Source organism: Caretta caretta, chromosome 13, assembly GCF_965140235.1.
Source record: "Caretta caretta isolate rCarCar2 chromosome 13, rCarCar1.hap1, whole genome shotgun sequence".
In the NCBI taxonomy this organism is placed as follows: Eukaryota; Metazoa; Chordata; order Testudines; family Cheloniidae; genus Caretta; species Caretta caretta.
Genome location: NC_134218.1, coordinates 31,400,863 through 31,686,013, shown reverse-complemented (window position 1 = coordinate 31,686,013; position 285,151 = coordinate 31,400,863). Strand labels below are relative to the sequence as shown.

Here is a 285,151-nt window from a genome sequence, read left to right as displayed (position 1 = left end):
GCCGTTGATTGTGCAGCTCCGGGCGCCCGCAGGGCTCACAGGAAGCAGCGACATGTTCCCCCTCTGGCTTCTATGTGTAGGGGCGGCCAGAAGGCTCCACATGCTGCCCAAGCGCTGCCCCCACAGCTCCCATTGGTTGGGAACCACGGCCAATGGGAGCTGTGGGGGTGGCGCCTGCAGACCAGGCAGTGTGCAGAGCCGCCTGGCCACGCCTCCGCAAAGGAGCTGGATGGGGGACATGCCGCGCTTCCAGGAGCTGCTTGAGGTAAGCGCTGCCTGGAGCCTGCACCCTTAAGCCTTCTAGTGTCTCTTCCCCAACCCTGATCCCCCTCCTGTCCTCTGAACCCCTCAGTCCTAGCCCGGAGCACCCTCCTACACCCCAAACCTCTCAGCCCCACCCCAGAGTCAGCACCCCCACCCCAGAGCACCCTCCCAGACCCTGACCCCCTTATTTGAGGGGAATGGGCGTGCGGAGGGGTTGGGACAGGGAGGGATGCAGTGTGGGGGATGGGGGTGCAGCCCCATTCCCAGCACTCGGAGACGGGGATACACATACCTCCAACTCCTGGATGCCTGCGATGGGGCGACAGACCACGGTCTGCCACAGGACACGCGCCACAGCTCGAGCCTAGCCACAGGACACGCGCAAGAAGAAGAGGGCCAGCAGCAGCGGAGAGGCATGCACCACGACCCCTCAACAGCTGCCTGCTAGGCGCGCTAGTTAGTCCCCTGCCCTGCCCCAGCCAATGGGAGCTGCGCCTGCAGGAGTGGGGCGGTGCAGCACGCAGACCCCCTGGCTGCCCCTACGATAGGAACTGTAAGGGGGACATGTCAGCTGCTTCCTGGGAGCTGTGCGACGTGGTGGCTAGCAGGGAGCCTGCCAGCCCCGCTGCATCGTGCCGCCAACCAGACAGTCAGTGGCGTGGTCAGCGGTGCTGACTGGGTGGTCTGGTCGAAAACCGGACACCTAGTTACCCTAGCCAATTGGGCCCCGCTCCTCCTATCCCAGCCCGCAGCCCCGCCCCCTGCCAGGCCAGAGGCAGGAGCTGTGGGTAGGTGAGCACTGAGCGTATTCCCCCTGGTGCTGGAACTAGGGGTGCTGGGGGTACTGCTGCACCCCCTGGCTTGAAGTGGTTTCAATTACACACTGGGTTTAGAGTGCGGTTCAATCTCAGCACCATCACTATAAAAATTGTTCTAGCACCCATCCCCTGTCCTGCCCCCTCCCTCCTGCCCAGAGCTGCCCCCCATCCCCTCTCCTGTCCCCTCCCTCCTGCCCAAAGCTGCCCTTCAGCCCTTCTCCTGCCCCCTCCCTCCCATGTAGAGCTGCCCCAAGCCCCTCTCCTCCCTCCCTCCTGCATGGAGCTGCCCCTCTCCTGCCCTCTCCCTCCCTCCCTCCTGCATGGAGCTGCCCCCCAGCCCCACTCCTGCCCCCTCCCTCCCATGCAGAGCTGCCCTCCATTTTACACATGGGTATAGTGAAACACACAGAGGGGAAGTGAATTGCTTACAGTCAAGAACAGGGGTAGGCAACCTATGGCACGCGTGCCGAAGGCGGCATGCGAGCTGATTTCCAGTGGCACTCACGCTGCCTGGGTCCTGGCCACCGGTCCAGGGGGCTCTGCATTCTAATTTAATTTTAAATGAAGCTTCTGAAACATTTTAAAAACCTTATTTACTTTACATACAATAGTTTAGTTATATATTATAGACTTATAGAAAGAGACCTTCTAAAAACGTTAAAATGTACCACTGGCCCGTGAAACCTGAAATTAGAGTGAACAAATGAAGACGCGGCACACCACTTCTGAAAGGTTGCCGACCCCTGGTCAAGCACAAAGTGAATCAAGTATCACTAGTTAGAGAACTGGAGAGTGCTGACTGCCAGTCTCCAACACTTACCAATAGACAATACTGTTTTAATAATAAACCTCATGTCGCAGCTAGTCCAATATTTGGCACTTAGGCAGAGTTCTCTGGCATAATGCTGTAATTTATATGTACAGACAGCTGCAGCTGTCCACACTCACTCGCCTGAAACTCAGACTCAAAATTACAGTCACACGTATCAGCAGGGTTATTCATTCAAAATGATTTATCGACAAGATGACAACTTTAAGATAGCCACATGTTTAGTGCATTGAGTCATTTATTTTCAATCATATTTATTTTCATGCTGCCTATTTTATGTGTTTGTTTCTTTGACATGTAAAGGTCAAGGTTCCTGCCCTGAGCAGCTTACAATCTAGTGTATTTTTCCAATAAATATGTAGCTTATATTTAGTGTTTTTAAACTTTATTTAGCTTTTACAAAGCAACTTGATTAATCCTCACTCCCTGCTGGGAGGTAAGTAAGTAAAAATCATTTTATGACGTGGAAACTCAGACAATGCAAAGTTATGGAAGAAGCAAATGTCACCTAGAGAGGAAGAGAACTCATTTCTCTGCCTCCACAGCCTGTGCTCAGATGCTCGGTCTACTTCAGCTTCTCAAACCACTTAAAAAGGAACATTAACATCTCATATCTCAGTTAAACAGGAACGATTTAAAATACTTTGGTTACGGCAGGTTTGTCTTTATTAAACCAGTTGCAATAAAATAGGCAGTTCTAACTCACTGAAAACAATAAAGGCAGCAAAATAAAGTGCAGCAACTGTACATGGTTCCTGGTTCCTTTGTCGTCTTCAGTAAATCGCTGGTTTTCCCCCAGAGCTGTTTTTTTCTAGCCAGCCCAGTACATTATCTATAAGCAATCTAGGCTCTTCTCTGCTCCCCTCTCACCCTGACTCGGATTCATTCCTTCCCTATTTGAATGGGCCTTTTAGACAGCCAAAATTTCCCCTCTCTTTTAAATATATACACACTGCTCCTTTGCTCCCTGTACTTGTAAACAGACCTTCCTTTCTAGGGGCTCCTGAGCCCCTCTCCCCTCCACGCCACCCACCCCTTGTAGAGCTGCCCCCGCCCTGAGTCCCTTTTTGGCAAAACTGGGCATTTGTCCCATTTGCTCTTGCCAACTGATAATGGACAAATGCCCAGTTTTGCCAAAAAATTCAGGCCATCCGCGGCAGGGCTTAAAAAGGGGTCTCTCCAGGCCTAAACAAGATGTATGGTCACCCCAGATTATAGTAAGAGCTGCCTAGGGAGCCTGGGCAGCTGTGGGGAGCCCGGGCCCCTTCACCTGCCCTAAGCTAGGATCTGGGGTGCCTGAGAGCAGCCCCCGGCCTGTGTCCCTGCCCCCCAGGGCATGCCATCCAGGACAGATGGAGGGTCCAGGGCTCCCCACAGCAGCCCAGGCTCCCTGGGTAGCTCTTACCAGGGCTCAACTTCCAGCCAGGGCAGGAGGGAGGGCCATGGAGGGGAAGGGGAGGAGCAAGGGACAGGGGCCCATGCTGAGGGTGTGTGTGTGCAGGGGTCCAATGTTACTTGTGCCCTGGGCTCCAATAAATCTTAATCCGTCTCTGAGGGCAAGGAAAGTGTGCCTCAGCCCCTGCCACCCAGGGCTGGAGCATGCTCAGTGCAAATGGAAACTTCCATTTAGTTGCCAAATTCTAAAATGGCTTTATGGAGCCTGTGTAATCCAAGATTTTCAAAGGCTCATAACTTGGCTAACATTGGGCAGATATTCATGGGAATAGACATCCCTAATACCAGGTCAACCCCTTGCCAAAATTCAAGTCCCTGCTCCCAAGTATGGAGGCATTTGAGCTTCTAGAGTAAATGGTTGTAACCTATTGCTATCCTAATCTAAAAAATGATTTGTGCTGAAATAACACTCTCCCCACCCCAGCCTGAGGCTGATACCCAACAAGGAAAATTTCAGCCCAAATAATTAAAGTTTGGCAAAGTTATAAGCAACTAGAAACAGGATATTATAATGGAAAGTGTCAGGAAACCTGAAGTATAGGTGTTACTCCCAGCACTGCATGCAAATACAGAGTAACTAATTCAAATCTGTTTAATCCCTCATTTATTTACCAACAAGGGAGTTAAGTATGGCTGTAGAATGTAGAATGTACAATATTGTCATTTTACTTCAGTTATTTCAAATAATGTCTCACACTGGGGCGGTTGTTAGTATATTCCTGTTTTGTGAATTTAGGCAGCTCTACAGGGCCAACGTTGTAGCGGATTTTAAGATATGCAAAGTAATTTTATACATTCATACAGATATTTCAGAAGTTTCATGAATTAAGTCTTTAGTCATCTCTTTACCTGTTTATTCACATACTGTATGTGCTGTGTAGCACATTCCCTAACGGTAATATTCTTTGGTAAAGGTGCACAGCGATGGGGCATTGGTCACACACTGGCCTCTAAGGGGTTAATAGAGCCCTAGGGAGGCTGCGCAGGAGGCAGCCAATTAGAGAAGGGCTGAGTGGAGCAGCCAGTCAGGGCATGGCAGGCCCATAAAAGATCTCTTGGGAGAGCCCTGTCAATTATCTCCTGGAGCTTAAGGAGAGAGGATTGGGTGCCTGGCAGGAAGAAAAAAGTTTACTCCCTTGACAGACCAGTGCTGCTAGCAGGGACCAGGGGAGCTTGAAAGAGCTCATTCTCAGCTGCTGGGATTTTCAGGCTGAGGCAAGAGGGTGCTGGGGTTGCAGGGAAGTGGCCAGGCAATTGGCTGTAGTCCTGCCACTTCTCCAGTGGCGACAGTTGGATTGCAGCACTCACCCCAGACGAGGGAAGCAGATTGTGACACGGCTGGAGGACCGTGTCCTGAAGAGGAGTGATGTGGGTCCAGGAGCAGAAGTGATGGGGGGCAAGGCTCCACCAGGAGAAGGCATAATGACCTGCAGAGCTAATCCCCAAGGCAGTCAGCAGGAGGTGCCAGCATGGTGAGTGGAGCCCTGTTACACACACACACAGAGCAGCAATTCTTAAGCTTTTGTCTCATACAATTGTGTTGGATTCTGTCTCATGGTTTCTTTGTACCAGCCCATGCCTATTTGTTGCTTCAACCTATTGTCTCTCATGTAATACAAAGATTGTAAGCAACCAGTGGCAAGGACTGTGTCTGTGTGTGTATAGCACAATGGAACTTGCATCCATGGCTGGAGCCCCGAAGTACTACTACGTAGTATGAATGAATAAATAAATAAAAATAGATGAATCAAGAACCCTTATCAGAGGGTCAATTTCCTGGGTACACACTCTTAATGGTGTTTAATTGCAGCTTAGTTTTCTCTTCAAATATTATTCTTGTATGAAATACAACTGTTAACTCTGAAGCAGTTTTGCAACTAGAATGAAACAAATGTCAACTGAAATTTAAAACTATGATGGTTTTTAATAACCTCTAACGAAGTTTGACCAATTTTCTTCAAACACTGCAAAAAAATTCTTCTTTGCCGTTGTAGAGAGTCCAGCAATTTTCAGGACAAATTAATTTTCTAAGACAAAGTGGAGGTAGATGGCTAAAAAGCATAAAATAGGGCTTTTACAGTGGAAGCTGGTGGCAAATTACAGTAAAACAAAGATGATAGCTAGTTCTTTGAGAAGGAAGAACTTAATAGAAAACCACTGAGTTGCTCATGGACCAAAAGATTTGGCTGGTGTGGGTGGGGAAGATGATTGACACTTGTTACTGAAAGAATCAGCTGCGAACAAAGTTAAAATTACAAGCAGTGTGTTCTTGAAAAGCCATCTTCCTCCTGAAGTTCTGAAGATACTTATATGCCGATCAAGTCACCTCTCAGTCTTCCCTTTGATAAGCTAAACAGGTCATGCTCTTCAAGTCTTTCCCCTTATAAATTTTCTGCATTTCATAGCCATCACTATAAATGTGAAGTTATCTGCTTCCCCCTTTTTCACTTGTATATTGCTTTTATTTATTTCTAATTGCTGCCTTCTCTTCACCACAGAACCAGGCTGGGCTTTTAACCAAACCTGTCCTGTTCCTTGATTGTGGAATAGTAGCTTTTTGGCCATTACCTACACTCTTCTTCAAGGGTTCCCACTTTCATTCATATTTCTAATCATACCAATTATACTCAATTTTCATCAGTGTTGGGAAATTAGCCCTTTTGAAGCACCAAGTACATAACTTGCTTGGACTGTATTTTATTTTGGCCATGATCACTGCTCCCGAGGCACCCATCGGCTTCCAGTCCAGTGATGAATTCATGTTTATCAGTCATAATGATGTCCAAAATAGTTACCTCACATCAGGAGCAATAATTTTGTTAAATTGCCATCTGTAATTTTTAGAAACCCTCATGATTTACTACTAGCTGCAAGAGAGCTTTAAGCATTCATCTCCCAAACTGAAGTCCACACATTATAGACAAGTGCTTATGGAATAACTCACCCTGTTCTCTGGTTTGATTCAGTGATCAGTAACAGACCCCTGCCAGCACCCCCCATCTGGGCTTTGTTAATTAGGACATTGATCCATATGCGTTCAAGAGTCTGTAGTTCTGAGTTATCAGTAACTCTGAAACAGGTAATGGTGTCTAATGTAGAGTGCCATGCTCCCTACCTTTCCTAGACAGGATACAACTAGTGATTTTAGCATTATGCAAATCATCCCTCTAGATTTCAGTAATGCCAATTATATCAGATTTCTAATTCTTCTTACTTGGTACTCAGACCCCTTAGCACTATAAGCAATTGAAAACTTTTTTTTTTTTTTTACACTGAACCAATGTGACAATTTGTTCACAATATGCGGAATTTGAGCGTGTACCTTCTTAGCTCTGTGTAAGTTCCAAAGCTTGTCTCTCTCAAACAAAAGTTGGTCCAATAAAAGATAGTGCTTTACCAACCTTGTCTCGCTAATATCCTGGGACCAACATGGCTACAACAATACTGCACACATTATTATTTAACACTTTGAAATATAAATCCATGAATGGAGGGTCTCTTGTTGCCCAAACCATTTCATGCAGTACTAAAGTCTCAGGCTTCTTACTTCAGATGTTACTCATGTTCAAGTCTTCAGGACTCTTTTCAAATGATCAAATCCATGAAGTATCAAGGATCCAAACCATCTAGTATTAAATCAGAGCAGCTATATTAAGGTTGAGGAGTCTGACTTCTAATCAAACTCTAAGACCTCTAGAAAGGAGACATAACTCACAAAAGCCTTTGGCTAAGATTTGGGAGTTTGATCATTCTAGATCCTCAATGGCAGAGTAGGTGGTGGTTTACTAACCTACTAAGTGTCTTTATAAATTTTCAACCTGCATAATCTGTTGACAATATTATATGTGGCCTATTATGTATGTAATTTTATTGGGAATGGTATTGTTTCTGGCTGCAAAATCTAAGGGCAAAGTTCAGCAGATATCCATTGTCTATACCATATGCAGAGCTACACCTGTCACCAGAGAGAGTGCCATTCATGGAACAAATGCAGATTATTCAGAGACTTGCACGGAGTTTCCAAGAGGAGAAATCTGAGCACATCCCCTTCAGAACAGACTTACACTGTTTTAAGTTGTTCATCCAAAATTCTGGATCCCAAACACAGGCCTATAGAATAATTAACCCCCCAATTTATATCTGTTTTCCTCCAAATGCATAACTGAGAACAACCAAGTTTAAATCTTATTTATTTTTTGCAATGCAGGAAGCGGAACAATTTCAGAGAAATGTTTTTATAACATGCTAGGAAGTGTTACTACATGGCTACTCAGACCTACATGCACAAGGTATATATTACAACTCTTCTGAAAGCCCATTATACATTAAGTCTTTACACATTTTTTTGAAATCATTAGCAGTTTTAATGTTGGGATGGGAACTTGTAAAGCCACCAACCACTTCAAACAGAGTGATCCAAGAGTATCTGCACTCATTATGAAAGCACAAATCTATTCTCCTCAGTGAAACTGATACAACACAAGTCTGCCTGATCAGAGTTTGCAGGGCTCTGCAAGGCACACCACCTTGCAAAGTGATATTTAGGTTCCAGGAGACAGCTTTCATGTCTGCGGTTCATCCTCGAGATAGCCAGGAGATGGCCCTCTGCTGCCCCCAACAGGAGATATGCACTGTCAGTAGGATGCCTAGGATCCAGTGGCTAGCACAACATTCATCTGTGAACCAGCTACCTTCTGAGGAGTAGTTTGCATACAAAGTTGGGTAAGACAAAGGCACTTTATAATATAGGGTTAAATTCCCTATCTGAACAACTTAAAAGAAAGCAAGAAACCAAACACTGAAATTTAATTCAACTTAGCCAGGTCCATTTTAATGGACACTTTCCCCAATGTCTGAATGGAATGGATGCTGTTCCCATGACCATCTCTAGTAACAAGAAGGGTGTAAATCTGCAGTGTCAAGAACTCTCCTCAGAGCTCATCTATTCCTACCTCCAGAACCAGTTTGGCAAACTAGAATATGGGGAAGGCAACAAGCCCCATAAAGAAATTAGGATGCTATTGCCCATGGTCATATTCTTGATGGGTCTTGGAGAAAGACTCCATCACCAAGAAAAGAACAGAAACAGTATTAAAAGCATTTCCATGCATTAGAGCTGGTGTCTTTTCTGTCTCACCACTCCTCCTAAACTAAAAGCTTCCATTTCCACTGAAGCCAGTGTATCCTGTTCCATCCTCTCCACCCCACCCCAAAATACATTCAACTTTTCTGTCTTTACTTGCAAGTAGACAGACTGCATGGAAAGAAACAACTGATACAGACAGCAAAGTGAATCATCCTATCCTAGATTCTGGAAAGGTGGAAGAATGTTTTGGGTTAACACACATCGGCCTGTATGAAGATCAGGAGGGAAACAAATGTAAGAAGGTAGAACTGCAAAAATCAAACTAAACCAAACTGGAAGAGGCAAAAAGCTTTTGTTCAATAGGGAAAGAGGCACTTAACTACAGATATGAATGAGCTTGGAACATACAATTAACACAAGTATACACCATTCTGTAACCATAAACTAAGATTTGTTTCCTCTAGAGGTGCCTTCTGTAAGTAGAACTATCTGAACACAGAAAGCAGGTTGCTGTTTGAGACTAATGTCACAATCAAATCAAAATCAACAGAGTAAGTGAAACAAGGCTCTTGGAAATAAAGATTTACCAAACAACTGCTGCAGCACGTGTATGATGCCAAGCAAGGCGAACCTCCCCACAGAGTGTCTCTTCTGCAGCAAGAGAAATCAGGGTTAAAGGGCCCAGTTCACTCTTGCATCAGAAAATGCAATTCCAAGGAAGCTAGGTCACAGGGCAAGTTATCTTGTGCATAAATACGTGTGAGAGATTCGGCTTCATCTCAGTTTTGGTTTCTTAGATTCTGTGTTTAGACTCCTACAACCAGACTATGTAAAAAAAGCAAATGCCACATGGACTTTTCTCAGGAATGTACAGAAAATGCACTTTAATCCACATCCATCTAGTCCAAGGTTACAGCTCAACCGCTTTCCTAGTGCTGGGTCCATTTAATATTTTTGAGGTCAATTCCATCCTGCACCATTTCCCACAGTGGACTGTAAATAGAAAAAAAAAAAGAGAGGTCAGCTGGAATGGCAAGGATAATGGTATCACTGACAGCAAACACACACAAATAAGCTGCTTCTGTATCTGTCCAAGGAAGCTGATGAGCAGGAAAGAGATTTCCCTACCGGGGGAGGAAGGGCAAGTCTCCCTTTTCCCCCCTCCCTTCCCCCACAGCACAGGTTGACTCAGTGACTGGGAGCTGCAGGAGCGGCATCGGGTATCAGTGGTGGCAGCATTATTTCCTGTACATTCACCCTCCTCCCCTCACAGCTCCTACCCTCCTGCTCTTCCTCGGTCTCGATTTCCCCTGCTCCCTCCTGGGCTCCAGGCCCTCGTGTCCCACCTCAGTAGCCGGAGAGATGATTTTGGCACAGGGGTTCCATTAAAGTAATATTTCTTTTCTATTTTCTCTATTTTCAGGTGATAGCAACCCACTTGGGTGCCAGAGGAGGCCCAGGATTAACCCCGGTATTTACCCAGAGAACTGGGAAACTAACTTTTTGCATGGATTTTCACCCATTTTTGAATTTCTGTAAAACACTGAAATTCCCACAGTTTTAAAACACAAGGAAATCCAGGGCCTTACACATTCCACATAAGCTTAGAGGAAATGTACAGTAATTCATTGCCTTTTAAGTTCAGTTAGGAAGTGGCTCACCTCATCTCCCTCAGTCTTTTGACATGCTGTATGCACTTCTGCACTGTGTAATCTATTTCTTCTTCTGTAGTGAAACGACCAATGCCAAACCTAAAAAACAAAACAAAGATGTACTGTGTAGGTGCTAACATGGTGCACACGTGGGAAGGTGGCACAGGAGAACAGAGTCTAAGGAGAGGAAACAATTTGAAAAGGACAGCAAGGGTCATATCACTGACCTTATGGATGAGTGAGCCAAGTCTTCATCAGTCCCAATTGCTCGTAACACGTAGGACGGCTCCAGAGAGGCAGATGTGCAAGCACTAAGGAAGAAGGGCGAGAAAGAATTGTGCCCTCTTCTTGTTCACTTAGAGCTCTTATACTAATGAAATGTAACATTCTGTACTATCAGTAATTTCTACTGAAGAATATATGATTTCTAGACTAAGTATCACCATAGGTCTCCATGGCTCTTTACAAAACACATAATTACCCTAGTAGCACCACCAGGGCAGGAGGAAATGGCTCCTTCACAGGGAGAAATCTGGCTGTTAGTTACTTCTGGCAGCAGGCAGTGCTCCACTCTGGCTCCCAATCCTGCAGCCATAGAGATGACAAACCAGTATTCTGCGCTGGCAATAAAGGATGAGGAATCCCCCGCAAAGGTGAAGGAGGCCAAGGCTGCAAGGATCGCAGCCACCACTCCCAAGAGGAATCGAAGGGTGGTGATGTTCGGTGATTGCCTTCTAAGGGGGACAGAGGCATCCATCCTCTGGCCTGACCTGGCATCTCAGGAGGTATGCTGCCTGCCAGGGGCCCGTACCTGAGACGTTATGGAGGGATTGCCAAGGATCATCCGGCCTTTTGACTACTAACCCCAGCTGGGCACTAACAATAACGCCAGGTATGACCCAGAGCAGATCCAGAGTGATTACAGGGCTCTGGGAGGGAGGGTGAAGGACTTTGGGGTGCAGGTGGGGCTCCCCACTATCCTTCTGGGCAAGGGCAGGGGCCTGGGCAGGGACAGACACATTCTGAAGGGCAATACATGGCTGAGTGGATGGTGTCACCAGGAAGGCTTTCGGCTTCCTCAAGCATGGGATCCTGATCTGAGAAGGGCTGCTGAGCACAGATGGGGTCCACCTATCCAGGAAGGGGAAGAGTATCTTCAGATACAGATTGGCTAACTTGGTAGGTGGGATTTAAACTACATTTGACAGGGGTAGGAGACAAAAGCCCATGGGTAAATCCAGAACATGGAGCTGTGGGTGAAGAGTTGGAATCTGGGGGAAATACGGACAATCGCAGAGGGGCAAAGGACAGACAAGAAGGGATATTGAGGGGAAATCTAACACACACCTGAGATGTCTGTATCCAAATGCAAGAAGTAGGGAGAATAACCTGGAAGAACTAGAAATACTAGTGAATACTCACAATTACGAAATAACTGGCATTAGAGACTTGGTGGGATAATTCCCCAAGACTGGAATGCTGGTATAGAAAGGTACAGCTTGTTCAGGAAGGACAGCCAGAGAAAAGGTGTTGCCTTGTATATCCAAGATGAAAATGTTCGCACTGAGGTTGAAATAGAAGTGGGAGGCAAGTGTCTGGGTAAGGATAAAAAGCATTAAAAAAAAACAACCACCAAGGGTGATGTCATTGTGTTGGTCTACAACAGACCACCAAACCAGGAAGAAGAGGTGGCTGAGGCTTTTTATAAACAATTAACAAAATCATCCAAACACAGGACTTGGTGGTGATGGTGGACCAGACATCTTTTGGGAAAATAATACAGCAGGGCACAGATTATCCAACAAGTTCATGGAATGCAATGGAGACCACCTTTTATTACAGAAGGTGGAGAAAGGGAAAAAGGGGAGAGGCTATTCTTGATTTGATTCTGACAAATGAGGAGGAACTAGATGAGAATTTGAAGGTGAAAGGCAGCTTGGGTGAAAGTCATCAGGAAACGACAGAGTTCATGATTTTAAGGAATGGTAGGAGAGAAAACAGCAGAATAAAAAGACAATTAACTTCAAGAAAGTAGACCAGCAAACTCAGAGAAGTGGTAGGTAAGATCTACTGGGAAGCAAGTCAAAGGGAAAACATTCAGGAGAGTTGGCAATTTTTTAAAGAGACATTAATAAGGGCACAAGAGCAAACTACCTCAATGGGTAGGAAAGAGTCACACAACAAGCAGAAAGTAGGTTAAATTACAAAGGACAAATGTTAAAAAAGCAACACAAGCATGTAGGGACAAAATTAGAAAGACCAAGGCAGAAAACTATATTAAACTAGCTTATAGAAGGGGTAACAAAGCATTTTACAAATAACTGAGAAGCAAGAGGAAGATCAAGGACAGGGTAGGCCTGTTACTCAATGAGGGGGTAAGACAACAGCAGAAAATGCAGCAATGGACAAAGTTAAATGCCTTTGTTTGTTTTTCAAAAATATAGCAGTGATTGGACCACTAATATAGTGAACATCAGTGGACAAATGCAAAGTACTCCACTTGGGAAGGAATAATCAATTGGACAAATACAGAATAGGAAATGACTGCCTAGGAAGGAGTACTACAGAAAAGGATCTGGAGTTATAGCGGATCACAAACCAAATGAGTCAGCAATGTAATACTGTTGCAAAGAAAGCAAACATAATTCTGGGATGTATTACTAGGAGTGCTGTAAGCAAGACAGGAGAACTAATTCTTCCACTCTGCTCAGCATTGATTAGGCCTCAACTGGAGTATTGCGTCCAGTTCTGGGGACCAGGAAAGATGTAGACAAACCGGAGAAAGTCCAGAGCAGAGCAACAGAAAATAATTAAAGGTCTAGAACACGTGACATATGAGGAAAGATTGAAAAAATTGGGTTTGTTTAGTCTGGAGAAGGGGGGGGGAGGGAAGAGGAGATATAAGTCTTCAAGAACATAAAAGGGCATTATAAACAAGAGGGTGTTAAATTGTTCTCCTTAACCACTGTGGAAAGGACTTAATGAGCTTAAATTGCAGCAAGGGAGATTTTAGGTTAGATATTAGGAAAAACTTCCTGTCAGGGTAGTTAAGCTCTGGAGAAAATTACCTAAGGAGGTTGCTGTATTTCTGTCATTGGAGGTTTCCAAGATCAGCTTAGATAAACCCCTGTCAGGGATGGCCTCGAGAATACTTAGTCCTGCCTCAGTGCAGGGGACTGGACTGGACGACCTCTTGAGGTCCCTTCCACTCCTATGATTCTATAACCCTACTCTCCTTGTGTTAGGTCAGATGTTGCCAGCAGTGAGACACAGCAAGAGGCAAATGTAAAATGAAGATTTAGGAGAACGGGGGGGAGTAGAAAAGGAAGAGCAGAAGAATTCTTCAGAACAGGACAGAGGATGTCAATGCACCAAGGGACACGTTTCTATAAACCAAGATCAAACATGGCTTTGAAAACCACCTTTTGACCCCTCAAATACCAAACGAATCTGAGAAGTGACAAATGTAAAGGCCTGGAATCCTGAGTGAGAAGATACTCAGCACTGCTGCAGCTTACATCACAAAGGACATCAAAAGTGGGTAAGGATCATTACCCATATTTTACAGAGGGGAAACCTGAGGCACAGAAAAGGAAGCTATTTCTAAGTACTAACAAAGCAAAATCTAAGCATTGAAAATGATTCTGATATAGGAAAAATACTCCACGTCTTTTTTTTTTTTTTTTTTTTAAAAGAAAAAAAGGGGGGTTGGGTGGGAGGGGGGAGAGAGAACCCAAATCCGCATGAAGTTAGTGGTCCTTCAAGGAAGGGAAGGAGTCCTAGAGTTAGCCACAGCTAGACATTGTACAGGCAGCTCAGTGGCTAACCTGCAACCCCTGGATATAGCCAACACACCCAGAATGGGCAGAGCAGGGGTTCATCTGAACAAGTTACCACGCTGATCACCTGCTAAGTAGTTTTGCAACATGCACAAATGGAAAGATGTGAACTAAGATGACAGCTCTAACTGCAGGGCCTCTTGACAGGGTTGTAATTAGTTGCAGCTGGATTCGGAAAGTCTTTTCCTTTCAAACTGCTCTGCTTACGAGAACCAACACATTTCTGGCTGATAAATTTGCAGCTCAGACCATTACTTTGAAAAGCTAAGTAAAAATGGCACCTTTGTATTCTGCAGACTTGCTCTGCATGTGTCTCAGTGTCAGATCTGCTGATGTTAGTGATAAAAAGATTTTACTGCTGTCAGCCCTGCAGAGTCAGAGCTCTAAGAAAGTGCACTGGATTCTCTTACTGCTTGTGCATCAGACACAGAAATTGCTAAATTTTGGGTTGCATATGTAGCCCTACAATCTTCAAATGATGCTCACCATTATTCCTGTGAAATTCTACTGAAGGCCATGAGGTTACACAGATGCAACTGAGGACAGCATTTTGCTGGAGATTCATCATGACCAGAGGTGATGCATATGAAAAAAGAGTCCAGCTTGACTCTCAGATTCCAGGTTGAGTCTGCAAGGCTGACAGTTAGAAAAATCCACTTTTACTTGTAAACTGAACAGATCTGATGTGGTGACCCAAGGTGCCATTTTTAGAGAGTCCCACCTCAGAGTACAGCTGCATTTCAGACTGACAGAGCAAATGAAGGGCATAGAGGTGCCTACTCCCACATGTGTGATTCCATCAGCAGACAGCATTCCCTCTCAAGAGTGCTTTAGCATAAGCTTCCTTTTCTGCCCCCAATTTTCCCACACTTACCTTCCTGAAGACAGAGCCACATCTTTCAGAGCCATCAGCAGACTCTCTCCTTCCACATATGCAAAAGATAAATTGATGCAGCCTGCATAGTTTAAAAAAATAGCGTCAGCTGAACTCCCAGGAAAGTCCTATCCACATCAGAGGGGGGTGCCATTCTGCTGTACCACATTAAGCCAAGTTCCACTGTGCTCCCTGCATGCAGACTCAGGTTCAAAGTGGGGCACGCAGAGGCCAGAGGGCCTGCAGGACCGGCCATCAAAGCTGCGGAGTCCTGCAGGATTTCTCGTCCCTTGCTTCTGCAAGGTGACGGTCCTAATTCCTATTTCAGTCACTTGGCCCGAGTCCTGGCTATAGACCAAAGGGAAGCAGGCCAAGGACTCTGCAGCTCACTGGAACTACACCCTGTTATTCCTGAAGTGCACTGACATTCCTGCAGCAGCTGCTGGGTTTATATTAACAAGGAGTTTTTACTGAATTAATAACTAAATAAAGTCTGTGCCCCCGGTTATTCATTCTGGTACTAAATCCAACACAGACTTCAGCTTTGGCATTTAAACTTTTTTTTGCCCCCAAATTTTCAAACTCTCTTAGTCTTTTATACTGACAGGGTGTAATTGCACAAGGGAAGCTGTTACAAGAGAACAGAATGCTTCCATAAAAGCATCAGGGGCAACAAGATGCCTGGCAAAGCCAGAGGGACCACCAGAGCTAGTCTGATCTCCTGTATTTCACAGGCCACCAACACCACCCCCACACTAAACTAACAACAAAAATGAGACCAAAGTATGCCCACCCATAGACTACTAGACTACTGTGTGCCACAGGCAGAGAACAGGAGGGACCGAGGTGCCCCAGTGCCCGAGGCCCCTCCAAAGGCAGGCATTAAGTGATATATACTCAGATAATCCTGACAAGTGACCCGCACCCACACATTGCAAAGGAAGGTGAAAAAAACCCAAGTCACTGCCAGTCTGACCGGGGACAAATTCCTTCCCGACCCCACATATGGCGATGAGTTAGACCCTGAGCACGTGAGCAAAAACCAGCCAGCCAAGAACTTGAGACACAGAACAGGGTCATGGCTTCACTAACCATTCACAAAGCAACCAGTCACCCCCTTCCATATTACCACCACTGCATCCAGACAACTAACCACATCTCTGTTAAAATGAGCAGCAGTGAAAGTTTCAACCTTTACTTTTAAAGGTACTGTTATTAGGGTTGAGCATCACCACATCATTGAGTTGAGTGGGGCAGTTCATAGCTCTCAGACATACAGCATGAGGCTGCCTGCAATCTCAGGAAGTCAGCACTGTATTGGTTCAAATTAAGGGACCTTCTAGAATATTTTCATCTCAACCGGAAGGGTTAAAAACTTTTATTTACAGAATAAAGGAAAAAGCACAGTTTTCAGGAAGGGTGGATTCTGCAACCAGAGAAATAAGAGATTCTGCTAATACCTGGATAGTGATGCTCTGGGTCTCCATTCAAAACCACATCTGGAATTTCAGTCATTATTTTTGAAACGAGTCGGTCCGCCAATACAGAAATTCGCTTATAGTCATACTAACAAAAGAAATCGAGAGAGAGATCAGTCTAAAATGGCTGAAGGGTTCAACTCTCCTTCCTTTACTAACCACACAGAATTACCAGCCTGGGCATGGACATCAGTACTTGGAGTTGGTTGGACTATGACAAGACAGACATTAAAGACTTATTTTTTTAAAAGCCTCATCTCTGGTACCCTTTTTAAAACAACTCTTTGAGTTAGTAGTTGGGTATTTGCCAGCTCAGCCTGCTGCCCTAAACAAACCAAATTATCAGTTAAGAAAATGTTACGCATAAGAACTATCAAGTGAACTTTCATATAAACACAAAAGGTTTGAGTTTCAATAATAGAACGCTTTAGATAATGGTTAAAGTGATAGAGTAGTTTGCATTATGACAGAGCGCTCCTGTTTTGCTATTGCCAGAAATGCCCATAATGGAGATGCATAATGGAGACGCCCGCCTCACTACAGCAGCTAGGAGGCTGTCCACACTGAGTTATGTGCACCCAGTTCTCTTTCTGAAGACACGCCTGCCGGCTTCAGTAAGAAAGAGAGTTGCTGATTGTCTAGAAACTACAATATGACTGGAAGGACCAAGGTCCCGCAAGGCATATCCCTTGCAATTTCAGGAAACTGACCATGTGGGATATATGCAAAGATGATTTCCTCTCCCCTTTAACTTCACCATAATTAACTGTGACAGGATGACAATGGCCCTTTAATAGTGAAGAGGCCAGTGCACTTGACTCATTAGCTGCCTCCTAACTGGGTTTATGCACTGGCACCTGGGGCACACCAAGATTCAATTCAGGCAGGTGGGAGCTGCCATAGCTATGAGGCTGTAGGTGGTTCCTGGGAGAAGGCTGAAGTGCCGCAGTGGAGTTTGTCTGCTGATCTTCCCCAAGTCAGAGGGCTGAAGGCAGGGGAAGAGTCGGGGTTTACCTGTGAAGTCTCCATACTGGAGGCAGAGATAGCTGAGGGCCAGCAGGAGTGAGGGATGACCTCCCTACGAGAGGTTCTGGGAGATTGCCCTGGGAAGATCAGGGTTGCACTCCACCTGGAAGGGCTGGGGCGACTATCCTGGTAGAAGGGCAGGAGAGGCCCACAGAAGAGCCTGGGTGTGGTAGAAGATGCTGGAGAATGGTACGTGCTATGTTGACGGATTAGAGGATATGAGATACTTAGGATACATGCATGGACGTGATAAATGGACTACATTTGGGGGCCCTTTTTTATGGGCTATTTTGTACTATGCTTATATTAAACTCGCTGCAAGCAGTGTATTAGTGAGTCAAGAAAATGTCCCCAGCAGTTCTGGGGACTCTGAAGAAGGGAAACAGACAGGCACATCTATCATGCTGCAGCCTGCTGCAAGACGGCGCTCTAGGCAGGGCTGCGTTATGACATCAAAACCACCCAACAATTCTTACGTGTTCCTCTGACAGAAGAGACTTTCCTCTGAGCAGCATGTAGGTAATCTGACAAGCTGTTGGTCAGGTAAAACAATTTGAAAACTATTTAAGTGTTTAAAAGTATTCCTAGGGGTTTTTTTTGGAACTTCTACCTTAAAAATGGCTTGGCACAGAAATGCCAAAATTAGTCTACTTTGTTGTCCTCATTGAGGACTGGGCCTTTTGATTATTTCTGGAAAATGTGACTGATTGATTACAGAGTTAGAGAATTTAGATACCAGTGACAGAAAACCCTATTATAGACAGTTACATACTATGGATTTTCCCTCCAGACCTTGGAGAATTTTATTGACTTTCTCAAGTTCTCTGGCAATGAATCTCATAGGGTTTATAAGCTCTGAAGAAGCAGATACTACCACCAGATGTGGACAGCATGAGCCACCTATTGGTTATGTTGAACCAGAGATGTACACTGGGAGGAGGGGGGAGAACTCTGGTTCTGGCAAAGCCTATCTGCACCACAGGCAGACCTCTCAAGCACTCCACCTTGGGTGGCTCCCTCTGTATTCAGGGCAGATGGCTTCTGCTGTTCTACTTCAATCACAAACTCTGCACTTGTTCGGCCCCTCTTCACCTGCCACCAGCCAATCCCTCCCATAAAGGAGCAGAGGGACCTTGGAGGGAGGGATCAGGTGGTTCAGATGCTAACTGTTTTTGATGGAGCAGAGTGGAGTCTATATATGTCCCCCTAGGAGAGGGAGGAATGGAGCAGACCCTGAGCTGCCATGCTCTTCATAGGCAGAACAGAGGACTGAGGGCTGCTCCATGCCCTCCTCCGCTCTTGCAAAAATACCAGTTCAAGCTGCTCTTGGGTCTCTTCCTGAGGCCTCTCTCTGCTCCCTGAATGGGGTGAGCCAAAATAGCAGCAGCTAGGAGCGTTCTGGATGCCAGAAGGGCACCAGCAGCAGCAACGGAGCCAGCAAAGGTAGAGCCCAGGAGACATTTCATTTCATTTAGTGGAGGAGAGCTTTACTTTGTGCCAGGAGGAGCAGTCTTAGCTTATTGGGGGAAAACCCCCACCAGGGACAAGGGCGAGCGTTTCCCCAACGGGCAAGAGCAGGGAGTCGTTCCACACTTTCAGTCATTTGTCCCACATTTGGGTGGCTTGTGCTGTACATTGGCAGGCTTGAATATTGAGAGGTTTCACTGTAGGTCCTGGTAGGTCTCCATGGCCCTAGGAGCACTCCCTGGGCGTGCAGTGATTATACATTCTGCAGAATTAAGAAGAGCAATCAGAGCTGAGACTCTGCACAACGTACAAATTCTGCAGGAGCGTAGCCGCCAACAGAGCTTCCGTAGACTACTCAGTCCAGATGACTAACAGTTGCCTGGCTGGAATGGGCTTGGGCTCCATGGACAGATTTCCATACAAATCCACTTGGCCTATATGCAATTCAGAGGTTTGGTTTTTTTTAAGTGATTTTTACACCCCAATTATGAGAAGTGCATTGGCACTCACATGACTTGGCATGATTCAGCAATAGCAGGGACTGAACATGGGACCTAAAAACATAAGCCTTTCCTGCCTGAGTTAAAGAACCACAATCCTTACTTGAAAGGCTGTAGTAGATTCAAACCTTTTTATATGGTTTATGCACTAGAACGGGACAGATGGCTACACTTATCATGGCTTACACAGGCAATATAACTTGGTTCCCATACCATGTCTTCTTGTGTTCACTTTGATTTGTAATAAGCTCAGATATTACATGCATTGTAAGAACTGAGACAGGCCGAACAGACACACATACCCACTTGATATTTCACGAACTTGGTTTAAACAGTTTTGAGACTTGTACCCCCTACCACCACCACACTGGCTGACAGACACCCACCACCCCCCACTAGTTGATCTTCAGTGCAACCAGGATTTTTCCAAGGGGTGAGATGAACAGAGTGGGGTGAATATTTGAGAGTGGAGCCGTATTTTAATGCGGACACAATAGGTAACATTTTCAAAAGCACCCCAGTGACTTAGGAGCACAAGTCCCATTGACTTACAGTGAGGCTTAGACTCTTAAGTGCCTATAACACGTAATGGAATTTAGGCACATACGACAGGGTGCAGTTATGTCTACTTTGTATTGCTCTGTAATAAAATACTGAATTGTTTATGCACAAAGAGCCCCTTTCACCATCAGTGAAGGTATAAGGCACATAACTTCATGCATGGGGCACATTCACTCTCCTTTGGGGATGCTGTGCTCACATATATATTGTATAAACATTTAAAAGGAAACATGGCTCTTCCAGGTTCATGGGGTTTTTTCTGTCTGCAGAACTGTTGTAAAAAACCAATAGATTCAAACGAGTCTAAAGTAGAAATAGTCTCAAGATCACCTTCCAATCCCCCAGAAACGTCTGCAGGGAAGACTTCAAAGGGCTCGCTCAAATCTACAATCAGGAGAATCACTTAAATCTCCAGTCTCAACAGTGAGAATCAGAATCCAACCTGCCAGTATTGCAGGTGTACATGCTGGAAAAGGACTTCTTTGGAGGGAAATGTGGTCCCACTAAAGGGGCCAATGCAAAGATTCAATGCAGCCCATGCACGATGAGCAGGAAAGAATCTAAGAACATGTCACACACTATTATAATAGAAACATGAGACAGAATTGCTCTCTATATACCTCCATCTCTTGTTGAGACACTTCACATGCTGCCCCAAGGCCAACTGCTAAAGGTGTAGGCACAGTCCCAGATCGCATTCCTCTCTCCTGGCCTCCCCCACTCTGTAAGGGTTCCAACCTCACCCGGGGCCGACGGCGAATATAGATGGCACCAACCCCTTGAAAAACAAACATACAAAGAAGCTCGGCATGTTCAGGACATATATATGTTTGAAAATACCACAAAGGACAGCAGCACTGAAAGAGACCACCTCCTTCTCTTTCGAGAACTGCTCATCTGGATCCCTGTTGGAGGGGTGGGAAGCACCCACAGGTGCATGAACTCAGAATCTCCCCAAAACCAGTGTGCACTGAAGCTGTTCCTCCCCCAGACAACTCCACCCCCCCACACCTCCCACATGGTTCTGAGTGTCAGAGGGAGAGGCTTCAACCTCTCCCCAGTTTGCTTTGGCAACAAAAGGTTCAGTGTGCTCAGAGCACAACGTCCCCAATGCTACCCTAATCATTTCCCCACTTTTGGATGTTACTGCCGGTATGTAGTTAACTAGAAGTTCTTTGTTGCCCATGCTGTTGTGGGCACAGTCTGCTTGCGCTGCTTCCCCAAAAGTGGTCTTGCTAGGCAGATTTTTTTGTGCGTGGATATTCTTACTTCCTTAGCTCCGTCATCCAATCCTTTCCATCCCCAGAGGCAGAACTCCCCTTGACTCTGCTGGCCAGGAATCTTACCAGAGGGTCTCTCACCTTCTGTCTCTGGGGGGCAGCTCATTAGCTCCTTGCAGCTCAGCTCATCTAATCTGACCGTTTTGAAAAACACTTTCGCACCTCAATCTACCCTTTCCTCATTGAATAAACTTTTAGTCTCACACAGGGCCAGGGCAGGGGGTTGGGGTGCGGGGTACAGGAACGGACTCAGGGCAAGAGAAGGGGTGCGGACTGCAGGAGGGGACTCAGGGCAGGGAGTTGGAGTGCAGGAGGGGTGCGAGGTGCAGGCAGGGGGCTTAGTGCAGGAGGAGTTCGGGCTCCAGCCTGTCGCCGCTTACCTAAAGTGGCTCTGGGGTGGCAACGACATGCACCGGGGCCAAGGCAGGCTCCCTGCACACCTAGAAGCGGCCAGCACCATGTCCCTGCGCGGCCTGGGGGGGGTGGAGGCGCGCCACAGGGCACCACGCACTGCCCTTGCCACGCCTCCAGGTACCTCCCGCAAAGCTCCCATTGGCTACAGTTCCCGTTCCCGGCCAATGGGAGCTGTGGGGGGCGGTGCCTGGAGGCAAGGGCAACGCACAGAGCCCTCTGCCCCCCCGGACCTCAGGGACGTGGTGCCAGCCACTTCTAACAGCACGGTGGGGCCTGTGGCACCAGGGGGGCAATCCTGTGGGCTGGATCTGGCCCAGGGGCCATAGTTTGCCCACCCCTGCATTAGGAGCAAGAGACAGACCAAGGACAGGGTAGGTCCATAACTCAATGAGGGGGGAAATAGCAGATGTGCTAAATGCTTTTTTTGTTTCAGTTTTCCCCAAAAAGGTTAGTAGCAATTGGACATCTAACATAGCGAATGCCAGTGAAAGAGAAGCAGGATCAGGGGCTAAAATAGGGAAAGAACAAGTTAAAAAAAGTCTGACAAGTTAGATGTCTTCAAGTCACTAGGGCTGATGAAATCCATCCTAGAATACTCAAGGAGCTGACTGAGGAGATATCTGAGCCACTAGCGATTCTCTTCAAAAAGTCATGGAAGACTTAAGAGATTCCAGAGGACTAGAAAAGGGCAAATAAAGTGCCCATCTATAAAAAGCGGAATAAGGACAATCCAGGGAATTACAGATCAGTCAGCTTAATTTCTGTACCCAACAAGATTATGAAGCAATCAATTTGCAAACACCTAGAAGATAATAAGGTGATAAGTAACAATCATCATGGATTTGTCAAGAACAAATTGTGTTAAAGCAACCTAATAGCTTTCTTTGACAGGTTAACAAGCTTCGTGGATGGAGGGGAAGCGGTAGAGGTGGGATATTTTGACTTTAAGGCTTTTGATATGGTCTCGCATGACCTTCTCATAAACAAACCACGTAAATACAACGTAAATGGAGCTACTATAAGGTGGGTGCATAACTTGTTGAAAAACTGTTTCCAGAGGTTCCCAGTCTAGCTGGAAGGGCATATCGAATGGGGTCCTGCAGGGCTCAGTTCTGTTCGATAACTTAATCAATGATTTAGATAACAGCATAGAGAGTACACCTATAAAGTCTGCGGACAAGACCAAGCTGGGAGGGGTTGCAAGTGCTTTGAGGGATACGATTAATATTTAAAATGATCTGGACAAACTGGAGAAATGGTCTGAAGTAAATAGGATCAAGTGCAATAAGGACAAATGCAAAGTACTCCATGTAGGAAGGAACAATCAGTTGCACCCATACAAAATGGGAAATGGCTGCCAAGGAAGGAGTACTGCAGAAAGGGATTTGGGGTCATAGCGGACCACTAACTAAATAAGTCAACAGTGAAACATTGTAGCAAAAAAAGCAAACATCATTCTGGGATGTATTAGCAAGAGTCTTGTAAGCAAGTCACAAGAAGGAATTCTACTCTATTCTGCGCTGATTAGGTCTCAGCTGGAGTACTGTTTCAGTTCTGGGCACCACATTTCAGGAAGGATGTGGACAAATTGGAGGAAGTCCAGAGAAGAGCAACAAAAATGATTAAAGGTCTAGAAAATATGACTTATGGGTTGTTTAGTCTGGAGAAGAGAAGACAGATGGGACACAGTAACAGTTTTCAAGTACATAAAAGATTGTTACGAGTGAGAAAAATTGTCCTTAACCTCTGCTTCTTGTCCTATCCTCAATAGGCTTAAATTGCAGCAAGAGCAGTTTAGATTGGGACATTAAGAAAAACTTCCTAACTGTATTTAGAGCTCTACACGCACTTACACACAGCTTTACTCCTTTAAATTTGCCTTCTAGATTGCTCTCACTTTTCACCAATGCTCCTCAGCTTCACCTTCTGGAAGGTCAATACAGCTTGTTCCACTCCCCAGAGTGGGGATCCATATGGACAATTGCCAAAGGAGAAAAACCTCCAACGGTTCTCAGAGATGATCACCTTCTACACTCCCTTCCTATTTCAGGGATGTGAGTTAAGGATTCTAAATCAGTGGAAGGAATGGCATACTTGGGTTCTCTTGCATTGCTGACACTGGCTCTGTGTGGCTTTACAGCAACACTGTCAACATCAGAGATACTTCACACCTATCTGAAGTCTCCTTCTAAGCCACTCAAACTCACTGGCTGCAAACTTGGAGAGTGGTCAGTTTAGATGAGCTATTACCAGCAGGAGAGTGAGTTTGTGTGTGTATGGGGGTGGGGGGGATGTGAGAAAACCTGGATTTATGCAGGAAATAGCCCGACTTGATTATGTAAAGAGTTGTCACTTTGGATGGGCTAGCACCAGCAGGAGAGTGAATTTGTGTGTGGGGGGTGGAGGGTGAGAAAACCTGGATTTGTGCTGGAAATGGCCCACCTGATGATCACTTTAGATAAGCTATTACCAGCAGGACAGTGGGGTGGGAGGAGGTATTGTTTCATGATCTCTGTGTGTATATAAAGTCTGCTGCAGTTTCCACGGTATACATCTGATGAAGTGAGCTGTAGCTCACGAAAGCTCATGCTCAAATAAATTGGTTAGTCTCTAAGGTGCTACAAGTACTCCTTTTCTTTTTGCGAACACAGACTAACACGGCTGTTACTCTGAAACCTTAAGTTTGTGTGTCTGACCTTCTCCCCCAAATCTTATGCTTTTTCATGTCATGGCGGCTGGGATCCAGTCCCACCAGGGTGGGGAAGAATTAGTAAGGTGTTCAGAAATTAGTGGAGGAAGCGGTGGACAAAATATTTCCTATGAAACAAGAGGAGAGGTAGAACCTGCACCAGACCCCTGCCAGGGCAACAGTGATGGAGCAAAGCATCTTGAGTCTCCAGGGGGCTCCAGTTATCCTAGAGCTCTCAGTCAACACAACACAGCCCTGTCTGGACTTTTACCCCATGTGGTACTGGAACATGAGCAGCTAACGCTACGTGAGCCTTTCAGCCTGTCCACATACTTGATGGCGGGCATGCACGATCCAGGTACCCACTGCAGGATTGGCAGCATAGCCTGAATGGCCTTCATGACATTTCTGTCTGTCCAAGGAATTAACTTTCTACAGCCCAAGTAATGCTAAGATGACTAGAACAGGAGGGCTGGAGAAAATTGCTTCTGCTTTGTTTTATTTTGGGCACACTTTATATTTAGTTGGTTCCACTGTTTACCCTGTATACTCAGACAGCCTCCCGTTTCCTCCCATTTGCGTGAAGGGAAGAGAAACATTTTAATAAATAGGAAAATATGATTGTCCAAGCTCAAGGACGGACAGGATGACTATGGGAAAGGTGTAACACCAAACCCCACTTTTAATTCTGCCTAGCTGTTGAGTGAGTCACTACCATCAGCTATGAGAGCACTCTGAAGAGGAACTGGGCACTAATGGAAACTGTTTGCTTCTCAACAGCAGAAAGAGAGCATGGATTAAGTCTGTGGCAGAAAAGAGACACACACAGGCCTTAGCGCACACATGCTCTGTCAGAGTCTTCATGCTAGTCACAGGGCCCTTTGGAAAAATTTGCCTCTTTTGCATTTAAAAAGACAAAAAATACTAGAATATATAATCCAAATATGCTAGGATTGGTTAAATGATTACTGAAAAACTCTGTTCATTCAAGAAGAGTATGAACAGTTTATAAATTATCAGAACAATTCACAGAACTCATGCTGAAACAAAGCAACCCCAAGACAAGCTTGGGTAAACATCAAACCCTTAAAAAAAACAATCAATAAATACCTTTTGGACCATAGATTTTATGGCCACTGATGCTCATTAGGTCAATTTTCATATCATTGACATCCATGGGGATTTTACCAACTGCCTGGGCAGCATCAGTGTGGAAGAAAACCTTACGAGAGCTGCAGATCTGACCTGGGATAAGACCACCACAACAGCAACAAACAAGACAGTTAGTTACTTATCTCATTAAATGCATTAACGTACCTGAAAAGTGTCACCTTGCAGGGAGCAGGAGCAGTTTTGCAGGGAAAAGGGAGAAGAAATGAGTACTCTTAGGTTGTTTTAATTTTTTAGTCAGTTGTCTATGGACTATTTTGCAGCTATTCCAGCTGATACTTACCCAAGCTTAGTTGTACATGGCTCGAGGCTAGAACTAGCTGAAATTTAGAAGCAACAGAAAGGCTACAAATTGCTTCCTTATCATAGAAGTCAGAGGCAAAAATGTCATCTTGTCAAATGCAGGACTGTTCCCTATGGAACTACAGCGTATCTGCCAGTGCATGGCTGAGTTTACTCTTTTGTCTTAAGCAATGGGGGCTTCTATCACTTCCCTTGGGAAAGTCTATTCACAACCTGGCAGATCTGCCTTTGGAAGTTCTCCTGGTAGTCCACCTAGATTTTCCACTTCTTAATTCCCTTTTATTTTAAGACTATTCCATTTATCAGGCGAATATAATTCCTCTCCTTCCTTAGTGTCCATACTCATCAAGTATCTGTATGCTTATGAGTCATTCCCCACTGTGTTGTCACTTAGCCAACTTGTGCAAATTTAGCTTTTAATCATTCCTCAAAAAACAGAAGCAATACTCTCAGTTCCCACCTCACTGTGGTTGCTCTTCTCTGAGCTTTCTCCAGACGGACAGTAACTTTCTGGTGCCCAGAAGTGAGCAATATTCCAACTGTAGCTGAACCATATCTGCAGAGAGAGAAGCTATTACCACCCGATGACATGATGGGCCCCCGGACAGAGTGATCAACAGTGACCATTTTTTCCTGCCAGATCATAGTGAACTCTCATTTGATCCACAGCTGACTTATTTCTAGGTCTCATTTTGCATGACTGTTCCCTAGGATTCTCCAACACACAATGTGTGTATTTCAGATTATTGTGAACAAGTAGTAATTTTGGCTGCCAATAGCGAAGCTTTGCTTTAAATTGCAAAAGCCAGGTAGGAGCAGAAAACAGCGCACCTCACTCTCATTATAAGGCTATGTGACTGTAACAACTCCCTGTTAAAAATATCAGATGCAGTTTTAGTTTACATTGTTAAACGATTTCAGAACATATTGTTTGAGACAGCAAAACCACCATCAAAACAGTCTCAGGCAAGACAGGCCAATGGATTTCTTCTGGTCCTTCAAAACAATGTAGCTTCCTTAGGGCCCAGTTTCATTACACTTGATATTACATTAATATGCCTTTTTAGAACTATTAGCCCAGGCATATTTCATATATATTGCACACATTATTGATATGTGTTACACATCAGATCAACATTATATAATCTTAACTTTAAGTTGTATTACACTCACTCATATCAAGAGCTCGCTCCCCCACAACACCCTGAAAGCTAAATACAGCATGTGGCATTAATGAATATAAATCCTATCAAAATCAAGATACATGAGTGTTCTACCCTGGTACTAAGCAGAGCGCTCCTTCATGGCCCAACTGGTTTGGAATACTGTGTTCAAAAGCAAGAGATAAGGGATACACTGTCGTACCAGAAAATGAAGCTAAAAACTAATTGATTGGTGAATTTTAGCCTTGGGTGACATACAGAATGGTTTTAACTTGTAAACAAGTAACTATAAATACAGCAAGTTTGTGGGGCATATTTTGGGGAGCATACCTTCTATATAAGGTCATTTGGCATGCTGTGAGAAACAGCTTCTCAGAATGATCGGTAATGTAACTCTTTTTCCCGTACTGTTAGCCAATTTTATTGCTAAAACTGGATAAGTTTGGTTATTTGGTCTTCTGAACATTTTTCATAATGAACCACATGTGTAGTTATATATATATATATATATAAAGCAGAAGATACCATTTTTCAAGTCAGTCTCATTTATATTAGGTTGCTGGAAGCCAGTGCCTACTTACCAATGTCCCTAATTGGCTGCTTTACTCCGATTTCATTGTTCACAGTCATTATGGACACCAAGCTTGTGTCTGGTTGGAGTGCATCCTCAAGTTCCTGGTGAAAACATTGAAAAGACACAGATGTAGTGCCTGACGTAACTAAAAGTACAAGCAAAAGCCGCCTACTATTTAGTGTTAAAACCCAAGGCCTAAAAACCAGAGTATCTAAAACATTTTAACAGGAAAAACACTGATAAGATTTGGCTATCCAAAAGTACAAAGTTTTTGGACTTTGAATAAAATAAAAACCCTGACAAAAATGTGTTTGCAGAAGATAAGAAATGCTGACATTGAACTTTGTGCTTTCTAAAATTCCCCTTTGAACAGATTAAGAGGGAGGATAATATACTATAAGACAAGACAGATACTGATCTAACATTGAAATGGAAGATTGCTAATAATAAAATAAGATTCATTGTTAGCTATATATTTAATAAATTGTAATTATGGATATAGAGGAAGTATAAGATAAGGCAATACACAGGCCAAGGCTTTGCCTGGCATGAGGGTATTTTTTGTAAATTTCTCTTTTATATAATTTGCTGATGTGTGTAAAATGATACTGTTGGCAAGATAAATAGTGTGTCATGTTGGAAGATGTAAGTAAGAGGTACAAACTGATAACCAAAACCTCCCTTTTTCTGGAACCGAGGGCAACACAATCCCAAAACTGCAAATTCAGCAAGAAAATTATAGACATTAGGTGATTAATGCTTGCAGATGAATATGTATGTGTTATGTACAAGTCAATGGATAATGAATGCGTTGAATGCAGACTGGAGGAAAATTATGTAATGGAGCATGTGAAAACGTATTAGAATATATGTAAAAATGGACCCAAGGCTGGAGAAAAGCCATATCAGAAACTGATGAACAAAACTGAAGGACCAGACCAAGAGTCCCTGGAAGAAGGAGGGACTTTTTGGAGCCCCAAAATGTGTAACTTGGGCCCATTTAATTATTCCATGTATGTCCAGACACAATAAGTATTGACAATCATTCTGTCTGAAAGTGTATTAAAATAAAGGCAAAACTGATTAAGCCTCAATTGGGTGGATGTGTGACTCCGTTTCCCATCGTACAGACCCAACACTTAGCTTCAGTTTTGATAGCAAATTACATTCCGTTAAGTTCCTGTAGTTCTCTGGTACTACAAATAAAAATTATGGAAGTGTTGGAATAAATCCTGATTCAATTCACTGACAGACATTCTAAAAGGAGATAGAGAAGGCTCAGGCAGAACAACATCGATCACCAACACACACATCTATCAGTCAAAAAAGAACCCATTTTCACAATTGGCAGTAATACTAGTTATATATAAATAAAAGCAGCAGGATTGTTTAATCTCTATATAATTTAATATTCACATGAACAACGTCTGACCAGGTCACAGCCATGAAATCTTTGCTACGCTTGTCACAGGTACATTCATGCCAGCTTGTTTCTAGTGTACTTTATTAATTTTAAAAAAACAAACAAAAAAACAACCATATGTAACACGTCTAAACAAATTATAAGTCCTCTGAATTCAAGAAAATTATTCCACAAGGGAGGAAGAGAAGGGGGGAAGGTAGATTACGGTCAACAGAGTTATTTGACAGCAAGATTAACAATTATGCATTACGTGCAAAAGAACATGAAAGGTATCACTCAAAGCTGGGGATCTGACCCAGAGGTAAGGTTGACAGCCCTGTGTAGCAGAATACCCCCCAAGTAATAATAATGGCCCGAAACCCAAGTATTGCAGCCTGAGGCTGGGAGGGAAGAATTCATAGATTAATAAATTTTTAAGGCCAGAAGAAACCATTCATAACATCTAGTCTGATGTTCTGCATTGCACAGGCCACAGAATCTCACCAATAATTCATACATCAAGGCCTACTGCACCCCACTGTATGCCATTTACTTAGGTTTTGTGTAAGATGGGAAACAGCATGATTGGAACATGTACAACTGAATGGAAGGTGGTGGAACACAAAGCCCAGCATAGATGCTTATCATTGAGGCGGAGAGGGGGAAGCCCAGGGGAACCGAAACAAAAGCTTTAATTGCCTGTACTATAACATGAGACTGTAGAGGGGAACCATCGTTATAAAGCAGCAGCAGCCATAAAAGCCAACAGACCATTACAAAAGGATTTTAGGCAGTTCATAAGAAAAAAAGAACAGCCCTACTGGGTCAGACCAATGGTCCATCTAGCCCAGTATCATTTCTTCCAACAGTGGCGGGTGCCAGATGCTTCAGAAGGAATGAACAGAACAGCGCAATTTATAGAGTTATTCATCCCATCGTCCAGTCCCAGCTTCTGGCACTCAGAGGTTTAGGAACACCCAGAGCATGGGGTTGCATCCATGAACATCCTGGCTAATAGCCACTGACAGACCTATTCTCCATGAACTTGTCTCATTCTTTTTTGAGCCCAGTTGTACTTTTAGTCTTCACAACATCCCCCGGCCATGAGTTCCACAGCCTGACAGTGCACTGTGTGAAGAAGTAATTCCTTTTGTTTGTTTTAAACCTGCTGCCTATTAATTTCATCAGGTGATCCCTGGTTCTGGTGTTATGTGAAGGAGTGTTATGAATAACACTTCCTTGTTCACTGTCTCAACACCATTCATGATTGTATAGATCTCTATCATATCCCCACTTATCTTTTTAATCTCTCCTCATATAAAGCTCCTCATACTCCTAAATAACTCTGTATTTTTTCCAATTTTTATGGCCTCTCTAATCTCCTCGAGCATTTTGCAGCCAGTCACCATCCTGGTCAGGAGTATATTCCTACTGCTATACTCTTTTTATAGAAATTCTATGTTACTGTTTGATTCATTTAATATTTTTACTATATTTGACTCTGTGCTTCTTTTCATTTGTAGTACCACTCCTCCACCAGCACAACATACTTGGTCATTCCTGTAATTTTGTACCCTGGTATTTTGTTCAAAAGAAATAAACAAAACAATTGGTGCCTAGACTCCCAGATGCTCTGTCAGCTTCAGGAAGAAGCCAAGGGAGCAAGACTTTACCAAAAAGAAGACTGGGGGTGGGGGGGAGAGAAGAAGAGATGCATCAACTCCTAGCATGAGTCAAGTGGAGTTCTAATACCACATAAGAGATTAGTTTGGACACAGGTTCAAGAAAATCCTTGGTGTCACATAACCTCCAAGATGAGGGAACCATATCTGTCTAAACCCAGTGGAGATTACCTGAGTTTTGCTCAAGTCCTGAGCAAAAGAGGGAATCAAAACCAAAAGGGAAAAGACCAAAGCAAGCATCAAAGAGTTCTCTCTCTCTGAAACTCCCGGCAGCTTCCCTGTTACTTGAGCAATAACATAGCACAGAAGAGAACCTTGAGAGGAAAGAATGATGTATGTGAAAGTAGAAACTCCTTCATGCTCAGTTAGAAAAAAGGAACCAATACTGCTCTCTCTCTCACACACACACACACCCTTTCAATACATGAAGAAAGGTAGGGGGCAACTGAGCCATATTGTGTTAGCACGGGTTACAATTGCACCTTCTGAATTCCTCTAGTACCACAGTAAGCATTCAGTGTTGTACCCTGCTTCATCCTAAACCCTCTGCCATTGCATCAATAGAACTTTTATGCTTATGTTATCAGTAACATTGTGTCAATGGAACTCTTATGTCAACACCCAAACATTACTATTTTAATAACTGAAAAACCATTCATACAAAACATGTTGCTATTTTAACATTTTCACAACTACTCAGAGCAAAGAACTACATGCATTTAATTTCAGACTGCTCTACTATGTGTTTAAAAGAAATCCAAAACAAATGTTGGATACTGGAAATGTTTTGATGAGATGGTCCTTTTTTGAAAGGTATAGCTAACTTCATACGTTCGGTTTTTTCCCCTGCAAAATGCCCTAAAAATTTCAAGCAGTTCATAAACTACAATAAGCATCTCAAATTCATCCTTTAAATCAAAACAAAGATTTATAGAATGATTCCTTCCCAACTAAAATGAAAATCTATTGTGGGACTACTATTCCACCACAATATCACTAAACCCTCTGTCTTTTAATGACATTCATTCTCTTACTCCAGGAGTCCATAATTAAAGAAATAAACTAGAATGGCAGAGAAACAGTTTTCTCCAAAGTGGCACACTGCTCTTAAAAACTTGGCTGGTGTGACTTCTATTCTTTTGTCTCTTAATAATTTGGAACAGATCATCAAATTGTTTTTTGTGTAAGAGCAATGCTTCAGCAAAACTGATGCTGAGGCCTCTAAGGTGATAGTGCTATGTGGAGAATTTTTACATGTTTGCTAACAGGCAACTTACCTTTAAATCTATGAGCCCATTTTCTTTAACAGGCAAGTATGTGACACGAAAGCCTTCAGCCTCCAGATAACGGCAAGAGTCCAGCACACACTTGTGTTCTGTCTGAGTTGTAATTATATGCTTCTTTCGGGATTTATAGAATCTTGCAACACCCTGGTGTTCACATTAAATGAAAAATAAAACGGCCATGAAATTGCTTAAAAGTAGCAATTTATATAAATTGAAAGGGGGAGAATGCCAAGCAAAAGGAAGTTTCTCCCAGGATCACTCAGCATGGCACAGTCTGAAAGGCTAGTGGGACAAAGTCTCTTATGAATAGGGCCCTACCAAATTTGCGGTCCATTTTGGACAATTTCACAGTCATGGGATTTTAAAAATCAAATTTCATTATTTCAGATATTTAAATCTGAAATTTCACGGTGTTGTAATTGTAGAGGTCCTGACCATAAAAGGAGTTGGGGGGGGTCAAAGGTTATTGGAGAGGATTGTGGTACTGCTACCCTTACTTCTGCATTGCTGCTGGCGGTGGCGATGTCTTCAGAGCTGGGTGGCCAGAGAGTGGTGGCGGGTGGCCGGGAGCCCAGCCCTGAAGGCAGAGCTGCTGCCAGCAGCAGCGCAGAAGTAAGAATCACATGGTGTGATATTGTTGCCTTTACTTCTGTGCTGCTGCCTGCAGAGCTGGGCCCTCAGTCAGTGGCCACCACCCTCTGGCCACCCAGCTCTGAAGGCAGAGCTGCTACCACCAGCAGCACAGAAGTAAGGATGACATGGTATGATATTGCCACTCTTACTTCTGTGCTACAGAGCTTGGCCCTTGGTCAACAGCCACCACTCTCCGGCCGCCCAGCTCTAAAAGCAGCACAGAAGTAAGGATGGCAATACTCCCTAAATAACCTTGCAACCCCCTTTTGGGTCAGGAGCCCTAGTTTGAGAAACACTGGTCTCCCCCAAAAAATCTGAATAGTATGGGGTAAAAGCACACAACACCAGATTTCATGGTCCAAGATGCGTTTTTCATGGCCACAGATTTGGTAGGGCTCTACTTATGAAGAGAATTAGCCACAACACTCCAGCAAACTTTAATTATATGCAAATCAACATTCAATCTGAAGAGGCAGTGAGGAGATAACCCAACATCCCAGTCCCTCCTGAGACAATCACTATCCTTTCACAATTATAATCTACAAATATTACTTGTGTTAAATTAGACATTTGGTTAGTTACAATTGCTTCCAAAAATATATAGCTTTGGAATTCTGAAAGTATTTATTAGGTGAGGATTTATAATTTTCTCCTTCTTTGGCGGGATATAATATATAATGAAAAATCTTCTAAATATTAACAAGGAAAATAATCACCTGTGAGATCAAAAACTTTGGAAAAAGATTGATCATCAAGATTTCAGCCACTCTTTATGATCAAAATTTCGGTAAAATGAGCACAAAACTTCATCTGGGACAAATGGATTTTTAATCCCCACGTGCATATATCAAAAACAGTTAAACTGATTTTCCTCACGCTTGAAGGGAAAAAAAAGTCACCTTTGCTCCAACACCAAGAATGGAAAATTTCAGGCCCAAAGGAATTTGCTGGAACAGCTAGGTTAATTGTGGGGGATTTCAATACAGTTCAAACATTTCTTCATTTTAAGGAATAGGCAAAGTACTGCACCTGCTCCAAAACATGGGTCAGAGCCAGCTTGCTCCTGCTCACCACACCAGCACTAGCCCACCACTCCCTCCAGCTATACTGTGGCATGGCAATCCATTCCTTCATGTTACAAGTTGGTCAAACTAGGAATGTAACAAAACAAAGATACCAAGCCTTCCACTAGAATCTTTGATCACTGGCAGCTGGACAACAGGACTTAAACCCCAAACCGTTACAGATTTCAAAGTAATTTAGTATATATCAGTTGTAGTATAAACCAGACATTTACCTTAATTGCTAAATTATTTGATTCTGTAGCACCACTGGTAAAAATAATCTCTCTAGGATCTGCTCCTATTAATGATGCAACTTGCTGTTTAAAACGAAACAAAAATATTATTTGCTATTTTAAAACATGAAAATTGAGTTAATCACACACAGAGAATATGTACAGCATCTCCCAGAACATCTCCTCTACCCCAATACTAGCCCAACCTAAACAGGATTATAGATACTGTGTTTAAAAATGGCATTATACACATGTACTTTCTCTTTTAATGTGGAGGAGGATTTGCACAGGTCATTCGCATTCAACACTACTACTTGTTGTGAACATAAATCCTCCTGAAGGGATGGGAAAATAAAATATGCAACACATATTTAGTGTATTCAATATGCAATATATCCCATATGCAACCAAAATACACCCAAACTTTAACTTATGTAAAACTCACCAAAGCAAAAATCCATTCACCTAGCTTCTTGTATTAAAACGTGAAGACCGTCTAGTTAGCGCAATGGCAGATACATGCCTGAGGGGGAGTTTTCACAGCTGCCACAGGGACTTAGCATGACAAGTCCCATGGACTTTCAAACCCCTGAGGAGCTTTGGAAAGCCTCCCCGCGACAGATCCCCAAGTCATTTACTTCCACCACTTAAATTGCTTTAATATAAAATATATGTGTTTTGTTTTGCATTTGCCAAACTATACATAACATAGTAAACTCTTAAGTTGCTAGAGATCAAGTTGCCAAATCTTGCCTCCTAGGAACTAAACCAGAATTATGGGGGTGGGGATTTTTTAAGCAACTAGTTTATGAACAGGAAAACGTATTTAAGTTCTGTGATGGGGCTGAAAAGCCTCACCTGTCTGGCTCGTTCCATAGCAGACTCACTCTCCCAGCCATAGGCATGAGTCCTGGAATGTGGGTTTCCATAGGAGTGCATTAGATAAGGGAGCATGCTGTCCAAAACTCTGGGGTCCTAGAAGACAAGAGACAATTTTTTTTAAAAGTAGAGAAAAATCATTTTGTTTTTCCTCCTTCTTTCTTTCCCCTCCAATATATTTGCTCTGCTTTATCCCAGGACAGCAGTCAGCTTATTCCAAACTACTATAAATGCACAAACATTTTGCATATGCACTATATTAACCTATCCGGTGACTGGCAAAGGTTTGCTAATAACATCCAACACAATCTTACAAGTCAAACCTTGAACTATACCAGAAATCTCTCTCAGAAGCAGGGCTTTGGAGTGGAGCCCGGAGCTGGAGCGCGGAGCAGCTCCGGATCAGTGGAGCTGCCAGTTTTTGCCTGGAGCTGGAGCAGAGCGGGAGCACAGCTCCAAAGCCCTGCTCAGAACAGCAAGGACTTTCTAAGCAGAAGAAACACAAGACCCCCTAAGGGTCACTGGAAAAGTTTTACATTTTCTCCAAGATGACCTTTCATCACTTCAGAATGCATGTAATTCAAATGACATGACAAGACAGTACTTGATAATAGCCACCACCTCAAGGTACATTTATTGTATGTTTCCCCCAGGAATATAAAGAGATTTCTAATTATTAAACCTCACAATATATAAGTGTTGATGAAAGACATTCTGGCCATAATAAAATTATGCTGAGTGAAGAAGACGAGACTTCTGGAGAAAGACCTGCTCCTCAACTGTTACTGAAGTACAAGGTTAGAATTTTAGTTGCAGACCATCGTTAAAGTTACTTTGGTGTAGCACTGAATGGAGACGCTTATCACCACATCAACAAAGATAGTGAGTGCCTTAAATTGTGTAAACACTGGACTTTCTTTTAAGCACAAATAAGGCAGTCTCTTCTCAATCCCTCCGTGTTTTCAACGTTCCTTGGGAAGAGTGCAGTGAGAAGGAGCGGGTGCTGGGGAAAGCCAAGATGTAATTGGGCGTGAGATTATGTACACTATGAGAACACGAAGCTTGAGTTTCATGTGGTAAGAAAAGGAAGCTAATAGAGGGATTCAGTGTGGGAAGGAACGACACATCAAGAACAAACAAGGAAGAGCAGATATTGGGCTTCATTACAAAGTGATCATTCTTCTGGCAAGAGTACTGCACTAAAAAGAATACAGCTCTTCCCAGAATTACTCATGAGCACTCTGATTTGCTCATGGAAATCTGCATTCCCCATCATTAAGGTTAAGATTTTGTCTCGGTTGTTTTTAGTAAAAGTCACAGATCACTGGCAAAAACCAAAAAAATTAACAGCAGTCCGTGACCGGTCTGTGACTTTTACTAAAAGTAATAGGGGTGAGGAGCTGATGGGGGATGACTGAAGCTTGAGGGGTGGGGGATGAGAGCCCAAGTCTGGCTGAGGTGGGAGGATTCTGCATCCACAACGCCCTCCCAAGAGCTGCCCAAGAGCTTCGGCTCAGGCAGACAGTGTCATGGAGATCTCTGGAAGTCACAGAATCTATGACATCTTATCCCTACCCATTATGCATGTACCCCATCTGGTTACAACTACAGGGTTCATTCTAGGGCACTAGGGTATGTTCACATAATTTCACCAACCAGTGGAGTAGTTGCCTGGACATCCATATACAACGGCCGGAGCGGGGATTCTTCATCAAGACCTTTTTCTAGAGGAAAAAAAAAGACACTATAGTGATAAATGCACAGCAAGCACAAGGGACAAGTAAAGACGCAATGCAAAGGAGAGAAGACAAGCAAAACTTTCCAACAACAGGAGCGGACAGCCGTGCAGGAAAAGAAATCAGGGAACCCACAGTGAGCTTGGAACCTTTCTAATGCGAACATGCACCTCGTCTGGCGCTCCAAAGGAGAGCCAGTCACGATCTGCACTGCTAGGAGAGGGGAGAAGGACGCGCCCTGCATTCTGGCAACTGGCTTTCCAGCCCGCCCAGGGGAGCAGGCAGCACGGCGTGCAAAAAAAGAAACATCAGGCGTGATGCATCTCTCGGAGGTGCTTCTCTGGCCGCCATCGCTGCTGTGTCTGACAAGCCCGTCACGACACTCGGGTGGGCCATGGTCCCCGTTCACAGGGGACAACGGGGGCACAGAGAGCCCGGCCCGAGGGACTCAGGGGGACCGCGGGGGGGGCGGGGAATTGAGGCCAGGTTAGCACTAGACCCAGGGGGCTCCCTTCTCACGGGCCATCCCCGCCCCGCTCCCGTGCCCGCCAGGCACCACACGCCGGCGGGGCCAAGCCGAGCAGCCCCCGGTCCCCGCGACTGCTCGGCACCTTTGCCGCCGCCCGAGCCCCGCCAGGCCCCCGGGCTCCGCTCCGCGCCCGGCCCCGCGCGGACTCGCCCCGCTCACCCCCATGGCGCCGGGCCGCCCCCGAGAGCCGCCGGGCCGGCGGCCCCCCGAGCCCGCGCAGCCTCGGCAACGCCGCCGCCCTCCGCAGCAGCAGCAGCATCCCGGCACCAGCCAAGCCCGGAAACAGCCACTGCCCTTTCACCCCGACCCGCGTGTCGTCATCGCAGCGCGCCGGAAGTGACGGAGAGACTGGAGCGCGCTGGGCGGAGGCGAGGAGCGAGGTGAGGGGTCCTCCGGCGCCCCCGGGAGCGGGCCACGGAGAGCCTGGGATCAGCCGGGCCCCGCGGAGCTTCCCCAGCCGGTGGCCGCAGGGTCCCGGCTCGCGCGGTGCAGGCGCCAGGGCTTGCCCCAGCCCTGCCAAGCTGGGGGCCGCACCAGTGTCCCGTGGCCGTGAGTTCCGCAGGCTCCTCTACAGTCTCCGAGCCCCTCTGTGACGGAGCGAGCCGGGGCCTGGCCCCCTCCAGGGCGGGGACGCCTCTGTCTGCCTCTCTCATGCTCTGTTCCGACCGTTTCCTCTCTGAGCTGGACTGCCCAGGCTCCTTCCCGATGGAAGCTTTATTGCTTGCTGCTGTAGCTCATTACATTTCTTCCTAGTCTCCATTACTGACCATGCCCCTCTTGGGACAAGGTAGGGGAACGGAAGCAGCCTCTTCTCTGCTCTGGCCAAAGCCGTTCACAGCGTAGCTGCTCAGAAATGTCCAGTCACTGACAATTTTCTGTACATGCTTCTTTATGTGAGTGAAACTTGCTGGAGAAGGACACTCTTTGTGTTCTGGGCATCACGCAAAATGCTTTATGGCCAAGGAGACTATGTTTGTCCTGGTTAGAATAATACCACTGAGTTTAAAAAGCAACAGGCAGTTCAAGGATTTTTTTGCAGCCTTCAGATGAGCAGTTTTGGTTGCTGCACAATCTGGATGGAGGCAGTTTTACGTCTCTACCTTGGGTTTTTTTGGGAGGAGGGACATAATAAAACTAGTAATTTCTGTCTGTTGGCCAAATATATCTGCCAACTGTGAATGCAGAATGTAGAGAGTTTATGATACTTGGTAGGAACAGAGAAAGAAGCATAAAACCTAGACTGATGTTTGTAAGAATGAGCTGTCAAAATCTGAGCCCAATTTGTAACAAATTATGAATATATATAGTATTTCTGATTTTCACTGACAAAGTGTGAGCGTTTGAGTCCTAGGGACTGGAGGGAGCAGGGAGAGTTTATTAGTGTCCATTTGGACAATGAAAATACTTTTTCAAATCTGGTTAGCGAACATAATTTGAAATCTCCTTTTACATTTAGTGCAGGCTCCCTCTAGGTTATAACATGACCAGCCAAATTAAAGGTGCTAATTGTATCTATACTAAATGTAAAAGGGGGTTAGAAATTATGCTAGCTAACTCAGTTTTAAAACACTATAATTTGTTGTCTGGACAGTCCTTTAATGCCAGACATCTGTTATGCTGTTCACCACCATCCTGTTAAATATGTGAGCTAAGTAAGATTATTATTTATTATCAGTAGTCCAGAATTATGCAATAGGTGTTTGTTTTTGCATCTGTTATGTTAGTCCAGTGCATTTGCACACGCCGACCCATTGTAAAGTCCGCCTCTTATCTAATCGTTCCTCTCCTTTACCTTTGCTCATTGTTTCAAAATGCCATTTGTCTGCACCGTATTGGGCAGGGGAAGTCCAAGCTATTAGAAATTCTCTCTAATCCAATAATTGAGTGCCTATTAAATGTAGATATTAGGGAGACTGGATGGCTCATTGGCAGATTAGAAAAGGAATACCGAGCCTTTCAATTACAAGGTCATCATTCAGTTTCAGCTCAGGTTTTTAGTAACTGAAAGTTATTACCATCAGATGACTGACCAGTGCCCCATGTAAAATGAGTTATTAGTCTTAGTCCAGTTCATACTGGACATGCACCACCACCACCACAGATTGAGCAGGTATGGCAACTGAACTCTACTCAAATTCCTAAAAGTGGTCTCTCCAGCAGGCAGCAGCATATCAATGGGGCAATGTGGAGAATGGTGCACGACAGTTGCCCATACTGTGTGTTCTGGGAATGAAAAGAACCACAATCTCCAGAGCTGTCAGCCAGCACCTTTTGCAAGTACTGAAATTCACATACAGTGTTGAGCACAGGGGAACCTTAATGTGAATCTTTGTTACAGAAAGTGAAGTCCTGTCAGATTTTTTTCCCCCTGCTCTGAATGGGTGACCATTTTTCATGGGGGGGGGGGGGGAATCGACATAATAGCCTAGGAGCTAGGAATTTGGGAGGTGGCTGTTTCATGCATCAGACAGTAGGGTGTGTGGGAGTGCTGTGGATGCCGTATGTTCAGGGATGGAAGGATTTCTGCTTTCAACAATCCCTCCAGGCAATGCTTATTAGGGAGCGACTCTCTCAGACTGAATGGAGTCCCCTCAAGTCCTTTGTCAAATATAGTGACTGTTAATGGGGGTGTGAAGGTTTGTGTGGGAGCAAAACAAGTCTGTGATCAGGACAGTCCTCCTTTTGCTCAGTCTGTCCCCAGTATTGGGCCAAGATGCAAGGCTGTGAAAACCTTCTCTGTTCCCTGACAGTGTGTCTAGGAATGGGAACTGTAAGGTGGAGAGACAAAGTAAAGCTGAGGCTCTGGAATAAGGTTGCTCAGTGTTTTGCTTGTACATTTCTATAGAAAAGTCTTTTTAGGTGCTAATAAGTGGTAGCTGAATGAGCAGTTACAGAGAACTAGCTAGTCACATTTGCATGCAAATACTCAGTTTGCACATGCACTCTCCTAAATTGTAGGAGACTCAGGCCATGGCTATGTCTACACTGCACAGCTTCCAGTAGCACAGCCATGCCGCTGAAGCTTTGCCGTTGTAAGACGTGCGGCATAGCCCCCCTTTGTTACCAGGGGAGAGCTCTCCTGATGACAAAATAAAACCACACCAACAAGGGGCAATAGCTTCTCCACTGACAAAGCGCTGTTCACTCCAGCGCTTTTCATCATTAAAACTTTTGTTATTCAGGGGTGTGTGTTTTTCACACCCTCTGAGCGACAAAAGTTTTAACAATGAAAGTGCAGTGTAGACATAGCCTAAGTCTACCCTACCACTTCAGTCGGTATAAATCCTGTCGCTCGGGGATGTGAAAAAAACCACACCTCTGAACGACACAAGTTACACTGACAGACGCGCCGCTGTGGACAGTGCTGTGCCGACGGGAGCGCTCTCTTCCGTTGGCAGAGAGCGGCTACACGAGAGGTCTTACAGCAGCGCAGCTGTATTGGAAGAGCTGTGCCACTGTAAACTCTCCAGTATAGACATGGCCTCAAGCACATAGTGTCTTCACAACTGCTGCTGTCCAATCCAGTTGGGCAGCAGGACGCTTGTCATTCACGGGAGGAGATGGGTCGGTGGTGGTGGGGGGAGGGGCTTTTTTTTTTGTTTAAGTGTCTTGCTTCTTTTCCAGATGCCTGTGACTGTGGGGCCATATGGACAGTCCCAGCCCAACTGCTTTGACAGAGTGAAAATGGGCTTCATGATGGGCTTTGCTGTTGGCATGGCGGCAGGGGCACTGTTTGGCACATTTTCCTGCCTCAGGTATGTTGGAGTCAGTTAATTGTAAATGTCAGTCCTAGGAGAAACTGGGACAGAGGAAGGAGATCTAAAGACCTTGTTCCATTTTGGTAACGTAGATGGAATGCTACCTGTGACTCTAAACGAGGCTGAAGATTTGGAGCATCCAAGTCATAGAATTAGAGATTGGACAAGCTGCTTTTGCTTGCCACATACAAAGAGCTGTTCTCTTAGCACTGGAGGTTGTACGTGGCAGCCGGCAGGGCCTTCCGTTGTCTTCACATCCTGTTCCATACTGTTTTCATTGCATTTCAATGACTCATTTGTTGAGAGTAGTTATCCTGAGGTGTTCAGTGTTTCTCTGCACATGGAATATTATAAAGAACTGGTAGATCAAGGGGATATTTAGTATCTTACACCAAAAATATATATTCGCTTATTTGAATTCTCTTCAGCTAACATCACTGATAAATGACAAAGACTTTACACTGAGTGGGAGAAACAAGAACCATGAGTTGTTCTAAAAGTTGTTTAAAAAAACAACACACACATCCCCCACGTATCCCTCCCCTTGATCCTCTTCAAATCCTAATGAATGTTGTTCATAGGTACCACAATATTGGCAGGAAATGCAATCATGGATGATCTGAAGGAGCAATAAGAGATTGTTTTTTATCTGACGTGGTTAAAGGGACATTAGCTGCTTCAATTTGCCCCAAAATTTAACTCAGGTAAAAACATATGTTTATAAAACTCGTGGCAAATAAACCAGCACATTTTAAAAGTCCCAATGCACACAAGTGGTTACAAACAATTAAACTTTCCATGCAGTGTTTCCATGCATATATTGCAGCAGGAAAACCTGAGAGAGAAAATCACTTTGCTTATTTTTATTGTCCAACCTCTTGCAAACAGGAAAAAAAAATGCAGCTGTAGCAAAGATTCACTTGGGCTTTAAAAGTTCCCACTTCATTTTCAGTTGATAATGTCCCTTTAAATGAGGTAAATCTCACTGCCTTGAGCACATGCAGCTAGGCAGGGCCCAGCTGCAAGGCTGCAGAGTCTCTCCACCTCTGGCACTTCATACATACAGAGTGGTGAATTCTCATCCTGAGCCTATATAACTGACATGTCACAGCCACAAAGGAGCAAGCTGCCCCTCCCAGTCCTTCCAATGGATCACAGCCACAAGAGATTGCAGCCATTCTCCCCTCCCACTCATCCCATGCACCCTGAAGTCACGTGCTCCAAAACCTAAAAAGCACGTTGTCTGTACAGTCTAGAAGTGAATGAAGCCAACTCTCATGCCAGTCACCTGATACAGAAAGTCCGATGATAAAATCCAATATGCTTTCCAATGTCTGTCAGGGATGGATTGTCACTTCAGCAGTAGAATGGCCTTGGTCAGCCTGTGTTGAATCCTGAACTGTTTTCTCTCTTTCAGGATTGGCATGAGAGGACGAGAACTGATGGGTGGAGTTGGCAAAACCATGATGCAAAGTGGTGGCACGTTTGGGACATTCATGGCCATTGGCATGGGAATCCGCTGCTAACCTGGAGCATGGGATTTTTTTAACCTGAAGACTAATGCCCCTGTTCAATCATTCCACCTATGTAATATAATAAAATCTTTGGGTATCTAAAATGTTGAATGCTCAATCCTAGTGAGATCATAAAACGCAGTACAAGACTCTGCTAGTGCGCCCTCAACAAATTGTAACTGCAGTGTTTTCTACTCAACTCCTCACTGCCTGTGTTTATGAAGAAACAGCCCACAGCAGAGACAAAACACAGTGCCCCTTTCCACAGGTGGAGAAGAGGGAACCTGAAATCTGGAATTATAGAAGTATAAGGCAAACCTGATCAAAGAGAGCCACCCTGTTACCTTCCGACAATCAGCTGGTTCTCAGGCTGGGCTTGGCCATTGTACCTTTCGGTCTCTTGCCTATGGGTCCCCCACTTGTGAGCAAGCTCACTGTTCCCAGCAGGAGTAGGGCTTGTTTCCAAGATCCTTCCTAAGTCTAATTATCTCCAGTCCTTGGCACTGCTCCTCAGGTTCAACTCTGAGGTGCTGACAGAGAGCAGATATCCAGAGCCTCTCTCAGGGCTGCAGGGTATCTGCCCTAAACAAGGGGGTGGGAAAGGGAAAGCTAGTCACTGCCTTGGGCTGGGTTCCCCTGGCTACTGGGCTTCCTAGCAGTCTCTAGCAGCCTCTCTTCTTGGGCCAGCTTTACCTTTGTAAGCTCCCCTTCTCCAGGAAGGGCATGCTCTACACATATACCTAATGGCATGGCCAGGGTGTGGGATGCTTCTTAAGCTTGCTGTCAGTGGAATGGGGATGCATCCATCACGCACTTGCCCCAAGACCAGAAAGCTTTCTTGTTCAAGCAGCTCCCAGTCTCTGGGTGAAAAGAATCTGTATTTGCATGTTCCTTCCCAGCACAGTGCTGCACCTGGGAGCTGCGGGGCTGGAGTGCCAGATACCAGCACATAACCTGGAGGTGTGAGTCCTTCAGAGAGTGTAGCTACTGTAAGGTACATGGTTTGTGACTAGGGAGAAGGGACTACCCGGCAGGTAATACCCAAAGGCTTCCATAATACATTTGTTGTCTAAGCTGCCGCCTCAGTAATAGAATATGATTTCTCCCTAGGAAACCATTTTTTACTCAAATGTAGGATGGGGTGCTCTTTGCCTTCAAAGTCCTGGGAGAGCACCACTGCCCAGGCCAACATTGGCTGCATCTGTATAGAGAATGAAGGCCTGGAGAAGTCTGGATTGGCAAGGACAGGCTCCCAGCTCAGCTGCACCTCCAGGGTGTTAAAGCTTCATTGCAATAGTCATCGCAGTGGATCTTTTTGGTGACTTTGCCCTTTAGCAGCAGTTCAGTCAATGCAAACTAGGGGATGAACCAGTGAGTGTCCCACCAGACCAAGGAAGAAGCATTTCTCTCTTCTGGTCTGTGGTATAGGGCACGAGTTTACCACATGGACTTTATCAGTGGTTTCATAAGGCTTCCTCCTACCCAATATCCTCAATAAATCACTTCTATCATGGCCTACTTACCCTTGGCAGGGAAGTGACTACTACTCTTAGGTGACTGAGGTGGTCCTCCCATATGTGAACATAAGAACGGCCATACTAGGTCAGACCAAAGATCCATCTAGCCCAGTATCCTGTCTTCTGCCAGTGGCCAATGCCAGCTGCCCCAGAGAATGAACAGAACAGGTAATAACCATGTGATTCATCTCCTGTTGCCTATTCCCAGCTTCTGGCAACCAGAAGTTAGGGACTCCATCTCTGCCCATCCTGGCTAATAGCCATTGATGGACCTATCCTCCACAAACTTACCTAGTTCTTTTGTGAACCCTGTTAGTCTTGACTTTCACAACATCCTCTGGTAAGGAGTTCCACAGATTGACTGTGTGTTGTGTGAAAAAAATACTTCATTTTGTTTTAAACCTGCTGCTTATTACTTTCATTTGGTGACCCCTAGTTCATGTGTTATGAGTAAATAAAACTTCCTTATTTACTTTCTCCACACCAGTCATGATTTTATAGACCTCTATCATATCCTCTTCAGCTTGGAAAAGAGATGACTAAAAGTCCCAGTCTTATTAATCTCTCCTCATATGGAAGTTGTTCTATACCCCTAACGCTTTGTGTTGCCCTTTTCTGAACCTTTTCTAATTCCAATGTATCTTTTTGAGAGGGGGTGACCACATCTGCACACAGTATTCAAGATGTTGGTATACAATGGATTTATATAGAGAATATATTTTCTTTATTATCTATCCCTTTCTTAATGATTCCCAATAGTCTGTTCTGTGCGGTTACAAATTACAATGTCATCAAGGTAAGCTGCAGTGTATTGCTTTTAGGGTTGAAGGATTCGATTAATCAGGTTCTGGAAAGTTGCTGCAACCCCTTGCAGGCCAAATGTTTTTAAAGTTGGAAATGGCCAAAGGAGGTAGGAGTATGAAGACAGGGATCTGCCAATAGCCTTTTGTAAGATCCATCAAGCCAGGCCCAGCCGCTCTTAACAGCTCATCCACCTGTGGCATTATGTAAGCATCAAGCTGTGGCGAACTGACCTGAGACAGAATTGGAATGTGCCATCCGCTTTGGGGACCAGGACTATAAAGGTCCTCCAGTCATTCTTGGACTCCACGCTGACCCCCGTTCTCTGTATTGCCTGCACCTCTACTTAGACCATGTCCCACATCCTTTTGGGCAAGGGCTGAGAATTTTCTCTCATCAGTTGTTCTAGTGCCCTCTTCAGATGATGATGCATGACATACTGTGTTCTCCATGAGCCTGGGGAGACTGTATCAAAGTCTCACATAAGAACAGTCATACTGGGTCACAGCAATGGTCCATCCAGCCCAGTATCCTGGCTTCCAACAGTGGCCAATGACAGGTGTGTCAGAAGGAATGAACAGAACAGTAGATCATCAATAGGTCATCAAATGATCCATCCCCTGTCATCCGGTCCCAGCTTCTGTCAGTCTAGGGATACTCGGATCATGGTGTTGCATCCCTGCCCATCCTGGCTAATAGCCATTGATGGACCTATCCTCCAGGAACTTATTTCTTTTTTTGAACCTGTTATAGATTTGGCCTTCACAACATCCCCTTGCAAAAAGAGTTCCACAGGTTGACTGTGCGTTACATGAAGTAGTACGTTCTGCCTGTTAATTTCATTGGGTGACCCCTAGATCTTGTGTTACATGAAGGAGTAAACATTTTCTTATTCACTTTCTCCACATCAGTCAAGATTTTGATAGACCTCTAACACATTCTCCCCCCCATCATCTTTTTTCCAAGATGAATAGTCCCAATCTTTTTAATCTCTCCTCCTACAGAAGCTGTTCCATACCCTCAACCATTTTTGTTGCTCTTCTATGTACCTTTTCCAATATATCTTTTTTGAGATGTGGCGACCAGATCTGCACACCGCGTACAAGATGTGAGTGTACCATGGATTTAGATAGAATAAGGCTGTCAATTAATTGCAGTTCTCACACAATTAACTAAAAAAAAATCAATTAAAGAATAATCCAGATTAATCGCCGTTTTAATCACACTATTAAGCAACAGAACACCAAGTGAAATGTACTAAATATTTTTGAATGTTTTTCTACATTTTCAAATATATTGATTTCATTACAACACAGAATACAGTGTACAGTGCTCACTTCATATTTCTGATTAATTATTTGCACTCAAAATGATAAGAGTCTTTCAATTCACCTCATACAAGTACATTAGTGCAATCTCTTTATTGTGAAAGTGCAACTTACAAATGTAGATTTTTCTTTTTGGTTACATACCTGCACTCAAAACAATGCATCTGAAGAAGTGGATTTTTTACCCACAAAAGCTTATGCCCAAATAAATCTGTTAGTCTTTAATGTGTCACCGGACTCCCCGTTGTTATTGTAAAGAAGAAGCAAGCAGCATAACCTCCTACAAATGTAAGCGAACTTGTTTGTGTGAGCAATTGGCTGAACAAGGAGGACAGAGTGGACTTGTCAGCTCTAAAGTTTTACATTGTTTTATTTTTGAATGCAGGTTTGTTTTTTTACCTAGTTCTACATTTGTAAATTCAAATTTCATGATAAAGAGATTGCACTACAGTACTTGCAATGGAGGAATTGAAAAATACAGTTTTTTTATAGTGCAAATATTTGTAATAAAAAAACCAAGCACTGTACACTTCATACTGTTGTAATTGAAATCAATAGTTCAAAATTTAGAAAACATCCAAAAATATTTAACTAACAGTATTCTATTAACAGCACAATTAACCCACCCAGCAATATTGTTAACCTATCCAACTATACTCTTAGCCCAGAAGCAGCTGTCCTATCTCGGGGCCTCTCCTTCTGCCCCTCCACCCCCACGAACATGATACAGTTCTGTGGTGACCTAGAATCCTATTTTCGACATCTCCGACTCAAGGAATATTTCCAACACACCTCTGAACAACATACTAATCCACAGAAACCTCCCTACCAACACTACAAAAAGAAGGATTCTAGGTGGACTCCTCCTGAAGGTCGAGACAGCACACTGGTCTTCTACATAGAGTGCTTCCGCCGACGTGCACGAGCTGAAATTGTGGAAAAGCAGCATCACTTGCCCCACAACCTCAGCTGTGCAGAACATAATGCCATCCAAAGCCTCAGAAACAACTCTGACATCATAATCAAAAAGGCTGACAAAGGAGGTGCTGTTGTCATCATGAATAGGTCGGAATATGAACAAGAGGCTGCTCGGCAGCTCTCCAACACCACTTTCTACAAGCCATTACCCTATGATCCCACTGAAAGTTACCAAAAGAAACTACAGCATTTGCTCAAGAAACTCCCTGAAAAAGCACAAGATCAAATCCGCACAGACACACCCCTGGAACCCCGACCTGGGATATTCTATCTACTACCCAAGATCCATAAACCTGGAAATCCTGGGCGCCCCATCATCTCAGGCTTTGGCACCCTGACAGCAGGATTGTCTGGCTATGTAGACTCCCTCCTCAGGCCCTACGCTACCAGCACTCCCAGCTACCTTCGAGGCACCACTGACTTCCTGAGGAAACTACAATCCATCGGTGATCTTCCTGAAAACACCATCCTGGCCACTACGGATGTAGAAGCCCTCTGCATCAACATTCCACACAAAGATGGACTACAAGCCGTCAAGAACACTATCCCCGATAATGTCACGGCTAACCTGGTGGCTGAACTTTGTGACTTAGTCCTCACTCATAACTATTTTACATTTGGGGACAACGTATACCTTCAAATCAGCGGCACTGCTATGGGTACCCGCATGGCCCCACAGTATGCCAACATTTTTATGGCTGACTTAGAACAACGCCTCCTCAGCTCTCGTCCCCTAAAGCCCCTACTCTACTTGCGCTATATTGATGACATCTTCATCATCTGGACCCATGGAAAAGAAGCCCTTGAGGAATTCCACCATGATTTCAACAATTTCCATCCCACCATCAACCTCAGCCTGGTCCAGTCCACACAAGAGATCCACTTCCTGGACACTACAGTGCTAATAAACGATGGTCACATAAACACCACCCTATACCGGAAACCTACTGACCGCTATTCCTACCTACATGCCTCCAGCTTTCACCCTGACCACACCACACGATCCATTGTCTACAGCCAAGCTCTGCGATACAACTGCATTTGCTCCAACCCCTCAGACAGAGACAAACACCTACAAGATCTCTATCAAGCATTCTTACAACTACAATACCCACCTGCTGAAGTGAAGAAACAGATTGATAGAGCCAGAAGAGTTCCCAGAAGTCACCTACTACAGGACAGGCCTAACAAAGAAAATAACAGAATGCCACTAGCCATCACCTTCAGTCCCCCCAACTAAAACCCCTCCAACGCATTATCAAGGATCTACAACCTATCCTGAAGGATGACCCAACACACTCTCACAGATCTTGGGAGACAGGCCAGTCCTTGCTTACAGACAGCCCCCCAACCTGAAGTGAATACTTACCAGCAACTGCATACCACACAACAGAACCACTAACCCAGGAACCTATCCTTGCAACAAAGCCCGTTGCCAACTGTGCCCACATATCTATTCAGGGGACACCATCACAGGGCCTAACAACATCAGCCACACTATCAGAGGCTTGTTCATCTGCACATCTACCAATGTGATATATGCCATCATGTGCCAGCAATGCCCCTCTGCCATGTACATTGGTCAAACTGGACAGTCTCTATGTAAAAGAATAAATGGACACAAATCAGATGTCAAGAATTATAACATTCATAAACCAGTTGGAGAACACTTCAATCTCTCTGGTCACGCCATTCCAGACATGAAAGTTGCAATATTACAACAGGAAAAACTTCAAATCCAGACTCCAGAGAGAGACTGCTGAATTGGAATTCATTTGCAAATTGGATACAATTAATTTAGGCTTGAATAGAGACTGGGAGTGGCTAAGTCATTATGTAAGGTAACCTATTTCCCCTTGTTTTTCCCTACCCCCCCCACCCCCGGCGCTTCCTCAGACCTTCTTGTTAAACCCTGGATTTGTGCTGGAAATGGCCCACCTTGATTATCATACACATTGTAAGGAGAGTGATCACTTTAGATAAGCTGTTACCAGCAGGAGAGTAGGGGGGGGGGAGAAAAAACCTTTTGTAATGATAATCACCCATTTTTTCATGGTTTGTGTGTATAAAAATGTCTTCTGTATTTTCCACAGTATGCATCCAATGAAGTGAGCTGTAGCTCACGAAAGCTTATGCTCAAATTGGTTAGTCTCTAAGGTGCCACAAGTACTCCTTTCCTTTTTGCAGATACAGACTAACACGGCTGTTACTCTGAAACCTTTTAATCACTTGACAGCCCTAATATAGAGGCATTATGATATTTTCTGTCTTATCTACCCCTTTCCTAATGGTTCCGAACATTGTTACCTTTTTTGACTGCCACTGCACACTGAGTGGATGTTTTCAGAGAATTACCCCGTGACTCCAAGATCTCTTTGAGTGGTAACAGCTAATTTAGACCCCATTATTTCATATGTATAGCTGGGATTATATTTTCCCATGTGCATTACTTTGCATTTATCACTATTGAATTTCATCTGCCATTTTGTTGCCCAGTCACCCAGTTTTGTGAGATCCCTTTGTAACTCTTCGCTGTCAGCTTTGACCTTAACTATCTTGAGTAATTTTTTATTGTCTGCAAACTTTGCCCCCTCATTGTTTACCCCTTTTTCCAGATGATTTAACAGCACTGGTTCCAGCCTCCCATCTGTTTGCTCCATTGCCACTAGCCTGCAGTTTCTCCAGCAGGATCTAGAGATTACCTCCATGGGACAGGGCTCCACTGAGGATCAGACCCTAGAGTTAAGTCTGTGAGTACATATCAAAACCTGACTGGCACAGCTAGAAAAGCTGCCACCACAACCAGTAGGGGCACAACATTCAGGGCTCGGGTAAACATTCATCACTAAGGTCCCCAAACTTCTTTAGTTCACCACCCGGTTTCACTGGATCCCATTGGTTATGGTTCTTCCTGTGCCTGTGGGACTTACAATGTGCTGTGTCCCCTTGTGCTGAGCTGGTGGAAGGAATGTCCAGTTTCTTGGACCTGGAGGAAGGTCCTTATGCTTATTGGACTGCTTCCTAATCTCCCAACAGGGTCCTATTATGGGGGTGGGTCTGCCAGCCAGAGTCAGATGTAGCATCAGGAGACACATTCCTCACTGAATCAGGCTGATGTCTGGGGGAGGGGTTCCCTGGCCTGGGTCCGAATGCCATCTCCATGAAATACTTCCAGAGACAAAGTGCTCAGCCTTCTCAGGTACATCTGGGGAAGGACTGGTAAATACCGCACCTAGCTGACAGAGAAGAATCATGGGCAGGAGGCAGAGAGTTTGAAGCCTGGAGTTCTGGCCATAGTCTGGTACCTGAACAGTGGTACAAGTAAACTCCCTGTTAAAAAACTAGTTACCACTGTAACAAGGGGGGAAAAACAACACTACTACACCTATAGTTAAAACCATTTATAACTGTAATCAGAAACAAGGACACTGAAGGTTCTGATCCAGACCATGTGCTGGTGAGAAGAGACTGGAGATGTGGTTCCCCCACCACCGCCTTGATGGAAGCACAAGGCAAGTCAGGGTGCATGCACAGATCAACTAACACTTTAAAATTCTCTGACCCCAGGTACAGGGTGCGCATGCGTAAACCACAATGGAGTACAAGAGGGACCATCACTCAAAGAAAAAACTCGTCTCCTTTTGCTCTTCCTCATCTTTCTCTCCCCATCAGTTTGGTTTCTCTTTGGTTTTATCCAAATGAGTTTGCATCAACTTAAAGATGTGGTTTCTTTTAAAACTGATTTGGTTAAATCAGTCCTAAACTAGAATGAGTGTCCACACAGGTTACAGCAGTACGGCTTAAACAGATTCCTAATCAACAGAAGCAAGCCTACTGTAAACTAAAAATAGCATCCACACAGCCTTTTGCACCTGTTTTATGTCATTTCAGTTAAACTGACATGACCCCCTTGCACGGATGAGCCCTTAGCTGGAAATGAGGAGCACCTCTGCAACATGACAAGCCAACTCTCCACATGCTCCAGCAGACCAGGGCCAAAATTTACTTTTACTGCCTGTAACAGGTACCTAAGTTACAAAAAAGTACAGTAACACTGCTGCTTTTGGAGAGTTGAAATGCTACTCCATCACCTTATGCAGTACTGCAGCATATTAATAAAATTATTAAAGTAGGGGTCAAAAACAAGAAAAACTACCCTGTTGTTAGACACCCGTGGTGCCTTCAACTCAGCACATAAAAGGGTGTGTTTGGTTACCTAGGTCAACTGTATCCATCCCTACACTTATATCATGCTCTTCACTGTACTTGATAAACAATCCTCAGCACCCCGGACAACTAGTTACTCCTGGAAAAGAGAAATGGTAGCAACTTGCCTAAATCCACACACCGTGTCAGTGACAGAGATGGGATAGGAGTGCAAGAGATCTTGACTCCCAGACCTTGCCCACATCTACGAAACTTTGAAGCCTCCTTAACTACACGGTGGTTGCGTAATTAACACACACTAGCTGTTGACATGCCAACTTACACCCAGAGAGAAAATACTTTTAGAGTAATGCTAATTTCCTAGCATTTGAAGGAGAACGCCACCATTCTTACTCCAATTTTTCCATTTATGCTGCCTGTAGTCCTAAATCAGATTCAGCTGAAACAAAGCTTCTGGAGGCCTTTTTAAGAGAATTTTATTTTTGAGTGGTTCTTACAAAGATTGTTGCAATATGAAAGTCATTTGTTTGATAGAAATATCAAGCTGTCTTGTCAAACACACTGAAGTAACCCAAAAATATATTTCAGAGCTCACAGAGCTTAAAAAGAGCAAAGATTATATGCAACCAGACAAAACATATTTCTGCATTTTCTACTTATTCTTAGGCTTTGCTGAGTATCATTAAACTGTGCACACTACCTGTATTCAATTCAACTTTTCTCTGGAAATGCAGGGAGTGTTTTGTTTGGAACCCTAGACACACCTCACACAGTATTTACAAAGAAACTTTTACAGATACATCAATCAAAAGTTGCCATCAAGAAATAAAACGCTTGAATCCTCCCATTCTTATCAACTGTTCAGCATAAAACAAGCTGTGTAGCTGACCAAAACCAGCTCCTTCGGTAGCCTTTTGAATTCTCCATTTATACAAAACACTAAATATGTCCCTTCATAAATTCTATCGGATATTGACCTTTAACAGAGCACCTATATTTAGTGAAATGTAAAATGTAATTACTGCATTAAAAGAAAGGCTTGTGAAACATTAAAAATGTCATTATGTCCCATCTGCCTTTTACAGAAAATTCGTTTCTATGAGCTACTTCTCGGTTCCTACAGAACACCTTAGTAAATGTACAAGAATTACAAGGCAGAACAATAAGTCAACAGCTTTGTACACAGTGGGAATGCTAGTTAGGGAGAATGAGCACACTGCATTCCTGCTTACTCAGTTTATATTTTTTAAAGGTAACGGGAAGTGTACACAAAATGACATTAAACCCTTTCCTTTAGTTTTATCTAAATAAAAGATAACTCAATTTTCCTCCAAAAAATAGTTATATACAAAAATGATGAAATCCATCTTCATCGTCGAACAGGAACCAGTAGCTGGGTCGCAGTCATGGAATCAGGAAAAAGATTGTGGTATGTTGGAAGAGGTACATACGCTGCTGTAATCATTTTACCTAATCAAAAGATAAAAAGATGTTTTTAATGTCTTAGTCTATAATGAGAACTCAGGTCTTTAAGCAGCCTTTACTCACCTGCAAACCACCTTCCATGCAATGCATTGACAGCTGCAATGGCAGCAGCGATTGAAGGGCATTTGACGTACACATTGCCCTAAAATAAAAAACAGTGTTAGTCTCTGAGGTGCGTGACAACTTCCCCCCCTAATTACATTGGTTTTTCACATTGTATGTTTGAAGGAACCTCCCCCACACACCTATTGGAGAGCTAGCAACATCAGCGTCAGCAGGGATAGTCTTAATTCTTGGGAAAAAATGGTTACCCACCTTTTTTGTAACTGCTGTTCTTAGAGATTAATTGCTCATGTCCATTACATTCTAGGTGTGTGCGCGCCCATGTGCACAGTTGTCAGACACTCTTACCTTAGCAGTATCCATAGGGTCGGCTGTGGCGCCCTCTGGTGTGCCACATTCAGGCATTGGTATATCAGGCGCCAGCAGTCGTCCCTTCTTGCCAGCAACTCTGACAGAAGGGCAGGAGGGTGGGGAATGGAATGAACATGAGCAACACATCTCGAAGAATGACAGTTACAAAAAAGGTGAGTAACCGTTTTTTCTTCAAGTGCTTGCTCATGTCAATTCCATTCTAGGTGACTTAAGCAGTATCTATGGAAGTGGGCTTGGAGTTCACGGTCTTGCAGCTTGCAGCACCGTTCTACCAAAGCCAGCATCATCTCAAGCTTGTTGGGTAAGCGTGTAGTGAGATTTGAACGTGTGAATGGATGACCAGGGAGCGGTTCTGCAGATATCTTGAATGGTCACTTGGACCAGGAAGGCCGCTGACAAGGCCTGCGCTCTAGTTGAGTGAGCAGTTACAATCGCCAGCAGAGGCACCTGTGCCTGATCATAGCAGAAACAGATGTACGCGGAGATCCAAGATGAAATTCTCTGGGTGGACACCCGGACAACCTTTCATCCTATCTGCCACCATGACAAACTGAGTCAACTTGCAAAATGGAAACCAACAAAAGGAAGTATTTCTTCACACAATGCACAGTCAACCTGTGGAACACTCTGCCAGAGGATGTTGTGAAGGCCAAAACTATAACAGGGTTAAAAAAAACTAGATAAATTCATAGAGGATAGGTCCATCAATGGCTATTAGCCAGGATGGGCAAGGATGGTGTCCCTAGCCTCTGTTTGCCAGAAGCTGGGAATGAGCGACAGAGAACGGATCACTTGATGATTACCTGTTCATTCCCCCTGGGGCACCTGGCATTGGCCACTGTCAGAAGACAGGATTCTGGACTAGATGGACCTTTGGTCTGACATAGTATGGCCATTCTTAAGTTCTTATCGTTTGGTCCTTTCGATGTAGAAGCCTAGCATACTCCTGACATCCAGGGACTGCAACCTACACTCCTCCTCAGACTTATGAGATCTGGCCAGTGGCATCAGGGACGACACTGACAGGTCCATAAGCGTGTTGAACCAGTGCTGCTGACGCAAAGACAGGGAAATCAGAATGGTCTTGGTCTTGTCCTGCTTGACCTTCATGAGGATCTTGTGGAGCAGCAGCATCTGTGGGAAAGCATACATCAGAGCCCCGGACCACAGGAGTAGAAAGGTGCCGGACAGGGAGTCCCTGTCCATCTCCAGGAACAAGCAGAACAGATGGCACTTCCTGTTCTGGCAAGCCACAAACAGGTCCGCACCTGGGGAGACTGCCACTTCTGGGAGATCTGGTTGACCACATTGGGATGGAGAGACCACTCGTGGCGAGATGAGAAGATTCTGTTGAGGTGATCCGCCAAAACATTCCTGGTTCTGGGCAGGTGCACTTCCCTACATGCTGCACATAAATCCCAGAGCCAGGGGGCTTCCTGGCAAAGGGCTGATGACCCGGCTCTGCCTTGTTTGTTGATATAAAACATTGTGGCGGTGTTGTCAGTCAGGACTTGGACCACCTTGCCTTGCAACTGGAACCAAAAAGCCTGGTGAACTGCCCAGAGCTCCCTGACATTTATGTGGAGGGAACAGTGGACCCTTGACCAGTGGCCTTGTATACTCAGCCCTCCTAGGTGGCCTCCCCATCCTAGTTCCGAGGCATTGGACACCAGAGTGAACGACGGGGCTGCGAAGGAAACTCCTTGCAAGACGGATGCTGGGTCCATTCTCCATGCCAGAGATGCCCGAACATGGTCCAGCACCTTGATTACCAAGTCCAGGTTTTGCCTCTTGGGGATGTAGACTGACGCCAACCACGCCTGCAGCGGGCAGATATGGATCTGGGCATGGCGGACCACGTAAGTATAGGCTGCCATATGACCTAACAACAGTGAGGCAGGTGTGGGCGGTGGTGAGCCTATTATCCCCTCACATGGGAGATTACATCCGACCTGGCTCATAAGCGGGTCTCTGGAAGAAATGCCCTTGCCCACATGGAGTCAATAACCACCCCGATGAACTCTATCAATTGCACTGGTACAAGGGTTGACTTCTTCCGTTCACTAACAGGCCCAAGTTGCAGCACGTGGCTCACACCAGATCAAGGCTGCTCTGCATGTGATCCCATGATCTGCCCTTGATGAACCAATCAAGATAAGGATAGACCTGGACCACCTGGCATCTCAGGTAAGCGGCTACTAGGACCATGCATTTTGTAAAGACCCATGGGGCCAAAGACAGGCCAGAAGGGAGCACTGTAAACTGGAAATGGTGCTGGCCCACCATGAAGCGAAGGAACTACCTGTGTCCTGGGAAGACAGAGATATGGAAATAAGTGTCCCTCAAGTCAAGAACAGCATACCAGTCTCCCAAATCTAGGGAAGGAATGATGGAGGCCAGGGATATCATGTGAAATTTCAACTTCTTGAGGTATTAAACGGTTGCAGATCCAGAATGGGACATAGGCTCCCCCCACCCCCTTTGCCCTTATTTCCTGATCCAGAAGGCAGTGGGAGTAGAACCCTTCCCCCCCCACTCAGTTCCTAGGTTCCTCCCCCCCAGTTGCAATAGGTTGTTTTCCTCCTGAACAAGGAGTTCTTGTGAGAAGTGTCCCTGAAGAGGGACGGGAAAGGGGGGGGGGGTCTGAAAATTGGAGGGCATTGACTGATGACACAATGTCTAACACCCAATGGTCCGAGATGACCCTCGACCCGAATGGAAGGGACAGAGACGGTTGAAGTAAAGATGGCAGATCCGGGGAGCTGACTGGTGCATTGCTCTTGAGCGCTCCCTCAAAATGACCACTTCTGGCCTCCGTGGTGTCTTGCTGGGCCAGGCTGCACCAGAGAGGGAGGATGAAGGGTGGCAGCAACTAAACCAGTGTCCCTTCTCCTTGCAAGTCCCTGCCGAGGCTGCCACTGCCCTGGTGACGGGAGTAGCTGGAATGGCTGCAGTGCAGACTGAAGAATATGCACCCCCAGTGAGCGGAGGGTGGCCCCAGCGTCCTTTAGACCGCGCAGTCGTGTGTCCATTTAGTCAAAAAACAGGCCAACTCCAACAAACGGGAGGTCCTGAATAAAGGCCTGCATCTCCTGGGACAGTTCACCATAGCCTCTAACTCTTGGGCGGCCTCCTGGACATAAAGTCCTTAAACTTGAGGAGGGAGTTCCACAAATTAAAATAAGGCCTCAAAAGGGCCCGGTGGTTTGCCACCTGGAACTAGGAGATTAGCCATGGAATAAATTGCGTGTCCAAAAAGGTCCAGTCTTTTGGCCTCCTTATGTTTGGGGGTGGAACTGACCAGCCCCTGGTTGTCCTTTTCGTTGCCTGCGGACACAACTAATGACTGTGGGTGGATGTTTAAGTATTCAAATCCCTTTGCGGGGACAAAATGCTTCATTTCTGCCCTCTTGGAAGTGGGTGGGAATGAGAACGGGGTATGCCAGATGGTCTTAGGAATATTCAGGACCCCTTTGTGCACCAGGAGTGCGACACAAGCAGTAGTGGACGCGGAGAGCACAATGAATAATGTGTCTAATTGCTCTGCCATTTCCTCCGCCTTGAGGCCCAAGTTGGTGGCCACCTGGCAGAGCACTGCTTGATGCTCTCTGAAGTCACCTACTGGGCTAGCCCAGAAAGGCCCGGCCACTGCCTCGTCCAGAAAGGAGGATGACTGGACTACCTGGGGAGGGCCCAAGATGTCTTCCCCTGCCGGGAAAGGCGGTCTCGGGGTGGGCATCTGTTCCTCCATCGCAGTGCTCACTGGTGCCTCCTGCACCAAGCCCAGTGCTGTCGGCGCGGACTGTGGTTCGTCCAATGCGGCGACCGAGGACTGGTAGGACTTGGGCATCAGCATAATGGGTATGCCCGAGGCGTTCCAATAGGGTCACTGTGTTGGTCACTGGCCCTGCTACCAGGTCTGCATCACCACAGCGGATGCACCTTCCAGAGCCTAGTCGCAATGCTGTGTAGGTGAGGGGCTGAATTCCCTCTCCATGCCAGAGAAGTCCTTTTCCTCCAGAGACCATGGCAGGGCTGTCAAGGCTGGGGTCTGGCAGCTAACCGTCGCCGCGTGTGACCAGTGCCTGGAATGGTCCGACCGCTGCTGGGAGTAGGGGGAGCTGCGCTGAGTTGAGGAGCATCCCCGAGGTCTTGGTGACGGTGACCATCAATGCTAAGACGACTGGTGTGTCTCTCTAGGTGAGTCCTAGTGTGAGGGTGGAGACCGGCAAAGTGGTGCCAGAGACCTGTAGCAGTGAACTGATGACTTGGGCAGACGTGGAGACCAATGGTGTGGCGACACAGGGCTCTGCCTTGGCTCCAGAGAACAGTGGCGCTCACTTGCCTTCTGGGAGGCCCTCACAGCAAGCCTGCCCTCGTGAGTAGCCTTAGCCAGGTCCATCGTCGCATGCGGCACCAGCGAGAGCACTTTTTGCTCTCTGGGCACCGGCAGCTGAGAGGGCACTGACTGTGCCATCAGTCTGGGTCCCCTACCACTTCCTGGAGTCAGTGGTGGGTCCCTTACGGGGGTAGTACAAACCAGGGCAGAGCCCCTTTGTGGCTCCAGTGTGGGTGGGCAACCCAAGCAGAGTCCTTTGGCCAATGCCCCTTGATCTGGCTTGCTCAGTGACAGGTCCCTCTTCTTGGGCACCAGCGAAGGGAAGAGTGCCGAGAAGAGCCCAGTTCCAGAGGCGCGCTATGCACCGAAGCCAAAGCACTTGGTGCTGTGTCCAGCTGGCTGTGCAAAGATCGGCCTCCATGAGGCGGGCCCTCAAGTGAATGTTGCGTTTTCTGTGTCCTGGGACAAAAGTTCTTACAGATGCGACACTTCTCTTTTATGTGGGATTCCCCTAGGCACTTCAAACAGCTGCTGTGCAGGTCAGAGCATGGCTTAAAACAGGAGACGGGCATGCCCCACCTGGGGCAAAGTCCCTGCTAGGCTCCTGACTAACTACAACACTTAACTACTTACTAACTAAACTAAACTATTTACAGCTATAGTGCAGAGATCAAGTAGGAGAAAAAACGCTGAGCACTTGCAAAGCAAGGGAAAGGGGTGCTCCATGGGCAGTAAGAAGGAACTAAGAGGGCGTAGGGCGGGCGGTGCCTGATATACCAATGCATGAGTGCGGCACTCCAGAGGGCGCCACAACCGACCCTTCAGATACCGCTAAGGCAAAAACCTCCGACAACTGCACGTGGGCGCACACCCCTAAAATGGAATCGACACGAGTAAGCACTCAAAGAAGTAGCTAATGCAGAACTAGCACAAAATAAAGGCTAAAATAATTGATGCAGTTCATCGTAGACATGCACTACCAGATTGTAACACCTTTTCAGGATGAAGACACAGTAACTCCCAAAGAAAGACCTTGCAAAATTGATTCCAGGCAGTACTCAAAGCAACAGTAAGTAGAAGATAACAATACGCTAGCTGTAGCCTTTGCATAAAGCTTTTTACTTAAAGTTTTAAAAAAGTTTCCTAACCCATTTCAGTTACTTCTTGAGTACACCGTTTAAGAGCCAGACAACCTCTGCTTCAGGATAATCACTAAGTTCTTCAAATTACTGCCATCATTTCATGGATAATGTTCTAAGTTAACCTGTGGGGATGTTGTTCTGGTTTCAAAAAAGAGTAAGTTCATGGAGGATAGGTCCATTAATGGCTATTAGCTAAGGTGGTCAGGGACAAAACCCCACGCTCTGGGTGTTCCTAAACCTCTGACTGCCAGAAGCTGGGTGTGGACAGCAGGGGATGGATCACTCAACAATTGCTCTGTTCTATTCATTCCCTCTGAAAAATGTGGCACCAGCCACTGTCAGAAGACAGAATACTGGGCTAGATGGACCACTGGTCTGCCCCAGTATGGCCATTATGTTCTTATATAAGAAGTACATGGTTGGATTTTCACCCACAGCTCCTAATCACATCAGAGCTTCATGGGAGCTCAGTGCCTCAGAAAGTGAGGCTGCTAATATAAGTACTTCCTCACAGATGTATGTGTCTAATTTAGGCTGGCAAAAAATGGGAGAGAGACTAAGAGGAAGTGCAAGGGTCCTGGGAAGGCTTTGGAGGTGGGGTGAATAAGGTAGACTAGAGTCTTATTTTCATTAATGATGGAAGTGCATTCTAGGTGTGAAGTTCTAGGCTGAAGTTTTCTACGTATAAAATTACATACTAGTCCAGATAACATCCAAAAAAAGTACAATACTTAAAAAACCAAAACAAAACCAAAAAAAAAAAAAAAAAAAAAACCCTAACAACTTCAAAAAACCCAGTGCTGGAGTCTGGAAACAAACAGATAAGGGATCCCAGTCAGTTCTCTGCTGCCACATAATCTATTCTACATAGTGGAGATAGGCAATTTATGGCCTGTGGGCTGCAGCCAGCTCGCCAGAACATTTATTTGGCCTGTCCATAGGCAGGGTCGCAGCCCCAGAATTATTTTGTTTTACGAGCTGGTTACTGAGGACAGTGTTTTAGTGCTCATGCCTCATACTGCTCTACTTGGTTCCACTTTCCTTACACAGATTCCAACTCCGCCCCACCCCACCTAGCTCCAGTTACTGCATTCCCATCAGCTGATTATTTGAGAGCGGAGAGCCAATCAACTTCTGGCCAAACCTCCACCCCAGCAGTAGCAGGGCACACCTCCGCCAACGGGAGGAAGAAACCAGAGCTGGGTGGCATGGGACGAAACCAAAGCCTGTGTCAATGGGGAACAGAACAGGAGTTCATAAGCTCAGTCGTAATTACACTCACTGGCCCAACCACCTCTGTCATTCACATAGGGAAAGGGCACCACCCTACGTCACCCAGCTCTGGTTACTGCCTTGCCATTGGCTCCCGGCTCCCACAGCCAGATTGTGGACAATCCCCCTCCACTTCCAGCAGTGGGCAAGGCACGCCTCTGCCAGTGGGGAGTTAGTAACCAGAGGTGGGTGGCTTAATGGCAGAGTGCTTTCACTGCGGGCATGATGGACGGATGGATGGGCCAAATTTGAGTGGCACTGAGACACAACACGTAGGCTCCACCTCACATGGTGGAGCCCAGGACCACTACAGAGTGCAGGCAAAGTCTCAGAGCAGCAGAGGGGGGAAAAAAAAAGTTAACAGGTTTTTATTTCCCATTATTTTCATTTATTAAACCCCAGATGTTTTGCACACTGGAAGAAAGGTTAGTGAAATATTTTTGTTTAAATTTTTTGGATTTAAGAGTGCTACAAGGGGCTGTTATATTTAAGAACTCTTCAGTTTTACACTCAATACATGGTTTATTGTAAATTAACATGCTGTATGGTACCAAATGCAATATTTGTTATGCAATATTGCCCTCTTAAAAAGTTGTATGGCCTGCCAAAGGGTCTTAGTGGATTTAAAGCTGCCCATCCATGCTACATATGTTTATACCACACTCCTCACCATAGTATCTGAGTGACTAATAATCAAAGCCGTGTTTATTCCTTGACTGCATAACACATATATTAAACACCAGAAGAGATTATCATAATAATCTTACCACCTGCATAACACAAGCCAGAGAATCTCATCTAGTAATTTAAGTCTAACCACTTTTGGTTTCAACAGCATATTTTATAGGGAAATTTCAAATGACAGAGAATCCACCATCTTCCTGGATCATTTATTCCAATGGTTAATGATCTGCCTGTAGCTGCTTCTTGCTTTCCATCTTTCCCCACAAGAGGGAGTTAATTTGATTACAATGCACTGGAGACAAACCACAGGAATCAGAGACAGAGTCTGGTAAACTAGGCTGCCTGCAGAACAATTCAGCAGTCCAAGGCCAGAAACTAGGAAAGAATATTCTGAGTGGGGCTAGAAAATGACAGGAGTCAAAACCCGGGAAGAAGAGCTGGACCATCTTGAGAACCTACTAAAAACTCATCCTCAGAAATAGAAATGGATTTTACATCAGAGTATTTTCATTTATGTGCCATAGCTGAACGAGGATGGTGATGAAGGGTATTTCACAGTGACAGAATAAATTGGTCCTGTAATGGAATTTGGTCCTGTTGTGCCTCAGAGTACAAAAAAAGGAACATGATGGACACAGAAATGCCATGTAATAATCCAAGAATAGTGACCTGTAATAATTTTATGAACACTATGTGACCTCGTCAGTGAGGTGAAGTTACTGTATGGCAGTAGTGTAGCCTGTCTCTGTATTTGCACTACCTTTCCTAGTACACACAGGAAGGCATTTTAGTCTTGCCAAGGAAGTTGCCAGGCCACGTGAAACTTCATGAAGATTCTGACTTGATTGTCGGGTTTGGATTGTAACTAAATCTCCATTTTAGTCCCAAGTATTTTTAGTAAAAGTCAGACAGGTCACGGACAGTAAACAAAAATTCACGGCCCGTGACCTGTCCATGACTTGTATTATATACCCCCCTTACTGAAACTTTGGGGGGTGGGGTGGGGGCTGGGAAGGGATGACAACCAGGGTGCTCCGGGGAGCGCTGCGGCTGAGAGCAGCATGTGGCCCAGCACCCCCACTGCTGGGGGTGGGGGAGGAGACGGACAACAACAGGCAGGGCTTGCAGGCTCCCGAAAGCACCAGTATGTCCTGCGGCCAACAGCAGCTATGGGGGTGGTGCCTGCATGCAGAAGGAACATGCAGAGCCGCCTGGCCACGCCTCCACCTAGTAGGTGAGGAAGGGACATGTTGCTGCTTCCGGGGAGCCCCACTGAGTTAAGCACCGCCAAGAGTCCTCACCCCCTCCTGCACCCCAACCTGCCGCCTCAGTACTGAGCCCCCTTCCGCACCCAGACCCTGCTGCTGCTGGTGGGGGAGTGGCACAGTGGCCCAAGACTGCCCCAGCAGTGGTTGGTGCAGCTGGCCCGGGGGCCACCCAAGCTGCTCAGGCAGCACCCGGGCCAGCCGCAACGGCCACTGCAGAAGTCATGGAGATCCTAGAAAGTCATGAGTACTGTGACAAACTCGCAGCCTTAATTATAACAGATAGGATCATAAATCATAGAATATCAGGGTTGGAAGGGACCTCAGGAGGTCATCTAGTCCAACACCCTGCTCAAAGCAGGACCAATCCCCAATTTTTGCCTCAGATCCCTAAATGGCCCCCTCAAGAATTGAACTCACAACCCTGGGTTTAGCAGGCCAATGCTCAAACCACTGAGATATCCCTCCCAAGCACTTTAGAATGACTCACTCCAACCTCGCAGAAAGTCAGCACAAAGAATGCCAAATGTTAACCTGTGGTACCCAGTGGAACCACATGCTTTAGTTCTGTTACTGACAGAGGAAGGGCTATGGGCACATAGGTGGTTATCCCATGTGCTGGGGAACGTGAGCTATGTATCAACTTGGGCTTCAGCACCTGGGATAACCACCCATGTGCTGATTTCCCGCAGTGCTGGCCATAATGCTTTCTTCTTGGCATTGGGAAGTTTGCAATCTTGAAACCTGAGGATGTAATGTTGCAATCTCTGGTCTTGGAGACAGAGGTCCTGGGGAACAATGGTGCTATTTTCTTTCTTCCCCTCTCAGTCTAGAGGAAGAGGGCCTCAGAATCAAATCCGGGACTGTATTTGGCTCAAGCTATCAAGGTCTTCTCAGCACTGTATTCCATCTTCCTTACATCTGAAAGTGAGACTACGAAACTGGGCCAGACTCCTAAATTAGTGACTAAACTAAATGGTAAAAGTCTTTCAAATTAGGAGATGTCAAAAAGCAAAGGAATTTTATTTTTTTATTCCCACTTCCTGTTTCAGCAACTGGAAGTAAGACGCAGGTGTCATATCCCTTTACACAGTCTCACATAGCATGCTGAGTAGCTTGAGGCAATGGGGGAGGAGGGTCCTCCTAAGGTTGGCCTTTCTCAGCGTGTTCTAGCTTGTGATCTGTGCAGTAATATCCCCAAGAACAGGAATCTGTGATGAATACTCAGTTCACATTTCCCTAAAAGTTTTTGTTTTAAGCTGTCTGCAAACTCAGGCAGACGCCATTGCATCAGTTCACATTCTGTTCACTTTGGAATAGTCTCTTCACAATGGTAAGGTTTATTTTGAAGGTGATACCATGGAATTGCATTCCAGAATTCAAACTAAGGGTGAGGTCCTATCCCAAATCCCAAGACATTCTGAAGTTCATGGTAGCAACACCCAAATGAAATAGATCCTTTGAACAGAAAATAGTACGGTTTGGTCGGAAGTATAAATCTAATGAGGTGACAGTAATTAATGACAAATTATAAGGCAGGAGAGTTGGATCCTGCATTTTTTTTTTTTTTGGAGGCTGCAGAATTGTGTTTCCCCGTACCTCCCAAGAGTTTTTCCTCCACTCTGCTGAAACAATCATTGATAACAAAGTTGTTGTGTTTGGGGATAAAGTGCACACTACTGCCTTTTAAACCCTCTCCTCCAAAGTTATTCAGTAACATCTGAGTAGACTTCCCTTCACCCTACCGGACAGCAGCCTCACTGGCATATGATAAAGGTACAAAAACTGTGGAATGTCCTGCACTAATATCAGCTACATTAACCCAGGCTGTTTCACTGACATAATTCAGTTCAGCTTTAAATTATGTTGTTAGAAATCAACCAGAGTTGTCCAGTCACTATCTTCAATAACCTTTCTCCTCCTCCTAAAAGGAGCAGAGATTGGCTGAATAGTCAGCCAACATGCGCATATCAAGGGAAGGGTCTTTCAAGCAACAAATGAACCCGAGCACTTATGTAGAAAGAACATAATGCCCGAGGGAGAAGACATTAGCCCACTGTTTCCATATAGAAGACACATCATCCCCAATGGTCTTCACCAGCCAGGGACACACTGGGCCATCCCACAGTCCACAAAGGAGACAGCAGTTTCTGTATTGCTAAAGAATTTTACCCTATAGTGTTAGTGTATTTTTCAGATAGATTACTGACTGAAGTATGCTATTCAATGAACTCACACAATAAATATCACAAGTCTGAAACAAACTAAGGCTACCTGGTAGAGGGGTTCTCATTACAGCCCAAATATGCATTTCTGCAATATTTTAATTTGACTCTTTTGTAGACCCACAAGAACATGCTAAACTCTGAGTGAGAAGTCTTGTAGCTACAGAAAATTGCCTATCCACTTACAAAAGTAGATAATTAAAATAATTGCTGGAGTGACTCTTGCTTAGCTGCATTCAGCAACTCAGAAGATTTTTTTTTAATTAAGACATTTCTATTCACCTCAACACAATTCTAACGCTTGCGAAAGAGGTCTGACAGTGACAACTTGAAAAGAGCTTCTAAAATTTGTTTAATACCTCTCAAAAGACATACCTGAGCTGAATTTTTGTCTACATAAATGTGGATAACTCCTCCATGTTTGTTACATTCCTCAATAACATCATCCTTAATTTCTGTATCCCAGCCAGCTTCTTCTTCACTGCCAAAGGAAAAATTCAAAAGTGAAAACAAAACCACGCCTCCAAAAAAAACTAATTTTCACACTGATTCCACTAATGTCAGAAACAAATGTGTAACAAATGGAAATAGACAGCAGGTAACTTACGTTTGAGGGTTAAACATATTGGAAAGCTGGAAGCATTGTGTTGCAAGTGGTTGTACAGAAGCAGCTGCAGCCAAGACTATTTAAAGAGAAAGTGACATGTTTTTCTGTCATTGAAGGAAAAAGTCTTTTACATAAAGTTTAATTTATAAGTAAGGCTTTTTCTGTCTGTGCTTCAAAATCACAGAACCACAGGACTGGAAGGGACCTCAAAAAGTCACGAAGTCCAGTCCAGTCCCCTGTGCTGTGGCAGGACTAACTAAACATAGAACATCCCTGACAGATGGTTGTCCAACCTGTTTTCATCATATTCAGTTACAACATTAATATTTTTAATCAGATGCGGAAATCAAAGGCATAGAGAAGTGAAGTTACATTCCTAAGATTAGACAAGAAATCTATGACAGAACTGGAAATAGAATTCAGAACCACAGTTCTTGATAAACTCCCCCCACAAAACCAAAAACAACTTATTCTTAACCTCATGGTAAGAAATTTGTTAAAATAATTCTTGGGAGCCACTCTGATTAATGTACCCAGACAGACTTGGAACCCAGGCATCCCTACTCCCAGCCTCATGCTTTAACTAAAAGACCAACACTTCTGAATATAATTGTAATTACTATACCAACTTACAAGAAATCAAAACAAAGTGTCTAAAAGAGATGAAGTTAACTTGAAACCAATCAATTTCAAAACCTGAGTTAAAAGTAGATGCTTGTACTATACTTTCAAGCCTTCCGAGATAATTTGTTTCACAATCATTTTCCTATATTTAATGAATCTCCCCCTCTGAAGTATTATAGGAAACAGCAAGTAAAAAGCTTAGACAGCAATAAGATTTTTTATTTTTTTAAACCTGATTGTCTCTAAAAACAAATTGGAATTCACTGACATTTGATGTATGTTAGAACACAGAAAATATAGCGTGCCACTGGAATGCATGCAAAAGACAGAATCTCAGAACTGTCCCATTTAAAAACCAGTGCAGTTTAGAACTATTAAATCTATGCCTAAATTCAGTTATCCATGATTATATTAACCAATTTAAACAAAAACATAAGTAACCAAATATCTTTGAAAAGATTTGCCTGTCCCAAGCATTCCAGCAGGGAACTGCACATCCTGCAGCTCAATTTTAAGTAGAAGAGACAGTCTAATGTATAAACCAAATGACAGCTCCATATGGAGACAACAGCACCATTCACACTTATGGTGATAATGGAACCATGGACAGGCAATAGCGAACTCTGAAAATTCATTAATATATTTAACTAGTTATACTATAGCAAAAATACAAAAATTTGCAGTTTTCCTAAACGGCAGTGTTAAATATCAGTTTAGAAAGCTTTTCTGAGTAGTGAAAAGGGAGGATATGAACATTTTACCTGTAAGTTACCGAATGTTACAGTACTGCGCTAGGAATGGTTATGTCAGTTTGACTAAAACCTAGTAATCAGTAGCCTTCCAGTGTGGCTGACTTACAACAGCCAATTGAATAATTGCCCCATTATAAGTTATTCTTTGAAGTTAATTGAAATTTACGTTTTATTCAACATGAAAAAGGAGTCAAGAGTTCAGGTTATCATTTTGAGAGCTCAACTCCCTTTCTAGGTCTGTGGAAGTTTTCAGATGAATAGTGGGGTTTTGTGACTTGCCCAAAGTCATAATAAATGCATGATTTGTCTGGGAATAGAACCCAGGAATCCTAACTCCCAGTTCCCTTATTTAACCACCCCCTCTAAGATATATAGCTAGAAAACTGTATTTAATTATTAATTTTTAACAAGAGTTGTCTTAATAGTGCAAAATTTAGGAGGTGTCAGGAATACTAGGGTTAGGTGTTATATATATCTATATCTAGAAAGCAATATATAAAACCAATAACTTAAAATGTGGGTTTCCTATAGATACCAATAAAACAGCATTTCTTGGGTGCTGGAAGAACTTTCTACACAGATGTAAAGTGCTTCTGGTACAAAGAACCCACTTTTGCAAAACCCATTTGCCAACAGTAAATGTTAATCCAACCGTACCTTCATTCTGCTGGGTAAGTCTGGTTTGCAAATCTAAAGAAAAGAATGTATAGAAAATTAAATAAAAACACTAAACACTAGATCTTAACTGCCCACCTAAATCTAGGTTGGGCAAGATCTTCATGCAGATACACAACACCTCCAGTCTACTTCTATTTCTTCAGATAGGAGAATAAAGATAGCTTTGTTCCTTCTAATTTATCACATGGGAGGTGCTCAGATACTAGTGACTAGGAGGACCTATAACTACCTAGACAAATATTCTCCAAAGAGGTAGCATTCAATTAATGGACAGCAAAACAAACATGAAAATTCTTTGGTCCACACACTTTACCATAATCTGTTCTATTTATCCTCTTGATAAAGAACAATTTGGACACCAAAGTAGTAGAGAGAGCAGTTTTAACAAGCATTATACACCAACTATTTCTGTACTAGTAGTTTTATCTTCATTAGCTGGAATCTTCAATGTAATTTAAAAATAGAGGTTATCAATTTTCATTTAAAAAATACAAATAGATGTTTCAGCTAGCAACCTTTTCTTAGCACAGAAGTCAATGCTGAACTATTACTTCAGTGCTTTGCAAGTTCAAAATAGTCTGAAAATATCTAAATAAGCCTCGAAGTATAGTTATCCATTTTACAAATGGGGGAAATGAGGCAGAGATAACATGACTTTAAGCATCACTACGGAACGCAATGACATTGCCCGGATTAAATTTGACGTTCAACCTACGCCTCTTTAAATCAGCAGGAATGGTAAACTGTGGGTTGCAAGTGATGTAAATATAACTTCCAGCTTTCTTCCTCCTGCCCAGATCTTCCATTAATTCACACAAACACACAAAAGGGAATTGTAATACTTTAAATGGGTGAGAATGGACATTTCAGAGGAGGGTGCATGAAATCTCAGATCTTGTTTTATTTTGTTGACTAGTCAGACACTTCACTATCTCCTCATAGAACAGTTTTTGTACACCTAATTATTTATGTCCCGTATCTGAAAGTGGTCTTATTGCAATAGGTGACCAGAACTCAACACAGTGGTCTAGAAGAGGGATTTATATGACTAGCATTTTCTGGATTCATTTGCTCTTCCAACCTATAACCAGATATAGTGCACTCATTTCCTCTACAGTCTGCCCTCATCCATACAGATATTCACTTTAGGCCCATGTACTGATTAATATATGGTTTGTACATAAAAATGAGACTAGAGTTAGGTTGTGAGTAGTTTTGAGGATGTGTGTGTACTGTAGTTGGCTTTATGTTGAAAGTGCAAAGAGGTTTTAAGAGGTGAGGCATCCAAGTGTGCAGTTATGACACTTGTATGAACGAAGACTGCTTTCCCTGGAGTTTTAGCGATTTCATTCATTGGAAATGCAATGGAACAACCTTAATTTTGTTTTAAGTAAAAAAAGAAAACAAGGAATTCCCAGGTTTCTAAATAAATATAGATCAGTGAAGATATTCACATGACAGCTATCAGGATTGATCTGTACTATTCTTCCCGTGTCCTATTGTCCACTGTGAAGTCCCACTCCCTTTGTGATCCCTCGCACAGCTTCTCACTGCACTGGCATCCCTTCACAATGTCCCTTGCATCACAAACCAGTTACTTGCCCAAAGCCCCAATGAAGATTAGGTCCTCATTGGTGCTGGAAGCTGTACACAGCCCACTTAGGAGACCACCCAAAGGACACAAACAGACAAAGGATTGAGGGATAGAGTATTATGCAAGTAAGTGAACATGGCAACTGGCAGTTTTGTTATGTTTTTTGCTTTTTTAATATAACTATTTTAATGGTAACAGATTGGATGGGGGGAAAAACTGGAATGGAGATAAGAGTAAGGGAACAGAAAAAGTAAGGGGGAAATGGACAGTCACAGTTCCTCATCTGCTTAGCCATGATGAGCAGGCAGGGTTTTCTTGATATCACAGCCAAAGTGAGTCTTGAGGAGGAGAGAGTTGAAGGGTGATATGGTAGTAGCTCTTATTTGAGAGTCTTCCCCATTTGACAAACTCACTGGGTGGTAAAAGGCAGCATGTAGATGAAATGAAGGTAGATGTCACCAATGTAGTAAGTTACTAGATCATAAGGTAGGGCAAAGCTAAGTTGTGAAGAGTCTTAAAGATAAAGAAAAGCATATGTATAATGAAGAGGTGAAAGGGGAAGATAATGGAGGGTCCTGAAGAGGACTGATGTGGCCAGGGCAAAGAGTCAGAAAGATAACCTTAGCAACATTTTGTATGGATTTTTCAAGGGTAAGGTTGTAGTAGTCAATGCTAGACAAGAAGAGGTTGCAAATATCAAGATATAAAATAGAAGCACATGATTGAGAGATTTACATACATGGATGGAGAGGAAAGGTTGGATCTTTGAAGTGTAACACAAGAAACTAGATTTAGTCATGACTTGCATGTGCAAACCGAGAGGTCAGTCGAAGACATCCAGGTTACAGACTTGAGAAGGTGGCACAATAGTATGATTGTACACCGTGATAGAGCTCAATAGCTCAGTTTGGGACTTGTTGATTTTAAACCCTGCAACTGAAATCCATGAACAGGAAATGTCAAAGCATGACTATGGTAATTCCACATTAATAGGATACTACTGATCTGTGCCTAACAGCACAAAAAACAAGTTGTTTCTCCACTCCTCTCACGAGAGAGGCAGTGAGGACTCAGATTCCTAAGAATTATCTAATCTGTACAATGCGCTAGTAAGCGTACTACAGTATATTTGCAAAACAGCACAAACTGAACCACATTAAAATAAATGAAGAATACATTGTGATACGTTATCCTTATTTATGTTTGTAGATTTGCAGAGTTGAATAATTCACCATGACTGGGAGCTCTGCTGTGAACTACTATAGTTCTAATGTTAAATCACAAGATATAAAATATTTTCACCTCCCTTGAAGATATAAGCATGCTAAAAACAACATGCCAAAATAAATGGATCCTCAAATTCTTACCTGCCACAGCACCAAATGCTAAAGATCCACTCATCTGCAGAGCCTGTTGTGCAGCTGGGGGAATCTGCAAACCAGTACCTGCGATAGAAAGTACTAGTCTGAGTTCACTTGGTAAGTAGTCTACGAATTAAGTCTTGGGAAGTAGTCTAGCTTAAGAATCTTAGCGTTCTCAACATTAAAGGAAGTGAAATACTTCCTACTAAGTTAACCCCAATATTTTCACATAACCTATATTACCACACTTACCCTCTGCAAGTCTTGCCATCAACTGTAGACGACCAGTTGTTCCCAAGTCAATTCCAGTCCTTTCCAGTTCATCACTGTCCAAAAATGAACTAGCACTGGAAGCATCAGTGCGTTCTGTTACATGACCTACTTTCATTGGCCTGCCAGCTAGCTCAAATCCATTTAGTTGTTCCAAGGCTTTTTTGGCACACTCTGAATCTGAGAACTGTAGAATTATACATGGTCAGTGTCTAGCAAAGTTCACAAGGTACTTTCTATCAAACGTATTATCTATAAGAATATATCTGAGACACCTTTAACTTTAAAGAAGCAATTTAGGGATTTTTTGTTGGCATATCTATTCAATTTTTTAATGATCATCTTCTGTTCTAGGCATCTATTCCACAAATTAAAAATTCCAACATAAATCAAGGCCATGCCTTCAGCTTTCCTTCAGTGAGCGGTCAGGAATGAAGTCACTTTTCTTGGGTCATGCCCTTGTCTTGTGATCTCAACTACTGTAGCATGCTTTACATGTAGTTATGGGCCAGTCAAAGCTTCAGGCAGTGCAGCATGAGGCTGCATGTCTACTTAGTCAGGTGTCAGCCACAGAATGCACATATAACAGTTACATAGTTGTGGTGATTCCCCCCATCTGTTTCCATGTACAATAATCCAAACTTGGCTAACAGCTGAGAGCTCTTCCTTCCACCACATATTGCTGTGTCAGTTTAAACACTAGATCTTAGTTCCCAGTTTTGAACATCTGCGCCTGGCTAGATGTGCTCTCCTTCAAAACCCCTAGCCTCTGCCATTTGATTCCTCCAACAAAACCTAAGTCTGATGACCTTCAGGACTTCGCGCAAAGGCCTATTTCCACTCAAGCTTTTCCTTGAAGGGGTGGTGACATAGCTTACTGAGGTAATTGGTAATACTGGTCATGTGTGAGTTTACTTTGTTTTTAAATACCGTACTTAATCGCCAATTTGTTAATTAACCATCTGATGCCACCAATCCAGGATTGGAAGACAGACTAAAGAGACATGCCCCAAGGGTTGGGATTGTCTAAAGTGAATAAAATATTTCTAACATACAGAGTGATCTGTGTTGCTGTAAGAGTGCTTTAAGGAGCTGGACCACAAAGAGCTAGCTCATCCTTGGAGAAAAGCAATCGGGTTATACAAAGCTCTTTTTTGTTTAAATCACATAGAAGCCATCTGAAGAAGTTTTCTAATCTCAGTTTAAACCTCTGACTCTGGGCAGTTTGTTTCTGCCTGAGCTCTGAAATGCCCATGTTCAATCAGTGGGATTTTGGGTCACCAACCTAACTCACAACTCTGCTAACTTATTACAAGTCAAAATCTTACCGTAATAAATCCATATCCTTTGGAGCGTCCAGTTTCACTATCCATCATCAGTTGAATGCTTTCAATCTAAAAAATGAAAAAAAATTAGACTATCACACATTACATCCCATAAAGACAAATGAGCAGTTCAATTTAGCCTCCTCCCACACAAGTTTTTTGAATACATCACAAGTTATCGAACAAAAGCATAAAACAGCTGGTATAAACACATGGTCCATAAAGGAGCTTAAAAGCTTTTGCTGGAAGTTTTTTTACTCAAAAAAGGTGGAGCTGGTAAAAGCATCTACATTAGCATAAAGGTAACTTGTAATTTACTAAAAGTGAGACATGCAGGGTCCTCTGTTGAGTGCACCAAAACAGCCTCAGGTATGTTCAATTTATTTTTATGGATTATTTTAGGCTCCTCAGCCAGCCAATGGCTTCCACTCAGATGTGACCTCTTAGCACATACTATGATAGCACAGCCATCATCAATTGCTGATTGTTACATCAACTCAGATACAAGCAATTGCAATTTTGTACAATGTATCAAATTATAAAATGATGAGAATCTAGTAGGAGCTAAACTAAAAAAAAGTATAAACATTGAAAGTCATATCCTTGCCTGCTGCTATTTTGGGCAGTGAACAGAATTTCACAAGTTACTGAATTTTTGAAAAAAAAAAAAACTATTTGCAAATAATCTGTAACCATAAAATATCAGATTGTTATACATCCGTAAAGGGGGGGGAGGAGGAATAATAAAGGAGATGATTTTAAAAACCCGTATCTAAATCTACATTCCATTTTCTTAAGTCTTTCTTGAAGACTTCAACCCTATCCCCTCCTGGCCTATACTATTCCTCTTATCAAAGCTTGATCAGGATAAAACAAAATGGAACACAATTAACAATTTCTTACAGTTCTCTGAAGGATATTCTTTTAACAAGGCTGCAACTTAATCATAGAATCACAGACTTTAAAGTCAGAAGGGACCATTATGATCGTCTAGTTTGACCTCCTGCACAATGCAGGCCACAAAATCTCACCCACCCACTTCTGTAACAAACCCCTAACCTATGTTTGAGCTGTTCAAGTCCTCAAATCGTGGTTTAAGAGACTTCAAGGTGCAGAGAATCCTCCAGCAAGTGACCCGTGCCCCATGCTGCAGAGGAAGGCAAAAAGCCCCAGGGCCTCTGTCAATCTGCCCTGAAGGAAAATTCCTTCCCGACCCCAAATACGGCGATCAGCTAAATCCTGAGCATGTGGGCAAGACTCACCAGCCAGACACCCAGGAAAGAATTCTCTGTTGTAACTCAGATCCCAACCCATTTAACATCTCATCACAGGCCATTGGTCATATCTTCTGCTAATAGCTGAAGATCAATTGATTGCCAAAATTAGGCTATCCCATCATATCATCCCCTCCATAAACTTATCAAGCTTAGTCTTGAAGCCAGATAGGTCTTTTGCCCCCACTGCTTCCCTTGGAAGGCTGTTCTAGAACTTCACTCCTCTGATGTTCAGAAACCTTAAATTTAAGGGAATATATGTACTCAGATTTTATTTAATAGGCATTTGACTAGTTAAGGAAGAATTTAAGGAGTAAAGTGTCCCACCAAGTAGTAAATACAAGCAGTACACAAAAATGATTTTTGAGAAGCTAGATAAGCAGAGATGGAAGTGGGTTGCAAATTACATTCATTTAGTCTTTTTAAAAAATACAGCACTCAGACTGTAGACTATTGCAGACATCTCTAAGAATCGTTATACACATGCCCATCTGTAACTTTAATTTGTGTGTGCAAAGGGACACATTTTAACAGTTTCATTATATAATCCATGCAATACACGAGTTATCTTAGTGTTATCCAAAGATTTAGCCCATATTTGTACATTACAAGGAGTTTAACTAAAAGGCTATGGTTATGAATTAGTATGCAATGAAAACAAATATGACTTTTTTGCCCAGAGTACCCACAATTTTAAATTCTACATTTTACTTGTTAATTTCAATAATTTGTTTTAATTTCCTTTACTCAGCATTAGCAAGAACCTTTCCTAGAAAGGGTTATGTTATATGGGTTGCTATTACAAAAACTACTCTGAAGAGATATGTTCAGTTTGAAATAGTTAAAAATAGAGTGTGAAGTCTCATTTATTGCACCTCCCTTGGAATTTCTGCCATGTTCTGTTTTAGGATCACGTAAGAGGAAGATTGGCCGATAGCTGGCGAGACACATGATCAAAGGTGAGTTTATGGTGGGAGAGACTAAAGCATGTTTGTATTACAAGAGGAAGAATCAGAGGAGAAAGGTGAGAGTAGGGATGAAAATGGTGGCAAGGAAGATCAGGAAACAGGATGAGAGCTGGAAGCGGTAACAGGAGGAGATCTCAGTTTCAGTGTTGACAGAAAAGGCAGGAGAAGTAAATGGAAGTGAGAGGAGGTCCCATCAGATTTCTAAAATTTTCTTTTGGAAAAAGTCAGCAAGATCCAGAGCAGAGAGGGAGAAAGGAACAGGAAGCGGTGGAGAAGAGGAAAGTGGCAAAAAGCTATCCAGGGTTGCCCAGACAGATACCTGATCTGGGGGGGAAGGGTCAGGGATCATAGACAGTTGGTCACAAATAAGATTCTCTGGTTGAGATAAAGCTTGGGCTTAGTATGACTTCTGCTGGTATTTGATTTTGTTGGAGATTTACAGAGTGAAAAGTTGTATCTTTTCCTTTTAGGGGAGAACACACAACTCTTGGGGCCAGGATGGAGGAGACAAATGGAACCCAAGAATACATCATTCAAGCTGTTAGCTACAATGCAGAAAGCATCAGAAGAGATTTATGTATACAGTTTTTAGAAACTGTCAAGTAGGTGGCTGACTGGATATTTGTGAGCTACTGAATGGCTTGTTTGGTATGTACAGGAAGTAGATTGTTGCAACAATTTGAGATTCCACAGCTCAAAAGGATCTTCCTGACTACCTCCTCAACCTCATGATCCAAAAAACGAAAGGGAAACATTTGCCTCAAAAGGGGAGGCAATCATAAGATCTGACAAACCATAGCTAGTTTAAGTACACAGAATTCCTTAAACATTAAAATGCGTCACCTAATCTTAGCTTGACAGGTTAGTCCCTGAATTCTCAGCTCTCCACATCACACCTACCTGTTCAATAAAAATGGTTGAGTATTATTGAAAATATCTTAATTTTAATACAAAATCCCTTATTTGTTTTCAGATGTAATCAGAATACTTAAACCCTACTGGATTTATAAACACGCACATACATATGAGAACAGGAAGAGAAAATTTTTGTAGATGTGGAATTTATATACAATCAGGATGCCCTTTCAGTCCTTTGCATTTATTATATGAAACAGGATCTAAAATAAGAGTAATCGCAACATGCACTTCATAACACCTCTGTCATCAATAAGAACTCACCCGACCAAATGGTTCAAAGATTCCACGAAGCATATCTTCAGTTATGTTGAAGTGTAATGATCCTACATACAGTCTCATGGGCCCAGCACTGCCTTTCTGTAGGTTATTGGCCATTGCTGCTGCTCTGTTTTTCTCTGCCTAGGGACAACAAAATTCCCATTGTCCGTAACAGCCTAAGTAAAAATCTACTAAATCTAGTAAATTCACTAAAAAGTGGAAGCTCGAAAACTCTCAGTAAAAATGGCTTGTATATAGGCTAACTTTAATAACTTAAATGCTATGAAAAGTCCATGCTCTTGATTAGAATTATGCAACTAGAAATATGCCTGAAATGGAATGAACTGATGTAGATTATTGGTTTCTCTAGTAAATAGAATGCAGTTTGCTTGTTAAATATGCATGACTACTACAAATAGGATATGTACTATCGTATAAGTCAGTTAACAGTCCCCTTCTTAGCCTTAATTCCCTCATTTACCCTCTACATATCACTCTGTATTGATTTGTCTAGTTTTATTTCGACTCAGTTTTCTGTGCCTGGCAGTAATTATTAAAACTGAAGCAACCACTTCAGTTAAGGTTACAGAAATGTTTCAACTGTAACTCAATTTTCAGCTATTCAACCATACAACAGTTGAAACAAGAATGGAGTCCAGCCATCCCATTCTCTGGCCTTTAGTGTGATTTGTGCTATCCCTTAATATAATTAACAGTAACAACATTAGTACAACTTTGGCATAAATATGGAGAAATTAATTTTGAAATGGAATATGTGTATCTCTGCAAATTAAGTAAGTCTCACTGAAATCAACAGTGCTTCAAGGATGTGTATATTACCTCTTGGTCAAGCAGCAGATGCTGCAGTATAAATGTTACATAATTCTATGACTAGTATACAACCAACCACAACTTACTTGCGATGCTTGTACTATGATTGGTACTCCCAGAACACGCTGTCCAGTTAGTCCTATTGCAAGAGGCACTGAACTAACATCAACAAATTCTACATAAGCAATTCCCTTGGAACGTCTTGAATTTCTATCAGAGATCATCCGCACATCACGAACCTACAAGAATGAAAATCTCAGGTTTATCATTAATCTCTATTTGGCACAATTAACTTTTATATAGTTACTAAGGGACTTCATGAATATGTACAGGAAGATAGCTATTGTTTGACTCAATACAGATGCTTAATGATTTCATAACTGTGTAATAACTCTACAGACTTGATGCACAGTCACACTACCTTCTAAACCAACACATCCCAAAAAAAGTTAGCTTCATGAAAGTCATCTTTGGACTGACAATTTTGACATAAAACTGAAGGTAGTAAGGAAAAAGGGTTGTAAATTCCAGTTTGTCAAAGTTGTTGCATCACTACAAATTTTCTAACAGCTCACCAGAAGGGGCTACCATATTAAAAAGGGACCGAAGCTTAAAATTCCATCTTATGCTGCAGACCCACATGCAAAGATAAAATCTTACTTCTTATTGCAACAATACATGGAGGACCTAATCAGAATTACTTCCATTGCATTGGTCACTGGACAAATGTAGGACACAGGCAAGTCCCCCATGAGTTAAAGCTCTGATTTTGCAAACCAGTCCGGACACAAAACTCCTAACTAAATATGAATTCCACATGCAGAGGATCTGCAATAGGAGGCCACAATTTTGTAGAGGGCTTCAATATTGGAAATGTCACTGATACTGCACACAAACAATATTTATATGCTCATTTAACCCACCCTCAATTACCTTTCCTACAGTAGAGAAAAATTCTTCCAAGTCTCTTGGCCTAATTCTTGCAGCCAACTGCATACAGAACACTGTTCGAGCATCTCTCTCTTCAGGGGTCAAATTATCAATTGGCTCTCTGCAAAAAAAAAAAAAAAAGAGAAACTCTGTTTTGATTTAAGGCAACTCAGTTTGGGCAAATGCAGAATTTTATGTCATTTAAGCCTGACAAGAAGTCAAAACATCTACCTAACTTTTTTATAAGTTATGAGCCAAGATTTAAAAAGAGAACCTAAATGTAGTCCTTTAAAATGATATTCACAAGTCGTACCACACAAGTATCCCCACTAACTTTAAAGGGAGGTGCTTAGCACTTCATTAACAAACAAGTGCCTTTTTTTTTTTTTTTTTAAGTTTATATTGCAGAACTGCCTAGAAGACTCAACCACATTAGGGCCCCATTGTGACAGGCATTGAATAAACACTGTAAACTCTTTGGGGTAGGGTTTGTCACTTTACTATATAAAAGACAATATGCAAAAGACAGAGAAGGTAAGTGGGGGGAGTGAAGAAACAGGTAACAAAATAGGATATTTTGTCACAGACTGTTCATTTCTTAAGACATGCAGAAGCAATGATCACAATAACTAGGGACCTAATTTTATACAATTATTTTTGAAGACACACAAGTGACTACAGCCAAGATTTCAGAGAATAAGAGTCCTAGCTGGCTGTGTGGCCATTTCACACAAGTACACTGACTATCACTGTTGTATCAGTAAGTAATGCCAACATGTCCATATACAGAAAGTCCCGATTGTTTAAACTTGGTCATGTGATATTTTAGTTTCAGCATTTGTTACCACCAAAAATGTAAAAAAATCCAAAAGATGCCAAGAGTAGAAGTTCTAACAAAACAATGAAGTAAACTGCTAACAGAATAATGGCTATAAAACTGAATAATTACTGTAGTCACTTGTCCTAGCAGCACTGTTTTAGTAGCAGGGAACATGTCAAAGTGCAGCGTGTGTTAGGGCTGCACCACTTTTTTTTAATTAAAAATAAAAAAACAGATTCTGAAGAATATGATTACGCCATGTAGACTTCATATACATTATACAGGGCAGATCTAGCCCAGATCATGGGTGTTTGACACCCATGTATTAATCTGACTTTACACACTGGAGTTGAACTTTCAGTACCACATTCAGTGAAACTAAGGGTGTGGAATTTAGGATTTGACACCACACGGTGTAAGAAAATAAATATTTAGGCTAAGTATGAGGAAAACCTTCCTGACAGTGAGATGTGTTAGACTGGGAAACAGTCACTCAGTTTCACTGTGTTACATACAGAGTAACATACTGTAGATAAAAATCACACACTTGTAAGTTGATGGACTGGATGACCAAAGTAATATTTTTCCATCTCAGCTTTTATGATTCTATAAATGAGACTCATGAGAAAAAATGAGCCAATTTCAACTGGGTAAACTATAACCTAATTCAAATAGTCTTAAATATGAAAAGCAAGGCAGGATTTATGCAAAACAATTTTGCAACAGTGAACAAGGTGTTTACAGTAATTGAATTTATTAAATTTTATGGATATTCCTTCAGCAGAAAAACAATATAGATTTCCCCCCCCAAGCCCTCCCTTCCATGCCAAGCACCATGGATACCTATATTGATCAGACAGATCAATTTGGACACTGGCAATCCTAAATCTGGCTTGCACAGAAAGTAATTGTGCAGTTCAAGATGCAGCATCATCTCACATAACATTCAGCATAACAAGACTAATTACAAGCTAAGAAATAGCGTGAAAATAGCTACCTAACAGGGCTCTTGTCTTTTCTGAATGGACTTTTGCTTCTGGAGCGCCGTCTGCTGTAAACATTAAAAAATACTTACTAGATTATCAAAAAAAAGTACAAAGTAGCTTAATTTTTAGTACAGACACTTAAATAGCCACAAAAATAGAAAACTCAGAAACCTTAATTTGATGCTGTGAGGCAGACCAATCTTCCCTCTGATAGCACTGTTGAATTTTGGACCAGAACTAAGGTAAAAACAAAGAAGAGCTTGTTATAAATCCAGTACATGACTAGGAAAAATATAGTATCCTGCCAACCTAATGCTTACTGACGTCCCTGTTTTTTAATTGTTATATGGGCACAAATACAGTTCAAGACAAGTAGTGCTAACTCAAGAATATTAGTTTGACACAAATTATAAGAAAAGGTTATCATTTGTTCATTCCAAGGATCCTCTATTTTCCTATACTTATTTTAATACTATTTCTGCATATACATATATGTAATTAGAGGCTTTAACACACATTAAGCGCAACTGTGAGCCAACCTCTTAAATAAACATCTCTTGTTAACTAAAGATATTCTCATCTACTGTTAGCTACACCGTGCCACCAAGTGGCAATGATGCAGCTCAGGCAGAATGCCATCATCCACAAAGATCACAGACTCAAAAACTGATTAGAAAACAAACTTTGAAAAAAAATATGCTCCACTGCTTGCAGACAGCTTTTTCATGGAACAGGTAGTCCTTAGCTACCAACTAGGTATCTTCCTTCTGGAATAGTTTTGTCCATTTTTTTCTACATACCTCTGTTTACTTCCTGCTTTGTGCACCAGCATCAGCGATGTCAGCAAAGCTCTGGGAATACAGTTTGTTAGTTAACGCCTGATGCAAGTTTGTTAGTTAATGCCTGATGCAAGCCCAGCAGGAAGAGGGTAGTTCATATTTTTTATGGATCCCATAAAAGTTTCTTTTTAGAAGCAACAGCAATAAACTTAAGAACCTGCACCCTACTGGAAACTATCATCCAGTTTTTTAAGTGTTAAACCTTCAACATGACCTGTTTTAACTACTATTAAGTGTCTTTTACTAGGACTTTAATAGATAATTTCCTTTCATCCTAATCCAAACTAAAAAGTTATTCTGATTTTATGCTACTTTTTTTCTATCAATTTTTAGTTCAATTTAATCAAAATATAGGTTATTTGCTTGTAGTTTAGGATAAAAACAAAATTACTATAGTAACTGAAATATATTACATTACTTCCATTGTTCTCCTTACTGCCTTGTAAACTGCAACATTACTTTGAACACTTGTTCAAAGTAAAAATTAAACTGACTAGTTTAGAAAGTACATAGTTCAGTTCAAACTTTTACAATATTGATGTGAAACATGCTCAATTGTACATTAAAATAACCTACTATGGGCTTCTATAGCGGCCTCTGAATCTACGTTCTCTACTTCTAGAGCGACTACGTCTGCGTTCTTTGCTTTTGCTGCGTTTCCTCTCCCGGCTTTTGCTCTTTTTCCTCTCACGATCACGGCTTCGTTTGCGCTCTTTACTTTTGCTCCTCTTCCTCTCATGACTGCGACTTCTGCTCTTGCTCTTTTTTCTCCTAAGAAAATACAACTTATGTTACAGATGTAAAGAAATCTCAATGTTGGCGTCTATCATTATGCATTAGCTTTCCTCATCTAATTAGTCCGTCTTCTCCCTGACAAACAATGTACTAATTTTATTTTCGCAACCTGTAATGCCACAGACACTAACATAGGAACAGCGACATCAGTTTTTATATGCTTGATCAGCCATTAGCAAAAGAGATCATTTTAGAACGCTTAAAATTTGAGCATGAATGCTCCCTAGTTTCAAGCTCTCTCATCTTTTGGCTTTGTAAATATTAAAAAATACGAGGCCTCCAAGCATGGTAGTGGGGCTGAATGTAAACTAGTACATATTAAATTCAACACTTCAATTACTATGTTGTAAAAGTATTTCCAATGAGCATCCAAGCTTTCAACATCTGCTAAGATGGAGAGTCAAGTGGGGCTGCCTTTTCATAGTAAAAATAAGGCAAAAAGAACAAATTACTTATTTTTTTTTATCCTGACAGACATCTTGAAATTTTGCAGCATTACTGTAACAGCAACAATATGCAACTGTGTTCACTTCCTATTAACTACAGAATTCCAGAAGAGCTGTTTAAATTTCACAAACCTGCAACTGTTCACTGCTTATAAACTAAAATAGTAGTTACTTTTCTAAAAGATCACCACTGTACACAGAGACCCAAACAAATATAGCTGGACCGAAAGGAGAGGAACAATAAGTCTGTCACACAATTCGATCCTTTCCATGTGTTTGGCTGCCCCTTCCCCCCAGAAAAACCCAAAACTTAGGCACCAGGAGCTGAAGACTGTCCTACTGTCTCCACAACAAACAGAACACTTCACAAAGCGATCACTCTATATCTGACCTATCAGTCCCCATCTTCAGAGGAAACCTGCATGACACTTTCAAAAGACGAGTCTGGGAGGTTAAATTCATAACTTTGCTAGACAAAAATCACAGACTGAATACACACACTGGATTTATGGCTTATTACAACCACCTATAACCCACTAACAACCCCCCCCTCCCCCAATGACTGAAGGGGGATTAATGAGCTGCTTCACATTGAATGGTCCCTTGAAATGTGTTAACTATTGATGCTAAATCAATCTGTCCCACCTTGTGTTTAGCTGTGACACTCCGAGTATGTTTCCCTGGCATGAAAGAGAGCTTGTGTAAACTTCTCTCTCTCTCTCACCAACAGAAGTTGGTCCAATAAAAGATATTACCTCACCTACCCAGTCTCTCTAATAACCTGAGAGCGACACAGCTACAACACTGTAAATAAAAGATGTGGCATTTTAAAGGACAGTCAACTTAAAAAAAAAAAATCACACTTTTTTTCAAGTTTTAGAAAAAAACAGACCAAAGTAAAAGTAAAACAGACTTCTTTAACAAAGAATATTTTTGAAGAGCTTTCTGTTAGGGCTGTCAATTAATCGCAGTTAACTCAAGCGATTAACTCAAAAAACTTAATTGCAATTAATCACAGTTTTAATTGCACTGTTAAAAAATAGAATACCAATGGAAATTTATTAAATATTTTGGATGGTTTTTTACCTTTTCATATATATTGTATTCTGTGTTGTAATTGAAATCAAAGGGTATATTTTTTATTACAAATATTTTCACTGTAAAAATCAAACAAAAGAAATTGCATTTTTCAATTCACCTCATACAAGTATGGTAGTGCAATTTCTGTCATGAAAGTGCAACTTACAAATGTAGATTTTTTTTTTTTTGGTTACATAACTGCACTCAAAAACAACAAAGTCCACTCAGTCCTACTTCTTGTTCAGCCAACGCTAAGACAAACAAGTTTGTTTACATTTAAGGAGATAATACTGCCCTCTTCTTTTTTACAATGTCAACAGAAAGTGAGAACAGACATTTGAATGGCACTTTTGTACCCGGCATTGCAAGGTATTTAAGTGCCAGATATGCTAACCATTCATATGCTCCTTCATGCTTCGGTCACCATTCCAGAAGACATGCTTCCATGCAGATGACGTTTGTTAAAAAAAAAATGATGCGTTACTTAAATTTGTGACTGAACTCCTTGTGGGAGAATTGTACGTCCCCTGCTCTGTTTTGTTTGCATTGTGTCATATTTCACATTATAGCAGTCTTGGATGATGAGCCAGCACATGGTCATTTTAAGAACACTTTCACTGCAGATTTCACAAAAACCCAGAGAAGGTACCAATGTGAGATTTCTAAAGATAGCTACAGCACTTGACCCAAGGTTTAAGAATATGAAGTGCCTTCCAAAAATCTATGGGGAACAAGGCATGGAGCTTGCTTTCAGAAGTCTTAAAAGAGTAACACTGAGGTGAAAACTACAAAACCCGAACCACCAAAAAAGAAAATTAACCCTCTGCTGGTGGCATCTGACTCAGATAAAGAAAATAAACATGGATCAGTCCACACTGCTTTGGATTGTTTTCGAACAGAACCCATCATCAGCACAGACGCATGTCCCCTGGAAGGGTGGCTGAAGCATGAAGGGACATATGAATCTTTAGTTTATCTGGCAAGTAAATATCTTGTGACGCCGGCTACAACAGTGGCATGAGAACACCTGTTCTCACTTTCAGGTAACATTGTAAATAAGAAGCTGGCAGCATTATCTCCTGCAATGTAAACAAACTTGGTTGTCTGAGAGATAGACTGAACAAGAAATAGGACTGAGAGGACTTCTAGGCTCTAAAATTTTAGATTTTATTTTTTAATGAAGTTTTTTGTACATTTGTAAGTTCAACTTTCATGATGAAGAGACTGCACTTCAATACTTGTATTAGGACAACTAAAAATACTATTTCTTTTTTGTTTGTTTTTTTACAGTAAAAATACTTGTAATCAAAAATAAATATAAAGTGAGCATAGTACACTTTGTATTCTGTGTTGTAACTGAAATCCATATATTTGAAAATTTAGAAAACATCCAAAAATATTTAAATAAATGGTATTCTATTATTAACAGTGTGATTAATCGCGATTAATTTTTTTAATCTCTGACAGCCCTACTTTCTGTGTGAGCATTTCAAAACACTGTAGTCTGTTTCACTCTTTCCTCTTTTGTGGACCTTTCACTCAGCAAGAAAGGAGAGAAAAGCCATTGGGAGACAGGACAATTATAAAATCAAGACGAGAGATTCAACGCAAACATTTTTTAGAAATGTTTAGATTTTATTGTATCCTTTTAAAACTACTCTTAAGTTATATCTCAGTCATTACACCCTCCTACAATCCATGCTCTCTAATATCTTCATGAAACCACCGAGAACTGGTAAGAGAACACAGCTGAAGTGACAACAACATGGCCAGCTCTACATCTCCTTTACATCAGACAAAAAGTAGTCTCCCATCTTTTTCCACGCTTTGCCGAAATCAGCAACTGGACGAAGACCAACTGGCGAAAGCTGAACCCAGGCAACACTGAGGTGAGGATGGTAGTCAGAGGGAAGCACTTTGAACAACTCCACTCTTATAACATCCCCCTCTATCACTGGCATCCACCCTCGGATACTTACCTGAACTTGGGTGTCTTACTTCCACTGCTAATGAATGGCTATGTAGCCATCATCCTGACAACAGTCACTTGGATCTATTTACAGCCAGAAAATTGACCAAAGATTCGACGACTGATCCACAGTCATGACTGCTGCAACTATCACCATCCTGGTCAGGTGGTCGGTAATATATCCCTACTGCTATATTCTTATTATTAGAGCATGGAATTACTATCCATAGACATTCTGTGGTATAGTTTCGTTCATTTAAGATTTTTACTTCATTTGATTCTACGCTTTAGCATATAGTGCCACTTCCCCAACCAGCACAACCTGTTCTGCCCTTCCGAAATATTTTGTACCCTAGTATTACTATGTCCCATTGATTATCCTCATTCCACCAAGTTTCTGTGATGCTTATTATATCTATATTATCTCTAATGCTTCCTGGACTTCTCTCTCACCACTGTCCTCTCCCCTGGCCCACACCCTCAGTACCCACCACAGCACAGGACTCAGAAGAAGGCCAGATTGTTTTTACAAATGTTTATACCATGAACACCGCTCTTTACTAAAGCTCCCCCTCCCCTCCGTCTGCTTTCCTTTTCCTCCCTTTGCTTCCCCAGCAACAAATCCACCCCAAAACAGAAGGAATCTCTCAATAATGCCAACCAGACAAATCTAATTATCTATAAAATGATTTTGCATAGAAAGAGCCGAAGGTGGAATAGAGTAATACCCAGCTCTCAATTACCGCTTTTCATCAGTAGATCTCAAAACACTTCACCAACCAGGTCAGTGAATTAACTTCTATCTTAACTATGGAGCAACAGAGCAACTAACCCCTCTTTTTAAAAAACAAAAAACAAACAAACAATAAAAACCCCACACACACCCCATGCACCCCCTCCCCCACAACCAGGAAATAGTGAAACTAGCTATATGCAAAATACTGCCAAATGCACCAAGTAAAATGAAAGACAAGAGCAGCTTTAATCTTTAATTTACAGTAATCTTCGGTGTTATAAATAAAATCAGATAGAGGGAAGTATGATTTTTTTTTAAGTCGATAGTTGTTTGTACTAAAAGGACACTATCTTGGATTTAATCAAGGAACTTGCCTGCTCATTCCATTCTTTCATGTAATTAGGTGAAACTTGCTGTTTCTTTCTGTTTTAACAGAAATGCTACAGGCTCAATAGAAGGGGCATCAACCATAATGGTCTATTTTAAATTAATCATACTGGGTGAAAAATTGTTGTAGAACCGTTACTCAGAAGTGCTTTGGGGACCAAAAAGAAAACCTCGGAGGAGCAAAACCCACAGAAGAGGAATTTTCTCAAATAGCATATAGCAGCAGGATCAAAAGTGCAGACATGAAGCATGAATAAGAAATGAGAGATGCTGCAAAGTACGGACAGCTCGTCTGCTGCTGGTCAGAAGCAGTCATCAACCACTGCAACAGAACTGCTGACCATTAGCAACACATCCAAATGTATGAAATGACAAAGTGTGTCTCAACTGTTTCATCCTCTCCACCATCTTATTTACCTACATTTTCTGGCTTCTCAACATATTACTCTGACTTAGACAGAATCCCTATGAAACAATAATACATTTTCCTGTTTAATTTTCAAGCTAAAAATAATGCAATTAGGAAGCTTCCTCTCCATCCCCTCAAATGAAAATGCTACTACTCAAGGAATAGTACCGAACACTGAGTGGCCATGGATCCATCACTTCTACCCTCTCTTTCCCTCCCTCTCAAATACACTGCCTCACATTAGGCATTTTTTTTGAGTACATATGATCAAGCAGCATCTTCAACTAACAAAATATGGCCATCATTCCTAGTAGCTACTGCAATGTTTCACTCTCAACAGCAGCTGTTAAAGAGTTCAGAGCTTATTTCCAATGCTCTCAGTAGGGAAACTCCCCACCGTCCTTCACAAGTGTGTAGAACATGGTACAGAGCAAGAACACTGGGGAAGTATATGTTTCTGCACTTCAGAAAAACCCTTCCATTTAGCATTAGTCACTTTACTTCTCTGTACTGATGTTTCCCATCCCATCTTTTGACAATCTTATCTATTTAGAATGACTAAGTTCTTATTAGGCAGCGATGTCTTACTATGAATTTGGTCAAGGCATAATGCAATGAGGCCCCGCTCTAGGTAAGGGCCTCTTGGCACTACCATAATACAAAGAAGCTGCACATCCATCACCATCCAGCTACTGCTGAGGCAATAATTAAAGCAATACCTCTGTTAGAAAAGTGAGGAATTGGTTTCATTAATCCAAAAAAACAAAAGACCACAGGCTTGGTCATTCAGAATCTCATCGGGAGCAGAAAAACTTAACACTATTTTCCAATTTTTTTTTTAAACTTATCACTTAAGCTAATACCCAAAATTGTTACAACTAAGAACAGACTAAAAAACGTTTCCATATACTTTGTGCATTTAACAATATGGCAGTATAAACACTGTTCTGGTAGAACCATCCACAGATACAAAATTTGTATCTGCACCAGATCCGTGATTGGCAAACATGGCCCATGGATGCGGATATCCAGAGGATATCCACAGATTTGCCAGGCTTTAATAGTTGGGTTTGTTTTTTGCAGTAGTGCCTATATCCATGTGGCACTTTCCAGACAGAGAAGGCATGATTTCAGTTCTGAGAAAATTAGTCTACCCCCATCAGTGATTTTATTCTATTGTCCAGGAGTCTCTCACGCTGCAACAAGAAACAAACGTCCTAAGACAGAAAAACCTGACAGTAATACTCACAAAACAGACAGAGGATCTCAGGGACAAGTTTTGTACCTGAAGTTGTTTAAAAACTGATTAGATTGAGTTGAGTGTCCCTTTATTTCTCTAGTGTGAAAGAGGGATGGACAAGTTGCTGTTGTGCTATCTTACGTACAAAATGAGCTTTAAGAAGTCTTCTTACTCTTTGTCCAGTGAGGCAACGTTGGTCAAGAAAAACTGTGGCCTCAGATCACACTTTCACTCACACCTGTGATTTTAACAGTTAGTGGCAGCAGATGGTGGGTAGATCAGACAAACATGTTCCACCTACTGCTCCATCAGTTGGAAAAGCTCCATGCATGTCAAATCCTTAGCTCCATGGTATATTAATACTGTTAGACTTCCAAAGGACTGTTACACTTGTCGACACCAAACATGTGAACCACTGAGCAATGTGTTATATTTGCAGCTAGTCTTCAGTAAGTATAGCAAGCATTTTGTTCACAGAATGGCACCTAGCTTATAAGGAAGTCATTACTGTAGTGTTGGCCCAAGCTCCAGACTGAGACAGTGAAGGCTTGCTCATCTGGAAGCTGGATATTCAATCACTGTAAAGGACTACTGGCCTAAACTTGCTCTAGCCTGGTCACAAGTCAGAATTAATAAGACTCCTAAGTTATCAGTATCCTTCGGATTGTGCAGTGTGTTGTACTTGGGCAGGCTCTTAAGAGTCCCCTCTTATTTCTCTACCTTATCTCAGTCTTCAGCACCAAGGGACTTGGACTCAAACCAGACACATCTAGTTGAGAAATGCCCATACCAGCTGGGGATTCAGGTCTGGCTTTACAAAGCCCCAAAATACTATTCACTGTCAACACAGGCCATATGGAACCCCTTAAAGTGCGGTTTAGTCAGAAGAGCATCTATATAAAAATGGCACTTTGACTCAGCCACAGCAATTATGGGACAGCAAGCTGGAGACTGTTCTAGCTCACACAATTGTTAAATTTCTAATGCAGGGCCACCTTCTGCTGTTACACAGGTAGCCGAATTTAACCCAATGTATACTTTAGCAATAAAGATATGCAATACAAAAAAAAAATTAACTTTCAAATCCCAGACTGAGTTGGAGTTAGAAAATCTTTTTACTTGTGACCGATGCACATTTGACCTTAGAGTCTGACACACAAACCTGAAACCCAATTAAGCCTTTTTTTAAAAGAAATATTTAAATGTGTCCAAATTTCTCTTCAGAACAGAGCCAAACTTCAGTTTTCTCCTACAGCAAATATCAAATATTTTAATCAAAATGTGTTTGTAATTTAAGTAATCTTATTTTACATATTTGAATTTTTAAGTGTTTTCTGTTCAACTCCAAATGCTTGAGAATGTTTTGTAAGGAAAGCTTTCCTTGGGTTTCTCTCATTGCAGAGAGCATGGTCCTTGCCTATACAGTAACTGGTTCAAAAAAAAAAAAAAAAAGCACAGTATCAATCAGGATACTGACCAGGTGGACATTATAAAAACAAAACACATTGCTAAGTCTATCCTGGAGGAGATAAATACAAATAATTCTCTCTAGATTTGTTATACTTTGTACAAGTTTGGGAGAAGAGAGAAGATTCATTCAAACAACAGCTTTTTACACACAATTCTAATTCAAGGAATAAAGTGTTGAAAGGAGTTAAAACTGTATTAGCCTGATACTGGCCAACACAAGCGACCACATTTCTATGAGCTTTCCCAGTTAGAACTTGAGGCCACTGAATTTCTCTGAACCACAAGTCCTTCAAATTCACATAATCAGTGCACAAATGTAATTACAATTATTTCAAAAATTAACCCAAAATATATGAAACTCACTGATAGCATAAAATGTTATGGGGACAGTGTCATTCTCTTTAAGCCCTCAAAACTGTTCTAGTTTAGTAGGGGCTGTAATCTGGATACATTTTTTTTTTTAAAGCACACTATTAATTGAAAATTTATACCACAGATATCAACTGTGTAAGAAGTATTCATATTTGTTTGGAATGCCATAAACAGCAAAAGACAAACGGAAGGATTTCCATTTTATTTCTTGGACAGCACTACATACATTAAAAAGTAAAAACAAAGAATACTTGACACAGTTCCCTAAAAGTGTCAATATACAGATAAACACTTACTTCTTGCTGCGCTCTTCATGGCCATTGGCACTGCTCAATTTGTTCTCATCCTAAGCAGGGTTGATAGAAGAACATCGTGAGGACGAAGTGGTAACATTTCAAGTGGTCAAAGGGTAATGGGAATAGGAATAAGAAAATACAAAACAAAAATTTTAATACTAAATTACGTGTTTAAAGTTTAATATGGAAAGCTATAAAAATTTAAGTAGGCATGTTTAACCACTTTGCTGTTTACATTTAAGACATACAATTATAAAATACAAGAATTACAGTTTTTAAAAATATATTAAATTGTAGATACTTCCTTACATGATTTAGATAGTAAATTATCCTGTAGATTTCAGCACTCAAGTGGTTAAATGTTATTTCTATAAAATGTAAGAGGAAGTTTCAGGTTTAAGCATTTTTCATGTGCTATGATCCCTTTGATCAGTACCAAGGCTATATCTCTGCCTAAGCCCCAAGTGGCCATGCTAGCAGCCAGCCACTATCGATTTCTTGTGACCGATGCCATTCCTGAGATCTTCGCTCATTTTCGTTGGAGGGTTGTAAGAGCTTGATGCCACCTCTGTCACACATCTCGCCCTGAAGCAAACAGGGATTCACACTGCTTTAGTAACGTCGACTCCCAAGAAAGTCATCAAAAATCCACCAGTCCAGCCTAAACATTCCCTATTTCCATACCTGTTTACATGGAAAATATCCATGTTAAACTAGGACACAAGAATCTTAACATTACAAATTATGACTCTCTCCAAGATTTTACGTAACTGCTAACTATTACATAAAAAACTAAATATACAGTGTTTAAAGCTTACAAATGCTCATCCGAAACTGATACCACATGGTTGTGCTAAACAGTCCAAAATAAACTAACAGTAGCTGTTATATTTATTCTATAGTTTAATCATTCCAGCTACACCATGAGTACAACTGCTAAATTATTTCAAGTTTATACACATTTCTTGTGAAACCAGTGCTAATGCATGCATAATGTTAACACTTTCACCACCAATTGGTGAAAAAACGAAAAAAAGACAGTATACGTTTGCTGCCTGTTAAGGAGACTAAGTACATCACTATTCTAGTCATTGAGACGTTTTAACAGAATTTTGTGTCAAAATTTGTATTTCCTTATTGAACAACTAAAACAGAAGAGTACAACAGCTATTTTTAGAATGACACTGCAGACTGTGATACTGTCTTTTACTTGTTAAGAATGTATCTATTCAGGGATCCAAGAATTTTGGAAAGTTCTTTCACTCAGCAATTCATTTCCATCTGCCCTGTTAAAAGATTAACCATCACCAGTCTTCTATGTTAAAAATAATGGTCAGACGCCTCTTGCACTGAGTAGACTATTTAAAGATTTACTTGCCACGGACTGGTGAAAAGGTTATTCTTGGAACCCTGCTATTTTCCCAAACACTGCATTCACCTTGTTGCTATACCAAACTGGAGCTGGCAATTTTAGGCGAGTAATTGTTTTTTTTGTTTGTTTTTTTTACCTAGGGGACCACGGTACAGCGATACGTCACTCAATTACTACCTTATGATTGACAGTTCACACTGGAATCAAAGGTGAATTCATGGGAGTAGAGGTGAGATATCGTTAGGCAAGTCTACAAAGAGAGATAGATGGGCATTTATTCATCACGCTGAAGTGAAACTACTGCACAATATAATTACATTAACAGTATATATTTATTTGCAAGTTACATGTAATGCATCTCCAATAAGATAAATCATGAGGGCTCCAGGGATGTTAGTTTACAGTTCAGCAGTAGTTTCATGAATAAGGCTAAATTAAGGTAAGTACAAGACCTCACTGGCACATTTTTCTCACCTTCTTGTAAGGAGCCTCAAGCATTGCTTCAATATCAATATCGTCAGCCATTTTTTCAAGACACCTGAAAGGAAAAGCAAAATTCATTAGATAGGAAAAGAGCCCATAAACTACATCAATTAATAGCTCCCAAGGCACTTGTACTTTTGATGACAAGGCCAATGTTGGGATGACCCCAAATTCACAAAATGATTTTTAGTTAAAATGCATGCTATAGGCTTGGCAAGCTGGTCAATTGGCCACCCTCAAATACTGTTAAATATTCCATCAAGAATGCTCTGAGGCCTACCTTTTTGACTGTATCATGATGTTTGTTATCAGTTAGCAAGCCTATATAAATGTCTTTAATCAATCACTTTACTAAACGCTAATGCCACATATTGGGAAAAAGGTGAACTAACTGAAAGCTGAGTATCTTGATTGGCTTGAATCTTCTAGAACAAACATTGTGCGCATGTATGAATGAGTATCTTTATTTGTATGCAAGGCCATCACTGCATACGGCAGTTTACAAACACAAGTTAAAAAATACTGTCCCTGCCCTGAAGAGCTAAACTGACTAGACAAATACAGAAATTAATCAAAAGGAAAAAAAGCAGGAGAAGGGTTCACAATAATTAAACTACCTCTCCAAACAAAGAGAAAAGATGTACTGCCATTAAGCTGCCTACCTAACGTAAGTGCATTTAAAATTTTTCTTTTATAATTCCCATACCGGGTGGATAAAAATCAATGTTTTTTTTTAATCAGTTTTTTATTTTAATCGGATTTTTTTGATAAAATGCTTTAAGGAAAAAACCTATCTAATGTTAAAGTGTGTTCTCGGGTAAAAATTCCCTAAAGGAGGACAGAGCTGTGACTAGGGACCCCTGGACTTCTAAGAGCTAAGCAGATCAAAGCAAGCATATGAAAGCAGCTAAGCTTTGATCAAAGCATGCATATCTATCACACTGAGATTTAATCTTCAAGACTCCTTATAAGAAATGGAAAGGGAGGTGGATTTTTTTTTGCTGTTTTTAAAATTAAACAGGCAGCTAAGTATTGTTTTTAAAATTATTATGAAGAACAAGTTTAAGCTTTGTTGTAACGTGCGTTGTTTGCCTGGACTGCTCAAGACCCGACTGCTTGTGTAGGAGGAACTCTTTGAGTTGGCTTCTTAAATACCTTCATGCTGTTTCACATCTGATACTCCTTGATGAAACATAGGAGCCTTGTCTTATAACAGGCTTATTCAAAGTGATACAAGCTACGAAAGTGAGATCTCGGAAGAGTGTTGCCATTTTCATAATGTAATAAAAATACTGTAATGATAAATAAAAATTAATAATAGTGTGTAATAAGCATGTCAAAAACAATTTCTATTTCCAAGATCACAGCTTTTATAATTTATCCTCATGTAAAGGAGAAAACCCCTGGAAATACTCATTTTTAGGAAGGGGTTCACGAGACACGACATTTTAGTGAAAGGGGTTCACAGGTTGTTAAGGTTTGGGAACCACTGATTTTAGGTTAATCTTTCTATCTACCCAATGGGACTCAGTGCTCAGTCTAGAAGATACCATCAGAGATTAGTTTTGCAGTTCTCAAACTGTGGATTTGTGTCTCCAGAGATAACATGCTTGTTAACAGCAAAAATGTTTTTAAATAAATATATAGAGGTGAGAAACAGATCTCAACTCTATTGTCCCGCTGCAAATTTTTGTACACAGAGTCAATCCCCTATCTCTCTCTAGAAGTGCCAAATTTCAAAAAGTTCAATGAATAGATTGTTGGGGGCGGAATAGATCTGGACAAGGAGAAATCGTCTGGAGATCAATGTGAGAAGGGAGGGACAGGTAGTAGAAACAAAATTGAAACTGTGAGCAGCATATTCCAGAAGTCTGAGGTCTTTCTGAGTGTAGCCATCATTGATTCGAGATCTACCATACCACTCTCTCATTAGAAGGGAAAATCTATAATGGCAGCAGGCCGTAAAAGAGACCCAGTTTGGGAATATTTTAATGAAGTTCCTCTACTTGGGGGTAAGACAGGCATATGCGCAAAATGCAAACAGTGCAACAAAGAAATACAAGGCCTGGTTGCCCGAATGAAATAACATCATGAGAAGTGTTCCTTTTCAGGAGGAAGCTGTGTTGAAGATGATGAAAGGAACGTGTCTGAACATGCAGGATCTTCAGGTTGGTAAACTTTTTTATTTCATACTTCTTTCTTAAGGACTGTCTGTCTTCCCTCTAGACTATTCTTGAATTCTCATGTTTGAGTAAAAAATATACACCTCTACCCCGATATAACACGAATTTGGATATAACGCAGTAAAGCAGCGCTCCGGGGAAGCAGGGCGACGCACTCCAGTGGATCAAAGCAAGTTTGATATAACACGGTTTCACCTGTAACACGGTAAGATTTTTTGGCTCCCGAGGACAGCGTTATATCGGGGTAGAGGTGTAGCTGTTACTCTATGGTACTATAATTTTAGATGCAGTTGTGATAAAAAAAATAAATAGTTGAAATAGGCAGATCTTCCTTTTACAATTTCACCTTTAAAGTAGCACTGACTCTCAGTGCATGCAATGAGTAATAATAAATGAGCAGTATGGCAATAATAATTAAATAACTGCATTGACTTATTTTGTTTAGGAGAATCCATCCTCAACATACAGGATTCTGAAGACTATCCACCTTCAAGATCACCATCATTTTGTATAGTTTCAGAGTTATCTGCCAATGATAGTCTTTCAGTCACATCATGTATGTCACATAGCCACAGTATATCACCTATAGCAAAAAGAAAAAAAATCTCCATCATCCAGAAACAACCAGAGATAAATTTGTGATAAGAACCAGCAGATTACAAAAAGGTAATTGATGAAAAAAATTGCCCAGTTTATGCAACGAACTCTCCTTTCCATATGACTGAGAACCCACACTTCATTAACATGGTTCAGTCATTAAGACCAAGATACAGTCCACCTAACAGAGCAGCTGTCGCAGGCAAATTGCTGGATAACATGTATGAAAGAGAAACTAAACTGTGTGCAAAAGGTCTACATGGTGAAATTGTTAACCTGAGTCTTGATGGGTGGAGCAAGGGCCACAATGCTCCTGTTGTATGTGCTTGTGTGACAACAGAAGAAGGGAATGTCTTCCTTACAGAAAGAATTGATACACCAGGAAATGCACACACAGCAGAACACTTACAAGAAGTAGCAGTAAAAGCTATAACAAACGGTGAAAAAAATTTCAAACGTCTAAAACACCGCTTGGTCACAGACAATGCTGCAAATGTTCCAAGACGAGAAGAAATTTAGAAGAGAGTCCCAAGCTAATAACATATGGTTTCAGTTATCATCTGATGCACCTCCTAGTCAAAGACTTCAGTGTTCCAGAAATAAAGGCTAATGTTGTTGAAATTGCAAAATACTTCCGTAACCACCACTTTGCAGCAGCTGCTCTGAAAAAAGTGGGAGGAACAAAGCTAACACTCCCACAAGGCGTGCGATGGAACTCAGTAGTGGACTGTTCTGAGCACTGTATCAAGAACTGGCCTATTGGATGACAGTTTGTGAACAAAATCGTGAAAAAATAGATGGCACTGTCACAGCCAAAGTTCTCAGCATTGGGCTTAAGAGAAATGTTGAACACATGCTGAGTACCCTGAAGCCTATTTCCGTAGCCTTGAACAAAATGCAGGGAAATAGCTGTTTTATTGCTGACACTGTTGATATTAGGAAGGAACTGAGTGAGATCTTAAAAAGAGAAATATGCAATGACAGAGTTCAATTACAAGCATTAAAAAAACAAATGGGACAAGCACTGTCTCCAGCTCATTTTCTTGCAAATATTCTCAATACTCGGTACCAGGGTCAAACCTTAACTGCTGAAGAAGAGAAGTTGGTTACGACATGGACATCCAGCAATCATCCCTCCACAATGCCAACTATAATAAATTTCGGAGCGAAGGGTGAACCATTCAAGAAATATATGTTTTCCGATGTTTTAAATATATGTTTTAAAGAAAGTCACACCAGTGAACTGGTGGAAGTCACTTAAGCACTTGGATTCAGAGACTGTTGAAGTGATTATCTCACTTAACAGCAGTAGCTTCTTCTGCCGCTGTAGAAAGAATATTTTCTTCCTCTGGACTAATTCATTCCAAATTGAGAAATCGTTTGGGACCTGAAAAAGCAGGAAAGCTTGTTGTTCCTTTCCAGATTATCAACAAACAGGAAAATGAAGATGAAGACAACTGAGTTACCTGCAGAAACCAATATTTTAAGTTTCTGATGTTGACCTGGCTGACACAGTCGATTTAATTTTTTTTTAATATTTCATTTAACTATTTTAGTTAAACAATTTTAACAAAAACAACCTTATTTTAAAAAACTTGAATGTTTAACTAAATTCAAAAATTCATATGCTTGTTTTGTTAAAATATTATATGTTTGCTGTTGAAGAAAAAAATCCAGAACATTGTTGGTTTAGTTAAATAAAACAATTTAAATATCTGTCTGGTGGTGTTCTCCTCCTAATACAGCATGGCAAGAAAATCCTCCAAATATTAATGATTAACCTGTTGAACTGGAGATAGTTCACCTCCCAGTGACTTAATAAATACCTACTTCAATTACCATTGGTAAATGAAATAACCAAACAATCATTCATTTTCTGATATAGCTGTAAAACTAATCTGAAAAGTTTTCAAAATAAATCACTTAAAAAAATGTATAGTGTGTACTTTCCAAAAATGAAACCTACATCTATCTCTGAGTTGTGAACAATATGTATTAAGGTTATAACAACTAACAAGAATGCACTTTTATGTAGAAATCCATGATTAAATCGAGTCTTCCTGTCTAGTAAATCCACCCTGTTGCTATATGTTTGTTTCCTGTTTAATTTCATTTTATTTTATTTTGTAATTGTTTACTCTTGTCCAAATTTAAATGTGAAGCTAACATTGCTAAAAAAAGTAGCAATTATTACTTCATTTTTTAAGAACTTTGTTTCATTGTTTCACATTTTCTGAGTTAAAATAATAATTAAATAACCCGTTTCTTGTAATTAGGCATATGTATCTAAGGCTAAGCCTACTGGAAACCATAGTCTTACTCACTACAGTTCCAATAAGTTAGCGCTTTAAAATATTTGACCAATTATTTTTTGGATCAGTCAATTGACCAACTATACATACTAATAAGGACCTTGTTAAAATGATACTGAATGAGAAACATCATATGGAGAAGAATCAGGAAGGAGTTTGCAGTGGGAACGTAACCTGCACACTGACAGTACAGAATGCGTTATAAGCACCAGCTAAGTCATGGTTATGAATGGAAGATGAAGTTCAAAGAAAAGAACTACGTGCCACCTGCTTCTTTATGAAAACGAATGTCAGAAAGATTCTCCCTATACCCAAATATGCTTATTTATTAGAAATTCAGGTCCTGCACCAAACTGAAGAACCAGTAGGGTTTGACACCACAGTTACCAAAAGAAGCAAGACCTAAACAACAGAGAAGGGACATGTATGCAAACTACTTAAAACTTGGATTTTTGCAAATGTCCAAGTTTCATAGATTTCAAGGCCAGAAAGTGCCATTATGATAATGTCTCACCTCCTGTGTAGCACAGGCCAGCAAATTTGTCCATGTATTTCCTGCATCAAGCCCAATAACCTGCAGATGAACTAGAGCTTCTCTTTGATCCCTTAGCTCCCCATACTTTCTCCCCAGGTAGGTACTTTTAGACTGACCAAGTTGTCTCTTAAAACTTGCTCTTCTACAAGCTAAAATAAATTGAATTCCTTAAGTTACTCACTGCAAGGCAAGTGTTCCAGTCCTCATACTTCTTTTCTTCCCTGAAGCCTCCTCAATTTTTCCAATATCCTTTTTGAAGTGAGGATATCAGAACTGGACACAGTATACCAATTGCAGTCTCATCATATACAGAAGTAAAGTTACCTCCCCATTCCTATGCCATATTCTCCTGGCAATTCACATCCAAGGATAGCATTAGCTCCTATCCACAGCATTTCATTAACAGCTCATGTTCAGTTGGTTATCCACCATGATTCCCTATATCTTTTTCATGTAAATACTTTCCAGAATACAGTCCCCCATCCTGTAAATATGGCCTATATGTTTTTTTTCTAAACATATATGCTTTTGCATTTACCAGTATTAAAATAAATTTGTTTATATCCAAGTTCCCAAGAGATTCAAATCCCTCAATTTTACCTATCCTTATCACCACTTCACCAATCTTTGGTATTATCTGCAAAGTTTATCAGCAATGATTTCATATTTTCAACCAGATCACTGACACGGAAATTGACTAGCATGGGGCCAAGAACAGATTCTTGTGGGACCCCATTAAAAACACTTCCTTTCAATTATTCCCATTGAAATGTGGACAAGGGTGATCCAGTGGATAGTGTATTTAGATTTTCAGAAAGGGACGGTCCTCTCATGATTGGCTGAATTGGTTAAAAGACAGAAAGCAAAGGGTAGGAATAAATGGTCATCTTTCAGAATGAAGAGAGGGAAACAGTGGCGTCCCCCAGGAGACCAGGGCTATTCAACATATTCATAAATGATCTGGAAAAATGGTAGGTGGCAAAATTTGCAGACAATTATTCAAGATAGGTAAGTCTAAAGCTGACAGCGAAGAGTTACAAAGGGATCTCACCAAACTGAATGACTGGGCAACAAAGCAACAGATGAAATTCAGTGGTGACAAACACAAAGTAATGCACACTGGAAAACAATCCCAGCTATACATACAAAATGATGGGGTCTAAATTAGCAGTTACCACTCAAGAAAGCGATCTTGGAGTCATTGTGGCTAATGCTCTGAAAAGGTGTGCTCAGTGTGCAGCGGCAGTCAAAAAAAGTAACAGAAAAGGAAAGGGATAGATAAGACAGAAAATATCACAATGCCTGTATATAAATCTATGGTTCCCCCACATCTGGAATATGAGTGCAAATCTGGTCGCCCCATCTCAAAAAAGATATACTGGAATTTGAAAAGGTACAGAGAAGAGCAAAAAAAAGATTAAGGGTATGGAATAGCTTCCATATGAGGAAAGATGAAAGAGAATGGGACTGTTCAGCATGGAAAAGAGACGATTAAGGGGGGGGATATGATAGAGGTCTATAAAATCTGGACTGGTGTGGAGAAAGTGAGTAAGGAAATGTTATTTACTCCCTCCCATAACACAAGAACTAGGGGTCACCCCTAGTTAATAAACAGGTTTAAAACAAAAGGAAGTACTTCACACAACACATGGTTAACCTGTGGAACTCTTTGCCAAGGGATGTTGTGAAGGCCAAAACTATAACAGGGTTCAAAAAAGAACTAGGTAAGTTCCTAGAGGATAGGTCCATCAATGACTATTAAGCCAGGATAGGCAGGGATGCAACACCACGATCTGCGTGTCCCTAGCCTCTGTTTGCTAGAAGCTGGGTGCGGATGACAGGGGAGGGATCACTTGATGATTGCCTGTTCTGTTCATTCCCTCTGAAGAACCTGGCATTCGCAAAAGTCAGAAGACACGATACTAGGCTAGATGGATCATTGGTGGGGAACAGTTTCATAGACCTGAGGAAGAGCTCGGAGTAAACTCAAAAGCTTGTCTCTCTCACCAACAGGAGTTGGTCCAATAAAAGATATTACTTAACCCATCTTGTGTCTCTCATATCTTGGGAACAACATGGCTACAACAACACTGCATACAACTATAAAGTACCAAGTCAAACATTACAGAAATTATAGAGTTACCTTTACCAAATTTGTAATTTCATCAAAAATATTTTATTTATTTCACAATACCTATTTTCCATAAACAATGTTGAATGGCACCTAATAATTTAATGCTGGGATAAGAATAATAAGGACTCAACATTCCCATACTCTTCAATTGCAGAAACTCAAAATGACCTTCTGTAAGTCATCCAACCAGGGGAACAGTGAAACAAACACTTGTAACCTCCGATATTCCTATACAGAAAAAAGTGAGCTGAAGTGAGATGAAGTGAGCTGTAGCTCACGAAAGCTCATGCTCAAATAAATTGGTTAGTCTCTAAGGTGCCACAAGTACTCCTTTTCTTTTTGCGAATACAGACTAACACGGCTGTTCCTCTGAAACCAGAAAAAACCCTGAAGCCTTTTCAGGTCACCCAATCACAAAGCTGCAATGGGTACAAACCCTGCCTATACCTTAAGTATAATCTTTAATTGTAACCTGCCAAATATTTTTTGTATTGTGCTCCTACCCTTTTTTTGCTTCTTCATGATGTACAAAAGAGGCCTAGATGATGTTCCCCACCTTCAGTTTTCACCTTAGGAATTTCAGAAATATTAACTCTAGTCTTTTCTAGTTTTGCTGGAAGTCCTCTGTGAGGTCTCTGGGGTGTTTACTGTTGAGCTGTAATATCTTCACTGAACTGAATTCCCCAAGAAATACATGTATTTTCTTACATGTTTAGTTAACATGGTGAGATACTAGTCGAAACAAAACAATTTGTAGTTTTCACATGTCAAGAAAAGCACTAGGGTTGAGTGCAGCATTTACCTCAAGCTACAAAGGTGTCCAAACTCCATTTGCCTTGCCTACCTAGGGTTAGGCAATATTAGTTAACAATGGATACAAATTTCAGAGTAACAGCCGTGTTAGTCTGTATTCGCAAAAAGAAAAGGAGTACTTGTGGCACCTTGGAGACTAACCAGTTTATTTGAGCATGCTCAAATAAACTGGTTAGTCTCCAAGGTGCCACAAGTCCTCCTTTTCTTTTAATGGATACAAACACACTGTGCGTTCCTGGCCAAGGCCAGGCCAAACCTGCCGTTTCCCACCATGTTGCTACTGCAGTTCAATAGGTGGGAACAAAATACAATCATTTTAGACTGTCCAGCGTCCACTAGCTCAGCCCAGGTTTGGCGCCCATGGCACTCGCTCTCCCGCCGCCCCGCGCTGCCAGCCTAGAGCCGGAATTTATAATCCCAGGCGAGCAGAAACAACTTTCCAGAGAGCCCTTCGCGCAGCCTGTCCCCGCGGGGAGGCGCAGAACCCGCAGGCGGTGCCCCGTGCGCTCCCGGCCTTGGCGGCAGCAGCTGCGCCAGGGACGGTCTGGGCCGAGGCCCAGCTCGCCAGCTACGCGGCTACGGGAACAAACAGCCAGGGCCCCGGCCAGACCAACAGCTGCGGCCTCCCCAGCACCACCTCCAATGGAGGGGGAGGGATGACAACCGCTGAGGCCCCACACCCCCGGGATTTCAGACCAGGGCTCTCCCCGGGAAGGCGGGCCCGGCTGGGAAGACAACCTAGAAGCCTCCCGGAGAAGACTGGGTAAAAGGGCCCGGCCAGGAGAGGAGGCTCTGCCCGCGGCCCCCCACATGCAGCGGCGGGAAGGGCCCTCGGGCCGAACGCGGCCGCGGAACCGGACGGCCATAAGCGGGCGGGGGCCGCGCGATTACCTGCGCTGCTGTGGATTACGCTTCTTGCTCAGGTGCCCGGGATCCGGCGGCGCTAAGGACGGGGATAGGCCCAGCGGCAGCGAGTCCCTCAGAAAAGGGGATGGGGGGCCCGGATACTAAAGGCCGCTCCCGGCCAACTCTGGTAGCAGCGGCGACTGCTCCCTGAAATGGCGCCTGCCGCGTCTAGCTGCTTGGGAGCTCCGCGCACTCACACACGGGGCCGCCCAGAGCTCGCTGCACGGGCTCTCGCGAGACTGAGACAAAACAAACAAGGCTGAGCGCGTCCTTGACACACGAATGTCGCGAGACACCACACCCGGAAGCAGACTTGAACAATCGCGAGAGTAAGGAATAGGCCCCGCCTAAGTGTGCTCCCCTGCCGTAGGCTCAAAGTCTCGCGAGATTGGGGTCTGCAGTAACCGCACTAGAAAGGTCAAAGGTGAAATTTGGATATTTAAACAAGAAGTAGAATTTATTACCGGTCTTCTCTCTTGGGTTGGGGGGCGGGGGGGTGTTTTCAACGCTGGACGGGGGGTGGAGTCGGGTCAATGCTGGCACAGAGGGGTTCCCCCCCGAAAGCCCTGGGTGAAGGGGGGGCTATCCCCTCCAGGAGCGCTGTGCCGGGGGGGTCCCTACCCTGGTGTCGTGACTGTCGCTCAGTCATGCCCAGCTCTCTCTGCCCAGCTCTACTTAAGGCCTTGTTTACACTGGACCGTTTTCTGCCATGGCACTGCTATATAGGGTTGCCAAGTTTCTAACAGCACAAAACCCAAAGACCCCTGCCCCCTCTTCTCTGAAGCCCCTCACTCACTGACTTTCACCGGACTGGGGCATGGGTTGGGGGGGGGGCTAATGGGCTCTGGGCTGGAGGTGTGGGTTCCATGGGGGCTAGAAATGAGGGGTTCAGGGTGAAGGAGAGGGCTGGGTTGGGGTGTGGGGGGATAAGGGCTCCAGCTGGGGTTGTGGGGCTGGGGATGAAGGGTTTGGGGTGCAGGAGGGGGCTCAGGGCAGGGGCAGGTTTTTGGGGTGGGGTGCAGGGCAGGCTCTGGGAGGGAGTTTGGGTATGGGAGGGGACTCCAGCTTGGGGCAGGGGGTTGGGGTGTGGGGTCCCGGCAGTGCTTACCATGGCTCCGAGGAAGTGGTCGCCAAGTCCCTGCAGCCCGTAGGGTTCCCGGCCAATGTAAGCTGTGGAGCTGACACCCAGGCAGAGGCAGTGTGTGGAGCTTCCCTGGCTGTCCATGAGCCTAGGGGCCGCAGGGACCTGGCAGCCACTTTTGGGAGCCGCATGGAGCCAGGGCAGGTAGGGAGCCCGCTGTAGCCCCAGGCCCCAGCTGCGTCTCCAACTGGACTTTTAATGACCCAGTCGGCAGTGCCGACCAGACCTGTCAGGACCCCTTTTTGACCAGGAGTTCCGGTTGAAAACCAGACGCCTGGCAACCCAGTGCCACCATAGTGATTTCTCCCGAGCAATCCACATGTGGCTGCTATTGCTAGCAGGACATTGTCTCTCATCATCATCATCAAGGTGTATCGGCAAAAGACGTGTGGCCCTGAGATAGGCATCCCAGTGTCCCCTACGCCAGTAGGGTTGCCAGCCCTCCCGGATTGGCCAGGAGTCTGCCGGAATAAGCCTCGATCTCCCAGTGGCTACTGAAAGCAATCCAGGAGATTTTAATAGGCTGTTAAAAGTTCAGTTAGATTTTAATAGGCTGTTAAAAGTTCTGCTCCCTACCTGCCCTGGCTTCGCACAGCTTCCAGAAGCAACTGGCATGTCCAGCTCCTAGGCGCAGGGGCGGCGAGGAGGTCTCCACGTGCCACCACCGCCTTGAGTGCTGACTTCACAGCTCCCATTGTCCTGGACGGCTGCCTGGCCACCCCTGAACCTAGGAGCCAGACATGCCAGTCGCTTTCAAGAACCATCTGAGGTAAGTGCCGCCCAGCCGGAGCACATACCCCTTCCCTGCCTTGAGCCCCCTCCTGCACTCTGAACCCCTTAGCCCCAGCCCAGAGCCCCCTTCTGCACCCCAAACCCCTCCTCCCTGGCCCCAGCCGGAGCCCCCTCCCCCTCCCACACCCCAACCGCCTGCCCCAGCCTTGAGCCTCCTCCCACACTCCGAACCCCTTGGCCTCAGCCCAGAGCCCTCTCCTGCATCCCAAACCCCTCATCCCTGGCCCAACCCCAGAGCCCACACTCTCAGCCAGAGCCCTCACCCCCTTCCACATCCCAACCCCCTGCCCCAACCTGCTTAAAGTGAGCGAGGGTGAGGGAGAGCAAGCAACGGGGGGGGAGGGCAGGTTATGGGGGGCAGGAGGCGGGGCAAGGGTGTTTGGGTTTGTGCGATTAGAAAGTTGGCAACCCTGTATGCCAGCCTCTACCTCACTACCTCTTGGAGGATACCAGAGACAGGATCCTATAGTTGCTCCAAATCTTGTACAAAGGAGGTCAAGTAAGGTGTCTATGGAAAGGATGTACTTTGCTGGTTATGATTATGCTGTCTGTATGTCTGTATCATTTTTGTATGTGAAGTTATGAATATTGGCTACATATTTGTATCTCGATGTGTTTGATTCTTAGGAGCATCAGTGAAGCATTTGGTAAGCTTCTTGAGAAAGGACTATTCTGAGTAATTACAGGTTTCAGAGGAACAGCCGTGTACTCCTTTTCTTTATTCTGAGTAAGTGCCCAGTCAAGAAACACTTAACTGACAATGGACTTTGGGAGACGCCAATCCACATCTGAGCTTTCCTGCGAACATTCAAACTAACATGTAAACAATAGCATCAGCCTGCAAAAAGCTGAATCATTCATGGACATGTGACTTGCCCAGGTGGCTACAAACTCCATCTTGTTGCTGTGATTTTGCACAGAAGAACAAAGGGGTTTCTGCCCACAAGAGAGAGAATATAAAAGGCAGTGGAAGCCTCTCCCTTTTGTCTTCAGATGGCTCAAGAAATGGCCTTTCCACCCCAAAGGGATGCCTGAAAGAAACTGGAACAAAGGTCTGTAACTACGGGGGTGTGAGTGATTGCTGGACCCAGGCCATAAAACACAATGTTGGTCCAAAAAGGATTTGGCCCAGAGTAGGAAGGAGTTTAGTCTGTGAAAGAAGCTTACTGGAACATCTCTGAGGGTGAGATTTACCTGTATTCAGTTTCCTACTGTATTAGGCTTAGACTTGCGTGTTTTGTTTTATTTTGCTTGGTAACTTAGTTTGTTCTGTCTGTTGTTACTTGGAACCACTTAAATCCTACTTTTTATACTTTTGCTTATTAATTATCCCAAAGTAATTAATACCCGGGGGGGAGCAAAGAGCTGTGATTATCTCTCTATCAAGTGTTATAGAGGGCGGACAATTTATGAATTTACCTTGTGTAAGCTTTATACAGAGTAAAACAGATTCATTTGGGGTTTAGGCTCCCAGAAAGACTGAATACTGGGTGCTGGGAAAGTCCTTGTTAACTGAAAAGCCCCTGGGCTAAGTGAATCTTATTTTCTGGGCAGGAGGGCTGTAGTTGGTCTGTGCTATAGCTAACTGGAGTGTCTAACTCAGCAAGATGAAAGGGGGAAGCCTTCTCTGGAAGGGGGGGTTTGTTCTCAGTGGTATCCCAGCACATCTAGTGACAGTCTTGCGGGAGTCTCTGTGACCAAATCTGTCACAGGGGGCACTTCTTCAAACCCAGTGAGTGGTAGGGGAACTTTAAGGATAGTGTAATAAAGACTGAAAAACTTATTACAGGCAATAGTGATCTTAGCAGATATGACTTATGATGGTATCGAAGGTTCACAGACTGCAGCTGCTTAAGAGAGTCTGTGTTCAGCCAGAGCTGTATGGTACTGGCCTCTTTGTAGCAACGATCCCCTGAGAGGTCCTTGCAGAATGGAGTAAGACGGTACCCTACCCTGGTGGGAGAAACAAGGCTGGTCTGCCTAGAAATGTCCAGGCAAAGATCAAACAGTATTTGCTTGAAAAGCTCAGTGAAATCCCAGAGGACTGGAAAGCTATGTGGGCCAAGATAAATGCTCTTCTGCACTATTGGCAGAGGGCCCCAGTGACTGCCTGTGCAAGCTCACCGCACATTGTTTCTGCCTCTTTCCTGAATCTAAACACAGCATGCAAGTAATGTGTTTTGGACTTGAAAGCCTGCATCTAATCAGTTTACAATGCATTTTCTGCAAATGCATGTTTGAATACTCACTGGTCTGTGTGTAGCTTAAAGTTAGTGCAAGTGCTTTTTTTCCTATTTGCAGAATTTTGTTTGGTTACGGGGAAGGCATTGCCTGCAAAAGTATGTACTTTCAATGCTTGTTTGCAAAGTATTGGCAAACATATGCATTTGGGAATACTTGTTGGCGGCTTTTTCCTATTTTCTTTCTGTTGATTTTGGCTAGTGCTGCCAGTTTGTGCTCTTCAAATAAATAGGCCACTTTTAAACAGAATGTCTTTGTTCACTGTCCATTCACAGTCAGCTGTCATTTTGAAAGGGGAAGGGGCCCTGGAGAATGTAAAATAAAGGCATGCATTAATGGGCATGAAGTCACAACATACCTTCGTCCCGAATCGCTAATCCGTTCACTCTCCAAGTTCAGCTGAGCCTCAAAGAGGTCCTGGCTCTCGAGCAGCCTGACATCATCTATGTCCCTCACCTCAGTCCGCAGGTCCCGAGCTTGCAAGTCTGGCCACTATCACGGGCCAGTTGGTGAGGGGATCCCTGCTCAGTTTGGCATCACACTGCACATAAGAGCAGTTCTTGGGGGAAGCACCAGACTTTGTTACCCTCCTTTTTTGTCTTCTGTTAAACCTGCCGCAGTTCCTTCCCTTTGCCTGGCTTTGTCTCTCATCCTTGCTGTATCCAGGCTTCTGTCTGCATCTCCTTTGCAATATCTATGTATACATCTTTGTCCCTGCAGGAATTCTACAGCTGTGCCTTCACTGCTCACCTCCCCTCAACCCCCACCTCCCAGCCAAGGAAATCCAGGACATCTCAGCTGGAACTGTGCTTATACAGATACACTTCATGAGGAAACAGGTGTTTCCAGAAAACACTGGAGTAAGAAGTGAACTTCCAGATGTGAGACTTCTGAGCTGCAGGGCTCAAAAATTTAACCAGAGGTCCCTGCTGCAGTGACAGTTGAATTGTGCGCTTGTTGCTGGAAGACTGTGTTTGCTGGTACTGGTACATCTGTGTACATACAGGCATTTTGTCAGCAGCACTATCCTACTAGAGGATTTCGTCACTCAGGGAACTGGTTTAATTTTACAAGTAAATTTTCAGAGTTTTGTCAGCAGGACTCAGTTTTGAGCGTGGATGCATGTAAGCTGTGCTGACAGAATTAAAATTTGTAGCTAGTTTTACCTGACCCAGGATACTATGTGAAGTGTTTGGCATATCTTCTGTTAAAGTGGCACTTAATAACAGAGATGTGTGTGTATATAATACAATTGATCAGAAAGCCAGGATCACTGTAGTACAAACATTCTGAGCCAAATCAGAGTTTGTAATATATGACCTTGCAGGATCTGTATTTAATGTTCTTACAAACAACATACGTTTTAATTTTCAGTGCATGAGTAGTTTCATTAAAAATAGAAGTTATGTATACATATGTGTCTTCAAGATTGTGACCATAACTTCTCGTTCTGGACAGGAAGGGCAAAAAACCAAGTCCCCAAGGTTCAGATGTGTCTGATATTTCTGTGAAACAATCATTCCATTGATAGGTTAACCTCTTTTGGATCAAATTTTTATAGTTTTTCATGTTGGCATTATAGACAATTTGCCAAAAGCTGTATACTCTGGACAGTGCTCAGAACATTAATGAGCTCCGACAATGACATTTTTACAATAATTAAGTGTCTTGTCATATGGGTAAAAAAAATGTAAAATTATTTTAAAAAATGAGATAACCAAGGTTGTCATTTTTACCCATGGCAGGAAGCCACTGAGAAAAATTAAAACCTGGCTATTTTCAGAGACCATGCATATTAAAACGCATTCTAGTTCCTCAATATTTTGAGGAATGGCAGAATAAGCATCTAGAAAGAAAGTAGATAGTGCACAAGAAACACTTTTAATAAATTTTAAGGCTAGAAGGGCCAATTCTGAGCATCTATCCTGATCTCCTATATAGCACAGGGTAGAGAGTTTCACCCAGTGGTCCCTGCATCAAACCCCACGGCTTGTGGTTGAAGTAGAGCATCTCATTTAGGAAGACATCCAATCTGGATTTAAAGATTGCAAGGTACAAAGAATCCACCACTTTGGTAAGTTGTTCCAATAGACAATAACCCTCACTGTTTTAAATAAATAAGATTACACCTTATATCTAGCCTGAATTTGTCTAGTGTCAGCACATTAGCAATCTTACAGTCTTCTGGAATTATACCGCTTCTTTCCAAATACAAAACATGAATTATTGAACATGTCTGCCTTTTCTGCATCATTAACAATTTTACCATCTCCATTTACGAATGAGCCTATACCATTGCTAGGATTTCTTTTGTTCCTAATATACTTTAAAAATTCCCTTGTATTGTGTTTAGCCCCTGACATATATAGATTTTTTTCCCTGATGTCTTTAGCTTCCCTTATCAATTTTCTAAACTTTATAGCTTATAATTTTATGTTGATTTATTTATTTCCCTTCCCCTCATATGTTACTTCTTAATTTCTAATTGCTACCTTCACTTTGCCACTGACCCAGGATTGGTTTTAGCCAAAGTTGTCCTCTCTCTTTTTTTTTTTTTAATTGTGGAATCATGGCTTTTTGGCCATCTAAGAACTCATCTTAAAGAACTTACATTTTCCTCTAAATTCTTCCTCCCAGTCAATTCACTCTTCTTTAAGAAGTTAGCCCTTTCAAAGCCACAAGTATATATACTGCTGGTTGGGATGATCCTTTGTTTGCGCAAATCAATTATTGGGCCCAAAGCAGTCACCATAGTGGATACACTAATGCCATACGTGGTGGTTGTAACACCTCTCCATGCTGCTTCTTTATTGCCACTTCCCTATTTGGGGTTGGCAACTTTTATAGCCTTCTTCTATAATTCATGATTGTACTCCAAGCTGTCTTGTGAATTGATCTCTCTAAGGTTTGCTGATATCCAGTTCACGTACCGCATCTTTGTCTCACCCTTGGTAACCTTCCGTCTGTAATCATTTCAGCAATACAGCTCTCAGGTCCCCACTGGACATGTCACTACCAATGTAGCCTAGCCTCACTCAGTTCATCGTCAGTTGGGGCAATCCGCATTAGGCCCCACCCTACTCCGACTCAACATTCCCCTTTTTATACATCCCAGGATCCCATTTGCTCTCTTAGCCACAGCATTGCACTGGGAGCTCTTGTTCAGTGGGTTATCCATCAAAATCCCTTACATCCTTTCTGAGGCATGACTTTCAAAATGCAGCCCCCCTTCTTATAAAGATGACCTACATTCTTCAATCCTAGATGTATGTATGCTTTTGAAATTGGCTGTATGAAAATGCTTGTTCCAGTGAGCCAAACTTACCATGCAATCCAGATTGCTCTGTATAACTGACCTCTCCTTATCATAATTTATCATTCCACTATTCCTTGTGTCATCTGCAATCTTTACCAGCATTTCTTTTAAATATTTTCTTCCAGATCAGAGCTTTAAAGAAATTGAATAGCCGTGGGCCAAGAACAGCTTCCTGCAGGATCTCACTAGAAGTGTCCCCGGTCGATGTTGATTCCCCAATTGTTGATTACAACTACTTTTTAAGATCTATCAGCCCCTTTTAATATGTGCTACTTTGATTTTTGTATAGGGCCACTTTTTAAGCATTAGAATGGTGTGTGGTACTACAGTAGAATCTCAAGAGTTATGAACACCAGAGTTACGAACTGACCAGTCAACCACACGCCTCATTTGGAATCAGAAGTAAGCAGTCAGGCAGCAGCAGAGACCAAAAAAAAAAAAAAAAGGGGGAGTGGAAAAACAAGCAAAAACCATAGAGTACTGTGTTAAACATAAACTAATGAAAAATAAAGGGAAAGCAGGATTTTTCTTCTGCATAGTAAAGTTTCAAAGCTGTATTAAGTCAATGTTCAGTTGTAAACTTTTGAAAGAACAATCATAATGTTTTGTTCAGAGTTACGAAAAACCTTCATTCACGAAGTGTTTGACTCTGAGGTTCTACTGTAAGTCTAATGGCCTGCAGAAGTCTAAATATACTATCCACAGTCTAAAAATACATAACACAGACTTAAGGTTCATCAGTAGTGCCTAGTACTTGAACGTCAAAAGCATCTTTACTTAAACTTTTGAAAAACAGGAAATAGCGAATTAAGCGGGGAGGGATAGCTCAGTGGTTTGAGCATTGGCCTGCTAAACCAAGGGTTGAGAGTTCAACCCTTGAGGGGGCCATTTAGGGATCTGGGGCAAAAATTGGGGATTGGTCCTGCTTTGAGCAGGGGGTTGGACTAGATGACCCCCTGAGGTCCCTTCCCACCCTGATATTCTATGATTCTAAGGTACACACCAAGTCCTTTCCTCAGCCTTAACTCAGCTACCTTTGCAGCTACTAAGAGCCAACGGGAACAAGCAAAGTATGGTTCAGTCAGGGCTGCCCTATAATAAGTAGAAGACAAGAGGGGTGAAGTAATATCTTTTATTGCACCACGTAGCTCGAAAGCTCCTGTCTTTCTCACCAGTAGAAGTTGGTCCAATAAAAGATATTACCTCACCCGCTTTGTTTCCTAATAGCATGGGGCTGACACAGCTCCACCAACACTGCATGCTGTACTAAATAGACATGCCATTTCATGCGCTGTGATCAGAGGCGGATTAAGATCTATTGTGGCCCGAGGCACAATTAAAATCGGGCCCTCCCACACATACCCAACATGGGACCCCGCCCCCTGCTCCTCCTCTTACCCCCCATGGTTCTGCCTTCTGGCCTGGCCGGAAGTCAGGCCATGGTAAGAGCTGGCTGGGGAGCCTTGGACTCTCCACCTGTCCTGAACGACGCACCCTGGGTGGCTGGGACATGCACCAGGGGCTGCTCTCGAACACCCCAGCTCCTAGCCCAGGGCAGGTAGAAAGTCCGGGGCTCCCCACAGCTGCCCAGGCTCCCTGGGCGGCTCTTACTACAGTCTGGGGTGACCATAGGTCTTGTTTAGGCCAGGCCAGTCCCCTTTTTAAGCCCTGCCCTGGACTTCCCGACTTTTTTGGCAAAACTGGTCATTTATCCATCATCAGTTGACAAGAGCAAATGGGACAAATGCCCAGTTTAGCCAAAAAGGGACTCAAGGTGGGGCCAGCTCCACAAGGTGGGGGGGAGTGGTGTGGCGGGGAGAGGGACTCAGGGGCCCCTGGAAAGGAAGTTCCTTTTACAAGTACAGGGAGAAAAGGAACAGTATGTATTTGTGTGTGTGTGTGTAGAATATTTAAAAGAGGGGAAATTTTGGCTGTCTAAAAGGCCCATTCAAATAGGGAAGAAATGAATCCGAGTCAGGGTGAGAGGGGAGCAGAGAAGAGCCTAGATAGCTTATAGATAATGTACTGGGCTGGCTAGAAAAAAAACAGCTCTGGGCAAAAACCAGCTATTTACTGAAGACAACAAAGGAACCATGTACAGTTGCTGCACTTTATTTTGCTGCCTTTATTGTCTTCAGTGAGTTAGAACTGCCTATTTTATTGCAACTGGTTTAATAAAGACAAACCTGCCATAACTGAAGTATTTTAAATCGTTCCTGTTTAACTGAGATACGAGATGTAAATGTTCCTTTTTAAGTGGTTTGAGAAGCTAAAGTAGACCGAGCATCTGAGCACAAGCTGCAAAGGCAGAGAAATAAGTTCTCTTCCTCGCTAGGTGACCTTTGCTTCTTCCATAACTTTGCATTGTCTGAGTTTCCACGTCATAAAATGATTTTTACTTACTTATCTCCCAGCAGGGAGTGAGGATTAATTATTTAGCTTTTATAAAGCAACTTGAAGTTTAAAAACACTAAATATAAGCTACATATTTATTGGAAAAATACTAGATTGTAAGCTGCTCAGGGTAGGAACCTTGACTCTTTACATGTCAAAGAAACAAACACATAAAATAGGCAGCATAGAAATAAATATGATTGAAAATAAATGACTCAATGCACTAAACATGTGGCTATCTTGTCGATAAATTGGTTTTGAATGAATAACCCTGCTGATACGTGTGACACTAGTTTTGAGTCTAGGCGAGTGAGTGTGGACAGCTGCAGCTGTCTGTACACATAATTACAGCATTATGCCAGAGAATTCTGCCTAAGTGCCCAATATTGTAATAGCTGCGACATGAGGTTATGTTATTTGTTATTAAAACAGTATTGTCTGTTGGTAAGTGTTGGAGACTGGCAGTCAGCACTCTCCAGTTCTCTAACTAGTGATACTTGATTCACTTTGTGCTTGACTGTAGGCAATTCACTTAATCTCTGTGTGTTGGGGGTAAGAGAGAGGCTGTGGGGGGCAGCTCTAAGCAGGAGGGAGGCAGGAGAGGGGCGGGGGCGGGGAGGCTCCGTGCAGGAGGGAAGGAGGGGGCCGGAGAATGGGGGGGTGGGGGAGGCTTCACACAGGGGAAATGTGCTGACCTACTCACAGCTCCAGGCTCCAGCCTGGCCAGGGGTGGGGTTGCAGGGGGAAGAGGAGCGGCAGGGCTGCAGCCTGGGAGCAGGGAGAGGAGGAGCAGGAGGCAGGGCTGTAGTTCCGGCCTGGGGGGGAGCTCCACTTGGCCAGGGCCCCTGGGCACACAGGCCCGTGGGCTCATACAGTCATCTGCCCTGGGTGTGTTTTGTTAGGGACAGCTGTATTGACTGTTGCAGGGATGACTTGCCACAGCTCAGCTGATACCACAATATGAAGTGAGGCGCATCTGCACCCAGAAGGGTCATGGACTCATTGTTCTGTGATAAGTTCTGTGGATTTTGCAAGTAGAAGAGCATGGTGGTCTGTTGTTGCTGTGGGAATATCAAGGGGTGGGCTTTCTTAGGGAAAAGATGTTTCTTACCATGCGAGTTATGTGTTCACTAACCGCTAGGATTTTACCTTATAAAACAAGGCAGTCTCTAGTCTTTGTGTGTGTTGCAGATGGAGATGAACACCAGGGATGAGCCCCAAATCTGAGCCTACTGTATGGGTAATGGGCTGTACCCACTGGTCTGCAGTATGGGAGGCTTTCAGGTGTGTGAAGTGGTCTGGTCATCTCCGTGGGAAGCTTTCACAAGGAAAAGAGCACCTCATGGTGATGAACGAGTCCTGAACGGATAGTGTTGTGCTGGGAAAGGTGTGAACCCAACATGCACATTGTCAGCTCTTCATCCCAGCCTCAGCACTGTGTGCCTGGTGGGGGCACAGAGCATGCCTCTTCCAGCAGAAAGCAGATGACAGCCTTTCTATTGTCATTTTCAATGTGGCAGTTAGGCCTTCCTGTATCAGTCCAGCCCAGCCCCACGCCACTGTGCTGGGCACAGTACTGCCTGAGATGCATCAGCGACCGCCATGTGCACAAAAGTGGTTATAAGAACTGGAAAATGTTACATCCGGCTCATTTTTTCAGAGCATGGTATCTTGGGAACCTCTTGTCCAAATGACTCCAAATGTGTACCATTAACCTGACCTCAGACCCCAACAAGCCACAATTATCTCAAATCTGATCCTTCCAAGCCTGTCTAGTTATCAGTAAATGTTGGTAAACATCCACTTCACCTTTCACACACAAACTGCTAAATATTTCCATACATAATATTCACAGTTGACAACAGAGTTTGATTTAAGAATATCTGCTATATATATTTTGACAAGTGTCGGTGTTGACTATTTGTCTTTTAAGAGTTGACAAAGTGCATTTTAAAGGTTACAAAGCCGTAACTTTTTGAATCTCAGTATTGTCATTCATTATTGTTCGACCCTCCCCTCCTCCGCCCCGCCCCATTTCTTGTCCGGCCACCGTAATTTCCTACAACTGTGAAAGTTTGATTAAAAAAAAAAACACTTAAATAATCACATCCATTGAAACGATTTAAAAAAAATTAAATCTGCTAAGCCAAACTGTAATAGCGGGACAGTAGCACTATAATGTCAAGACCGTACTCTTTGTTGATGAGATTACAATCTTGATTGACAAACAATATCAAATTGGTTGGCATTATTGTGCTACCATCCTTCCAGACTTTACTGATTGCATCCCATATCAGCCACTCTGATTCTACTTAGGACTGATGTCGGGCTAACCCGCCTATAGTTATCCACGTTGTCCCAGTTACCCTTTTAAAATATTGGAACATTAGCTTTTTTTCCAGTCTTCCCCAGTATTCCACGATTTATTAAGTATTAATATCAGAGAGCTCTCTTTGGTGCAAGCTACCCAGTCTTACAGATTTAAGAATGTTTAACTTTAGCAGTTGCTGTTTAACATCTTCCCTGGTTATTACTGGAATAGAATGTATTTCATTATCACTAGGGTATTAATGGGCCATTCAGCTTTTCTTCAAATGGAGAACATCCTATAATTGAAACAATTAATTTTAATGCTTTTGTTTGGTTTGTGCATTTGACAGTGTTTCCATATAATCAGTGTCACAGTCCCCCTGTATACTAGATCTGTTTCTTTCTTGCTGAAAACACCCTTATGAACAGAAAAGGCTTTATATAAACTGTTAGAGGAATTTTATTATAGGTGGGTCTGGTAGTCTGACACTGCCCATTACAAAGAACCTGTTTTCAATTGGTTATAACTTTGCCAAACTAACAATTTGGGCTGAAAACGTCCATGCTCGGCGTCTTCCTTTGTCTGGAAGCTTCTGGATAAGTTCAGCCAAAGTGGTTCAGCCATTTCTGAGAACAAGACTAGGAAAAGTGTTGTTTTGCCGTGTGACCTTTTCTGGTGACCTTTTCTTCAAGAAGCTTTAGCACCTCCATGCTTTGGAGTAGAGACTTTCAATTTGGGCAGGGGGAGGTGACCTTTGTGTCAGGGGTGTGTTTGTTGCTGCCCCAGTGAAAATCTGTCCATATCTGGCCATGTTATAAATCTCTGAAAAAAGAGCAGTTTGCATGTGTTCAGTGGCTGTAGTTTCTGAATATTTAATACCCAAGGGGTACAATCCATATCCCCCTAGTTCCTACTGCTGACCGGGCTGCACATACACCATCTCCACAGAGCAACTGAATGTGCTCAGCTAGTAGGACTCATAAGGACTTCTTCTGTAACTGATGCTCTCAGCTGCTCTGGGTCAGGGTAGGGCTGGGCAGTGGTCCTGAGAGCAGGTCTGTTCTGTGCTCTTAGTGGTTCTTCCACCCCACCCACTCCCCGCTTTGCAGGCACCCAAGCAGCATTGAGGAAAATACTGCCTGACTCGCATTCAGAGGATGCTAGTGTGAAGGACACGGGGCCAATCTGTAATAGCATCTGAATGTTGTGTGTGACCTGGTTATTGGGATAGTTTCTAATAACCCCCTATAGTTATACAGTATTCCTATAATTATACAGTATGTTTACTCTCTGCAGAGGTTGGCTTAGTTCAATAGCAGACAGTTGGGAAATAAGCAGAAAGGCCAGACAGCAGCTCCAGATAAAACATCTCAAGGGTTGAGAGACAATGTCTGAGCTAATAGCTGTGAAGAACCTACTTCCTTGGCTCCAGCCAAGTTACACAGCTTGTTTGATAAGGCTGGAAGCCAAAAGATCAAAAGGAGATGTAACAGGGTGATCACACCCTTCCCTGCAGGCTCCCTGCCTCAGTTTCCCTCTTCCACAGGGCTCCTCAGTAACTCACCCAGTCCAAATTAATTTTAAACCCTCCCGCTCTGGAGAGGATCCATTTTATTTAGCCCCGGTGCCCATTAATACTCCACACCAGCTTCACCCAGCTAGTCACTGGATCCACAGTTGAAACAGTTCTCCCTCCTTGTGTCAGGAGGAGGGAAAACTAGAACTAGTACTAATCCCAGTGGCTTTGCACTCTGGGAACCAAGAGTCCTCAGCCCACCTTTCCAGAGCAATCTCACAGTTCAGCCTCTCTCTCTTCCTTCTTGCAACAGCAGTTCCCAGCCCTCCAGAGCTGGGTTATCATTCAAACTACCCCCCTCACTCCCTGCAGCTGCTTCCTCAAGCCAGGTACCAAGGCTCTATCCTACCTGGACCTCCTTACTCCAATGTTACCAGCTCCTCATTGAGCGCCTCCCTCTTCTTTATGAGTGGCCTGATTGCGTCACCAGATCAGCCAGTCACATGTTCTTTATTCTCCTCTCCTGGCTAGTTGAGCTAATCTTGTCACATATAGACTGAGGCCCTTCTCCCCTTAAGAGGCCCAAACCCTTGGATCTTAAGAACAATGAAAAAGCAATCAGGATCTTCAAAGAATTTTAATTAAAGAAAAAGTAAAAGAATCACCTCTGTAAAATCAGGATGGTAAATACCTTACAGGGTAATCAGATTCAAAACATAGAGAATCCCTCTAGGCAAAACCTTAAGTTACAAAAAGACACAAAAACAGGAATATACATTCCATTCAGCCCAGCTTATTTTATCAGCCATTTAAGCAAAACAGAATCTAACGCATATCTAGCTAGATTGCTTACTGATTTTTACAGGAGTTCTGATCTGTGGCACATTCTTGGGACTGTATGATGAGCTCGCACCAGCCCTGTGACACAAGGACATGAGAATGAGAGCTGCCCTGCTGTTGGAGAAGCACGTGGTGATTGCACTGGAAGCTGGCTACTCTAGACTGCTACCGATCGGTCACTAACCAGTTCAGAATGGGAAAGTTGATAGATGGCACACACATGCCAATTCTGGCAACAGAGCACCTAGCCACTGAGTACATTAATCGCAAGGGGTATTTCTCAATGGTTCTCCAGGCACTTGTGGATCACCATGGGTGTTTCACGGACATTAACGCAGGCCAGTCTGGAAAGCTGCATGACACACGCATCTTTTGGAACACTGGCCTGTTCAAGAAGCTACTACCTGGGACTTTCTTCCTAGACCAGAAGATCACCATGGGGGAAGTCGAAATGCCCATTGTGATCCTGGGAGACGCTGCCTACCCCTTAATGCTGTGGCTCATGAAGCCATACATGGGGCAACTTGACAGCAGCAAGGAGCAATTCAACAACAGGCTGAGCAAGTGCAGAATGACGGTGGAGTGTGAATTCAGTCATTTAAAAGCCCACTGGCGATGCCTGTATGGGAAGCTGGACATGGCCAATGATGATATTCCTACGCTTTATAGCCGCATGCTGTGCACTCCATAATATTTGTGAAGGGAAGGGTGAAAGCTTCTGTCAAGGTTCCTTCCCCACTCTGAACTCTAGGGTACAGATGTGGGGACCTGCATGAAAGACCCCCTAAGCTTATTCTTACCAGTTTAGGTTAAACGCTGCCACCACCAAAGTGTTACACAAAGAAAAGGGGAAGTGCCCACTTGGAAACGTCTCTCCCCACCTCCCCCAAAGTATCCCCCCAAGCACTACACGCCCTTTCCTGGGGAAGGCTTGATAAAAATCCTCACCAATTTGCTTTGTCCAGTTGTTCCATTGCTCAAGATACATCAAGGTCAACACCTTGGATTCTCTTGCTTACAACATTTATTTCAAACAGTATGTCACGCCACAACACTAAGCCACACAGAAATTTGAAGTTATGTAGGTTTCTGGTGATTCCATTTCCCTCTACCGCTGTTCTTCCACAAAAACAGTTCCTGTCATAGCATTATCCTCCGTAATGGAAACTCTGGCATCATCTGTCTTCCCAATTTGATGTTTGATAGGCTTTATCGCCTCCACTTGACTTTCCCATCGTGTGGCACTCGGTGGTTTCAGTGTCAGAGAGGATGTTCCCAGATGTTGCTTCAGAATTTTGCCATCAGTGAGTTGATGCAGAGAAAAATACATAGATGCTTTGAATTACATTAAAAAATTCAGCAGCCTCACTAGAAGCTGATGCTGCATCACTGACCACCAAGTTCAATGACTGAGAACTGCTAGAGGAGACTGTCTGCTCCTGGCCCACTGCCCTCTTATAAGGGCAAGCTGAGCCGGGATTGCTCTCCTGGGCTGTTTTTAAGCCCTTTAAGGCTGGAGCAGGTAACCACCCTGCTACAGCCCTTCTATGACATCTATGAATTGGCGCCCACAGCCTGGGCAGCAGGGGGACACTGACTGAGTCGAGCCCCTCAAGCAGCTCTGGGAACAACTCCCTGCTGCAGGAGGGGAATGCCCCAGAAAGCTCAGCGCTGGCCATCACCTCCACAAGCCTGGTGGATGAAAGCTTGGTGCCCTCTGCAGCCAGGCAGGAGGACAGTTCAGGGGGCTCCCCAGATGCAAGAGCAGGGGAAGCATCTCAGGCAGTAGGCTTGGGAGGGGAGAAGGGGGCACCGTGATGGACTTGGCACCTAGATTGAGGCCTGCTGGCAAAGGGTCAACCTCCCCCAGGCTATAGAGGTCAGGTCCATGGCCCAGATCTCCTGGATGATGGCCTGGAGGCCCTTACCTGCCAAGAGGGGATTCTCCCCATTGGCGACCAAGGCTCGTTCCACCTCAGCGCTAATGGGAGAGATGGATGACAGAACACAGGGGGACTACCTCCAAGGCATCCTCATAAGGGATTCCAGGAGCAGGGTGGCGTCACCCTGCCCCTCCCCTCTTAGAGTCTCCTCAGCCAGCTCCACCCTCTGGACTTTCGTTAGGGTTGCCAGTTCTGGTTAGACGTATTCCTGGAGTTTTCATCACCTGACATAATCTTTAATTAATCTATAAATCCTGGAGACTCCAGGACAATCCTGGAGGGTTGGCAACCATAAATTTCATGGGGGGCCTGGAAGCAGGTTCAGCAGTAGCCCCCTGAGATGCCTTTTGGAAGGCGTCCTCCCACTCCGCAAGAAGGAGGTGCTGGGACGTGACTTATGCTTGCACCTATTACTAGTACTTAGCCCTCAGTGGTGTCACTGGAAAGCTGGCTAGTGGGGTGGGTCCAGGGGGCAAGGGCAATGGGATGGGGGTTGGGGAAAGCAGGAGGGGTCAACAAAGGGAAGGGTGACCTCCTTCTGAGATGAGCCCTCTCCTGGGCTCCCAAATGTCACTGCAACCCCCTCTTCTGTGGACCCTGCCTGACAGCTATCAGCAACAGGGTCTGTCCATGTGGCTGGTCGTGACAGGGGTGCATGTCTTCCCTGCAGGTCCGAGAGGAAACACACAAGATGGGGGACAGCAAACTGTGAGGGGAAAGGGCTGGCATGCAATGAGGGAGAGCCAAGGGGGCACATACACCCACATGCACAAGTGAGAGTCTCTGGTGCAGCCCCAGGGCAGGTGGTGGAGGCAGGCAGGCCGGCGGATGGTCTGCAGGAGCGGTGGGAGAGTGGATGGGAGAGGGGGTACACGCTACTCCCCCCACCCCAGCAACAGCACCAACTGGAAGTCCTGCCCATAGAGTCACAGGTGGGCAGGGAAGGAGGCGGAGCATTGCAGGCAGAGGCAGGACGGTCTCATGGTTTAGGCCATTGAATGCTGCCCTGGACCAGGAGTGCTGGAACAATTTTTATAGTGGGGGTCCTGAGAGCCATTTAACCAAACTGTAAATCCCGTATATAATGGAAACCATTTCAAGTCAAGGGGTCGGCACCATCCCCCGCACCTCTAGTTCCAGCACTTATGCCATGGAGAATTTGGATTCTATTCCTGCCTCTGCCACAGAGGTACTGTGTGACACGGGACAAGTCACTTAGTGACCTCCTATCTATGTTTGGTTTAAGTGTGAGTTCCTCATTTGTTGGGTTCCCAGCTGAGCAGCTGGAGTCTGAGGTGCAGAAGTGAGGAGCACTCACAGCTACAAGGAAAGTCACTGGGAGTGGTGCTATGAACATATGAAGTACTATAGCCTAGTTCCTGATGAATCATGTACTCAGCATCTCAAACCGGGTACCCAAAGTTAGTGGATATGTGTGACCTTAATCTCTCTGTGCCTTAGTTCCCCTATCTTTACCATGGGGATAATACCACCCTCACCTAACAAGAGAGTGCTGAAGATAAATTAGTTAATGTTTGTTAAACAGTCAGATACTGTAGTGAGGAGCACCATAGAGGAAATGAATAATTCTGTATCTGAGCAGGGTTTGAATAGTGTGCAGTAAATAAGGCCTGGGGCCACACACTGAAAAACGGGGAGAAAACAAAATATTGAACACCTGTGTTTTCAGGGAGCACTATGCATCCTGTGCACTGAATGAGGAAGGGGTCCTGTGGAAAAAACAGCATGTGATCATGCAATTGAAGCCATGTCCCAGTGCATATGTGCCAGGGGAATGAGTGAAGGTTGCACAGGAGCGTCTGCACACTGCTAGCAGTGTGCAATCTGCTGTGCTACCTCCAGGTTCCCTCCCCACTTTCCAACCTGCCAGCGTGTGACAAATGACCAAAACGCTTACAATAAAACTCTTCCTTTCAGCTGTCCCCACTGGATTAAAGGTAATATTTATCTTTGTGAAGGTCTAATCAATCCGCACACAACACAAAACCAACATTCCTGCTGGTTCACTCAGAGTAACTAAGGGTGACGGCCTCAGCAGTTCTGCAGGACAAAAACGAAGGGGTGTTAACAATACAAATACTTTGGGAGCTTGTCTTGACGAGGAAGAGTGGTCATAAATTCATAGATATTAAGATCAGAAGGGAATATTGTAATCATCTAATCCAGTGTTTCCCAAACCGGGGTTTGTGAACCCTTGGGGGTTCGCGAAACGTATCAGGGGGTTCTAAGAAAAAAATCTGTAATGGCGGAAGCCGTCCCTAGGGACCCCGGGCATGGGGCCAGCAGCCTGAACACCATGACTTCCTAGCAGAACATAAGCTTTGGTTGGGTCAGTTCACTAAAACTAATATAACTGCACACCTAAAACGACTCTGCACGACGTTCAGGGAATACTTTCCAGCTATGTCAGGCAATAATGACTGGATTCGCAACCCCTTTGATGATACCACTTTCTCAACGCAGATATTGAGCACTGAGGAAAAAGAGAAATTGATTGAGATCTCCTGTGATTACGAACCGAAAAGGAGTTTCAGAAGTCTCTCATGGATCAACTTTTGGCTGAGTTTAAGGGTATGTCTACACTACGGAATAAGGTCGAATTTATAGAAGTTGGTTTTTTAGAAATCGGTTTTATATATTCGAGTGTGTGTGTCCCCACAGAAAATGCTCTAAGTGCATTAAGTGCATTAACTCGGCGGAGCGCTTCCACAGTACCGAGGCTAGAGTCGACTTCCGGAGCGTTGCACTGTGGGTAGCTATCCCACAGTTCCCGCAGTCTCCGCTGCCCATTGGAATTCTGGGTTGAGATCCCAATGCCTGATGGGGCTAAAACATTGTCGCGGGTGGTTCTGGGTACATATCGTCAGGCCCCCCGTTCCCTCCCTCCCTCCGTGAAAGCAAGGGCAGACAATCGTTTCGCGCCTTTTTTCTGTGCGGACGCCATACCAAGGCAAGCATGGAGGCCGCTCAGCTCACTTTGGCAATTAGGAGCACATTAAACACCACACGCATTATCCAGCAGTATATGCAGCACCAGAACCTTGCAAAGCGATACCGGGCGAGGAGGCAACGTCAGCGCGATCACGTGAGTGATCAGGACATGGACACAGATTTCTCTGAAAGCATGGGCCCTGCCAATGCATGCATCATGGTGCTAATGGGGCAGGTTCATGCTGTGGAACGCCGATTCTGGGCTCGGGAAACAAGCACAGACTGGTGGGACCGCATAGTGTTGCAGGTCTGGGACGATTCCCAGTGGCTGCGAAACTTTCGCATGCGTAAGGGCACTTTCATGGAACTTTGTGACTTGCTTTCCCCTGCCCTGAGGCGCATGAATACCAAGATGAGAGCAGCCCTCACAGTTGAGAAGCGAGTGGCGATAGCCCTGTGGAAGCTTGCAACGCCAGACAGCTACCGGTCAGTTGGGAATCAATTTGGAGTGGGCAAATCTACTGTGGGGGCTGCTGTGATGCAAGTAGCCCACGCAATCAAAGATCTGCTGATATCAAGGGTAGTGACCCTGGGAAATGTGCAGGTCATAGTGGATGGCTTTGCTGCAATGGGATTCCCTAACTGTGGTGGGGCTATAGACGGAACCCATATCCCTATCTTGGCACCGGAGCACCAAGCTGGCGAGTACATAAACCGCAAGGGGTACTTTTCGATAGTGCTGCAAGCTCTGGTGGATCACAAGGGACGTTTCACCAACATCAACGTGGGATGGCCGGGAAAGGTGCATGATGCTCGCATCTTCAGGAACTCTGGTCTGTTTCAAAAGCTGCAGGAAGGGACTTTATTCCCAGACCAGAAAATAACTGTTGGGGATGTTGAAATGCCTATATGTATCCTTGGGGACCCAGCCTACCCCTTAATGCCATGGCTCATGAAGCCATACACAGGCAGCCTGGACAGTGGTCAGGAGCTGTTCAACTACAGGCTGAGCAAGTGCAGAATGGTGGTAGAATGTGCATTTGGACGTTTAAAGGCGCGCTGGCGCAGTTTACTGACTCGCTTAGACCTCAGCGAAACCAATATTCCCACTGTTATTACTGCTTGCTGTGTGCTCCACAATATCTGTGAGAGTAAGGGGGAGACGTTTATGGCGGGGTGGGAGGTTGAGGCAAATCGCCTGGCTGCTGGTTACGCGCAGCCAGACACCAGGGCGGTTAGAAGAGCACAGGAGGGTGCGGTACACATCAGAGAAGCTTTGAAAACCAGTTTCATGACTGGCCAGGCTACGGTGTGAAAGTTCTGTTTGTTTCTCCTTGATGAAACCCCCCGCCCCTTGGTTCACTCTACTTCCCTGTAAGCTAACCACCCGCCCCTCCTCCCTTCAATCACCGCTTGCAGAGGCAATAAAGTCATTGTTGCTTCACATTCATGCATTCTTTATTCATTCATCACACAAATAGGGGGATGACTACCAAGGTAGCCCAGGAGGGGTGGTGGAGGAGGGAAGGAAAATGCCACACAGCACTTTAAGCACAGCACTTTAAAAGTTTACAACTTTAAAATTTATTGAATGACAGCCTTCTTTTTTTTGGGCAATCCTCTGTGGTGGAGTGGCTGGTTGGCCGGAGGCCCCCCCACCGCGTTCTTGGGCGTCTGGGTGTGGAGGCTATGGAACTTGGGGAGGAGGGCGGTTGGTTACAGAGGGGCTGCAGTGGCAGTCTGTGCTCCAGCTGCCTTTGCTGCAGCTCAACCATACACTGGAGCATACTGGTTTGGTCCTGCAGCAGCCTCAGCATTGAATCCTGCCTCCTCTCATCACGCTGCCGCCACATTTGAGCTTCAGTCCTGTCTTCAGCCCGCCACTTACTCTCTTCAGCCCGCCACTTACTCTCTTCAGCCCGCCACCTCTCCTCCCGGTCATTTTGTGCTTTCCTGCACTCTGACATTATTTGCCTCCACGCATTCGTCTGTGCTCTGTCAGTGTGGGAGGACAGCATGAGCTCGGAGAACATTTCATCGCAAGTGCGTTTTTTTTTCTTTCTAAGCTTCACTAGCCTCTGGGAAGGAGAAGATCCTGTGATCATTGAAACACATGCAGCTGGTGGAGAAAAAAAAAGGGACAGCGGTATTTAAAAAGACACATTTTATAAAACAGTGGCTACACTCTTTCAGGGTAAACCTTGCTGTTAACATTACATACATAGCACATGTGCTTTCATTACAAGGTCGCATTTTGCCTCCTCCCACTGCGTGACTACCCCCTCAACCTTCCCCCCTCCCTGTGGCTAACAGCGGGGAACATTTCTGTTTAGCCACAGGCAAACAGCCCAGCAGGAATGGGCTCCTCTGAGTGTCCCCTGAAGAAAAGCACTCTATTTTAACCAGGTGACCATGAATTAGATCTCACTCTCCTGAGGATAACACAGAGAGATAAAGAACGGATGTTGTTTGAATGCCAGCAAACATACACTGCAATGCTTTGTTCTACAATGATTCCCGAGTACGTGTTACTGGCCTGGAGTGGTAAAGTGTCCTACCATGAAGGACGCAATAAGGCTGCCCTCCCCAGAAACCTTTTGCAAAGGCTTTAGGACTACATCTAGGAGAACCGCAAATGCCAGGGCAAAGTAATCCTTTCACATGCTTGCTTTTAAACCATGTATAGTATTTTAAAAGGTACACTCACCAGAGGTCCCTTCTCCGCCTGCTGGGTCCAGGAGGCAGCCTTGGGTGGGTTCGGGGGGTACTGGCTCCGGGTCTAGGGTGAGAAACAGTTCCTGGCTGTCGGGAAAACCGGTTTCTCCGCTTGCTTGCTGTGAGCTATCTACAACCTCCTCCTCATCATCATCTTCTTCGTCCCCAAAACCTGCTTCCGTATTGCCTCCATCTCCATTGAAGGAGTCAAACAACACGGCTGGGGTAGTGGTGGCTGAACCCCCTAAAATGGCATGCAGCTCATCACAGAAGCGGCATGTTTGGGGCTCTGACCCAGAGCAGCTGTTCGCCTCTCTGGTTTTCTGGTAGGCTTGCCTCAGCTCCTTCAGTTTCACGCGGCACTGCTTCGGGTCCCTGTTATGGCCTCTGTCCTTCATGCCCTGAGAGATTTTGACAAAGGTTTTGGCATTTCGAAAACTGGAACGGAGTTCTGATAGCACGGATTCCTCTCCCCAAACAGCGATCAGATCCCGTACCTCCCGTTCGGTCCATGCTGGAGCTCTTTTGCGATTCTGGGACTCCATCATGGTCACCTGTGCTGATGAGCTCTGCATGGTCACCTGCAGCTTGCCACACTGGCCAAACAGGAAATGAGATTCAAAAGTTCGCGGTTCTTTTCCTGTCTACCTGGCCAGTGCATCTGAGTTGAGAGTGCTGTCCAGAGCAGTCATAATGGAGCACTCTGGGATAGCTCCCGGAGGCCAATACCATCGAATTGTGTCCACAGTACCCCAAATTCGAGCCGGCAACGTCGATTTAAGCGCTAATCCACTTGTCAGGGGTGGAGTAAGGAAATCGATTTTAAGAGCCCTTTAAGTCGAAATAAAGGGCTTCATTGTGTGGACGGGTGCAGGTTTACATCGATTTAACGCTGCTAAATTCGACCTAAAGTCCTAGTGTAGACCAGGGCTAAGAAACGAGTACCCCCTGCTGGCAGAAAAAGCTATTATAGTTTTGTTACCATTTTCAACATACTTACGTGAGAATGCATTTTCCTGGTATGCACATCTGAAAACCAAATACAGAAGCAGACTCAATGCTGAACCAGACCTGAGACTTTATCTTTCTCCAATCGTTCTGGACTTCCAAGAGCAATGCAGATCAAAGCAAGCGCATCCATCACAGTGAGGAGATTTAAACTTCAAGACCCTTTATGAGAAATGGAAAGGGAGGTGGATATTTTTTTACTGTTTCTAAAATTAAATAGGCTGATAGTGTTGTTTTTTAAATTATTATGAAGATTAAGTTTAAGCTTTGTTGTAGTCGTGCGTTGTTTGTCTGGACAGCTCAAGGCCCAAATGCTTGTGGGAGGAACTCTTTGAGTTGGCTTCTTAAATACCTTCGTGCTGTTTTATGCCTGGTACTCCTTGATGAAACATGTAGGCGGCTTCATCAAAGTGATATGAACTACAAAAGAGAAATCTTGGAAGACTGTTGCCATTTTCATAATGTAATAAAATTAATAATGTAGTTAATAATAAATAGTGTGTAATAAGCATGTCATAAAAAAAACAAATTATTTCCAAGATCACTGCTTCTATCATGTATGCTGAGGTAAGGGAGAAAATCCCTGGAAATACTCATTTTGAGGAGGGGGTTCACGAGACTTGATATTTTTGTGAAAGGGGTTCGTGGGTTGTTAAAGTTTGGGAACCACTGATCTAGTCTGACCTCCTGTATAGCACAGGCCAGAGAACCCTCCCTAGTTATTCCAGCATCCAGCCCATATCTTGTGGAGCTAGAGCATATTTTTTAGAAGGAGCCATCTAATCTAGCTAACCTGGGCCTAACCACAATTTTCCTATAGAAAAGACAAGATTAAAGAGTTTCCTCCACACCACACTTCTCCATCTCTCTGTTCTTCTTCAAGTAGCGTCCCTATGGGTACTTCACATGAGCTGCACATGCCCTCGAGTGAAGATTTTCATTAGCAGTGTCCATTCGGCACACTTGTGCACTATTGGTATCCTCATGCCCTGCTTCGAGGCTATATCAGGTTGTGCCGGCAACCCATCCCTCTGTGCCTTCTCAACTGCTTGGGCCTAAGATGGAGCTAGAGGGTCTGCTCCTTGCCTATCTTGACAGTTATGGAGGTTTTCTCTACTTAATTACAACGAGAAGTCCGGTGGCACCTTAAAGACTAACAGATCTATCTTAAAGGCTAACAGACTATCTGTTAGTCTTTAAGGTGCCACTGGACTTCTCATTGCTTTTTTGGATACAGACTAACACGGCTACCCCTCTGATACTCTACTTAATTAGTTAGCTAGTTTGTTAGTAGCAGTTAGTTCAGTACTTGTTAAAAAATTTTTTTTTAAATTTTTGGCTAGAGAGACTTGTTCTATTCCCTCTGGGAAGTCCTCCCTGTGAGGGGCATGGCTTGTTCAACGGGATATAAATGCTGCCTCTTGTGGAGAGAGGCCATCCCAGTCAGTGACTGACATCACAAGTGCATTCCCTGTCTGGGTGAGTCGCACGTGCTGCAGAAGTGCAACTTCTGTCTGAGCCCTGAAATCTAGGACTCAGAAGAACTGAAGTCAAACTTTGATGCCTTATGATGGAGCGTTCCCTCCACCCCACATCAGGACCCCCAAGACATCCATCTCTAGGAGTTTCTAACACCCCTTCCACCTCGGTGCCACGTTCTCCTAAAAAGGAGAAATCCTCTGAGTCCTCCTCCAAATCTCCTAAGAAGAGGACCTCTAGTTCACTTCCCAGGGATTCTCCCTCAAAAAGACCTCAATCTCTGGGCAGATTTGCAACCTCAGAGAGGTCTTCCTTGAGGCTCAGTACCCTAGAGGCAAAAGGCTTCTCCAGCGAGCAAGAAAACACTGCAGTGCTAAAGATAAACAGGGCTCTGGGAAGACCCTGGTGCCCTCAGCTGGGGACTGCATCAAGCATGGAAGATCAGTACAGTTGGACATGACTCCATGCTCACCGCCCTTATCAAGTGTCATGTGAAGTGCTCAAAGCCATTGGGCAAGGACAAACACTCATACCGCAACCCTACTCAGTGCCATTATCCCACTTGGTACCACAACAGCTATCAATGCCGCAGCACCATTTGGTACCACAGGACTTTAGATATGAAGGAGGAATGCTGGGCAGAGACGGGCTCCATCTTACGAAGAGAGGGAAGAGCATCTTTGCCAGCAGGCTGGCTAACCTAGTGAGAAGGGCTTTAAACTAGGTTCACCGGGGGAAGGAGACCAAAGCCCTGAGGTAAGTGGGAAAGCGGGATACCGGGAGGAAGCACAGGCAGGAATGTCTGTGAGGGGAGGGCTCCTGCCTCATACTGGGAATGAGGGGCGATCAACAGGTTGTCTCAAGTGCTTATATACGAATGCACAAAGCCTTGGAAACAAGCAGGGAGAACTGGAGGTCCTGGTGATGTCAAGGAACTATGACGTGATTGGAATAACAGAGACTTGGTGGGATAACTCACATGACTGGAGTACTGTCATGGATGGTTATAAACTGTTCAGGAAGGACAGGCAGGGCAGAAAAGGTGGGGGAGTAGCACTGTATGTAAGGGAGCAGTATGACTGCTCAGAGCTCCGGTACGAAACTGTAGAAAAACCAGAGTGTCTCTGGATTAAGTTTAGAAGTGTGTGCAACAAGAGTGATGTAGTGGTGGGAGTCTGCTATAGACCACCGGACCAGGGGGATGAGGTAGATGAGGCTTTCTTCCAGCAGCTCACGGAAGCTACTAGATCGCATGCCCTGATTCTCATGGGTGACTTTAATTTTCCTGATATCTGCTGGGAGAGCAATACAGCAGTGCATAGACAATCCAGGAAGTTTTTGGAAAGCGTAGGGGACAATTTCCTGGCGCAAGTGCTAGAGGAGCCAACTAGGGGGGGCGCTTTTCTTGACCTGCTGCTCACAAACCGGGTAGAATTAGTGGGGGAAGCAAAAGTGGATGGGAATCTGGGAGGCAGTGACCATGAGTTGGTTGAGTTCAGGATCCTGACGCAGGGAAGAAAGGTAAGCAGCAGGATACGGACCCTGGACTTCAGGAAAGCAGACTTCGACTCCCTCAGGGAACGGATGGCCAGGATCCCCTGGGGGACTAACATGAAGGGGAAAGGAGTCCAGGAGAGCTGGCTGTATTTCAAGGAATCCCTGTTGAGGTTACAGGGACAAACCATCCCGATGAGTCGAAAGAATAGTAAATATGGCAGGCGACCAGCTTGGCTTAATGGTGAAATCCTAGCGGATCTTAAACATAAAAAAGAAGCTTAGAAGAAGTGGAAGGTTGGACATATGACCAGGGAAGAGTATAAAAATATTGCTCGGGCATGTAGGAATGATATCAGGAGGGCCAAATCGCACCTGGAGCTGCAGCTAGCAAGAGATGTCAAGAGTAACAAGAAGGGTTTCTTCAGGTATGTTGGCAACAAGAAGAAAGCCAAGGAAAGTGTGGGCCCCTTACTGAATGAGGGAGGCAACCTAGTGACAGAGGATGTGGAAAAAGCTAATGTACTCAATGCTTTTTTTGCCTCTGTCTTCACTAACAAGGTCAGCTCCCAGACTGCTGCGCTGGGCATCACAAAATGGGAAAGAGATGGCCAGCCCTCTGTGGAGATAGAGGTGGTTAGGGACTATTTAGAAAAGCTGGACGTGCACAAGTCCATGGGGCCGGACGAGTTGCATCCGAGAGTGCTGAAGGAATTGGCGGCTGTGATTGCAGAGCCATTGGCCATTATCTTTGAAAACTCGTGGCGAATGGGGGAAGTCCCGGATGACTGGAAAAAGGCTAATGTAGTGCCAATCTTTAAAAAAGGGAAGAAGGAGGATCCTGGGAACTACAGGCCAGTCAGCCTCACCTCAGTCCCTGGAAAAATCATGGAGCAGGTCCTCAAAGAATCAATCCTGAAGCACTTGCATGAGAGGAAAGTGATCAGGAACAGCCAGCATGGATTCACCAAGGGAAGGTCATGCCTGACTAATCTAATCGCCTTTTATGATGAGATTACTGGTTCTGTGGATGAAGGGAAAGCAGTGGATGTATTGTTTCTTGACTTTAGCAAAGCTTTTGACACGGTCTCCCACAGTATTCTTGTCAGCAAGTTAAGGAAGTATGGGCTGGATGAATGCACTATAAGGTGGGTAGAAAGCTGGCTAGATTGTCGGGCTCAACGGGTAGTGATCATGGCTCCATGTCTAGTTGGCAGCCGGTGTCAAGTGGAGTGCCCCAGGGGTCGGTCCTGGGGCCGGTTTTGTTCAATATCTTCATAAATGATCTGGAGGATGGTGTAGATTGCACTCTCAGCAAATTTGCGGATGATACTAAACTGGGAGGAGTGGTAGATATGCTGGAGGGGAGGGATAGGATACAGAAGGACCTAGACAAATTGGAGGATTGGGCCAAAAGAAATCTGATGAGGTTCAATAAGGATAAGTGCAGGGTCCTGCACTTAGGACGGAAGAACCCAATACACAGCTACAGACTAGGGGCCGAATGGCTAGGCAGCAGTTCTGCGGAAAAGGACCTAGGGGTGACAGTGGACGAGAAGCTGGATATGAGTCAGCAGTGTGCCCTTGTTGCCAAGAAGGCCAATGGCATTTTGGGATGTATAAGTAGGGGCATAGCGAGCAGATCAAGGGATGTGATCGTTCCCCTCTATTCGACATTAGTGAGGCCTCATCTGGAGTACTGTGTCCAGTTTTGGGCCCCACACTACAAGAAGGATGTGGATAAATTGGAGAGAGTCCAGCGAAGGGCAACAAAAATGATTAGGGGTCTAGAACACATGACTTATGAGGAGAGGCTGAGGGAGCTGGGATTGTTTAGTCTGCAGAAGAGAAGAATGAGGGGGGATTTGATAGCTGCTTTCAACTACCTGAAAGGGGGTTCCAAAGAGGATGGCTCTAGACTGTTCTCAATGGTAGCAGATGACAGAACGAGGAGTAATGGTCTCAAGTTGCAGTGGGGGAGGTTTAGATTGGATATTAGGAAAAACTTTTTCACTAGGAGGGTGGTGAAACACTGGAATGCGTTACCTAGGGAGGTGGTAGAATCTCCTTCCTTAGAGGTTTTTAAGGTCAGGCTTGACAAAGCCTTGGCTGGGATGATTTAACTGGGAATTGGTCCTGCTTCGAGCAGGGGGTTGAACTAGATGACCTTTTGGGGTCCCTTCCAACTCTGATATTCTCTGATTCTATGATTCTATGATATCAGGGAGACTTAGCAGTGACTGCTGACCCAAAGTCTCTGTTGTGGCAAGTGTTCAGAACCTCTCAGTCTCCGGATCCTTTTACATCCTCGGTCCTATCCCCTCCCTTTTCTGTGGGAGCTCCTCCATTAGAAGAGGAGGAGGAGGAGGACGACAACCTTCCCTCTGCTTCTTCCATTTCTGTGCAGGGTTCTCCGATACACACTACACTAGCCCCCTCTCCTGAAGGGGCAGGGAAGATGTTCCAGGGCCTTATCACTCCTGGCTGGATGACATCTCCTCCCCTGAATGTCCCTCAATGGCCATATTGGGGTCCCTGGGCAGCCTATCATCAGCAATTCCCTAGGGTCCCAACCTTCTCCCGCTGGGACAATGGAGAGACCCAAGATTCCTCCCCAGCAACAGAAAGAGAAACATTTGAGGAACAGTAGACCAGGGCAGACAAAGAAGCTATGTCTCAAATCACTGACTTGTCTTCTTTGCAGGATGAGGCCCTGAGGCCTCCTCTTCCATCAATGGCAGATGATTTTCAGCAGTTTCCAGGTCCTCATGAAGTGGGTGATAGACTCTCTGCAGATCCCCTTGGAGGAGGTCAGAGCATCCCAACACTGTTGGACATTCTGCACTCTGACACACCATCTAGAGTTGCCCTCCCTATTAACAGGGCTCTATTGGAAACCTGCAAGGACCATCTGGCAAACCCCAGCTAATGACACCCACTTGTAAGAAGGCTGACAAAAAATATTATGTCGCCATCAAGGACTATGAATTCCTTTTCTCTCACCTACCTCCAATTCTCTGGTCTTTGATGTGGTGAATGAGCAGGGCAAACAGCACTGTTATAAATTCACCCCATACAACAGAGACCAAAATTGCCTAGACCTCCTGGGAAGGAAGGCCTATTCACTGGCTACCCTGCAATTCCACATTGCGAATTACCAAGCCGTCATAAATATAAAGGGAAGGGTAAACACCTTTAAAATCCCTCCTGGCCAGAGGAAAAACCCTTTCACCTGTAAAGGGTTAAGAAGCTAGGATAACCTCTCTTGCACCTGACCACAATGACAATGAGGAGACAAGATACTTTCAAAGCTGGAGGGGGGGAGAAACAAAGGGTCTGGGTCTGTCTGTGTGATGCTTTTGCCGGGGACAGAACAGGAATGGAGTCTTAGAATTTAGTAAGTAATCTAGCTAGATATGTGTTAGATTATGATTTCTTTAAATGGCTGATAAAACAAGCTGTGCTGAATGGAATGGATATTCCTGTTTTTGTGTCTTTTTATAATTTAAGGTTTTGCCTAGGGGGATTCTCTATGTTTTGAATCTAATTACCCTGTAAGGTATTTACCATCCTGATTTTACAGAGGTGATTCTTTTTTACTTTTTCTTCTATTAAAATTCTTCTTTTAAGAAACTGAATGCTTTTTTCATTGTTCTTAAGATCCAAGGGTTTGGGTCTGTGGTCACCTGTGCAAATTGGGAGGATTTTTATCAAGCCTTCCCCAGGAAAGGGGGTGTAAAGGTAAGGGAAGATTTTGGGGGGGAAAGACGTTTCCAATTGGGCTCCTTCCTAATAATAATAATACCTGTGTTAGATGTTTGGTGGTGGCAGCGAAAGTCCAAGGGCAAAGGGTAAAATAGTTTGTACCTTGGGGAAGTTTTAACCTAAGCTGCTAAAAGTAAGCTTAGGAGGCTTTCATGCAGGTCCCCACATCTGTACCCTAGCGTTCAGAGTGGGGAAGGAACCTTGACACAAGCTCTGATGGTCAAGTACCACTTCACCAACTACATGAAATGTGGGTTGTTTATTGAACACTGTCCTCCAAATCAAAGGGAACAATTCTGGCCACTATTGCTGAGGAACAGTTACGGGCGAGAACATCATTGAAAGCAACGCTTGATGCCATAGATGCTGCTGCTCATTCCATTTCTACGGTGGTGGTGACGTACCAGGTTTCCTGGCTACAATTGTCCAGCTTTTCTAGAGAAGTCCAGAATACGGTTGAGTATCTCTCGTTTGATGGATGGAAGTTGTTTGTAGAGAACACCGACGGGTTGTTATATACTCTTCCAAATTCCAAGGCCACATTATGCTTGTTAGGCAGCCTTACTCCTGTAAGCAAATGGAAGATCAGCAGATCTCAATGGCTCAAAGAGTCGTCCTATGCAATTCTCTGGATTCCAGAGACCCCTGGAGCCTTCCAGGAAGAGTTACAGGTTCCAGAGAAAGAGGCCCTCTAACTTAACAGGTGTCATCATTGACATGCCAGTTTTGACAGGACAGCTGAGGGTTCGAATTCTCCTCTCTCATTAGCCTGCCAGCTTAATTGTTTTGCCCACCTTCCCCAATTTGGAAACCAACTCTCTTATTTCCAGCATGCACGGGAACATATTACCTCAGAAAAATGAGTGCTGGAAGCATATCATCAGGCTACACCAGGGGTCGGCAACCTTTCAGATGTGGTGTGCCAAGTCTTCATTTATTCACTCTAATTTAAGGTTTCGCATGCCACTAATACATTTTAACGTTTTTAAAGGTCTCCTTCTATAAATCCATAATATATAACTAAACTATTGTTTTATGTAAAGTAAATAAGGTTTTTAAAATGTTTAAGAAGCTTCATTTAAAATTAAATTAAAATGCAGAGCCCCCGGACCGCTGGCCAGGACCCGGGCAGTGTGAGTGCCATTGGAAATCAGCTCGCTTGCCACCTTTGGCACACATGCCATAGGTTGCTTACTCCTGGGCTACACCATCCACTTTGCTTCCCTCTCTCCTCCTCAGTCCCCTTCCCTGTCCCCCTTCAAGGACCCCTCTCACTAGCTCCTGCTAAGGCAGGAAATAAACACCCTTCTTCGTTTAGGAGCAAGAGAACTGTTATCTGCTCCACAGAGGGGAAAGGGTTTCCTCGTACCAACGAAGAATGGAGGGTGGAGATCAATCCCAGATCTATGACTCCTAAACAAATTTGTGTGATTCCAAAAGTTCAGGATAGATGACTTGTGCCTGATGATACTGGCGGGGGGCACAAAAAGGGGGCCCGTGTGCCTGTCCCACATGTCACCTTGGAGAAATCTTCCAGCCCCACCTCCCTGGGCCAGGACAGCCAATCCCACCAGCTCCTCGGAGGCTGGGGTCACAGGAGTGGGAAGCAGATGCCTGTGGGCCAGACCAGCATCACTGTCTCCCTGGAGCTCCCATGCCCTTGTGGACACCTCAGTGGGGGAGAGGTGCAGGCAATGCCCTTATCTCCAGCTGAGCAGAGGGACCCTGCTCCTGGCCCCTTCCCCAGCAACCTCCTGCCTTGGGCCTGGCCTGGAGCCATTGCACTCTCCTAGCCCCACCAGAGTTACCTGCAGGTGGGGGGCTCTGTCCTTCTCCTGCTGTACCTCTCCCCTGTCACTTCCAGCTTGCTCGGCTCCTCTCCCCAGCATAGGGTTGCCAACTTTCTAATCACATAAAACTGAACACCCCTGCCCTGCCCATGCCCTGCTCCCTTCTCCAAGGCCCTGCCTCCACTCACTCCATCCTCCCTCCCTCCCTTGCTCACACATTTTCACTGGGCAGGGCAGGGCGTGCGGGTGTGTGAAGGCTCTGGGCTGGGGATGCAGGCTCTGGGGTGGGGCCAGGGATGAGGGGATGCAGGAGAGGGCTCCGGGCTGGGGCAGGAGGTTTGCATGTGGCGGGGGCATGAGGGCTCTGTCTGGGAGTGGGGCCGGGGGTGAGGGGTTTGGGGTGTGGGAGGGGGTGAGGGCTCCGGCTGGGGGATTGGGCTCGGGGGGGGAAGATGAGGGGTTGGGGTGCAGGAGGGGGCTCTGGACTGGGCCAGGGATTTGGGGTGTGAGGGCTCTGGCTGCGGGTGGGGTGGGGGATGAGGGGTTTAGGGCATGGCATGGGACGGGACTCTGGGCTGGCTGGGGCAGGGGGTTGGGGTGCGGAAGAGGGTGCAGGGTCCCAGTGGTACTTACAGATCGCTTGGCCCTTGTCTCTGGGAGCCAGGCCCAGGCAGGGAATGGGTCGCCACCACCTCCCCAGCCTGGCTTTCTTGCAGACAATGACCCTTAGCAGAGTCAGCTTGCATGAGAAGCAGCTCGGTCCCACCACCTCAGCTCCTTGCCCAGGTCCAGCTGCCGGGGGAAGGACCGAGTGAGCTGGAGGTGCCGGGGGAGGGGCACCCAGGAGAAGGACAGAGCCACCCTCCCCTGGTAGCAGACCAAACAGAGCAAGCCCTGCAAAGGCAGCTCGGCACTCATCAAAATCAGAGTGAGGGGGGGACACTTGATCTTGCATGCCCACCCTACATGTCGCCTTCTGGCAGCTATAATTCCTTCTCTAAATTCAGGAGATTGGTTTTTGGCCCTCAGCCCCCAGGACACGTACTTCCATATAGTGATACACCATCTCACAAGAGATTCCTCTGATTTGTGGCTGGCCAGTATCATTTTCGCTACTGGGTGCTCCCCTTCGGCTTCTCCTTGGCTCCGAGAGCATTCTAGAAGGTTCTATCAGTAGTGGCATCTGTATCATCAGGCTATCATGGTATTCCCATACCTCGGCAATTGGTTACTCAGGGGTTGATCCTACCAAGAAGTGTTGTCCGCTACAAGGACAATGCTATGTCTGTTTTTGGACCTGGGCCTTCAGCTGAACATAGAAAAATCCACACTAATTCCCATTCAGAACATACAATGCATAGGGGCCTCCCTGGATTCCCTGACATCCAGGGCATCTCTCCCTAGGGTTGCCAGGCATCCGGTTTTTGACTGGAACGCCCAGTCAAAAAGGGATGCTGGCGGCTCCGGTCAGCACCGCTGACCAGGCTTTTAAAAGTCTGGTTGGCAGCGCAGTGAGGCTAAGGCAGGCTCCCTGCTTGCCCTGGCTTTGCACAGCTCCTTGGAAGTGGCCAGCATGTCCGACCCCTAGGCGCAGGGGCAATCAGGGAAGCTCTGCGTGCTGCCCTTGCCCCCTGCGCCGGCTCTGTAGCTCCCATTGGCTGGGAACCATGGCCAGTGGGAGCCAGGAGGTAGCACCTGCGGGCGTGTGCAGTGCGCACCATGCAGAGCCACTTGGCCGTGCCTCCGCCTCGGGGCTGGACATGTCGGCCACTTCTGGGAGCCACATAGAGCCAGGACAGGCAGGAAGTCTTCCTTAGCCCACTGCACCGTCGCCCAGGATCCATTTGAGGTAAGCACTACCTGGCCAGAGCCTGCACCCCAAACCGCCTGCCCCAGATCAGAATCTTCTCCCACACCCTAACTCCCTCTCAGGCCCCACACTCCCACCTGCACCCCAACCCCCTGCCCTAGCTAGGAGCTCTCTCCTGTACCCTGAACCTCTCATTTCTGGCCCCACCCTGGAGCCCAGACCCCCAGCTGGAGCCCTCGCCCCCTCCAACACCCCAACCTAGCCCAATGAAAGTGAGTGAAGGTGGTGGAGAGCAAGCAACGGAGGGAGGGGGCTGGAGTGAGTGGGGGCGAGCCCTCTGAGAAGGAGTGGGGCAGGGGTCAGGGCAAGGGTGTTCAGTTTTGTGCAATTAGAATGTTGGCAATCCTATCTCTCCCCATGGACAGGTTCTGGACATTATCGGGCCTCATCAGAACAATTCAGGACAATCCCAGACCTCAGTCAAAAACTGCCTTCAACTCCTGGGATACATGGCCACTTGCACTTCTGCAAGGTTAGGCCTCCGCTGTTTCCATGGGTGGCTCAGAACGGTTTACTCAGCAAACAGACAGTCTAAACCAGTGGTTTTCAAACTTTTTTTCTGGCGACCCAGTTGAAGAAAATTGTTAATGCCTGCAACCCAACGGAGCTGGGGATGAGGGGTTTGAGGTGTGGGAGGGGCTCAGGGCTGGAGCATGGGGTTGGGGTGTGGGAGAGGGTCAGGGCTCTGAGATGGGGGTGCAGGCTCTGGGGTGGGGCCAGGGATGAGAAGTTTGGGGTGCAGGAAAGGGCTCTGGGTTTGGGGGGCACTCAGGGCTGGGGCAGGGGATTGGGGCCCTGGGTTGGGACGTGGGCTTACCACAGGTGGCTCCCAGTCAGCAGCGCAGCAGGGGTGCTAAGGCAGGCTTCCTGCTTTCCTGGCACCATGCTGCGCCCTGGAAGCAGCCAACAGCAGGTCTGTCTCCTAGGTGGAGGCGCGCAAGCAGCTCCTTGCAGCTTCACCCACAGGCACTGACCCCCCCCAGCTCCCATTGGCTGGTTCCCAGCCAATGGGAGTGCAGAGCTGGTGCTCAAGGCGGGAACAGCTTGCGGAGCCCCGTGACCCCCCCACCTAGGAGCTGGACCTGCTGCTGGCCACTTCCGGGGCACAATGTGGTGTCAGAACAGGTAGAAACTAGCCTGCTTTCACCGGGCAGCACTGCTGACGGGACTTTTAACTGCCTGGTCAGTGGTGTGGTCCAGAGCCACCACGAGCCGGTGCCTTCTATTCCACAACCCAGTACTGGGTTGCGACCCACAGTTTGAAAACCACTGGTCTAAACAAGGAAGTGTTGGTTCCCCAGTGGCTGATGCACTTTCTAGACTGGTGGAAGGTCCATCGCAATGTTGGGGCAAGGGTCCCCTTCCTCCAACCAGTGCTGACCGTAACCACGGTGCAGATGCCTCTCTGTTAGGATGGGAGCGCATCTTGGCTCTCTGACAAGTGGGCAGCCCAAGAGACATCCCTCCAAAGCAATCAGAAATGCCGGTCTTCACTTCCTTCCTCTCATCAGATACAGATCCATCAAAGTCATGACAGACGACTTGGCTTGCATGTTTTATATCCATCAGCAAGGAGGGGTGAGATCCCCTTCCCTCTGTGCCAAGGCAATAAAGTTGTGGAACTGGTGCATAAAGCATCATGTAGGGATTTCAGCAATGTGTCTGCCTGGCATCCAGAATGTCATGGCCGACATGCTCAGCCGGTGCTTCTCCCAAGACTACTAGTCGGAGTTGGATTCCCAGTTCTGGTCAGAATCTTTCAGAGTTGGGGTTTCCAGAAGTAGACTTTTTTTTTTTTTTGCCACAACTACAAACAAACAATGCCACCTATCTTGCTTGGGGAGCAGGGGGTGCTAGGTCGCAATTCCCTAGGTGATGCCTTCCTCCTGCCTTGGACAAAGAGGCTGTTATATGCCTTCCCTCTAACGCCTCTCATCATCAAGGTGAGGAACAAAATCAAACAAGACAAGGCCAAAGTCATTCTAATAGCCCCAATGTGGCTGCATCAAGCGTGGTTCCCTCACCTGTTTCATCTAGCTAATTTACCTACAAATTATTAGGAGAAAGCTCTTGGAGTCATCGTGGATAGTTCTCTGAAGACGTCCATGCAATGTGCAGCGGCAGTCAAAAAAGCAAACAGGATGTTAGGAATCATTAAAAAGGGGATAGAGAGTAAGATGGAGAATATCTTATTGCCCTCATATAAATCCATGGTATGCCCACATCTTGAATACTGCATATAGATGTGGTCTCCGCATCTCAAAAAAAATATACTGGCATTAGAAAAGATTCAGAAAAGGGCAACTAAAATGATTAGGGATTTGGAACAGGTCCCATATGAGGAGAGATTAAAGAGGCTAGGCCTCTTAGCTTGGAAAAGAGGAGACTAAGGGGGGATATGATAGAGGTATACAAAATCATGAGTGGTGTGGAGAAAGTGAATAAGGAAAAGTTATTTACTTGTTCCCATAATATAAGAACTAGGGGCCACCAAATTAAATTAATGGGCAGCAGGTTTAAAACAAACAAAAGGAAGTTCTTCTTCACACAGCGCACAGTCAACCTGTGGAACTCCTTGCCTGAGGAGGTTGTGAAGGCTAGGACTATAACCAGGTTTAAAAGACAATTGGATAAATTCATGGAGGTTAAGTCCATTAATGGCTATTAGCCAGGATGGGTAAGGAAGGGTGTCCCTAGCCTCTGTTTGTCAGAGGGTGGAGATGGATGGCAGGAGAGAGATCACCTGTTAGGTGCACTCCCTCTGGGGCACCTGGCATTGGCCACTGTTGGTGGACAGGATACTGGGCTGGATGGACCTTTGGTCTGACCCAGTATGGCCATTCTTATGTTCTTAGTTCTCTGTCCTCCAATAGATCCTCAACTCCTCTCCCGGGATGCCGGTTGACTGACACTTCCCAGCTTGGGCACTCTTCACCTCAGGCCATGGTTCCTCGATGGTTTGTGGGGCTAGAGTCATTCCGCTCTGCTGAGGTACAACACATACTATTAAATGGTAGTTTTCACCAAAACTACTTATTTTCAAAAGTGGACAAGATTTGGCCACTGGTGTGAACCCACAATGCTACTCCTGAATCTACCCTGCTTCTGCTAGTCCTGGAGTACCTGCTACAGCTTAATAAATCATTTCTGTTCCTTAGTTCCCTCAAGGTTCATCTGGCTGCCCTTTATACTACTATTGAGGGGGTTTTCTCTGTTTGCTCACCCCACAACTGCAACATTAGTGAAAGGCCTGGGAACTCTCTTCCCACAGATAACAGTTCTTACTCCTGTCTGGGACTTGAACTTGGTTCTCAAAAGCCTCACAAACCCCCCTTTGGAACCAATGGCCATTTGCTCCTTATTGAATTTATCTAGGAAAACAGCCTTTCTAGTAGTTATTCCCTTACCCCGTAAAGTTGGAAGCCTTGCACAATATCCCAGGTTTCTTCCTAAAGTGACTTCTGAATTTCACCTAAATCAGATCATATACCTATCCGTTTTCTCTCTGAAACTGCACATTTCCAACCTGGAGTCTGCCCTGCATTCTCTAGATGTCAGGAAGGCATTATCTTTCGGTCTGGCTAGAATGAAAACATTTACTCCTGAGGGCATTCTGTGCCCCAAAAGTTAAAAATTCTGCACACAATATTTTAAGATTCTGAAGTTTTATTTGTCAATAAATAAATGCAGAGGCTCCAGCATGGCAGTGGGGAGCACAGGCCACTGGCTGTATGAAGATGGGGTATCACCCTGCAGCTTCCCCACTCCCAGGACACGGACTCAGTGGTGAGGCTGTACCCAACCCTGACACAGCACAAGGCCTGGGCCTGCACCAGAAACACCCTGGGGCCCTGCCCCTCTGCGTTAGGTTCACCACGTGTGGGGCAGGCAGGCTTAACCGCGCAGGATCCAAGTGTGGAGGGATCCAGGTGTGGGGTGAGAGGATTCTGTGTGGGACAATCTGGGTGCAAGCAGCTCAGTGGAGGGTGTAGGTGTGGGGGGGCTGCACAGAGGCTCATTGTGGGGTTCAAGATGTAGGGGCAATGGGCCTCTGCAGGGGCTTCTAGGTGAAAGTGGTTGGGGCTCAGTTGAGAGGTCTGGGTGCAGCTAGCTGGGGGTCAGTGGTGTGGGGGTCTGGATGTGGGGGCAGGTTGATGCAGGGGGGTGGGTCTCATCAGGGTGAGGTTTGAGTGCAGGGAGCTCAATAGGGGGTGGTTTGGGTGCAGAGGTGGGGGTCTGGAGGCAGGGGATCTGGGTGAAGGGGGGCTCCAGATGCAGGGGTTGAGATTCAGTGGGGTGGGGTTCGGGTATGGAGGGCTAGGGTGGGTTCTGGATGTACAGGGCAAGGTTTGGCAGGGGTATCTGGGTGTTAGAGGTCCAGATGCATGGGGGTTGGGTGGATGGGGGAGCAGCTCCCCATACAGTGACCCCTCTCCCTGCAGCTGAGGAGCGATGGGGACAGGAAGCAGGGAAGGATGCTGAGCTTCCTGCAGCTAGGAGAGGTTTCTGGGGGTGGGTCTGATACTGCCCCAGCCACTCCTTGCTGGGGAAGAGGACATCCCATCCTCTCCTGCCTCCAGCCCAGCTGGGACTAGCAGCTGATCCTGGCTCAGGGTAGGAGCTACTGGCTGGGGTGTCCCCAGCCCTGTGGTGATTTACCTCTCTGCCGTCTGCTCTGGGTGCCTGAAATGATGTACCTGCGTAGCTAGGGAGTGGTGCGTGACTGCTCTTGCAGCTTCCCTTTGCTTCCCTGTCAGAAAGTAATTTTTCTGCGGGGAAGCAAAGAAATCTGCTGGGGACATGAATTATGCACACGCACAGTGGTGTAAAATTACCCCAGGAGTAAACCATTTTGAAAATCCAATAGACTGTTTGTTTTGATTGCAGACTGGTCAAAGGGCACTGCCATCTCTACCCAGAGACTCTCTAAATGGATTTCCAAGTGTATTAGAGCTTGCTTCCAGGCTGTCAACCTTCCACCCATATCCACGTATTGGCCCACTCAACCAGATCACAATCAACATCTATGGCTCTCCTTAAAAATGTTCCAATTTCAGAAATCTGCAGAGCCGCTACATGGTCTTCAGTACCTACCTTCTCTATATATTCTGGCCCATGTGTCCTGATCAGATGCTGCAGTTAGCAATATAATTCTGTCCTCTGTGAGGGACTCCTTTCCAAAGCCCCCCTCCTACTGGGGATAGTGCTTGAAAGTCACCATGAGTAGAGCACCCTTAGGGACACTACTCAAAGAAGGAGAGGTTACTCACCCTGTGCAGTAACTGCAACTCTTCAAGATGTGTGTCAGTGTGGGGGCTCTACAACCTGCCTTCCTTCCCCTCTGCGTTGGAGTTTCCTCTGAGACTCTGGCGCAGAAGGAATTGAAGGAGCGGTTTGCCCCTGCAGCCTCATAGTCTTGGTGCAGGGCATGAGGGCACCAATGATGCATGCTCAGGCCTAATATACACGGCTAATGAAAATCTCCAATTGAGGGCACGTGGGATGCACATGCACCAAGAATGGAGCACCCACAGAGACACATGTCAAACCACAGCTACTGCACGGAGTGAGTAACCTCTCCTGGCCTCCACATGCTCAGGAAGGATGCAGTCCTGAGTTCTCAAATCACTTAAAGGGGGCAGAGCTAAGGTTGTCCGGGGGACACTACTTAACTCTGTATTTCCTGGTTTCCAGAGCTCTATGTTGAGCCACCGTCCATGGTCTGGAAGGGCAAGAGGCATCACTAAGGCCAGGTCTATACTAGAAACTTTTGCCAGCATAGCTATGTTGGTCAGAGATGTGATGAGGTGTGATCCCTGACCGGAAGAGCTGTGCCGGCAGAAGCCCCTTGTGTAGATGTGGCTATACCCGCAAAACTGTACTTCCACCAGTATAGCTCGGTTTGCTGGGACTGGAATAAGCTATACTGGCAAACAACACAGACAAACCTGAGCTAGCTGTGATCTAGCTAGATGAAAGATAGCTCAAATAACAATAGCAGTGAAGCTGCGGCAGCAGGAGTGGCAACCACTTGAGTACATGGCCAATGGGCAGGGCTGATCCATGCAGCCACTATTGCTACTTGGGCTAGCTGGATCAAAGCCAGCCTGGGTATGTCTACATGAGCTGCAGTCTGATTGCAGGGTAAACATACACATATTCTCATTTCCTCTATTACTCCTGGCAGAACTCTGCGCCACTGCACGTGTGCAGAATTCATGCCCCTGACAGATTCCTTTCCTTCCCCACAGAAAAATGATGTTCTGACAGGGAAGCAAAGGGAAGCTGCCACAGCAGTCACACACCACTCCCTAGCTGCGCAGGTACATCATTTCAGGCACCTGGAGAAGCCAGCAGAAAGGTAAATCACCACAGGGCTGGGGACACCCCAGCCAGTAGCTTCTACCCTGAGCCAGGATCAGCTGCTAATCCTGCCTGGGCTGGAGGCAGGAGAGGATGGGACTTCCTCTTCCCCAGCAAGGAGTGGCTGGGGCAGTATCAGACCCACCCCCAGAAACCTCTCCCAGCTGCAGGAAGCTTAGCATCCTCCCCTGCTTCCTGCCCTCATCGCTCTTCAACTGCAGAGGGAGGGGTCACTGTCCGGGGAGCTGCTCCCCCATCCGCCCAACCCCCGTGCATCTGGACCTCCAACACCCAGACACCCCTGCCAAGCCTCACCCTCACCCAGAATCCCCCTAGCCCTCCATACTGAAACCCAACCGCACTGAACCTCAACCCCTGCATCTGGAGCCCCCCTTAACCCAGACCTCCTGCCTCCAGACCCCCACCCCTGCACCCAAACCACCCCCTATTGAGCTCCCTGCACTCAAACCCCACCCTGATGAGACCCACCCCCCTGCATCAACCTGAACCCCCACATCCAGACCCCCACGCCACTGCCCCCAGCTAACTGCACCCAGACCTCTCCACTGAACCCCAACCACTTTCACCTAGAAGCCCCTGAAGTGTCCCATTGCCCTTGCACCTTGAACCCCCACAACGAGCCTCTGTGCATCCAGATTCCCCCACACCTAGACTCCCCCACTGAGCTGCCTACACCCAGAGTCCTCTCACCCCACATCTGGATCCCTCTACACGTGGTTCCTGCCTGGTTGAGCCTGCCTGCCCTATACCTGGTGTGGCTGGCGCAGAGGGGCAGGGCCCCAGGGTGTTTCTGGTGCAGGCCCAGGTCTTGTGCTATGTCAGGGTTTGCTGCAACCTCACCAGTGAGTTCGTGTCCCGGGGGTGAGGAGGCTGCAGGTTGATCCCCCACCTTCATACAGCCGGGGGCCTGTGCTTCCCTCTGACATGCTGGAGCCTCTGCATTTATTTATTGACAAATAAAACTTGCCAAATTTTAAAATACTGTGCGCAGAATTTTTAATTTTGGGGTGCAGAATTTTTAATTTTGGGGCACAGAATGCCCTCATTGTGTTCCACCATGCCCATTCTTAGCAACCTGCCCCATTTTCAGTGCTATGTGCCTGTGCCATGTACTGAGCATGGCTGTTCTTATCCTATCCCGCTCCTTCCCCACCACCCTATGTCAGCATAAGTGTGTCCCTGTCATTCACAGAAAATACCCATTCTGTGTCCCCCTGGGCCCAGTGCTGTGTGCCTCTCATGCACTGAAATGCCCAGTCTCAACTTGCACCCCAGTTTCAGGGCTGTATCCCTGTGGTGTGCCCCAAGCATGTTTGTCTCAAGCTTGTGTGCTGGGGCCATGCAGTCAATATGCCTGTTCCCAGCTACGCACCCTGCTTTCAGACCTAGAGCTGCACAGCAGTTCCATGAGCCTCTCCTGCCTCATCCTGGCTGGGACGCTTGCACTGGCCTCTCTGGTGTCATATTCAATGTGACAGCAAGTCCCTCCCCTATCAGCCCAGCCCCCTTCTGGGTTTTCTATCCCAGGCTCAGTACTTCCCACCAGACTGTCTCATGGTGGGTCGATGGCATTAGGGGACCTTTCTAGGGAGCTGACCTTATCTTTGCACACAGCATTCACACGCCCATTGTGCCCCAGCCACCAAGAAGAAAGGGGATTGCTAATGGGCACAGCACACAAATCTACCAAGGCTAGGATTTGAACTCATGGACTGTCGTCTTGTGTGTTTCTACAGTGTCTGGAACAATGGGGCCCTGATTTTGGCTGGGATTGGACTTCCAGGCATTGTGGGCATGAAAATAACTAACAACCCCCTCAAAGCTTCACTGCAAGCCCTCAATCTCCTTCCAACCAACCAGGATTTTTGTTGTGAAGAATGTTTCCCCTCTTCCTAATCTCCGCAGCTTGGGAGAAGCAATAGATTCACTAACTTGTTTGTCTGAGTTTTTCTGAACGCTGCCAGGGCGGGTTAATGATTTTTTAGCACCGCTCCTCAGAGCATGGTGTACACTGAAACAGCTTTCGCCCCTGCCAGGGGCCAAATGTGGACAAACTCGAAGTGAGGGGCACTAGGCCGAGCTGGCTTGTGTCTCAGAATGTTAGGGGAGCAGTGGCAGAAGATTGTAATGCCTCACATTCAGAGGTGCTGGAACTAGGGGTGCTGGGGGTACGGTGGCTTGAAGTGATTTCTATCATGTACAGGGCTTACAGGTTGGTTCAATGGCTCTCAGCCCTCCCCCCCCATTACACAAACAGTTGTAGTACCCCTGCTCACGTTATGCTCTTCAGGAAGAGGGCACGTGTGTGAGTGACTCGGGGACAACATGAGTGCAGTCCAGGCATCTGGGACAGGGAGTCTAGTTTTACTCCAAAGAAAAATTTTGAAGACTAGTTTCAGAGTAACAGCCATGTTAGTCTGTACTCGCAAAAAGAAAAGGAGGACTTGTGGCACCTTAGAGACTAACCAATTTATTTGAGCATAAGCTTTCGTGAGCTACATGCTTATGCTGATGTAAGCAGTGTCAGGATGAGCTCTACCCTGACATCTGGTGGTGAGGTGTGGCAAGTTGTGGAAAAGAACTTCAGGGGCCAATCTCATTTGCATAGGCACACCCACCCCGCCTAGAATGAGGCCATAGCTGCCCAAATGGTCACTTTGGCTGCTGTGGGATCCCCAGTGTCTCTGTTATTGGGGCAGGAAGAATAAATTGTTATTACCCTGATTATGGGAACTGTGCTGGGAACTGTACTTGGCCTTTTGTTATGATGGAGGGATTCACCATCACTAAGTAGCACTTGCTAGGCAAGGGTCATGGGTTCCAAAACTCTGTGAATTGAGAGAGGCTGGGGATAAGTATTAATATTTGGTGGCATGGGCTCCCTGGTGAGGGCCTTACATGCTAATTGTACTTCTTCCTCTCTCCACTGTGGAAAATCAGAGCTAATTTTGATTCCAGTAGGAGTCTAGTTACAGGCTGCTGAGCTCACTTGGGCTAATGGTGTACCAGCACTGAGGCTCCCCTACTACAAGCTGAATTCACCAAAGAGCTGAACTGACTAAGAGTTGAAATCACTGAGTGCTGTGCTAAGTAGTGGGGGAGCCTGAAGATATATTGTGGAGCAGTTTGCGGGAGGGCTGGAGCGCCTTGTGGACAGGCTGGTAGAGCAGTTCGTGGGATGGCGGGAGCTACTTGTGGGACGTGGAGCGAAGCAGTTCATGGACCAGCTGGTGGAGCAGTTTGTGGGGCGGCGGGAGCTGTTGGTGGGCAGCGGAGCGGAGTGAAGCAGTTCGTGGGGCGGCTGGTGGAGCGGAGCGAAGGCCTATGGAGCTGTGGGGTGGTCAGCTTCAGATCATGTAAGGTGCCCCTTACCTCTCCCCACTACCACCTCCACCCAGGTTGGGAGGTAAAGCTCTGCAGATAAACTTTTGAACTCTGGGGCTCCCCTGACTAGGGAAAGAGACTTTTGGGTCATTGGACTTTTGGGACTTTGGGTGATTTGGGGTTGCTGGACTCAAGAACCAAAGGGAAAGAGCATGCCCCAATTTGCTTGGGGTGGGTTTTTGCTCATGGGTTGTGTTACGAATCCTGTTGGTGGTGTTTCCCCAACATAATGCCACATTGTTTCTCTCTGTTATTAAAAGGCTTTTGCTACACTCAGACTATGTGCTTGCGAGAGGGGAAGTATTGCCTCTTGGAGGTGCCCAGCAGGGGTGGTATATATTTGTCCCAGGTCACTGGGTGGGGGCTCGAGCCGGTTTGCATTGTGTTATTAGAATGAATCCCCTAGATATTGAACCCGGCCCTTGTTGCTACCAACTCTGACGGGCAGAAGGGTTACACTCAAATAAATTGCTTAGTCTCTAAGGTGCCACAAGTACTCCTATTCTGAAGACTAGAAATCATAGCTGGAGAGAATGGTTTGGGGTTCTCCTATTATGCTTGTCTCTTCCTGGCAGGAGGGCAATAAGTCAAAGGCAGTGCAGAGGAGGCTGTCTAGCTTGTCTTCAGTAACGTTTCTGATAAAATACCACAAATACTTGTTTCATAGACTAACATATCTGCCCAAGGAACACAGTTACTGGGCATAAGCTGGCTAAGTTAGATAGGTGTTAGCAAACAGGCACGACTCCTGGCAATGAGTCCTAGCCGAGAGTTCACTCTTGTGGCACAGCGGTCACTAGTCAGGGATTAGTACTGTGGTTAATGACCTAGCTTACAGGGTTATACTTGTGGTTTGGAATTGCAACATTTGCTGATAACTAAATTAGGCCACAGCTGCACTTCTGTGACCTCTGATCCGGTCAGTCCTCACATTTAAGGTTGAGCAACATATTACAGGACAAGGAGTGGTGCTGGTGACGCGTTAGGGGAGGTTTTCAGTTAGAGTCAGTCCTGACCCCATGTCCCACAAAAAGTGATAGAGATGGCACAAGATAAGATGTAAAACTGAGGCCATGGCCACCGGAGGTTACTAATACTTGTCAAAGATTTCTTTGTGCTTTTTTATTGATACCTTACGGTGTGTTGGCAAGATTTTTTCTCGCTTGTCTTTTAACTTTGAAATATTAAGTGTCTTCTGGTTTTGCTGGAGGAGGGATGTGTAGGGCAGATGCTAACACCTTCATGAAGGGATGGAAGTGTTGTGGCTTTTAGCCACATGTCCATCAGCCACTGCACTTAAATACTATGAACCAACAGAGAAGACGAAAATTCTAAGCAGTCTGACTAAAAAGTCCCTTCCCTTCTCCATTGCTCGGCTCTCACAGCTCGGGTGATGTCATCACTTCTCAAGTTTTCTAGTCACCATAGTCTTCCAGGGTAAACAGGCCTCAACTTCTAATGTGAAATAATCCAGCAGAAACTTTCTCCCCTCCCTCTCTCCTGTGCAGGGCCCCTTTAAAGCTCTCAGGGCACATTTTGCAGTAGTAGGAAATTATCAGGCATTATGGGTCCTAAACACAAGTCTAGGGGGTCCTGGGAGTCACACTCCAATCCGTGCTGTAGCAGCTCAGAGCCAGCAGCTGGGACTAGGGTCTATGAACTCCAACTGGGGGACCAGCCCTGCCCCTACAGTCTGATTGGAAGTGCTCCAAGGCTCCCGATTGGGCTGTAGCCCCTATTTAAGCCAGAGGAGCCAACAGGGAGTTGTCTGTACAAGAGGGCCTCATCAAATCATGGACTGCTGGCCTAGTGTTCGCCTATTCCTACCTTCTGATCCTGCCCTTCCAGTAGCCTGACTTGGCCTGGCTCTTTCATAACTGACACCTGGTTCCTGCCCTTCCGTTTGCCTCTCGATTCTGATCTCCCGGTGTTCCAACCCAGCCTGATTCCTGGTAATTGACTACTGGTCTATTGGGCCATGCCTGATGCTAACCCCAAGGCCAGGCCACCTACACCCTGGCCCCAACAGACTTAACCTGGTGTCCTTGCCAAATTCCATCTTGGATAATTACTTTCTGGCTAACTAACTGCCTCTTGTCCTTTCAGTTGGACAAGCTATTCCCTTTTCTCCAAAACCACCTAGTGCTGCTGGCTGCAATTCAAATGTGGCCATATTTAGGAAAGCCCTGGAGATGTCTGGAAACTCCTGTGCTGACAGCATTTTCACAAGTGTCCCATCTCAGGATACATGTGCCACCTTATGTAAGATACTTGATGCTCCCACCCCCTAAAAAGTCATCATAGAATATCAGGGTTGGAAGGGACCTCAGGAGGTCATCTAGTCCAACCCCCTGCTCAAAGCAGGACCAATCTCCAATTTTTGTCCCAGATCCCTAAATGGCCCTCTCAAGGGCTCCAACCAGCACTGTCTAGAAAGTCTGTCAAAAATGACACTGAGAGACAAGGTGGGGAAGGGGACATCTTTTATTGGACCAATTTCTATTGGATGTTCAAAGCTACACAGAGCTCTTCTTCAGGTCAACACTGCAAAAACTACACTGAGACAGTTCTAGGGAGAGCTACATGTTGGGCTGAGGGCTTGTCTCCACACATAAGGGAGGATGTGGATTTAAAGAGTTGTGACAGGGTCTGACAACCCCCAGTGGCCAGGAAGGGGTTAACAAGAGCCTGTGGGCTCAATCAGCCCTGCCCTGCTATGCCTGCAAGAGGTGTTAAGCCTGGAGGGAGGAATTAATGAGGAAACGCCCAACAGTAGTGGCTGACTGGGAGGAGGAGCAGATCTCTTGTGCTAGCCTGTTGGACAGACAGACGTTAGCTGCTTACTGCAGGGGCCTGAGTTCTGCTACTCGCCCACTGAAGACTCGTGGTGACAAGGTCTGGAGGGCCCATAAAGCCTGCAGATGGGCTACTGACCTGGCGTGCAGCTGCTGTAGCATTGCTGTGCTGCATTTGCCTTCCCCCAGAAGGCTGAGTCGGGAGCAGAGCATGGCAGGGCTGGAGCAGCTGTTGGCAGGCAGTGCCAAAGGAGAGAAGACCCTGCTATGCCAGGCACAGCCATGAGGAGGAGTGCTTGTAGTGAGTTACCTGGCTACGGTGGCTTAACTCACTGGGGGGAGGCTCTGATCCTGGAATAACAGTGCCTGATTCTGAATGAGTTTAATCCACTTTTGAAGTTTCTCCCTTCCGTTAACTTCTCTGGTTTGTCTCTAGTCTTAAAGAAAACTTGTTTCTCTCTTTGTCACTTACTTAGTGCGCAGCCTATGCTATAGGACACAGTCCTAGTGATTACAAAAACAACTGACAGGGCAGATATGGGAATGGAAACTAACAAGTTTATCTGGACTCTCTAATTTCCCCATCGGTATTGTCTAGGGGCCGTGCAGAGGACAAACATCCTATGGATCCAGAAAATGACCATCCAAGGGGTTAAATTAGCTAATGAGTTTAGGACACACTGATGTAGCCTAAAGGTAGGTAAGGCAGTAGTGCAATGAGCCTACCAGCCTCAAGGCCTGTAAAACAATAGTTTTAGCTAATCTAATCAAGGCCTAAAAAGCCTTAGCATAAGCAGCTAACCAGGAGCAACCCTAGAGCACAAGATGACTAAACTACTGACCGGTAACCACAAGATGGCAGTTGATATCCGCTTTAGATATTTTAAGTGAGGAACATCAGCAGATGTCTGACCCCCAAGAATCCCATGGTAACTAGAGAGACAAGGTGGGGCAGCTAATATCTTGTGCTGGTGAGAAAGCCAAGCTTTCCCGCACTCACAGAGCTCCTCCTCAGCAGATTGCCCCTGCCTGCTCTGGAACAGAAACAGAGACACTTTCATTTGAACCTTGTTGCAACCACGTCCACAACTGGTTGACCCCATCTGGCAAATATGATCTGAATCAACTGATCCTTTAGGGACCTTCAGGCACCTGGGAGCTGTCTCTGCTGAGGCGATCTGCCACTATGTTGCTCTTCCCTGCCATAGGATAAATGCCATGGTGGATACACAAATCCCACAGACTTATTGTCTCTACGCGCTCGAGGGCGGAGTGGCTACACCCTGGCTTGCGATAGTGGATTGCAGATGTATTGGCCGTAACTACCTGCTCAACCTTCCCTGGCAGAAGAAGGAGGAATGATCTGAGAGCCAGATGAACAGCTCGTAGTTCCAGTACGCTGAGTGATGTGCAACATTCTGTTCTGAGACCAGAATCCATGAACTGTTAAGTGATGCCAGAGTGCCCCCCACTACTTATTGACACACCGGAAGTCCCTGTCTGTGATGTACTCTGACAACTGAACTGCACGTCCCTGAGCACTCTTGTCCTGCTTCCCCACCACTCGAGAAAGGTTATGATGTTCTGAGGTATGGTGACTAACAGCTGAAGACTGTCTCGACTTAGACTGTAAATGTGGGACTTCCAGTATTGCACAGATCTCTGTCTTGGATGGGTAAATGGAGTCATATAGGTAGTGGGTGCCATAAACGCCATCAGACTCAGGCAGAGTCTTCCTGACTTCCGGGCTCGGGCTGGAGCCCAACTTTAGGACTCTGCGAGGTAGAATGGGATCCACAAGAGCCAGTCCACTAGGTGAGGAGCTGCCTAATCTAGCCAATGAGAGATGCTGACAACAGGAGCATGTCCTAAGTCCCACGCCTCTCACAGAGATAGGTGCCTAACGTTGCTGGCAGTTGACAACTAGGAACCCCTCTCCTGGAATTGGGCTGCGTAAGCACCTAGGTAATTTCCTATGTGAATGAGTCAGGTGCCTGCCTCATTCTCCCCAACAGGGCAGGATGTGGCAGTGTCCAATAGGGGTGAGAGTGCTCATCTGGGATTAATTCCCCTCTGCTTGAGGGGAGAGAGGCTTTGAATAGGGGTTTCCCACATCTCAAGTGTGCTCTAACCCCTGAGCTGGGGGATACTCAGCTGTGGGTCTCTCTCTCTCTCTCTCTCCTGCTGAAGCTGTTCCACTGGGAATAAAGACTTAAGTAGTTCTTGGGCCAGAGAGAGGGTGACTCTATAGTCCAGTGTTAGGGCACCCACCTGAGAGGTGGGAGACCCAGGCTCCAGTCACCCTGCTCCTGTGAGGATTTAATTATTTATCCAAAGTGGAATAGCTTCAGCAGGAGAGTTTGAGGGAGCCCTTAGCTCAGAGGTTAGAGCAGTCTCCTGAGATGTGAGAGACCCTATTTCAATCCTTTCTGCCCATCAGGCAGAGGGAGAGGAATTGAATCAGGTCTCTCCCATCCCAGTGAGTGCCTAATTACTGGGCTAAAAGTTATAAGATCAGCACCACCTCCTCCTCCTGTCAGCTTTTGAATGGGGTCTGACTAAGGCTAAGATTTTGTCACGGATATTTTTAGTAAAAGTCACAGACAGGTCATGGCTTCCATGAATTTTTCTGTTTTGCCCGTGACCTGTCTGTGACTTTTCCTAAAAATATCCGTGACAAAATGGGGATCTGCTGGGGCAGCGGTGCAGGGGCTAGGAGCTGCTTGCAGCAGCTGGGGGCTGTAGGGTACCCCTGTAGCCCCTGGGTGACAGGAGCTTGGGGGTTCCCCTTGGCCCACAGCGGCAGGGAGCTTGGGGGTTGCCCATCACCCTCAGCTGGAAGCTGGGGAGCTCCCCCTCAGCCTCCAGCAGCTGGAAGATGCAGGGGTTCCCTTGCCAGCTGGGATGGCAGGGAGCTCAGGGTTCCCCCATCGCCACATGACAGGAGTTCCAAGTCCTGCACTGCTGGTGGTGGTGGTGAGCTTGGGGGTTCCCCTGCTGCCGGCCACAGTGGTGAGCTCGGGGGTTTTCCTGCCGCTGGCGGCAGGGAGCTCATTCCCCAGCCCGCAGTGGCCGGGAACTGTGGGGTACAAGCCACCCACATTGGCTTAGAGCTCTGGGGGCTGCCAGAGGTGGCGGGGGTACCCCACAGCTCCCTGTCCCAATGGGTGGTGGGGACTCTGCAGCTCCCGACCACCGCAGGCTGAAGTCATTGAGGTCACTGGAAGTCACAGATTCCATGACTTCTGCAACCTCTGTGACTAAATCGGAGCCTTCGGTCTGACTTGTTAGGCCTGCTGTGTGCATGTCTATGGGCTCTAGCCCTAAAGGGAAGACAGATCCTCCTCTGCCAATGTTCCTCTGGTTTGTGGATTGTGCTGGGGGTCAGGCATGAGATAGGCAGTGAGGATGCCATGAGAGAGGCAGCAACCTGCATGCCTAGAGCCAGAAATTTAGATTCCTGGTGAACTTTGAACCTGAAAACTAGCAAAAGACACACAAACTAACAACAACAACAAAAAGTAAAGTTCATCACAAGAAGGAAGTCTGCCAAACAACCAGTGGGGCCACTGGACAAGGGAGGTGCTAAAGGCATGCTCAAGGAAGACAAGGCCATAGCAGAGAAGCTAAATGAATTCCTTGCATCAGTCTTCACTGCAGAGGATGTGATGGAGATTCCCACACCAGTCTTTTGGGGAGACAAATGTGAGGAATGGTCCCAGATTGAGTCCTCAATAGAGGAGATTTTGTAACAGATTGATAAATTAAACAGTAATAAGTCACCAGGACCAGCTGATATTCACCCAAGAGTTCTGAAAGTACACAAATGTGAAACTGCAGAACTAACTGTGGTATGTAACCTATGGCTAAAATCAGCTTCTGTTCCAGATGTCTATAATATGATACCAATTTTTTTAAAAAGGCTCCAGAGGCAATCCTGGCAATTACAGGCCAGTGTCTGGTACAGAAGTTAGGCTTAAATTGGTTGAAACTATAGTAAAGAACAGAATTACCAGTCACCTAGATGACAGGTTTCAGAGTAACAGCCGTGTTAGTCTGTATTCGCAAAAAGAAAAGGAGTACTTGTAGCACCTTAGAGACTAACCAATTTATTTGAGCATGAGCTTTCGTGAGCTACAGCTCACTTCATCAGATGTATACCGTGGAAACTGCAGCAGACTTTATATATACACAGAGAATATGAAACAATACCTCCTCCCATCCCACTGTCCTGCTGGTAATAGCTTATCTAAAGTGATCATCAGGTGGGCCATTTCCAGCACAAATCCAGGTTTTCTCACCCTCCACCCCCCCCCCCCCCCCACACACACAAATTCACTCTCCTGCTGGTGCTAGCCCATCCAAAGTGACAACTCTTTACATAATCAAGTCGGGCTATTTCCTGCATAAATCCAGGTTTTCTCACATCCCCCCCACCCCCATACACACACAAACTCACTCTCCTGCTGGTAATAGCTCATCTAAACTGACCACTCTCCAAGTTTAAATCCAAGTTAAACCAGAACATCTGGGGGGGGGGTAGGAAAAAACAAGAGGAAACAGGCTACCTTGCATAATGACTTAGCCACTCCCAGTCTCTATTTAAGCCTAAATTAATAGTATCCAATTTGCAAATGAATTCCAATTCAGCAGTTTCTCGCTGGAGTCTGGATTTGAAGTTTTTTTGTTTTAAGATAGCGACCTTCATGTCTGTGATTGCGTGACCAGAGAGATTGAAGTGTTCTCCGACTGGTTTATGAATGTTATAATTCTTGACATCTGATTTGTGTCCATTTATTCTTTTACGTAGAGACTGTCCAGTTTGACCAATGTACATGGCAGAGGGGCATTGCTGGCACATGATGGCATAATGAATTTGAGAGTGAATTTGTGTGGGGGGGTGGAGGGTGAGAAAACCTGGATTTGTGCTGGAAATGGCCCACCTGATGATCACTTTAGATAAGCTATTACCAGCAGGACAGTGGGGTGGGAGGAGGTATTGTTTCATATTCTCTGTGTATATATAAAGTCTGCTGCAGTTTCCACGGTATACATCTGATGAAGTGAGCTGTAGCTCACGAAAGCTCATGCTCAAATAAATTGGTTAGTCTCTAAGGTGCTACAAGTACTCCTTTTCTTTTTTCAGTCACCTAGATGAACACGATTTGTTGGGGAAGAGTCAACATGACTCTTGTAAAGGGAAATCATGTCTCACCAATCCACTAGAATTCTTTGAGAGGGTCAACAAACATGTGGACAAGGGTGATCCAGTGAATATAGTGTACTTGGACTTTTAGAAAGCCTTTGACAAGGTCCCTCACCAAAGGCGCCTAAACAAAGTAAGCTGTCATGGGATAAGTAAGAGGGAAGTAACTGGATCTCTTGGATCAATGACTGCCTAAAAGATAGGAAACAAACGGTAGGAATAAATGGTCAGTTTTCAGACTGGAGAGAGGTAAATAGTGGTGTCCCCCCACAGGTCTATACTGGAACCAGTACTGTTCAACATATTCATAAATGAGCTGGAAAAAGGGGTAAACAGTGAGGTGGCAAAATTTGCAGATACAAAATAACTCAAGACAGTTAAGTCCAAAGCACTGTGAAGCATTACAAATGGATCTCACAAAACTGGGCGATTGGGCAACAAAATGGCAGATGAAATTCAATGGTGATACATGCAAAGCAATGCACATTGGAAAACGTAGTCCCAACTATACGTATAAAATGATGGGGTCTAAATTAGCTGTTACCACTCAAGAAAGGGATCTTGGAGTCATTGGGATAGTTCCCTGAAAACATCCACTCAATGCGCAGCAGTCAAAAAAGCGAACAATGTTAGGAACCATTAGGAAAGGGATAGTTAAGAAGACAGAAAATATCAGAATGCTACTGAATAAATCCATCGTACACCCACATCTTGAATACTGCATGCAGATGTGGACACCCCATCTCAAATATTAAGAATTGGAAAAGGTCCAGAGAAGGGCAACAGAAATGACTAGGGTTCTGGAATAGCTTCTATGTGTGGAGAGATTAAAAAGACTGGGACTGTTCAGCTGGGAAAAGAGAGGACTAAGGTGGGCTATGAGCGGGGTCTATAAAATCTTGAGTGGTGTGGAGACAGTGAATGTTATCTACCCCTTCACATCACACAAGCAGGGGTCAGGTAATAAAGTGAACAGGCAGCAGGTTTAAAACAAACAAAGGGATGTACTTCTTCACACAGTGCACAGCCAACCTGTTGTCACGGGATGTTGTGAAGACCAAAAGTACAACTGGGTTCAAAAAAGAAGGAGCAGTTCTTGGAGGATGGGTCCATCAATGGCTATTAGCCAAGATGATCAGGGATGCAATGCCATGCTCAGGGTGTCCCAAAGTCTCTAAATGCCAGAAGCTGGGAGTATCTGACGGGATGGATCCCTTGATGATTAATTGCCCTATTCTGTTCATTCCCTCTGAAGCATCTGGCATTGGCTGCTGTTGGAAGACAAGATACTGGGCTCGGTGGCCCCTTGGTTTGACCCTGTATGGCCATTCTTATGTTCTAAAATTAAGGTGTTGAGTGAGTTTAGGCACCTACAGGATTTGGCAGCAACTGAGCAGGAGTTTTGTGCATTGCAGTAGAGCCTAAAACTGGCCTTTAGGAGCCTAAATCCTAGATGTAGGCACCTAAGTCCCTTTATGGATCTGGGCCTTTGGTCACACATATTGTGATGCAGGGAGGAGGAGGATACATTTGTAGTGTCTAGTCCACCTCAAGGGTTAGGTGGGGTGTGTGAGGCTACTTCAGGAGGTTCAGGAAATGCTGGCAGCATGCTCAGGGCAGGTGGAATGTTAAGAGAATTTAGCAGCAAGCCTCTAACAAATTCTACTGAGCATGTGAAATGGCAAATCTGGATAGTTTCATGGGGGTAGCAAAAGTTACTCTTTGAACCCCAGAATCCTCCCCTGCCAAGTTTCAACATCCTGCTCCAAACTATTCAAAGCAATGGTTGAAAAAAAATAAGCTAACAGTGGCAAAACTAGCTATTTTCCCCAAGCCAGGTTCTCGAAATTGTCTGAGCTGTGTTTACTGAAACTTTACTGAAACTGAGGCAGAGAACAATCATTAAAAACTTCATTCTGAACAGTCAGTTGGCTGAGGTCACTGAAAGAGGAGGATAGAGTGGGAAATGTGAGGCAACTTTCACAGGGTTAAGCACCACTAGCATTTAGTTTTACATTTAAAAATAATTGAGTAACTTTTAGACTTAATGCTCCTTGTGCCTTGCCCTGCTGCATTGTATGCCCTGCTGCATTGTATAGTCTCGCTATCCTGTGGTGAGATAAGGCGACCAGTCAAATATGATGTCACACAGCTTGGAGTGGCTCACAACTATGAGTGCCTACCTCAGGGCAGACTGTCAGAAAACATGGCAGACATCCCAAACTGGTGGTATATTCTATAATAAGATTTTACCAAGCCAGTAAAAAAATGTGAATTCCTAGATCACCATAAGTCTTACCATGGAGTCACAGACATTCCCCTCAGACTCTCTGGTATATCTTGCCATCCAGACAAACTGGACTTTGGCTATTTACACAAAAAAATCACATCATATTTAGTAAGGCTGTCGATTAATTGCAGTTAACTCACGTGATTAACTCAACAAAATTAATCTTGATTAATTGCACTGTTAAACAATAGAATACCAATTGAAGTATATTACATATTTTGGATGTTTTTCTACATTTTCATATATATTGTATTCTGTGTGGTAATTGAAATCAAAATGTATATTTTTAAAACAAATATTTGCACTGTAAAAATCATAAACAAAAGAAATAGAATTTTTCAATTCACCTCATACAAGTACTGTAATGCAATCTCTGTCATGAAAGTGCAATTTACAAATGCAGATTTTTTGTTACATAACTGTACTCAAACAAAACAATGTAAAACTTCAGAGCCTACAAGTCCACTCAGTCCTACTTCTTGTTCAGCCAACTGCTCAGACAAACAAGTTTGTTTACATTTACAGGAGATAATGCTGCCACCTTCTTATTTATAATGTCACCAGAAATTGAGAACAGGCATTTGAATGGCACTTTTGTAGCCAGCATTGCAAGGTATTTACGTGCCAGATATGCTAAACATTCGTATGCCCCTTACATGCTTCGGCCACCATTCCAGAGGACATGCTTCCATGCTGATGGTGCTTGTTAAAAAAATGTGTTAATTAAATTTGTGACTGAACTCCTTGAGGGATAATTGTACGTCCCCTGCTCTGTTTTACCTGCAGTCTGCCATACATTTCATGTTATAGCAGTCTTGGATGACGACTCAGCACATGTTGTTCATTTTAAGAACACTTTAACTGCAGATTTGACAAAACGCAAAGAAGGTACCAATGTGAGATTTCTAAAGATAGCTACAGCACTCGATCCAAGGTTTAAGAATCTGAAGTGCCTTCCAAAATCTGAGAGGGACGAGGTGTGGAGCATGCTTTCAGAAGTCTTAAAAGAGCAACACTCTGATCTGGAAACTACAGAACCCGACCCACCAAAAAAGAAAATCAACCTTCTGGTGGTAGCATCTGACTTAAGGCTATGGTTACACTTGTAGATGTAGAGCGCTGGGAGTTAAACCAGCCCTCAGAGTCAGCAGCAGGGAAAGCGCTGCCGTGTGTTCACACTGTCAGCTGCAAGCGCAGTGGTGTGACCACATTAGCAGCTCTTGCAATGCTGCAGCGTGCTTTTCAAATGGGGAGGCGGGGTGGAGTTTGACAGGGAGTGTGTTGTGTGTATGTGGGGGCAGAGACAGTGTGTTTTGGGGGGCAGAGAGTGTGTCAGCATGCTGTCTTGTAAGTTCAGACAGGGGAAGGGGGAAACCCTGACATCAGCCCCCCCGCCCTCCTCTCTCTCTCTCTCTCATGCACACCTGCCTCTGCGGCAGGAGCATTACATAGTAATGGTTTGCTTTGTGAACCGAAGCAGATAAGCATGCTGACTGTCAGAAACGGAGCTTTGAAAGGGGATATCTACATGCCTGCAGCCGAGTTCAAAACAATGAGGAGAGTGGCCACTTGGCTTCAAGGGATTATGGGATGTTTCTGGAGGCCAATCACAGCGCAATAATGCAACGCGTCATCCACACTGACACCCCAGTGTTTCACCCCGAGCGCAGCAAGCTCTATGCTTCTCATGGAGGTGGATTACCAGGGGTGCTCTGGCCACGGAGTCCAGGTGCTCTAAGTGCCTTCCCAGTGGACACCTCAGGAGTTAAGGCTCCCGGGGCTGATTTAATGCTCTCTAACTTGCAAGTGTAGCCAAGCCCTCAGATAATGAAAATGAACATGTGTTGGTCTGCGCTGCTTTGGATTGTTATTAAGCAAAACTTGTCAGCACCATGGATGCACGTCCCCTGGAATGGTGGTTGAAGCATGAAGGGACATATGAATCTTTAGCGCATCTGGAACATAAATATCTTGCAATACTGGCTACAACAGTGCCATGAGAACGCCTGTTTTAACTTTCAGGTAACATTGTAAACAAGAAGTGGGCAGCATTATCTCCTGCAAATGTAAACAAACTTGTTTGTCTGAGTGATTGGCTAAACAAGAAGTAGGACTGAGTGGACTTGTAGGCTCTAAAATTTTACATTGTTTTGTTTTTGAATGAAGTTTTTTTTGTACATAATTCTACATTTGTAAGTTCAACTTTTATGATAATGACACTGCACTACGCTACTTGGATTAGGTGAATTAAAAATACTATTTCTTTCTTTCTTTTCTTTTTTTTTTTACAGTGCAAATACTCGTAATCAAAAATAAATATAAAGTGAGCATGGTACACTTTGTATTCTGTGTTGTAATTGAAATCCATATATTTGAATGTAGAAAACATTCAAAAATATTTAAATAAATGGTATTCTGTTGTTTAACAGTGCGATTAATTGCAATTAATTTTTTTTAATCGCTTGACAGCCCTAACGTCCAGGTTGCTCCCAGTCCTGGGTGGCACATATAAGAGGCTTGGGGATGCTCAGCTTCCCCAAAGTAAAAGAGGCTGGCCATCCAGGGGGCAAATGCCAGATGCGGGTCCCCTCCGTTTGCAGGAGCATGGCCCCACTGCCTTTGCACCCTGGGAGCGGGAGTGCTGGAAGCTCCCTAGAAGTGGGGGGGCTACCGTGCCCGGACCATGGCCCTGTCCCCCTGCTTCACCCCTTCCCTCTGTGGCCTCTGCCCCAGACCCCACCCCCATTTGGCCTCTTCCTCCAAGGCCCCACTCCACCTGTTGCTCCTCTCTGCCCCCTCCCTCCCATTGCTCACCCTTAGGGCAGAAAAAAAGTGGGAGGGCATAGCCAGCGGTGCTGGAACACAGGGGGCCAGGGCCTCATCACTTTTTTCCTGTCTTAAGGGCAAGTAAGGGTGGGGAGGAGCAAGCAGTGTGTCTGGGGGCCCTTGGGGCAAAGCACGGGCAAGGCTTCGGGGGGGAGGTGCGGAGCAGGGGTCATAGTCCAGCCACCGGTGTTCCCCCTCTTCTAGGGAGCTTCTGGTGCTCCTGGGAGTAGCCTCCCCAAACAAAAAACTCTCACACCACCTATGCTTCCAGTCCCAGGAGTTTGGTCACTTGCCTCTGATCAACTGGTACTCTAGATCTTACACCAAAGACAACCCTGGCAGCCAATTCTATACTAAACTAAATATTTATTAGCTACAAAAAAAGAATGAGAGTTATTGAGATGTTAAAGCAGGAAAATAGAACAACAGGTGAATCAGTTTTTAATGCCAAATGGTGGCAGTGATGTAATAAACTGCCAGTTTCCCAACAGTCTTTTCAGGGTACCAGATTGTCTCTGTGGATCTCTGCCTTGCATCTGGCCCACTTTCCTGCAAGAGTCAAACAGTCTAGAGATGAAAGCTCTTTCCCTGAATCCACACTTATAACTTCTTCTCACAGAAAACAAGCTGACAGTGTTACTACCCATGTGGGCGTTTCCTTTGATGGGGGAGAGTGAGGAATGCGTTCTGAGTCTTTGACGTCCAATCATCACACACAATGACCACTTACCTTGAAATTAGCTCTTTTCTGTTGAAGTTCTTCATAAGCATTCCACAAGGCTTCTTTTTTGTTTGATGGGTTATTTAGTTACAGGGGGGTATACAGTGGAAATGTTTGCTCTTACATTATAATGGGATATGGATAAGTGAACACAAGGAAGTAAGAGTCCACTAGTGTTCATGAAGTTTAAACACCAAACATTCTCTCATACTTTTAACAATCACTTTGATCAATACTAACACACAAGTGAATTGGCCTGGGGATCTGGCATGAGCTGGCACCTGGTCTGCCAGTGTCACATGGGACATCCCAGAAAACACAGTGTCCCTCAGGAAATGGGTAGAGAGTCAGCTGAAAAACCTCTTCCCTGCTGCGGCAGGTAACAGACAGGTGTCTTGCCCCCAATCACATATGGAATCTCTGCTAGTGGTGTTGTCTCTGGTGGTCCTGCAATTTCTATCCTGTCTGAAAAGATACATACAAAAATCTGCCAGATTCCTTTGGACAATGGATGGTTCTGCCACTGATCCAGCAGGTCTAAGTCCCTATGCTGGGACCCGCCCCTCCACCCTGGCCTGCTCCACCACACGCCACCTTTCTCCTAAAATGCCTATAAACCCAAATCCTCCCCTCAAACTAGATGAAAAGAGAAAATGAAATCAAATGATAAAGGGGTTTTACACTGAGGATGACTCTGGCCCCAGTGTTTTAGCTTTACACTTGGCAAGCACAACAGGGCTGCCCAGCCAGCCAGCAGAGCTGCCATGATCTCACTGTCTCTCTATTTGTTATGTAGGGTGCAGTGGGATTCATGTGATGCTCTTCAGATTAAGTTACTTAAAGGATACTTCAGCAGTACCAAAATATCCCTTGCTCGGCAGCACACCCCATAGTCCCCTGATGGCTGGCTGAGCCAGAGAGCATCATGATTACCAGCCTGAGCATGCAGGCTTCTTACCCAGCATTTCAGAGGCTGGTTGTGTTGTCAGACACAAGCCAAAAAATCATTTGGGTCATGACAAAATCCATCTAGTGCCAGTCCCAGGTCTAGTCCCTCTGATCTGAAGTCAGGACAGCTCTTTTCTTACAGGACTTGTCTACACATGGACTTGTTCCCCATTAACTGTTCCAACTTAACTCTCCACTGTTCCGGAATAATAACGCCCACCCATGGCGTTAAGTAGGAACAGTTAATCGGGAACAACGGCATGTGCAGTCAAGCTCTCCCATACCGAGGACTTGGAACACCTGGAAATCTTTCTCAGCATCATGGAAGGTGGCGGAGTTCAGGTTGGTGGCTGGTAGCACAGTTGGCCCTCTGAGCTCCTTCTTTAGTTGTATGACTTGTCTGGATGTTGGTTATCCAGAGGGGTGAGCTTTGGTGACCCTCTAGATAACAGGAGCTCGTGGATGTGAGGTAGTCACACTAACGAGCTGTGTATCCCATGTGGAGCTTTACAGTCTACTGGGAATGATGTTGCAGGGGCAGGCCTTGTCTTGACTCAGCAGCAAGACCTAGACAAACACCCTTTCCCTCCAGAGTGCTCATGACCTCCAGGATTCCCATCTGACCCAAAGGAACAATCCCTCATTCCTGCCTCCATTTCTGAGGAGTTGTTTTGTTTTTAAAGAGAGGGACAGAAGCAGAGCTGTTAAAATCCTTAACCCAGTCCTTGGGAGCTGCTGGTTTAGAATCCAGCATGCAGGGGGGAGATCAGAACAGGGGATATACAGATTGCAGGGATTGTATAAAAAGGCTGCTCCAGCTCTAATAAGTGATTTACCAGGGCAGGAAGTGGTCCAGGAAACAGAACAGACTTCATCTGAGGCAGCAGAAACACCGGTCTTAGGCATTTTCTCTTCTTTGTTCCGCATTCAGGTACATTATATTTTTCTATACAAAGTAATTTTTTAAAAATAAAGATTTAACACATGAGGGAATACATAAAATGAGTTCCAAACCCAAGAACAAGTGTAATAATTGTATACATGCCTTCTAGCACAACACCGGCTCATTGTGGTCACTGCTGTTGGTGAGGATGTAATCCTCTTGGTTAATGGCTTAGTCTCTCTCTCAACAATTCCCACTGCAGAGTCTGCAACAGCAAAAGTGCTAACTCCTGCTCCCTCACTATCGGGGCAAAATAGCAGCTACTGTTGTTTGCAATTAATAAAGGACCTGCTAACAAACAACAAGAAAGAGAAATCATAAAACATTAAAGTCACCATCTACCTGTGACCCCCATAAAAATAACTAATAGGGACAAACAGGACTTTCTGGGGCAGAAAGGAGAAGATAGAAGCATTCTCGGTCTCCTTCCTCATCCTACTTGACAAAGTTTCTTGAGGATCTACCCTCACTCAGCTTGCTGTACAGAGCATGTTGGCAAGATAATTCTCTTATATAAATCACTTATGTCAAAGTGCAAATCAAATACCCTTGTAATAGCCTCACAATCAACAAAGTATAATGAGGTTTAGCAGAATTTGATTTTTATTTTTTATAATTTTGACAGATGATTATTTTAAACATATTTTCTATATTTATTGATTTAAACTTTCAGTTGTGCCACAGTATTGGTTTAAGCATTATTTTAAATTTTCATCAATTTAAATTTTCATAGTTGCAGGAAATTAGGTGGGGGGAGTCAGACAATTATTTAGTGACCACAGATGTTAAGATTCAAAAAGTTAAAGTTTTATAACCATTAAAACATAATTTGTTAACAAATTTGTTAAATGAAACTCACGTTCTCAAGCAGCATTTTACTTACATTGCCTATCTGTAAATTTCAGTTATCAAGGCAAATATTTTTGTTGGTTTGTGTGTGTACGATTAAATTGATGTTTACTAATATTTACCAGTTAAAAATCTAATACTTTATGCTCAGGCTTGGAAGGATCTCAAACTTGGATGCAACACAGAAGAGGTAACTCTATTTTTGGACAATGCATGTCTCAGCTGTATTGTCAGATAGTTCTTGCTCTATCATGGAAAAGGTGAAATCTGTCACATTAGAACATATTTCTTTTGTTTAACCAGAACGAGGTCACCCAGAGACATAATTACAGGAACCTTGTTTTTTCAGAAGGTAAATTATTAGCTTCTCTCTTAGCCAGATCTTGTTTTATGCTAGTTCTAGAACCAGAGAACTTGGTTGAAATCTTGTGAATTTTATCAGTCGTTGTGGTCCCACTTGCCACGTTAAGTGTCATAATTACTCATCAGCAATGCTGAAATCTCTCAAATGTCTCCTGTTAAGATAGTTCTGCAGGAAATATGATGAGTGCCTGTTAGAGCTCATAAACTAAGCATACTTGGATGAGGTAAGTCCTTGGAAGCTGACTTGCCTTGGGAAAACCCAGTTATTCCAGGAAGTAGTCAGAGATTCAGAAGGACAAGTCACATCAGCTAAGCCAATGATTAGCCAATGCCCCAGAACAAGGTTAGGGGAGGTGTTGTGCTGTTTGAGAAACTACAGACCTGGAGCTAAGAAGTATACAACTTTGTGTTCCTATTGTTGTCACCTGTCTTTCCCTTCTTCTGTTGTGTTCTGCATCCCCTTGTTGGATCTTCTCCATTTTTAGATCCTAAGTTCTGTGGGTCAGGGATGTCTTTTGCTGTTTATACAGTGCCCAGAACAAAGTATGAGCTGTGTGTACCATTTCATGAATAAAATTGTATTTTTAAAAGGGGACCCTGACCATTTGTGGTAATTAACAATTCCCACTGCACTGTCTGCAAGAGCAAAGGTGCTAACTCCAACTGTTCTACACAAATTTCAGCGGAGGTAATTAGATTTTGCCTTGCTAAATTCCCCCTGGCTACTGGATTGGAATGTGCATGGAGGAGAGGTTACAAGCTTTTGGAAATGAGAGGAAGCTTGGCATTCTTCTCCAATTTCCCTTTTCAACTTTAACTAGACTAACTTGGGGTAATGAAGGGCTATGGAGGAAGCAAATGGAGCTGACAGGGCCACTGAAAACACAGCTAGGTTACTACAAACTATCCCATCACTGGAGTGCAGGGAAGTTAGAAACATACTTTAAGCAAAAACACCTGAGAGCCTCATAACCACAGGGCTGGGCCACAGGAAAGACATCCAATAGCATAAACCTGGTGGTGAAGTCACAAGAGTTGGCAGCGCTGCTGTGTAACTGTGGCCAAATCCCAACCCCCTCTGTACCTGTTCCTACCTGTAAGGGGGGATAATGCCCCCCTGCCCGCTGAGGGTTGCCAGGCTGAAGCTAGGCCAGTGGAGGGTGATGGAGAAGGGCAGGTTTATTCGGGCTCCAGCAGAGTGCAGGGGAAGAGCTGCCACCAGGGGCTGCACTTGTATCACGTTCAAATGGACGGGGCCAACAGCAGCTCAGTCCCCAAAGGGAGCCAGCCTCTTTGCCCTAGAGAGGCTCCTTCAACCCAAGGAGCCCAGTTTGTGCTGGGGACTTTTTGAACCAATACAAATAAGGTACAGCTCCAAAGCCAGCACAGCCCCAGGTCACTCCCCAGTGAGGCAGATGGGCTGCAGCCACTGCCCCGACTTTCCTGCTGCATGGGCACAGGGAGACACCCTGCTGGCTGAGAGAGCCCCTGCATGCTACCCCATGACATCCCCTGCCCCCTCGCCCCAACTGCTATCACTCCCAGCCCCCGTCACCCCTTATCCCCCTCTGCCCCATCACTCCCTGCCCCTATCCCCTCTGCCCCATCACCCCGTCCCCGTCACTCCTTACCCTCTCTTCCCCCATCACCCCAGCCCCATCACGCCCTGCCCCATCCCCTCTGCCCCATCACCCTACCCGCATCACCTCTGCCCCATCACTCCCTGCCCCATCCCTTACCCCCCTCTGCCCCATCATCCCATCTCATCACTCCTTACCCTCTCTTCCCCCATCACCTCAGCCCCATCATGCCCTGCCCCATCCCCTCTGCCCCATCACCCCGCCCCATCACTCCCTACCCTCCTCTGCCCCCATCATCCCACCCCCATTGCCTCTGCCCCATCCCCTACCCCCTCTGCCCCATCACCCTGCCCATCACTCCCTACCCTCCTCTGCCCCCATCATCCCACCCCCATCCCCTACCCCCTTCTGCTCTGTCACCCCCTACTCCCCTCTGCCCCATCACCCCAGCCCCATCGCCTGTGCCCCATCACTCCCTGCCCCCATCCCCTACCCCCTCTGCCCTATCACCCTACCCATCACTCCCTACCCCTCGGCCCCCAACCCTCCCCCATCACTCCCTACCCCTCGGCCCCCAACCCTCCCCCATCACTCCCTACCCCTCAGCCCCCAATCCTACCCCATCACTCCCTACCCCTCTGCCCCCAACCCTACCCCATCACTCCCTACCTCTCTGCCCCCAACCCTACCCCATCACTCCCTACCCCTCGGCCCCCAATCCTCCCTACCCCTCGGCCCCCAATCCTACCCCATCACTCCCTACCCCTCTGCCCCCAACCCTACCCCATCACTCCCTACCCCTCGGCCCCCAACCCTCCCCCATCACTCCCTACCCCTCGGCCCCCAACCCTCCCCCATCACTCCCTACCCCTCAGCCCCCAATCCTACCCCATCACTCCCTACCCCTCTGCCCCCAACCCTACCCCATCACTCCCTACCTCTCTGCCCCCAACCCTACCCCATCACTCCCTACCCCTCGGCCCCCAATCCTCCCTACCCCTCGGCCCCCAATCCTACCCCATCACTCCCTACCCCTCTGCCCCCAACCCTACCCCATCACTCCCTACCCCTCTGCCCCCAACCCTACCCCATCACTCCCTACCCCTCGGCCCCCAATCCTACCCCATCACCCCAGCCCCCCTGCCCCCTCCCATATCACTCTCCCCCCCCCCGTGCCCCCGCCCCATCCATCCCCGCCCCCGGCTGGCCTGCCCCGGCAGCGGGACGGGCGGGGCGGGATCGGGTTTCACATCCTGCAGCAGCCGGCGGCCGCAGGGCAGAGGAGCGGGACATGGCGGAGAGGTGAGTGCGGCGGGCAGCGAGCCCTGAGCCCGGGACCGGCCGGGCCTCCCGCACCTGTTGAGCGGGGTCCGGCGGGTGCCAGCGAACAACCCCCACGCCCCGGGGGCGGCGCTGGGAGCCCCCCGGCTGCAGCCCCCCCATCGGTAAGGGTGGGATCCCCTCCCCCCCGGCTGCAGCCCGCCCCCCATTGGTAGGGGTGGGATCCCTTCCCTCTTCCCCCCCCCCGGCTGCAGCCCGCCCCCCATTGGTAGGGGTGGGATCCCTTCCCTCTTACCCCCCGGCTACAGCCCCCCCATTGGTAGCAATGGGATCCTCTCCCTCCCTCCCCCCCTGACTGCAGCCCGCCCCTCATTGGTAGGGGTGGGATCCCTTCCCTCTTCCCCCCCCTCGGCTGCAGCCCGCCCCCCCATTGGTAGGAGTGGGATCCCTTCCCTCTTCCCCCCCTCCCGGCTGTAGCCCCCCCATTGGTAGCGGTGGGATCCTCTCCATCCCCCCCCCCCCCCCGACTGCAGCCTGCCCCCCATTGGTAGGGGTGGGATCCCTTCCCTCTTTCCCCCCGGCTGCAGCCCCCCCATTGGTAGCGGTGGGATCCCCCCACTGCAGCCCGGCTTCCCCACTGGCAGCGCTAGGAGCCACCCCTGCATGACCCCTTCCCCATTGCCCTGGGAGCAGTGGGCAGGAATCCAAAGGGACGTGTGGACTGGCAAATGCCAGGAAAACTTCCCGAGTCTGAGCTGTGTCAGCCCAGGGCATGTGCTCCCCACAATGGCAGGGGCCTGGTGAGTGGGCTCCCCTGGGGCCAGGAGCCCTGTTGGGCTGTTTAAGAGGAGATACATCAGTGCTGAGTGGACTTTAGGGAACCCTCCTGCTTTAGCCTGTAGGGGCCCAGGACAGAGAGAGGAGGTAGACGGGAGGTGGTTGGTGTTGTGCCTGAGGCCCTGGTCTGCTAGGACTTGGGTGATCTGGGTTCAGTATGTCACTTCATCTGCCTGTGCCTCAGTTCCCCTCAGTACAGTGGGACTAATGACACTGCCCTTCTCCCGCCATGGCTTCCTGGAGAGCCCCTGTGCCGAAGAGGTTACGTTTTGCTATGTGTATGCAGCACACCTAGCGCAAATGGGCCGTGATCTTGGCTTCTTCCCTCCCTGACATCTCTGATACCTTGGCATGCTGGGTGAGCACATGAGCTGCATTTTTCTGTTTATGATTAACAGTGAAACAGTTGAAAATGTTAATGTTTAAATGGAGTCTCTGCATTAACACCCACCTGGGATGAATGGGGCAACACCCACTTCAGAACTGCAGCAGGTCACCTTCAGGGGTGGAATATTAAGATTTACAAAAATGAAGTCTTACATTTTGCTTACTTTCTTTGTGATAAGTGACAAAGGGGCCAGGATCTGGATGCCATTTGACTTGCTTTGAGTCCTAGGGGAAGGGACCCATGGTGAGTCTCACTCACTTCCTGACCCCATAACCTGAGGGTTTATGAGCAGAGGCTGTCCTCTGGGTCCCACTCCCAAAGGGTTTGTTCTTTGGGCAGTAGGCTTACTCCAATGTCTGGGGCAGGTAATAGCTCTCCTAGCCCCGTTCCAGTGTCTGACATGCATTAACTGCACCTTACACAGTCTGTGCAGAAAATTGTTCTGGTCTGATTGCCATTGACATGCAGCTTTGGCTGGTTTTCTATGGGGAAGGAACTTGTTTTGCGTTTGCCCTTTAGCTATTTGACTCCTCGGTAAAACCAGGGGGCCAAGTTCACCCCTGATGTAAGCCTGTTAATATCAGGGGCTAAATCTGGGCCAAGATGTTTACATTCATCTGCCCAACTGCCAGTCTGCCCAACTTTTGGAGAAACCTTTTGTTTTTGCCGAGTCTCATGTGGTTCTGTTAATGTCAGACTGGTCTTTGTCTTCACAGTCTGGTCAGGGTAACAGATTTCAGAGTAGCAGCCGTGTTAGTCTGTATTCGCAAAAAGAAAAGGAGGACTTGTGGCACCTTAGAGACTAACCAATTTATTTGAGCATAAGCTTTTGTGAGCTACAGCTCACTTCATCAGTATGCATCCGGTGAAGTGAGCTGTAGCTCACGAAAGCTTATGCTCAAATAAATGTGTTAGTCTCTAAGGTGCCACAAGTACTCCTGTTCTTTTTGGTCAGGGTAAAACTTTCTACTTAACAAAAGTTGTTGGCACGTGCCAAATGGAAGTGTTAAGGCCAAACAGTGCTCTTGCCTTTGCCAAGGGACTTTTACATGTTTTTCTCGGCATTGATGAGCAGTTAATCAGTGATCATCCGTATGCCTTTGAGCCTACTCTGCCTGATTCACGGGCTTTGGGGTGGATGTTTGGGCTGGTTTGAGCGTCATAGTGTATGTACTTTGTACATGGTTATTGCTGTCTGGCTTTCTTACAGTTCATTAAAATTGGAACTACTAATGCATGTGCAGGAACAATTATGTGTGTTCTTTTTGCTGGGAGAGTTTTAATTTCACCCCAAGCTTGGCTCTCCTTTGACCGTGGGATAAGTAGTGAGGGTCTGCTGTTTACAATGAAGGTGGATGTCCAGGAGACCCAGTTTCCCAGAATGTGCTGCGCTCCAAACACGGAGCGATGTCACACTTCCTGTGAGTAACCCCATTCAGACAGAATCCTTCCTGATCACTGTGTGGCTGTGTGTTTGCATGTACTTGGGGGATGATGCAGAGGCTGGCAGAAATACTGTCATTCTGTCGGGCCAGGCCACGTTAGCTCTTTGATGCTAATTGCTTTTGCATTGGTCAGCAGAATTGCTTCTTTTGAGAAGTCAGTAGGCTGTAATGATTTGACATTCAAATGAGGGATACGGGACAACTGGCTTCATGCACCGTCTCCTTACGTGGGAGGAAGCTGTTGGCAGCTGTTGGCGTTTCGGTTGGTGTGGCTCTTTTCTCCATTATTGGTGCAGGCTCACTGAAGGAGTTCAGAGCATCTATGAGATTTGACTAAGACTTTCTTACTTTTTTTTCTTTCTTCTCTTCCTGTAAAATGGAGTTTCACTCCCTGAGGACAGAGAGCACCTGATGGTCCACAGGGAACATCACATCCTTTTGAGACTGGCACAAACTGACAGAGCCAGATACAACACCACTAGAGCAAAAGGGCCTCGGTGCCACAAGACCTCTGCCAGCGGCTGCAGGAGCGGGTGATTGTTGCTGTTGCTTGCCCAAACCCAGCTGTACAAGGACATTTAACTCTCAGAGCCTAGACAGTGTAAAGTTGCAGGTCGTTCATTTCCTTGGACAAACTGGAAAAATGAATAAAGTAGCCAAGACTTTGAGGCTTTCTACTGATTCTGTCAGGCCTGCGTGAAGGCACACAAGGCTGCCCGCACTTTTTTTTTCTAGCTAGTCCAGTGAACTGTCATCTACTACCTTTGGTTGTTTGTGTTCTTCTGCTTATTATCTAGTGAATTATGCAGTTGTGGCTGTGTCGGTCCCAGGATAGTAGAGAGACAAGGTGGGTGAGGTGATCTCTTTTATTGAGCCAGGTTCTACTGGGGAGAGAGACACTTGTTTGATCTTACACAGAGCTCTTCCTGTGGTCTACAGATAAAATAGATTACCTCACCCACCTTGTCTCTCTATCTACTGAGCTGGTTGGGCCACTGCTTCCTATTCCTTGGATCCAGGCTGTTTGAAAGAGATACTGAGATCACAGTGGATTATAGGAATGCAAATTTTTGAGACAGGTTTCTGTTTGGATAGTCCACATGCCTTTTGCGCTCACAATGGGCCCGTTTAACCGAAACAGATATGTTGGCCTCCATTGTAAGTACATCAGATACAGGGAAATCTACGTGTATGTGGGCGGATAAGTTTTGTAATCAGGAGAAGGTTATGATTATCATTGATTCAGGAAAAAAAAAGCAACATGGTGCAGAGATAAAAGAACAAACAGTTCCTATTGTGAGCTGATTGGCCAGCGAGTGCCTGCACGTTTCAAAGTACAATGCATGCTTGTGCATGAATGTATGGCTTTTTTCTAGATCCTGATGTATCTCTAGTGTCTCTTGTTTGTGGCTGGACTCCAGCTGGCCTACATGTGGTCGTGTTTCTTCAGTGGCAAATGCCCCTCTTAAGAAATAGGGCTGTGTGTGGAGGGGTGCCATCTGCCCCTCTTGGTCTGGTCCTGCTAGTACTAGAGATGGAGCAGGGAGGGTTGTTGAATTCTGCTCTTAGCTAGGACTGGAGAGTAGTGGAGGTGAGTGGGGATGGGCTCAGAATGTGCCTGGCTACTGGGGTCTGATTGCCCTTGGGTTTGATCAGTGGGGACACCCAGCACATACTGCTGGAAGGATGGGATTCATGTGTCTCAAGGATGACCTTGAAAATAAGGGACTAGCTACAGTGCTATCATTGCATTTCACATACTTGAGTATGATTTCATTCCCCAGAGCTGGTTCTAATTCTAACCCAGGGCTTAATTCATCACTTTTGTAGCAAATATTATGTAAACCTTTTTCAGAGAATGTCAGTGGATTTCAGCTTGGAGCACATTGAAACAAACCACAAATTACCAGCCTGTCCCAGAACAGTTGGCTGATTCCACAAATGTGAATCCAACCATGGCTTTGACATCCTGGGGTTCTCTGATTCAACTAGTCTGAGTTAGGTAGTTAACTTGGTGCAAATCCCTCCAGGGATACTCTGATTTGTGTTTGAGTGGTTTACTTAAACTTGTTCATAATTGTCTTAAATTAAACTGAAATAAACTTACTTTAAATCCAGATCTGACTGTCCACACAGCCGCTGGCACTGGTTTAACTAAACTGGTTTAAAGTCACACCTTAAGTTGGGACAACTCTGCATTTTAAGAAACATAAGGTATAAGCCAAATGTAGCAGTGTCCCTGCAGAGCCCTCCTGGCTCCTGCCCCCGCTGGGCTGAAAGTCACACAGAGACCTCCAGGTGCAGTCCACCAGCAGGAGAGAGGGGCCAAGCTATCTCTGTCTGCTTCTCCACACTGCCTTTCCTCTACTGCGGCTTGCTTCCTTCCTGGCTTGCTTCCTTCCCCTGGGGCTCTTATCCAGCCCCAGCCTGACGAGGCAGCAGCAGTTCCAGCTTCCCCAATCAGGGCCAGGTGGTCTACCGAGCTCCAATTCACCTCCCTTAATTAGAGCTTGAGTGACAGGGGGTTGGTTGGCTAAGCAGTTTTCTGCTTAGCATCCTGTCACACCAAACCTTAGTTAACGCTTAACTGGTTACCTGTACCACCTTTCTTAGGGTCCTTTTAATTTTGATTGCTTAATTTAGGAAAAGGACCCGAGAGTTGAATTTAGTTTTATGGAGTTTTATTAAATATCCTTAGCAGCAACAGCAACCACTAATATTATAGGCTATAAGAAGACAAAAATAGTGTTTGTGATTTGGTTAACACGCTAGGAAATTGGCTGATATAACCGTTTAGGTTTTCAGAATCAAATCACCCAACAGCAACAGAAAATAACACTTACACTCAATCACTGTATTGGGAAAGGGACTTTGTTTCGATTTTTAATTGAGTCTCTCAGAACAGGATGGAGGCCACGGGGTCATTAACTCTGGTGTTACCAGCACAACTGAGGGAAAATTATCCAACGCTAGATTACAAGGCAGTTTGGTCCTTCACCTCGGACGTGAAAGACAGTATGAAACCGTTAACTCTGGTAGACACATGTACATGTCCTGCAACCTTTGGCTGTGTCTACACTGCCATTTTCAGCGCTAAAACTTTTGTCCTTCGGGGGTGTGAAAAAACACCCCCCTGAGCGACAAAAGTTTTAGCACTGAAAAGGGCCAGTACAGACAGTGCTTCTCCCGGCGTTAAAGCTACCCCCCCTCGTTTAGGGTGGGTTTTTTTATTGCCTGTAGAGCTCTCCCCCGACAATAAAGCGTGACTACACTGCCCACATCCCAGCGCTGCGTGGCCGCGCTGTAACATGGGCAGTGTAAACATACCCTTAGTTGGTGACATTAACTTGTCCAGTTTTAAAGCTACTTTACTGCAAACTTGAGTGGAACCTGTTACAAAACAAAGACACTGTAACTGCGACAGTATTTAAAGCGCATACACTAGCATGTTCTCCTCCTTCCGAATTAGGTCCCCAGCTTTAGGAAAAGTTATGTTTTAGGAAGTGAGCAATTTACTGAGTTGGGTCTTCACGCAAGAGAAAGTCTGCGTGTGACCTCTCACCAGATCTCTGCTCAGCTGTCAGCTTTCAGCTCAGTTACTGTTCATGGCAGGAGTTGACACTACAAACACAGGAGGAGTAAAGGGTAGACATGACTATAGTCTTTTCCTGGCGCGCTAGCGGGAAACCCAAAAGCAGGAAAATAGAAAGACAGTTAAGGTGCCTATCTGAGACAGGAACTCAGTGTCACCAGGAGGACTCCCAGGTGGCTGGCCCAAGACCTCAGACTTCTCCCTTCCAGGTGTCTTCAGCTTTCAGGAAGCGACATGCTGAAGGAGACAGGTCATTTTATCCTATTTCTGCCTGGTGGTCCAGCTTAGTTCCTCTTACTACAGATGCTGGCATGAACGATCAGATGGTGATCCGTACTTCTTCCAAACATTCAAAATGTCCAACCAAAATGAGATGTCCTCTGTCACCATCCAATCAGGGAACAAGACATCAGCTTTTAAGTTCTTGCAACAGGACTGGAATTTTCAGGGCAACAAATCTTGTCGCAGCAACTTGTTTAAGACAGCTCAGGCCATCACTCATGGTACAACCATCTTGGGACAAACCTTGAATGCTGGCGGGTTTGCTCCCATCAGCAACTTACCTCCTCAAGTTGCTTTCCACGCATCCCTCTGCGGTGCATTCCTGGGTCCATTTTGCAGTTATGCTTCCTCAAGTTGCAATTTCTCGGTCAACACTCTGCTAGCTGCTGAATTGTCCTGTTTAAAGTTCATATAATTTATACAATGTCCCTCAGTATTCTTTGATGCTCTATAAACTTGTTTTGACAGTCCATTATACAATGCAAAGTCACTTCAAGAACTGCCATTCTCTAGCAGGCCAGAAGAGCCGTATAAATCTTTTGTTTCTGTTCTCCTTCTTTTAGCAACCAAGATAGGACCTTGGTGTGTATGGCTGAGTGGTGTCTGTGCATTACTAACGAAACACAGGAGGAGTAAAGGGTAGACATGACTATAGTCTTTTCCTGGTGCGCTCTGCTTTTCTGATTTTCACTCGGTGGTCAAGTGTCCTTATAAAGACAATATTTGGTTTCAGTTCCTTTTATTTACTGCTACCTTCCGCACAGGTGTATTTCACTAACTTTATAGCATACGCATGTTTGATTGCAAACATTAGCCTTACTACTTCATTTTTATCACTTAAACTAAAAGAAATCAATATGAATGCAAGCCCTTTCTTTCCTAACAAGATTGCCCATAAGGTAAACCCTTATAGAATAGTAATGTTTGATATTAATTTAATTTTTAATCCTTTGACTTATTCACAGACAGGGAAAAGGGAGAAGTCTCTTTAGCAGCACGAGAGGTGCAGCAACTCTGTATTTCTTCAGACTATCGAAGAAATCTAGCTGTTAGACCTTGTGTGTTTATTCTCTGAGCCCTCTGCGCTATCTTTTCTAAAAGGCCTTGATGACTGGACAATTGTTAAATAGCAATAACTAGGGTGGCCAGATAGCAAGTGTGAAAAATCAGGACAGAGTGTGGTGGGTAATAGGCACCTATATCAGAAAAAGCCCTGAATATCGGGACTGTTCCTATAGAATCAGGACATCTGGTCACCCCAGCAATAACTCATAACTTTAGGGCTTTAGTTACTCCAGCATGTGGCCAAGCCTTGGATCTTTAGGAAATTGTCAACATCAGACACCCCAAATGTTGTTGTGAAGGAAAATTAATCAAAGGTTCAAAGAAAAAGTGCTTCTCTTCTGCCTCTTCGACTTCTTATTCTAATATGCCCTTTTCTGCTCCCCTATCTTCATGGCTCTCTTTCTGGACTAGGCCATTGAGAGGAAATGCTTGCAGACTTTCACCCGATTCTCAAACGTTTGGATTCTCAAACGTTTATTACTTGTTAGTTTTATTCAGGTTTCATTGCCTCTGTTCAAACAGAACAAAATTATATGTGCTTTGTTGTAACAGACAGACCTGCTCATTTCTTTGAAAAGCCTTGCAGGCATCGTGAGCTTGAACAGTAGCAAAGTCACCTTTTATTTATAATATAAATAAAGACTAGAGCAAACATTGGAATCTGGTTTGAGCTGGATTCGTGGAAGGGTTTCTGTATGCCACTCTCATTCTGTATACAGTGGATGTTAATGCTAATTCCTGTGTGTCAAGATGAGCAGCATCAAGCCTATTTTCATCCCTTGCAAAAGTAGCCTTAATGTTGAAATGTTTTTTTCCACTTTTGAACAGAGACCTCCCAAGCTCAAGCTGCGAACGCCATCACCAGGAATCTTTTTTTCTTGCCATTTGTTGATTTTTATGTTTTATACAATCCAACCCACTTTATTTTTCCGGGGACGTTTTAAAAACACATTCTTTGTTCAATTTTGATCCATTTGTGGAGCAGCAGCAACATACTGGATTATACAGCAGCGATTAAAGCTCCCAGTACCTATCTGTATGCTATGCAGCAAAAGTTAAATTTTCTGCACTTCAGAAAACAGTGTGTCTCTCCCCAGGCAACAGGGAAAAGAAGGCAGCATCTGCTGTTAGGTATGCAGTGTAACGTCCATGTGTTCTTTGGTAGTTACTATTCCAAATGTCTTGAGGTTATTCCCTGTAAGGATAACTGCACCAAACTGTTCTGGACCATATCAGAATAAGTATTAACCAACAGAAGTCAATTGTAGTTTTAGCCTGACCGTATCCTGGTCTTAGTAGTACTGAACAATGTGTGGGGGCTATGTTAGCCCGCTGTAGAGGGCACTTGTTCGAGTTGCTCCCAGTCAGTTCCCCTAATCTCACTGTGTTCTGACGAACTGCCACAGGCTGGGTACGCATCTCCCAGGAGCGTGCCAGAAGAGAGACAGGAAGCCAACAGAAGGACCTTGACGATAATAGCATACAATCCACATCGCTCATTTGGGATGACATGTCTGAGACAGCACATGTTCTCTCAGTCCAAAATGCTGCAGAGCAAAACGGCTGTTGCAAGCTGCCATGCAGCACTGAATATGGTGGTGTCCTCCTAGCAGCTCCATAGCTCTCCTACCTCAAGAATCCCTTAATGCAGAAAAGTCCATCTCAGTGGAGAGATGTAGGGCCACGAACTGTCCTTTTCTCAGGACTTCGCACACTCTTTAGCACCTTCTGAGAGTTCAGAAGATTTCAGATAATTCCTTTCTCACATTTCCCCAGAGATGCTAATGTTTTTCAAGCCATATTCTCTGCTAGTCTCAGAGTCACATGCTTGAAATTCTACTCAGGCTTCACATTGCAAAGCAGTGGGGAATTTTCTAAAGAAATAATTCAAAATACAAACAGTTCATTGGTGCTTCATCATCCTGGTTTTCTTCTTGATGCAGAGGCCGATGGAATGCTAGGTCTTTACGGGGAGGGCTACCTTCCTGTTCCATCTGCCATATTTTCCTCTCATGTTTTCTCCAAACACTCAGTGCCTCAAACTCCCATTTAGAGGCAGAATCTGAACTCTGATTTCATGCTTTTCCATGTTCAGACAACACAATATAGACTTGTCAAATGTGTCTATAGGAAATATATCCTGCTGTCGCTGAGGTCAGAATTCCATTTTTGGTGCACTGTAGTTAGTTATATGCCACTATTTAAATGGAGATTGTGGTGAAGGGGAGGAGTCTGTGGATGTGTTGGGTATTACAGTGTTTAGTTGGTAAGAGAGATGAGTCGAGGTTGATCTGGATGCTCATGTTGCCTGAACTGAGGATTTCCTTGATTTTTGGTGATTGTGGTGACAGGAAATGCACCGGAGCAACCATAACTCTTAAATTAATCAAGGTTTGGCTTGTGAGTATAATCCTAGTTCAGCTACCTGATAGGGAATCCCTTCCTGGTCAGCAACAGTGGAGTGTAAATTTGCCATCTCATCCCCACCTGGGAACAGATCCAGAAACTGAGCTGAGTCCTTGAGAACTGAGGCAAGGTAAGTGTGGGTTTGCAGGCATACTGGAGTCCGGAGCCCTGGGAGGCTATTCCGGAGTCTGCCAGTTTGCCTGAATGAGGTTAGGCAAGTCACTCTGTGCTTTAGCTTCCACATCTGTAACATAGTAATTATGATGATGATGAAGACGCCTTCCTTGCAATGCTGTTGTGAGGCTTAGTGTGGTTCTGCTCTGCAAAATGACTCTGTAACAATCGTTTCTTCTTACTGCACCAACCTGCTGGGTGTCTGAGTCAAATCTCCTAACGCCAGAGCCCCACCAGGCTGCACTTTTCTACACTGCATATTATATGTGCCACCAAAATAAAATAAGATAAAAAGTGGTGCTGGTCTCGGTGCTCATGTCAGCCGCAGAGTCTGTGTGCGTGGCAGGGCAGTGTTGGCATAGAATCATAGAAGATCAGGATTGGAAGCATGATGAGTTCTGTTTTGACAGACTGTGCTGCAGTGATCTACCTGGACACAGTACACTTTGTGTTGCATTGTCTTTGTTGTGTCTGTTAGAGTCTCCAGTCAGAGAGTCTCCACTCCAAGGTTCTGGTCCGGCCCAAGACAGAGTTAGCAGCTGAGTTCTCCGCACCACACAAACTGTGCCACCCCAGAGCCACTTCTGCTGCACCAGGGGTTGTTTCCTTTGTTCCACGGGACTGTGTTTGCAGAAACCCCTGGAAAGGGGCAGTATGATCCAGGAGACTTCCATCCTCAGTCTTACATGGTTACTAAAAACCTGATACAAAGGAACCCCAGGATGTCATTCTCGCAGAGTAGGAGATGTGAATTCGTTAGCATTTGTAAAGCACTTCATGACCTTCTTGTAGAAGGTGCCACCAAAGTACAAAGCATTATTTTATTTCAGTAGCAGCTGTTTCCTTCTCAGCATTGTCCAGGAAGAGGCGAATCCTTCGCTTTGACTCAAATGACACGTTGCTAAGGCGTCCGAGGGAGGTTTTCCTTTTCAAATGAAAGCTGAGCTGAACTGACCTTGTTTTCTGTTTTTAAATGCGTAACGCTCACCTGGCTCCGTGACTCAGTGGCAGTGCAAATGTAATGCCGACAGATCCTGGTTGGCGGTGGGCAGGATCGAACCTGGGGCCTCTGGAGCTTTAGTGCGTGAGCCTTTACTGCAGGGGTCTCAAACTCAGTTTACCTTAGGGCCAGTGCCAGTCTTCAAATCCTCCCAGCGGGCCAGTAATGTCACTGAAGATGATGTTCAGAAAATAAAACGTTTATATTGTATTTTTTATTTTGAATTTCTTAGAAATAATGAAACTGTCATACAACTTTGTACAATTCTTCGCCTGCCAGAGTTTTTTTAGTGTTTGCCAGACACCTGGCAACGCTTCAGTTCTGTCAGTTTGTTGATGTTTGGCCTCAGTGACTGAGCAGTTGAAATCTTCAGGATTGCAGCAAGGTGGGCATCCGATAATTGTGTTCGGTATTTTGACTTGTTTATATTCAGTGTGGAAAAAAGTGACACACCCTCCATGGCTGACTCTGCCCGGCAACTAATGATGGTATCTCTGTCCCTCTCCCCCAGCCAATGGGAGCTGCGGGGGGCGGTGCCTGCAGCAGACATTGCCAGCAGCGTGGCTACCTGGGTCTCTCCTCTGCAGGCCTCAGTGGGGAGGTTCTCGGGCTGGGACTTTGAGCCCCTGCTCTACCGCGCGCGCTAAGAGCCAACTGACTGTTAGCTAAGGCTGTAGAGCAGACTCATTTGATCTCTCTCTCTAAGTCAGGGGCGGGCAAACTTTTTGGCCTGAGGGTCACATCGGGTTTCGGAAATTGTATGGAGGGCCGGTTAGGGGAGGCTGTTCCCTGACTGCCCCCCCGGGACCCCTGCCCCATCCACCCACCCCCCAGCTCCCTGTCCCCTGACTGCCCCCAGAACCCCCACCCCTGACTGTCCCCCGCCATCCCATCCAACCCTTCCTCTCATTCCTGATTGCCTCCATCCAACCACCCCTTCTCCCTGATCGCCCCCGGAACCCCTGCCCCTGACTGCCCCCAGCCACCCCATCCAACCCCCCCCCTCCTTCCTGACTGCCCCCCCAGGACCCCTGCCACATCCAACCACCCCTTCTCCCTGTCCCCTGACTGCCCCTGGAACCTGCACCCCTGACTGCCCCCTGCCACCCCATCCAATCCCTCCTCTCCTTCCTGACTGCCCCCCCCCGGGACTCATGCCCCCATTCAACCCTCTCTGTTCCCTGACTATCCCTGGAACCCCTGCCCCTGACTGCCCCCCACTGCCCCATCCAATCCCCCCTCCTTCCTGACTGCCCCCCCAGAACCCCTACTCCCATTCAACCCCCCTGCCCTCTGACCACCCCGACCGCTGTCCACACCTCCCCCCGACTCCCCTGCCCTCTATCCAACCCCCCCCCCCGCCCCCTTACTGTGCTGCCTGGAGCACCGGTGGCTGGAGCTGGGCTGGAGCCAGCCATGCACAGTGCAGCTCAGAGCACCGGGTCAGGCCAGGCTCCACAGCTGCGCTGCCCCAGGAGCTCGCTGCCCTGAGCATTGTGCCAGCAGCACAGCGAGGTGAGACTGTGGGGGAGGGGGGACAGCAGGGGAGGGGCCAGGTACTAGCCTTCCTGGGCCAGGAGCTCAGGGGCCGGGCAGGAGGGTCCCGCGGGCCGGATGTGGGCCGTAGTTTGCCCACCTCCGCTCTAAGTGGTCTCGGTGCTACTAGGGGGGACAGAACACCATACCCAGGAGGTGTGTGGGTTACACAAGGTGCCATGGATCTGTGATTGCAGCCAGGGCCTGGCATGGGTTCAGCGGAACAAGGATGAACAGCCATGAAACCTTTCAGGAGCCTCGGTGGTAAGAACTTAAGTCCTGCTGAAGAGGGAATTCTGCCTTACGTGCATAGCTACACCTGAGTCCTGGCCTTGACTCCCTCTCCAACGAGTGTGTAAACTTTGAGGGGAAGGGGTTATGTGGGAGACGTGATGTGCTCAGCTCTTGGAGAGGACACCAGCTGCTGCTGATGCCAAGAAATGCGAATGGGATCACAAGGTGAAATGGAAAAAGAACTGCACTCAGACTCCTGTTAGCTTATTTCCCTCCTATGCTACTTGGAGCAATTCTGCATTAAGTATTCAGACTTTTAAGGTTTACCCACATAGCAGATCTCCAGACACTATCTTAAAATATAAATGAGGACAAATGCTAAATCCATTGTACTACTAAAATGTTAGGCTTTCACTGATAAAACTTTTGTCGTGAAAAAAACACACACCCCCCCAGCCCCCGAATGACTACTGACAAAAAGCACCGGTGTGAGCAGTCCTTTGTCAGTGGGGAGAACTCTCCCACCGACAAAGCTACCGCCTCTCGTTGAGGGTGGATTTATTTTGTCGGGGGGAGACCTCTCTCCTGCCAACAAAGCAGCTACGCCGCGCACCGTTTAGCGGCACGGCTGTAGCAGCACAGCTGTGTCACTAAAAGGTGCGAAGTGTAGACATAGCCTGATATGTTACAAAATAAAAATGCCTCATTCCTATTGTAATGTAGAGTGTTTGGAAGAGCTCTGTCTGTTTTAGGTCTCTCTCCCTGTGATATCTCAATGCCTGCAAGCATAGTTTAATTGCCTTAGTTCAGATAGTGAAATGTCTTTGGAAGAAACAGATTTGGGGAACTGTGGAAGCTACTTTATAGTTTGTTCTGCTGGCATTTAATCTTTGGACCCCTAGCAGCAATTCTGCATTAGGTTATAAATAATGTGAGACTGGTCTCAGCTTGGTCTGTCTTCAGAGTGTTTTCCACCAAAGCAAAAATACCTTTAATTCTAATGAGATCAGATTTAAAATTCCTGCACCACTTCCGATACTGCAGCTTAAAAGCTTGCTGAGGCCATTACCATTGCATTCCTTCTACATGTTTCCTAAATAGAATTACAATGTTTTCTGGTGTAGGAAGGCCCCTCCCATCTAATGTGACTCCATTCATTCGAAGCTGTAATTTAGATTTCTTTTTAAAGCATTGTTTGAGATGCTGGAGAGCAAGGTCTAGTCTGCACTGGAAAAGGTTTGCTGGTATAGTGATATAGGCAAGCCCGCTTAGGCCATGTCTGCGCTACCAACTTTTGCTGATGCAAGTTACATTCTCATAAAGCTGCTGCAGTTAGTATATTGCTGTGCACATGCATACTTGTTAGCCCTTGCATTGGTGCTGCCCATACGCCCCAGGAGTGCTTGTGTCGATGCACAGTGCAGTGCACCATGGGTAGGCAGCCAGCGTGCAACCCACCACCATCAAGCACATTGTCTTTTGGGACGTTTTGGCAATGCACGGTGGGGCAGAAACAAGTCATGCAGGGGTGAGTGGGAGAAAGGGGTCAGCTTCCCAGCAGGCAGCTGTCTCCATCCCATAATGCAATCTGTATCCCATAATTGTCATGCCTTTTTAAAAAATACCGTGAACCTGTGCAGCCCTCCTTGTTGTCTGCCAGAAGCATGGAGCTTGCATGGCTCTGCACTGTTTTCGTAAGCATTGCTAGCACAGGATTCATGGTCCTCTGGTATTTGTAGAGCTTTAAGAAGAAGTGAAGCAGTGGGGAACACGATGATTTTCTGGAGGACAGATTGCTGTGGGACATAGTGAGAACTAATTCAAAACTGTTGGTGGCATTCATGGAGCAGCTGCAAATGGTGGAGTTCTTCATCTGGGCCCAAGAAACGTGGAACATCAGCATGGCCATACTGGGTCAGGCCAGTGATCCATCTAGCCCAGTGTCCTGTCTTCTGACAGAGGCTGGTGCCAGATGCTTCAGAGGGAATGAACAGAACAGGGCAATTTATCGAATGATCCCTCCCCTGTTGTCCACTCCCAGCTTTTGGCAGTCAGAGGCTTACGGACACCCAGAGCATGGATTTACGTCCCTGACCATCTTGGCTAACAGCCATTGAGGGACCCATCCTCCATGAAATTATCTCTCTTTTTTTTTTTTAACCCAGTTGTACTTTTGGTCTTCATAACATCCCCCTTTTTAAAGGCTGTCTCTTTGTCTCTTTTATTCTGTTGTTTAGCCATGGTGGCATTTTTTTCATTTGGGCTATTCATTTGGTTTGAGCTCCTAGGATGGTGTTTTAAAAAAAGGTTTCTATGCAGCTTGCAGGCATTTCAGTCTTCTGATTGTTCCTTTTAATGTCTGTTTAACTAGCTTCCTCATTTTTTGTGGTTCTCCTTTTTGAGGTTAAATGCCGCTGTGGAGGGTTTCTACACGGATGTTACATTTAATTACATTATGGTCACTTTTACCAAGGGGTTCAGCTGTCATTACCTCTTGGACCAGATCCTGTGCTCCACTTCAGGTTTCAGAGTAGCAGCCGTGTTAGTCTGTATTCGCAAAAATAAAAGGAGTACTTGTGGCACCTTAGAGACTAACCAATTTATTTGAGCATAAGCTTTTGTGAGCTACAGCTCACTTCATCGGATGCATACTGTGGAAAATACAGAAGATGTTTTTATACACACAGACCATGAAAAAATGGGTGTTTATCACTACAAAAGGTTTTCTCTTCCCCCACCCCACTCTCCTGCTGGTAATAGCTTCTTTAAAGTGATCACTCTCCTTACAATGTGTATGATAATCAAGGTGGGCCATTTCCAGCACAAATCCAGGTTTTCTCCCCTCCCCAGCCCGCTCTCCTGTTGGTGATAGCTTATCTAAAGTGATCACTCTCCTTACAATCTAATCCACTTGGCACTAAATCAAGAGTTGCCTCTACCTTTTGGTTTCCAGTTCTAGCTGCTTCAAGAAGCAGTCATTAATAGTGTCTAGAAATTTTATCTCTTCATCCTGAGGTGACGTACCCAGTCAATATGGGCAGAGTTGAAATCCTCCATTATTGTTGAGTTTTCTGTTTCTGTAGCTTCTCTAATCTCCCTGAGCATTTCACAGTCACTGTCATCATCCTGGTCACGTGGCCGGCAGTATATTCCTACTGCTATACTCTTACTATTCAAGCATGGAATTTTTATCCCTAGAGATTCTATGGCACAGCTTGAGTCATTTAAGATTATTACTATGTTTGACTCTGTGCTTTCTTTCACATCCCCTCCCCCACCAGCACGACCTGTTCTGTCATTCCTATGTATTTTGTACCCTGGTAAGACTGTGTCCCATTGATTATCATTATTCTACCAAATTTTTGTGATGCCTGTTATGTCAATATCCTCATTTAATGCCAGGCACTCAAGTTCACCCATCTTAGTAACGAGCACCAACTGGTGGGATTACATTGCAATGCAGGTTTGGGACGATGAGCAATGGCTGCCGAACTTTTGGATGCACAAGGCCACATTCCCGGATCTGTGTGCCAAGCTTTCCCCTCCAGCGCAGACACCAGAATGAGAGCTGCACTGACAGTGGAGAAGAGAGTGGCAATTGCACTGTGGAAACTTGCAATGCTGGATTTCTACTGGTCAGTGGGAAATGATTTTGAAGTTGGAAAATGTGTTAAGGGTAACGAACATTCATGTCCATTTTACTTACACAAACAAAAGCCGTGACTCTCTCAGACCAGTGTATGTGAGGCTGTGGGTGTCCTCAACGTCCCCTGATGTGGAGTGGTCAGGGTAGGGATGCGGCCCCTGAGGCCACGTGGAGTGTTGAGGGGGGTGTAGGCAGGTGCTGCAGTGGAATTTTTTACGGACTGCAAAGGGCGGCGAGGCTGTGACCAGGGCTGGCTCGAGGTTTTTTGCCGCCCCAAGCTCCGAGAGCGCAACTGCCCAAGCAAAAAAGAAAAAGGGCGGCCAGAACGCCGCCCCCGGAATTGTGCCGCCTCAAGCACGTGCTTGCTTTGCTGGTGCCGAGACCCGGTCCTGGCTGTGACTGTCGGACCTGTAGGGGTCCAGAAGAGTCTGCAGCATCTGTGGTTGCTGCCGGAGGAGCCCCGTTATGGCCTCCTGCAACTCCCGCTTTTTCTCCTGCTAGGACTCCTGGGCCTTTCTCCTGTCTGCTCTTTCCTTCTCCAGGCTGTCTGCAATGTTCATCCTCCAGGCCCTGTGCTCACGCTCTGATGCAGCACTGACTTTCAGGAGCTCATGGGACATGGCATCACAAGTCCCCTTCTTTCTCTCCTTCTCTGGCGCAAGACTTCTGCAGGTGTGGAGGGGGAACCCCTCAAGACCACAACAGCAGCAGCTACAGATAAAACACACAGAGGTACCGTTGCCAGTTTAGTCACAACAGAAAGTGAAAGCTGAGGTTAGAACTCCCTTCTTTTGCTCCCCTAACGTTTTAAACAAGACTTGCCTATTGATGCTGCTGCGTCAGCACACTTGTGCACCGCACACTCTCAGCAGTAGCCATGGTGAGTACGGCCTGCCAGGGCAAGGGAAACATGGAGGGAATTGTGCTGTTACATGGAACGACGAGCACAGGACAATGGCACTGAACACTGGCACAGGCAGGGGGTGATTTTAGCTGATCTCTCACTCTTGAGGGGGACAGAGGCAGAGAGCACAACTGCTGGGAAATCCCTCTGAGAATTCCCTCTGCTGCACATGGGTAGTTCAACTGGCTTGGCTTGGATAGCTGAACTCACTCTCCCTGTCTTCATTTACATGTTTCATTTGCGGTGTTTGGCAACCTTTCTGTGCTGAATACACCCTTGGACTTACAAAACACAAAACGTGATCCACCTAGAAAAAATTGCAACCCCCTACCTTAAGCTCTGGGCTCCAGGCTTCAGCAGCCCCGTGGGGCTTATGAGGCTCTGGACTCTAGCCCCCCTTGGAACTGAAACATGTAAATTTGGATCCGGCCTGCGGGATTGCCAGCCCCATGGCACGGTGGGGCTAAGGCAGGCTCCCTGCCTGCCCTGGCCCCACACCAACCCTGGAAGTGGCCGGTACTGTGGCCCCTGCAGGCATGGGGGGGCAGATGGCTCCGCGTGCTGCCCTCACCTGCAGGCGCTGCCCCCCACAGCTCCCATTGGCCGGGAACGGGGAACTGTGCCCAATGGGAGCTTTGGGGAAGGTAACCACAGGCGAGGGCAGTGTGCGGAGCCCTCTGACCCCCCCGCTCCCCATGCCCCAGGGGCCGCAGGGACGTGGTGCCGGCCCCTTCCGGGAGTGGCGTAGGGCCAGGGCAGGCAGGGAGCCTGCCTTAGCCCCGCTGCGTGCTGCTGACACCCTGGAGCCACTCAAGGCACCCCTCCTGCACCCCAACCCCTTGCCCTGAGCCCCTACCTGCACACCGCACGCCAGCCCCCTGCCCCAGCCATACATTCATGGCCCTGCATACAATTTCCCCACTCAGATGTGGCCCTCCGGCCGAAAGGCTTGTCCACCCCTGTTCTAGACCCACGTTCTTGGTTCTTACAATAGCTGCTGCTAAGTATGTGAATATTTATTTGAACCCCAGGTGCAAGGTTTTTATTTCACTTTCTGCAAATAGTCACAATACCCAGGTATGTGTATGTCAGACATGCAGCAATTCGCAGTGTGGGTTGTGATTTAAAGGGAATATTATGCTATGCAGCATGTCTTTTCACCAGCCTATGGAATCCCTCACTGCAGCAGACCAGAGTCCCATTCTGTGGCAGGATTTTAAAAAGGGCAGCATAGCTGGGTGACCATTAGTGAAATTTGTAGTTCTGCAAACTGATTACCCATATTACTGTATTGAGGTTCGTGTTGCAGGGCACAAGCTGATCATCTAAAGGCGTTGTGTAGCACTGCACGCATGCCGTGACAGGTCTTTTTTCCTTCCCTCCCAAGCATTTAGTGCTGGTTACTGCCTGAGGCAGGTTATTATGATGATGCATTATTTGTTCAGCACAAGAAGAGTGCTTTGTGACAAGTCAGTGAAGGAGGGGCTGAGATACCACATAAGCAACGAGAAGGTGTGACAAATAAACAAAATGTGGAACCCCCGGGTTTTGTTGTGCATCAGCTCATACTTGACAGATTATAATGGTCTCTAACTATGAACGTGTTATAAGGATCTCGAGCCATTGTGTAAATCAAACAAACCTTTTTTGCAGTCTGGTACCGATTAGGCTGTGGGTTTTGAGGGAGGCTCTTGCCCAGGCTTCTGGTGGGGAAATTGATTTTTCAGAAGTGCTGAATACCTGCAGCACCCATTGACCTCACTTGGAGTTATCAGCATTCAGCTGTTCTCAAAACAAGGCCCTAAGTGTCTCAAATCGGGCATCCAGAAAATTGGGAACTCACAATCAGCAAGCCGCCTTGGAAAATTCTGGTGTAAGTGACTTGTCTAGCTCAGGAAGTCAGTGGCAGAGTTTGAGCTCGAGCCCAGTATGTCCCAGTCTAGTGCCTTAACCACAGGGCCATGTTTTCCTTCTCTCCCTCCCTTTGCCTCATTCATGACACACCTCCCTACTTCCTTGCCGGTGAGCTACGGCAGCTCTGTAGTAGACTAGCCGTGGAACGCTGGGAATCCGTGGCCCTTGTTCAGGTAGGTGATGAGTGTGAGCTTGTGATTAGTGCAGTGGTTACAGACATGATAGCCGGCATCTTGCTGTGACACACTCTTTCTTCGGGGGTGTCTACACTGCAGTTAGACCCCTGTGGCTGCAGTGTAGACATTTGGGCTGCCGTTTGAGTCTGAACATCTACACAGCAATTAAACAGCCCCACTGCCCAAGCCCTGCGAGCCCGAGTCAGCTGGCACCGGCCAGCCGCTGGCTTCTAATTGCAGTGTAGACATACCCTTGGTGGTAGTGTAAGAATGTGATTTCGGTGTGGCCTGTTAGAGACCTGAGTTCTATTCCTAGCTCTGCCAGAAGTGACTTTATGTAATCTCTCATTTACTTGAATCTTTAAAATGGGGCAATGGCTCTTGCCTGTCTCCTAGGATGGGGATACAAGACCTTGTTCAATTATAGTGGATGTGATATGCACCAGTGAGTGGAAAAGGTGAAACGTCAACTCATGGTCTCCTGGCTCCCTCCTGAGTCTAAAGAACATTTTAATTCTCCCTCTCTTTCCTCCTTCAAATATTGCTAGACTTGTTGGTGCGGCAGAACAAAGAGCCTAGGTCAGCTGTGACAGAATATCTTGTGAAATGTGGTACACTTGACCATGTCCTAAAGCTCTTTCCATCTAAATAGACTAACACCAAATGCATTGAGAGACCCAGAGGGAGATTCTGTTTTGAAGTTTAATAAGTGTGTGTGTGTGTGTATAAAATATACGCATACACACACAACCAGTGGATGATGGCATTTTTACCAATGTGAGTTACTATTGAGAAGGAGGTTGAAAGAAGGGTGGTGTGACTGGAGTCTCAGAGGAGCCACACTGAGGTTACTTAATTAGGGCAAACTGCAAAGTATGGAGCAGACACTCCCCAAAGCTGGTGGTCATTCCAGTACTTAGATCCACCAAGCTAGCCTCAAACAGCTTCTATAATACCTTCCTGGTTATCCAGAAACCAAAACACTGTTCCCCTAAAGCAACCCAGTTGTAGGCGTTCACCCAGACATCCAAGTGTCACATGATGAGGATTGCTGAAAATCTTATTCATCATATAAGAAAGTTCTACCAATCCCAAAGGATCAGACACATTACCTCCCAGATTAATGAATATTTCAGATCTTGTCCAAATACACACTTACAACCAATTGTTATTAACTACTAACATTTATTTAAAAAGAAAGGATAGAGAGTATTGGTTAAAAGATCAGTATACTTTCAGTTCTGAAATCAGATTCATAGTAGAGATGGTGAGCTTTGTAGTTGCAAAGAGTTCTTTCAGAATTTGTCCATAGGTTATAGTCCAATGTTCATATTCAGGGTGATCCAGATGGGACTGGAGATCTCAGTTTTATGACTCAAGCTGCCCCTGCATAAAGCATCAAGCAGATCTGAGATGGAAGGATCAGGACCCAAGACACCTTTATACAGTTCCATGCCTTCTCTTGACAGCATGGAGTCCTTCGGCGAACATTGGGCAATCATGGAGACTTTGAAGTAGACCTATTTCCTGAGCATCACCAGTAATTAGCTACAGGGATTAACATAAGGCAATTGCCTGTCTTCCACCATTTGCAGGTTATTTACTATACATTCCAAAGAGAGGAATCCAGTGATATCACTATATTTACAATTAATTTAAATGTTAAGATCTCCTTTTGATCTCTGAATTAATAGAATACAGCATAGACTGGAACTCTTTGATTACATTGTTAACCTCTAACAATATATATGTAAAAACACAAAAACACAAGCATTATCTTATAATATGTCCTTAGCGGTTGAATTTGGGTCATTTATCCTGCAGGATGCTTGACCCTTTCTGGCCATATGGTGGTGCCTGCTGAAGTGGGATAGGGGTTTTGCAGGGGTAGCATGGAAGAGGGCATTAAAACTAGACAAATACTGTATTAGAGAGACCAGTGGTCTGATCTGATCAGCAGGAGGTTTGATTCTGGACTAGAGGGTCCAGGGGTCTGATCGGTTACGGCTGTGCTGCGTATTTTTTCAGTCATTTAGTCTTTTGTTCAGAGATAAACCAGGAGTAAGGACTGTTTCTTCTCAGAATCCTGGTGTTCCATCTTGGTCACTACCACTGTGTACAGCAGTTACTGTCATGACGACCGATAATATCAAGACAGTCAGGAACTTGTAACGACTGCAGCATAGCGTCTAATATCTGTACTTGTTGTGTGGCTATTAATAACCATTCTCTGTAGCTAGGAAGTGTCTTCGCCCTCTCCCTCATGTGCTCAATGCAGGGGATAGGATCCCTGTCAATCAGTCCTGGAGAGACGTGACACGTGGATTTCCTGGAGTTTGCGTTGTGGATATCCTGCCTAGCTGTGCCAGTGTACTCCACACTCTGCAATTACTTCAAGCCCCCTCTTGGCTATTGAGTTGGAAAACCCAGTCTGATTTTATACAGAACAATACAAATGGATGGCATTTACTTGCTCTTCCAATCAGGCAGGGAAGCATAAGGCTTTACACTGAGCTAGGTTGGCTCTTGTTTTGTTGAGAAAAGACCTGCAGCAATTTAAGCATAACGTGACCTAGTGAGACCTAAACAATCCATCGCATTGGCCTTGGTTCCCAGCCAGTCTAACACTGTTGACTTTGTACCCTTTGCTCAAGCACAAAGTTCAGTTTAACCATTTTGACAGCTGTTGAAAATACAGAACCGTGAGTTCTGTGAAAAAACAGCTGTGTTAGTGCACTTGTACAAACCTCAGGAGCAGGAAGCGGCTCAGAGAGGCTCACCATGGCCAGAATTTCAGAATCCCAGGGTGTAAGGTCTGCGGGGGAGAGAGCCCCAGAGCTCCCCTGAAGCACCCTCCCAAGACCAGCCTCTTAGAGCTTGGGACTTAGGCTTTCATAATGGGAATCGTTTTTCTGAAGCCTATAGAGGTTATGTCCTAATGTATTGCAGGTGGAGCTTGGAGCCACTCCCAGCTCTGCAAGATGTTTCACCTCACTGGGCCCACCTGGCCCGGACTCAGCCCATTGCTGTGGCCTGCTGGACCAGCACTTTTCTTGTAGCTCCTTCAGCCCCGGTATAGCTTTAGCTTTTAACAATAATTTAAAAACGGCCAACATTTTCAAATGTGGGCGCTGAAAAGAAGTCACTTAAATAGCAGCCTAATTCTTCAGAGGTCCTGAGATGTGCACCTCCTTCTGTCCTCAATGATAGCATCAGGCCTTGTTCCAGGGCTTCCAGCAGCCCTTAAACATCAGCTTCAGTCAGAAGCAGTCTGTCTTCAACACCCAAAAATAGCAAAGGTCAGTTGGGGATTATGCCATAGAACCAACTGAAAGAAGAAGATTTGAACTTGATAAGAAAGCTGCAAAGCTCTTTTACTTCACCTTCAGGGTAGCACAGAATGGATTGGAGCTTGTTGCCCTCAGTATAGTTCTCCACGCCAATTTAACCTTGCAAGCCTATTACTAGTAGCTGCAAGTGTGAAAATGGAGGGGAAAATCAGAGGAAGAATTAAAGGAATCCACATAGACACTAATACAATATGATTGGTCACTGAATTAATAATGGCTACAAGCATCCGACCATGCAGGGGCAAATGTGTCCATACTTATACTATTGATTCTGAATCCAAAAAGAAAACCACGGACCATTGTGTCCAGCTTGCTGAAGGTGCTTCCAAGAATGCAGAGAAAAGTGTGACAAGGAGGTCTTTGACACTTGCATTGACAACAAAAATAAAATAAAAATGGTGAGAACTCGTCTGCAACCATCCAAAGCTCCTGGCATCTGGGTATTCAGGTGACTTAATGCTCACTGAGAAACAACTGGTCCTACAAGTCCACAGTACCTTGTCTTCAACCAACATCAGCCTCAGGTTTGTTGGACTGAAATAAAGAGTAATTTCCCAACGACTCTCAGGAAGATTGTCTCTACACTAGCATCCACTACCATAGTACTGTATGTTGAAATTTGTACTGGGCATGAGGCAGCGTTTGATTTAAAATACCAAACATATCACACATTTTACAAAATATGAGACGAAAGACTCTAAACTTACAAAAGCATTTGAATGAAGTGTCAGTGAGACTTGATGTACAGATGACACTGCCATCACAGGCTCTCTGGAGAGCTTCTTGATCTAATTAATGACAAAGAACTGGAACCCACAAGGACAAAATAAATACATTTAATTAAAAGGTTCAGAGAAGAATCTCTCCTTTACTTTGCCTTCCTAGCTGATGCCATTTACAGGGTTGTAGGATCTACCCAGAACAGGAAGCTGAAATATGGCTGTGGAATGTAATCCTTTCTTTTCTTCTAGCATTTAAAATTCAAGTTCCATGCTTCTATTTCATATCTGTGCCCCTGATTCAGGAATGTACCTCTATTCAAGACAGCATTCAAGCATGTGCTTCTGAATCTGGGTCATTGTTTGCAAAGGAAATTGTTTTACTGTTTATTGCATCAAAATTCTGGAAATCTGCAGCAGTAAAATCAAAGAAGACTGAATGGGTTTTTTCAGTTTTCACTTCTGTCTAGCCCACTCAGCATCAATTGAATGTGTTTTTGGCATTGGTTTGCGCTTTGCCACAGGCTAGGTGCTGTAAAAGCAAATAAACTGTTAAGTGTGCAGGTATCTAAGGGCAAATACAAAGATGTTAGTTAGGTCGGGGCCTTATTGTGTTTCATCTACAGAATTGTACTTTTTTTTCATTTTGGGCAATGTGTTCAGCTTTTTATGTATTCAGAAGAAAGTGTTTCTGAAGTGAATCAGTTAGGATGAGTTTATATTGAATTTCATAGAAGCATCGTGGGCTTTTTTTTTACTAGGTTTTCAAATGTTGGTTGACTCCCCTGCCCCAGGAAAAGTATGTGTTGGGACTGGGGAAAATCACCGCAAGTGACCCATTCCCTCCATACAGAGCTCTTTCTTGAACCAGCTGTTCTTTTTTGGGCTGTGATCAGAGCAGTTGAGATTTGGTCCACTGTGGACTCTGTACGTTGCCTATTGACTCTGGCTCATTGCCAGATTCCTCTACTATCCCAGCATCATAGCGGCTAACTTGAGTCACACTTAATAGGCTTGGACAGTTAATACTTTCAAGAGCTCCTCTGCATTTGTTCCTACTTAATTTTTTTTTTAACAAAGCAGACAGGGACAGCTGCAACCTGAGAGATTGCCTGAAGACTGAAACAGCATAGGAAAGTTGTGATGAAAACAGAGTTATCTTTGTTTGATGCACTTAACCACCAGTGTCTGGTGGACTTTGCTGATGGAGAAATAGCCAATTCCTGTCTGAACTATGTCAGTGGGTTGTATGGGTTTTCAAGGGGCTCTGTGTCTTGGCTTATCAATGACTGGCAGCCTTTAAACTTAGCGAGACAGAAGGCCATTATTTCGCTAATGCAGTATGTTTAAAAATGTCACTGCCTCAGATGCAGAACTTTCCATTCTTATTCTGAGGCTACAGCTTTTTGCTTCAAGATGAGGTGGTCTTTGTGGGAGTACACCTGTGAAAACAACTGGCACCTAAAGTAATATCAGGTTCTGTGTGTCAGTGACACACAGTAATTGTGTGGTTGAGTCCCCATTTTACCATTATAATCTCAGTAACTCAAGATACGTCTACGCTGAAATTAGACACCCATCGCTGGCCCACGCCAGCTGCCTCGGGCTTGTGGGGCTTGGGCCGCGGGGCTGAGAAATTGCAGGTAGAGTTAAGGCTGGGACTGCAGCCCGAGCTCTGGGATCCTCCCACCTTGCAAGGTCCAAGAGCCTAGGCTCCAACCCGAGCCTGAATGTCCGCCCTTAGCCCAAGTTCTGTGAGCCTGAGTCAGCCAGTGCTGGCCAGCCAGAGGCTTTTAGTTACACTGTAGACCAACCCTCAGTCTATCACACCCCCTTCACTCCCTGCTATCCCTTGCAGCTTCCTCAGGAAAGCTGCTTTCTCCCTGAAGTTACTCATGCATGTTCTCTAGTGGGAAAAGAATTTGTTGTGGGTTCGGTGGTTAATGAGATTGAGGTGATATACAGGTTTGAACTGTTGGAGGGGGTTTGCTCTCAAAACCTAGGAAACAATGAGTTCAGCCTCAGGTGGGGTGGGAACTTCTTATTCTGTCCCTCCCTCCCAGTCCAGAGGGGCAGGGAAGGCTATGGAGGAAGCATGCTGAGCTCTGTGGAGGATGGAGCTCACTGCCAGTGGGGCTGTGATAGCCAGCAATGGAGGAAGCAGTGTTTAGCCCCTCTTGGCCAGTGCAATGGGCTGGGGCTGCTGATGTGTTTTCTCTGTCCCAGTGTCCCCAGAACAGCAGGCCCTCTGGAACACGAGTCTCCGGTCTGCGTGGGAGGCAGCGGTAGGGAGACTGCTATCCTTTGGCTGCTCCAGGCTTTGTGCTGTCTGGAACATTATTCTTTGGGGGCTGGTAGTGCTGCCTTTTAGTTAAAGTTGCCAAGCGCTTCCTGCTATAAGACCCTGGTTTCAGTTGCTGATAACTTTGACAAACTATTTGGGCTGAAATTTCTCATGTCAGGGTGTTTGCCTGAGGCTGGCTCTGTGTGTGTGTGGTTTTTTTGTTTGTTTGTTTGTTTTTTTAAAGTTTCAGCTAAAACAGTTCAGCTATGTCTCAGAGTAAGGTTGGGAAAATGTTATTTTTGCCCATGTTGAAAAGAACAACTTCCCTTTTCCTTTGAGAAGCTCTAGCACCTCCAGGGTTTGGAGAGGGGACTTGGTGTCAAGCGTGTGCCTTGTGCTGTCCTTGAGAAAATATGCCCAAATTTGGCCAAGTTATAAGTCCCAGCAAAATCTCATTTTGCACATGCTCAGTAGAGACTTGTTAGAGTTTGGCTGCTAAGTTCCCTTACAATTCTATCTGTACTGGGCATGCTCCATCCCCTTGCAGTGCCTACCAGATGGCCTGTGCCCGTCCCCATGGAGGAAGCACCATCCCGCAGGGGCTAAGCAAGACTTTCCCTGCAATTGCTGCTCCCAGCTGCCAGATGCTATAGTGGCACGGGGACAGGAACTGACAGCAGAGAGACTGGCTCTCCTGCTGGTGCCCAGGTAGCCTGAAGGAGGAGGAAGCTGCCTGACTGGAATGCAGAGGGGCTAGGAATAGTGTAGTGTGATGGCAGAGAATGCAGGGCAGGAGAGGGGGAAAATTAGGAGCTGGAAAGTAGGGAACAGGAGCAAAGTGAGGCAGACAACCGGGATGCGAGATAGGAACAAAGCAGGGGAGGATAAGCAGGAGCCATGGAGTGGGGAGGATAGAAGCTGAGGGGGAGGAACCATGGACAGGAGCAGCCAGAGGAGTTGTACAGTAAAAGAGGGGACAGGGTCTGGGGTGAGTGAAATAGGAGCAGAAGAGGACAGGGAGAGGTTGGGAGGTTAGGGGCAGAAGAATCCATGACTGCTAGAATGCATTCTTACAGAACCTGGGACTAACCTCACTATTCTTGAGTCCCCACGTTCCTCTGCTGTCAGCACATATCATCGGGTACCTCATCCTCTGTTAGTGGCTGGTCACGAAGAGGATGACAAGTTACTATTGCTACCAGTTACTCCATTAGTGCTAGTGGTAGAGGACTGTGCTGTGTATCTAAAGATGACTGATGCTGGGAGGTCACTGTGGTTCTATGTGAGGGGTTCTCAAACTGGGGGTTGGGATCCCTCAGGGGGTAGCGAGATTATTATGTGGGGGAGTCACGAGCTGTCAGCCTCCACTCCAAACTCTGCTTTGCCTCCAACATTTATAATGGTGTTAAATATATTAAAAAGTGTTTTTAATTTATAAGGGGGGGGGGTTGCACTCAGAGGCTTGCTATGTGAAAGGGATCACCAGTACAAAAGTTTGAGAACTGTGGTTCTATGTCATGAAAAAACAAACCTTACAATTTTTAAGTTTCCAAAAAATGACAGAAACTACATTAACAAAAAGATGTTAAGTGTTCAGGTCGCAAAGTTGGACACTCAAAAGTTATGAAATGCCAGAGGTGACCTTAATTTGGGCCCCATGAATATGCATTATGTTACAGTCTTTAGTTACATGATCACATACAGTAGAACCTCAGAATTACGAATCCCTCAGGAATGGAGAATGTTCATAACTCTGAATGAAATGTTATGGTCATTCTTTCAAAAGTTTACAACTGAACATTGACTTGATACAGCTTTGAAACTTTACTATGAAGAAGAAAAATGTGGCTTTTAACCGTCTTAATTTAAATGAAACAAGAACAGAAATAGTTTCCTTATTGTCAAATCTGTTTTTTAAACTTTCTCTTTATTTTTTAGTAATTTACGTTTAACACAGTTCTGTACAATAGTTGCTTTTTTTTTTTTTTGGTCTCTGCTGATGCCTGATTGCGAACTTCTAGTTCCAAATGCGGTGTGTGGTTGACTGGTCAGTTCGTAACTCTGAGGATCTACTATACTATTTTCCTCCCTCTCATTCAGTGCACAGGATGGACCTGCTCTGGGACTGTATCAGGGTTGTGCAGTGAAGGAGTACTCCTGGGGGAATTCTGCACCACTGTGCTCAGGCATAATTTATGTCCCCCGCAGATTTCTTTGCTTCCGTGCAGAAAAATGGTTTTCTGACAGGGAAGCAAAGAGAAACCACAATAGCAGACATGCAACCCTCCCCAACAGTATGTTTCAGTGCCCAGGGCAGCCGGCAGAGAGGTAAATCACTGTGGGGTAGGGGGCAAGACTTGGGAAGACCCTGATGTTGTCCCCTACCCTGCATCAGGCTCACCTGCTGGTACCAGCTGGCCTGGGGAGGACGGGACTTCCTCTTCCCCTGCATGGCATCCAGGGCCGTGTCAAACCCACCCCAGATTTGTCCCCCAACTGTAGGAAGCTCTGCAAACTCCCCCCCCACCCCATGCTTCCTGCACCCATCACTCCTCAACCTCAGGAGGGAGGGATCACTGTACAGGGAGCTGCTCCCCTGTCCGCCCAACACCCGTGCATCCAGACCCCCTCATACCCAGACCCTCCCGCCGAGCCTCACCCCCCACACATGCCCAAAGCCCCCTCTTATGTGCCCCACTCCCCCTGCACCTGCACCACCCCAACGAGCCACCCGCATCTCTACCCTATCAAGCCCCAACCAGCTGCACCTGGAGCCCTACTCCACTGAGCCCCAGTCCCCCAGCATCTGGACCCCTCTACTGAGCCCCCCATACCCAGACCCCCCTGCTGAGCTCTATCCCCCCCACACCCAGACCCCACCCTAATGAGCCCCAACCACCTTCACCTGGACCTGCCTGTAGAGTCCCATTACCGTTGCACCCACAACCTCCCAACAAGCCCCTGTCCATCCAGATGCCCCCACTGAGCCGCCTGCAGCCAGATTCCCTCACATAGAACCCTCTCAACCCACACCTGGATCCCCCCACACTAAGCCCCTCCACACTTGGATCCTGCTGTGACGTTCCCCTGGTGTTATCTGGACCAGTGATCTGCTAGGTCACTCCAATCCTTGACTCTGGGAGCCAGCCTTACCCCGCTCTGCTGTGAGAACCCTCACTACTGGGCTGTTCACACACAGCCTCTGGCATGTAAGTTGCTTGGATTGTGCAACCAATGACACTAGCCAATAACTCCAGTCCCAGACACAACCCTAGGAACCTCCATCTTGCAGTGTCCAATTATGTCCGCATGATGCTGCAAGCTTATATGAGTTCATCAATTTAACAAAGAAATTCATATGCACCGGGCTTGTTATCCCAAGGGGAGTCTCTGACATGCTTCAAACCAAATGCACTGCTTCAAGTAGAATAAACAAACAAATTTATTAACTACAAAAGATAGGTTTTAAGTGATTATAAGTCAAAGCACAAGTCGGATTTGGTCAAATGAAATAAAAGCAAAACGCATTCTAAGCTGATCTTAACGCTTTCAGTGCCCTTACAAATTAAGATGCTTCTCACCACAACCAGGCTCTCCCCTTTGATCAGCGCTTAAGTCGCTTGGTGGTGATGTCTGTAGATGGAGGTGGAAGACAGAGGAAGAGCGTGGCAAATGTCTCTCCCTTTTATCATGTTCTTTCTTCCCTCTTGACTTTGCCCCCCCCCTTCAGGATCAGGTGAGCATTACCTCATCGCAGTCCCAAACTGGCCAAGGGAAGGGGTCTAACAGATCCTTTGTTGTTGCGTAGGCCAGTGTCCTTTGTTCCTGTGAGTCTGGGCTGGGTTTGTCCCATATGTGCCCTGATGAGGTGTGAACTGCCCCTTTGTTGCTGGAGAGTTTTGCCTGGGCTTGTTTTAAGCCATGAGGATACATTTTCAGCCTCATAACTATACACATGAAATTACAACCTATAACATTACTATAACAACAATGCTCAGTGCATCATGAGCCTTCCGAAGACACCCGACATGACAAACTTGGCATTGGATACCACACAGTCATATTATAAGGATTAACATGGGAGTGCAGGGTGTTCCCCCGAGATACAGAGTGTCACACCTGCCTTGCTGAGCCTGCCTGCCTACACCTTGTGCACCTGGCATGGACGGGCAGGGCCCAGGGGTGATTCTGGGGCGGGTCCAGTCCTTGCGCTGTGTTAGGGTTGGGTGCAGCCTCACCGCTGAGTCTGGGGGGCTGGGGGGAGGTTCCACAATGATTTTCCACCTCTGTGCAGTGTGGTAAACCCACGACAAACAGCTACAAAGCAGGGGGTAGTAATCAGTCCCAGAAGGTTAAAAGGCCCCTCCCTATCCACTGAGGAGAGGTAACCACAGGTCAATAAGTTTCAGCTGAAAAGGGGTTGCTAGAGAACCAATTAGGTTCAGCTGACTCCAACTGCTTGAGACCTTTTTAAACCCTCCCCTCTTAGGAAACGGGGTGAGGGGGGGAGGGAGAGAGAGAGAGAGAGAGAAAGAAAGAAAGAAAGAAAGAAAGAAAGAAAGAAAGAAAAAGAAAAGCAGGGACTGCCAATAGGCTGGGTGCAGCAAGACACCAAACCTTTCCGGGAAGGGAGGCTACATTCCCTCCCCAGAAGGGAAAGGAAAACAGGCACAAGGGACTGACTGAGGAAAGGTATAGCCTGACCTTGTGCCACCTAGAAGGACTGCCGTGCCCAAACCCGTGTCTCCAAAGCTAAAAAGAACTGAGCCTGCTGAGGCGAGCAAGGTACTTTGCCACAGCAGCCAGTGGCCTGTGCTTCCCAATGCCATGCTGGAGCCTCCACATTTATTTGACAATTTGCAGAAAATTTTAAAATATTGTGCACAGAATTTTTATTTTTTTGGTGCAGAATGCCCTCAGGAGTAAAGGAGGCAGTTATCTGTTGTCATTCTACCTCATCTGGTTTGTCGAACTTGCAGGGTGTGCAGTGAATGGGGCAGGGATTACATGAAGAATGAGTTCAGTCTCATGGCTGAGGCAGTTATATGGTGCCCTGGAGAACTGGTCCTGCCTCAACCCCAGAGCTCCTCTGTGGTGCTGGACAAGTCACTTAAACTGAGCTGGTGGGCATAGATTGCATCTTCCTCATTTTCTGGGTGCCCAGTTTGAGACCCTGGGTCTGGTTTTCAAAAGTGGTGAGCACCCACAGCTGCAATTGAAGCCAGTGGGATCTGTGCCGAGGAAGCTGGAACCTTTGTAGAAGTGCAGGGGCCAAGGCCAAAGCGGCGGGGGAATTAAAATACTCCTTAAAAGTCCCACAGAGTACAACTGTAATGTAAATAACCAGAATACAAAATGTAGCCACATTATAATATTTAAGGTATAATTATAATATGAAGAAATGAAAAAAATAAGACAACTTTAGTTATAAACAGCGGGACTGCATTGTATTTTTGTACTTCATGTACTGTACTTGCCTTGAATTTGTCATTTTCCTGCGGACATTCCACTATTAGTACCGCACTGTAAGTATTAGTATTTATTGAACTGTAACTTGCCGTTCTGTAACACTACAATTGAATCGTTCTTGTTTCTATATAATGCATATTTTAACAATTGTAACCCTAAATTGTAAATCTCTTTGGAAAAAGGCGCCAGCAAAATAAATAAAAATAAACAACTTTGATGGGAGGTGAACGTGTTCCATAGAAGAGCTACCATATAAAATGACAGGTTTCAGAGTAGCAGCCGTATTAGTCTGTATTCGCAAAAAGAAAAGGAGTACTTGTGGCACCTTAGAGACTAACACATTTACTTGAGCATAAGCTTTCGGGAGCTACAGCATCATAGGGCCTAATCACATCAGCCACGCTATCAGAGGCTCATTCACCTGCACATCTACCAATGTGATATATGCCATCATGTGCCAGCAATGCCCCTCTGCCATGTACATTGGGGAAACTGGACAGTCTCTACGTAAAAGAATCAATGGACACAAATCAGACGTCAAGAATTATAACATTCAAAAACCAGTCGGAGAACACTTCAATCTCTCTGGTCACTCGATTACAGACCTAAAAGTGGCAATTCTTCAACAAAAAAAACTTCAAAAACAGACTCCAAGGAGAGACTGCTGAATTGGAATTAATTTTCAAACTGGATACAATTAACTTAGGCTTGAATAGAGACTGGGAGTGGATGGGTCATTACACAAAGTAAAACTATTTCCCCATGTTTATTCCCCCGCCCCCAACCCCCACTGTTCCTCAGACGTTCTTGTCAACTGCTGGAAATGGCCCATCTTGATTATCACTACAAAAGGTTTTCTTTCCCCTCCTGCCCCTCCACTCTCCTGCTGGTAATAGCTCATTTTACATGATCACTCTCCTTACAGTGTGTATGGTAACACCCATTGTTTCATGTTATCTATGTATATAAATCTCCCCACTGCATTTTCCACTGAATGCATCCAATGAAACGAGCTATAACTCACGAAAGCTTATGCACAAATAAATTTGTTAGTCTCTAAGGTGCCACAAGTACTTCTTTTCATATAAAATGATTTTTTGTAATTTTTTATAAAAAAATAAAATCAAAAATCTATTTATTTTTAGAAAACCTAACGAATGCCTTCATCGTGCTTTAGCAATACAATACAATATCTATTAAGCAAAACCTGTAAACTTAATGCAATTTTGATCATGTGATTATCTAGGATTGCTGTGGATAGCTAGGAATGCATCCGATCCCATCTCATAGTGCATCTTGACCTTTAGCGGTACGATCATGTTTTTCCCACAGCACCTATGGTTGCCTCTGGCATTTCCTAACTTTTGAGTGTTCAGCTTTGTGACCTAAACACTTATGGTTCCGGCACTGGTGAGCTGTGCTGTATAAAACCAGATCTTGGTCATCTCAAATGGTCACCCAAAGTTAGTGGACACTTAACCTTAATCTCTCTGAGCATTAGTTCCCCGTCTGCAAAATGGGGATAATACTCACCTCACAGGGGAGTTATGAAAATAAATTTATTAATGTTTGTGAAGCACTCAGATGCTATAGCCACGAGTATCTTAGAAAAACCTATAAGGAAATGGATAGCTCTGAGGATGGATAGCTCTGTCCTCAGAGCACGTTTTGAATAGTATGCAGTAAAATGAGCCCCAGGGCCACGTATTGAGCAACGAGGAGAAAACAAAATATTAAATAGCAGCTCATGCAGTGAGCACCATCCATCCTGTACATTCAGTGGGGCAGGGGTCCTGTGGAAAAAATAGTATGAGTGTGTGTAATTAATGGCTGTATCCTAATGCATATGCAGTAGGGGGCTGAATGAAGGTTGTGCGGAGTTCTTAATTGAGCCATCTGCACTGATGCCCAAGACTTTTTTTTGACCTGATACATTTAATTTAGAACCTAGTAAGGTGTGAGTAGTTCTGTATTATTCCCTTCAGCGTGCATGCCCTTTGCATGTTTGTCAGTCCTGACTTGCATCTGCCCTTTGGTTGCCCATTCACCTACCTTGGTTAGGTCGGGTTGACATTCCTCACAGTTAATAGCTCTGAGTCATCTGCAAATGTTTTCATCTTGTTGTTCGTTATTCCTTGTGAGATCATGAATGGGTCTCTTTACCAAGCATTCGTGAGGCTCATAGACTGCAGTGTTCCCTTTCCTGGCTCTCCCACGTATGTCCTTCTGGGTTCTGGCTGCCTGCTCATTTGAGAGATGCTGCTGGTGGTGCCTGCACCTTCCTCTGGAGTCCTAGTTCTGACCTTCTTGTTTTGAAAGAGATAGCATTGGGTCTCTCCTCCTGCTCCCCTTGTTGGATGGGGAGCAGCCTACATTGCAAAGATAGCTGTAAAAGTTTTAAATACTTTGCAGCTGTGCAGTCTCGCTGGTTGCGATAATTACACAGAACAAAAATTATAAGTCAGTTGTGTAGCTGTGGCTGCAGAATATTGTTCTATTCTCAGTTCACAGCTCGACTGATGTGGGCTAATGCCCAGTCACCGGAGCAGTTGCATACATTATGTATGATGTAGGGCTGTCGATTAGTCACAGTTAACTTATGCAATTAATTCAAGAAAAATCAATCGCAATTAATCACACTGTTAAACAATAGAATACCAATTGAAATGTATTAAATATTTTTGGATGTTTTCTACATTTTCAAATACATTGATTTCTATTACGACACAGAATACAAAGGTTTCAGAGGAACAGCCGTGTTAGTCTGTATTCGCAAAAAGAAAAGGAGTACTTGTGGCACCTTAGAGACTAACCAATTTATTTGAGCATGAGCTTTCGTGAGCCACAGCTCACTTCATCAGATGTGTACCGTGGAAACTGCAGCAGACTTTATATACACACAGAGAATATGAAACAATACCTCCTCCCACCCCACTGTCCTGCTGGTAATAGCTTATCTAAAGTGATCAGCAGGTGGGCCATTTCCAGCACAAATCCAGGTTTTCTCACCCTCCACCCCCCCACACAATTCCACTCTCCTGCTGGTGCTAGCCCATCCAAAGTGACAACTCTTTACATAATCAAGTCGGGCTATTTCCTGCATAGATCCAGGTTCTCTCACTTCCCCCCCACCCCCATACACACACAAACTCACTCTCCTGCTGGTCTAAACTGACCACTCTCCAAGTTTAAATCCAAGTTAAACCAGAATATCTGGGGGGGGGGGGGGTAGGAAAAAACAAGAGGAAACAGGCTACCTTGCATAATGACTTAGCCACTCCCAGTCTCCATTCAAGCCCAAACCAATAGCATCCAATCTGCAAATGAATTCCAATCCAGCAGTCTCCCGCCGGAGTCCGGACCCGAAGCCCCCTTGTTCCAAGACAGCGACCTCCACGTCCGCGACCGCGTGACCAGAGAGATTGAAGTGCTCTCCGACCGGTCCATGAATGCCACAGTTCTCGACATCCGATCCGCGTCCATCCATTCCTCTACGCAGAGACCGTCCAGCCCGACCAATGCACATGGCAGAGGGGCACCGCTGGCACATGACGGCATACATCACATTGGTGGATGTGCAGGTGAACGAGCCCCCGACAGTGCGGCCGATGTCCGGACTTCGGGTCCGGACTCCGGCGGGAGACTGCTGGGTTGGAATTCATTTGCAGATTGGATGCTATTGGTTTGGGCTTGAATGGAGACTGGGAGTGGCTAAGTCATTATGCAAGGTAGCCTGTTTCCTCTTGTTTTTTCCTACCCCCCCCCCCCCCCAGATATTCTGGTTTAACTTGGATTTAAACTTGGAGAGTGGTCAGTTTAGACCAGCAGGAGAGTGAGTTTGTGTGTGTATGGGGGTGGGGGGGAAGTGAGAGAACCTGGATCTATGCAGGAAATAGCCCGACTTGATTATGTAAAGAGTTGTCACTTTGGATGGGCTAGCACCAGCAGGAGAGTGAATTTGTGTGGGGGGGTGGAGGGTGAGAAAACCTGGATTTGTGCTGGAAATGGCCCACCTGCTGATCACTTTAGATAAGCTATTACCAGCAGGACAGTGGGGTGGGAGGAGGTATTGTTTCATATTCTCTGTGTGTATATAAAGTCTGCTGCAGTTTCCACGGTACACATCTGATGAAGTGAGCTGTGGCTCACGAAAGCTCATGCTCAAATAAATTGGTTAGTCTCTAAGGTGCCACAAGTACTCCTTTTCTTTTTACAGAATACAAAGTAAACAGTGCTCACTTCATATTATTATTTTTTATTACAAACATTTGCACTGTAAAAAATGATAAACAAAAGAAACAGTAGTATTCAATTCACATCATACAAGTACTGTAGTACAATTACTTTATTGTGAAAGTGTAATTTATAAATGTAGATTTTTTGTTTGTTACATAACTGTACTCAAAAACAAAACAATGTAAAACTTTAAGCCTACAAGTCTTCTTGTTTGCCTTAGCGATTGGCTGAACAAGTTTGTTTACATTTACGGGAGATACTGCTGCCCATTTCTTATTTATAATGTGAGAAAGTGAGAACAGGAATTCACATGGCACTTTTGTAGCCGGCATTGCAAGGTATTTACGTGCCAGATATGCTAAACATTCGTATGCTCCTTCATGCTTTGGCCACCATTCCAGAGGACATGCTTCCATGCAGATGATGTTCGTTAAAAAAATAATTAATTAATTAAATTTGTGACTGAACTCCTTGGGGGAGAATTGTATATCCCCAGTTCTGTTTTACCTGCATTCTGCCATATATTTCATGTTATAGCAGGCTCGGATGATGACCCAGCACATGTTCGTTTTAAGAACACTTTCACTGCAGATTTGACAAAATGCAAAGAAGGTACCAATGTGAGATTTCTAAAGATAGCTACAGCACTCGACCCAAGGTTTAAGAATCTGAAGTGCCTTCCAAAATCTGAGAGGGACGAGGTGTGGAGCATGCTTTCAGAAGTCTTAAAAGAGCAACACTCCATTGCGGAAACTACAGAACCTGAACCACCAAAAAAGAAAATCAGCCTTGTGCTGTTGGCATCTGACTCAGATGATGAAAATGAACATATGTCGGTCTGCTCTGCTTTGGGTCATTATTGAGCAGAACCCATCATCACCATGTCCTCTGGAATGCTGATTGAAGCATGAAGGGACATATGAATCTTTAGCACATCTGGCACGTAAATATTTTGTGACGGCAACTACAACAGTGTCATGCGAACGCCTGTTCTCGCTTTCAGGTGACATTGTAAACAAGAAGCGGGCAGCGTTATCGCCTGTAAATTGTAACCAAACTTGTTTTGTCTGAGCAATTGGCTGAAGTAGGACTGAGTGGACTTGTAGGCTCTGAAGTTTTACATTGTTTTATTTTTGAATGCAGTTATTTTTTGTATAGAATTCTAGACATTTGTAAGTTCAGCTTTCATGATAAAGAGATTGCGCTACAGTACTTGTATTAGGTGAACTGAAAAATACTATTTCGTTTGTTTTTTACAGTGCAAATATTTGAAATAAAAATAATAATATAAAGTGAACTCTGTATACTTTGTATTCTGTGTTGTAATTGAAATCAATATATTTGAAAATGTAGAAAACATCCAAAATATTTAAATAAGTGGTATTCTATTGTTTAACAGCGTGATTAATCACGATCAATTTTTTAAATCATTTGACAGCCCTAGTATGATGGTTTGTCAGAGCCTCTTCTAATCTGCAGGACATGCTCATTCTTGGGCTGTTCTTCTCTTTGCACCAACGGCCCAGGCAGCAGCTGCCAACTTTCAGCCCATTCTGCTCCTCTAGGGCCTTCTTGCTAATGCTGAGAGGAAGCACTGAAGAGAGTGGAGGTGGTGGTGCGGGGGGGTCCTGCTGCATCCTTGAGCTAGTGAGAATACTAGTTACGTGATGTTGTTCCTTGTGAGAGTGGGGAAAGTGGTTAGCATCGATCGGTCCCTTGGGGTTTTAGTGGGGTTGTCTTTCAGACTTTGCCAGGTGCACCCCCAGTGATTTACCATGACCTGAAAGCTGCCAGTGCGCCAGCAGGCCCATGGTGCCCTCACATTTATTTGTCCTTGTACACTGTAATCCATACCAGGGAGTCAGCCTTCCCAGAGCCTGTGGCCCCGTCTACACTAGCACATTTTAGCTGTGCTTACAGTCCTGTAAGGTAGGACGACGTGTGTTCACCGGCGTGTTAGCTGGGTATGGTTAAGCCCTATGGGAAGAGGGACCACAGGTTGGGTGCTCAGGACTCAGGAGGCCTGGGTTCAATTCCCTTCTCTGCCACACACTTCCTGTGGGACCTGAGGCCAGTCACTTTGTCTCCCTGTGCCTCAATTCCCTCTCTGCACAAGGGGGCCGATAGCACGGCAGGGAAGTTGGGAGGATAAATCCATTAAAGATTGTGAGGTGCTCAGATGCTGTGGTGCTGAGGGCCAGATAGGTACTAGCTAGAGCCAGCCCTGTGTTTAAACATACCGTTTTCTAATGTAGGCAAGGCCCATGGTTCTGGAAACAACCATCTTAGCTTGGGAGTGCCCTGGAAACTGCATCTGAGATGTCACCTCCCTTTAGAGAGGGGGAACAGCTGTGTGGCTCTGACCATGACCCGCAGAGATGTGGGAGCTTACTGTTGTCTCAGGAAGGCATTAAGAGGCTTGGAGGCTGCCTCTTGGCTCGTGGGCAGGACCCTTGCAGAGCGGTGGAAGTAAAGCTGCCACCAGACTAGTTCTCGTGGGTTTGCTGCCTCTCGTGAGTGTTTGCTGCCTCCTGCTCCGAAGCTGCGGGTGCAGGACAAGCAGCTGCTTTGTCAGTCTGCTGCTGATGATGCTCCTCTCGCCGCCTAATCTGTGCTAACATCACGTCTGCCAATGGGAATCATTCCCCAGACGCTTTTCCCTTGTTTGGTGGAAATGAGGGAGCAGTGGGAATCTCCTTTAATGCTTAAGAGGAAAACTTTCCAGACAGTTGCCCCTGCCTGTGACAAGAGGCATCTGTTGAGCGCCTTTTCCTCTCCCGGTGTTTTGGGTCCCAGGATCACAGTGCCCTCTTCCCAGTACTGAGAGGAATTCAGGGAGTGCATCTAGCAGTTAAAGCAGAGCTCCTCAATTCTACGCCTGACTCAGCTGCCTCTGGGGAAGGTGGGGCGGCGCGAGTGCTTGGAAAGCGCTTGGGGATCCTTGGCTGAAAGGTGCCATCTAGGGGCCCAGGAGTCTTGTTGAGTACATCTTGCCACGTTTGCACAGGAAATGTCTTGGCATGTAGAGGGATTGAGTTGTAATTGCCAAAAGATAATTAGTTTGCGAGGTCAGATTGCTGCTGTAGCTGAGTGCGTAGCTCCTCGTCAGGAATGCACAGCAGTGCTTGCTCCTAGGAGGCTTGTGATCCAAGCTGTAATATTTTTTCTAATAATTTCTCGGTGAGGTATTGTTAAACTTGCTGTATATTTTCTATGCTAAGTCTTTTTTTGGCTGGACAGGAAAGAGCCAGGATGTGGGCTTCGGAGATTCATTTCAATGGAGGTACAGTATTTCCAAAAGCCCAGTTTTGGAATGGTTCCCAGGCTTTTGAAAGCAGCGAACCTGCAGACGTACCCTGGGGGCAGCTGGCGCTTGTTGCTCTGCACAGCATAGCATGCAATTAAACTGAGGCTGGATGGGAGCAGAGTTGGGCTGGGTTCATCTTTGTTTTCCTTACTGTTGAGACACTCAGAGCCCGAAGAACCAGCCTCTGTGAAAGCTGGTCAGTGTGGCAAAGGGGCTGAGGTTGAGTGCTTGCTGGCGCTGCCGGCCCCTCTGGCAGTCCGTCCCAGATTGGTGCAGTGTACCTGGGAAGGTGAGGGAGGGAGGCTACTTTGCTGACTGTCGGTCTGAAATGCCCAGGCCCTGAAAGGCCAAACGGCTCATCTCAAGGTTCGCTGAGCTGAGCAGACGCCGCGGCCTGGGACAGAGGAGGCTCCAGTGGAGGCACATGGGAGATTGGGGCTTTTAACCTCTCTGTAAAGTCGATGAGGAATAAGCCTTGGGCCGTGTGTTCCCTTGCCTCCACTAGGCCTGCCTGAGGCTGGGCTCCAGGAAGCAGAGGCCGTGGTAGTAGAAAGCATTGTCCCGTGAGGTGGGAGCTGTCCTTAATGCCCTGTGCTCTGCCACTCAGGGCAGCCTCAGGAGAGCCTGTCCTGCTGCTCCAGGCCCTGGGCAGGGGGTGGGCCCCCGTGAGCCTCCCCACAGGAATGAGGAAGCTTGGTCATCCTGCCCCTGGGCTGCCCAGGTCACATCCGGAACAGCCTTTCCTGATGGGCTGTTGTCCGTGGCCTTTGGCCCTTAATAAAACAGGAGGCGAGTGGCTGCAGGCTGTGTGAGGGTCTGAACGTTCCCATTCTGTTGTAAGGGCCCGGGACAGGCATCTGAGGGTGGGGTTACGGCAGCTGGGTGGAGCCTCACAGCTGAGCCCTGTGACCACTCTGGGGGCACAGAGGTGGCAGCAATAGACCCTTTCGTTCCTTGGGAGGAGCAGCAGCAGCCCCCCTCCTCAGAACAGCAGGGCCACCCTATCCCTTGGAGTCAGCTGCAGGGGCTCCCTATCACTCTAGAGCAACTACAAGGGAGGCACCAGGGGATCCTTTTCCCACCCCACAGAGGCAGGGGGTGTTTCACTACTTAGTTCAGCAGCCAGGCTTTATCTGCTTGGGTGGGTGGGCCAGGCCCCCTGCACGGTTCTCTTTCTGCACATACTGGGAGTGGTGGTGGCGGCACAGGGGCTTGGCATTAACGCTCCATTGAGAAGCATGGGACTGTTCCTCTCTCTTGGAGTTGTTGTCTCAGGCTCTCAGCACACGCAGGCAGATGTCACTGGGATGGTGACACATTTCTCGAGTCACATTTTCAAATTTCTCTTTGCCCCATGAGGGCGAGAAAATTACTTTTTCTTTTAACTGAAAGCTCAGCTTCAGCTGTAATCACGTGACTCCAGGAGCTGGGGCATAGGTCTGTAGTGCCTATATCTCTAGCTCTGGCTGGGCTGCTTTGGTTATGCTATCCACTCATCTCTCACCCTTGTGGTGCGCCCATTGCCTGGAGCCAGCACTGTATTTGAGGGGATTTCCCTTTGCCCCCTCACTGAGTTTCTCCCAAGAAGTCCTGGCTGTTTTGATGTTCCTTTTTCCTTTCCCTGTGAGGCCTCTGCAGCAGAGATGCAGCCTGGGTTTCACAGGAAGCTGTTGTTAGTTTTGGTGTCTAGCCATAGGGAGCCCCTGCAATGCACCCTCCATTCTGGCCAGCCTTCCTCATGGGGCTGGCTGTCCCTCTCTGCAAAGGGGCCAAAGCTCTGCTCCCAGCAGTTGCTGCAGCAGCCATGAGACCCAGTGTAAAATCAGGCTCCAGTTGGGTAGTTGGAAGCATGCTGGCAAGATCTGCTGTAGATGGAAAGCTCCCTAATTGATATGGGGGCCAGATGTAAAATCCGTGATGTCAGGGAGACTGGGAGTGAGAATTATCTCTGCACCCATGAGGGAAACAGACAAATTCTCTTCTCTGGAGCCCTGTGTTTCCAGAATAGAGTCTTGGGAGCCTGTGTTCTTCCCCGTGGGGGCAGAGGGTTAGCGCTGGTATGGGTTGAGGCCAGAGGGTTCTTTACAACATGGCTTCTTCTAAAATGTCACAGGCACCTGTTCCGAAGGTGGGTGCCTGGGGTACGGAACCCACTTGACTTCAGTAAGTGCTGTGGGCGCTGCCTACCTCTTCCTCCTGTCCCGGGCCCACTGGAGTCTTCTGTTCCATGCCTCCTGTCTAACAGAGTTACCCAGCCGCAGGGCATGCTCTGCTGCCCCAGGAGCTGGCTTTTGGAGGGAGGCTTCCCTGCCCTACTCATGGCAGGCTGTTTCCAGGCTCCCAGCGGAGCTGTGCGTTGATGTGAAAGGTTCGGACCTGGACGGTGGCAGTGAGCCATTTGTTCCGTATTTTCACAGACCAGTCCACGTCTCACGCTGAACAGATGCTGCTTTGTTTGCACAGTGCCCATTTTCGGAGGCAGTAGAATCTTTTGGGTGCCGGCTGGAGTTATATTTGCCTTGGTTCCTCTGTCATTTTTGCGGCTGGGATGCTTGTGTGTGCATTAGCTGAGGAGATATACACCCCTGCTTTTATTTTTAGATTTAAATGACAGCTTTCCTGGGCTTGATGGAGAGGAGCCAGACAGTGAAAGTCTGGCCACAGGAGGAGTTGACTTTCACTGTCCTCGCTTCGGAAGTGAGCCAAGCCAGCCGGCGGGGATGTGCGGTCACTGGGGAGAGCTTAGACAGAGCTTTCCAGCCCCACATGTCAGTTCCATGAGGCAGGTGAGCACTGCTGTAGGGATTAGCCCTGCTGCCGTGAAAGGGTTGGGCTGGTGGGTTTGTGCAGCTTCAAGAAGTCCAGGAGCCTGGGCTTTATTGCTCAGCGGGCATGTGGCGGTCTCTCAAGCAGGATTTCTGTTGCTAGCTGGAGTCCAGTGCAGTTTGCACAGGTCGCTCTCTCAGGAGTGGGTGGCTGTTCTGGCCCCAAGGCAGGTTGGCCTCCTGGAAGCAGGTGCTGTGCTAGGCATGTGGGTGAGGGGAGGGGCACAACCCGCTTGAAAGGAGAGACAGGGTGGGGCTGTGGGGATGGCATTCTTAAACCTCCAGGTGGAGACTGCCTCAGCTCTTCTGCCAGTCGGCAGCCTGGAGCTCTGGGGAGGGGAAGGGAGACTTCTCCTTCCTCTCCAGTTCCTGTAGGGTGGGGGTGAAGGCTGGAGTCCAGCCTGCTGGGTGCCCTGTCCATCACCTCTGGGAAGACACCTGCTTCACACTCCCTAGTTTGCCTTCTCTGGCTGAGGTCGGGGGGTTTCTTGAGCCCCACAGGGTGTTGTCTCGGAGGCACAGGCTCAGCACTCGGGCACCGCTCTGAATGAAGTCAGGCAGGACTCTAGTGAAGTGTCTCTCCCCTTGGGGTGTGCGCTCACCTGGGCAAGAAATCTCCTTGGCTTCAGCACCTCCTGGGTCTGACCTCGGAGCCTTCAGCCCTCTGTCCATCCATGGGCTTCCCACAGCCAGTCCCGCTGGATGAGACGCCTGGGGAAGCCTCACACACCCCAAAGGGCCCTGCCCGTAACTCCACAATCAGCAGTGACTCTCGAAAGCTTATGCTCAAATAAATTGGTTAGTCTCTAAGGTGCCACAAGTCCTCCTTTTCTTTTTGCGAATACAGACTAACACGGCTGTTACTCTGAAATCAGCCAGAGTGTAACACAGAAGGTTTATTAGTTGCCAGGATGACAGCGTAGAACAGAGCTTGTTAGCACAGAAAGCAGGAACATTCAGAAAACTCCTTCCTCAGGGGATCCAGAGCCCTGGACTCTCCCCAGTTCAGCTCAGCTCCTCTGTCTCGTCCTCCACTTTTCAGTATTGCAGTGTGCGCGCTAGAATTGGAGATGCGGGAACAGCAATGGCTTCACAAGCACTATGCAGAGAATCAGTGCACCTCTCCACTCCTCCTGTTCGGCCCTCCCCGGTTAGAGCCAGGGCTCATGTTCGCCCTCAACCCCAGTCTACACTGGGAGCTTTTGTTCAGTTGGTTGAAACCAGGACTGCTAAGCCCCTTTCAGAGTCACTGCTTTCCAGGATAGAACCCCCGCGCCCAGCCTGCGAGCGTGGCCTGCATTCCTCCTGCCCAGATGGGTGAGCTTGCATTTGGCTGCACTAAAACACATCTGCATGAGCCCAGTTCCCCAGCTGATCCACTTTGCTCTGTCCTTGTCATGGTTTATCAGCCCATCAGCTACTCAGCGATGATTTTTGTTTTCTTTCAGATCATTGATAGCTATGGAATAGTGTTTGGCTGTGAATGATCCCTTTGAGACCCCAATAGTTGACAGGTATTCCTCATCCCACTCCCTCCCCAAAGAAATGGAGGTCGGGGGGAGAAGAAGAGTGGAAATGAGGAAGATCTGAATACCCTCCAATCTGTAAGAGTCTGGTGGGGAGGAATGGCCTTCAGAATGAAATGAAAGCCCTTGGGTAGAGTTGAAATGGGTAAGATAATGTTGATTGCTATTTATTGACGCATGGCTGAGCAGCACTCTGGGGCATCTGTGTACAGGAGTGGGGAACTGAGAGGTCTGCACATTAGAGCAAAAAAGATGTTTTAGACCAATGGTTCTCAAACTTTTGTACCAGTGACGCCTTTCACACAGCAAGCCTCTGAGTGCGACCCCCCCCTTATAAATTAAAAAAATGTTTTTATATATTTAACACCATTATAAATGCTGGATGCAAAGCAGGGTTTGGGGGGTAGGCTGCCAGCTCACGACCCCCCCCCATGTAATTACCTCGCAACCACCTGAGGGGTCCCGACCCCCAGTTTGAGAACCCCTGTTTTACACCCACAGTCCCTCTGCCGGGAGCTTCCCACTCGTGTGCTGCCCACTCGAGTTTAAAATGTCCCTGGAGGTAGCTCTCCTGCTCCTGACCTGGAGGGCTGTTCCCCCAGTGCAGTGGACTTGACTGTGTTGGGAAATGTTTCCTGGTGTTTGTGCTCCTCTCCAAACTAAGCTGCTGCGTGAGGCAGATGCCTTATTACCTGAGCTGAGGAAGAGCTCTGTGTAAGCCCAAAAGCTCGGTTCTCTCACCACCAGAAGCTGGTCCAATAAAGGATATTGCCTCCCCCACCTTGTCTTGCTAATAAGTAGGGCTGTCAAGGATTAATCGCGCGATTAATTGCGCTATTAATCACACTGTTAATAATAGAAACCATTTATTTAAATATTTTGGTTGTTTTCCACATTTTCAAATATATGGATTTCAGTTACAACACAGAATACAAAGTGTACCGTACTCACTTTATATTTATTTTTGATTACAAGTATTTGAACTGTAAAAAAAAAGAAAAGAAAAAGAAACAGTATTTTTCAAGTCACCTCATAGAAGTACTGTAGTCAGAGTCACAGCCGTGTTAGTCTGTATTCGCAAAAAGAAAAGGAGGACTTGTGGCACCTTAGAGACTAACCCATTTATTTGAGCATAAGCTTTCGTTGTAGCTCACGAAAGCTCACACTCAAATAAATTGGTTAGCCTCTAAGGTGCCACAAGTCCTCCTTTTCTTTTTGCAAGTACTGTAGTGTAATCTCTTTGTCGTGAAACTGGTGCACGGGCTTAAAGACCACATGACCCTGGTTGGGAAAGTGTTTTTCCACCATGCTTGTCCTGCCCAAAATTCATGTTGCCCAGTAAAAATCCTCAGTTGTCCAAATTTTTGTAGCATCGGTAACATTTACAAGAAAAACAGTTGTGTCCCTAATAGCAGTGCTTGGATTTCTCTCATTTGTTGTTTTAAATTTGATTGTCTTCCACACATTCCTTTCTCTCAGTTTTGTGTTTTCCATCCTCTATTTAGTAACAACTCCTGTTTTCTCTGCTGGCCTTGTACTGAGCTGTTCATCTTAGCATGGGGGGTGGGCGGGGGAGGAAGGAGAGAGAAAGGCCTAACTAGGGCCCCACGTGTCTTTTCATTGTTTAGAAGGGCTGTGTTTCTGTTTGCCCATTAAAGCTTAGCAGCTGTCTGGGCACTATCTTGTTTCCTGTGTGCAGCATATGTGACTTAGTCTGTTAGGGCAATGCTAGTACTTAGCACCGACCTAGCCCTGTGCAAATAGGAATTCTCACAGTGGCTCGGAGAGGTACTTCTGTGTAGCCACGCTCTGTTGCTTAGGCACTGAGAAGCTAAGCCCACTGCCATGTCAGAAATCAGCAGCAATAGAGATGGGGAATGCCAGGTTTCCAATCCCATGCCTGGCCCATGCTAGGGTTCTAGATTAAACATTGCATGTGGGCATTTATAGTCTCCATGGCTTGTGTTTCTGTAGTAGAGGGTAAATCCATCCTCATCATCGTATCCATTCATTAGAGTCCACACCTGAACATAACCATTATAGGAACAACATACCCTCGTATCTCAATGTCTGTACTTTGACTCTTTTACCCCCAATCGGGGATATTGCAGATTATGTACTCCTTACACCATCCGATCCTAAACTGAATTTTGCACCCCTTGATAATCTGTACCTTACTTCCTGATAACCAGAAACTTCTACGCTTAAACGCTTTACCATTTCTTTTATTTTAACATCATCTTAATAAAATTATTAAAGTTGAGCATCGCTGCAGTTGGTTCAATTTAATAAATATGTGATGACCTCAGGCTTCTGGTGCACTCCCCATGGGGCCTTTAGGTGGGCAAAGTCTGAGTTTTCCTCCTACCACAGAGCACTGCTTCCTGGGCCAAATGAGGTGTGCAGTGGACACTCCTGTTTCCAGGATAGGTAAATGCTCCTCTCCCCCACCTCCTCTTTCCAATGAGTCAGATGGATAATATGCAGTGCTCTGGGGCCTTTGAAAGTGACAGGGTTTAGCAGGCTGGCATTTTCTTTTCCTCACAATGACTGTGCAGATCTTGTGCAGGGCTTGTCATTGTGCAGGACTTGTCATCGGGAGCTGGTTCGAAGGGCTGCAGAATAACAGGTGTGCTGGAGACTTTCACTCTGAAATATTGATTAGGCCAGTGGAAGGTTATGAAAGCTAGAGTTAGGCTCTGCAGTTCCTGGCCTTAGCTGAGCAGGGTTCCCAGGAGCTGGAGTTTGGGGGGAGAGTCAAACTTAGTCCAATTGTCTTTGAAGGAGAATAGTTTGCAGATGCAAGTTAAATCTGGCGTGGAGCTTGGCAGGAGGACAGTGAGTTGCAGCCTCCCTGTTTCTCTGCCCAGTTTATATAATAGCATTTAAAGTAAATAAAATGTCAGCCTTGAAGGGCTGTTAAAGAGGGAAGGAGGGATGGAGCCAGCCTGTGAGGACAGCTCCTCTGCCTGTGTGAAGTATTCCCGCTCCCACCTCCTGCATTCTCTGTGCTGGGAAAGGGTCGGAGGAGCCCTGGAGCTGAGCTAGCTGGCTGGCCTGGGCATGGAGGAAGCTGGCAAGTAGTTTGCAGCAAGCCCCCCTGTAGTAAATGGCGAAGGCTGTTGCCATCAGAGCATTGTAGCTCTGCTGTGTGGGTACCCATGGCGCAGATCAATGGGTAAAATGTCTGCCCAGCCCAGTGCACCTGCCACAGACAGCAGGGTGGCGCAGAAGCCTGTGTTTTGCTCCTTCCTGAGGAAGTGTTTAGACTAGCCTTTCCCCCTAAAACTTCTCACCATTGCACTAGCTTCTGTGTAGCTCCTAATGGTACAACAGATAAGGCCCCCACTGGGTGCCCACTGGCATTTTAGGTACCATCTCAGAGCATGTCTAGTGGGTACGGTGCTTAAAATGCTGGTAGCCACAGTGCTTTATCTATGCTAGTGCTCCCCCCAGTCCTGCCACCAGTGCAATGGAGGAACATTTCGGGGACAAGTATCCCAAAATTGGGGCTTTGTCTTATATAGGCCCCTGTTAACCCCCACCCCGTGTCCTGATTTTTCATAGTTGCTGTCTGGTCACCCTAGCCTGAACTAAAACTGTGAATCCATACTCCTTCACCCTTGGGGAAATGCAGAAGTAAATCCAGACTTTGTGACTAGACCCTGTACTCTACAATAGGCAGAAGTAAAATCCTGGAACAGAACTTTGTCTGAGTTGGGATCTGGATCTGAACTTTATGATGCAGGCTGTTCTCTAACCTTCATGCTGATTCCTTCTTGTCCCTTCACATTCACACTACTGCCAGGGGCACCTTTGCTTTGACCTGATAAGGCTGGTTTGTGATTATTTTATATTCAGCAGGGCACTCCAAGCTGGGATGTTATCTATCTAAGATCCTGGGTTTAGCAAAGCTTTGCAGAGTTCCTGATCTGATGCTCTAAGCTTGGATTGTGTCAGCCCAATGCTGGCGTCTCTCTAGGAATGCGCTGCCTCCCTCTCTCTCTTTTTCCTTTTGTTGTTTAGACTCTTCTTTACACATAAGAGTAATTGAAATGGAGTGTGGTACAGAGTGAGCTGAATGTCCCTTTGTTTCATTGCAGCTTGGCAATTCACAGCTTCCAGATATTTACCGGAACAAAGAGGTCATAAGACCAAATCTCAGGTTAATTTGCCTTTGCACACAAAGGTAAAAGTAAACTCCAAGAGCAGCAGACTATAGTTAACAGCAACACAAACACAGCCATGGATTGGTGCCATTAGAAGGGGTTGTGAAGTTACTTTCAATAGGTTTCAGAGTAGCAGCCGTGTTAGTCTGTATCCGCAAAAAGAAAAGGAGTACTTGTGGCACCTTACTTATGCTCAAATAAATGTTAGTCTCTAAGGTGCCACAAGTACTCCTTTTCTTTTTGCTTTCAGTAGTTACTCTGTGCCTTCCCTCTGTCCCAAGAAATAGTAACACTTCCAGAGCCCCTTGTTTCAGAGCTGAATTCTTGCAAACTGCTGGGGATTTTGAGTACAATGCTGCTGAATTTTAAATAGTTTGATCATGCAACAGGGGACTTTGCCATTTTTCTGGTGTACGTAAACACTGTGAAACTCCCTCTTCCTTCCCTTGCTGAGCCATGATGCAAGTCACTTATTCTGCACTGCTAGCCTAACTCACCTCTTCTAGACCCTCCACTGGCCCAAGTGACCGCATCCCTCCCTGCCCTCTCCCTCAAAATACATCTCCACTCTTGTCCCGTGTCTATCGATGCAGTTCTTCCCCTCAGGCTGTCTTGACAGCTCCTCTTGAATCTCTCTTGGTCAGCTTTAAGCTCAGGCTGGCTGAAATGGAACCCCTGACCACTATACTCCCCTGTCTCTTTATCACTGCTGGCAACACCACCCTGTCACTCATGCCCATAATGTTTTTTGGATCCTCCCTCTCTCTTGCCCTCACGGCTGGGCTGTGTTCATAACATGTCTGAGATCTGGCCTTTTCTTTGTGTCCACACAGCTACATCTTGCTAGGCCCTCCCCGTTCCCTGTTTGAGTCCTGCAGCGGCCTCCTGGCTGGCATTCCTGATGCTCATTCCAGACTGGAGGTTGCAATATGCTCTTCATGGGGCTACATGTGAAAACCAGCCAGAAGCTTCAACAGCTGATCGGGAATGGCCATAAAGCGCCTGGTGCACGAGTGGCTTCTTGATCCCTTCCAGGTGCCATTCAGGGAGCTGCTGTCGGTCTTTAAAGCCCAAAGTGGTTTGGATCCTGGCTGTCCAAGAGGCTGCTTCCCTCCTCATGTTCCGCCTCAGCAGTGAAGCTGGCTGTTGCCCTCTAGATATAAACCGTTGGGATCTGAGATCAGAATATTCTCTGTGGAGGGCCCTCTACTAGAATGTGCTGTTCCTGTGGGTCGGACTGTCCCTAGTTAATTACCCTTCTCTCTTCTCTGGCGCAAAGGCACGAGGAAGGGATTTTATGTACAAAGTCCACCCTTGTCAGCTCTGGCTTGGCTTTTGGCAGTGTTTTAACATATTACGCTGCCCAGGACCAGCTGCAATGGGAGCGTTTTACAACTTAGAACACACATGAAAGGGTTAATTTGCAACTTGGTGAGCTGTGTGGGGCTGGTTTGGTTTGCGCTTTGTGTATGTGCCCTTGTCAGTGTGTAACTGTGCCCTGCAGCATGACCGTGGTACAGGCAGCAGGGGATTTTTGTGCTTGATCTTCATCTCCAAACCAAAAGGGCCCGGCTCAGGGTAGTTCTCTGGTGGGATGCAATGTTCTAGGTGAAGGGCCTTCATGTCCGTGTTCTGTGTCTAACCCCAGAGAGGCTCTGCAAGACAACAGTGTCCTCAGGAGAGATGCTGACGGGCCTGGAGTGCCTGGCTCTCACTCCCAGCCCCACCTATACCTGGGTTAACAGAAGTGAGAATTGCCTTGAATGCTGTGGGGAGACATTAACTGTAAAGGGAGGTAAAACGACTGCCAGCACCCAAGCGTGGGAACTGTGAAGGAGTTGGTGGGTTTTCTGAATCGTTTGGCCCAGTTACCCCCAGTGGCTAATGAATATCACCTGACTAACCAGCCTAGTGCCTTACAGGTTTCAGAGTAGCAGCCGTGTTAGTCTGTATTCGCAAAAAGAAAAGGAGGACTTGTGGCACCTTAGAGACTAACACATTTATTTGAGCATGAGCTTTCGTGAGGTACAGCTCACTTCATCGGATGCTGTAGCTCACGAAAGCTTATGCTCAAATAAATGTGTTAGTCTCTAAGGTGCCACAAGTCCTCCTTTTCTTTTTGCGAATACAGACTAACACGGCTGCTACTCTGAAACTTAATATCTAAGAGTAGGGCTCTTAAAACTCCTCTCAGGAAGTGCCATCAAGTGCGGCTAAGCCCCTGCAGATGAATGCAGATGTTAGGGAACAATCTGCAGATGTAGCCCAGTGTTGCCATCGCATTCCTGGCCCCTGCCCATTACTCAGGCCTACTACTGGGCCTAATGCGGGGTGTACTATGTCTTTCCCAATGTGCTCGTCTGTTGGGTGTTTGGCCAGGCTGTTTACTGTTGTACCAGCCCAGGCAGAGAGCTCATTGTGGATGGGTTGTTAGTCCCGCTCTCTGTGATCAGATGAGCTTTTGAGTTGTCCTGCTTGCCCTGTGTATTCTAGTGGCGCACAGTATCTCAATTCTGTAGGTCTTGTATCTTCTCCTCCCTGCAAGAAAACTCCTTCAGCTCTTTGGCTTCCCCAGCAGGCCAAACCTTCGGAGAGATCCTTGTAAATGAAACCCCTGTGGGCCGGCCCTGGGCACCTGTTGCTGTGCTGTACTCTAAGCACACCATCAGCCATGCTTGTTACCAGCACATCACCACTGGTTGTGTTTCTGCACCTTCTCCAGGAAAGTCTTGCCAGCTCCTTCCCATGAAAGAAGTGACCTGAAGTCACCTTTCTCCGGAGTCATCTTATGGACTGGTCTCTCCAGATCCAGCCCTCTCCTTCCTGACTCACCTGTGCAGAGGAGAGGAGGTCTTGCAGCCCTTTGTTCAGATGAAAGTGAACCAAGTGCTGTGTCTGAGCAGTTTGTGCTTTTAATTCAATACAGTTTTGAAGAGGCCTCAGAGACGGGCAGACTGCAGATCCCTTGGTCAAACTGCATGGGGATGAAGGCCAAGACTTTCAGAAACAGGACCCTAAAGTTAGGCACTTAAATGAGTGGCCAAGTGTGAAACATACAGTTCCCCCATTAACGTCAGTGATAAAAATCCCACTTCAGCTAAATCAAAATAGGGCACTTTGAATCTGAAATAGCAACGCTCTGTTTCACCAGATCGGCACTGAACGACATAGGCTGTAATTCACACTTGTAGGCAGATGCCAATCTGTGGGCAGGGCCGGTCCTGAAGGCCCGATTTCCTGCAGCTGTGCAATGTGTGGTGGCTGCAAATTCCCTGACAAAGCAGCAACACTTGGTTCACACCTGGAGCCTTTGTTTATGCATGTGAGAGCCATGGCTTGGCATTTCCTGGCTCTCAGACGTCAATGTCCCCAGCCTATGGGTGCTCTGCCCTGCCATTGCCATTCTGGCTTGTTGTAACCCCTCTGCATGATCCTCATCGGCTCAGCAGAAAGGCAGTCTGAGCTATTAGATGCTTTGTTGAAAGGGCATGTGCCCTTCTCTGCATTTTCTGATAGCGCCTGGAAGACCAGGCTGAAAACAAAGGGGTTTTTCTTCTTGTGTTGTTAGACGAGAAATCAGGCCCTCTGGAGGACAGCAGGCTCCATCGTGACTGGAGAACGAGTGTGTATGAAACAAATGGCTAATCAAGGGAAAGCGGAGCTAAGTGGGGAAGAGAGTGTTGGTCACACTGTTTTAAACCCGGGTTCATGTTTAACCAGTGTCAGTGACTAACTGCTGTTTTGGAAAGAGGTGTCTTTGTTAAGGATTGAACAGCTGCCTCCCTTTGCCTGCGGTGCTGGAGCGACTGTAACAACCTGACACCTCCCATGCTCCTCCAGCTGAACATGCAGCCGGGACTTTACTGTCCTGCGGGTCCAAACAGTAAGTAGGATGTGAAAGACTGTGTAGGCCTCCTTCCACCAAAAAGGTGTCAGCCCAATATAGCTCCCCCTTCACAGAGGTCACTGGAACACTGAGCGCCGTTTCCGATCCAGAGCCTGGTTGCCTGTTCCTACCCCGAGCCCTGGCCCAGGGACTGACAGGCAGCTGGCCGCATGCCCTCGCGTTGCCTTGTGCCCCCAGTCCAGTCTGACTGTGCCTTTCTTTTCTGTTGCAGCTCGGATTGGGTGGAGATCATCGAGCCCCGCTCTCGGGAGCGAATGTATGTCAACTTGGCCACCGGTGAGTGCGGCTGGGAGCCACCTCCCAACCTGAGAGTTCGCCAGTCGGACCAGAAGCAATGGTGGGAGCTCTTCGACCAGAACAACAACCGTTTCTATTACTACAACGCCATCACCCAGCAAACAGTATGGCACCGGCCACAGGGCTGTGACATCGTGCCACTTGCACAGCTCCAGGCCATGAAACGCAGGTCCCAGTCTGACTGCAGGGGGCCTCAGCACACGGACAGCACGAGCAGTGATGGGAGAAACAGCCCCGTCCAAACAGCCCTGCTGCAGGAGGTGGAGAAGAGCAACGGGCAGAGCAGCGCAGAGAGGAAGCCAGACCCTGGAAGGTAGGGAAGGCTTTGTACTGCCTACAACTTTCTCCTGCGTAACTGCTGTGCAGCTCTCTGCCCTGCAGGCACCGGCTACTGGGTGTGGACTCGGGGACTGAGGACACAGCCTGGGAAGCTGGGCGGGCGGGCTGGCTGGGGAACATGCCGTGCGCTGGAGGTTGGGCTGCCCACTGGGCAGAGCCGGCTAGACAGCAGGCTGCATTCCGTGCGCTGCGGTTGGGGTGAAATGCCAGGATTAGATCTAAGGGTGAACTCGGGATGAATCATTCGCTCCCCCTTGCTGGACAGCTGGGGCTGCACAGTGGAGAGGCTGCCAGGAAAGGCCGAGTTACTGAGCCACAGACTAAGGCTACCAGCTCCTTGTGTGCAGGGTGCCATGAGGTAGACTAAACCTTTGGGGACAGAGCCTCTTGGACTACACCAGGGTCTTGGGCTGGCAGGTTCCTTTCCTGTCACCCTGCCCCAGCCCTTTCTCCCCCCTAGCCTAGCGGGGCTGCTGTGAGGGGTGTAACTTCCATGGAACTGGGGCAGAGCTCACGGTCACTTGCACACGTCAGCCAAGGAACAATAACTGGATGCTAGTGTGTTGTGCTAAGAGGCTTTGTTTTTACTCTGAGGAACTGGTCTGACAACCAGCGAGTGGGTTTCTTGTTGGGATTTTGCCAGCTGTTGTCCCTGCTTTCCCACTCCCCCAGCCCTGCTGTCGATACAGGCACCTCTCCCCTGCCTTGTGCATGGGGCGCGCCACACACGCTGAGCAGTGAAGGACTGAAGCCCTGGGAGGGAGGTCTGGAGACTCCCCAGGAGGCCTTCGCCTGGGCTCGCATTGCTATTGTGCACGGTGTCACGTAGTGTGGAGATATGGGCAGTGTAAATTCCCAGGGGGATTCACAGCTTGTGAAGCTGTGGCCCGGAGAGGCAAGTGACTTGATCAAAGTCCCCCAGGAAGTCTGGGGTGGAGCTGGGAACAGAACCCAGGTCTCCTGGCTCCCAGCCCAGTGCTATTACCATTTGCAGTAGCTGAACACAGTCACACTGGTTGTGAGCCAGTCTTCGTTCATGGCTGGCACTTTGGGCAGGCGATATCCTCCTGCCTGTGTGGCTGGCATCTAGCATGTTGGGGTAGTCCTGTGCGGCAGGAGTTGCAGGAGAAGAAGGAGAGATGGGTCCAAGGGGCTATGGACTCTTTTCCCTGCAAAATCATGGCACAAATCCCCCTGGCAAGCGAGTTTTCTGTGAGCCAGTGCACATCCGGTGGAGAGTGGCAGTCCTGCTGTCTGGGGTCCTAGCAAACAGCCTGCTGTACGCTAGACTCGTTCGTGGTGTTGCCTAAAACCATATTTCTTGGGGCAAAACTCCTAATGTGCCCTGACTAGACTGTGGGTTGACATCAACGGGTCCTAAAACTGGAGACTCTGAGATAGCACTTCTGCACATCTCTGCCTCCACAACACTCTGCTGCCCAGACAGACCTGTGCTCTGCCTGGCGAGCTCTCCCATCACCTTCCTCCCGCACTCCCAGCAGGCTCTGGGGCTAGAGTACTGGGCATGGCCCCTAGCTTGCCTTCCGTTTTCAGAGGGCCAGTTGAAGGCAAGGGGCCAGCTAGACCTCTCTGCTTTTCCCATTTGCTGCTGCTCTGGGGTGTCTGGCTCCTTCTGTGGGGCCTGCACTTTCTGCATCAGTTTCATTACATCAGAACAGCTTAGGAAATGGCTCTCGTGCTGCCCCATGGGCTCTCATGAGGCCTCTGGGACAAGAGTGGGAAAGACCTGTAACTCTGATGTGGGGAGCCAGGGCTGGGGCTCAGGGATCTTCCACTGCATGTCCCACTGATGGAGAGAGTTTCCGGAGCGCTCTGACTCTGCCCTCCTGAGCAACTGCTGGCCTTTGAGACTGGAAGTTACCAGCAGCGCGCACAAAGCATGTGCCTGAGACTCCCGGCCCAGGCTGCACCTCCAATTCCAGCTCCTCCCGGTGTGCAGGGAGCAGTGTTGGGTCTCGCGGTGGCTGGGCACGAGCATGTGTATCAGGATGAGCAGGTCTTGGGGGTCCAAAGCCCCCTCGAAAAGGTACCTGCTTTCCTGTGCTGTAGATTATTCCGGAACTGACTGTGTCTCTCCTGTTGGGCCATGGCTCTGTTGATGGGTCACTCACACAGCTCTGCCAAGGGAATCCAGCCTGGTAAAGGGCTATCTTTGCAGAGCACAGCACATCCCAGCCCTTTGTAAAGGCAAAAAGGGGCACCGCACGAAGTCCAGGGAACAGACTCCCACAGCTGAGCCGTGAAAGGATCGTAAGCTGGCATCATGACCTCTCTCTGTATCAGGCAGACTGGTTCTGGGAGAGGGACGTATTTGAGTTGTTACTTATTTGTGCCGTTACTTATTTGTGCCCTTGACAGTGATGAAGTGCTTCTCCTGCCCACTCCATCCTGGTCATACCCTGTGGCAGCAGCTTATGGGGGGCTCTTCCAGCCAAGGGCAGGCAGCTGAGGGGGACGGAGAGGCTACAAAAGGCAGGGCTGTGGGTCGCTGCCGGAGCAGTGAGGTGCTCAGACACTATGGTGAGGAGCACAGGATAAGAACAGGGAGGGAGCAGCACAGTGGACACAACTATTGCCCCATCTGCTTTCAAAATTGTTCTGCAAAGCAAACTTGCCTGTGAGGGCCAGTGTCCTGCAGGGGGAGTCGCCCAGGGCTCCACTGCACATAGGCACGTACCTTCTAGACCTTTCGGTGCGTGCCCAGGACTGGAGCTCTTCCCCACAGACACAGACGTGTTCTCCCTTTCCTTGAGGCAGGACATGGTCCTGGAGCCCTATCAAGAGAAATCCGATTCACTACTGGTTGTAACGTGGCATCTTCATAAGTATTTGCACCCAAGACAATGAGGCATTTATCTTTAGAAACGGTTCAGATGGTTGGTTGGCTTTCTCTCCTGCACTCTCCACTAGATGGTTTTCTTCCCTTTCTTGTCTGCTCATCTCTCTTCATAGATGGGCTACAAGGGACTATTGGGGTCCCCTAGTCTCACCTCCTGTATAAGCCAAGCCAGAGAACCTCACCCCACAGTTCCTGCAGCAAGGAGAATTACTCTGTCCTCCGTCTGTTTCATGCTCTAACAATTCTTTGTGTGTTCTATGTTATAAAATCTGCCATGCCGGGCAGGTAGCCCGCTTGATGGTCTCAATATCCACCCTGTGCTGAATGGCCAGGTGGGACTGGTCCACATCCTAACTGGGTTAAAAACTAAGGTTGGAATGCAGTAGAAACACGCTCTGGTTCTGTTTATATGGCAAGACCTAGCAGTTGTCTCCTGCTCTCCCAGTGCCCATGCTGAGAAGAGTCTCTCCCCTCGCTGGCCCCTTGTGGTGCTTCCTTCTCCCGCCAGGGCCAGCAGCCTGCTCTGGAGATAGCCCTTTGCTACCCGGATGATGTTTCGGGGCGGAGTGGCTGGCAGGAAGTGGCAGCTGGTCATTCAGGCAGGGATGCTGTTGTGTTTCCCAGAGGCCTCGTGGGGAAGGCACACTGTTTGGTCATTGGACTCTGACCCCTTGTGTTTTCTCCTCCCCTCCCTTCCCAGCACTACCCAAGCCCTGCTCCAAAGCAGGGTCCCCAGCTGTGCCAGGCGGGGTGCATTCTCCATCTCTGAGAGCAGGTGCCTAGGGCTTTGCTAACCCCTGAGGTGTGTCTACACAGCTCTGACCCGGGCTGACAGACTCAGGCTCATGTTACCGTGATGTAAATAGCAGTGTAGATGTTGCAGCTCGGGCTGCAGCTCAGCTCTGAAGCCCAGGGAGAAGGTGGGTGCAGAGCCCGGTCTGCAGTGTGTACGCAGGTAGGAGTAGCATGGCAGTGCAAGCCTGAGTCTGTCTGCCCGAGCGGGGAGGCTCGCTGCTGCGGGCTGTGAAGACATACCCCAAAAGACCACGGCAATTTCTCCTTTTCCAGCACAAAGCTCCAATCAGCAAACAATACCTGCCCCTGGTGTGTTCAGCACAAGGGAGCGGTGCAGCCACTCCAGCACCCTGAATCACAACAACAGAGGAGCAGATGGATTGGCAAAGCAAAGTAGAAACCACTTTGTCCTTTCAAGGGCAACTGATTCTGAAGGCAAATGTTCCTTAGTTACTAGGAACGAGGGGGCTGCAGAGACATACACATGTGGCTGTTCATGGGAATCGAAAGGTCCCTGTTGCCACTTGGAGGGTCAAGCAAGCTGTCACCCCAGCTTGGGGAAGACATGTTACACCCAGCCCAGAGAAGGGGGAAGGGTAGTGGAATTTCTGTCTCCATCCTTGTTCCCTCTCTGCCTTTCTGAAGTCACCGCCCATGTTTAAGCTCAGCCCTGGTGATGGGCGCATGAGAGAGAAGATAGACACCAGTGTCTTCAAACCCAGTCAGCTTCTGGTCAGCCCAGTTGTCCCATGAGAAAGAGTGAGGCACTTCTGGGGTGAAACAAGTGGCAGGAGTTATCTGTGATTGTGCACAGCTCTCCAACCCACGCCCTGCTGGGCTGTCCCTCTGCCCCCAAAGGAGGGTGAGAGTGAGGGCTGTGTTAGGCTGCATCTGTTCTAGCTTGTCAGGCTGTCCTAGGAAGGAGAGGCTCAGGTTTCAGCATAGCAGGTGTGGGAGGCTTGAGGACAGCAGGAGGAAGATGGTGCCAGAAATAGAAAGGTGAAACCGCAACCCCATGGACTGGCTGCTTCAGATCTGAGAGCAGGGGTGGTTCTGCCAGGGAATGGGGAGAGTCCCAGCTGAGCCCACCCCAAGGAGTGTCCGTCCCCTCCGCCTGGCACTTGCTTGACTTGGACTCTGTACAAGGGAGAGCCTGAACTCCAGCTGTGTGGCAGGCCCAGACCCAGCCGGTTGGGGAGAGACCCCACAATCCACTGGTGGGGAAAACCTTTTGCGGGTGGTTGTTTATTTTCATTCCTTGTGACCGCAAATCCTGCCGGGCCGTGTGCAGAGTCCCCATTGTCCCCTGCCCTGTACAGCTCCCAGCCAGGGGAAGCTGAGACCCAGAGGAGCACAGCTGGGCCTGAGGAACCTCTCCAGACCACTCATTCTTGAAAAGTTCTGCTGCACCCCTTTATCTACCCACAAGACACAGATGGGGTCTCAGCTGAACTTCCTAGAGACCTCAGGTTCCCTAGCAGCAGTATGTGGCTTCGTGGGCGCATGGTCGATACACATCCAGCACTATAGTGTGGTCTGTGCAGGCCAGCCCCAGTGCAGAAATCGAGCCATTGCCCCGCTGTGGGAGTGTGGAGGGCCCTAGTGATTCAATTGTGTCAGCAAGTGCTGAGATTTGCACTTAGAGCAGGAATAAAATCCTTCGTTTCGTGCTTCTGGGGTTGGATTTAGCACATTTGCTCTTTGTGGGTCAGTTGCATTTTCAGTCATATTTGGGATCAAAGATTTACTAACTGCTCATTTCAAAGTGAGCCTCTGAGGCTGCCCTGGGATAGCAACACCTCCTGGGATCCTCCAGCTAAAGAACTACAGTCCTGGGAGAACTCCCGGTGTCTCTCACGCGGATGTCCCCATGACAGCTCAGATATGGGCCTACGGTATTAATTTTGATAGACTATACGGGCTAACGGTGTTAAAGTAACCGAGTCACCGTCCAGCATCAAACAGTGTTAAACAAGGTTTGGTACCCAGAGAGCTCAGCCTGCTTAGTCCCATGGTAAATGCACCATTAAACATCCTTTTAAACCTTTTATTAAAGGTAAAGGAAAGAAGGAGAAACAGTTCGTGTTTGAAATGTAAAGTGTTAAATAGGATTTTCTTTTAACAACATCCCTTGTTCCCTTTCCCTTTAGGTGGAGAGAGTTTTAGACGGAAAAAGCATCTTATCTGACAATCTCCCAGATGGTATTCAAGATGATAATAGCTGTCCTTTGGGGAAAGAGAAGAGGTTAGCAGAGATGGACTGGAGCTGGTGTTACAGTCCGATCCTGTTTCATCTCAGGCGGTGCTTTGGATTCAGCTGGGGCTGGTAGAGGTCATGATGTCACCTAGGTCCCTCTCTCTGTCCTGGTCTGGTCAGGAATTGTCTCAGGATCAGAACAATGGAGGTCGGGGCTCCAAAAACTTGTGGGGGTGGCAGCCATGATGGTGAAGCTCACCTAGGAACATATGAACGGCCATACTGGGTCAGGCCAGTATCCTTCTTTCCAACAGAGGCCAATGCCAGGTGCTCCAGAGGGAATGAACAGAACAGGGCAATTACTGAGTGATCCATTCCTTGTCATCCACTCCCAGCTTCTGGCAGTTAGAGGCTAGGGATACCTAGAGAATGTGGTTGTGACCCTGCCAATCTTGGCTAATAGCTATTGATGGACCTATCCTCAATGAACTTACTAATTCTTTGTTGAACCCAGGTATAGTTTTATAGCTCGCTCCAGTAGCCAATTTTTCTCCCCAAAGATTCTTTCTTTAAGGACCCACAAAGGGAATGGTGGGACAGAATAGCCCATCTTCTCATTATTTTGTCCACCATTTAGGCCTAGTTTGCAACACACCAATTTTGGTTCACTGATTTCTGGTCCCACACTTTTCTTGTTTACCAAGCATGATCTTGAGTTCTATCAGTAAGCTGTTTTGTTTGGACTATTTCAGTCTTTGTCTCCCTTTCATACCTTTTCCCATCAACATTTCTAGTTGTTGTTGAAGTACATCACAAGCAGAAAGCCTGTCAAACAATCAGTGGGGCCACTGGATGACTGAGGTGCTAAAGGAGCACTCAAAGGGGATAAGGCCATTGAGGAGAAACGAAATGAATTCTTTGCATCGGTCTTCACTGCAGAGGATGTGAGGGAGCTTCCCACACCTGAGCCATTCTTTTTAGGTGGCAAATCTGAGGAACTGTCCCAGATTGAGGTGTCAGTAGAGGTGGTTTTTGAACAAATTGATAAATTAAACAGTAATAAGTCACCAGGACCAGACGGTATTCACCCAAGAGTTCTGAAGGAACTCAAATATAAAATTGCAGAACTACTAACTGTGGTATGTAACCTATGGCTCAGTTAATGTGACAGATCAGTTAATGTGACACCAATTTTTGAAAAAGCTCCAGAGGTGATCCTGGCAATTACAGGCTGGGAAGCCTAATTTCAGTACCGGGCAAATTGGCTGAAACTATAGTAAAGAACAGAATTATCAGATATAGATGAGCACGATTTGTTGGGGAAGAGTCAATGCAGCATTTGTAAAGGGAAATCATGCCTTAGCAGTTTATTAGAATTCTTTGAGGGCATCAACAAGCATGTGGGACAAGGGTAAGCCAGTGGATGTAGTGTATTTGAGTGTTCAGAAAGCCTTTGACAAGGTCCTTCACCAAGGGCTCTTAAGCAAAGTAAGCAGTCCTGGGATAAGAGGGAAGGTCCTCTCATGGATCAGTAACTGGTTAAAAGAGAGGAAACAAAGAGTAGGAATAAATGGTCAGGTTTCAGAATGGAGAGAGGTAAATAGTGGTGTCCCCCAGGGATCTGTACTAGGACCAGTGCTATTCAGCATATTCACAAATGATCTGGAAAAAGGGATAAACAGTGAGGTTGTAAATTCTACAGATGATACAAAATTACTCAAATGCAAAGCAGACTGTGAAGAATTACAAAGGCATCTCACAAAACTAAGTAACTGGGCAACAAAATGGCAGATGAACTTCCGTGTTGATAAATGCAAAGTAATGCACATTGAAAACATAATCTCAACTGTACATACAAAATGATAGGGTGTAAATTAGCTGTTACTACTCAAGCAAGGGATCCTGAAGTAATCATGGATAGTTCCCTGAAAACATCCACTCAATGTGCAGCAGTCAAAAAAGCTAACAGAATGTTAGGAACCATTAGGAAAGGGCTAGACAAGAAGACAGAAAATATCATAATGTTACTATATAAATCCACTAACACCTTGAATACTGCATACAGTTCTGGTCACCCCATCTCAAAAAAGATATATTAGAATTGGAAAATGTACAGAGAAGGGGGACAAAATGATTAGAGGTATGGAACAGCTTTCGTATGAGGAAAGATTAATAAGACTGGGACTTTTCAGCTTGGAAAAGAGACGACTAAGGGGGGATATGATAGAGGTTTATAAAATCATGAATATTGTAGAGAAGGTGAATAATAAAATATTATTTAGCCCTTCACACAAGAATCAGGGGTCATGGAATGAATTTAATAGGCAGCAGGTTTAAAACAAACAAAAAGAAGTATTTCTTCACACAGTGCACAGTCAGTCTGTGGAACTCTTTGCCAGGGGATGTTGTGAAGGCCAAAACTATAACTGGATTAAAAAAAGAATTAAGTTAGTTAATGGAGGATAGGTCCATCAATGGCTATTAGCCAAGATGGTCAGGGGTGCAACCCTATGCTCTGGGTGTCCCTAAGCCTCTCACTGCAAGACGCAGGTGATGGATCACTCAGGAATTGCCCTGTTTTGTTCATTCCCTCTGGCATTGGCCACTGTTGGAAGACAAGATACTGGGTTAGATGGACCATTCATCTGACCCAGTATGGCCGTTCTTATGTTCAGCATTTTAGACCTAAATTGTGTTGATTTTTTAGAAATCTTTGTAATTGGACAAGGAATGTTCTCCGGATTCCTAGCATCTACTTCTTTTCTTCTGTGTTTGTTCCCCCGTCCTGATTTAACAGGACATCCCAAAGCACTCTGTGGGGTATCTCCTGCCTTGGCAAGTAAGTAATACACTTCTGAGAACTGCTAACTTTGATTCTGCTGGAACGCAGTCCAGCAATTGTGGCTGGTTCAGGTGCTGGAGCCATGACTGCTGTCGTGATCAGATCTGATCCAACACTGGAAGCTGCAATGATGCTGCAGTTGAAACACTAACAATCCTGTCTTTTTTGTCTCCATTCAAAACACAGGGGAAAATACCTGTTTGCCCAGTGGGCAGGACAGAGTTGCAGCGGGGCTTTTTCTGCAGTTTCCTGGAGGGAATTGCAAAAAATGTGGAATTTAAAAAAAGTAAATAAACCCTTCTTTAAAAGCTGTCAGATTTGTAAGGCCTGCTGGAGCTGGTCCCGGTGAGAAAAGCTAGCACCAGCCGCAGCGTTTGTGTTCGAGCTGCTTGAAAATAGCTGTGGAAGGATCTAGCGTCAAGGATTATTCTGAAATCTCTGTTGCTGGCAGTTCAGGGTATGTCTACATTGCATTAACCACCCGCAGCTGGCCCATGTCAGCTGACTTGGGCTGGTGAGGCTTGGGCTGCAGGGCTGTTTAATTGTGGTGTAGACGTTTGGGTTTGGGCTGGTGTCCAGGCTCTGAGATCTGCCCCCTCGCGGAGTCCCCAAGTCCAGGCTCCAGCTCGAGTCTGCACATCTACACTGCAATTTTACAGCCCTGCAGCCCGAGCCTGTGAGCCTGAGCCAGCTGTGGGTGTTTTATTGTTGTGTAGACAGCGTTAAAACCCTGGATGAGGAAGGCTGCTTCAGGACAGCCTTTCGCGTGTCAGCTCAGGTCATTCACTGCTCTGGAGCAAGAGCCTGAATGTTCCCAGTTCATGGGGCTGACCCCTTCCCTACCCTGCATTATCAGGATGCTTGGATAGCCTTGTGGGAAAGGCAGTGCAAGCTGCCGAGGCAAGATTTCATTTGCCAGTGTGGAAATGGCTGTGGAGAAGAGGTAACGATTCAGACAGCGTCCCTGTTCCCCTGCACACTGTGTCTTACGAAAGGTCTCTGGCTTGTGAGGGGTCTGGGAATCCATGGCACAGATAGCTCTCTGCACCCCACAGGCGGTTGTCAGTAACTCCCAGCACAGATGCCTTGGGTCATTTGCTGATTATATTTCTACTTCACATTGCGGTACAAAGCTCTTGCTTAAGGTGAAGGTAAAGTCACCATTGCCCCAGTGGGTGCTCTGCTCCCTGTGTCCTCACATAGCGTAGCTCTGCCAAAGTCCAGACTCAAATGTTCCAGACCCAGGAGATGCTCTGTTAAAGTCTCCCCAGAGATCCCTGGGTAGGATGTTAGTATGACATGAAAACCACCCCAGCCATATGCAAACCAGGCAACGCACAGCCATGGTAGCGCCCCCTCCCCCACAAGCACAAGTAGGCGGCCAGGGAGGCCAGCAGGGTCTAGCAAAGTCCAAGTACCTAATCCTGCCCTAATAAACGTTGCCCTTTTCGGTGTGTCCATCTGCAACGAGACACTGCGTCCCCCAAGTGTCGTCATGTTCACAGCTCCCCCATCAGCGGAAGTTTCAAGAACAGGTTATGCAGATACCTAGCACAGGCGGCTGGACGAGATGGCCTCTGGAGGTCCCTTCCAGCCCCACATTTCTGTGATTCTATTTCTCTCTCTAGTTTGGGAGCATGTGTAATTCCTTGGGCATGTTAACGCTAGAAGGGTAAGGGAGGTATCATTTGATTCATAAAAATCTACAGAATCACGACTTCGGTGGTGTCCCCTCTGATGTCCCCTTGGCTCCCAGCTCCACGTCCTCTGGTTGGTGGACATTTTGATAATAGTGTTGTTGAAAGTGGGTTGAGTTGGGTATCATTTGAAAGCCCTTTCTCCCACAAACACTGATGGTACCAAACATGACACACCTAGAACAATTATGTAGGTAGGCAGATAGTTGAAAAATATTTAAAAGTTGACCTTTAAAAATTATACTTTAATACAGGTATGTTAAACAATGCAGCCCTCACAAAGTTACATTTTGGGCCTCAACTGACAGTGCTGTGTTATCAGTTAATGCTCTGAACGTAAAACCAGATTAACTTTTTGAATGTTACAGATTACTGTAAATGGAGGGAGTGTTCCAAGTTGTTTTGCCATTATTGACAAAAAAGAAGCAGTTCAGTGGCACTGATTATCAGCTTTGTCAATTATGCCAAAAGAATTGTAATGAGACACCATTTAAGAGGTCAGCATCGAGCTAGAAATGACTGGAATCCATCCATGAATGATGTGCACGTAGTCACATAACCTACATTACATAACATAATTACTTTGGAATTGTAATTAATTTATTACACAACCCTTGGTTTTATTTTGGTCTTGACCATCTTTAGGCATCAGTTGGGAGATGAAGAATATCGACTAGTAGCTCGCTGTTTTGGAGAATACCACTATAGAAGACTTGGTTAAACACAATGCTTGGTGATATCTTACATGCTGTACGAAATGCACCCATAAGCTGAATTTGGCAAGGTTGGAAAGGAAGTACATAGAGCATCAGAAAGCAGTTGAAGGTGCTGGGACAAGTGCCAGCTGTGGGCAAGACTCACCTTATACTAGGTCACATGGCATGCATCTTGACAACACTTGCTTCTTCTGTGGTCAGACGGAAGCCATCCATTAAGCAGTTTCAACACGTGAGACAGGTGAGAAACTGTCTGAAGCTGTCACTCTGCAAGAACATTGCATGGAAAGTAAAGTAAAGTGGCACATTGACCCAAAAGACGCCTGTGGCATATCACATTGAGTGGTACACCCAGAATGTAAGTAAAGTGTTGTGTCAAAAAGAAAAAGCAACTGAAACAAATACTGATTTTACTACTGCAAACTACGCATCTCAGCTGGAGTTAATACAATTCCTTGGAGAGGTTCTAATGGATGGGAAAGCGGTGGCAATGGCTGATGCAGAGGCTAAGTTCAAAGAGGAACAAATGCTTAGCAGAAAGGCGCTTATTGAAGGTGAATTGTGGGAAATAAGAATATGGGTGTAATTTTTGGCAATCATATACGAAGACATGAATCACGGTGTATATCCTTAAAAGCTGTAAAAGATGCACTGATGTCAACAGTAGTATGAAGACTTTGTTTGCAGCTTCTGTGTTTTTAGGGAAAAGCATTTTGTCCTGCAGTATGTGGGAGTTTTAGATGCCAAGGCTGAAAGAATAATACTGTGTGACCTTTACTACTCCTTTAGGTGGTACATTGGTGGTTGCAGTGACTTCAGCACCAGTAAGTTTGACAGGAAGCAAATGGAGCATTAGGCTGCCATTTTATCACAAAGCCTCATGTACAAGGGCTTGAGTGAAAGGTTTCCAACACAGACACGACAATTGTGCAGCATGTGAATCCAGGGAACTGCAAACCGGTCAGCCTCACTTCAGTCGCCGGCAAAATCATGGAGCAGGTCCTCAAGGAATCTATTTTGAAGCACTTGGAGGAGAGGAAGGTGATCAGGAACAGTCAGCATGGATTCACCAAGGGCAAGCCATGCCTGACCAACCCGATTGTCTTCTATGATGAGATAACTGGCTCTGTGGATATGGGGAAAGCGGTGGACGTGATGTATCTTGACTTTAGCAAAGCTTTTGATGTGGTGTCCCACAGTATTCTTGACAGCAAGTTACAAAATTATGGATTGGATGAATGGACTATAAGATGGATAGAAAGCTGGCTAGATTGTCTGGCTCAATGGGTAGTGATCAACAGCTCAATGTCTAGTTCCCAGCTGGTATCAAGCGGAGTGCCCCAGGGGTCGGTCCTGGGACTGGTTTTGTTCAATATCTTCATTAATTATCTGGATGATGGGATTAATTGCACCCTCAGCAAGTTTGCAAATGACACTAAGCTGGGAGGAGAGGTAGATATGCTGGAGAGTAGGGATAGGGTCCAGAGTGACCTAGACAAATTGGAGGATTGGGCCAAAGGAAATCTGATGAGGTTCAACAAAAACAAGTGCAGAGTCCTCCACTTAGGAAGGAAGAATCCCATGCACTGCTATAGGCTGGGGACCGACTGGCTAAGCAACCGTTCTGCATAAAAGGACCTGGGGTTTACTGTGGACGAGAAGCTGTATATGAGTCAGCAGTGTGCCCTCGTTGCCAAGAAGGCCAACGGCATATTGGGTTGCATTAGTAGGGGCATTGCCAGCAGATCACGGGAAGTGATTATTCCTCCTCTATTTGGCACTGGTGAGGCCACACCTGGAGTATTGAGTCCAGTTTTGGTCTCCCCACTACCGAAGGGATGTGGACAAATTGGAGAGAGTCCAGCGGAGAGCAACGGAAATGATTAGGGGGCTGGTGCATATGTCTTACAAGGAGAGGCTGAGGGAACTGGGGTTATTTAGTCTGCAGAAGAGAAGAGTGAGGGGGGATTGGATAGCAGCCTTCAACTACCTGAAGGGTGGCTCAAAAGAGGATGGAGCTTGGCTGTTCTCAGTGGTGGCAGATGACAGAACAAGAAGCAATGGTCTCAAGTTGCAGTGGGGGACATCTAGGTTAGATATTAGGAAACACTAGGAGGGTGGTGAAGCACTGGAATGCGTTACCTAGGGAGGTGGTGGAATCTCCATCCTTAGAGGTTTTTAAGGCATGGCTTGACAAAGCCCTGAGTGGGATGATTTAGTTGGGGATTGGTCCTGCTTTGAGCAGGGGATTGGACTAGATGACCTCCTGAGGTCTCTTCCAACTCTAATAGTCTATGATTCTATGTGCATAGTCTACCGCTGCAAGTGGCTGTTGGTTTAACGATTCATTCCAAAACCTATAGCAAATTCCTGCAGAAAGTACTGTGCCTGGAGACCGCAATTGCAAACGAGGTGCTTTGCCGTGTAGAACTGAGTGAAGGGTTGTATGTTCCCCCAGATCTTGTCAAGGGTAGGTTTATATTTTGTGCTGCTGGTATCTTAGACTTCCTTGAAGAGACAGCAGATGGCAAAGGTCCCATCATGCTACTGTTACAGTCTGCTATCAGGAGCATATTAATGGGGACCAATCCCAGCCTCAAGTGTTGTCTGGACCAGCAAAGAACAGTTCCTTGAATTTGCGTTCCGACTCTGTGACTTGAGTATGGCTTCAGCTGAAGAGATATACTGTCAAATGAAATCAGGACAACGCCATGCCATTTCAGGAGACAGGACGTTACAGCATGGTCAGCCTTTGTCATAATTCCAGTATTTTCTCTGTACCTCATAATGAAGTGTTCAGCCAAATCTCAGCAGGTGTTTAGAGTTTCTGGTATTCCAGGAGCTTGTAACTCCACCAAACCAACTTTGATTGCTATGCTGGAAGGCCTCTGCTGGCATAGGTCACATTGTCAATAGGTGCTGGCTTAGGAAGACCATGCAAGATGTGCATTAGTTTGCCTTTCACCAGCAACATATGCAATGTTCCATTGCATTTGAACATCAATCATGGGGCTACCAAGTCTGACTGGCAGGATACATACATGGATCATTCCCTCTGGCACCTCTTCAGCCTCGGAAGGCTCTTTCCTCACTCTGAAGGTACTCTGAGCAGCTGAGACAATTGCTGATGAGGTCGTAAATGCACTGGAGGTGTTCATAGGCTGAGTTTACCATTTGAAGAGCAACATTATAACACTTGCAGAGCTATGTTGGAGGATGCTTTTCAAGAAGCCAACATGGAAAAAATTGCTACTGACAAGGAGTGCATTTATACCTGTTATCAAGCGGGCAAATTATTAAGCAATGGAATGGCTCCGGGATGATCAAGCACATCCAAACTACCATCCCTTATCAGGCATGGATGGGTCTTGGTGGATAGACTGATCACACCAGTTGTGTGTGAAATACCATGTGCTTCTGTATCAATCCTTCAGCCAACCAAATGATTGTGCCAAAAGACCAGATGCTCACCATCCTGCAAATGGTTTCATGGAATCATAGATTCTTCTTCGAGTGCTTGTTCACGTCCATTCCACATTAGGTGTGCACGTGTCGCGTGTACGAGCATCAGAAACTTTTTCCCTTAGCGGCTCCTGGTGGGGCCCCCTGCATGGTGCCACTGCGCCGTGCATATGCCACCTGACCCCCTCCAGTCCTTCTTACCGACTGTGACAGCGTTGGAACAACCTCTCTCTTCTGTATGAGAGCAGCCCCTTAGCCTTTCTCTTATATAGCTGTTATCGGTTAGTTAGCATACCTTTGTTGTGGACACTTAAGTGATTAGGTGCTTGGAGGCTTCCAGCTCCCGCCCCAGGCCGTGAGACATGCCGCAGGCCCACGGGTTTAAGGCTTGTGCCACTTGCCGCAAGCCTGTGCCAGTTAGTGGCCCCCACGGCTCGTGTCTATGTTGCCTGGGGGAAGAACATCAAGCTGAGCGGTGTAAGATTTATAAGGCGTTCAAGCCAAGAACAAAGAAAGAAAGAGACTTTTGTTTAAACCATTGATGGAAGCCGCATTGTAGCCACCGGGCCCGGAGCGCCCGACGTTGGCTCCGGCTTCCTCAGTGCATAGTGCCCCGGAGCCATCAGGAGACCTAGCACTGGCTAAACACCGAAAGCTGTCAGCCCAGTCCAGATCCCGGTCCCAGTCCCGGGGATATCGGTACCAGTCTCTCTCCCGTTCCGTTAGGAGCTGCTCGTCGACCTCCCGCTGGCACAGATCATCAACACTGCCATGGCCTTCGCGGTAGGCGTCACCACAGTTTACCCCAGGGTAAACCAGAGAGACCAGCACCGAGTCTGGTGCCGCCCCGAGGTCTCCCGCCTTGGCCTGGGAGAAGGAGAGCAGGAGGACCAGCCAGAGGGGGTTGAGCAGCTGCTAACCTCCTCGTCACCCCTGGATGAGGCGGTGGCAGGAACAGCGGTGTCCGGCCCTCCATCCATAGACCACAGAGCCCACCAGGAGCTACTGCATAGGGTCGCCCAGAACTTGGGGTTGCAGGCCGAGGAGACGGTTGAGCAGGAGGACCCCATGGTGGACATTTTGAGCCCTGAAGGTCCATCTAGAATAGCACTCCCGCTCATTAAGACCATCCAATCGAATTGTAAGACTATATGGTAAACCCCGGCCTCCAATGCTCCAACGGCCAAGGATGTGGAGCGCAAGTACTTTGCCCCATCAAAGGGCTACGAATTCTTGTTTTGCCACCCAAGTCCGTGCTCCCTGGTGGTCTCGGTGGTGAACGAAGGGGAGCACCATGGACAGCAGGCCCTGGTCCCTAAGGCCAAGGAGGCGAAACGCCTGGACCTTTTTGGCAGAAAGGTGTACTCGTCAGGGGGCCTTCAGCTGAGGATTGCGAACCAGCAGGCCATCTTCAACAGACATAATTTTAACTCCTGGGCAGCGGTGGGGAAGTTTAAGGACAACCTCCCGCAAGGTTCCCAACAGGAGTTTACAGCCCTGGTGGACGAGGGCAAGGCAGTGGCTAAGACCTCTCTCCAGGCCTCCCTGGATTCAGCAGACGCAACAGCCAGAACAATGGCGTCGGGGGTGGTCATGAGGCGCTCGGCATGGCTGCAGGAGTCAGGCCTGCTGCCTGAGGTCCAGAGTACACTTCAGGACCTCCCCTTTGAAGGGTCCGGGCTTTTTTCGGACCAGACGGATGCAAGGCTGCATAGCGTCAAGGACTCGAGGGCTACACTTAAGTCGCTGGGTATGCACACCCTGGTGACGCAGAGGAAGCCCTTTAAGCCGCAGCCTCCCCCTCAGCGCCAGTACCAGCCTCATCATAGGCATGAGCCTTACCATAGGCGAGGCAGGGATAACGAGCGACGGCGCAATAATAACTATAATAATGCGCCGGGCCAGAACCAATGTCAGCACAAATCCCAGCTGGGCACTAAGCCAGGCTTTTGAAGGTGCGCTCGAGGACAGCATACCAGACCCTTTGTTTCCTGACCCGCCTGGCCCGTTTCTCCCGTGCGTGGTCCAGCATTACGTCGGACCGTTGGGTCTTACGCACGGTACGGAGCGGGTACTCATTACAATTCTCTTCCCTCCCTCCCACCCCCCTTCCCCGTCCCTCTTCAGGGACCCCTCTCACCGGCATCTCTGAGGGAAGGATGCTCGCACACTGCTAGAGGCAGGGGCGGTAGAGGCGGTGCCATATGGCCTAAGGGGGAAAGGTTCTACTCCTGGTACTTCCTCATCCCGAAGGCCAGATGGGGCCTTCGTCCCATTTCAGACCTGCAAAAGCTCAAGAAGTTCCTGGTCAAGGCCCGGTTCCGCGTGGTCTCTCTGGGCACCATCATCCCTTCCCTGGATCCAGGAGGCTGGTACGCTTCCCTCGACATGAAGGACACGTACTTTCATATTGCCATCCACCCCGCACATCGGCGGTTCCTGCGCTTCACCGTGGGCCAAGAACATTACCAGTTTGCGGTTCTCCCTTTCAGTCTAGCGCGGCCCCACGGGTGTTCACGAAATGCATGGCAGTGGTGGTGGCCTTCTTACAGAGGCAGAGGGTCTGGGTTTACCCGTACCTCGACGACTGGCTCCTGGCAGGCTGATCTGAGGCGGAGGTGCGGGGCCACGTGGAGGTGGCCCTGAGATTGTTCCGCAAGCTGGGGCTCCTGGTCAACGTCCCCAAGTCCACTCTTGTGTCCACGCAGAGAGTGGAATTCATAGGGGCGGTCCTGGACGCGGTGCAGTCCAGGGCAAGCCTTCCAGTATCCCAATTCCGAGCTATCCAGCAAGCGGTGGCCTCCCTGCGCCAGTCTCCAACGACAATGGCCAGGTGCTGCCTGTGGCTGGTGGGCCACATGGCAGCATGCACGCACGTGGTCAGGCATGCCAGACTGAGACTCAGGACTCTGCAGGCGTGGCTCAGTCGGGCGTACCGCCCAGGCAGGGACCCCCTGGACTTGGTAGTGACAGCCCCAAGGGACAGGCTGGACTCCCTGCTGTGCTGGCAGTCCCAGCCTGTGGTTCGCGAAAGCATCTCCTTTGCCGACCCACAACCAGACCTGGCGCTGGTGACGGACGCGTCAGACCACGGATGGGGGGCTCACCTGGGGGACCTCAGGACTCAGGGCTTGTGGTCTGGAGCAGAGTGGTCGCCCCATATCGGTGTGAAGGCGCTCTGGGCGGTTCCTCTAGCCTGCCAGACCTTTCACACCACTCTAAGTGGTTACAGCGTGACAGTTTTAACAGACAACACTACTGCCATGTTTTATATAAACAAGCAGGGCAGGGCCCGTTCTTCGCCGCTCTGTCGTGAGGCTCTCCTCCTCTGAGACTTTTGTATAGCCCATACAATTCTCCTCGAGGCGTCATATCTCCCGGGGGTGCGAAACGAGCTGGCGGACTACCTCAGCAGGTCATATCGCATGCACAAGTGGACACTCAGAGCGGACATCGTGCTTTCACTCTTCCGCAGGTGGGGGTTTCCCCGGGTAGACCTGTTTGCCACCAGGGACAACGCCCAGTGCCCGCGGTTCTGCTCATTCCAGGGCCACAGCCCGGGCTCAGTCGCAGATGCATTTGCCATCCCGTGGGCAGGGGGCTTGATGTATGTGTTTCCCCCACTCCCCTTGGTACACAAGGTCCTGCTCAAGGTATGCAGGGACAGGGCAGCGGTGGTCCTCATCGCCCTGGCATGGCCCTGCCAGCTCTGGTACACAATGCTCCTAGAGCTGTCGGTGGAGGCCCCGGTAGTGGTGACCCTACGCCGGGACCTCATCACGCAGGACAGTGGGCGGCTTCTCCACCCTGACCTGCAATCACTACACCTGACGGCATGGAAGCTCTGTGGCTAAACGTCTTGGAGAGCCAGTGCTCCCTTCCTGTGCAGCAGAGTCTGCTTGGCAGTAGGAAACCCTCTTACCAGGGCTTCCTATATGGCCAAGTGGAAAAGGTTCTCCTGTTGGCGTGAGCCCCAACAGGTGCAGCCGTGCCAGGCCTCGGTGCAAGCCATTCTCAAGTACCTCCTGCACCTCAAGCAGCAGGGGCTGGCCCCGTCCTCACTTAGAGTGCACAAGGATAAGGTGCAGCTGCAACCGCACCCCAAGTTCCTCCCTAAGGTGGTCTCGCAATTCCATTTCAGCCAGGACATTTGTTTGCCGGTGTTTTTTCCAAAACCCCATATAGACTCCAGTCACCGCAGCCTACACACTCTGGATGTGCGTCGAGCGCTGGCGTTCTATTTGGAGCGCACCAAGCCCTTTCGTAAATCCTTGCAGCTGTTCGTGGCTGTAGCCGAGAGGATGAAAGCCCTCCTGGTGTTGGCGCAGCGGATCTTGTCTTGGATTACAAGCTGCATCTGGACGTGCTATGAGCTCGCAGGAGCTCCGGCCCCAGCAGTCACAGCCCACTCAACCAGGGTTCAAGTGACTTCCACGGCTTTCCTGGCACAGGTCCCGATCCAGGCGATCGGCAGAGCAGCCATCTGGTCCTCGGTGCACACCTTCACGACCCACTACGCGGTCAACCAGCAGGGCAGAGAGGATGCGGCAGTTGGCAAAGCGGTCTTCCAATCAGTTGTTCCGTGACTCCTACCCTCCTCCAGAGGGAAACTTATGATTCACCTAATGTGGAATGGACGTGAACAAGCACTCGAAGAAGAAAAAACGGTTACTTACCTTCTCATAACTGTTGTTCTTTGAGATGTGTTGTTCATGTCCATTCCACCACCACCCTCCTACCCCTCTGTCGGAGTCGCCGGCAAGAAGGAACCGGAGGGGGTTGGGCAGCAGGGGTATATATGCACGGCCCCATGGCGCCACTCAGGGGGCCCCGCCAGCCCGACGGGAGCCGCTAAGGGGAAAAGTTTCCGATGCTCGTGCACGCACCTAATATGGAATGGACGTGAACAACACATCTCAAAGAACAACAGTTACGAGAAGGCAAGTAACCGCTTTATATCAGGGTTGGAAGGGACCTCAGAAGGTCATATTCACAGCAGGACAAAGTACCGTCCCTTATTTTTGCCCCAGATCCCTAAATGGCCCCCTCAAGGATTGAACTCACAACCTCGGGTTTAGCAGGCCAATGCTCAAACCGCTGAACTATCCCCCCGCAGCCTGCCTTTTATGGAGCTGTGTGAGTGAGGCATGGACAAGGATCGGTATGACAGTAGCAGTGCCTTAGACGGAGATGACACTGGTGATGACTTTGATGAATAACTGTTTTCAGCCCTACATGTCAAGGCTAATTTCCCTGGGATTACCAAAGATCAGTGCCTTTTTTTTATGTAACACAGGGATGTGTTGCTTGAAGTATAATTAAAAAACTTTTCATTTTAAAACATTTTCTTGACTATATCTCCATATAACAGTTCTCAATTTGTTGTGTGGTACCGTTATGTTCATGGGAGCAAAGGCTTTTGAATGACACCCACCTTGATCCATTTCCGACACCATCGCATTATCAAAATTTCCAACTGGAGGACCTGGAGCAGGGAGCTGGCAGGGTGGGCAGTGAGACCCCTACCCTGCATCACACCACAGAAGGTGACACCATTGAAATTGTGATTCTGTAGATGTTTACAAATCAAATGACTCCCCCCTTCCCTTTCTGTTGCTAATGTTACATTATGCTCACATGCTCTTCCCTGAGACTCACCACCTGGGCAGGTTTTGCCTGCCCTTTCCTATCAAGCAGGCAGAAGAAAGTGAACCCGGATTCCTTCGCCCCAGGGAATGGTGCTGTTAGCAGGGCCTGCCCTCCATGGGAGGGAGTCCGTTCCTAGCCTCACTTACAGCCATGGATGGATGTGAAGAGAATGGAGGTGAGGTGAGACTGCACAGGAACTAAGCACTTGTTCTCCAGGGAGAGAGTGGGAATAGTGGAGAAATCAACCCGAACTCAATACCTCTTGAACCCCTGGAGGAAGTAAAAAACTGGAGGACAATTGTGGAAACTAACAAGAGTAACTGAGCCAGAGGCAGAAAATCTGCTCTTTTAAAAACAGCCTTGAAATGAGCTGGGCAGCAAGAAGGGACATGGCCTATTAACCTAGATCCAGAAACACCCCACAGACCTAGCTGCACGTGGCTGAATGAACTGCTCAGAGAATGTGACTACCCAAAGCCAACGTGATGAGCACTCCCTGGAAGGAGGTCAGGCTCCTGTAGCTCACCCAGACTGCATAGTCTCTTTGGTTTTGTTCCAGACCTAGGTGGCAATCCCTTAGAAATGTGACCCCTCCTGTGGCTTGGAGCCCATTTCAGACGTAGGCCATGGATAATCTACGTGCTCTTTCCAGAGCAGCCCTGTATGCTCTGCCAGATTCCATGTGCAAGGACAGGCTGCTCCTCCTGCTCACGCCCCTTGCCTTTCTCACACAGGATGCAGCTCGTTTGTTTCTTTGCAGTCTCTGTGCTGAATGAGTGTTTCCTCTTCAGTTGTAAAAACAACCCAAAATACTTCTCACCACCCATCAAAGCTGCACTGCAGTTTAGTACAGTGACCTCTGGTAATTGTTCTGAGCTGCACAAATGGGAGGTGAAGGCAGCTGCTATTCCAGTGCCCGCTTTTCAACGCATTTACTTTGGCTTCAGTCCCACCTGGCCCACCCAACTCTGCCCCCCTGGTTAACGTAAGTTGCTTAGTTCAGGACTCACGAAGGGGCAGCAATACAAAGATCCCTGGGCGGTGGAGCAGGTTCCTGTGATCTCCTTGCGAGTCGCTGGAGTTCAGGCACTGTTTGCTTGCCCCTTCTCCACCCCCAGTTCGGATACTGTGTACCTTTCCAGTTGGCCGTGCTGACCATGTCCAGGGGAGTAGCCTGTAGATGGCCTAGGCACATGTTGGAGCCCACTCGCACTGGGACGGCTCGGGCAGCCTGTAGCCCAGCTGTGGCAGTATATTGTGAAGCCTCCTTTGTGGGCTGTGACTCTCCTAGTCTCTTCTCTGTTAGGTCCAAGGGGCAGCGTTCCCAGCAGGGGGTTCTGCTCAGGCCTAATTCTAAGGCCCAGCCTGAACCCGAGCAGGCCACAGCCCATCCGAACCCAAACTGAGCCGAGTGGGGGGCAGGGTTGTTTCCATACCCGACGCAAACTCAGCCCTATACAGATTGGGGTCGGTTTGCATGGGGCTGCCTGCCAGCCTTGACTCAGTTTTCTTTACTCCGTTTCCTCCATGGAGCTGTCAGGGCTACTTCACTTCCTGTCCCTGCTTCTGTCCCACTGGCTGTTCCTCGGCCCAGCACCGTGCACACAAAGGGCAGCTGGTTCCCCCTCCCCCAGGCTGCTCCCTATGAAACCGTCGCTGCCTCTTTGCTCTTGTGGCTTGGCCTGGTAGGGGCTTCCCACTCCTCAAACTCCATGGTCGTGATCTGTCTCCAGTCACTGCCTGCCCATGGGGTCGTGTAGTGGTGGCTGTGTGCCCCGCGTCTGCCAATCCACCCCAGGCTCGGTGGGTCATGCGGTGGTGGCCGCCTGGCCAGGGAGGTCACACAGTGGTGACCACCTGCCCCATGTCTGCCCTCCACTGCCTGCCCAGGGAGGTTGTGCTGTGGTGGCCGCTGGCCTGGGGGTGGGATGGGGGTCGTGCGATGGTGGCTGTGTGTGCCCAGCTTCTCCCAGCTGCCCCCACCTTGCTGCGCAGTGTTTTGTGGAGTGAGAGGCACTGCAGCTCCTCAGCACACTCGCTCTGCAGCGCACACAGCTCAGCAAGGTGGCGGTGGCTGACAGGAGTGGGGCACGCAGCCACCACCGTGCCGAGCTCCCAGGCAGGAGGTGGTCAGAGACTGCCTGACCCGAGCCTGAGCATGCTGGGTTGTTTTCAGCCCATCCGCATGCTTGCAGTCAGGTCCCGCTGGGTTTGGTTCCAGGGGCAAGGCTCTAATCTACAGTACCCAGCGCAATCCCAGATCTCCAGCACAATGGCAAAGCAAACAGATCCCCGCAAAGCATTTTCATGTTCCCTTTGCTTTTCTCTCTCAAAATGTACCTGCTTCATATGCAAGTTCCCCCTTTGCTAATTCTCCATCTTACTGAAAGGGCCAGCTGTGCTGTCACCCATTTCATGTGGGAGCCCACCCTGACCTGCTCGTCAGTCACAGTTCCTACAAGGTCCATGTCTTTCCTTTTCAGAGTGACTCGCTTTCCCTCTCCTCTCCTCATTTAGTCCCCCTCTCCATTCTACTGCACAACACGAGAGCTGTTCCCGTTCCCTTTTCACTGGTTCATACGGATCCAGGTTTCACCCTTGTTGCTTCCTCCAGCAGTGGAATAAGAAACAGTCTAAAATTCTTTTGACACCATTTGTGGCTGGCAGGGGCCAGCAGAAAGCACAGAAGACTTTGTCAAAAGCTTTCTATTATGACTTCTTTTGATGCTGATGTTTTAGCTGTCTGCTCCGTAATAACAATCAATCATAGCTAGCACTTACATAAGTACCCCATCACCCCCTTTCCCTTGATTTGGTGAGCGCCCCTTCTTTTAAACACACATACTGGGTTCAAAGGAGGCAAGTGACAAAAGCCCAGAGATAGGTATAAAAAAGGTGATCGGAACAGAGGGTTTTAGACGTTGAGGGTGGCGGAGCGGGGAAAATTACAATGGGTTCATAGGAGCAGCAAGAGGGAAAACAGTGGGGAATCTGCTTAACGTTCTAGGTGTCTATACCCAAAGGCAAGAAGTATGGGGAATAAGGAGGAAGAACTAGAAGTCTTAGTACACAAGCTACACTAGGACTTAGCTGGCATCAGAGACTTTCTGGGGTAAATCTCATGACTGCAGTGGTTGGCCTAGCTTATTCAGGAACGAGAGGCAGGGAAAAAACGGAAACACTGGAACTGCCTCACCATCTGCTGCTTCTCAAGATCGGTTGATACAGCAACTCCACCACACACTGTTTGGTTGCCAGGTCTCTGTCTGCTCCTTCTACCCTTTATGTGGGCGGGCTGCCCGCTACTTCCCATCAGTCTGTCTCCAGGGGAAAGGATCCTGGCGTGTGTGAGCACAGACCATTTGAACTCACTGCAAATATGTCTTCTTGTAACAAAGCAATTGGTGTTTTCCCCCCTTGGTTCCTAGTTTGTTTGTTTTTTGGGGGGGGGGGGGTGCAGTTCTGTAGTGTCCAAAGCTTTAGAACTGTCTTGTCTGCGGCGGTGATCCAGGCCCAGGGCTCATGGAGAGAGAGCAGTTTTGACACCAAAACCCTGAGAGTTTCAGTGGCTTTAGTGGATATGGTTAACCCACCAGCCCAGAGGGATTCCTCTGTTATGAGATGATGACATTGCCTGTTTCTCTTACCCCACCACATTGCACCTGCCTGGGTTCAGCCTCTGAGGACAGAGTTCCTGTCGGTCTGTCACTGGGGAGCATGCTGTGTATGCTGGAGGGGCAGAAGAGTGTGTAAGATACATTCACTCAGTCAGGGCCCTGGCTTTCTGGCTGGTTGGAAGAGATCGATTATGCTCTGCCCCAGGCTGGTCCTTGAATATCTTTGGCCACAGCTGTGGAGCAGAGAGAGGGGCACCTCTGATGCCACACTGGGAGAATGACACCTCTGTGCAGCAGTGGCATATGGTGAAGTCTGTAATTCACCCACTCACCCCAAGGTGCACCCCATTAGCTCTGTTATATCATTAGTGCTGCATTCCCTCCTCCCTTTCCGGTTTGGTGGATCTGATAGGGAAATTGGTTCTTACCTGTAAGCTGGCTTCTCTTGTGACTCAGCTGTATCGGAACAGAAGCTCCACCCTGGCTGCTATTTCCTGGGGAATGTCAAGGAGTGAGAAGAAGAAAATAGCAGTTCCTGTTGTCTGATAAACATTTGACTTGGGGCAAATAGGAGGCAAACTCCTGGGTCCCTGGCTGTCCTCTGGGTCCTTGGCTGGTCCCCTGGAGGACTATGGAGCAAGTGTGGGATCCTGTAGCCATCTGACACAGAAAACCCCTCTCACAGGTAGGAAGCAGTTTCTGTTTGGAGACTCTCTCTCTTTTCCCCCTTCCGTATCCTCATTAATGTGAATGCAAAAGGTGCAGGGAACCAAGCTCTGGGCTCTGCTCCTTCACTATCAGCTGGGAGAGTTTGTCCCAGGATCAGGGAAGGAGTGTTGTGAAGGTCCAAAAGCAGTGCCCTGTCTCAGAGTCAAACAGGGAATGCTTGCGCTGGGAAATGGGACAGAAGTCCATGATCAGCATTTCCCTGCTAGGACGAAGGATTATCCTCCAGAGTGCACGCAGCTGTAATATCTCTGGAGAAACAAATCAGAACGTGCCTGGTCTGCTGTGTCAGACATGCACACGGCCTGATACGCAGGCCTCTCGCAGGCCCTGGTTTCAGGAAGTGGTGCTGCTCCACACGCTGGGAGGCAGGGTGAGGCCAAGGTTCCTTACAGAACAGAAGCTGCTATGTTACTGGATAACACAATAGCTGAGCTGCAGCTGTTCAAAGGCTGCAGGGCGGGTGCTCTTCTCCAGCTCCTGTGCAGTTCAGGGAGTTCTGCCTTTCCAAATAACTGCTCTTCGGAGAGTAAATTGTCATGTACCTCTGAAGTGGTGAAAAGTACCATCAGTGGGCTACCGAGGCCATCAGCAGAACAACCCTGCAAGCTGTCCAGACCCATTGTTACTATTTAGTATTGAATGATGACAGTTTGTCTGGCACCGCACAGAACAACGTGTTCCTGAAGTGAGGAGGGCTATTGCCGGGCATGGATTGAGAGGAAAGAGATCGAAGGTATTTCTCATTTCCTTGAGAAATGACTAGAGCAATCCAGCCCACAGTCTTGCAGGACTAAGTTGGGCAGAACTTTCAGCCCTCCACCTGTCTCTTTTCTCTGCAAGTGAAAGTCCGATAAGTGCTCTGTGTGTTGCAGACAAGCCGAGCCTTTGGAGCAATGGCATTGTTCTGCCTAATGCCCGGGGGGTGGGGGCAGCGGGCTGCTGATAGCTGCCAGTGGTTATGTAAAGCGATGCGGGTGCATTCAGTGCCTGCTGACAACAGTGAGTGTGAGCAGACTGGGCCTGGCTGAAGAGCGTAAAGCTAGCCATCACCCTCTGCCTGGGTGGTGATTGGAGCTTCATGCTTCCCCCATTACACACGTCCACAGTTTGTGCTCTCTTTCGGGGTGATCAGAACCTGGCAACTGCTGGTCAGGGCCAGGTCAGGTGGGAGATACTCTTTCGATGTTGGGAGCGGGGAGGATGTTGGTGTCTCCTCCCCAAGCACTCGCAGCTGCACTGAGGCATGGCATGTCTCTGTCAGGATGTTCTCCTACAACATTCCTGTTGGGAAGGTGAGTGAGGGTGTCTCTAATCTGGGCAGGTTTGCCCATTGCCCCAAGCCAGCAAGATGGGCTAAAGTTGCTCCTGCATTACACTCCTTTCACTGGGCCTTCGGACAGCCAGGCAGCATGATGCAGGAATTGACCTGACATGGCTGCAGGTTGAATCAACAGGCAGATGTTTCCAGTGCTGCTTTTAATGTGTCCCTTGGCTGATGTCACCTCTCTCTGCTCCTGACCCAGTCGTAGGTAAAGACCAAACCAACCAAAGCTCACTCTGAGGCAGGAAAATGCTAATTTGAAAGCCTTCCCAGTGCTGCTGCCCTGGTTCTTCCCACCAGTGCAGAACCCCATCTAGGGACACCTGCACTGCCTTCCTGGGGAGCTTGCTGTGGCTTTGTATTGTTGCTGTGTGTGTGCAATGTGGGTACATAGGGTGTGTGGGGGGGTGTACATGCGGGAGGGATGTGCAGGCTGGTGCGTATGGTTTGGGTGCATGTACGTGGGGTGTTTGTGGATGTATGCGCACAGTGGGTGGGTGTGGTGTGTTGGTGGGTATGTGCATGCAAGGTTTGTGGGTGTGCATGCAGTGAGGGTGCGTGCATGAACATGGTGTGCATGGGCACACCTGTGTTTTTGTGTGTGCGTGGTGATGGTGGGTAGGTGCATGCCGTTTGTATGGGTGAGTGGGTGGGTGCATGCGGTTTGTATGGGTGAGTGGGTGTGTGCAGATGCATGTGTGTTGGGGTTGGCTCATTACAGTCATGAGGCGACAGATTTGGTTGCAGATGCCAGACCCAGGGCAGGTTGGAGCAGAGTTTTCTTTGCAAATGCCACCTTTGTCCTTCACTAAGCTCTCCTGCCCCTGCCCCTGCCCCAGCACTCTGCCCAGCACTGCAGCCATTGCAGGGACTTAGCCCATAAGGGAGGAGTCATGGGCACAGAGGGTGTCAGGGTTCCCTCCCCACTCTGTACTCTAGGGTACAAATGTGGGGATCCGCATGAAAGACCCCCTAAGCTTATTTCTACCAGCTTAGGTTAAAAACTTTCCCAAGGCACAAATTCTTCCTTGTTCTTGGATGGTATTGCTGCCGCCACCAAGTGAGTTAGACAAAGATTCAGGAAAAGGACCACTTGGAGTTCGTGTTTCCCCAAAATGTCCCCCTAAGCCTCTTCACCCCCTTTCCTGGGGAGGCTTGAGAATAATATACCAACCAAATAGGTAAACAAGGTGAGCACTGGCCAGACCCTTGGGTTTTTAGGACATTAAAAACCAATCAGGTTCTTAAAAACAGAACTTTATTATAAAGAAAAAAGTAAAAGAAGCACCTCTGTAAAATCAGGATGGAAAGTAATTTTACAGGTTAATAAGATTTAAAACACAGAGGATTCCCTCTAGGCAAAACTTTAAAGTTACAAAAAACAGGAATAAACCTCCCTCTTAGCATAGGGAAAATTCACAAGCTAACACAAAAGATAATCTAATGCATTTCCTTGCATTACTTACAATTTTTGTAAACTTAAATGCTTATTTCAGGTAGGGTTTTAGGAGAATTTTTTTTCCTGCCCTGGTCCTTCTCTGTCCCGGAGAGAACACAACAAAGAGAGCACAAACAAAACCTCCCCCCACAGATTTGAAAGTATCTTCTTCCCTTATTGGTCCTTTTGGTCAGGTGCTAACCAGGTTTTTGAGCTTCTTAACCCCTTAATCCAGGTAAAGGAGGGATTTTATGCTACCCTTAGCTGTATGGTTATGACAGAGGGTGAGAGCTAATGCAGCCACATCCAGTGGGCAGAGCACAGACACACACTGCATTGGCCACACCTGGCGCCCTGGCTGGGGGTTAGAGCGTGTTGTCAGAGAGGAGCTGAGGAAGCCAAATACACCAGGAGGACCGGTACTTGGGGCTAGTGTTATACTTATAAGAAGCACATGGGACCTTTATAGGGGAGAAGGCAGCACGCCACATTTATTGAGAATACAACAGTTAACATATGCTTTTTCAATCACACACACACACACACACACACAGAGTCCTGTCAGGTGATGCTTATGATCCGATGCTCCTGGAGTGTGGCAAGACGAACCCAAAGTCCCTTGGCCAAGCACCCTCTTCTTATAGTCTTTTTTCTCTGTTGAAGACTATGGATTTTGCTGCGTCAGTTTGTGACCGGGTTACTTCTTAATTGGTGTATCTTTTGATGTAAACATTCCAGTACACCGCCGTGAGTCATCCTGTCCTGGTTTCAATTTAATCAATTGTCTTGTCTTTAGGGGTGCCAGCCTTCACCTCAGGGTTGTCAATCTGCCCTTCCTTCATTATGGATGATTCTCTGGTGTTAAGTCTCTTCACTCCTCCTTCCTTGACCATCTGGCTATAACAATGGCCTTCACACCTTATCTTTTCCTGATGCAAACATTCCTCATTCACACAAACAGTCTTTTTACAGAGACCTTTGAGAACACAAACAGTGTCAGTTTATTTTGAATCTCCTTAACATAGACACAATACAAGATCCTGTCTCTTACATTTCTTTGTTTTAAGGTTTAGTAAGTATATTTAACTAGAGTGCCTAATTTGTAATACATATAGGAAACCATAGTAGACATTATAACTTATCCTAAAACAAAAGGGGTGACCATAATCAGTCATAAGGATTGTTCTGGTCTGTCCCTGTCTTAACATCAGTACAGACACTGGCAGTCTGTCAGATGCATTTCTACCAGTGTCCCAGAGGGTTGTTCCTTTCTGCTATTCAAAAAGGGTGGCTGGCAGGATGAAATGAAATCATACGTTAGTACCTCTATTCTTATAATACAATTATAAAATCCTGCTCCTACATGAGTGCCCTTGTACTGTTGTCCAGGGGACCCAGGTTGGGCTTCCTGGCCTGGGATTCCCAGGCCATCTCCCCTTGGGGGGAACTGGGGGAGGGAAATTCCTTGTGGGAGGCTGTGTTCCATTCCCGGTCTCTTGTTTCCTGCTTCGCAGGGGCTGGGCACACTCAGGTTGAGGAGCGTTGTGCCCCACGCGGGTGCTGCTCCGCTCAGTGTGGGGCGGTGCTGAGTGTTTCCGAGAGGCAAGGCCGGTCTGGTGCTTAGTCAGTTGGGTTGTGGTTTGGGGGCTAGGGAGGGGTTGTAAATGGAGGGATCCTTAGAGCCCAGGCCTGGGTGCAGTCTGTATGAGAGCGAGCAGCTGATGACATCATTACAGCGGGGTTCAACCCAAACCTTCCAGTCTGCTTTCAGACTCTCTCTCCTCCCCAAGCGCTGCACTGAGGCGTGATGTGTCTGTCACCCAGCTGGAGCCAGGCCCTCTGCCAGCCGACATGTGCCCTGGACTCTGCTAACGTTTGGCGGGCGACCTTTGCACCCTGGGAATAGTGCAGAGCACAGAGGCAGTCTCCAGTCAGCCTCAGACCCTCCTGTTGGGGCCTCATGATGAGAGGCAGGAATCATGACTTCATGTGGGTCCAATTAAAGGAGGGAATGTTCCAGGAGAGATACGGTAAATCGCTGTCATGTGGGGATTGGGAGAGCAGGGGCTGGGCAGACAGGCCATCCTGGGGGGGAAGGGTGTGGCATCGGGTAGACACAGCATCCTGGGGTGGCGGCTCGGGGGGAGGAGGAGCAGACAGGCCATCCAGGGTGGGGGAGACATGGGCAGACAAAGTGTCCTGAGAGAGGGGTGAGGGTGCGGGCGGGGACTGGGCAGACAGGCCATCCTGCAGGGGAAAGGGGTGGCGCTGGGCAGACACACCTGGCCCACAGGGAGTGGAGGGGGCAGTGGAACCATTCTAAGGGGTGGGAATGTCTCTAGACCATGCCACAAGGCTGCAAACGAGGTTGGATTTGGGGGTTGTGTCTCACACGAGTCAGCTGGCAGAGGGCTGCTGGGGGTGCGTGGTGAAGGAAGGGTCTGTCCTGAGTGAGTGAGTGAGACTGCAGGGCAGGGGTTGGTCCACCACCTTTCTGAGGAAAGTCTCTTGTGTCCCCCATGTCTCCAAGTACTAAATACAGCAATTCAGCTGGGTAAACAACAGGCTCTCCTGCTTCCTTGGGAGGCCACCCCATGCCAGCTCCCTCTGTTGGGACACATGCCTCCTCCCACAGTCAGAGCTTCCTCCCCCTGCTCGAGGTGTTCAGCTGTTTCCAGGGCACAGACCCCGGGGAGAAGTGTCTGAGTAAGAACTTCATACAGGGAGGTTGCTCTCCATACGGGGTCACTGGGGGTGGAAGTACACACCTGCTGCTCCCAGGGGATCTCTGCTGGGGAGCTGCATCCCTGCTCTGGTTTTTGTGTTGTGCACGCTGTGCCATACGCTGCGAGCTCCTGGTGCCGCTCCTGCGGCACTGCATCGTGTCCCCTGCGTGTAATAGTGATGTCACTAGCATGTCACTACCCTGCCTCTGGCTCTCTCAGGCCTTGCCCACGGCACCAGCGTGGCAGCTCAGCACATACCTTACACCTGCCCTTCCTGGCCTTGTGGCACTGTGCAGCTGTAGACTCGGGTTTCCTTTTCACAAGCCAGGCCAGTTTTGCCCAGGCCATGCAGCAGAGTTAGACTTTCCTGTCTCAAAACTGGATTCCCACCTGAGTCTAGGCTGTTATCGCAGTGCGAAACAATGCCTCTGGGATGGCACTCCTGCGGGGATCTACGAGCCATTCCCAAGCACACAGCTAAGGTCACAGGGCTCTGGGCCTGTCCCAAGGGAAGGAGAGGGGGCTGTTTTAAAAAAGCCAGAGCACATTGGGAGGAGGAACTGATCCAAGAGCTGGGTGAGGGGGTTCCCCACAAGGCCACTAAGGCATATAGGAGAGTTTGGAAGGATTGTCTCCCTAGAGGTTGGTTACCTTGTTAGAGTGGAACATGCATTCTGTGAGCCACATTCAGTCATCCCTGGTGTCGCTCCAGCTGACTTGCAGGATTTGCCCCAGGGGCCATCTGGCACTGAGTGCCTTCAGGTGGAAGCATCACTATCAAGGAAGACGTTTCTGAACCATAAGCATTTGGCTGCTTTTCCATTTAACATTTCAAATGGTGGAGAGATCCGGCAGATCTCTTATTCGCCTCTAGCCAGCCAGTCAGGATTGGCTGCCAGATTTGAATGTGTGTTCTAATGGGTTAGCATTGTCTCAGACCTCTGAAGGGGTAACAAGTAGAAAGAGCCTGGCTCAAATGGCTGAACAGAGTCATGTGATGAGTCAGGCATTTTTCTCATGTGTAAATATTATATTTCCTGTTTTTAGAAGTCAAATGTCCAGGAAACAGCCCCAGAGGGGGTGCAGAGTTTAGGTGGGATGAATCTCCAAGACCTTGGAGATTCAATTTGATGTTTGGGTAAAAGCTGGAGCCAGCTCACCCATCCCCCACTTGACCTGAGATCTGAATTGCATTTTTGTTTTCTTCTTTTCCTAAATAATTCCCTATGTTTGTGTTTCTCTCCATCCAGGGACACTCCTACCCGCTGGCAGCCTTTGCCAGGCACTAAAGCAGCCATGCTGGTTAAAGTTAACAGTTTAAGACAAGTGCAGGATTCATCGAACAGTTCACTGCAGCCACAGAGTACTGCAGAAGCCAACAGCCAGAAATCTCTGCTTCCAAATCCAGTCCCATATGCCCAGCCTCAGTCCACAGCCCAGACCCCAGCTGCTGCAAAGCCAGCCTCTCCAGTGGAAACCAAACCGTCGATGCAGATTAAAAAGACAGAGAATGGTGGGTTTTGCTTAGTGCTAAGGAATGGCCCTCCTTGTCATGTTCCGCCAAGGAGCGAAACAGGGACACCACAGCCTGCATCTCCCAAATATGCATCTCCAGCACCTATATATGATGAGCCGTCATTAGATTCCCCAATTTATGACGAGCCTCCTGTAGATATGGACACTGAGAGTGTAAATGCGAATGGGACGTCTCCACAAATATCTCCAAGCAATAGCTTCCAAAAGCAGCTCCAGCCAACCAAATTATTGCATCACCCAAGTATGCAACAGCAACAACAAGCTGGAAAAAAGCATGTGCGAAACCCTTCCACCACAGAATACAGCCCTGCTGGAAGAGAGTATATTAAACACATGGTCAATGTTGACCAGTCATCCAAACCTCTTCACTGCCCCGGGGGGGTGGCTGATAGCCCTGCTAAACCACAGCCTGGTCTGCTTTCTTCAAAGGACAGTTTCAAGCAGTCCTGGAGGGTCTTGGAAGCCAATGTTCTCAAGAATATGGAGGCCCACCATAGTCGACAGAACAGCCCACAAGCTCAAGAGTACCCTACTGTTATAAGTCAACAGGATTCTGGCTACTCTACAGGCCCTTCTCCAAGCTTGCGAAAGAGGAAAGGAAGGAGACAAATGGCAGGTCAGGGAAGACCTGGCTCAGTGGGCAGCAGCAGTGAACTCAGTGCTTTGAATGATAAGTTGATTGCGGAGATGCGTGCCGTGGTGGGGAAATCGGCAGCCTGCAGGGGAAGCAAAGCAAGCCTAGATGCCGACATGCTGGAAAATGCCACCTCAACGGGGAGCAGTAAAGTTAGGTTTCAGTCAGACCATTTGAAGAAAGGTGTCATCCAGCACTCAAGGGACAACGTGACCTCTAGTAACAGGTCCTTGTACAGACAGGGACTGGAGAGGACAGGGAGCTTCTCGAATGACCCAGCTACGCAACAGGAAGTAGTGAGGTCCAAGAGGACCTATGAGAAAATGGACTCTTTAGAAAAGAATGTGATGAGCCAGAGAAGTCTGACTTCATCAGATGCAGCACGAACATCCTCTCAGGTATGTGCCAATGATTATTTCAGTTAAATCACTTGCTGCTAGTCGATAGGGGTAGTTCTAACCCAAATGCACCATGCCATGTACTGATGGGTCTGGATTACTTACTGTACAAAGAGTTTTATTTACAGACACTGTATGTTCTTGGGGAATAAACAACAGATTGCAGAATCTTGCAGCTTTGTAATTGGAGGATCCTATTTCAGACCAGGTGCCTGATGCGATAGGTGGGAATTATGGAAGAGAAAGCAGAGTTTTGGTCCCATGCACCAAGTACGTAGCACTGAATGTGGTTGCTTGACTTCATTTACTTATTTGTATTGTGGTGTCATGGACCAGGACCCATTGTGCTAGGTGCTGTACAAACCCAGAACAAAAAAGGGTCCCTGCCTCAAGGAGCAGACAATCTAAGACATAAGAGAACAGCTGGATACACACTGGGAAGCACAAGGAAACAAGGATTTGTTATTGGTCAGCATAATAGGCAGCATCTCAGCCCATCAGCTGCCTAAATGTTGTCATGTTCTTTGTAGGCCACATGTAGGAGGGATTTGGAGGAGGACAGTGAGGTGGCTTGGAGGGTGCTTACAGGGGCAGCAGCAGAGAAAGCAGGAAGGTGCTTGTCTGAATGTAACAAGTGGGCGAAGGAGGCTGGTGTTACTGGCAGAGTGGAGTTCAGAGCTGACATCTTGATTGTGTCTAAGAGATGCTAGGTCAGGCAGGGACTTTCTGTGAAGAGCTCTGAATGTGCAGGTGTTTGTTTGGATGTGGTAGAGAAGAGGGAGCCAGAAGAGGGGTGACGTGGCCAAAGGGGAGGTGCCAGGAAAACGCTCTCTGGAGCAGCATTCTGAATGGGTGTAAGTGGGATGAGATGGGATTTGTGAAGGCCAGACAAGAGATGAGCCTGCGTATGATGGTCTAGAGAGAAAGCCGAGTCAAAGATGATGCCCAGGTGACAGACTTGTGTGACAGCGCGGATGGTGGGGTTGTCCTTGGTAACGGACAAGAGGGATGGGGGAAGGGGCTGACAAGAAGATTAAGAGCTCTGTTTTGGTCATGGTGACCTTAAGCTGATGTCTGGACTCCCAGGAGATGTCAGAAAGGCAGGCTGAAGTCTAGGAGAGAAAGAAACTGGTCTGGAGTAGAGGTAGATCTGAGAGTCATCACTATAGAGATGATAGCTGAATTTATGTTTGTGAATTAAATTGCCCAGGGATGAGGAGTGGAAGGAATGGAGAAGGGGACCAAGGACAGAGCCCTGTGGAACCCCCAGAAAGTTGGCAGAGGGAGGAGAGGGATCCTCTGAAGGATTAACTAGAGAAGTAGGAGTAGAAGCAGGAGAGGGCGAAGTAATGGAAGCTGAAGGAGTCCAAGCTTTCGAGAAGAGAAGCCCCGTTGAAGGCAGCAGACAGGTCCAGGAGGATGAGGATGGAGCATTGGGTCTCAGCGTTGGCCAGGAAGAGGTCATTAGAGGCTTTGGTGAGAGCCATTGCAGCAGGGTACAGGGGTGGCAGGAAGATTGGAGGGCATCTAGGATGGCATTGGAAGAGAGGAGCTCTGGATAATTGTTGTGGACTGTATGTTCAGTGGGCTTAGAGATGCTGGGAGATGAGACACTGGAGGGACAGATGCTATCAAGGGTTTAAAAAAAAACAAAAAAAGAAAACCAGGAGAAATTATCCTGCCCAGTTTGGTGTTACAAGGAGGTGCTGAGCAAGTGAGGAAGACATGTGCTAATTTATCACCCCCACAGAGCCATATGTTTAGGATTGGAGAGGGTAGGCCCAGACGAGAGTCAAACACAAGTAAATTCAGCATTGTTTGCTAGCAAGAAAACCACCAACCTAATCTCAATGTCTGAACTATTTAATGTGTGTCTTGTTCTGACTAGCTCTGGGGTTGAAATTTAAAGTGCTCCTAAATTTATAGGTGTTTGCAAAGAAAAAAAAATGCATATGTCGTCTTTTGCTTCTTTGTGATGCAAAAAAAAAGGGGGGGGCCTTTAAAAACGTACTTTGCGCTTTGTGGAGCAAGATCTTAGGGGGACACAGAGGCAGGATCTGCTTGATGAGTTTTGCCCAGTGTTACTCACTGATGTTCTGGAGTTGTTGGAGGATTTTGAGCCACAGCCTGTTTTAGAACCATGTCCTTTCTGACTGGGGAAGGCCAGCCAGGGAAGGACGGGTCCTTGTTTGCCTCTGTTAAGAAGGGCAGGATCCTTGTTTGCCTCCATTAAGAAGGGCAGCCTTGGAGAATGCATGTGTTCATCTGTGGCTCAAGATACAATCCAATATTGACAGACTAGCCAGAGTTGCACCTTCCATTTTTGGATTATTGAGACGGTTGTGGCAAGACAAGTCTCTCAGTATTTCGCTGCTCAGGTCCCCGTGGTTTTGTCAGTCAAGCTACATACCTGATTTGGTTTAGAGACTGCTCTTGTTGTGCTCATCTGTGTTTGCCTCCTAACCGCAGACAATGACCATGTGTCCATGCTGGTATTATTAGATCTGCCTTCCATACCCTTGATCATGAGGTGTGGCTGGCTCATCTGAGCTTTAGGTGGAGTTGGTGGGGCAGCTGTATGGTTCTTTCCTATCTGAGAGATCCCAAAAGGATGTATAGGACAATTGCTAATCACCAACAGGGTGGACAGGTTCCATTGGCCTCTGGCTGCAAAGGTGTGGCCTTGTGTTTTGGATGTGGCTTTCTAACTTAATCCATGCTTTTGCACTTCAGTATCAGATGAATGCAACACGAGCCACATGAGGCCACATTTTAAACTGGCCCAGAAGTTAAAACTGATACAGAGAGCAGCTGTCATCTTGGTAGATGGGGCAACTGCAGAGAGTACTTGGCCCCACACTGGTCACTTCTCAGCGTCCAGGTAGACTTTGAGGTGTTGGTTTTGATCTATAAACACCTATCTATAGGTTATAGATCTGTTTGATCTATAAAAATCTATAAAGACCAAGGACAGGGTAGGCCCGTTACTCAGTGGGGGAGGGGAGAAATAATAACAGAAAATGTGGAAATGGCACAGGTGCTCAGTGACTTCTTTGTTTCGGTTTTCACCAAGAAGGTTAGTGGTGATTGGACGTCTCACATAGTGAATGCCAGTGAAAATGAGGTAGGATCAGAAGAGGCTAAAATAGGAAAAGAACAAGTTAAAAATTACTTAGACAAGTTAGATGTCTTCCAGTCACCAGGCCTGATTAAATGCATCCTAGAATACTCAAGGAACTGACTGAGGAGATACCTGAGCTATTACCGATTATCTTTGCAAGATCATGGAAGATGGGAGAAATTCCAGAAGACGGGAAAAGGGCAAATATAGTGCCAATCTATAAAAAGGGAAATAAGGACAACCCAGGAAATTACAGACCAGTAAGCTTAACTTCTGTATCCAGAAAGATAATGAAGCAAATAATTAAGAAATCAATTTGCAAACAGCTAGAAGATAATGTGATAAGTAACAATCATTATGGATTTAGGAAAAACAAATTGTGTCAAACCAAACTGATAGCTTTCTTTGACAGGATAACAAGCCTTGTGGATAGGGGGGAAGTGGTAGATGTGGTATATCTTGACTTTACTAAAGCTTTTGATATTGTCTCGCATGACCTTCTCATAAACAAACTAGGGAAATGCAACCTAGATGGAGCTAGTGTAAGGTGGGTGCAAAACTGGTTGGAAAACCATTCCCAAAGAGTAGTTATCAGTGGTTCACAGTCATTCTGGAAGGGCATAACGAGTGGGGTCCTGCAGGGATCAGTTCTGGGTCCGGTTCTGTTCAGTATCTTCATCAATTATTTAGATAATGGCATAGAGAGTACACTTAAAAGTTTGCGGACGACACCAAGCTGGGAGGGGTTGCAAGTGCTTTGGAGGATAGGATTAAAATTCAAAATGGTCTGGACAAACTGGAGAAATGGTCTGAAGTCAATAGGATGAAATTCAATAAGAACAAATGCAAAATACTCCATTTAGGAAGGAACAATCAGTTGCACACATACAAAATGGGAAATGACTGCCTAGGAAGGAGTACTGCGGAAAAGGATCTGGGAGTCATAGTGGACCAAAAGCTAAATATGAGTCAACAGTGTAAGGCTGTTGCAAGAAAAGTGAACATCATTCTGGGATGTATTAGCAGGAACGTTGTTGTAAGCAAAACACAAGAAGTAATTCTTCTGCTCTACTCCACGCTGATTAGGCCTCAGCTGGAGTATTGTGTCCCGTTGTGTCCACATTTCAGGAAGGATATGGACAAATTGGAGAGAGTCCAGAGAAGAGCAACAAAAATGATGAAAGGTCTAGAAAACATGACCTATGAGGGAAGATTGAAAAAATTGGGTTTGTTTAGTCTGGAAAAGAGAAGACTGAGAGGGGACAGGATAACAGTGTTCAAGTATGGAAAAGGTTGTTACAAGGAGGAGCAAGAAAAAATGTTTTTCTTAACCTCTGAGAATAGGACAAGAAGCAATGGGCTTAAATTGCAGCAAGGGAGGTTTAGGTTGGACATTAGGAAAAACTTCCTAACTGTCAAGGTGGTTAAGCACTGGAATAAATTGCCTAGGGAGGTTGTGGAATCTCCATCATTGGAGATGTTTAAGAACAGGTTAGACAAACACCTGTCAGGGATGATCTAGATAATTAGTCCTGCCATGAGTGTAGGTGACTGAGCTAGATGACCTCTCGAGGTCCCATTCAGTTCTAGGTTTCTATAAAGCCCCACCTGAGAGATCCTCTCCCTGTGGTACGATGCCATGGTTACCACCAGGAGACAGGCAGCAGTAGGGCATTCTGCTTGTGGGCCTGGGGCTCTGCTATTCCCTCCCACCCAGTGCGAAATAGCCCAGGTTGTCGACCTTCAGGGCATGCTGAGGGCCCCATTGTTGGGGGGAGTTAAGGAGGTGATGCCAGGGTCTATGTGCGGCTGATTGTATGTTTAAATACAGTTACACGTGAAATGATCTCGTCTGGGCCTTGGAGTCCACGACCTGGCACACCTTGATTATTAGAAACAAATCCAGGGTAGCTACTTGACAAGGTTCATGAGTTTGTCCTCGCTGAGTCTCTGTGGAGTCTACTCCGGGGCACTGCGTGTTCAACTGAACACTGCATCTCGCACAGTCTTCTGCAGCTGCACTCCTGGAGAGAGAGAACAGCCCCTTTAGGTCTGAGGTCATGGATTAATTAACTGTGCTCTCAAGCTGAGTTAGCGCGAGTCTGCCTACCCAGGCGGGGAGGATCGTCCGCAGCTGCAGTGCAGATGCACTCTTAGGGCCCTTGGGGTAAATCTCCCTGGTCTGTTGTTGTCGGTTAGTTTTGGATCTATCTGGAGGTGGGGCAGGTAGAAGGCAGTACTCTGCCTGGTCTCTCTCAGCTAGTCCTCCCTAACCTGCAGGGGAGATGAGGGCACTTGGCCTCAGCCTGGGCCATTATCATGCTGAACCTCACTGTCCTCCCACAGGACAGCCCAGCGTCTCCTCACAGGGGATTCTCTTTAGGTGTATCGTTACGCAGCCTTGCTACCCAAATAGATGTGTGAAGACCCTGGCCAGACTCCCTGTCGCAGCTGTTCCTGCTCCATTGTAGATGTGGCCATGGATCCCAGAAGGGAGGCTGCGGGAGCCAAGGAAAAGCACACAACAGTCCAGAAAACTGGCTAGCCTGAAATGCTGTTGGCAGTCATCTGGGACGGCCTGAGCTGGCCTGCCGCTGCCCCGTATATGATGCTAAGCCTGACCAGAGCCCTCCTCCTGTGTATGATAACGTGGCTTATTGCATGTAACCCAGCTGTGAGACACTGGTTAGATTGGCATGAGCTAGCCAAAGACAGGAGGTTCCTGGGGTCTGCGTGGACAATGGGGGCCATGAAGTGGGGAACAGGCACTTTGAAAGGGCCACATATGTGATCACATGCACTGGGGAGGAGGGCATGGGGCTGGGGTTCATGGGCTGCTGCGGAACATGGATGATGAGCGTGTGCTGGCTGTGGGGAGGAAGGTGTGGGGCTGTGTCCTCTCAGGGAGCCTCAGCGAGGTGGTGAGAACCAGGGTTTGGATAGCAAGGGGTGATAGAGCATCTTGTCTAGGAGTACAAAGGGTGCTGTGTGCCAGAGAGACAGAGCCTGGGTACTCCAGGGGAGGAACGTGGCATTCTGGCCGATGAAAGAAATCCACATGTCTTGATAGACTGGCCTGGAAACTGCTGTGCTAGCAGAAGGCCTGGTGTAGAATGTGCGAAAGGAATTTGGGATCACCTGATGCAGGTGTTCTCAAGATACAGCCCTCCCAAAAGCTGACTTGCTTTGAACATTTCTAAGTGTTTATAGTGCTTTGTTGTCAGAGCTGGGAAAATACTATGGGTGGGTCCAGCTACAGGGCTGGAGCAGCAGAAAAGGGAGGCAGAGACTGCAGGAGGAAAGGAACTGGGAGCTGTGCTCCTGAGCACCCTGCAGCTCTCAGCTCTGCTGGCCCCCAGATGGAGTAGAGGGTGTGAAGAGGCGAGAGGGAGATTGGAGCTGAGTGCCTGTGAGGAGCTCCTGCTGTCTGGGTTGGCACCTGGAGTCCTGGGCCAGCTTTGGGGATAAGTTCTGCTTCCCCACCCCCACTAGGGACACAGTGCAGGAGGTGGGCTTGTCCCTAAACATGCCCTAGAAGCTGTCAGCGGGGGCTGTTGGAGGAGTGCAGATCCCAGCCATGGACTCCATCCAACATACGTTTTCTCTCTGCTCACGACTCTAGTTCCTGGAGGTTGGGTGGCTGATGCTGCCTCACTCGGGTAAGACGCTCAGCTAAAATGCTTTTGATTGTAACTTGTCTGTTCTCCCTTGCAGCCTGGAACAATAGAGTCAGACTCCAAGCAGGAGACTAGCGTGCAGCCTGCCATCAGCATGGAATATCAGTTTCCCTACAGCACGTTACGGAAGCCCATCTCTCAAAGCAGCATGGCAGACTGGGCTTCCAAAAACCTGAACATGCACACTCAGGGCATCTTCCGCCGAAGGATCTCCATCTCCAACATGCTCTCCTGGAACGGGGGCTCCATCAAAAAGCCAATGCTCATCACCAGCAACCACGCCATTAAAAAGGAAGCATGTGAGATGTTTAAACTGGTGCAGATCTACATGGGAGACCGCCAGGCCCGCATGGACCGAAATCATGTGGCTTTGGTCACAGTCACCAAGTGCTGGAGCATACAGGGTTTACGGGATGAGCTGTACATACAGCTGATCAGGCAGACTACGGACAATATGTGTTACCGAAGTCTGGCATGGGGCTGGGAACTCATGGCCATCAGTCTGGCTTTTTTTTCCCCATCACCCAAGTTTCAGTCTTACCTGGAAGGTTACATCTACCGCCATCTCGACCAGGTCAATGATGAAAACCGTAAGTGCCTCGCACATCACAACAGCTGTTTAATGGCACTGAAATTCACCATCATGCATTGGGCCAGCAGCGAGCCTATGCAGCTCCGCTGCTCCTGTGCAGTGTCTGATTATTTGGGCAGCATCTGGTATATACACTGAGGCTATGTCTACACTTTGGATGCACCACTGTAAGGCCTCTCATGTAGCCCCTATACGCTGATGGGAGAGAGCTCTCCTGTTGGCATAATTAAACCACCCCAAACGAGCGGCGGTCGCTATGACTGGCGCTTTTGTTGGTGAAACTTATGTCGGTGGGGGTAGGGGGTGTTTTTTCAGACCCTGACTGACAAAAGTGCTAGTGTAGACAAAGCCTTGGAGAGGGACAGACTCTGCTCTCCCTTATGCTGGTGTGAATCTGGAGTGACTGCACTGGACTGCAGATTTACACTGGTGTATCTGAAAGCTGAATTTGGTCCATATTTTGTGGAATACCCTCTGAATGAGGGGCTAAGCGGCATTTATAATTAACTGCATTGTGCAGGAAGACCGGCGAGCTGGTGGAGGTTGTACCCCTGATACTGATGAGTAAGGCTACGTTTTAGTCATGGGTATTTTTAGTAAAAGTCATGGACAGATCATGGGCAAAAAACAAAAAGTCACAGCCCAGTGACCTGTCTGTTGACTTTTACTAAAAATACTTGTGACTAAATCTTACCTGCTGGGAGGGGAGTGCTCCTGAGGACTGCTGCTCCTGGTGGGGGGCGGGCAGCCTGGGGCCCCCTGCCGCTGCTGGGGGGATGGCCAGGCCCCACCACTGCTCAGGCCAGGGGGCAGCCCAGGCCTCCGATACCACAGCCAGTCCAGGCGGGGGGCGGTCCGGGACCCCGGGGCTCCGCAGCCGCTGATCCGGGTGGCGACGGCCTGGGGTCCCACTGCCACTCCGGGCGGGGTTCAGCCAGGGCCGCCGCCGATGGTGGTCCAGGCGGGGGTGGCCCGGATCCACACCCTCTACCACTGGTCCCGGACCACTGTTCCAGGGCAACGCTGGGGACCAGCTGCCTGGGGCTGTCAGAGCAGCGGCCGGTGTGGCTGGCTCTGAGGTGCTGGGCTGGCCCTGGGGTCAGCCGCACCTGCCACTGCAAAATTCATGGAGGTCATGGAAAGTCACGGAAGCCATGACCTCCGTGAATGATTCGCAGCCTTACTGATTAGTAATACTGGTAAGTCGTCATGCTTAAATTCCAGGAAGGTTTGCAGCCATATTGCTATCAGCAGGCAGGATAAGGGTTGTGCCATTCCCAGGAGTTGCTGGGCCTGTGCAGTAAACACTTCTCAAGCAGTCACAGGCAAATGGGTGTTTCTTTAATTAATTTCCAGTGCCAAGATGGTTGTAATCTATGGAGAGAAGTAGGACTCAAGTCCTTCCATCATGCGGCACAGCTGCTGTCAGGCCTTCTCCCAGTGATTCTAGCTTGTATGTGATTAAACAAATGGCTGCATGCAGCGGTGATGTAGCTGTGTCAGTCCAGGGTATTAGCGAGACAAGGTTGGGGAGGTGATAGGATTCTGTTGGTGAGAGCCAAGCTTTCGAGCTACACATTGGTCTTCCTCAGGCCTGGCAAAGGTACTCCTAGCGTCACAGCAAAATGCAAGTTTTAACAGAAGTAGTTAGCACATCTTGTAAGGAATATTCTGTCTTGAAAGAATACAAGCTACTGTAGCTGGCGTATGTCAGTTCTAGACACAGTCTAATCAGGGGTTCTCTGACTGTTACAGCCTTGAGAGACAAGGTGGGTGAGGTAACCATGGACCCACACGGGGACAGCTGCATTGCGCACAGCCTTGACAAGACAAAGGCTTTTGTCAGCAGTCCCCAGTGTGTGATAAGCAGAGCCTCACCCCACAATGCCTAGAAAGGCATGCCTCCGAGCAAAGCTGCACCTCCGGTCGCTGGCCCCATCCGTCAGACAGATATAATCAGAGCCCCATCCAAAATTATGAAGTGCTAACGATGAAGGTATTTATAGGCACTTCTTCAGTGCTCAAGAGCAACGCTTCTGCCTAGTCATAACTAACACACACGAATCGCTCGAATCATTTCTCCCATGGGATGTTCTGCTGGCAAAGAAACTGAGGCCGTGACTTGTCCAAGGCACAGGGCCAGTGTCAGGCCAGCGTTCGGAGTTCCTGTCTCCCAGTCCTGTGCTCTGCTCACAAGACTACACTCCTCCCAAAGGTCTCTGATTTAGATGGGTTTAGTTTTCTAAGGTACAGAGCACACTTGACTGGATCAGACTGACGTGGGGAAGAGTAGAAGCTTTGAGAACGAAGTACAATAGAGTGGGCTGGTGGAGGTGTAATGGGGAGGCTGCCCAGCCCCCCTAAGGACAGCACCCGGTGATAACAGCCTGTACGCCGAGATTAAAGGAAAGTGCTGCTGCTGGAGCCCCAGAGCCAAATCCAGAGAGGCACCAAGCAGCTGCTGCGCCCACTGGAGTCAGTGGGCCTGACTTGACTGGGCTCCTTACTATGGCAAGTTCCCCCTGACTCAGTACTTTAGATGCTGAGCCAGGCTCTCAGAAGAGGGAACGGCTGGTGCTCGATCCCTGTAGGACTGACCTTGCATTGGGTTAGGGAAAATTTGCATTCTGTCGAACATATCAAGTATGCCACACGTGTGCAGTGGGATATCCTTGGCCCACGGCTTGTGTAGAAATTCTTCCCAGCAGAATCCCTGCATGGGCTGCAGAAACTGGTGTTCACAGCCTTAGCTTTTGCCTATTGCCCTCTGCCATGTACACACACCCTGAAGAACACAGGTGCACCATGGTGCTAGCCTGTGATGTTCAGTGGGGACAGATCCCAGGATCTCAAATTCCAAGTGCAGTCAAAAATGTCATGTGGATTTGTTTCAGGGTGTAAAGGATATTCCCCTGCACTCACCTAACGCAAACATGGCGGCAGGAAGCTTACTCAGACCTTCCCAATGGTTCTCCTGTGGGCTGAGACAAAGCATTCGACTAATAGAATCATAGGAATGAAAGGGACCTCGAGAGGTCATCTAGTCCAGTCCCCTGCTCTCAAGGCAGGACTAAGTATTATCTAGACCACCCCTGACAGGTGTTTGTCTAACCTGCTCTTAAAAATCTCCAATGATGGAGATTCCACAACCTCCCTGGGCAATTTATTCCAGTGCTTAACCACCCAGATAGGAAACTTTTCCTTATGTCCAACCTAAACCACCCTTGCTTTAATTTGAGCCCATTGCTTCTTGTCCTATCCTCAGAGGTTAAGAAAAACAATTTACCTTCCTCTCCTTGTAACAATCTTTTATGTACTTAAAAACTGTTATCATGTCCTCTCTCAATCCTCTCTTTTCCAGACTAAACAAACCAAATTTTTTTAGTCTTCCCTCATAGGTCATGTTTTCTAGACCTTTAATCATTTTTGTTGGAGCTTTCAGTCCTAGAGGAGAATTTTCTGGATGAGTGAGGGTAGAGAGTCTAACGGAATGGGAATTGCAACCTTAGCTCAATCATTTGCTCTCCATAAGCACGCTCCTAGATGGAGCATTGAATATTAGTGCTTCCTCCCATGGGTGTAGCAGCTCTGAGCTTCCCCTTGGCCAGAAATTCAGGGGCAGAAATAAACCAGGGGGCTTTGTAAACTGGCTCGGGCAGGATTTTCTTCCTCTCATTTCCCAGACTCGGGTGCTGCAGGGGCCAGTGGGATCACTAGGTCAGTCTTGCTAAGTGCTGTTGGGGCGGTGTTTGGCGGAGGAGAGGACAGCTGATCTGTAAGCAAGACAAGCTTGTGGAAGGAGATTTGACATTCTGGAGCCTCCCTCTGGTATCCTTGCTGTTCAGTGGATCCCAGTGATGGTCTCTCTGAGCCCTAGCCCAGGCCCCTCTGGAACTGGTTGATACCAGAGTCATGGACACAAAGTTCTTAGAGGCTCTTGCACTTTAAATAGATTTTATTCTCCTCTTCCCCATCTCCCCAGCCATGGCCTCCAGCTCTCCTAGCATCCGTTCCCTGACCAGTTGAGGCCAGCCTGCCCCCTCGTGCAGCCCCAGAGCACGTTGCTTTCGCTGATGTCTGTGGGCAGTTTTGGTGTCTTGCTGTCCTTAGCTGTCCATGCTGGGTCACTGCCTGCATGCTGTAAGGTGAAGGAGGCGGAGCGCGTTCGGTCTGCTTTGAGGTCACTCACTTAACCGTGCTTTGGATTTTCAGTTGCCCAGCGCATTAAGGAACTTCTGGATCTGAAAAACAAGAAGAACTCCAAATCCAGGAAAAAGAGGAAGCAAAACACCGAGGAAGAAGGTAAAGAGAGGCAGAATGTGAAGACTACACATGCATGGTCTGTCAGCCTCTGCAGTTAAACCTCAGACACAGCAGATTAGTTGCTGTGGGAACTATTTGGTAATAGAACCTGTAACACGGTGTTGTTCAGTCTAGGAATATGAATGTGTTCAGACTAGCCCCACCTATTAAGGTTGCCTAACAATTCTCATTGTAAGACTCTGTTTTCAGTTACTTATAACTTTACCAAACGTTAACCTTTCGGTCTGAAATTTTACATGCCTGGTGTCTGCCTCAGGCTGAATTTTTTGGAAAATTTCATCCAAAGAGGTTTTCTCATTTCTAAGAAAGAGTCTAGGGACCTTCTCTTTGGATAGCTCTAGCACAGAGGTGGGCAAACTATGGCCCGTGGGCCACATGCGGCCTGCGGGACCATCCTGCCCGGCCCCTGAGCTCCCGGCCGAGGAGGTTCGCTTCACCCCCTACCCCGCTGTCCCCTGTCCCCTGCAGTTATGCTGCCATGTGGGCAGCGCAGCTTGCGCCCGCCCACCTCCCAGGCTTCCCAATAAGCCTGTCCTGCCGCTCTGAGCGGCCTGGTAAGGGGGCGGAAGGAGAGGATGGTTGGATAAGGGGCAGGGGGACCCGGGGGTCAGTCAGGGGACGGGGCAGTTGGATGGGGCGGAGGTTTGGGGAGGAGGGTGGTCAGGAGACAGAGAGTGGGGGGGGGGGGTTGGATAGGGGGTGGGGTCCCGGGGGGTTGGGGGTCCCGGTTAGCGGGGGACAGGGAGCAGGGAGAGTTAGATAGGGGGTGGGGTCCTGGGGGGGGCAGTTAGGGGCGGGGGGTCCCGGGAGGGGGTGGTCAGGGGACAAGGAGCAGGGGGAGTTGGATAGGTCAGGGGTTCTGAGGGGGGCAGTCAGGGAGCGGGAAGTGGGAGGGGCGGATGGGGGCAGGGGCCAGGCTGTTTGGGGGATACAGCCTTCCCTACCTGCCCCTCCATACCGTTTCGCAGCCCCAATGTGGCCCTCAGGCCAAAAGGTTTGCCCCCCCTGCTCTAGCACCACCATGCTTTGGAGTAGGGACTTGAAAGTTGCCAGGGGATTGGCCTTTGTGCCAGGAATGTGTCTTTTGCCATCTTTGTGAAAATTTGCCCACATTTAGCTAAGTTATAAGCCATTGAAAAAAATCTCAATTCGTGCACGATCAATAGGGACGTCTTAGATTTTAGTAGTGACATTCCCGAAAGATTCCATCATCTCTGGGCCCAGGGCTGTACAGGACTTTCACCGCAATGGCAGCTCTGGGCATCTGCCGGCTGTGTAAGGGGTGGGTCCCGTCACTGGAACTGAGAGCAGGGAGCCTGTGACCTTTTGCTGGGCCCAGGCAGCATGGAGAAGGCAGCTGCTTGTTTCGAATGCAGAGGGGATAAGCGCTGAACCTGCAGGGGAGTAGACTGGGACAAGGAGCCTTGGGGTGCGGTGGTGAGTGGGAAACTGGGTCCAGCAGCTGAGGTGCAGAGTGTGAAGGAGACTGGGACTGGGCTGAGAAGCCAGAGGAATGGAGACTGGGACCAGCTAGATGAGGACAATGAAGAAAACATTGAGAGCTGGTGAACCGGAACCCCTGGGAAATGTTTGTGCCTACTGCCAGGAAGGAGTAGAGAAGGGCCAAGACACTACTGTGCTGTGGAGATCCTTGTACAGTTCCGGAGTTGGGAGCAGCATTGGTGAAACCCAAACTGTGCAGCCCAGAAATATTCCATAAACGGCAACCTCCATTGCATGTCACTCAGAGGTGAACTGTTTATGTGCATCATGCTAATCAGCTTGGTTCAGCTTTGATTTACAGTCACCCTTGGCTAATAGTTGCTTGTTTTCCATCCTCTGGTTGGTTGCGAGCTGCATTGTATAGAGGAGGGGGATTTTTCAGACACTCTGCAAATGCATTTGGGTCCAGGGATCTTTCAAGTGAGAAGGATTGTGCAGTTTCTGCTTAATCTCAGCTGGTCAGACTGGCCTGCCAATTGCAGACTAGCTAGTAACATGCTGGGGCTGACTCTGCTCTAACTGCCCAGGGCAGAGGCCCATGCTGTTCTGAGCCCTGCCTCCTGCCCCTCCCCATTCCAGAGCTTACAGTAAATATAGTGTAGGTCCCCTCCCTCATGCCCCCACAGCTGCCAGCCTTCCCACACCGTTCCCTGGGGCAGTGTGTGTGTTGGGGGGTGGGAGGGAGCAGCCTGGGGCGTTCCAGAAGTTGTCAAAGCCTCAGAGTTCCACTGAGCAGCTAAAGCTCATGGATACCCCGTGTCCCCATTATCTGCAGCTCTCTTCCAGTGGCCTTGGGCCTTTGGGGGGGTCTTCTGCACACACTGTCCAGAGGGGGTGTGGGGCCATGCGGTGTTTCCCCCATACATTTGTTCAGGCTTCTCCTATGTTTCCCTGTCTTGTGGCAGTTGAGGAGATTGGGGTTCCCCCCTGGAGTGTCCCCTGGCCATTTCCAAGAAACCAGTCTGCTTCCAAAACTTTGTTTATCTGGTTACAACCCATCCTTTGCCAGCCACTCTGGGCTCACTACAGCTGTCTGCCTGCTACCTGCACAATAATCCCATGATGGGAATGAATTACTCTCCTACTGGGTGTGTCCTCTGGCCTCAGCTGGCCAAGATCATGGGTAAAAAGACCCAGGAGTGTTGGAAGATAAGTGACTGCATGAGTTACAAACCAGCCATTCCCTCCCTGCTGCTCACTGCATCCCAAGGCCAATCACCAGCGTTGCTAACCCCAGCTATTCAGAAACCACGGGTCAGGGACCAAAATAGCATGAGGTTTGAAAAGTAGGAGATTGGAGTTCTTTTTCTTGGCCCTTTTGTGTGGGTGCCTTGAGGAGTCATGTTTTTCTGCCAGGCTGGATTGATTTAAATCCCCAAGTGGAAAGCCTCAATTGAAATCATCTGTTTTAACTAAAAAAAACAACGAGGAGTCTTTGAGGCACCTTAGAGACTAACAAACGTTTTTGGGCATAAGCTTTCATGGGCTAAAACCCACTTCATCAGATCCGATGAAGTGGGATTTAGCCCATGAAAGCTTATGCCCAAATACATTTGTTAGTCTCTAAGGTGCCACAAGGATTCGTCCTTGTTTTTGCTCATACAGACTAACACAGCTGCCACTCTGAAGTGTGTTTTAACCAACTTTTTCATTTGTACTTCAGTTATTTTCTAAAGAAAGGTGCATTCTCATTAGCTGATATGACCATTAAACTTGTTGATTTACAGCTAAATAGAGCCTTTACGCTAGATTTTGTACAATTTTTTGCTTCCTAGGAGGGTACAGTATAACTACATACATTTATTTAAGCAATTATATAGCTTAATATTTTCAGATTTTTATTAATTATAAATTTTAGTGTGTGAGAAAATGGTGACTGATATATTGCTTATTTACTGGATAATTCACTTTTGGCTCATGATTTGTGTCCAGCTGCATTAGGATGGTGTTTCACATTTACAACAAATGATTTATTACAGTTGTAGTCAGTGAATTAAACTGATTATTTCAGGTCAACCTAGGAATAGTTTCAAGTAAGGCCTGGTCTACACTACAAAGTGAGGGAGACCTAGCTGTGCATGTGTCTGTACCTGAATTTGTCTCCCACCGATGTTAGCACCCCATTACGATGACGCAGTAACACAACCTCCCTGAATGGCATTGAGCCATGGTCGACGCACTGTAGTCAACGCAGTGCAAGCGTAGACACTGCACTACCTATGTCAACCCTAACAGTCCTCCAGCAGCTTCCCACAATGCCTGACACTGACCGCTCTGGTTACATTGTGAACTCCACTGCCCAGGGTCACACAGGCTGGAATCCTCCCCACTCCCTGAAAACCCCACAAATATTTGAAATGCCTTTTCCTGATTTCCCACCTTGATGAGCACACCTAGCAGCTCTTCACTGTTGTGTGCAGCTGCCCATGCCTCTGATATGTTCCACGCATGCACTGGCCCGCAGCAGACAGGAGATATGGGATCTCTTGGGCCTGTGGGGAGAAGAGACCGTGCAGGCACAGCTATGGAGCAGCTGTAGAAATGTGGACATCTACAGGCAGATTGCTCGGGGGACGCAGGAGAAGGGATACGACAGAGACCGGCAGCAGTGAAAACCAAGGAACTGCAGCAGGCATACCAGAAGGCCAGGGAAGCCAACAATGAATCCAGTGCTGGGCCACAGAGTTACTCAATAAAATTCTATTCTTTGGAAAATAATTCACATTTATTAGTTCACAACATCCGCTCCGGAGTGCCTGGTGATCCTGAAAGCAACCATTACTTGTTATTGAACATTCTGACTCAATGTCTAGGATCAGTGACAAACACAGTGTTATAAATGTACAGCAAGCACCACAACGTTAATAGGTGCACTGACAGTTTTATATTCGTAGATGTTCACCAAGCACCACCCAGTTCCTAACAGGCCCCAAAACAGCAGGGCCAAGTAGAACACAGTACACCACAACATGTTACTGTGACTCACCGTTCAAGTGCTCTTTCAAGAGCACCTTCGCTCGTATAGCTCCACACTGAGCTTTTCTAATAGCCCTTGTGTCTGGCTGTTCCAACTCAGCAGACAGCTGCTCCATATCCACCCTTTGCCGAACAGATACTATGAAGGATACAGCAGGCAGATGTAACCATTGGGATGTTTTTTTTCAAAAATCCAATCTTGTGAGTAAACAACGCCAGCAACCCTTCTATCTACCAACAGAATATTCGGCTGCCCTGCTGCACTTGCTGAGCTGGTAGTTGAATCTTTCGTTGGTGCTGTTGAGATGGCTGGCTTCATTAGCTAGGAGTAGATTAGGCTGTGGGAATAGGAGTGGGTAGGCTGGGTCCCCCAGGATCACTACTGGCATTTCAAAAAAAGAAAAGGAGTACTAGTGGCACCTTAGAGATTAACCAATGTCACCAGTGGTAATCCACCAGTCGGAAAAGAGAGTCCATGCTTGTAGATTACTGAACAATTCTGTGTTCTTAAAGATGAAAGTGTTATGCACCTTCCCGGACCAGCGAACTTTGATGTCAGTGAAGCGTCACTGGTGTTTGTATAACCATAGAAAAATAGTCCTCTCTGTTGATATACTCTGGTGCCAAAATAGGGATGTGTTTGCCATCTATCACTCCATGACAGTTCAAGAACCCCATTGCTGCAGATCCATCCACTATGTACTGCACGCTGCTGAGAGTCAGAGTCCTGTGTAGCAGGAGATGATTAACAACTCTGTACACTTGTATGACAATGGCCCCCACAGTGAATTTTCCAACTCCAAAATGATTTCCTACTGACTGGTAGCAATCCAGCATTGCAAGTTTTCACAGTGCGATTGCCCCTTGCTTTTTCACTGTCAGTGCAGCTCTCCTTCTGGTGTCCATGTGGTGGAAGGTGAGAGCGAGTTCAGAACATGGATCAAGAAATGTGGCCTTTCGCATCTGAAAGTTCTGCAGCCATTGCTCATCATCCCAAACCTGCATTACAATGCAATCCCAGCAGTCAGTGCTCATTTCTTGAGCCAAGAAGTGGCACCCTACCATCTGCAGCTGCTCTGTGAACACCGCCAACAATCCTGAGTTGGTTTTCATTATGTTCCACAACAAGGAATGGGCACGTTCCCTCCCTGATTCGATTCTTCTTTCAGTTCTGCAAATATTGGAGGCTTGTGCTTCCCATGCTCACGACAATAGTAAAAAGAAAAGGAGTACTTGTGGCACCTTAGAGACTAACAAATTTATTTGAGCATAAGCTTTCGTGAGCTACAGCTCACTTCATCGGATGCAGTGCAGGTTCCATGCTGCTATCAGAGATGGCGGACAGCAAGGAAGGTCATGTTGGTCCTGCTTTGAGCAGGAGGTTGGACTAGATGATCTCCTGAGGTCCCTTCCAACCCTGATATTCTATGATTCTATGTGAGTTTGTGGGATCTTTAAAGAAGGCATGAAAATTATGGGATATGGATGACATGTGATGGAGACAGCTGCATGCTGGGAACTTGACCCCTTTCTCCAAGTCACCCCTGCACGACTTTTTCCTGCCCTGCCATGCATTGGCAGATCTTCCCAAGAGAGCGCTTTGGATGGTGATGAGCTGCACGCTGGGATATGTACCCATGGTGCACCACACTGTGCATCAATACAAGCACTCCTGGTGACCACATGCAAGGAGCCAAGTATGTACGCATACAAACGACCTACTCACTGCGGCAGCTTGATGCTGACGTAACTTGTGTTGGCCCAAATTTGTAGTGGAGACATGGCCTAAGTGAAAGTGATGGGAGCTTAAATCCTTACTTATCTAAGTCTCTTGAAAATGAGACAACAGTCTCCTAAGTTTCCTAGGCTGTCCTTCAAACTTTGAAAACTAGTAGATCTCATCCCCTCCCTCTTCCTTTTTATTCACAGACTGGACGAGAAAGACCAGCTTTCCTGCTTTTTCAACTCCCAGGCAATTTCTCAACTTTGAATTAGTCCAAATGAAGAAAATATTCTTTCTAATAAGTACCAGAGGCAGCACTCTGAAGAACTTTGTCCCTTCTTCCCACAGTCTCCTGCTTTGACACCAGTGTTGCTCCTTTCTGGTTTCTCCTTCTGCTCCTTCTACCTTGTTACTCAACTCCCCCGCCACACCCAACCCCCCAGCAAAACAAGAGAACTAACAACAATCCAAGACTTTATCTGCTCAAGTAACCCACATGCCTCTTGCACAGCGTATTTTATGTGGTATGGGGCAGAGGAGGCGGCCATTGAGAAATGAATGGGTTTCTGTGTGTTTGTCTCTCTGTCTGTGTACACCTGCAAGGAGAACAGGGTAAGTTCACTTACTTCAAGTGCCCAGAACCATCCAGAAGCAAGGGCTCGCAATTACTGGGTAGATCAGTGTTTTTCCATGAGCTGGAGAGTAAGTTTCCGTGGTGGGTGGAGTCAGAAATATTCATAATCAGAGAACTGAGCCAATCAGAGCTCAGGGAGGGAGAAGCTGTAAAATAGGAGCGTGAGACCACTCAGGTGGGCTCCATGGATGATCCTGATGAGGTACATGATGGTGCCTCCTGGAGTCAGAGGCTGAGTCCCACCACCTGAGATGACGTAGCACAGCCCCGGGTCCCCCTTAGTACAGCACGTGACCTATTGTGCCATATTTATAAACCTTGACCTCCAAAGTTCGATATTTTTCCCTTGAGTCTTTCTTTATTTAGAAAAGTAGCCTTTAACTCACCATTTTTGATTAGAGGCCATGGATTCAGCATATATTATTTATTACATTGTTCTAAGAGATTATAATAAGTTTAGGCCTTAACACATTTTGTATTAAATTCAGATTTCATTTTAAACAGGTTTATTTTTAAAAAGAACAAATTATTATAATTTGAACAACAAAATCAAAACAAATCTGATTTCAATAAAAAATAGGTTTGTGGTTTTTTTTGTCAAAAGCTCGTTGATTTTTATCTGCCCTGTTTCCAGCTTTTTTCCCCAGTGATGAGATCTGGAAGTGTTGGTGGTGTTTGAATGCAAGTGGAGAGTTCCTTATGCTCACATGATTCTAGAGAGTGGAGGATATAAATATTGAGAGATTCACACGGACATTTTCAAAGTTGGCAACACTTAAGCCCTTCCCTGGGTATAAATTGCAGTGAGACTGCCCCTTCAATGGGTACCTTTGTGTACACTCAGGAACGTGGCTTTGGAGTAGGGATGTCACCATGGGACTGGCCCCTTTAAGAGGGAGTGTGAGCATATATCCAATTCCCTGCTGCCCACCTGGGCCTTATAGAGGGTAAGACAGCAGCAGCAGAAGGACTGCTACCCATGGACCTCTCTCCGCCCAGGGAGGTAAGGGACAGAATTATGAGAGCTGCTGGAAGCGTTCCTGAAGGAAGTAGTTGGGAGCCCAGAAACACAGGCCCCAGAAGGAGATCTGTACAATCCGCTGAACTGAGGGCAGAGACTGCAGGCCAGGGGACTTTATTTCAAGTTTATCTCGACTTAATAAAGTAGAATCCCAGCAGGGGAATTTCTTCTTATACCTTTGGACTGTATGGGATTCGTAAGGGGCACTGAGAGAAGGGAAATTGAGACAAGGGGCTGCAGAGTCACATGTAGCCGGCAAGGGATTCTACAGGGTATGTACATTCTTTTACAAGGGGTCAGGAGTGCTTTGCAGATAGGCAGGGGCATGCTAGAGGCACTTGATATTTTCCCTTTCTTCTTTAAGTGGAAACAAAGCACATGAGAAATCAGTTTGGGAAAGGAGTAACTTCAACTTTTTGTAAAATTCCAAGAGAGGAGAGAGTTGCTTGGCTTTGTTAGAGAAACGTAATTAGCATTGCATCTCTGCTATTGATTTTTTCATTAGTTACAAATGAGACACCTTGAAGTACACCACCAAACAGTGGTGTAACTGGAAACACAACCAGAGATATCAGGCCTTGTCTGTGCTGGGATTTTTGCACTAGTGCAAGTCTCTTTTTACACTAGTGCTTTCTATCAATGCATAGGCAGGCCCTTCTTTGGAAAGAAAAAGCCGTTGTTGAGTCTCTCACACGAAAGGCAATCTAACAGTGCTAGATTGCAAACTGACATCCTTAAAATCTAGTCCCAGAACATACAGAGAAATGCCTGAGCATCATCCGACTGCCACGTTCGCACACACGTTCTCCAGGGCATGGTTCTAAGTCCACAGCACTCACTGCATTTTTGTTGTAGAGTTTTCATTCCACGTCTGTTTGAGAAGATCTGTTCCTTCTCTCCTCTGGATGTTAGCTGGGTGTGAAAGGGCAGCTTCTTTAATGGGAGGGGGCGTTGCCTTCTTTTGGCTTGTGTTGTTGGGTTGGCATGAGGGAAATAGGAAAACAGGGCTTTTCTCTCCCTGCCAGGGCCACTAGCACTATGCTGTTTCTAAAATAGCTACGGCTAGTGTGGTGCCTAGGGGTGGGTTTACCTGGATTTCATACAGGCTTGCACTGTGCTCATGCAGTGGAAGATTGTTTATCTTGAAGATTAGCCCTTAAAAGTTCTGTGGTTCTAATTCTCGAGGGAGGCTATTCAGTCCCATGTCAGTGTTATCAGGAAGCCCAGTTCACCTTAAGCTGTCTGTGATTTGATTTGTCGTGCGTTCAGATCCAGCAGCAACAGACGTCCTCCATTTACGTACTGACTGCACTGAATGAGCCAGGCTTTGGTACAGTTTTGCTCTCCAGTATTTTGAAGCTAGCATCAGAGTCTCACCATCAGATCCACTTGTTGCTTTCCATTAGTCTCTCTTCCCCAGCTCAGCCAGTGAAGTCTGCCTCCCATTCGGTTGTTTTCTGCATGGCCCTGCTAGACTTCTCTGAATCAGAGGGAGCAGTGGATTCTACATGCTTGGCAGCAAGATGACACAGGGGCCTGGGGGCTCTATGAAAGCAGGGTATCTCCATTTTGGTTTTGCTTGTGTGTTTGCCCAGGGTCTGGAGCTGTCTGTGGCAAGGACAGGCTGATTTGAAAAACCAAAGAGAACCACTGACAAGGGTAAAAGGGGTGGGGGTTGCAGTGCTTTTCAATGGACATCTTCTCTCGTAAGTTTGTCTGTGTTCCTACACCAGTCTAGTCAGTGTATTTCAGTAGCAAAAGGCTTGCCGTCTCCCTAAGCTCCTACATGCTCTGAATTCCTTGTTTTGCTGACAACATGAATGACGACACGGAGTCTGGAAGCTACATTCCATTGGATCCCCGAGTTTAGACCCTTTTGTTTATAGTAGTGGTGATGTCACTGTCACAAGTTTGCTGTTCGGATCCTCAAGATCGCAGTGGAGGAGGGGTGGCTTAAATCCCACTGGTAATTACGGCCCACTGGTAATTACAGCCTATTCTGGAATAGCAGTTTTTTTAAAAAGTTTTAGCAAATCATTCAGGGTGAAAACTCGCCAGGTCATCAAGTTCATCCTCCTCTGGATACCCAATAGCCAAAAAGCCCAGCAGCAACACAGACTTGCGCACGTTTCTTATCTGTTTTATGTGGGAAGGATTTTTTCTTCTCCAGCAGACTGGGCGTTCTTTAGTGTTATTTTAAAAACGGGTATGTAAATTATTGTCTCATGTATTCTAGTTGTGTACTGTTGTGTAGAACAATTAAGAGCCACACATACAGAGCTGCTGCTCATAGCTCCATAGTTAAGAGTGTTTATGCGAAGCAGGGACTTGCTTTCTTGGGTTTATAAGAAATTCAGAGTATTTGCTCTCTAGTCTCACCCCACTTACCGAAGGGGCTGAGATTGGCAAGTTTTAAGGGAATCAGATGGCAGATCAGATGTGAAGCATGTTTGTGGTTCTGTTGTTGAGATGCTGTGCTGGGTTTGTAACACTTCTTGAGGCACTAGTTGTGTACTGACAAAGCTTAGAAGCCACAAACTTACCCTATGTGTGTGGTCAGTATCCATGGCAGGGGGTCAGGAAAGGCTAGGGTAAAGAAGGAAAGACCCAGAGAGGTATAGCTCAAAAAGAAAGTGTTTGTTAAATCATTCGTATAATCTAGAGCCGGGGTGGGCAAACTTTTTGGCCTGAGGGCCGCATTGGGTTTCTGAAATTGTATGGAGGGCTGGTTAGGGGAGGCTGTGCCTCCCCAAACAGCCAGGCATGATCCCGCCCCCGCCCCCATCCGACCTCCCCGCTTCTCGCCCCCTGATGGCCCCCTGGGACTCCTGCCCCATCCAACCCCCCCGTTCCCTGATGGCCCCCCAAGGACCCCTCCCCAACCACCGCCCCGCCTGCTCTCGGTCCTCTGACCACCCCCGGACCTCCCGCCCCTAACTGCCCCCCGCCGCATCCATCCAACCCCCCCCCCTTTGTAACTGGCCCCCCCCGGAGCCCTGCCTCATCCAACCACCCCTTCTCCCTGACTGCCTCCGGACCCCTAACTGCCCCCGACCACCCCATTCAACCCCCCCTCTTCCTGACTGGCCGCCCAAAGACCCCTGCCCCATCCATTCTCCCTGCTCCCTGTCCCCTGATCGCCCCCTGCCACCCCATCCAACCCCTCCTCTCCTTCCTGAGTGCCCCCCCAGGACCCCTGCCCCCATTCACCCCCCATTCCCCGCCCTCAGGCTGCCCTGACCACCCCCCGAACTCCCCTGCCCTCTATCCAATCCCCCTTGCCCCCTTACTGCACTGCCTGGAGCACTGGTGGCTGGCAGCGCGGCTGCACCAGGACAGGCAGCTGCGCAGCACAGAGCACCAGATCAGGCCAGGCTCTGCAGCCACGCCGTCCAGAGTATTGCGCCATGCGGCAGCGTGGCTGCGGGGGAGCAGGGACAGCCTCCTGGGCCAGAAGTTCAGGGGCCGGGCAGGACGGTCCTGCAGGCTGGATGTGGCCCGCAGGCCGTGGTTTGCCCACCTCTGATCTAGAGTAACAGAGTGACCAGCTGCCCAAGCTGTACAGTGATCAAAGCCCCAAGAGTTTCTCAGTGTAATGGCAACTGAAGCCAAAAAAGCATATGCAAATAGGTAAGCACCTCCAGGCCTATGTATGCATTCACCACAGATCTCACCTCCCACAGCACTGTCAATTCAACATATCTCTCCTTTCCAACTACCTTAGACATTTTATAGGCCCTAGACTCCTTCCCTTTCCCAACATGCCTTGCCAAGAGGAGACTGACAGCCAGGCTTCCCTTTTCTCATATAGACTACCAAGGCAAGCCTGCTTGGCCCCCTGTCCTGAGTCCACCCTCGAGGATACAACTGCCTAGGGTTTGCTTCCTGTTTTTACTTCTCCCTGAAATCTGATTACCCCAGATTGTTAGCCCTGGGAGAAAGGGGAGCTTTGATCCACACATCTCAGAACTCCAGCCTCAAGGTTCTGACAATCAAAGGAGTAGAACAGATCAAACCCTGGGTTGATTTATCATGCAAGGCTCTTCCTTATCCTCAGGGACCTCATGGAGGCCTCAGCCTAAAAACTAGAAATTGGATTAAGTCCTGAAGCAAGAAGCTTAATCTCTCCTCCAGAAATTTTGTTAGCAGTATCCATTAACCTTGGACATTCTTATTTATGTAAATGTCCCTTCCTTCTTTGACTCTTGCTAATTTCTTATCCTCAAAGACATCCTGTGGCAGTGAGTTCCACCGTCAAATTACAGATTGGGAGGAAAGGTATTTCTTGTAGGCAGTTTTGAATTTGCCACCTTTTCATTTCATTGAATGTCCCCTTGTTCTTGTCTTATGAGCCAAATCACAATCTACCGTCTCCTATTTTATATACTGGACGCCACTACACGTGAGGTAGAGACATTGTAACAACATAGGTGCAATATGGCTCACTTAGCATCACAGGTGGACTCAGCTCTTAAATGCTCAAATCTAACACTGCATTAACAGAGCTTTTGCATTGGATTAGTTTTTTGCTTCAAAATTTCCTTGCGGATGGAAGTTCTGAGACAGTGACCTCCTCCCGTGTGGCTTGAGGAAGAAGGCAAGAGAATGGGCTGGGACTCCATTTCTCATTGTATTTCCCAGTCTGTGTGCTTATAGTGTTTCATTTCCAGCTGCTGTATTCAAACCAGCCAGGAGGACATTTTTCTTTCAGCCTTGTGCTCGAGAATTTAGATTGGCTGCTGGATGAACATGTCTGTGCGGGCATGCGGGAGAGAGTGATTGCACGTTTCTCTTGGCCTCTGTGAAGTGTCTGTCTATTTATTATATTTTTGGCAAGGCTGCCCTCTATTTAATTCGCAGCCAGAGAGGTTTCAGTCGCTCTAAGAGGCACAGGTTCACAGAGCTCGGAAATTGTGATGGGGTCACCTAAATTATATGATGAGTGAAAGCTGTTCTGTAATACAGAGCGTTTGATTTTAAAAACCCCAAGTGTTTGGAGCTCTGAAGCAAGTTTTGGACACGGCAGAGAATCAAATGGGCAGATCTGAACACACCTTTAAAGTAAACAGTTAGGGTCTGGCTTGAAATGAAACAAAAGGCCAATAGTTTTGGATCAGTAATCAGTGTTCGGTCAATGCAGAGCTCTCTCTCTCTCTCTCTCTTTGTGTTGTGCTGCAGATTAGCTGTGTGCAAACTGGCTGCGCTATACAGCCTCTTTACAGTCTCTGCTAGCTTATCATAGGGCAAATCAAACAGCCGTTTGCTGGGGGGGCCTTGGTTTCTTGTTGAAGCACCTAAGGAGCCGAGCTCTGCTGTGACAATATTTCCTTACAAGAGAACCTCAGGGTTGGGAACAGTAGAATCTCAGAATTACGAACTGACCAGGCCACCACAGACCTCATTTGGAACTGAAGTACGTAATCAGGCAGCAGCAGAGACAAAAAAAGAATACAGTAGAGTACTGCTTTAAATGTAAACTACTAAAAAAATAAAGGGAAGTTTTGAAAAAAAGATTTGACAAGGAAAGGACACCGTTTCTATACTTGTTACGTTTAAATTAAGATGGTTAAAAGCAGCATTTTCTTCCACATAGTAAAGTTTCAAAGCTGTGTTATGTCAATGTTCAATTGTAAACTTTTGAAAGAACAACCATAACGTTTTGTTCAGAGTTACAAAAAACCTCCAGTCCCAAGGTGTTCGTAGCTCTGGAGTTCTGCTGTATTTCATAGAGCCTATGCAAGTCTGATGTGCAACAGATGGAGAGCTGCACTCTGCACCCTCGCATCTCTCACACATGGGGATGGTTTTCTCTAGCGTTTGGCTAAGAGAGGAGAAGGAAGCTGCTCCCCCTTGAATTCACTGGTCTTTTCTCTCTGCTTCTGGAGTTGTGCGTTATGCTACATGGACCCTAGAACCTTAGGTAGGGGTTGGGAACATCAGCATGTACCCTGAGTGCATGACAGCGCCACCTCGCCCCAGTCAGATGGTGATTGCTGTCCATGCGGGGGTGAATGCTGGATGGACCGGAATCCAACACCTTGCCCCATCACAATAAAATTACATGCATGCATTCTAGCTTGGGGAGTTTAGGGTCTTTGCAGATTCATCAGCTTCAGTACTCCAGGGAGGCCAGGCTCCAGCTAAGGCATTAGTGTTCTGAGTCAATTAGCGTACCAGAGGTGCCGAATCAGGGTGTGTCTATGCAGCCAGTGGCAGCGGGTCCCCGAGCCTGGGTCGACAGACTGGGGCTGCACTGCTGCCCTAACAATAGCTGTGTAGACAGCACTTTGAAGTTATGGCCTTCATGTCTAAGGCTTGATCTACACTACACCTTATGTCACTTTAACTAAGTTGCTTAGGGGAATGGAAAATCCACACCCCGAGTGACGGTACACCGCCCTAACTCCTGGTAAAGGCAGAGGTAGGTCAACGGGAGGGCTTCTCCTGTCAATGGAGTTACCACCTCTTGGGAAAGTGGAGTACCTGCACCGATGGGAGAAGCCCTCCTGTCGGCATAGACAGCGTCTTCGCTGAAGTGCTACAGTGGCGCAGCTGGCCACTGCAGCCTTATAAGTGTAGACAAGCTCGCAGATGCTGCTAAATTACACTAAGTTTTGGAACAGACAGTTCTTCACTTATGGCGCCTTGAGGCACATTCCATACAACCAGGAGACGAGCCATCTTGGTCTGTCCCATGTGGGTCTGCTCCTTGATCCTTGGCTCAGTGCACTGTAATCACTTCTTCACTAGTTACTAGAGCTCAGGGGACCCTGCCTACCCAGTGAGACATTCTGTGAATTTCACCTCGCTGCCTGGGAGGTGATCGTGAGCAAAGGGCGAACATTTGCACGTTTATTTGCTGTTTGAAATTATTCACTCATTCCTCCAGTGAATAATTCTTGGTACTTTGTGCATACTTGAAATTTGAAGTTCATGCTTGGGTTACATAAGAGTCAGGCATTGTTTCTGTACCTGACTGGATGAACTATGGAGCTAACCAATAAAAATTTGAACTTCAAATTGCATCTTCACATGTAAAATCCACAATTTGTAGTTTGCATTGTTGTTTGCTAGTTTGGCAATTCTCTTTCTGTGAATGTTTGAGTTTAGAATTCACATTTGGAGAGTCTTTGTGCCAGCAAAGCTTGTTTACTAGAATATTTGCAGAAAATAAAGATCAGTGGGGCATGAAGCACATTAAAACAACAAATGAATACTCAGGGTGGTTTTATTCCTTCCAGTATTTATGCAGCTATAAGGATTCACACAGGAAAAATCCTTTTGATGTTTGTGTCATGTAATTTACCTGGATTAAATTAATCAATAAACAATATTGTCTTCCCCAAATGCCCTGGGTGATTCTTTGTTAGGCAGACGAGTTAGGAGAAGCCAGTACACAATAGCTCCTTTTTTTCAGTTGACAGTATAAATATGTTTCTAGCCCACACCCCCTTCTGTAAACCAACCCTCTGCTCCATGGCTCAGGCCTCGGAGCCAGCTCCCAGGGCTGAGCGATAATGAAACCAGAGTCGTTAGTGTATGTGCTGATTCAGCTGGGTTCCCAGCTCTTTATCCTAGTGAAAAGAGACATGAAGGCGAGAACCAGGGGCAAGGGAAGGGATCTCTCCCTCTGCATGTAGATGATGCTTGTTCTTAATTGAGGGCTCAGGCAAAGGAAAGTTTTGTGTTCTCCTCCTTTGGGCAGGGCCCTCTGCCCAGCCTCTGCATTGGCCAGTTGCTGCTCCAGGCAGCGTGCTGCCATCTCCATGTGCCCTGCCAGTGATACATGCACAGGGCACTTACCCTCCATCTTACTCTGAGAATTAGCTCTGTGTGCAGAAGTTCCTTTGACAGGGTGCACGTACGGTCAGAGCGCGCCAGACACAGCTCGGCAGGTGCCTGCGGAAAGGAATGTGGAGCCAGACACTTGCGCTCTCCTGGGTGCACACAGTGTGTTCAGAGGATCAAAGCAGCGGTGTGGCAATTCGTGCTTGGAGCATTGGGAGCCCTCAGCGGTGGGATGCAAGGTTCAGATCCGTGTGCTTTGAGCCAGAACACCGAGCACCACGAGCCCCAGGGACTGGGCTTCTAATGGCACTGCCAGCAGGGTAGGACAGCCATGCTGCTCGCAGGGCCAGGAGGGTGCAGGGCACTGGTCTGAACCCAGGGCAGGGGCACTAGACTGCTCCGCAGGTTATTCCAGCTAGAAGCAGCTGTTAAAAGAAATGCAGAGAGCTCTTGCAACGCACCTACAGCACTTGAGGGAGGACTCGTTAATTTTGGGGTCCAGTAAGGGAACGGTGCCCCTTCAGACTGTATCTCAGGGGAAGAAGGGGGAGGTGTTGAGGGTTTTTGCAAGTGCAAACCTTGCCCAAATCGAACAGGTTCATTTTCAGAGCCCATAGACTCAGATGTTTCCTGTCCTTCCCAGGGTGCAGAGCCCAGCTCTCTGGGAGGGACAGAGCCCAGGGGCCCTGTCAAGAGAACCCCCAGTATTCATGGTGACCACATTTTTCCTCTGGGGGTCTGGCAACGCCATGGGACTGACCGGCATGTCTCTCTCTCTCTCCTAGGTTTGCCCATCAGCACGTACGCCAGGTTCTGTTACCGGAAGCTGCAGAAGGTGGCGGTTACTGGGGGCAAGAAGGTGAGGCACCTGCTGTGCCCTGGAGGCTTTGCTCTCATGTCTTACGTTGCCTTCTCCAGCACCCCAGACACTAATGGGTTCCTTCAGGCCCTCGGCCCCCGGGGTGCTGTCCTGTGTTAGAGGTGGGAACTGGGCTGCAGGGGGTGAGGGGATTCACAGCCACACAGTGGATGAGGCCTGACTCCCAGACTCTGTTCCCCTGATAGTACCCTGCCTGGGCAGGGAGCATGCAGGGTGCTCATGGGGCCCAGCAGGCAGGTCCTGTAGGGGAATATTCCTGGCCCATGTGGCAAACACAGTGCTCAGCTTTCTCTGGAAGGAGCAGGCACTGCCCATCCCATGGGGGGGAAGGGATAGCTGGCAGCTGCATTTCCCTGCAAGCAGGCGTGGGTCTCATTTTAAACATTCCTAGAAGGGGGAGGTCCAGGAACAGCCCACTTCTCCCCCCGCCCTGGTGGAGCGCCATGCTTGTCATGCAGCCTGCCCTGCAGCAGCACCTGTCCCAAGGAACTGGATCCCAGAGAGGCTGGATTTTGTCACATTTCCCCAGGGGCCTCTGCGCAGTGAGAGCTCCGTGGAGAGGGAGGAGCACTGACACATCCGTCGGGTGGTAGCAGGGGCCCAGCCCCCTGGCAGGACAGGAAACGTACCGGTACATGTTCCGCACAGCTCCAGCCGGAGCTCTGGGATCCATGGCACTCCAGGCAGTCAGAGGGAGGTTTCCTTTTACCTCTCCTCAACCTTGTTGGCAGAGCTGAGCTCTGCTGGGCTGCAGCTGTTCTGCAGACTGCATGGTGCCGCCGGTCATTTCAGCACCAGCACAGGCTAGAGGCGGTTTGATTTTCCCCTTGGCCATGTGAAATTAATAGAAGTTGGGTCAGTACAAGATATTACCTCACCCACCTTGTCTCTCTAATGTGAAATTAAGTTAGTGTCTTCATCAACATTCTCCAGAAGCCACGGGTTTTGGGTGTCCAGCTGGAGCCTGATTTTTGGAGGTGCTCAGTGCCTCTGCAAATCAGGCTTCTACATGTCGAAAGATCGACACACAAAGATCCCCTGGAAATGGAGAGAGCCTGGAGTTCGCCTCTGCATTTGGAATGTTGGCTTTCCCTTGTTCCATTGCCAAGAGGTATTTGAATGAAATAGCTGATCTAACGAATGTGTGCCCCCTGCTGGCCCTGCAGCAGCATCTGTTCACAGCCCATCCCCAGAACCGAGCTCATCCCTGCTGCTGCCCCAACACTGTGGATCCTGGCAGGGGCGCAGGAGTATTTCCCAAATGGAAAAGATCAGAACATGGAAACAGAACCAGAAAGTAACACTAGAGCCGTCCCCAAATCTCTCCGACCCACAGCCAGCAGTCTCCCCGCTCTCCTGGGGCCTAACGCATTCGAGCTCCTGGTCCTTGCACATGCCTTTTGCATAACGGGGATTCTGTTGCAGGACTTCCTATAAGCACGTGGCCCTGCGGCCATCTGGTCATCTTCTATGTGAGCCATGGCCTCCACGCCCCAGGGCTGCTTGCTGCCTCTACCTGCACGTGGCTGATCTCCCAGAGATACGACATTATAGCACGAGTTAACAAACACTTTCTGTGCCCTTAGGGCCTCCGTAAACCAATGATGGAGGAGATAACACACGCCAGAAATGCCATTGTGACACCATCGCTGTTTGGGAGCTCTCTGGAGGAAATCATGTTACGGCAGCAGGACATGTATCCGGGGAACAAGCTGCCTTGGGTACAGATTCAGCTGTCTCAGCAAGTCCTGGCCCTGGGGGGAGAACAGACTGAAGGAATATTCAGGTGAGCTTTAGGAATGGTGGCTATTTCACTACGTAGAACTCTGGCTCTGTCCACATTTCAGACCAGTCAGAAGTGGGGGTACAAGCAGGAGCTGTCCCTGCTCCACCCAAAACTGCACTCACACAATCAGCAGAAAGTCACCTCTCCAGTACTACAGACCCCGGTCTAAGCCTCTGGCTGCCACACCATCATGGTTCCCTTGCCCCAGCTGTCCCAACCCAGGCTCTCTGCCTGGGGCTTCCTCCGACCTCTCTTCTCTGCAGCTGGGGTAACGAGCGCCTGCACCAGTGAGTCAGCAGAACCCTGCTATTCCAGCAGAATCAGCCCCACTCACGGGGATGTGTTTCAGGCACGTGCCACCAGCAGTCCCTCAAAGGAGCATTAGTCCCTTAGCATGCGTCACAGGAGACGTTTTCTTCTGCCGGCACTCTATGAATGATTTGAGCTGCTTGGGATGGTGGGTGAATCTCAAGAGCGCCTGGCACAGTGTTTCGCTTTCAGCTGGTGAAGTGGTTGTGGTTGGACAGCTCTGGGAGTGAGGCTGAGCCCTGGGATGGCCAGGCAGACATGCTGGGAAAGATCCTTCTGTGCCAGCAGCGTTGGTGAGGCTTGGGGGGTGGTATCGTGCTGGCTCTGCAAGGAGTGTTCTGTCCAGCTGAGTCTAGAGATGTTGTGTGTCACTGCCCTGAGCCACACAAAATCCTGGCAGGGGGAGCGCAGTACTAACCACAAATTTCTCTGGCACAAAACTGGGGCGGAAGTTCGGCAAAACACCATAATTCTTGTGTCCCACTGGCCAGTGTAATCCTCAGGAAAGGGCTCCGCAGGAAAGCCTAAATTAGCTAGATCCTGTAGTCAGACTGAAGTTGGTGCCAGCCTCACCCTATGGATGAACTTGCACATCCCTGGGAGGGAAGGGGCGGAGCTGCTGGGTGCTTGTATTCCTGTTTCCATATTACTGCTGCACGTAACAGCAGGGACCTGCAAGGAGGCCTTGCACCCTGAACCCCAGGAGGGATTTCGCTGGCCAGTCACTGGGGTAGCTGTAGCTTCCATGTTCAGCACTCTAGTATTGTTTAACTAAGCATCTGGCAGTGACCTTAGCACAGTGCCCCTAATCATCACTTCTCCCTCAGGTACGGCGGGTAAGGAACAATTTGAAAGCAGTTACTGGTAATTACCAAACCATTGGATCTCCCTAAATAGCCTCTGCACAAAGGCAGATTGCAGGGCCATGTAAAATACTCCCTAACTGTTACATGTGATTCCGAGTCACTGAACTCATGCTGACTACTTCAGCACATAGGAAGCTTCTGTCTTGATGGTGAGTAGGACTTTGCCAATTCAGCTCCCATGTGAATATGAGAGAAAGGAGAGATTTAAATGAGGTTGTAAGCTAACTTCTGTAAATGTGTGATTAAGAACTCATGTAGAGTCCCACATGTCAATTACCCCATTAAAATATGGACCTGGCCTAAAGCAGCTTTCAGATTACTGCATCCCCCAGACCTACTCTGTACCATCAGACTGACCTACTGCTACAAGCATGGCATCAGGAAACCAGCAGCTCCGACTGAGAGAGACTGGCAGGGGGATTTCTGAAGGGCCATTTGAAATTGACTTGGATAAGAAACAGTACAGACTTGCTGAGTAAATGTTTCTGCAAGTGCTACTAGCCCGCAAATTCACCTCTGCAGGGCTCCTCCCAGTGACAGTCTCACACCCATGGCTGCTAGCTTCCTCCAACAAGGCGGCTTGCTCTGCAGTCCATTTGGACTCAAAGTCCGGTTGCTGTATTTCTGGGTTTGCTTTCAGAATACCTGGCGACATTGATGAAGTCAACGCCTTGAAACTGCAAGTGGATCAGTGGAGGATCCCCAGCAACCTCAGTGATCCCAATATACCAGGTATGAGGCTGGATAGCCATGTAGCTATGGGCTAGTCCAGAATAACGTGTGCAGAGTATGCTTCCGAGGCAGTGTGAGAACACAGGAGACACGCAGCTGGGTGGTGGCCAGGTGCAGGACACTGCACTCGGGCACCACAGACACGGCTGGGTGGTGGGAAGAGGCAGGGCCCCGCACTCGCGCACCGCAGACACGGCTGGGTGGTGGGAAGAGGCAGGGCCCCGCACTCGGGCATTGCAGACACGGCTGGGTGGTGGGAAGAGGCAGGGCCCCGCACTCCAGCACTGCAGACACAGCTGGGTAGTGGGAAGAGGCAGGGCCCCGCACTCGGGCACTGCAGACACGGCTGGGTGGTGGGAAGAGGCAGGGCCCCGCACTCCGGCACTGCAGACACGGCTGGGTGGTGGGAAGAGGCAGGGCCCCGCACTCGGGCACTGCAGACACGGCTGGGTGGTGGGAAGAGGCAGGGCCCCGCACTCGGGCACTGCAGACACGGCTGGGTGGTGGGAAGAGGCAGGGCCCCGCACTCGGGCACCGCACTCGGGCACCGCAGACACGGCTGGGTGGTGGGAAGAGGCAGGGCCCCGCACTCGGGCACCGCACTCGGGCACCGCAGACACGGCTGGGTGGTGGGAAGAGGCAGGGCCCCACACTTGGGCACTGCAGACACAGCTGGGTAGTGGGAAGAGGCAGGGCCCCGCACTCCGGCACCGCAGACACGGCTGGGTGGTCGGAAGAGGCAGAGCCCCGCACTCGGGCACCGCACTCGGGCACCGCAGACACGGCTGGGTGGTGGGAAGAGGCAGGGCCCCGCACTTGGGCACTGCAGACACGGCTGGGTAGTGGGAAGAGGCAGGGCCCCGCACTCCGGCACCGCAGACACGGCTGGGTGGTCGGAAGAGGCAGGGCCCCGCACTCGGGCACCGCACTCGGGCACCGCAGACACGGCTGGGTGGTGGGAAGAGGCAGGGCCCCGCACTTGGGCACTGCAGACACAGCTGGGTAGTGGGAAGAGGCAGGGCCCCGCACTCCGGCACCGCAGACACGGCTGGGTGGTCGGAAGAGGCAGGGCCCCGCACTCGGGCACTGCAGACACGGCTGGGTGGTGGGAAGAGGCAGGGCCCCGCACTCGGGCACTGCAGACACGGCTGGATGGTGGGAAGAGGCAGGGCCCTGCACTCGGGCACCGCAGACACGGCTGGGTGGTGGGAAGAGGCAGGACCCTGCACTTGGGCACTGCAGACACGGCTGGGTGGTGGGAAGAGGCAGAGCCCCGCACTCGGGCACTGAAGACACGGCTGGGTGGTGGGAAGAGGCAGGGCCCTGCACTCGGGCACTGCAGACACGGCTGGGTAGTGGGAAGAGGCAGGGCCCTGCACTTGGGCACCGCAGACACGGCTGGGTGGTGGGAAGAGGCAGGACCCTGCACTCGGGCACTGCAGACACGGCTGGGTGGTGGGAAGAGGCAGGACCCTACACTCGGACACTGCAGACACGGCTGGGTGGTGGGAAGAGGCAGGACCCTGCACTCGGGCACTGCAGACACGGCTGGGTGGTGGGAAGAGGCAGGACCCTGCACTCGGGCACTGCAGACACGGCTGGGTGGTGGGAAGAGGCAGGACCCTGCACTCGGACACTGCAGACACGGCTGGGTGGTGGGAAGAGGCAGGGCCCCACACTCGGGCACCGCAGACACGGCTGGGTGGTGGGAAGAGGCAGGGCCCCGCACTCGGGCACCGCAGACACGGCTGGGTGGTGGGAAGAGGCAGGATCTGGTCCTGTCAGAGAGCAGCAGCTAGGCAGGGCTGCGCCTGGCGGGTCCTTGTAACACAGGGCAGGGAGGGACTCCTGGGTCCCTGGCTCCAGTCCTGACTATCTCAGGCGACCACATGATGTAGTTTTGGATGAAGGATGCCAGGGAGCGTTGATGTGCTCAAGTGAGTCAGTAGGTGGCACTGCGGAGCAGCGGGGGCGGTTCTGCGGCTGGTGTCAGCTGTGTCCCGAGAGGCAGGCGTTCAGAGGTCAAATCAGAATTCGCTTGTGGTCAGCAATATTGTCAACTCCACAAATCGTGAGGCTGGCTTCCGTGTAAGCAGCGCAGAGCCTGGTTCTTGGCTTTCCGCTGGCTGAGCCCTTAGGCCATACCTGGGGACACGTTCGAGCTGTTCTCTGCAGCCAGGAGGCCAGGCTCATTTGAAGCGAGAGTTGCTCTGCTGCAAGTTCCTGACTCAGCAGCTGGGGCTTTAAGAAGAACCTAAAATATCGCGAGAGGCAGTGAAATCAAGAGCTGGAAGCACTGGGGCAGCGAAGAGCCCGTGTTACTTTCCCACGGGCAGCTCTGGGCAAATTCCCACTCGAGCCATCCCAGTGTGCCCGCAGCGCCCTTGCGGTCTGTCAGCGTGGCCCAGGGTCTGGGTGTGCTGCTGCGTCCCGTCAAACTGCGGGAGGCGACGGAGCGTAACTCATGTCCTGGCTGGGGCAGGCGCGTTGGCCTGTTTTCATGCCCCCTTCCCCCGTTCTGCCTTCCCTCCCAGCCTCCCTGCTGAAGCTGTGGTACCGGGAGCTGGAGGAGCCCGTCATCCCCCAGCAGTTCTACAGCGAGTGCATCAGCAACTACGAGAACCCCGCTGCCGCCGTCGCCGTGGTGCAGCTTCTGCCAGAGCTCAACAGGCTGGTCCTGTGTTACCTCATCCACTTCCTGCAGGTGGGCACCCCTCCCTGCCCCACCGCCACCCTCTCCCCCCGCCGCGAGCTGGGGGCTTTGGCCCTGGGCGTCTTGCCTCTTATTCCATGAGCAGAATGTGTTAATTCCCAGCCCGGTCTGACAGGGAGCGGGGCTGGTCCCCCCCAAGGATCGCCCTGGGAAGCCCTCTGACCCCGGTGAGGCTCCCCCATCCCCCGGCCCCACATGCATGCTGCAGGATTTCCGTCTGGAGAAGCGTCTGCAGCCTCATGCGCCAGCTGACCCCCCCGGAACGAGGCCTGGTTCCCTGGGCCTGGCTGCTTCCCCCCGCCCCCCCAGCCCCCTTTGCCCCGTTGTTCTGGTTGAATCTCCTCTTCTCGCCTCACAGATCTTTGCTCAGCCGTCTAATGTGGGCAAGACGAAGATGGATGTGAACAACCTGGCCATGGTGATGGCCCCCAACTGCCTGCGCTGCCAGTCCGATGACCCCCGGGTCATCTTCGAGAACACCCGCAAGGAGATGTCCTTCCTGCGCATGCTCATTGTGCACTTGGACACTAGCTTCATCAGAGGGGTGGTGTGAGGGGCTGGCCCCCATGGGGGGCTGCGGGGAGGGGAGCACAAGGGCTGGGTCCCCCAGGACTCGTCACCAGAGATAGCGCGAGGGTGCAGAACGCCCGCTCCAGGCTCGGGTTCCCAGCTCTAGGATTTCTACCATCTTTCCTGTTGTGGCACCAGCATCAGCGTAAACTGGGGGAGTGTGGGAGGGCTCAGGGCTCGCCGGCGGAGTGGCTGGCCAGCGCTAGGGAGTCTGGAGTGTGGTGCTGGGTCCGTCGGGCCATGCTTGGCGCGGAGTCACCCAGTGGCTCCTATGTCATTGGGAATGGGGAAGCTGCTGCACCAGCCGCTCCAAATCAGGGGTGCAAGCTGGAGCAGAGGCTTCCAGTTAGGAGTGTGGGTCTGACACCCTTATTGATGTGCCTTAGTGCAAAGGGTGGGTGACTGGGGCCCAGGAGACATGGTCAAGGCGGGACCCTCGTGTCCCTTTGGTTTCCTTCCAGCCCCTGCCATACGGTGGCAATAAGGGCTGTTTCCATTGCAGGAACAACCCCAGGTAACTCACGGTCTGCTTCCCATCTGCCTGGCAGTGTCTGCAGACACCTGGCCCCCTAGGGCTGTTTCATGCTGACTTAGTTCTGCTTGAGCAGCCAGGAGAGACTCCCCAAGCATCGGGGACTCCCTGGGGTCGTAGGGCCAACCCTTCTACATCTCCTGGGGTGAGGCGAATGATGTCAGAGGTCTTCTGTGTTTGGCCAGTCCCTCCAGAATGGCCATGGAGGTCTTTGGAGCTGGTATATGATGGAGCAGCAGCTCACTGGCCTGTGGGTCAAAGAGCTAGAAAGGTGGCGGATTTGTACCAAGCACCGCTCCTCCAAGCTGGAAGACCGATGCACTCTCTATTGGGTGGGGAGGACACTTACTGGTAACAAGCAATCGCTAGGTTAGCGTGTGCTGTTGTGCTCGGAGGAGTGAGAGGGCTTGCTCCAGGCTCGCTACACCAAGCACTATGCTCTGTCCGCTGCGTGCCTGAGCCAGGAGTCGCCCCTGCATTCTGCCCACTGCGTCCCCGTTACCACCAAGGCAGCTTGTGCCGTAAGTCATCAAACCAGGAAAGCAAGCCAGAGCAGCTGGTGTGTTTCAGAGGCTGGCTGGGGTGGTCTCCGAAAGGCTGTGGCTGACCGTGTTCGTAAGTGCCATAAATGCTCTGGGCTTGCTCTGGGCCAGTGAGAGTGTGGTGAGCCACAGCGAGGAGGGGGTGTCTTTCTGAGGCTGCTTAATGGGAGCATGCGGGTTTCCCCTTGGCCTCCAGCCAGTCACACATTCCTTCGCAGACTGTAACTCCTAATTACGTGGTGTCCAGTGCTGAGACTGTTCTTTTTTAAGCATTTTCTCTACCAGCGGCAGGCCTGTTATGGGCCAGATCTCTGAGCCTTGTGGTTGTTTGTACAGCACTACACCCGCCAGTGGTATCCAAAGCCATATTCACGCTTGTGCCTGCAGATTCCCCTCATCCCAGTTGTTTCTCATGTAGGTGCCAAACACAAGCCAGCCTTCTCCTGACTGTAAACCATTTGTGAGCCAGAGCTGCAGTGGGATACATTCCAGCTGGCAGATGCATTTAAAGGCTACTCTCTGCCCATGGCTGAGCACAGGTTTCAGACAGTCGGTGTGACACGTACAGGGACCTCGGAACACTTGTAGCTTATGAAGTCGATGAGTCAGGGAGCCCTGGGGTGCAAGATCTTCAGCCAGAGTTTGGCCTGTGCCCTGTAGAACCAGGGGCCAAGGTGCTTCTCCTTGTACCAGATGCGAGGTGCTGGTATACTGGGTTAGGAAGTCCCTGCTCCTCAGGTCACAACTGATCGGTCTGTCATGGGTGCCAGAAAGGGTTCAGGGACAGGCTGCTTCCCAATCTCACCCCACTGCAGAGCTAGGAAGCAAGTCAGCTCCTCTGGCTTCCACAAGAGGGTGTTGAATTTACTCAGCTGCTTCCTTCCTGAATGGTCCCTGCTGTTCACGTACCAGCCCTAGGTCACTGGGAAATTGAAATTGTTCAACATTGCTCAGGGTGTCACATCCTCACCCCAAATCAGCTGGAATGTTTGCTCATGCCTGGCTCAGGATCCCCTTTCATTGGGTTGTAGATATGCACCTGTCCCAGGGCTGTCAACTGCAGCTAACAACTTTGTAGTCAATGATTCAAATTCTTCCTTGCCCTTTGGTGTAGCAGATAGACATTTGCTGTTGTCTATATCAACCCTTTTTGCCAGGGCTGTAAAATAGGCTAAGGAATTACACTGGATATTGTTTTCTTTTTTGCCAATCAGTTTGTAAATATGAACCCAATGAAGCAGCCTCTCCTCTGTTCCAAGAGTCATTAAAAATTCAGTGGCGAACCCTTGTCCCTCCTGTGCATTTTTTAAGCTTGATTCGTCCGCGTGGAGCTTCCTTTTCCAGTGGTGGATGAGCTGTGGTGTGAGCATTTGCAGATGGACACAGTCTGCTGCTCAAACTCAGCCAGTTGTGTGGGAACCTCTGGATCTTTCCCCCATCCCTGTTGCAAGAAGAAAGCTGGGAACAGTCTGTATTCTGGAGCTGTTCACCCTCTGGAGTTGCCTTAAGAATGTGGTGATCCCATTGTGCTGTGCTGTTCTACATGATGAATATCAGAGCAGTTCCCAGTAACAACTCTGCTACTCATCTTTCATGGCTGAAATGTCCCAGGCTTGGGCTCTGTCATCAATTTGTGTGTGTGAAAGTTTAAATCTCTTCAGCCCTTTCAGGTATGACATCAAAGATTTACATTTTCTTCATTGTAGTTATAGTATT

General features: G+C 47.0%; 4 protein-coding genes and 2 long non-coding RNA genes across 15 annotated transcripts; 4 read left to right on the top strand and 2 right to left on the bottom strand.

Moving 5' to 3' along the window:
- Positions 1–7,539: 7,539 nt before the first annotated feature.
- On the bottom strand, positions 7,540–37,180 carry NFS1 (NFS1 cysteine desulfurase). Its single transcript, XM_048820032.2, has 13 exons — positions 37,046–37,180; positions 36,278–36,345; positions 34,601–34,717; positions 33,743–33,826; positions 31,804–31,956; positions 27,450–27,543; positions 25,343–25,477; positions 20,470–20,627; positions 16,278–16,383; positions 14,818–14,899; positions 10,332–10,415; positions 10,114–10,203; positions 7,540–9,445 (listed from the first exon to the last, which is right to left on the bottom strand). Exons 1-13 carry the CDS (start codon positions 37,143–37,145, stop codon positions 9,382–9,384), a joined length of 1,335 nt encoding a protein of 444 aa, XP_048675989.1. The 5' UTR covers positions 37,146–37,180; the 3' UTR covers positions 7,540–9,381.
- Positions 37,181–37,187: 7 nt separating this feature from the next.
- Positions 37,188–42,262, top strand: ROMO1 (reactive oxygen species modulator 1). Of its 2 annotated transcripts, none has more exons than XM_048820039.2 (3): positions 37,188–37,266; positions 40,511–40,641; positions 42,062–42,262. In XM_048820039.2, exons 2-3 carry the CDS (start codon positions 40,511–40,513, stop codon positions 42,168–42,170), a joined length of 240 nt encoding a protein of 79 aa, XP_048675996.1. In that variant the 5' UTR covers positions 37,188–37,266; the 3' UTR covers positions 42,171–42,262. The 2 variants fall into 2 exon arrangements, with proteins under 2 accessions (XP_048675996.1, XP_048675997.1); XM_048820040.2 differs by lacking the exon at positions 37,188–37,266 and adding an exon at positions 37,524–37,673.
- A 9,138-nt stretch (positions 42,263–51,400) lies between these two features.
- On the bottom strand, positions 51,401–99,558 carry RBM39 (RNA binding motif protein 39). 8 transcript variants are annotated; one of them, XM_048820030.2, is made up of 19 exons: positions 99,352–99,558; positions 89,878–89,941; positions 89,581–89,653; positions 88,341–88,616; positions 88,028–88,081; positions 79,408–79,599; positions 78,164–78,229; positions 78,004–78,057; positions 76,190–76,307; positions 75,343–75,495; positions 74,429–74,566; positions 71,011–71,076; positions 69,665–69,869; positions 69,419–69,496; positions 66,437–66,469; positions 64,404–64,479; positions 64,172–64,277; positions 52,498–52,576; positions 51,401–52,419 (listed from the first exon to the last, which is right to left on the bottom strand). In XM_048820030.2, the coding sequence occupies exons 5-19, from the start codon at positions 88,054–88,056 to the stop codon at positions 52,319–52,321; spliced, it is 1,494 nt and encodes a 497-aa protein (XP_048675987.1). In that variant the 5' UTR covers positions 88,057–88,081; positions 88,341–88,616; positions 89,581–89,653; positions 89,878–89,941; positions 99,352–99,558; the 3' UTR covers positions 51,401–52,318. The 8 variants fall into 8 exon arrangements, with proteins under 8 accessions (XP_048675987.1, XP_074974959.1, XP_048675984.1 ...); XM_075118858.1 differs by having other exon boundaries at positions 88,341–88,399; XM_048820027.2 differs by lacking the exon at positions 88,341–88,616.
- LOC125622226 (uncharacterized) lies at positions 90,432–93,656 on the top strand. The gene is made up of 3 exons (XR_007352685.2): positions 90,432–90,553; positions 91,998–92,054; positions 92,515–93,656. It is a non-coding gene; the product is annotated as an uncharacterized LOC125622226 (long non-coding RNA).
- A 108-nt stretch (positions 99,559–99,666) lies between the features above and the next one.
- Positions 99,667–104,952, top strand: LOC125622224 (uncharacterized). Its single transcript, XR_007352681.2, has 3 exons — positions 99,667–99,790; positions 101,927–102,482; positions 104,261–104,952. It is a non-coding gene; the product is annotated as an uncharacterized LOC125622224 (long non-coding RNA).
- Positions 104,953–162,442: 57,490 nt separating this feature from the next.
- Positions 162,443–284,718, top strand: LOC125622593 (rho GTPase-activating protein 39-like). 2 transcript variants are annotated; one of them, XM_048820709.2, is made up of 11 exons: positions 162,470–162,524; positions 163,584–163,698; positions 214,106–214,504; positions 245,830–247,147; positions 253,983–254,535; positions 258,750–258,839; positions 275,291–275,364; positions 276,972–277,171; positions 278,987–279,078; positions 281,613–281,782; positions 282,150–284,718. In XM_048820709.2, exons 3-11 carry the CDS (start codon positions 214,149–214,151, stop codon positions 282,342–282,344), a joined length of 3,048 nt encoding a protein of 1,015 aa, XP_048676666.1. In that variant the 5' UTR covers positions 162,470–162,524; positions 163,584–163,698; positions 214,106–214,148; the 3' UTR covers positions 282,345–284,718. The 2 variants fall into 2 exon arrangements, with proteins under 2 accessions (XP_048676665.1, XP_048676666.1); XM_048820708.2 differs by lacking the exon at positions 163,584–163,698 and having other exon boundaries at positions 162,443–162,524.
- The last annotated feature ends 433 nt before the right edge of the window (positions 284,719–285,151 follow it).

Excerpts from the sequence above, each read along its gene's own strand:
- NFS1 (XM_048820032.2), bottom strand. The coding sequence starts at position 37,145 with ATGCTGCTGCTGCTGCGGAGGGCGGCGGCGTTGCCGAGGCTGCGCGGG. Across the intron at positions 10,416-14,817 it reads GTGGCTCTGTCTTCAGGAAG|TGCTTGCACATCTGCCTCTC; the intron begins GTAAGTGTGGGA and ends CTTCTTCCTTAG. Across the intron at positions 10,204-10,331 it reads TTGGCTCACTCATCCATAAG|GTTTGGCATTGGTCGTTTCA; the intron begins GTCAGTGATATG and ends TTTGTTTTTTAG.
- ROMO1 (XM_048820039.2), top strand. The coding sequence starts at position 40,511 with ATGCCTGTGACTGTGGGGCCATATGGACAGTCCCAGCCCAACTGCTTT. Across the intron at positions 40,642-42,061 it reads GGCACATTTTCCTGCCTCAG|GATTGGCATGAGAGGACGAG; the intron begins GTATGTTGGAGT and ends TCTCTCTTTCAG.
- RBM39 (XM_048820021.2), bottom strand. The coding sequence starts at position 89,928 with ATGGCTGACGATATTGATATTGAAGCAATGCTTGAGGCTCCTTACAAG. Across the intron at positions 64,278-64,403 it reads AATATGTTTAACCCTCAAAC|TGAAGAAGAAGCTGGCTGGG; the intron begins GTAAGTTACCTG and ends TTCCTTTGGCAG. Across the intron at positions 52,420-52,497 it reads GCATGGAAGGTGGTTTGCAG|GTAAAATGATTACAGCAGCG; the intron begins GTGAGTAAAGGC and ends TCTTTTGATTAG.
- LOC125622593 (XM_048820708.2), top strand. Across the intron at positions 258,840-275,290 it reads GCAAAACACCGAGGAAGAAG|GTTTGCCCATCAGCACGTAC; the intron begins GTAAAGAGAGGC and ends TCTCTCTCCTAG. Across the intron at positions 279,079-281,612 it reads CAGTGATCCCAATATACCAG|CCTCCCTGCTGAAGCTGTGG; the intron begins GTATGAGGCTGG and ends CTTCCCTCCCAG.